At 37.0% G+C, this 288,358-nt stretch overlaps 6 protein-coding genes across 8 annotated transcripts in view; 3 read left to right on the forward strand and 3 right to left on the reverse strand.

Annotated features, from left to right (window-relative positions):
• The first annotated feature begins 749 nt into the window (after positions 1–749).
• LOC105259385 (lachesin-like) lies at positions 750–44,777 on the forward strand. The gene is made up of 9 exons (XM_011271284.3): positions 750–973; positions 7,617–7,750; positions 26,406–26,503; positions 37,521–37,767; positions 40,299–40,472; positions 42,479–42,607; positions 42,918–43,053; positions 43,310–43,467; positions 43,917–44,777. Exons 2-9 carry the CDS (start codon positions 7,618–7,620, stop codon positions 44,267–44,269), a joined length of 1,428 nt encoding a protein of 475 aa, XP_011269586.1. The 5' UTR covers positions 750–973; position 7,617; the 3' UTR covers positions 44,270–44,777.
• A 1,517-nt stretch (positions 44,778–46,294) lies between these two features.
• LOC105259386 (protein kish-A) lies at positions 46,295–47,430 on the reverse strand. Its single transcript, XM_011271285.3, has 3 exons — positions 47,275–47,430; positions 46,855–46,970; positions 46,295–46,717 (listed from the first exon to the last, which is right to left on the reverse strand). Exons 1-3 carry the CDS (start codon positions 47,275–47,277, stop codon positions 46,612–46,614), a joined length of 225 nt encoding a protein of 74 aa, XP_011269587.1. The 5' UTR covers positions 47,278–47,430; the 3' UTR covers positions 46,295–46,611.
• Positions 47,431–49,664: 2,234 nt separating this feature from the next.
• On the forward strand, positions 49,665–54,954 carry LOC105259387 (polycomb protein Sfmbt-like). Of its 2 annotated transcripts, none has more exons than XM_011271286.2 (10): positions 49,665–49,911; positions 50,477–50,739; positions 50,876–51,110; positions 51,593–51,798; positions 51,858–52,052; positions 52,300–52,564; positions 52,697–53,430; positions 53,534–53,792; positions 53,886–54,235; positions 54,329–54,954. In XM_011271286.2, exons 1-10 carry the CDS (start codon positions 49,890–49,892, stop codon positions 54,656–54,658), a joined length of 2,859 nt encoding a protein of 952 aa, XP_011269588.1. In that variant the 5' UTR covers positions 49,665–49,889; the 3' UTR covers positions 54,659–54,954. The 2 variants fall into 2 exon arrangements, with proteins under 2 accessions (XP_011269588.1, XP_011269589.1); XM_011271287.2 differs by having other exon boundaries at positions 50,477–50,652.
• A 3,637-nt stretch (positions 54,955–58,591) lies between these two features.
• Positions 58,592–186,932, forward strand: LOC105259388 (helix-loop-helix protein 11). The gene is made up of 6 exons (XM_011271288.3): positions 58,592–60,016; positions 75,636–75,960; positions 179,647–179,794; positions 182,527–182,786; positions 183,406–183,869; positions 184,128–186,932. The coding sequence occupies exons 1-6, from the start codon at positions 59,934–59,936 to the stop codon at positions 184,501–184,503; spliced, it is 1,656 nt and encodes a 551-aa protein (XP_011269590.1). The 5' UTR covers positions 58,592–59,933; the 3' UTR covers positions 184,504–186,932.
• LOC109610596 ((11Z)-hexadec-11-enoyl-CoA conjugase-like) lies at positions 175,621–178,188 on the reverse strand. Its single transcript, XM_020030029.2, has 5 exons — positions 177,801–178,188; positions 177,352–177,482; positions 177,022–177,227; positions 176,693–176,878; positions 175,621–176,348 (listed from the first exon to the last, which is right to left on the reverse strand). The coding sequence occupies exons 1-5, from the start codon at positions 178,003–178,005 to the stop codon at positions 176,036–176,038; spliced, it is 1,041 nt and encodes a 346-aa protein (XP_019885588.2). The 5' UTR covers positions 178,006–178,188; the 3' UTR covers positions 175,621–176,035.
• Positions 186,933–200,724: 13,792 nt separating the features above from the next.
• Positions 200,725–288,358, reverse strand: part of LOC109609710 — a 125,008-nt gene continuing 37,374 nt past the window's right edge. For both annotated transcript variants that reach the window (XM_020030030.2, XM_025411249.1), the window contains exons 2-6: positions 286,283–286,340; positions 263,225–263,254; positions 227,993–229,826; positions 227,273–227,468; positions 200,725–201,251 (exon numbers count right to left, since the gene is read on the reverse strand). In XM_020030030.2, coding sequence (XP_019885589.1) covers positions 227,276–227,468; positions 227,993–229,692 — 1,893 coding nt within the window. In that variant the 5' untranslated portion in view covers positions 229,693–229,826; positions 263,225–263,254; positions 286,283–286,340 and the 3' untranslated portion in view covers positions 200,725–201,251; positions 227,273–227,275. The remainder of the gene's footprint in view (positions 201,252–227,272; positions 227,469–227,992; positions 229,827–263,224; positions 263,255–286,282; positions 286,341–288,358) is intronic.

Here is a 288,358-nt window from a genome sequence, read left to right on the forward strand (position 1 = left end):
TCCGTTTCAGAGACTTGTCCGTCGATTAACGAGAAAACAAGCGAGCACGAATTTGCACGATTACATCCAGTTTGATCCCTTGACACGTCATTGGCATCGTCGTCGTCATCGTTGTCACCGTCGTGCTTTTTTCTCATTCCCTCATCTTTGACATAGTGATCGGCTCGTCAAGTCGGCTCGTTCAGTCTCGATCTCTCTTTCTTCCGCTCGTCAGCCGGTCGAGCACCAAAAAGGAGGACGTTTTGACCGAGACGTTTTATCGAGGGGCGAGCTGCCCGATCGACAATATCTCGACAATTCACCCTCGAGCGGAACGCTGCCGGTTCTGTTCGGTCTCCTCCATCACTACCTCTCACCTCCTCCACAACCATGTCCCCTCGTTCTTTCTCTCTCTTTTTTTTCTCTTTCTCGCTCGTTCTTCATATTTTTCTTCATTCTATTTTTCCCCGGAAGGAGAGCCGGCAGCCTGTGGCTGTCGTGTATTCGCGCCTCCCACTTTTCCGGCGCGACGGTCCGCATGTATCAAAGATACATAATAAATTGAATATTATATCCAACGATGCGAACGATGGAGTGAGAAAGAGAGTAAGATAAAAGGGGAGAAAGGCGGAAAGAGAGAGGAGAAAGAGGGAGGTAGAGAGAAAGAAGAAAAGCGACACCGTCCTGCGGGCCTGCGCCATGAGGGTTGAGCGCTTCCCATCACGGCGAACGTCCCGACGCCGCTCTCTCGACTCGCTCGACGACGCGGCCAACTCGACGCAGTCAGTACACGCGTCTCGACGTCCGGGGATGCGTCTGACGATGAAGATATAGTATCGTCGCACGAACTATCGTTAATAGCGCGGGTGTCGTATCGTCGGTAATCGTATAAAATTCGCGAGAGACAAGAAGAGAAAAGTGAAAGAAAAGGATACGCGCGTATGGCGCGTCGTGTCATACTCCTGCTACTATAATGCTACACTTTTTTCGCGAGGTAATATTCTTCGACGAAGTTATTAAAAATTTTTCTTTCATAAAATTCGATAACGAAATAATTTATCCTTAAATTACGCTTTTTTTCCGACGGACTTTTATCACAACGGAATGGCGAGTAATGTTCGAAAACATGGATTCTCTCGGTCTGATCGAAGTGAATTTGACATCTAAGCAATTTTTATTGTGTCGATAGGCGCGAGTGATTTTTATAATTTTTTGATGATACATTATGTGTGTCTGGTGTGAAACTGAAATAAAAAAAGGAAAAAGAGCTATGTCCGTTAACTCATCAATTATAATAGAGCTGCATTTTTCTTTTTTTTCATGATAAATTGTCTCGATACAGAACATGACTCAACTGGGATCTCAAATAAAAATCAGTCGACACAAACACGGGTAAAACCTATGTTACTGCAACGTTAAACGTAAACGATATTATTAAAAGGACATTTTGGAGCATTTTACGCAAGATGTGAGTTATTGCGCTATATTTCACATTTATGCGTGGGTGCTGTACCTTAGATACTTTTTTTTTCTCCCATTATAACCCGCATACCGAACGTGCTTCTCGTATGACAAACACAGAAGAAAAGTAAAAAATGTACGAGAAATAGAAAGATACGCTTATTTATAACGCCCTACAAGACAAAATCTATAAATATATTGGCTAATGACTCTAGCAGCGTATTTATATTCTCTAAATTAGATAAATTGTAAATTATTATTATTATTAAATTACTGTTAATTATTATTAAATCTATATTTAAAATTATAAATTTATAAAAATATAAATTTATTGTTGATAAAAATTTTTAAATAATGTCATTAATATCTTATATACGGTGATCACTTTCTACATTTTTGTAAACAAAATGATTTTTTTCTTTATAAATTTATCATTTTTATCATAATATTTAGAAGATGACTCTCTTCATATTACATAATTAAATATACTTAATTATTCCACAAATTTAAATTAAATTAAATTTGTTAAATTAAAATATGAAATTATGTACAAACAGATAAACTAATTAAACAGTTTAACCGAAATAAAGTTCTCTTGTTAATTTTACATATATGCACGTATGACTTGAAAAAATTTCTCTTATAATTATATCTATCAAATAAAAAAATTAATCATGTTTCATTTTTATTGAAGAAAGGTAAGTTTTTAATTATGATAATGCACTAAATGCATACATTATCGATACTTCGTAGATGCATTAAAAATAAATTCACATTGATCTCATAAAAAAAATTACGTTTACATTCATCAGATTAAAAAAAATTGAAAGCGTGCATGTCTAGAGAAAATAAAATTGATCATAAAAAGTATTAAGATTATTTTATCAAAAAGATACACATATAAACCACAAAATGAAAGTAATTACATTAATATTTTAATTATGCGAATTACGAAATATTAAATAAATATAAATATTTCTAATAAAATACAACGATGAAGAAATTATCCAGAAAATTTTGTCAAATAATTTGTTAGAAATGTTAAACATATATTTCTATTATGTATTTTTATTACATCTTTCGAAATTCGATTTAATGTTTCTTCATGATTATAAATGTCGCGCAACGTGATGTGATTATACAAATTCATCATTGCAAAATATTTAGAGCAATTCTATTCAAATGAAATGATATTTATGCGCGATCTGCTTCATACTCGAATTAATCCATTTCCTCACAATGCCGGTCACTCATAAAGCAGACATATGTCTGTCTGCGATATTATATGCTGGAATTATTCTTCGCATTATAAAAGACAGCCAGAGAGGGAAAGAGCGATTTGGTGCGGTGCAATAGCTGGAATAAATCATTCAGGAGTGATATAACGTCGTCGGTATGAGAGATCGCAGATCGCGAAGATCTCCGGACGAAATCAAATCCGCCGCATTTGACGGGCTATATTATCATAAGAAAAAAGATTATTGAGAATCGCCGCTGAGATAAAGTCTCTCGGTAAATTGATCAGCCGTCCGGGAGTTTTTCCGCAACGTCGTTTCGGACACGATTAACTCGGCTCGAATGCGATTTTCGAGTGACACGATTTATCGAGCGAGGATCAACGAGCGGATCAAAAAGAATGACTATTAGAAAGAACGACAGTTTAAACCCGGCGACTAAACCGGTAAATTCTTTCGTCATACATCACTTTTTATATTTTCTATTCGTATTCGCGCGATAGGTATCAATGTCATACTTCGGGTTAGCGTCTCCCTCGTGTTTCGCGTTGTCATTTCATCATATTTTATAGCAGTCGTTACGTATTATCTGCCAAATCTTGTATTGATCGTGACACGGAATGATAAATCGTTCACGTACAAATACTACAGGAATTTTAAGTCAAAATTTAGTCGGAACAAAAGAAAGATTATTACGAGTAAGAAACTTATTAAAATATTGAATATGTATTCCTGAATATGAAAGTTTCAGAGTTATATATGTATGTTATGATAACATTAAATCGATTTCTCTATTTTTTAAAGTTCTTTTTTTTCTGAGAAAAAATCGAAAGATATCTTTCGAGTGAACTAAATTAATCTTTCTGTTCTAAATTATAAAACAAAAAATGAACTATTCACATCTAATCAATAATTCATATCAATAATTTTATTATTTTGATTTTCCTTCTTTTCTATATTTAATTAGAGAAATGTAATATTAGATAAACAGATTATCGAATTTTTATGTAAATTTTAGAAGCAATGATAATATATATCCAGTATGGTCCAATTTCCGTTAAAATATAAATAGAATATAAATAAAAAAATCATTTTGTTTTATATATCTTATTATTTTATATCATTAACCATATTTTTCATTATAAATATTATCTATTTATAAAAATACTAATAATATCCATACTAGTAATATTAATAATAACCATATTAATAATATCTATTTATAAAAATACTGTTATTATATATATATATGTGAGTATTCGCGCATATAGCATACAGTTCCGACTTTCTCTCTCTCTCTCTCTCCTCTTTCTATCTTTTTCTACTATACCTTAAATTTAAAAATTTTTTTAGCGTATTGAATAAAAGACTTAGAAGAAACGTATGTACGGAACTTTTCCCTTGTACTAATCCTTTTTTGGAAAATTCTGAAATTCCAACAGTGAAACGAGAGAACAGAAAACTTTCATAGTCATTATTCCACACAGCGAGAAGTAAATTTACGTTCGCGGGAGGAAAATTTGGTTGCATATAAATCTCCGCGATTCGTATTTCTCGTTTAACGTTTCTCGGATTTTAACATTTTCCCGCGGTTTCTATCGCATTGCCATATAGTAGAATTGGTATTCCAGATCGGCATTAACTTTGCTTGGCTCTTCTCTCTACGGCGATTGTTTGCGAGCAAACAGGCCATAGTTGTAAACACGCTTAAGAGTATAAAAGATAATATTTTATTTGTATAACGACGTATCGTGTTTTTATGGAGTGTTGATATTGCCAATCTCTTCGCAGTAGACGGTTTCCGATAATGATGAAAGTCAGATTTAATAGATGCAAAGCTTTTACTTCGCGCCTCGTAGAAAATTACCTTCGTAGTAAGCGATTGCAATGATGTTGGCTATTGCAATATCAAAAATAAGTAATAAAAAGAAATAAAGATAGATAGATAGAGAGAGAGAGAGAGAGAGAGAGAGAGAGAGAGAGAGAGGGAGAGAGAGAGGGAGAGAGAGAGAGGGAGAGAGAGAGGGGAGAGAGAGAGAGAGAGAGAGAGAGCAGTAAAAATGCACGTCAATAATATAGCAAGTAAATTGATGAATCGTGATAATAAAAATTCAATAAAGACGTGTGGAAGAATAAAATGCATTCAATCAAAGCATAGACATAAGGATAGACAGAAAAAATATTTTTAAAAAGAGATATCGAGAGTCGCGGAAATTACAGCAGCGGAAATGGAGCGAGAATTAAACTCCGTGGTGCGGATTAAAATATTTTCACGCGGCGATAATTGAGGAATAAAAGATTTTCGCTGTGCTCGAATAAATCAAGTCCTCTTCGGCGCGCGCGACCTCGGATTTCTCTCTTTCGTATCTTATCGAATTGAGATGTTGCCGAGAGATATATATGCTGTCCTTAGATGGAACGTAAAAGTATTCCGTCCGTATCGTATAGCAGATTCATAAAATAAAAAAAATATAATAAAAAGCAGATATCTTGGATAGCGCTAGGATAAGATGCTTGAATTTATTGCGCAAGATCAATCGCAATCGAGATATACGTCGTGATTTTACTTTACCAAATGTGCCGGATTAAAGTCGAAGAGGCGAAGAAGCAGAAGAGATCGAAATCTGAAATAAAATATGAAAATAAAATCTTTCGATCCGAAATATTTCTTTATGTGCAAATAACCGGGAAGATTTTTGCCGGGAAACTAAATTTGAGCTTAACAGCTTGGCCCCGGGTTTTTCCTTTGACTTCCATCATATAAAATTGCAAGAGGAGAAGCTGCTTCTAAAGACTCGAGAGGTAAAAGAACCCTGAGGGAAGTACCAGTTGGAAAGTGAGCTCGAAATTAAGAGCAGAAGAAGACGGGTGACGGGAATGACAACGATGAAAATATCTCGACAAAGATATTCGAAAATGAGAATATTTCAATGCGATACAAAAATGGCAAAAATAGTCAATGGGATAATATCATAGATATTTCTTGACCAGGGGGAGGGAACAGAGATAGAGGAATCTTTCGAAATCACGATGCTTTCGCCGGGAGATCTTTCAGTTCATCCCAGCCCGCGAGGACCATCGATCACGCGTAAGCGAGATAGGACAAAGAGTCCATAATCTGACATTGGTGTGCGGAAAGAGGGACGATGAAGACTGACAGAGAGCAAAAAAAGGAGAAGAGTCCTGAGAAAGAGAAAGGATAACGAGATTACGGAAAGAGATAAAATGTGTACGAGGAGAAGAGTTTTCATTTATTCCTGTTGTAAATAAGAACAATTACTCGCGGCATACAAGTACACGAGGAGAAGCGTTCAATTTCATCTCGTGCACAAACTGAACTCTGCTATTAAATGGCAAAGATAGTTATTTACAAGATGGCATAAAATATAATTGTCCCGCGCGTGTTTCCCCGAAGGACAACGATGAAGGACGAACGATCCCTTTTTCTAAGATCTAGGATATACGATCCAAGTCCGATGAAACATTTTAGCGGCCGATTCTTCTCGGGCACGTACATTATATGGAATTGCCGTGAACTTAGTAGCGTTTATACGTCGCTTGACAAATGTATCGATCGAAAGGAGACAAGGAGAAGCGCGCAAAACGACGAAAAAAGGGACTAAAAGAGACACAAGAGAGTATGGAGCGTGAGAAAAGTTCTCGCACACGTTAACCAGTTCGCCCGCCTTCGGCGGTTCGAGGGTGGTTGGAGGTAGCTTCATCCCCCCACTGGAAGCTTCGTTTTCTCACGATAGGCACGGCCGATTAAATGAGTCGTTCCTCTCTTTTTACTTTTAGTTTAATTTATAGTTTTCAGCTCTTATATGTTTTGTTTTTTTAAGTCTCTCCATTCTTTCAAACTTTTAAGATTATTTTTATTATTTTAATAATTCCTTTCTTTCTCTTTTGTCGCGTTATTGCATTACGAACAACGATGCAGTTGATCATTAATATTATATAAATATAAATATAAATATATATATATATATATATATATATATATATATCTTTTCAATAACTTTTCACGGAATTTTATTTTGGAATATGATAAGATTCTCATTTATTTCTTTTTCTTTACATTTTATCTAAAATGTTGTGATATTAAATAATAGTAAAATTATAAATATAAATGTATAATAATTATAAAAGTTAAATTTCAACATGTGCAGGTATAAAGGAATATTCTGCATGAGTGTGCATATGTGTTGATTTTAAAGAAATTTTTGAAATCATAAACTCATAATATCATCATCAATAATATATTATATTGTGTGCTTTATATACATTATTTGTACGTTATATTAATTGCTTTATTAAAATTAGCTTTTATAAATCGATTTTTGATATATAAATCGAAAGTAGAATATGGATAAAATATATTTTATAGTTTGCATGAAATATGTGAAAATATTTTTAAACAAATTTGCAATTTTCAAAAGATATTTACATAATTTATTATGCATAAAATCTATTTTAATTCGAATAATAAAAGCTTCGATGCTTCCAAAACATAATATGTAATATAAAGTTTCGCCTTTGAATGCATCTTTAAATGTTTATTTTAATACATTCAAACATTGAAATAATTTGCAAACATTTCGCGTATGCGTTGTTATCATTCGGCTTCAATTTGTGTTACTCTTTCATAATTTAATTAATTAATTAATTAATTATATTTAATTAATTAACTAACTAACGTTTAAATGTTAATAATTATGGGATATATTCACATGTGATGGAGAAACCTATCATATATATTGCATTTTATAACAATTATCATCAGTTAATCGGACCTAAACACAATAAACGCAATAACTTGTACGAGAAATTTTCTCGTAGAAAAATCCAAGATACGTAGAGGGAAAGACAGAGAGATGGGAAAATGAGACAGAAAGAGCACAAGTTTGTCGTTATCGTTCAGCTTTTCTTTCGTTCTTTCAGAATGAGGGTGGCACGGCTATTACTGTGCTGCGTACTTCTCGAAGACTACAGCACCAATCTCGGCGGAACGGCAATTACCAGTGACGCCATGCGCCAGGACGGTCCCTCGTCCGCGACGAATCCGACGCTATCAGGTACATAGCTATACACACTCATCTGCATATTGCCGGTTCCTTTCCTCGCTCTTTCACGTTGCTTGCGGGAGACTCCCGTCAACATTAATGGCACGCGCCGAGGAATGCTCGCGAACAAATATCCCGTATTACCGCCGGAAATAGAAAAATAAAGGACACTCGCCGCTCCAAATGTCTTTTAATTTCTCTCTCGGTAGAGTTCTCCTCAATACGATAAACATTGATGATCAGAGAAAATACTTAGCTTTCGAATATCTTTCGACTTATATGTACAATAAAATTCACAAAATTAGTCGTTTTATCCAAGTTATATAATGCATAAATTATAATTTGTCGTGAATATAAATTATTTTTCATCTCTGCATAATTTAGAAATTAGTTTACAATGTACAAAATGAAAAAACAAAGCGTTATTGTTTTACATTGTTTTACACAATACAGAACATTATTTAATAACAAAATTCACTTAATTAATATTTAACATCTTTTAATAATATTAATATTTGTTTATCCAAATAATGTTGTAACAAATATTTCTGTCATATTAATCGATTGCTAAACTTGATCAACAAAAATGATCTCAATTGAGTCCTTAAATATTAGATGCTTCTCCCAATCGCTATTAAAACTTGATCTATATAGAAAAAAACAATAATTCAATATAAAAATATATCAAGCTAAAATATGTAAAAAGAGTTTGTTTTCGGTCTATCGATGTTTCGGTTTAATCTTTAAATCTTAATTATGTTTTTTCTAAACCTCAATCCCAGTAGCTATAAATATGTACCTTCTTCAAAAAATACGCAGTGTCTCATTTATTTGAAAAAAATCATATGTTTTACTCATGTCCATGATTAAACATATTTAACCGGCAATAATCGAAGGGTTTCTTTGCTGCCAAGTCGTAAATAAACGCTATAACGTCACATGTTTCCGACACGAACGGATATCTACTCCGCGACGTCTGAAGAGCTTTCCCGCGAAGCATATAAAGCTTTGTGCAAAATCTGAATAATGCATTGTGAAATATTATCTATACGTGGCGGATTTATACGGTGTTGCCTCGGCGATACGTTGTCTGCCTTTATCATAAAGCCCGATAATGTTTGGTGAAGAAAAGAAGAAAAATATCATCACACAAATCTCGACTCGATACAAAAACACAGGGTTTTAACAGCTTTAAATGAATAAAAATACCTTCAAAAATAATTCAACTCTTATTAGGATTTAAATAATCGCAACAAGAGTTTCACATTAATTGCAAAAAGAGAAAGAGAGAAAAATAGATAAGAAAAAAAGTGAAAAGAAGATTAATAGAACATATTGCATTCCAACGATGGCGAAACTACATTTACTATTATATATTAGCATAAATATAAAACATATGCAAAATATATGCGATTTTCTCATATTCGCAAACGGATGATATAAACGGCTTTTCGCAAATACCCCAAAAGCCCCATTGTCATTTCACTTTTGACTCTGCATCAATTTCCCGAATGTTCTCTGAAAACCATAATATCAACGTAAGCTCGAAAATACTCGAATTTAGTTTAATGGGTAAATACGTCATGAGCTTATAAAAGCTCACGAGGCACTTCAAAGAGTGTATCATCCCCGTGTCGACGTTGAATATAGTAGCGAATTTGCCGAGCAAACTCGATGCATGCAGATTTCATTGCCGTTTATTTTTGCGGATTGTTCATAAGTCGCGGCTTACACACCGTCAGAGATCACCTTCATTTTTTTTCTCTCTTTCACAGTTTCTGCAGCCGAGAACGCATTATCTGCCGCGATATTTTATAAAGCTAATCGCCAGTGCATTCACAGATACGCGACTGGGAAATCTATGCGTGTCGAACCGAGGGTGTACGGTTCTCTCTTTTAATCGCCGACATTGTAAAAAAATAACGCAAGCATTTTATATTTCACATAAAAATATAAATTATAACATCTACGCGAATAATAAAGAGAGAAGATAGAGAGATAAATGAGAAAACATAATTAAAATTATTATTTATATTAAATATATCGAGCTATTGCATTTTTGTAATATTTGTATATTTGTACTATTTTGATAAACTATTTCTATGTTAATTATCAATTAAATGTTTATATACGTTATAAATATTTTTAAAATTTATTCTCCAAGAGAGATTAAGAAATCAAGTAAAGGTGATTTGACATTTGCCATATTCTTCCCAAGAGGAACTTCGTCAAGGAGACTTCTTGTCGTGCGTATCTCACCGTTCGGTAACGTCAAAACGCAAAATTGTCCGAAACGCAAAAAAAAAGGAACTACACGAAACTTTATCGCAAGTCGAGAAAACTAAACGGGAGCGAGAGAAGAATGGAGCCGCGTTGTCGTTGGCGGGAGATCGTCGTCGCGTCCGAAGTTGAAGTGGTTCTAACCGGCTCGGCATTGCGACCCGGTCCATGCCGGTTAGTTCGCCAAGTTTTTCCTTTGAGGATGAAAGATATTAATTAAACTGTCACAGACACGGTACCCTGCGCGCGCGCGGAACCCTGCCCAACTTTATTTCGCCACTTACAAGTTTACCACTTAGGTGCGGCAGCGTACGCGGGCAGGCGGACGGCAAGTCATCTTTTTACGACACCAACGCGCGATATTTATGCGCACGATAGAGAACAGACGGCATCACGAGTCACGCGAAAACGTGACGTGCGCACGCAAAAGGATTGGCCAATTATGCGCCAACAAGCATACTGTTTGATATATGCCACAAAACAAATCATTTTTATGCATTTTTGTTTATATTTTATGTATTTGTTTTTTTTCAACTATATATTTTGGCTACAAATATTTGTACAATATATAGTAATATACGAGTTTCACAAATTGCACGAAACAAACCAGAGAATTAAATTTTGGAAAATTTATCTCAATTTTCGACGAAAAAAAATATTATTCGCGGAAAATGTATCCATTATCAAAGCAAGCTCTATATCCTTTTGTCAATTAAAGTTTCCTGACTCTTTTATGTAGACTCTTTAGTAGACTTAAAAGGAAATGTCCGTAAAGCGCATAATAAATGATTCTTCTATCTTGTGTGTGTCAAGTTTCTTTATTTAACTTTATCCGACATCTCTCTTTTCTGATAACTGACAGTGCTTACGTTTGACATTTCGATAGTCGATAACTGATGTATGAAACTGAAGCGTTATGTATAAAGCTGAGAACAGAGTGCATACTGAAGCAAAATTGGCTAAGGGTATCCGACCTTTGAACTGACCCTGTTCCACAGAGTAAGGCTCCATGCTTCAAACTTACAGGAGAAAATGTCTGCAAGCGAGATACGCCAACAGCTACGTCGCGTTAGTCATCAGGTGCAGATGTTGCATGATGTAATGGACACTCATCTCTCAATATGAAGAATTAGTTGAACAAGATAATCTCGTTTGGATAATTAGTTGAACAAGACAATCTCGTTTGGATTTAGAAAATCCAATCACAACTGCTATAAATATATTTAGAGGCTGCTATAAATATATTAAAAGGATTTCATTTTTAAAAATCACCAAGAACAGAACTAATTCTCGTATAAAATATTCTTTTTTCATTTCCAACTCCATCATAATATATCATAAATATAGTGAAATATAAGTATTTTCTAAGCGTATTATAATTGATACTTTTGTCTAAAGATGTCTATGAACATTCCATATTATATCTATATTATAATATATGGAAATATTTATTCAAGTGATACATGATTTCTCACAAAAGAATTTAACAATATAAATCTCGTTTTTTTATTTTTATCATCTTTGTAAAATTAATCAAAATTTAACAAAAAATAACTCGTTCAAAAAGAATTACGTGTTGCGCGATGATATGAAGTGATAAAACAATCGATATTGACAGAATGTGTTGATTTCATTCGTAAAACGATCAAAAGATAATGTAATACAAGCTGTATAGCATTCTATCATTCGCTTCGAATAGTGTAAAGATCTTATCTATCAAATGACATGGTATGCACGTGATGTCAGCTTCTCGTGTGTAATATACTCGTACGTGTCCATCTGCGTAATACGTGATGTCGCAATACGTCTGCCTATTCGCGCAGTGATACGTCATTCTAGATAGTTCATAATACGAATATATCGATTCTGAACATGCAGAAACAGAGTTTTGCTCCAACCGCATTTTTTAGTTCTTTAGATATAAAGAGAGAGAAAAGATATAAGCATATTTCATATGAAATCTTAAAGTCGCATGAAGAAAGTTATGTGTCGCACGCATTTGAAAAAATGTGCAATATTTCTTTAAATCATAGCAAAAAAAAATAAGCATGTAAAAAGATCAGAATTCCGAAATACGAAATGTAAGTAGAAGCAGAGAAATAATTTCAGCGATTTTATGAGAATGTCGATACAGATTACAATTAATTTCCACTCTGACAAAACCCAATCAATGGTAATTATTCATGGCAATAAGCAAAAATTAATCAACTATAAATATTAAATATGTAATGACAGGGTTTTCAAACAGTAATTCGCAAAACATGGATTCATCAAATATAAATGTAAAAAGCTCAATAATGATTCATGAATACGGATTTAGAATTAATGCCGCTTTTAATCAGAGATTGAAAATAATCCGTGATTATCTCCGGTTATGAAAACCAGCTTTGCATTTAAAGTAGGAAGTAATCGCACGGCAAAATTCCAGAAATATCGCTCCGATCGCGTCAGGAGTGCGATTAAGACGCGAGATTAAAGTTTCGCATTTAGCGTCACAGGTGCAATGCGGCTGCGATCCTCTGAGAGTATTCCACGGAAAGCCCTTTTAGATGTTAGCTTATACTACATAACTAAGATATATATATATATATATATATATATATATATATGTATATGTATATATGCGTGCGTGTGTGTGCGTGTGTGTGTGTGTGTGTATAGGTGTGGGTGTGTCCAGCTCGTATAACCAGCAAAATGTGTTTCGTTACCGTAGTTAACTGCGTTTGCACAACACACGGTACAGCTTCGACCATCATCTCGAAGCCGCCTCTAGTCGCTCGCATCTGAGCACTACTGTTAACACCGAGGAAGCTCCGATGTAATGTGTAACGTTAAGGACGTGGACCATGTATAGAACCAATTACATTTGCGATTATATAGGTATACATCAGCATCGGGACGTATGCAATTGCGGCTATACAAGGACGTTGCGTATCTTCTCTCGACCGTTTCAATTGTCGTACAAATTTGAAATTGTGTCTTCCTCCGCTAGGAATTCACGTCGTTAGAATATTCATTACCGTGAGAAACCTTGCCAACATTAAACGTTTAATTTATTGCAATAATTAAGCAGCTATTTTTTAACAAAATGCGCGCAATTTTCTGTGAAAATTCTTTTCAATCTTTCAAAAATACAGCGAAGAAATGAACCTTAATAGATGAAATTTAACGAAAAATATTTTTTGCTTGTGAGCGAAATCTGATTTTTAAATGAAACTTTTTTCATAGTGTTTTATTTTACGCTCTCGAGACGTGATTAGATGTAATGCTAATTAGCGCGCTAATTAGAAAGCTGTTGCAACACAAACTGTGCAAGACAAGTCTTTATCATTCGTAATTAAAAAATAAATGCTCGAGATTTACGGTACCGATAATGTGAAAGAATTTAAATTGCATGAAACAGAGATTCGTTAGTTATACACTTAAAACTTCAAGAAACTTTTAGCCATGTAACACACCGGATTAATGCTAAAATAATCGATGATACCGGAACAATCGCTCTTCGTACTTTGACTTTCGGAAGTCTGTATACAGAGAAAGTGTGTAACTTCTGAGACACACCATATCACACCCCGTTACAGAACCGGTGCGCACGTGTTTGTATAACACATGCGCTTAATATTAATATGTGCTATACGCCTATACGCCGGTGAATGAGAAATAGTTTCAAGCATAGTTTCCCAGCCGCGCTCACGTACTAGTAGTAATCTTCTTACACGTTAAGGACACGCTACGGTACCAGGCATACGTGCAAGGGCTCGTATTAAAGGACGAAGGAGCGTGAGATGAATTGTGAGTGCGTAATATACGCGCATATGTCCGCTATTTGCGCGCGTACGTACATGCACATACATATTTATATCTGCGTACAAGGGCGTATCTATCGTCCGGTCGAAGTTTTAAACGCAATTTTCGCGCACCCTCTCACACGCGCTCGGTTCACACTTATAGCTGAGCGATAAAAAATGTTAGCAAATGCGGTCGGAAATTTATAACGCTGTGTCTTCCACGTCTGTGCATACCGTGCACCGTGTATGGTTACATCTCTCTACCCGCTCGCAAAAATATACATATTCCGCTTCTATTAATGCTGAAATATTTAATTCTCCGCACGTCGCGCGGCATATACTCGACAGCCGCCTATATTCGGCGTGTTTATTGCAACAAGTAAAACTATAACTATACCATACAGGATGAAAATTCGCGGCCATGCTTTACCTAGCGAATCCTTTGTTCAACGAAAATGTTGAAAGGCTAATAATTTTCATGTTACACGCGAATGAAATGAAGCGGCTTGCGCGAATTATGTCCTAACGCTGTTAATGTTGCATAACATCGTCATATAGTTAATCTCAAGCAGTTTACAAACTAAACTCCGAAACTCCTAATATACAACAAGCCCTTAATTTTCAGTTAATTTCAAGTAGATGTAAAATTTAGTCAAATAAAATTTTAATTACGGAGCAGAATATATATATAATTACATGAATATATGTGCAAGAGATTAAAAAAAAAGAAAGAAGAAAAGAGAAGAGTGATCCAACTACTCCATCCTGCACCGCAACTGTTTATATTAATTTCCTTCCGTCGAGTGCTTTTTTTTATTTCTCGGAGTAATGGATTCGGTTACGCTTCTCAGTATCGTCCAATGTGTCGATCGCGTTTTCGTAAGAGAAACGAGAAAGAAAATGAAACAATTGTTTTCAAGGCGTTCGATCGAGCACGTTGAACGCTTGTAAATTTCTCGTTGACTCTCCGGTAAACTTTTCGTCGCGTCTCAGGACGGTACACATTTCCGTGTCGTATTAACCGACCAACCGAGCGAGATAGTGAGATGACGTGCATTATGTAGCGCGAATGTGAACACCGACTTGCATACGTATCAATGTGTATCGGTATCCATGTAATGTTAAGGTACGTGCGTATACATACATAGTGCTCTAGCAGGCGGGAAACCTCCGTGTTCCGCATGTGCGATCTTACTAATTTCCGGAATCGAAGCTTGTGTCTCCAGAGGATAGGACTGGAAATAGGAAGAGGAAGAGAAGCTAAGAGGCTGAGAAAGAGACAAATAGATAGATAGAGAGTCAGAGAGAGAGAGAGAAACGGGGGAGAGAGAGAGAGACGGGGAGAGAGAGATTCGGATGGCATGGCCGAGGATAGCATGGGCGCGAATTCGATTAATTAAACTTCGAATTCGCGGCGCTTCGCGGAAATGGAATTATCGCGGCGTAGTCGACGGTGGCGGCGGTAAATGCATCGGTTCGAGGACAGTGAGCCGTTACCACTGCTACCACCAGGAAGAGGTGGTTACGTTTGCAGCGAGGTGCAGCGGCGGTATTTGGGGGTTGAACAGTGTAACAGCTTGCGTCTCCAACCGTGGAAAGAGGAAAGGGGGAACAGGAGGATAGCGAACTAACGGGCCAAAGGAGGGTATATATTTACGGCCCCAAGCACCGTGGCGTGATAGAGAAAAGTTTCGGGATTCGAACCGTGAGAATTTAAAGTCTCGCGAATCTGGCTAAGATCGACGGACTTTTCCTCCCTCTTCCCTCCGACTTCGAGTAGCGTTTCAATAATCCGCTTTGGTATCGCGTCGCTTAGCCTTCGCCGAGGTGAGGAAGAATCAGGCGAGTATTTATTAGGTTTTCGAGTCGAATTTTCCACCACTGATCGATTACCGACATTTGGCGTGAGTTGCGAAAAATACCGATACTTCTCGTTCATTACATGTGTACGTCCGAAAATCATTTAGAAAATTACCGCGTCACGTTTGGGATCGTTTGCGATTTTCCTTTCAAGAGAATGAGAAAGCTATGCTTCGGTTATAAAGTGCACGACGCTTGAAACAAAGTACAATCGAAATATACATCTTCTTTATGTTTTTCCGCTCAAAATGCTAAAGTTACTGTTACTTTGTACCCTGTAATCTCTATCGATTTTTAATCTGTTTAAATAAATATGTTTCTGTTATTATCATTAATCATATGTATTTTTTTTAATATTCGACATACTTTTGCTATACTTTTTTTAAATGTAAATATTTTTTACTTATTTCATGTAATTATATAACAATATTCGCTAACAATTTAAAAAACAATAAATCGAAAGAAATTTTCCCAAATAAGAAAATTAGCATTATTTCTAATATTATATGTAATATGTAAATATATGTATTAATCACACAATATATAATTAAAATTATCAATTACTTAAAAAATCAATAATTAACTATATTTTTAAATAAATAAGAACAAGAATAATCGAAATTATAACTAATTAATAACTTTGACAAATCCAAATTTTATTAAAATATATTTTGATAGAGTCAAAGAATAATATAATATTTTTTCATGAAATCTTAAGGAACTTATTGAGACATTAAATTTCATCTTGTATCAATTTTTCATCTTAACATTAAAAAATATTTATTTCATTTAATCTATCATTGTAATAATCTAGTAGAAAGAAATTGTAAAAACGAATGAAAAAAGGGAGTATTCAAGAAAGTTCAATTATCATAAAAGCTCAATTATTGCAATGTAAATTAGTAAATTTGAACCTTAAATCTTTCAAGTTGATTTCAAATAAAATTAAAAAATTTTGTACATCTAGAAAGAAAAAATTGAATGATGATAAGATACTTTTCTCAAGTAATTAATTATTTTATATTTTTCCAATAATACTTATTATAATCTTTCGACAGATGAACTTTTAAAAGAATCATCTACAAGAGAGTAGAATTTGGCAGGACTATAAACGCGATAAAAAAGCGACGTAGAAGTAGAGGAAGCGTATGTCACAGCTTGTACCTCCTTTTCCCCTGGTGTAGACAGCGCTGATGATAAAAATCCTTTTGCAGCCGCATAATATCATAATAACTATGTAAATCAGATCCACCGCAGCAACCCACAAACAGAGAATCGGATATTCGTATGCTAAGCCTCCACCCGTTCTCCACACTGCGGCCGCCATTTCGCTTTGACATGCGCTATATAGTCGTTGTTACTCATCTATAACAAGACTAGCTCCCCCGTAAAAAAGCATTATTTAACTATCTACTCTTCCAGCATTAACAGTTGCCAGCTATGGCTACATCAAACAAATCCTCTCTTGGAAAAAGCGTTAAGCTTGCCATTTGTGCGTGTATGTAAAAAGCTTAATGCAAAAATGCGCATATGTGTCATGTATATCGAAAAATATCGCTTAAATTTAATAACGAAATTCCAACTGGCAAATAAATTGCAACGTAACAATGGAAGGTTATGTGTTTCATTATAATACGCCCGACGCAATTTTTTATTAGAAAATAATTTTATTGTATTGTAAAGATGCATTGAACATTTATCTTATATCTCACGAAGAGTTTAAGTAAAGTTTAAAAAAGCGATTTCGCTAGTATCATATTTATATTGAGAAAAGTTTGAGATAAATATGGAAGAGCGCGCGCGAATAAGAGTTTCAAGGAAAATATGAAACAACACGCGCAGAAAATTCAAGAAACTAAAATAAAAATAAAAATATTTAAGAAAGAAATCAAATATATATTACATATTGTGGATTATTCTGTAAGAAGAAATTAATGTTCTCATAATTAAAAAGTCTATCCAAGGAAAAGTGAATGTAAAGAATATAAAGTATGCTAATTAATATCGTTCCACTTTTTCGCATGTCAAGAGCAATCTTCCATTTACAAAACATCATTTTCCGTACTATACTTATTCATTATTTCATAATGACTTTTTAAAAAATGTACGAACTTTCAGATTTCTATTTTTTTGTGTTCAAATTTTACTAGATGTGGCGCTACATCAATTTTTATTCCGAGCATCTCTATTATTCTCATTTTTTATGAACCTCGTTAATATTATTAAAACCGCGCAACTGAAAAGACGTGGCATCATACAATGTTAAAAAAATTTATTTGCAGTGAAGACTGAATTCAATTTTTATATCCATGCATGATGAAAAATGTTTACAAGCGTGATATACGTCATTCGTGAAGCAACCATAGTAGATGCTGTATTACGTTTCGAAAATGAGCCTAGTGCCGTAATGGATTTTAATAAGCAGTCGTAAACGCGTTACAATCAGTCGACGACGAGGTTAAATGAGACTTTAAACGTTGCACGCAGATGGTGGCTTCTTCCACGAAGCCGACATGCTCGTATTTATTAATCTAAGTTCTATATAATTACGCTTTATGCGTCAATCGCAGTATCACGCGTCGCACATTGCGTTTTGCGTTATTAAGTCTTCTACGGAAATTTCGCGCAGTAACACATGCGCAATTATATCGATTGTTGCGTAATATAAATTGGCATTTCAATGTACATTTCATTAGTTATGTCATTAACATGATACATACAATGATATACACAAATGTTTTGATATATTATTTTATATGAGAAGTAACGGCAAACGATCAAAATAATGAGTTTAAGTTTTTTCACAGCTAAAAAAATAACATAAATCATATTCACGGTGTAATTATGTGAAAGACTTATATGAGATACCTTAATAACCTTAATTAATTTAACACATATGAATATGTTGCGTCACGATAGCTTCTTATGAAACTTCGTGCCTTAATTTGACTACAGAGTATTACGAGACATCTTCTTATGAATAATATAAACAGTGTAGCAAAGACGTCGGTTATCCAACAGTGTCGAGGCTTTAAAATAAACGCGGTTATAAATATTTGCCTAGAAGCACAAGTTCATTATTATATATTTTAATATGTGAGTATTGGAGAAATATTTTGTATTGCTCAAAGATGCGTATTCTTCTGCTAAAGTTTCATTAAAAACCAAAATTATCGCTGCATTTCTGTCATAAATTGGATATTAATTACACAAGCAATATTGTTTTATTTTTATTTTTTATTTACAATCGTCAAATATATAATCACGCAAATATGAATAAAACTATTTCAATAAATTTATCGGAAAATTTATATTTTATCAATTTTTATATAATTCATATTGTATCAAATTTTATTAAATATTCTTTTATTAAATATTCTATAAATTCTATATAGTACCGCTAAAGATGACATTGACACAATATATCGAGAAATATTCGCCAAATACGTTAGAAGATTTGATAAATGCAAGATGATACCTAAGTTTCGTAATGAAAGTTAAGTTAAGTTGTCTTTAAAAGAGCGACACGAGAGCACAACGAAGCGAGAAGTAAAGACCATCGCTGTCGTAGTCGTCGTCGTCGTAAGCGTGGCAGCCAAACTTCCAAGGTTTTCTCATCGTTTTTTCGCAAATTAATGCTTTCGCTCGAGATAAAAATTTGCTGAGCCTCGCGCTCACCGAAAAAGGAAAAGAGAAATATTTACCCTTCTAGGGAAACGAGAAGTTGGCGGCGTCTCGCGTTTCTACCCTCTGTACTCCTCTTATCACGGAAGTTGGCTATTCTGTCGTAATAACCGGGAACTTTGTTAAACTCTCGTTTAAAGAAAATATCACTTTCTCGAGGCTCCCTCCTTCAGGGCATTAATGGCCCCGATTCATCCCGGTTGTCCACGGCTGTTCTTATTAACTTAACACAATATACACATCCCGCCTGTCACACAGCAACAATGTAATTTGAGTGCTAAGAAGTCCGAAGACGAGGCGAGATAATAGTTGACAATTAATGCTGGGCTAGCGATCGCGGACCGATTTAAGGCGAGGCGTTAGCATGCCAAGTACGATAAAATTTGCATAGAACGTGGGATAGACTTCGTCATTCGGCTTGTACTCGCTCTATTGAGATAAAGATTCAAATTTTGCGTGCTGCTCGTTCCCGCTGCTGTTTAGCTGTCGCTATATTAATAGATTTATGCTCGCAGAACTCAAATTTGTCACGCTATTTTATTGTATGTAATGATATCTAAATATACATATAAAAGCTTTTTGATGTGGATTTCACAACGTAATTACTTTTATAATTATTTTTATTAATTTCTCGAAACGCAAAATTTTTCTCTCTAAAGATATTAATAATTAAGTTATAAGTTACATAATTACATTTAAGCTCTTCTTTTTTGTAAAAAAAAGATGTTTTTCGTCCAATTAATCAATATTTTTTATATATAAAATGGTATATAAATGAATCCATTATAGTGCAACTAAAAGCTTTAAACTATCGAAGAGTTTTAATGAATTTTTAAAATATTTCATATTTTTCATGTAATCATATCTAAAAAAGAATTAAATCAATTTCATGGGACATTATACAGTCATTTTTATTTTGCTTTTATCAATAAACTAACGTCGTCAGTTTTCCGATATAACGCGGTGAACGAGTGAAATCAATTTTACACGATATGCTCTCACCGTTGTTATCGTGTTGTCAATTTCTCACCGTATCATAACTGCTAATAATATTTCTTGTCGATCCGTTGATATATTAAGAAGATTTAAGCTATATGTTAAGAGGATTTAAGTTTACTATACTTGTAGGCTTGTCAATTTAAACTTAAATCCTCTTAACACTTTCTTAATATATTGAGAACATGTAGTACAAATATGACACATCGTGATATATTTACATACAAATAAAATGTGAGAAATAGCCATTTATAAAGAGATTTGTGATTGTGTATGTATTTTGTATTTATTTTCAAATTTAAATTTAAATAATATTAAAAGAATATGTTTATATATATATTATTTTAGTATATATTATTATATATTTTATTTTTATAAATAATTAGAGCAGTAGAATCGTAAATGACTTTCCATAGACCCAAATCTATTTTTAAACATCTCGATAGCGACTGGTTCTAATGCATGCGGTGCATTTTGCATAAGATGCGCGAAATAAGAGGATCATTTGTCGAAAGCATGATCTTGCCGTGTGCATCGTAGCTAGAACACACGTTTCTCTCATGCATAGCGGCAAAAAGTATCGGCGCATCTCGGCTCTGCGATTCTCCATTCACGATAACCTGTCCGCACGACACGGGAACATCGTGTAGCAGCATCGACACGTATAGAAACATTTCTCCATCTTTCAGCCTGCAACTCTTGATGCAACTCTTGGTATCTCTACGTGTCGGTACGTCTCGCCAGTGGATGGTGTGTCCGTAAGATCTCTGAAATACGTCGGGCGATATTTCGTCCTGTCGAACATCGATGTGCGAGTCTTCACCTCCTACCCTCTTTCTCTGGTTGCCGGCCGATTTCGATCTTAGGACCTATTTTCCGGCGTCTCTCTCAAACTCAAAAATTCCGTGTGTAAGGCGCTCTTCAAGATTTATGTTCGCAGCGCGCGCAGAAACTGAGCTAGAATGTGTGTTATTGTTGTATAGACATCGCGAACGTCACACGTGAATTTCGATCTCTCTCTTATTTTCAAATATTGGCAATCGGCTTTGATCGCGACTCAATCTCGTTCAGTCCCTCTATTTTATTTCGATTCGAAAATTCCGCGCATATAGGAGCTATCTGGTATTTACAATCGATGTGAAAACTGCGATAACTCGGTAAAGTTATTGTTCGCGCGCGTACATAGTGTATAGCAGATATTGGCCCTTCTTCTTCAGTTATTTTTAACCACCGTTACACAGTTAGCCGATTCGATTAACCGTTCACCTATCGAAATATCGTGTAATTCACGGATGATGAAACACTATTGACTCTCAGTATGCTTTTGGCTGATGTTCTTAATTCATTACATCGATAAGTTCACTTTCAAAACTTATGAACAATGAGGAAGAATATTTATCAAATGAAAATGTATAATTCTAAAGGACAGAAAGGTACAATTATCGTTTGCTAGATAACTTCTTCCACTTTGATAACGTTTAAAATTATATTCATGAAGTTTCATCAATTGCATTGACCTCTTCACTTTTAAATTTCTTCCAAACCGTTATCATTTTTCCAATCAACTCTATTTCCATCATTCAAAAAAATGACAATCCTGTCGAAAAACTAAATGATTTTGCAAAAATTGTGCGAGAGATTTATTACTTTCACAGTTATTTATATACTATGCGTTTAGAAAAAAAAAATGCTCTGGGATGTGACGGATTTATAGCTCGATTGGGATACCTAATGTGTTCACATGTATCACGAGTACAATATTGTTTGGTTTAACGTCGTACACGCCCGAATTCTCTCAGATTCTTTACAGCGTCGCGCGATACGGTACGCCCATTTATTTTGATATCAAGTTTCTCGCCGAGACTTCCCGCAGAGAAGCTGCTATAGAAACAGTACAACCGTTTTATCGTATTCGAATCTCGATTGCTTAAAGCCGCTAACGTAGTTACGTATTTTACGATGCGGAAGGGAATAACGATGCCGCGTCTGATTCGTGCCTCACTTTTACTACTGACCGCTACTATTTTTATTTCTCTACCGCACTTGCCGATAGCTTACAAACGATCTCGATCGTAATGAATGTAAATACCAAAATGTAAAAACAAAAAAAAATATATATATATATATATGTATGTTGTATAAAATCAATATAAAATACATTAACTTTATAAAAATAAAAACATGTTAAAACTTATTGTTAGATTAAAATTATGTTCGGTATAAGCATTGTATTGTGAATAGGAAATAATTTTAATTTAACATGTTCATTAATTGCTTTATCTGATTTAATTCTATATCAGTAATTTTCATTTAACATACATATTCAGAGAGATTCATATTTTCCAAAATATTTCCATGTAAAATACCACGCGCTAAAAGTTAAATATAAAAGAAAAATAATATTTTAAATTTGTAAATATTTCGAGAGAAAGCTTTCCGACATCATTTTACTTTACCTGTTTTGCAAGTTTCGATATTTTTGTCAATTTAATATACATTTAAAAAATTTTTTTTAACCAACGCTTTTTAAACTACGAGTAATAACGATTTTGAATTCTTCGTACTACAACTACAAAATCTGATTTTTTAACTATATTCGATTGCTATATAGGATTTCTGTATAAAACACTGTACATGCACATGTTCTCTTTTGCTTAAAAATCCGAAATAATTTTGTGACATTTCAAATAATTTTTTGGAAATATTTATTTATTATATTATTTTCTTTACATGTATTTAAAAATACTGTATTATAAATTACGCATATTTAAAATGAAGATTTTTCTAAAAGATGTAATATTTACTACATTTTTACAATCATCTTATGCTATAATACGTAAAATCGAGCATCTGAACCAATTGACTCGAGCTAGAAATTCGCATTGCGCCATCATTCAAAGCGTCTTTTAAATTTTGCTTCAAACGTGCATAAATAATTTCTTTTATAATAATGTTAAAAAAAATACCTAAAAATCGAGGTCGAGCGTGCCGCATAAATATATACAATTTATCGCACATTCCTATCATTGTTCTCGTCTCATAAACATAAGATACAGCAAAACAAGCGATGCAATCAATTTTTCTGACGAGTCATGTCCGTCTTTTTATTTTTCATATAATTATCGATATGCGCCGATATCGAGAACCGAAAGTAAAAGCCGAGTTCGTTCTTCGATCGATATTTCGAATCCGCAAGTGCGACCAATATATTCGAATACAGGAGCATGGATGCCGGCTATCGTAACCTATGTGCCGCGAGATTGAATTATTTTTCTCTCAGAATAATTTCGCCATAAAATAAGACCAGTACGAGTGTGCATGCGCGAATTCACACACATACACAGCCACCGTTCGTGGCATTATCCTTCTCGAGAGGGGGATCGCTGCAGCTCTTTTCTCCTCTCTCTCTCTCTTTCGATCTTTCGTTTTTGCTTCTTGCTGGTAACTTTTCTTTCCTTCTCTTTCTCTCTCTTTCTTCTTTCCTCCCTTCATCTCCTTGTTCCACCCCCGTAGACGAGGCCACTCGAGACGGGTAACATCGCTATTTTCCCCCACGTCTCCTTATATTACATTCTAGATACGATCGCGGGGATGGTGGTAGAAGCTAAAAATTCCTTTCTGCTCCTGTTTCTGTCAGTGAATATCTTATCATAATATCGCGCCGATATTCTATGCTTGCAGAGATCGTCCCCGTGACTCTCTGACACATCTAACTCTTGGGCTTTCGTCTCGTCGCTTTGTTACCTATGAAACAGCCGCAAGGATTCAAATACAATTTTGATATATCTCGAAATATCTGGCAATATCGCCTCTTCGGTTTAGTCGATCGACAGATTGTAGTCACGGCTTCTGTTCGATGCAGCCGCGAGACATCGGGAATGCTCCCGGATGCTATGCGCCCGATGCATCGTCCAAAAGCATGACTCGGCGATGAGACAGTATTTGCAAACTTTGACTTCGCGCGTGTTTCAATATCGCACCACGTGTCTGTGCGCGATGTAGCCATTGTTTGTTTAAACTTTTCGTTTTTTCTCGGATCTCCCGTCTTCACCATGTTACCGACAAGAACGATTTTTCGTTTATAAAAATGTGTAGCGTAATACTTGCAACTTCGACTTGCACTTTTTTCCTTCGCATCATATTCGCCGGCTCGATTTTACGGTTCCTGCCGGCTGGAAAGAATCGCCGGTGCTTTCGTAAAATAAAGCCAGTGCATTGTTCTCGAGAGCGGGAAGGATGAATCAAGAGGGATGAATCTCTAGATTCTTTTATTACAGGAAAATTGGAGAACTGGGAGATCAATTACGTAATTTTCCTCTAGAGATAGAAAGATGATAAGAGCAAAACTTTTTACGTGAAAATACTTGTTGAAAAATCACATAAGTCTTTTCTACATTAAACAATGAGATTCCGCACCAAATGACATTTACGCGAAATTTTACACATTCGCAAGTGGAAGGAGCGAGTTCACTAACAGTTCTATGATTTTACTCACCAGATGTGACAGTTAAAGTTCTCAGATCTTAATGGCGTAATCGGAAATTAAGTGACACTTTTGTAATATATCATGCAAATTTTCGCTGGGTTCTACTAGTTGATAAATGTGTAATTCCTTTCGTTATCTTCATGCTTAGATTACGTGGCAATGTACGAAGCACATTGTAAGCTATGGTATGTTCGCACCGCTTTGTATGAGGCATTTGCATTAGATGCACATATGCGAGCGCGCGTGAGCTTATTGTAAACTACATGTATGTTCACGAAAACCACGAACGAGGTATTCACAATATATTTTAGATTAACGCTATTGTCATGAAGAATTCATCAACGTCTTTCACAGTTGGCGTTTTTTTTATGAATATTCATTATTATATTTATATCGATTTTGTAACCCGTACCACGATTCTTATGCATGGAGCAACTCGGCGCATCGTCATCTATGTCAACGAGCTGCAATTTGAGGCTTGACAGGAAATTAAAACTATATTTCACCGTTCGAAATATGGTATTATACGCGTCAACAAGCCGTTAATCGTCGCTATTGCGCCGTCACGTGTACTTTAACGAGAATAACGAATCATGAACATCGAAGTGCTTGCATTTGCTTCGAGTGGCATTAAATATATGTCAAAGCAATGCACGCGTTAAGTTTCATATAATAATATATTTATACGAGGCTAAATATTTTTAAAATATTATTTTACATTACACGGAATAATATAAATTGAACTAGCAATATTAGTTTCATAATCTCGACGTGACATATCGTTTCTCTACATATTATCAAAATATGAATATATCGCAAAATATTTATTTATTATTATTTAAATATGCCGCGCAGAAATGTTATTGTATAACGTATACAGAATGTAACAATCATTAGCGATAATTATAATTTACGATATTTGCAATCGGAATATTTTATAAACAACAATGTTTTTTCTTGCAGAATTATTTAAAGTTATCCTGATGTTTTCAATCTTGATGTTTTCATATCGCGATATTATATATTTATTTATTGCATTATATTTTTGTTGTGCATATTTCTATTTTGTAGCATATTTCTCTACAAATATTTTCAATAAAATATTCAGCGAACGAATAACAACATCATATAATTTGATAATTCCACATATAACTTTTATACTCATACATTGTCAGTCCATATATTTGAAGGTACAAAATTTTAATATAATTGACATTTCATTACCAAGATATCCAATAATAATGAATATTAAAAAAGTGCCAAATACGATAATCTGCCTCAAATATTTAGCTAAAAAATTGCTCTGCACCTGCCACAAAGAATGTCATTAAAATTGCGTTTCGTAAGAGTTTCAACAAGTTCTGTACAACACAGCTCAACTTTTATCCGGACATTCTATTTCGAAACGCAAATGAGAGAGCAGCATTAATCCTCCCTTTTAGAATTTTGTTTAAAAAAGTTCCGATGGAATTTTTATAAGGTATCACAAAGGAGTCACGTTATGCGAATAAAGAATCTCAGGATGCTTGAATTTAATTAAAAGCATTAATGCAAGGCTTCTTTCGGTTCGCAGATGTGCCGAGCTTTTCCGAGCCGATCGGCAATGTGACCGCCGCCATCGGCAAAGAGGTTGCTCTCTCTTGTACCATCAGGAAAGTGGGAAATTACAAGGTAAGCAGCCGGTGAATTTTCAACGGCAAGAAACGGCAGCGGGCGGCGCGATGCCGCCGCTCTCGCGGGAGAGCGAGCATCGGGCGCTAATTAGAGTCGGCTCGGAGAACGCATAAGCGCGCGCGTTGCCAGAGCGATAAGGGAATCTGAAATTCGGGTAATCCCGTGGAAATAAATGGGTCGCTCCGGACTGGCTCTGGCAGATGTCAGCGTACCGGTGCCTTTTTGCGCGCTCTCCGTCCGCCGTTTCCTGTATTTTTCCGCGGGTGTGAATCGGGCGCGAGTTTTCCGCTCGAAATAAGTCGAGGTAATGCACCTCGAGGTCGTTAAACTAAGAGGAAACCATTAAATGTACATGCCGATTCTTATTAGAATCACGCGGGCAAATACTGATCAAAAGAGAGTTCTCGTTCTTTCGTTCCACCAAGAAAGTTTCACTCCAATTTCATTTCGTATGCATTAAATATGAAAATAGAAACTTTATTTTACATACATTATTTAAGCACATACGAGAAATTCAATAATGCCCGACTTATCTCAGGATAATTTTTTCTTGCTCGTATCTGAAGATTAAGTTGCCTCGGTTTAGTAAGATAAGTGCTTAATACCGAGCATGGAAACAATTTTATGCATTTCACGTTGAAGTCTCCCTAGTAATATTCGAAAAATAAAGAGAGCGAAGAATAACAAGGCACCCAATGCGATTCATGCAATATATGTTCGGTACGGCAATTTACAATGCAAATGTATAGCGTATATTCAATAAGCCACGCGTAAACGCCTGCTAGTGGCACATACAAATGTTTATTTTTCGCAGAATATCGAAATTACCATTTCGTTCTCAAGCTTTTCGCTATCGAACGCAGCATTGAGCGCGCTTATAATATATATCGCGCATAAATCGATTAATTAGAGCTTAAAGTCATGCCATACGCGCGCACACGAGCGAATTGTGCGGTAGATGATTCGTCGAATAATTCCCATGAACGTTGTGTCGGTGATTTTTTCCCAGGATAAAGCTTTGACGTGCGATTAAACGCGTTAAAGCTCGCGCGCGCGTCAGCGCATCGCCATTATTTTGTGTTATTTTAACTATGGCGCTTTTAACACCACATATGTGACCAGTTGTAAAATAAAATTTGATAACGGAAAATTTGTATGCTGCCGAATTAACCTTACTAATCTATAACCCCGAATGAATGCATCTTTCTCAATTGATCGTCGATTATAGCAATGCCGCAAAAAGAGAGCAGAAAATTACTCGGTTTTTATAGAAAGCGTTACAGTTGGATATTGAACAAAAAATAAAACATGTAATAACGGCAAAATAGTGGATCAAATAATACGAAAGTAAAATTTATTCAAAAATATACATACAAAAATAAATGCACGATAATTAGGAACGAAAGCAGCATTTTAATCTTGTAGAAAATGATATAAAATTAAATGATATGAAATATAAAAATATAATTAATAAAATCTTATTGAAAAATTCGTTATATATATGTGATAAATGTAATATTAATTTGATAAAAAGTAAGTAAATCTAATATAATATTTACTATTCGTTTATATAAAATATAAAAAATATAGCAAGAACGCTAAATTTATTATGAAATTTATACGAAAATAACATAATATGTATAATGATAGAAAAATATATAAAATATATAAAAATTAATTAATAAAATTATGTCACTTTCTCTTTTTCAAAAAATAATTAATGTCTATTCAAATATAAGACCATAGAAAAGTAAAATAAATATAACCAGTTTTCAACTGAATAGAATAAATATAGGACAATTTTTCTCTCTTATATTGTTGCGCTTAATGCAGGAAAAAATAAATAACAGAAATAACAGAAATAAAAGAAAAAAGTAAAAAAAACTAATAGTTATATAAATGTAAAAATTCAAATTTCAAATTTTACAAAAAAAAACATTCATATTGGTTATATTCCACTTCGCGATTTCCAACAAAAAATTAACAAGCCGTTTTTTATATTATATATTTTACAGATTTTTCTTGTTAAATAACATTTTGCATCTGCAGACAGCCGAATCGCATCTAAGTAGCTTAATTAAATGTTTGGGCGGTATAATACTCTAATACTCTGACTCTTGCAATACTACCGTGGCGTTAATGTTTCCAGCCAGTATAATTATCTTATTTAATTTATTCTACGGCATCTTATAGTTTACGATCCAGTAATTTATTCTAGGTATAAAATATGTACGGATAAAACAGCAATATGCTTTTGCGATATGAATCGCGAGCTTTCATGCGCGAATTATTTCCGTTATATATTTTTATTATTTTTTTTTTTATCAGTGTAATTTTATACAGACACAACAAAATCGAATACACTTCATGGTTGGTCCAAAAACACTCTGGGCAATGGTTGTTTGCCGTTCGGTGTACACGCGCAGTTAATACTTTTTTATACGTGTACATGCGCTATTTTTATGTACTCCACCACATCCCCAGAACTATGGCCCGTCGGCAAACAGACTCGCATATTTGTACACCACGGATAGACAGTAATAAAAGAGCTTTATGCATGCATTTTCCGTAGTTATAAAGAAACGTTGCAATAATGGAATATCTTTTAGCGTACTTGTAAGTTTGATGTTTGTTATTAATGTAAAATTCAATGTAAAACATCATAAAAGGATTTTCAACCTTTTTATTACAATTTTGCATCATTTGAGATTGTATCCATTAAAAGTAGAAAAGTGTACATACGTCAATGCAGAGGAAAAAACAAAAATTGCATATATGTAATATTATATTGTACTATATATTTATTAATAAAAAAAATATTGGACATGCAGACATATGCAGAGAAGACTCAAAAAAATTAATAGTTCAAAATATAAATTTAAATCATATCGTTGTAAACTGCAGGAAAAAATTGCTGTCTCCGAAAATGCGAAAAATGGGTGAAATGGTTATTTATCGCGAGCCCATTTATATTCATCGCAAGAAGCATGTGTACCAGCAACTGAGAACTTAACGTCCATTGTAAACTAAAGTTCCAGGTATGTAACTCATACTGATGCATAAGTACTTTGCCGCTAACACGTCACTAATTAAGACTTCAGTACTTTATTTTTACGCATATTTAACACTATAGTGTCAAAAACGGAATCAAATATGTATATATACATGCATTTCTCTCATGTAGAATAAAGTTATCAATGTAGAATGAAGTTATCAAACATATTGTCGTATAAAGTTATCAAACATATCAAACATATTGAGAAAAAGAAACTGCGCGATTTTCTATGAATATTGCTCGCATTGATTAAGGATCGTAAAATTCTTTCTCAAATTTTAATTTCTCGATTTTTATCGAGGAATTTTATTTATATTCACAGGAATAACAGTTTATTACAAGAGACACATATTTTCTATCGATATCATTTAAGATAAATACGCATTTCTTTTGATAAATATTAATTTCAAATATAGTTTTTATTCCCTTTGAAATTACTTTAGATTTGTTTTAATTATGCAATTATACACAGAATTGCGTATACATCATTTAATAAACTTCTAAAGTTTATATGTTGTTAAGGAAATTTAGTTTAGCAAGGTTTGTACAACTAGTTCATTTAACTGTACATTTTATCTGAAATGGTACGATTCAGTAGTAAAGCCTGAAACTGATCAGACAGAATATTTAATTTTCGACTCGATATTCTTCCTTTTCACTGACATTTTCATTAACATTTTAATTGCAAATATCAATACTAAGTTTCTATAGATATTATACAGAAAGATTTTTTATAAAATATACATCCTAATCAAAATTTAATGAAGGTTCAAAAATGGCAAATGTATTAATGATAATTATATACTATGTCTATGTCAAATTTATTTTAACTGATATGAAAGAAGAAAGAAGAAGAAAAAAATTAGAAATAAAAAAGTTACAAGTTATAACGAGGATTATATATATGCAACCTACATGTATATAATCCATAAGATTATACGATTAAAGTATTATACAACAGTTGCAACCATAACTTGCAGGATTACAGCCTATAACTTTGCATAATCGAAACGATTTATACATTCAACGTTTTCAGAGCAGTTAAATCGAATAAATTAATATCTCACAATAAAAATTTTATTCGTCGAATAATCAACTAACAAGGGAACCGAAGTGAAAAGCGATCATAATGAATGAAAGGAAACGGAAGCAGTTACCGTCACTGACACAAAAGTACGATTTTAAAAGTGTGCAATTTTCAAGAGATTATAAAACGCCTTTCGCGACAAGTAGATAAAAATTCACACACACACACACACACGCGCGGCCCGCGCGCGCGCGGACACGCACACATACAGTTGCACATACCGATCCACTGTAACAGTGGCTCTTTCTCTCGGCGCTTTATCTTCGTGGAGTTCCTCAGTGTTTTCTTACTATTCTTGTGCTCGTCTCGACCGATCTTTCTAAAGCCTTCCTAAACGAAAAAAAGACACCGGCAAGCTTGAAGCTTTTAGTATCCGCGGCACCTTTTCAAGAGAGTAAAACGAGGCAAATCGCTGAGATGCAACGCGGCAGATTGGTGTCTCTATCTCTTTCTCCTCCGTTGCGAGAGACGGATCAAGAAAAAAATGGATGGAGATATCTTCTGTGAGATGTACGTGACGACTATGATCCCTTAAACGTTCTCATTTGCACCATCGCAAAAGTCGAAACGCGCGCTTGAAAGAAATCAAAGCGTTTTTCTCGCATTCTAGCGCGAAGGAAGCACTAAATGTGAAGTATAGAATCCTTTCGCGTCGTTCTTGCTATACTTTTTGCTTTAATTTTGCGTCGAGTGTAGTTAAAATTTTCATAATTTTTTTTAATACGTCAGATATTAACTAGAGCATTCTTATATTGAGAATAAGAAATTGGATTCGTCATATAAGTAGCGAACGGATTAACAAGGTTGCTTAATTTGACTACTTATTCGCATAATTGCGAATATTGGCAAGTTCAAAGCAATTTAGATCAATTCACGTAAGATCATCCATTATTGGAGACTAACGGTGAAATAGGATAGGCTCGTATACTTGGACCGATGAAACATAATAGCAAATATCCGATAAACATAAATCCACGCTTCCTCGATATCCTTAGATAATCCAATTATACTTTAAACAATGTACGCGAAATGAAAGAAGCGATCGTAAATGAATATAAATATAATAATATGAGTAGCGAGAAGCGCGACGAGATGAATTTAGTTGCTTATGGCAATTCATTTATCACTGTCAACTCTTTTCTTCTCTCTCTTTCTCTCTTTCACGAGATATCGTCCTTTATAGTTGAGCGAAGTTGTAAGTTTACTAAGTCATATCTCACTGCCCACTCAAGAGAATGTTCACTTCCTTATTGTTCACTGAACTTAACACGCGTTATGTAACACGGTTGAGACAGAAACACTTTTTTCTTGTGTCATCGCGAGACGCAATCACGAAATACTTTATAATACGCAACTATATATACAATTATAGAGAAAGATATTGTTTTTAAAGAGATATAATACTATATATATTGGAAAAATTCTTTTATTTACGGCTTATTATATGCAATTTTTTACGGTTTATGCAAACCTCTCTAAGAATCATATGCAATATTTAATTTGTTTTCTTAAAATTAATAGATTTGTGTAATTATAATGAAAGCATGCCAATAAATCGCGTGAGATATTTTTTGCAAGGAAAGACTTATATACTATCCCCTTTTACGACATAAGACGGATAAGAACCCCTGTGCTTCGTCGCTCGTCTTCTTGCACTTCCTCCGTAATACTAATTTCACCGTCAACAATACACGAGGAGAAACTTCAGCGGCTCTTTTTCGCTCCATCTCCATCCCCATCTCATTCCTCTCCATCACGGCCTACCACCGTATCCAGGCCGTTCCCATCAAGCATCGACGGAAGAAACATTTTCGGGGATGCCGAAAACGAGGCAGAGGTATGCTCGGCAGGCAGCAGATTGCTTGGCGCAGCGAGAGAGAGATGCGAATAGAGAAAATGCGAAAGAGAAGAGGGATGCGAGTTGGCCGGAGTGGTGTTTCCCCAGGGTAAGCATGAGCATATACTTGCCCGGGGCTTATTCAGACAAATCGGTGATTGCTGCGGAGGCGAGCGAAAAGGTAGATCGTAGTCGCCGCTGCTGCCACTGCCGCTGCCACCACCATCACCGTCACCATCATCCTCACTAACACCATCACCGACCGCTCGTTGCCTTTGCCATCGTACCAAAGCACTTCGCACCGCAAACACGTTGCGCTTCCTATCGGTGCAACGATAGAACGAGGCATTACGCTGAAATCCGCCATGAATGCGAAGGTAGAACGACAGAGACGAAAGGTCACACAGACAGTGAAGTAACAGAGGCGGAAGTGGCAGAATAGAGAAGATTCTGTGCGATGTGGAGGGTTGTCCGTGAGATGGCGAGAGAGATGGAGAAATAGAGAGAGAGAGAGAGAGAGAGAGAGGGGAAGAACGCAGTCGGACTGAAGAGGAACTGGGAGAGAGAAGAATGATTGTTTCCATGATTACAATGGAGAGAGGAAGAGGAAAAGGGGAGACGGGCTCGGGTAGGGTAGGATAGAGGGCAAGGATGGGTGGCGGACGCGGGTAAAGCGGTATGGGGAGCAATCTCTTAGCGCTAACGTAGATTCGTGGGACGGGGTCTCTCGAAATATTACACTGGAAAGGTACCGACGACCGCCGCCGACGCGGACGTACCCATCGGGGAATTTCGTAACTGTGCGGATAATGTGTGTCAGCCATCGAGCCTGTCCGAAGTGCTTTCCCAAAGAAAATACTTTGCACCTCGTTTGGATACCGGAAAAGATGCAAGAAGAGAAAGAGAAAAACACAGAGACTCGTCACATCACTTCGTAGCCGTCGGCACTGGTTCCGTCACGGACGATTCATGGAGGAGGATTTATATCCCAAGGACGAAGGAACGTAAGCCTCAGATTCAAGGTGCTAATGCTCTTACAAAAGCTAGCAGTGGAAATAGCGGTCGAGTGGTTCCGTCCGGGGGAAAAGTATAGAGCTCGTTTTTAATTTATCAACCCCGGGAAAGAGAAAGTCTTTCTCTACGTCTCTTTCTGTTGTAATGAACGTTTCTTGTTGCAACGAGCCAGCGTGGAAAATTCTCGGATAAAAGCGCACCGGAGACGAGAGTAACGCTGCTACGGACGAGAATGTATACGAATAACTAGAGAAATAGTATTTCAGTTATTAAATTAAGCAACACACAATGAAACTGCGCACTCGGGAGAAGTAATTCTCGAAACTATGATGAAAAGAAGGAATCGTGTACAACGATTGGCGTGCAACGTTCCATCGGACGATTTTCCCACTCAAAGGCTTCAAGCCGATTACACATCGCCTCCGAATATCTCGTTAATCTCATCACGCTCCGCGCGCAATCACTGGGTGTGATTACTATTGAGAATAATTCAATCAACAATTAGTTACTTGTTAATGATTTGAATATTATTTATTTAGCAAATGTTAACTGTTATGTATATATATTTGTTAGCAAAATTTCATGCTTCTAAAAAAATTTGATGTCTCGCGCAATTGGTACTTATACTTCTAATTGTGATATATAATTGATTTAGTCAATGTGATAATAACAATCGTGATACATAATTGATTTATGCAATGCAAAATTATTATATATAAATGCATCGTTATTATATAAATTAAATAAATACATAATTATTAGGTGGCTTTTGCTTGGATCGTCCATTATCGGCTCAAATCCTCATTAAGAGCTATATCCCGCCTCTATATTCATTTTTAATATGGCAGTCATAAATTGTATATTTAAATATTCCTGTTTTCTCTTCATAATTAATTAAAAGATATTTTCTCAGCACACGGAAATGCAAAATGGAGTAATTTATATCTCTAACAATCTAATTAATAGCAAAGTCTCTTTGATGCAAGGATTATCTTTAAGCATCTTTAGCATCTACCGTGAAAGCTATCTTAACATAATATATAATCTAATGTAATCAACCGCCTTTCGAATGTCGATTGCACATTATAGGCAACTAAGTTTTTAAACATTAAATATTAAAATAAAAAAATGTACCTATTTATAAATTCATGTAACTTCATTTTCTTGAAGTACTTTGGATATCGGTAAATTATTCAGATGCCTTTTTCATTTTTACTTAACGACTTAGATATATTTAATATTTAGATATAAAAAATTAATGTTACTATATAATTTTTAATTTTTAGGAGAATATTGAAAAATCGCAAGAAAAATTCCATTTAATAATACACGCTGAAGAGAATTACATTATTAAACATATTCCGTAGAATCAAGAAAGAAAAAAAAGAAATATTATCTAAAACGTGCAGTGAAATAGAAGTTTCAGATTTATATTTCATTAATTACCCTTTCCAATCAGATTCTTCCAATATTATCCGGATATCCACTAGTTCTCAGAATCGTGACTATGCAAAATGCCGCACTAAGTCGCCGTTTGAGTTCTCTGGAGGTTTTTCTGCGATAAGCATGCCATCTCCGTAGAGGGAGGATGACATTATTCCGGGATAGCATCGTACGAATCGTTATCTTCTTCGTAGAGATAATGACTCCGCAACCTCGACACTGATAACGTTCTATCATTCTTTTCATAGACAAGACAAACTGTGTTCCTCCGTGACAATGTATTTAAAGCGTCGTCGATTATGCTTCGATAACGAAAGGATTCAAATGGCGACTGCCATCATCTCTCAGTTTTCTTCTGTCCAACCCTTTCCCATTTGCTGCAGTCGCTACAGGCACGTAGCGTCTCGTTTTTCGCGCAAATAGCTGCCTTTATCGGAAACTCGATTTATATTGTACTACTTATACTACATCGATTCGATTAAGCTATGCGGTGCACAGCTTGCCGCTTCCTCATTACCATGATCACAAGTGGTGCTCTAAACAAAGGAAAACTTTTCTTATAGAAAGAAATACGATATTATATCGCAATGATTTTTTTTTAAGAGAAATATATCAAATACACTTCTCCATTTTTCTCTTTTCAAGTTTCGCATCACAAAACATAAATTTAATTAAGTTATAATTTTATTCTCAATTTTTATATGTCTTAATATTCCAGTTGTATATTTTTATATTTTGAAAAATTAGAGGTTTTGTAAAACTATTTAAAAGTAAGTAAGTTTTTACTTTGTAAAAATACTTAAAAGTATTATTACGCATAAAAATAAATACTAAGATTTCTTGTCAAACTAATTATTATGAATATTACTAATACTATTATTAATATTATTAATATATTTATTAATTGATATTGTTTAGCATTCCAAAATTTAAAGTGTACGATTAAATGACAAGCTTTTGTGAAAGCAACTAATATTTTAAATAATTTAATATAGTTTTCAAAAAACAAGATTTTTAACGATATTTACGACTAAAAACAGACTAGACTTTGTTTCTACGGTCAACTTGTCAACACATATCAGGTGAACGCAGTGTATACCCTCAAGGCCAATTAACCCTGTTTTCAGTGATCAACCCTTCGTCTAAGCTCGAGGGTAGCTTGCGGCGAAGTACACGCGTGTCGCACAGGTGTGTATGGATGACACACCACCAACTAGCGGTGTCCCAGCGCGCGGCATGTAACTGGCTGCCCGCGTATGACCGAAGGTGGTTATATGGGTTGCACAACAGTCACTTGAGATTAATTACCAAGTGCATCGTTAGAGATAACACGGCGAAGGCTTGGTGGCGGCGGTTAAGTGAGGCGATGGCGCCCAGATACGACGTTAAATTGAACCTTTCGTCACCGCTGATTCCAGCACCGATCCGATCCGACCTAACTCGGCGCAAGTCGAGTACAATATGCGTACTTGCCTAAAAGCAATTACTGCCGACGGGTACACATACATACATACATGTACGCACGTGAACTTGATGATAGCGCGCGATATAATATTGTTCGGCCAGCATCTCGTTCGTACCGGCTCTCGTCAAACCCGTAGCGGGACACGAGTGAAGGACGATATCTGATGTTAAACTCCGTGCGCGGTTGCTGAATATCATTATGAGCTACATCTCGATTTAATAGCTTTATCGAGCTATTCTCAAGTTAATAGCCTGATTTTTCGCAAAAATATAGAGTAGATACTCGAATGAACGACAATTAATCTAGGCTATTTATATGCTCATATAAAATGATATCGCACTCTCAAATTACACTTTCAAATATTTTTTAATAACATTCGCGACTAGTATTTTGATTTCATTAGCTAGGTAATAATAAAATGTATTAATCAAGCATGAAATAGAAAAATAGCCAAGAGATTTTAATGTTCAAAATTTCCAAATATTTAAAACGCATTTAATCCAGAGATAAAAATTTATATAAGTCATCTTATTTTCATATTTTCTTTTCATTTCTTTCATAAAAATTATCTTTAAAGAAAAGTTGCGTCATCTCTTAAGTGGATACTCTATTGATGCATCTAGTCTTCAATATAATCTTAATTATTAAAAAGAAAACAAAATAAATTTCAAATTATCACCATCAGGAAATTTATAAACTCATAAATGGTTCTAATTAGTCGCAGGAAACTGTCATAAATTATTTATTATTATACAACATCTCCCATCATTAGAAGAAAAATATCGGCTTAAAATTGGCTAAATCTGTCATTAAATATTAATATGATTATAATGAAATGCATTTACAATTCCCGCAGTAGTGGTATTCGCGTGTCGTTATCGAGGAATAATTTATGCAAGCGTGATTGAAAATTCCGCAACTAAATTTTCCATGAAATTTCAATCTACATAGAACTGATATTCATTCAGTGATTCAGATCCGCGATCGCTGGGGAGAAATAATATCCCTTCGAATTTAATTCCCATAGCGACCGATTCAAAATATCCACGGTGTCCAAAATGTCCCTCTCCGCTTTCATGAAAATAAATTCCGATATTTGTATGTTGCCCGTAGGTGGGATGGCTACGGGCTGAGGATCAGACGATATTATCAATGGGCGATCGCAGAGTCACTCAGTCGCCTCGTTTCTTCGTTACTCTGGAAAACGCCAAGACGAAGAATCAGACGCAGTCGCGGGAAGACGAGGAGGCCACTTGGCAGCTACATATCCGGGGGCTGAAGGAGGCCGACCGTGGTTGCTACATGTGCCAACTCAACACCAAACCCATGTTAAGCCAGCTGGGATGCGTGGATGTCCTAGGTATGCCTAATTGCACGCGTTTACGCGTGCCGCATTCCGGCCGACCAAGGTTTGCGGCTGTTGGCAGAGACGTCACGCACGCACGCATTGCGTTTCGATTAGGTCTGGGCCATGCTTTAGGACCGGAAAGTATGCGTGCCTCGCCACTGCAACGGCGCGCCTGAATAGGTCGTTGTACACGTGTGCAACATCGCGCATATCGCACAACACGAAGATTTCTCGTTGCACGTGTCATGCAAATAGCATGAGTAAAATATATTATATACGCTACCATGTCTTGGTAATTTATGACTGGAAGAAATTTAATTGTGGCTTTCAAAAAAAATGTTAAAATCTTGATCTCTGAATTGATTTAGCTTGTTTAATCATGGAATTTAAATGATTCAACGTACGTATGCAAAGTATTTAAACCGGTTTAATTTGATTAATAAAAAGTTCACCTCATTTTATGTGTTCTCTTACAAGACATAATATCGATTCTACAAGAGTTAGTTTACAAGGTGCATTATCGGTCATATAAGAAATGCTAACAGCCGTGCTTTAATTTATAGTTTAATTAAACACGATAACGAAGTTCGAAAGTCTATCTGGCGTAAAGTCTATCAGCGTTCACTGACTGCATCAGTTGATGGATGTTCGTACTTTGTAGCTCATGTGCAAACGTCAAACTAGATTATTTCTATTAAATTTACATTATCCTTTTAACGTTAATTATGCTGGCATAACACGCGCATCTTAATATTAAGTTGCTTAGCTTCCATATCAACAATATCCCAGATATAATATTATATTCCATAATCGGAATTGCTGTAAGCTTCAATTTTGGCGGAAAACGCGCTCGTTGCGCTCTACTGCGGTATCATGAAATGCACAATTTCACTTTTATATCGCGCCCACGGGGTCGGTAGTAGCTCCGGCCGAGTAATATCATCTACTTTGTGCACGGGGACGAGCCGAAGGATGAGCAGGGAATATGTTCTATCGTGTGCGTGCGTGCCTTCGTTCATCGTCGGATACCAAAAAGCGGGCTCTTGCTGTCGAATGGAATGAAATTCCTTTGTGTAGTAACACGGGAAAATGCCATCCTCTTTTTTTTTATCGGCCGATTTGTCCGTATGTGTGTAACGTATGTTATACTGCGACATACTTGTGTCCAGCTTGGATCTTTGTAATTGAAACGAACCGAACGACTTTTCGAATTGGACGGAATTCTATCAGGAGAGCTTTTCGTCCTTCCTCCTTGAAGGAAGAAGGATGTCCCGCTGATATTTCATTTCCATCGAGTGCAACGGGAATGATCCTAAGATGATTTTACGATCGTGTTTGCCAGTGTCATCGGCAACGTCTCGGTTAAATCGAGTTAAAATATGGCAATACCGATTCTTTATAGTCCACGTATCCTTGCCAGTTTTCGTTCGCGAAATTTCATCCATGGTCGACAACAGATGCCAAAGAGACTTATATGAAGATATATCGTTTCGCACAATACACGCGCGCGATTTCGATCCGATTCATAAATTGTTTCGCCATTGTAGACGCGTGTCAGATAAAATTGCATCATAATCCTCGGACACATGTTGAATTTGTGATAAATGGACGGGCGTGCGATATCGAGAAAATTCATTTCATTTTACAAAGGCCGCGTGGTAACGTTTAGTATACTTTACATTCTATATACACACAATGCAGTTCAGAAAACATGTTTGTTATACAACTGCTTTATTATTCTTTTGTTAGCAAGCTTTACATGTGCTTCTGATGTCCAACCCGATACACAATGCAGTAACACAATGAATTACGACAAAATATTAGCTCAAAAGAGTTTTATAATTGTTTTTTTTTTTCAAGCGCAATTAAAATATATATGATAGAATTAATTTTCCATATTGTATTTTACGAGACGGATTACAATTGCAAAGCTTCAAAAAAATACGTGAATAACAGGAAATTAATTTCACAGCAGACATAGAATTATATCGATGCAAATATTTTTATTTTACAATCATAAATTTTTAACAACGCATCCTTCATAGTCCTCGTAATTCACTATGATATATATTGCATGTTATATGGATTAGATAGTTTAATTTTTCGTAAAATAATTTGTCCTTATCATGGATCAATGTTTTTTGCTTATTCTAATTTAAAGTACTTTTATTCAACAATGTATTTTTTATATATTTTTATTTTATATTGATAAATAATATGTAATAATTGCATATAACAAATATATTTTGCATTTTTATAACAAACATATTTTGCATTTTTTTCTGTGTTGAGTTTAAGAAGGCTTATTGTACATTTTATTGTGCATAATTTTCAAATAAAAAATATAATATGAATGTATTGCACAAAAATCAGATAATTAAAATATGAAGGAACTTTTCAACTTTTTCTCTATGTGAAATATGAAGGAACTTTTTCTCTATGTGAGCGAATAAATGTGTGACATTTGGCGTAATTGTTAAATGTGATTTTAAGCATTTCATTATCTTGCCTCTGATTTGACAAGATTATCTTTTCTTTTTCAGTGCCACCCGACATCCTGAATTCTGGCACCTCGGACGGCGAGGTTTCCGTTCTCGAGGGCGAGAATGCCACATTGTCGTGCAAAGCATCCGGACGGCCACCGCCTCGTGTATTCTGGCGACGCGAGAAAAGTGATTTCATACTCGTGAGGGGACCTCACGATCCGTTGATACAAGGTAAGATATCGTCTTTATATTCCAAGGATCCTAAAGTTGTCACTCTCGGTGATTCTCGTAATCATCGTCTCTTTCTGACAACGACGTGCCACATGAAATACGCTTTGTTTTGGAATAACATGTCTCTCTTTTTGCGAGGAAATCCTCCCTTCCCTACGCGAATGTTATTTCCTATCTATTTACGTCATATAATCCTATCGCAGATTTGTTCAGTTGATTTATACAAAAGATTTATGACTTTATACGCTCAGTAAATAATAAATAGCAAATTTTATTTAAAATGTAGAAAGAGAGCATTTCTTTCTTGTATCTCTTTGTCTTTTAAAAATATTTACATATAAGATCTCAATCATCTGTATTTTAATTTTTAAAACAGATATTTTCTACACCTCTTCGCAATTAAAATAATCCCAGTAATTAGATGCATCTCGATGAAATGAATGATCGTTTTAAAGGGATATGAAAATATCGTAAATTCATACACGTAGGTGATTCCGATCGAAAGCAATTACGACAGAACACGTTCCATCGAATAGAGATTAGTTTATCCGCGATGACTTTCAATATCCTGCGAGCACGTCGAGTCACGCTGCATTTTGCAAGACATCTGCACTCGAGGAATTTCGTATAGTCGCGATAGATCGTACAATGCGAATAAATCGCGATCGGTTAAAAAAAATATTTGCAACATCAGAGTGCCAATGGCTCGTGCGGAATTAAAAGAGTGTGCTTGTATAACCATTGACATTCAATTGGAATGATTGACATCGTGCTGGAGAGACAAATTTTAGCAATCAATCGATTTCCGATACATTTCCCCGTATATCTCGATATATAACGCGACATATTATTTATGTGTGTTTCAATGAAAGACTTTTTTCATAAATTCAATCTACACAATCTCATTCATCACACACAGATTTTTTTCAGAATCTTATAATTATTTTTTCAAATCTCTCTAATTATTATTCTACACATTTACTATAATACTACATGTATACTATCTATATATTTTTTCTTAATTTTTATAGGAAAAAAGTTTTCTTCAAATACGTGTGTATATCATGCTTTATAAAATTGTGCTTCATAAAATTGTGTAAATATCTTATATATATAAACATTAATAACATATAATTGAAGATCGTGATATTATATAACATAAATATTGACATACATAAATATGACGTACATTCTGTTATAATATAATGGAAAGAATTGTATATTTTTTCCCACAAGAAATAGAATTTTGTTTCTGTCATGGTTTAGTTTAATGAACGTTAACGAAAATCTGATAGATGATAATTAAATTCTGAAATAAAAAGACGTTATTTCCGTATATGACAACGCAATCAAACATTCGACAATTATTAATTTAATGCAAGTTACTGCAGCGTTGCACGAATTCGTCAACTGTCAGCACAAATCACGCATCTTGCATTTTCGATCGATCTTATTAAACTTCTGACACATTTTATCGCGAACATGGAACGACACGTTCCACATGTGATTTATGTCGGCCGTTCGTTCGATAATAATATAATTCATTATCTTTCAGTTATTCGAAAAGCATGTCTACTGCACATATACGCTAATGCAATTTTTCATTGGATAATGGAAAATGTAAACATAATAGAAGTATGAATTTTCAATTTTCGTTATATCTTCTCGTCTTTATAATTATATAAAATATACTTTTATAAAATAATATTTAAATATATAAGCTGATGTTATAAAGATTCTTATAATGAAATATGATTTTTCAGATTAAAGATAAATTTGCGTATATCTCTTAATTTTAAGATAAAAGTATTAATACAAGCTTGCCAGCACCAATGACAATAAATTCCAGCGACAAAGTTTGTTGCAAATTCATATTTTGCTTATCATTGCGTATCCCGGAAGACATATTTCGCGAATAATTACTCGGGCCGCGTTAACACGTCGGCTTATATGGTCAACGAGGGAGTAGGTTTCAACGAGATATTCATACAACGTACGATTTCTAGTGGACAACCTGTCAGGCGAAAAGCTAGAATTAACCAGAGTAGACAGGAGGCAAATGGGAGCTTATCTTTGCATAGCGAGAAACGAAGTGCCTCCGGCAGTCAGTAAGAGGGTTAATCTAAAAGTAAATTGTGAGTACTTGACAATGTTTTATAGCATTTGCTCTTGACGATGTCAAAATCAAGATTAGAATCAATTGACAAACGGAAAACTCTGTTTATTCAATTTAACGTCTATTTTTTAAACAAATAGAGAAGACGTATTTTAATAGTATTACTATAGTATTACTATGACAAAAACTGTGATCGAAAGTTAAAAAAATACGACATTTATATTAGCAATTAAATTAAAATTTAATAACATTTTCTCTCTCTTTCTCATGTGAATACAATAATGAATAATACCATATATATATCTCTCATTTTTCCCATTGCTCTTCAGTCCCTCCTAGCGCAAAAGCACCCAATCAGCTGCTCAGTTCTCCTCTGGATACAAACGTGTCACTAATCTGCTTAATCGAGGCTTATCCCAAGACGATTAACTTGTGGATGCGAAAGGAACAAGTTATTATGAGCGGGTATGTGCTGAGACAATATTGACAATTTGATCTACCGATTTCCGGGTATATAGTTCGAAGCCGTTGTTCGACAATCTCGTTGACGATAGGAGACAAAATCGTTCCACACCGCTTTTTGCTAAATCATGCCCGACCTCGGTCACTGTAATTTCGTATATCGATCCCGACGACGATCCGATTATTCTAACGAGATGTCGAATAACGGAATCTATTTACCCTATCTCGGACGTTAAATCTAAGTGATATGTCAATGTAGAGGCAGGTACGAAATCGACGAGCGAGGAGACCCCGACGAGGAATGGAAGACGACGATCGTGTTGAAGATAAGACGCTTGAAGAAAACGGATTTGGGTGAATACACGTGCTCAGCCTCTTCAAGTATGGGAAAAGCCGAAGCGACTCTCAGGGTGTATGGTGAGTTTTACACGTATAAGACCGAATGAATATGTTATTCTCTTTGAGGTAGAAATTCGCGCGATATCAGGTTTATAGTTACATTAAATTTGCGATTAATCGAAATTCTTTCAGTATCGATAAGTATTATCGCGCGTTGCAAATAAAGATTAACGGAATTTTGATAACACAATTAGATAACATCATAAGTATTTCATTAATTTTTTTCAATCAAACAAAAATTTGAATAACGTGTGAATATTATAATTATTGTTGATAGAAAATTTAAAACCTTAATATGTGATTCAAATAATGATAAAATACATTTAAATTTTCCATCGCAGTTTTTATACGTAAAAAATCAATAGAGGTGTTGTAAAAAACATACATGAAAGCATCTAAAAAAGAGAGGCACGAAAAGCAGAGAGTTTGGTTTCATCCCTGCCCATAATTCCTGTATATATTTTCAGAGATCGAACGCGCAACCGTACCCAGTCGCGTCACGACCAATAAGCGAGTGAATCAAGGCAAGTCAAAGTCCGGACAAGGGACGATGGGCAATCGGCTTTTCCATCAGCAGGTGAGCACACCGGCGATGCAGAAGAGCACCGCGCGATTGATCTACAACAACAGATACGCGACCACGTCGACTACCGTGGACCCGCGCGCTTCCTTAATCAAGGACAATGATAACGCTTTCAAGCACAACAATCGCAAGGATAACCAGCAGAATCTCAAGGATCGCAGCGACGCGTCTACAGTCTTTGCCAGCAAGCGGATTGTTTTGCCACTTTGTCTCATATTGTTCTCAACAGTGCGATAAGACACAAGATGACGACGATGATGGCGACGAGGGGAGCTAATCCGCCGTAGCAAGAATTACTTTGTGAAACAGTATGGAATCGCGTGATAGAATCGATCCGATAGGATGACGAGGATAAGCGAAAGAAAGGGAATCTCGCAATGTGAAAGGAATGATACTTATTGTTAGACAACGACGACTACATAAGAGACATAGGAGTCTGGGGTGACAAAGAACTGCTCGTTTTAATTATAAATCAATGTTTTTAATAGCATGAGAAAGATCTTAGAGAAAGATGCGAACATTTGGACGCTTTTACGCGAGACAGAATAGGGGAATAGGGGAAAGTTCTGATCCGCTAATGCGAATGAATGTTGCCCAAGATAACCACTGCGGATTTTTTCAGAAAGACGCTTACGAATGTATTTTTTATGACCCTTTTATCCGTTGCTAACGTGCAAAAAGTTCGGGGACAAAATGTGCTTTTTAATTAAATTAAATATAACCTGAATATTTTTAATTCTCGGATAGCGAGACGCTTGACATAATTTATTCAGATTTATTAAAATATTTTTTTAATTTGGTTTCAAAATAAATTTTATTTATTTATTTTTATTGTATTAATAATATTTTGCATGTTAATATCAACATAAAAATAAATATAAAAATAAATATAAAAATAAATAAAAAATAAAAATAAACTATAATTAATAATATAACTATAATTTTTTTATAATTTATAAAAAACATTAACGTCTTAGAGATTTCAATTCCAATCAATACTGTCCGAGAGTTAAGAAACAAAAAAGAGAAATTTTTATTATTCAAAGGACAAGAATGATAATTTCTCTTTCTTTTTATGGAATTAATAAATAACTTGAAGTAATTTTATAATATTAGCGTCAAAAGCCTTATATATGCAGGGTGTCTTTCTCAAATGAACTATCACTATCGTTAATGAAGGATAATTCACAAAATTTAATTGCTTATATACGAATCGTAATCGCAATGTGGATATCTCAACGATAGCGATGATTCAGTTAAAGTGAACATCCGTTATGTTGCCATTGTAATATGTCTTCATCGATAAATCACACTTTTATGAGCAATTGTGCGATCGTACCCAAATGCAGACAAATAATTAGCATACTAATTTGTATGTAAGAAATAAGACGATAAAATACCTTTATTTATTGTGATGTAAGAAAGCAAATTGCGATATTATACTTGGCATCTTAGCGATAGTTATCTCACGTCATATCCGAAATAAGATTCATATCCATAGCGCATATAATAACAAACACTTTTTAGAAGGATATTATAAGTATCATACTTCAGTTATTTTATGTATTTTTTAAATTACTTGTAGACAAATACTGTACCTTATAAGTCGGTAATGAAGCAAGATCACATTATAGATATAGTATAAGTGATTGATTGCGAAGAATGACCGATATATTGCTTTTTAGATAAAACGCGTTATAAATTGGCTTTGTCATGCCAATTTCTGTATAGGATATGCTCATCTTAAGAACTGCATATGTACATTTCAGTGATGATATATATAAATGATGGAATATATATATATATATATACATATCTGTGTACGTCATTATATATAAACTTATCAGGAATTGACAACAAATACTTTTGTATGTATTTTAATGTATTATAATTTTTAGCAATGTTACACGGATTATTTAATATCCTTTAATAGTTATTTTTAATGTTCCTCGCAAAACTGCAAACTATATCTTGTTCTGTAATTAAGACAACTGTGCAAAGCGATATCAACAAAATGTCATAGAGAGTTAAAGTTGTAAGATTTAAGAGAAAAATAATTTGATAATCTAATAGTATTGCAATATTTATCACAAAATATGGAATGCAAGTCTTAATTACATCGCGTGATTTATATTGTCATGAAAAATGTAGCATATCCCACACAGAGCAAAAATATGTTAAATGTACCTATTCAATGAAACCTGTATATCACAGAATGCTCAATATAATAACTTTACAATAACTATATTAAAAAAATATTGTTGTTTATAGGATGGAAAATATATTATGAGGATACAATGAGAAAATGTGCTCAAATTGGATAATATAGCTTTGGGGAAAAAACGTGTTGACAAATAAGAAAAAAAAATTATCATACATTTAGCAATGACGTTCGTTTTGACTACAAGTCTAGCTTAAACGAATGTATTTTTATGTATTATTGAAACGACAAATATAGCTGTTTGTCACCAAATGAATATCAAAATTGTTTTTTATTCTCACCTCTGGCCTTTATACATAAATACATTAAATTGTGGGAATATATAAATGCATGGACCAAAATGACTCCCATAGGAATATTATGACCAAAACAAAATACTAATGGCCATAAAGACGCAACAAAAAGCTACATATGGACTTTTTCTTTCACCAATCCTAGCACATTTCCAAAAAATACCCTGAAAACTAAGAACAAAAATTCAGTAAATATATATATAGATTATATATATATATATATATATATATATATATATTATGTATGGATATATATATATATACATATATATATATATTTACATCCGCTTAATATGAATTTTACATACCCAACCTTTCCCAGACGCTTGTCGAATAAACTAGGGACCATTGATCTGATGTAGGTACAGGAACATATCAGTAATAGTATTACAGCCACCAGGCTCTGAAAATTAAATATGGCAGACTGCCAAACAAGATTATATTAGTATGTTTCGAAAATGTTCATCTCTTATTTATAAATTCTTCGCATACATTAAGTGATGCAATAATATTATTATTTATATTAACACCGATAAAATATTAATCATTATTTTTCAAACAAATATTTATCCTTTTCTAATAATAATAACACTTAATATATACAATACATTTAGGAATTTAATATTTAGGAATTGAACTCCAAGTTTAGTGACAGTCAGCTTTTCACATATAGGTTATATACGATCCATTAACTTAAAATGTCATAATTCGGAAATTTTTATAATTACCATAACGTAGGATCACGCAAATTATCCAATTCGAAAAATCACAGATATAGTAAATTTGAAAAACAGCAGACAAATTGCTCCAAATTCTCTCATGTAAACAAATCTACGATTTCTAAGTCACTTTTGCGCATAACATACCGCGCATGGCACTCATGGCAGTGCCATGACGTCACCTTACGTAGAAAATACAAACGTCGCAGAGACAATAATTGCAATACGATAATCGAATGATCTCTTGATTCTTACTTTCACATCTTTCAAATTAATAGACATAAAAATGGCAATCAACAATTCGTTCTATTGAACATTTCAAGATTAGACATATCGAGAAATGTCCACATAGTGTACAAGGAATAATACTCTTTTTCTCATTTTTTGAAATAAATATTGTATATTTTAAGATGTATCATAGAGATCGAATATCAAATAAATTGTCTTAGTCTTTTCTTTTAAATTGTATTTTATTGCAGTGATAGTGTTGTTATATAAATAGTAGTGTTATAATATATAAAATAATATATTCATCATCGTAGTAATATTTATATAAAATAATTCGTTAAATATGATATCAAGAAAAAACGAGACAAAAAAAATAATTTTTTCGAGCAGATTCGACATTTACACATCGAAATATGTAAAATATATTAATTTAACAAAGTCGGAGAAGCAACTCTAAGAATATTTATCTTTTTCTCAGCATTTCTGATACGCTTATTTACAATATTTATTTTCCATGACATAATTTTTCAATAAAATTTTATTAATATGTAACAATACCTGTGGGTGTGCAGCCATTAGCAGAGTTCACTTGATGAAGTTGTCACTGTTTAGTCTATACACAAATATATACAAAATATATATCGCCCGATATTTTTCTCGACACTCCCGATATTTTTTCCGACACTTCCGATATTTTTTTTTGACTCGCCCGACATTTTTTTCCGATACTGTCGTTACTACACTTTACGCGATATTTATTTTCATTGTCAATATAACTTAAATTCATAATTCAGATGGGACAAATGAGGATCTTATGATCATAATATCATACTAGTAATAGTGTAATGGTTATGATCACTTTAGCATTCGCGACATTTCTCAACAATGCTTAATCGATTCCTTCAATGCACAATCACGATTATTTCCATCACAAGTATTGGCGCCACAAATAATTACGCACAAAATACTGATGTAAACGAACGCGGAAATGACTAAACATTTCAAGTTATGCGAGGATTGGTCCGATTCCGACATTCCGAGTTTTATCGCGAATTAAATATGGCTGTCATGACGTAGTTATTTGAAGTTGGTTTCTATTAAACACAATATTAACGCATATTAAACTCGTGATATATATGCGAACAAATACATAACATTAAATTTGCTCCATTTAATGCGCTTTAAAGCGACAAAATTTTTGGTTCTAATTAATTTATTCAACATTCGAAACGAAATAATCTTAAATGAAATGCATTAATATCTATTAGTTCATGTAGAAAAAACGCGAAAATATTGTGAAAAACAACACGAATCAACACAATAACAAATCAATTTTTCATAAAAAACGATAAGTTGATTAGTTATGATAAATAATATTTTCGGGCTATTAATATTATTATACTTTAATATTATAAATTGCGTAATATATGATGCAAATGAGAGAGAGAGAGAAAATGGTTAAAAACTCGGACTAACCCTCGCAAAATAGTATCGCGTACTGAGCATTAAGCTGCGTATTAAGCAAAAAACCGCATATTTTGAACAGAGCGAGAGTCTATGCGTGGAGGGGGAAGCGAGCCCGGCCGCTTTGTTTACAATACACGGTAGCGTTAATCTGTTTAGGAATGTGACGAAGGTGAGAGAGAAGACGTTCCTCGCACCGTAATTTTTGTAAAAATTGAGATAAGATAAAACACAGGTGTCTGTACATTGTATCTATTGTGTCTATCAACTGTCGAGACTCTCTAGAAAATCTATATATTCCTAATTAACTGAAATATATAAAATACTACTTATTCTTACGTTTAATATTTTTCTGGAAATACGATTTCTACGAAATAAATTTTGCTAATAAAATGATGAGTACCCGATATTGAAATTTGAATCCTAATTTGAAATTAGTATCACTTGATCAACGTCGTACACATACCGCATCCACAGTAAATCCACGAAAGACTTGGTTTATAGAGGATTCACACTATGGCCAACATTCACTATCCACTGAAAAGATTTATAGGGACAAAATTCTCATTGTAACTATAATCTCTAGAATATCTATTCTCCTATTGGATATCGGAATACATACATAAATCGAACAGTCCGCGTAATGTAAATCCTCCAGTCTTTGATTTTATTTCAGGAATTGCCAGCCCTGCTGGAGAAGACGAAAATAGTGGGGGCGAAGCGAACGGCCTACCGCCGAATGTTTTGCCCTATTGTTCAGGGATGTCGCGAAAAATGATGGATTTCTGTTGAATTCGAGCTAGGTAAAGCGGGATCCGAGCGGTGGAAATGTGTTTTATGCTTATCGAGATGGGACAAGTGCTTTGCGACGAGCGCAGACTGCGGTAATACCGGTTAAAAACGTCGAGAAACTCCACAGACGACTCTTTGTCATGGACATGCAAGCTTCTAATGGTACGCACTTGTTTTCGTATGCGGCATAATTCGAACGCGACCGGCCGATCGTTTCTCTTCGACAATACGACAGTCCGCGGATCAATCTTGGCATTTATCTGTTTGCTGAGCAATCACGAGGTTCTTAGACGCGCGAGAGGATAGGAAGGTTAAATAAAAGAATTGCTCTCTCCAAGGTTTCTAGCGTCGCTTTTCGTTAATCTAAACGCTAATAGAAAATTTACATAAAAAAGCGCGGTAATACCGCGACAATCTCGATAATGATTTTACGATTATGCATTTCACGATAAATATGCAAAGAGGAAATTATAATATGCAATTTTAAGGTTCATTAAAATCACATCAACATCCAAATATAGATTGAGTAATCTTTAATTGATAATATCATTCATGTCAATAATTTTATACAAGGTTTTTTATTCAGATGGAATTTTCCACTTTTAAATGTAATATTGTATTTCTCTCTATGAACAGAATTCACACAGAATATTTTTATATCTTTAATAATTCAGGTAGTAGTAACAATTGGTGAATCATGTAAATATGGATATGTATATGACTACAGTGTATACCTCCATCCCTGGATTGCCTGAACAACTAGGGATGGTATGGATGGGAGATATGATGGTGGGAGAGCCCACTCATGAACTCATGCTGGATCCTCGTCAAGCTGAAAGCCCCTTCTTCTCCCATGGTTCGCATCCATATGAAGATCTTAGAAATCATCACATTGCTCCCATGGTACGCTATATACCACAACAATTCCCAAATGAATGTTCAGAACCTGATGAAGCAATGGAAGCTGTAGATGCTCATGAGATACAGCGAGTGAGTCTTGTGTCCTTGCTCAACAAAGAAGAATCCATAATAATCTATAATTTATATATAAATTTATATATATATATATATATATATCTTATATATATTTTTTCTTTTCAATATTACAATTTTTTTGCTGTTAAAGGAATATGATTCTCAGCCTGAAAGGCCAGAAATGAATGAATACTTAACATTAGAAGATTATATTGGTGATGAAGAACGAGAACAAATCGTGAGCAATGCAGCTACTCAAACAACTCAAGACAATCGAAATCGAAAAATAAAGCCTATAAAACATCCTGGACTTGTTTTAAAAACACCAATTGCTTATCAACCTCATACAGATCTAAATTTTATTCCTATTCGCAAAGATGGTATAGGTAAGTACAATCATCAAAAATAAAGCATATCTTTAAATTTGTATATGGAATGTATACCGCTGATTAAAGTGATAGGTTGTAAAATTTACTGAAATACAAGTTATTCAAAATATATTAAATACAAGTTTGTTCAAATATATTAAATAGTATTTCATATAACAAATAAAGATATATAAATTTTAATGTTTCAATAAATTAAATTAATAATATATGGAATGCGTGTGTGTTTAATTTGAAAAGAAATGGAATTTAAGATAAATAATGGAATGTTATAAGGTGTATTTTTTGAAAAATAAAAAGAAACGGTTCAATTAAAGATAAAATACTAAAAATAAAAACAAAGATTTGAATTTTATGTAAAATAATTGACCAAGCATATTTTTTCTTATAATTTTAAATAAAATAATTGGAATTCTTATATCATTGTTTATTTGATCATACTTATCAGTTTATCTGTATTCAGATTTATATATATTTTACAGCTGTTTGTGAAAAATGTGGTGCTATTGGAGTAAAACATGCCTTTTATACAAAGGAGCGTAGATTTTGCAGTAGAGCATGTGCACGTTCTTCAGAACATACAGCACCTACTGCCGATTCGACGTATAGTCCATCTCATTCAGTGGATCAACCAGTATCTGGAAAGCAATCTCAAATATCTCTTAATGAAACAAAAGCATCGACAGATGTAAGTTAATATTGAATTCATTTGAAGATAAAGAAAACTGTAATATTTCAATTTTTCAGGTAATTATAAAAGAAGAAATAGATATCAAGGAACCTATCGAATCAGAGAAAGAAAAAGTTAAGTTAGAGCCAGTAATGCCCGAGGATTTACCAATTAGAAAAAAGAGAACAGCAGAAATGGCAGGTTCTTACGATTGGACACCACAGCTTGTTGAACCTGGATTTTGTGCTGCACCAGTCTCTTGTTTTAAACATGTTAGTTTTTTTGAAAAGTTTTATTTTATATTTTACATATATAATTTTAGAGTAGAAAAATATATTTCAAGGATATATATATATACATATATATATATATATATATATATATATATATATATATATATATATATATTTGCAACAATTTTTTTAAATGCATGTGACAAAATACTAGTTTCTTTTCTATATATATTTGTTGTAATCGAAATATTTATCCTATATTTACATCTTTAATTCTTATTCTTAGGCTCCTATATCTGAAATATGGGATAATATCACAGTGGGTATGAAAGTAGAGGTAGAAAATACCGATTGTGATGAAGTATGCGAGGCTTTCCCAGATTCGTTTTGGGTTGCAACTGTATTACGTATATGTGGATATAGAGCTTTGTTAAGGTATGAGGGTTTTGGACACAATGCAGATAAAGATTTTTGGGTGTCGCTTTGTTCTAATGACATACATCCTGTTGGTTGGTGTGCCACAATTGGAAAACCTCTTATTCCACCTAACAGTACGTAATCGAAATTATTTCTAACAAAATGACAATGCGCGAGCTAAAAGAAATGCATTGAAAAAAATAATTATTAATTTTAAAAAAAGTTTGTGTGAGAAAAAGATCTGATGCATCAAATCATTTTTGCAGCAATTGCAAACAAGTACAAAGATTGGAAGGACTTTTTAATGAGACGATTAACTGGTGCAAGAACATTGCCAACAAATTTTTACAATAAGGTGAACGATAGTATGAAATCTCGTTTTCGATGTGGGCTTCATTTGGAAGTGGTAGATAAAAACAGAATCTCACAAGTGAAAGTTGCGACAATACAAAAAATTGTTGGCAAACGTTTGCATGTGAGATATTACGATTCTTCTCCGGAAGATAATGGTTTCTGGTGTCACGAAGATTCACCCCTTATACATCCCGTCGGTTGGGCAAAGAGAATAGGACAGACGCTAGATGCATATCCTGAATATTTGGATAGAATTTCTAAATCAAAATTATCCGAAGACGACGCAACGGAGAACCTTTTTCATGTGCCAAAGAATCACATGCATCTTGGATATACGTTTAGGGAAGGAATGAAAATAGAAGCCATCGATCCGCTTAATCTTTCGGCTATCTGCGCGGCAACAGTTATGCGAGTTTTAAAGGAGGATTACATTATGATTCGCATCGACACTTATGACGAAGACGCAAGTGGTGCCGATTGGTTTTGTTATCATTCATGTTCGCCTTGTATTTTTCCAATCGGCTTTTGTTCCCAACACGGTTTACCATTAACGCCACCAAAAGGTTATGATCCTACTACATTTACATGGGATGCATATCTAATGGAAACCAATACTGTACCCGCTCCTATACAGTTGTTTAATTGGGTAATTTTTCTATATATTTTTTAATGTAGTTTGTAATTCTTAATATAGCTTGTAATTTTTGTTGCAATACCTTGCAATTGCGAACATTTTTCCTATATTTTAGGATATTCCCCAACATGGATTTATTGAAGGAATGAGACTTGAAGCTGCTGATTTAATGGATCCTAGATTAGTTTGTGTTGCTACTATTACTAGAGTGATTGGCAGATTATTAAGAGTACATTTTGATGGTTGGGAAGATGAATATGATCAATGGTTAGATTGTCAAAGTCCAGACATTTATCCCGTTGGATGGTGCGATCTTGTCGACCACAAATTAGAAGCACCACGAAGTATACTCATTAAAAACACTAGTCCTACTGGTACATATTATCATATATGTTTATGCATATATCTTGTTTAGACACTGTTTAGGATAAATTAAACATGTATACCATAAAAATACATTTTTATAGTGAAATCACCAAGAGGCCTTAAACGTAAAGCTAAGAGAAAATTGAAGAAAAGTAGTAAGATGTTTTGCTCCAAAAATATACTACCTCGTCAGAGCGAACGTATTAGTATGGCTCGCGAACGCGGGCGAGAATTGGAGCCTGCTCAAGGAACCAAAATTGAGAGAGAGCGTGACTTAGAGAGTTTACCGGAACAGAGAAGCAGAGAGCCGGAAACAGCGGAAGAACCGGTTGGTCCCGATCAAACATTACCCAGTCCTACTACTGGTCAAGGCCAAGCATTGAGTGACACACAAAGCGAAGTACAGAGTCCTCCACCACCTAAAGAAAGAACTGCTACGTCATACATCAATGTAAATAATCTTTGTATATAAATGTAATCCTCAAATACACCAAGTAAAATTACCATAAATGAAACTAAATTCTAATTTATTTGATTCTTATAGGTTACTTCAGCAAGTAGTAAATATATACCAAGACTAGCAGATGGTATACAAAAAAGTTCGGAATCTGGTGATCTAGTGCCATCTGAATGGAATGTTTTTGATGTTGCACAATTTCTCCGTGTTAACGATTGTGCAACATATTGCGATAATTTCAGTAAACGTAAAATAGATGGAAAGACATTGCTGACTCTCACTAAGGACCAAATAATAGACCTAACAGGTTTTAAAGTTGGACCTTCTTTAAAAATATATGATTTAATTCAGCAATTAAAAATCAAAGTGAATCCAGCTCAGGAAAGATTGAAATTAGGATTGAAGAAATTATTATAACAAAACTAGTATATAGTTAGCGCTATAATTAAGTTCCATCATTATGCAAATTAGACATGGATTTACAGGTAAGGCATGTGAAATACTGGTAATTAAAATCATTTCTATCTCAGTATAGTTACATACATGTTATTTGTTACTTTATTAATGTACTAAAAAAGAATGTTTATATGTAGATTCTTTATAGTGTCTAAAACAAAAGCGTAAAATTTAGATGCCATATAATCTATTATGAGTTAAAGGGGGAGAGGGGAGAATATTCCATTCTGAAAAGCAGCTGTGATTTTCTTTTATCCTTGTGTACATATAAATTCATAAAAAAATAATATTTAATTAATTAATTTATTAATTTTTAAAATGAAGATTAAGATAAAAAATATATAAATCTGTATTGAACTTATTTAAGCATTAAATATGAAAATATTGTACACAATGTTGCAAGTAGAATATTAAAAAATTTGTTATATTATCAAAAGGATATTGAAGTTAAGATGCTTTAAATATTCATTTTATATATATATTAATAATTACATATAATTATTTTTTATTTAATTTATTTTTATATTTTATTATCTATGAAAAGAAATAATATTAAAATATAGGCAACATCTGTAAATTTATAAGACATCAAATTTGCAATAAAACAATTACATTATAAGAATCTGTGATTGAAAATCTTATTAACTCAATAATTTTATTAATGAATAATTCTAATAATATATAATACATTTCTTAATATACATATATACATATGAACGTAAATAAACTATAAATTTTACATAAAAACTGCATTCTAGAATGGATTACTCTCTCTAAAAGACAGCATCTAATTTTTTTTATAATACACACATTGTAAAAAAGATTTAAAATTAACATTTTTTTTATAATGATATCATACATTTTATATATATATATATATATATATATATATATATATATAAATGAATCTAAATATATATATTTATACCTGATACATATGTAAGAAAATTTTGATGTATGTATATTGCACCTATACATATTCATAAATATGTGACATATTTTCTGTAATATGTTTTTTACTGAAATTTTTCTTCCAACCACAGCGTTATTTGTAAATCCATGCTGCCACATTGCACTGCGTTAATGACATGGATGCATCAGCCACAAACACAAACTGGTATGTGAAGATAAATAACTTTCCTTGGATAAATAATAAATAGTAATTTTTCTTGGATAAATAAAGATAAAAATTCAGACATCTCGTATGTTGCGTATACGCTACAGAGTAAATTAATACAGATATATTAAACAGCTACACAAAGTACAAAGAACATTTTGTTTCCTTATTAATATTAAATTTTTTGAACAATAATATACAATTTTCATAAAAGAATATAATTTTTTCTATTTTAATTAATCTCTATAAATTCACTCTGTATGTACGTATGACGTATAATACGTAAATTTAAGTAAAACGAAAATTGAAAAATTAAGCGTATTTGTAGATCTTGTATATATTATATATAGCATAATGTTAGATTTAGCTCTATCTCTCTGCAAACCATGACACATGGCGCAATGCCGCACTATAAGTGGTGGCTGATGCATGAGTAGGATGTACATTATATTCATATATTGCTTAATCATCTCTATAATGAATCGAAGCAATCAGGTAATGTTAAATAATACTGCTTTGATTCTTAAATACTATTTTAGTACTATAAAGTATAGAACGTGATTATCGCCAATTATTTATTCAATAATTTGAAATCTCTGGAAACTTACGTATCTTTTATCTATGTTTTTTCAAAAGATTATATATATTTATGGTAAAAAAGCATTTCGTGTATGAATGGCCAATCAACACTGTATCGTTCTCGTGCACAAATTATTACAGAATTCTAATAACATGTTATTCATGCAAAATGAAAGAGTGAAACCTGTATATTCTCAACTATATTCGTGTGTTAAATTTCGTCTGAAAAAATATTGATCCTTGATCACAATTGAATTTTTTACTAAGAGCTGTAAAATCAAATAGTAATGTGTAGTATACAACATAACTCGAATCATGCAGCGATTTGCTCATTATTTGATTTGCTAAACATATATATATACAACATATTTTTAAAGGAATTAAAAGTTATATTTAAACTTTAATTTTAATTTATTTGATTCATTGAAGATTTTATCGATAATATTAATATGTATATAAAACTGGAGAAATTTATCACTTACATTAATTAAATTTGCTTTTATCCTAAGTAAAACATAGGATTTAATTGGATTTGACACAAAGATTATTTAATATCCAAATCTTTTTCCATAATTGTAAAAAATATATATATATTTTTATCAAATAAGAATCACACACAATCATAAGTACAAAAAAGCAATATTACTTACTATATTTTAAAGCACATACCATATATAATTTTATGCTTAAATTATAATTAACTTAAAAAAATTGACAAAATCTCTTATTTCTTAAATGTTTGTTGGTAATTTTAAACATGGCATATTTTAAAATGAAATAACTATCACGGAAACACATATGACCTTTCGATAATGCAGAATTTTTCATTATGATTATTGTCAATACTAGAGCAAACAAAAAGATATGCTTAGGAAGAGATAAATACTTATTTAGTTATATCTTATCCCTCTATATCATATTGTGTGATTTACATATCAGTTTCTAGATTTGTACTCATTGTCTTTCTTATTGTGGCATTAAACGAGAAAGTGCAACATTCCATATTTCACGTGTTTATAAAGAATGATGTAGGCTATAGAGGGTTAAGAAAAAATAAAATGAATATTTGCCAGGAAATGTAACAATTATTGTGAAACTTTTTATTAGATTATTATCAAATTATTCACAGTAAAATAGTCTTTAGGTCATAAAAGTTTGCAATTCATATATAACTCGATTCATCGCAACATTCAATTAAAAAAATCACATTTACATTTCTTTTTAGTGATACACGCTCATACATACGTGATTAGAAAAAGAAAACATTCTGCAAATTTTATTAATCGAGGTAATCTTTTAATTTCGTTTATTGTTTCCATCTCTTCATATATATTATTTCAATAAAGAAAAATAAAATTCAATATTAGAATATTATCGATAATATGAATAATGTCATATTATATTTTATTAAACATATATGGCAAAACTATTATTTTCTATAAACACGATTGTGTGGAGGAGTATTGCACATGCATATTCTTAATTAATTAATTAGATATACTTTTAAATTAATTAAATAATGAAAGATTTCCAAGTAAAATTATACATGGAATTTTACAAAATTACGCATAAGAAGCCAATTGGTATCATTTCTGCAAATATCGTTTGCTGGTAATGCAGATTTATATCGTTTGGACGATCAATTTCGTTATCGACGTAATATTGTTAATTGTAATCCCTCCCGACAGGATGTCGCGCTGATTCGCAAGTATTGTAAAGGGACGCGCACTAAAAAAAAAGTCTGATTCATTGATTTGTTTGAAATACCAAGTTCCATTCGATAAACAGCGTTCGTGATGCGATACTATTAGATGAGAGTACAGTTTGCATGCTGGAACGCGCCATAAAGCGTAGGTGTACACATGATGGAAAGACGCGTCGCGACGACCGGTGGTCTCGATCGTCGTCTACCTTCGTGTTGTCCGGCGCCTCGTAAACGGCAGCGTGACTTCGCCGAACGAGCTACGAACGACGCGAGAACGTTGGCTGTGTGCGAGCCTGCCATGTAGCGCCATACAGATGATCGGTCGTGTACGTACGCATACGTATACACGTTTACGCTCGACGAGGAGGGCGAGAGAGGGAAGGGAAAGTGGCGGGGATGCGAGTAGTCTCGCGTATTCTATGGGCGGGGCTTTAGCCAGCTGGCAGATGTTTCCCGCGCGGCCGCGTCATTCCTCTAGCGTAAACCTACGCGACGCGCAAGTAGTCCCACGCTGTGGCGCCGGATATTTCCCGCGATAGACGACCGCCCGGCCCCGGACGTTTTCACGGACGGATTTGCGGGAATCGGTGGTGCGAGATAGCGACGATACCGATCGCCGAGAGAGCCGGAATCGCGAGGACGATTCGGGAGGATGAGCTGACGTAGGGACGGGAAGGAGGGAGAGAGGATTGAAGTGAGTCGCCGCTCAGGGCAGAGTGAAGTGCGCGTTTTCCCCCCTCGAGTCGAGTGCGAGTGCGGGCGCGCCCGGCGAGGACCACGACTTTCAAGTGTTCTTATCTCGCAGGGAATTTCATCGCGAACGCGTCGTCGCGTCGCACACGCTTCGGGCGCGGATATTCGTCGCGCGTTTGACACACGCGTCGGTAACATACGTGAGTTGCGTGTCGTCCCGAACTTGTCGCGCCCGCTCGTCGTCGATGCGTGTGACGCGAGCGTAGAAATGTACTCGCGCGCGCGATGATTCAAGCGGCAACAGAACGCTCTCGTTTCCGCCTCTCCGCGTCTTAATCGGGTCGGTTGACGATTCCGAGGAAGATTCTCTCGCAGAATTGCGAGCAAGTGAACGAGAGACTCGACATTTCCCAACGAGACTGTACCGCGTGACGTGGTCGCGCGTGCTATTTTTCATACGAGTGTAACTTCAGAGTGTTGCCGGCGATCCTTCTCGCCAGTTGACATTTCGCCGGAAGGAAGCGCGGGTAAATCGGCGGCGAGTGGAAAAGTGAAGGAAAAAAAAGTGCGGAAGGGAACACCCTGGGCCTCGATCGCGCAGCGACGTTCCTGACGCCGGGCGGCGGAGTGATTCACGGCGCGTCGTGGGGGCCCTCAGCTGTTTCCCGCCAAAGATCGCCATTACAAAACGCGTTCGGGCGTTGTGTGTGCGCGCCGCGCGGAGCGTGTGGCTGTCTCGTGGACGAATCTTTGTGCGCGTCGCCGGCATCCGCTGACGAAAAGAAGGGGCTGTCGCGATACACGGCGTGTACCGAAAAAAGTGGCGAGTAACGCGTTTCCGCATATATTACATCGCGAACGGAGTATTTGATAAAACGCGCGTTGTTTGTCCCCTTCCTCCGTTCCGGTGGAGTGCGTGGTCGGTCGGGCGGGCGAGCGAGCGAACGAGCGAACGAACGACAAACGAACGAACGAATAGCCGGGCGAGGAAGAAAGGAGCGAATAAGTGCGCGAGAAAAAGTGAGAGCGATAACGAAAAGATATCGAGAGCAGCGGGACTCGTCGTCTCTTCGCAGCCGCTACGACGGCTGTCGCGAACGTGAAATTCGCTCGGCGGGACTCTCAGTGCTGCGGACCGAGATATGTCAGTGTTTGGTGGTGACGATCGGATTTTGCTCGAGGAAATCGTCGAGTCGACTGAACAGCCGGAGGTTGAACTGTGCGGGTGAGTCTTTCCATCAAATTTTCTCCTTACGAAACATATATATGCGCGATAACGATGTATACTTGTATACCCCCTACATATCGACGTACATATATACACGCGCATACCTATATACATATACTCCGTCCGCGTTGATACGGCGCGGTTATATGGCCCGCGCTTGTTACAATCGGAACGCGAGCGGGGGGACGATTGGCTCTCTCGAAAGAGAGTCGTGGCCGGAGCCGCTTATCGGCCTCAACCTGTTTGCGGGAGCGTAAACGTAGCTGCCGCCGTGGCATCGTCGGGCGTCGTCGTCTTTGTCGTCCGCGGACCGCGGGAGAGAGCGAGCCACAGCTGTTGAAGCCGGCCGGCCGGCCGGCCGGCCGGCCGGCGCCCGATGTCCGTCGCTGCCGACTGGCCGATGTGTGCGTGCGAGCGAGCGAGCGTCGCTTCCGCCGCGGCTCCCCGAAGGTCCGTTTTCCGCTGGAAACGCAGGGACGCGTAGCGCCGCGTCGCGCCACGCCGGACCGACACTCCGGCGAATCTTCTCCGCGCTTCTCTCTACGTCTACGTCTCTACGCGTTCACGCCCAACAAGCATGGCGCGCGCGCTGGCGAGCTCGCACGCGGCGGACGCGTCTCTTTCCTCTCGCGCGCGCGGGTGACATTTCTTCCATTACCGCGCGCTCTCGTGTCCGCACATCCGCATTTCGCTCTTGCGTCACGTCATTTTCATATCGGATTCATCTTTTTGATAAAGTCCTGCTCCTTTTTCTGTATCTCCGTAAGGACTGCGCGCGTATCTCCGCGCGTTGTTTAATGAACTGGATAAAGGGGGTATATGTATATATGTTTTTGCGGGTGGAACGTTATCAGATTGGAATATACATTTCAGTTATATCTCGTTACCTCTTATTTCGATTAAATAGTTTTTATCATATTTGGCGTTTTCCAAGCGATACAGCATTATTTCGATTTAGAGAGCTGGATAATAAAATGGATTCTTTTCTGGAGCTTTTTTATGTAGGTTTACCAATAAAAGAGAATACTTTTTTAAACAGGATAAATTTTCACAATTTTCAGTATTTATGTAAAAATTATATTCACATTTTTTAAATCTCTTCACGAATATTCGCGAGCTTTTTGTCATTGTATTTTTTTATCCATCCTGTTGTACGTTGTTATAATATATCAATACATAATAGTTATAAGTCTCAGAGATTCCAGAGAGAGTGTGTTAATAAAAAAATTACGTAAAATCTTTATTACTATAAAGATATAGTTATTTAAACTCAATGAGAAGCTAGCATCGCAACATTGTCAGTTCAACCAAGTATGTCGAGTCATTTTTTGCGTCTTCGTTGAGTGTACGGTGTGGCGTATGGTTTTTTGTCTCACGTTAGAGTACAACGATCGTAGAACAAAGAAGTAGGAAGGTGCAAGGAAAGTGTATTCTTTTGTGTACAGCCGAGTGACCGACAGAGCCAGAATATATATAATACATACGTGCATACACACACACGCACACATGTATCGTATATATATATAATATGTACACATGTACATAGATATATAATGCCGCCGCACGCGTTACGTAAAGCTGCCGCGTTTGTTGCACAATAATCGGTTTCTATAAATAACTCCAAACATGCCGTACTCTGGCTCGACTTCTTGTTTACATACTCATCGTCGTTGTATTTCGCTCGCTCGTTTCTCGATCGCTCTATCCTTCCCAAATCTTAAAAGCCACTTCATTCATAATATGCTTATTCTATTTATTTAAATTAAATCTATATGTTTATAAAAAATAAGATATTACTTGATGTCTCGTAATAAACTTTGCTATCTATAGATGCATCCTTGATTAACGTAGACATAATATCGTAGTGTTTTATACTGAACGTGTTGAAATATTTAATAAATCGTACATTAAATCATTCGCTCACCATCATCTAGATTATTATAATTTTAAAAAATTGAAAAATGCAAAGTAAACGCTGTATACTAAGTATTATATATGGTGTAAAATATATGAAACAGCGTACGCCATGATAATAAAATTAAATGTCACTGTTATTATTATCGAACAGATTATTACTACAATTGATATTAAGCGTAAATAAATGATTATTGTACGCGACGTACCAATGAAGTAATAATTTCGTTTCTCACGTGTGTGTAATTATATCACATTGTATCATATTGTATTATATCATTCCTATATTTCTAATTATGATGTGACAGTAGAAACGGTGACTCGTTCTTTTAAAAACACTCCTTTTATCTATTTAAATTATATAATTCATTAAACACATGTATGTTATTCTATAGTATCTATATTATGTCTTATACGATAATAAATTTTCAACTTTCTCATCGTGTTACGTGCGTGACGACATTAGGAGGAGATACTATTTCTCAAACTTCCTTTGCACATTGGAATGCATAACTTTGACATCAAAGTTAGGCGGAACGCACGAAATCACGTCAGATATGTGCTTATCTGCTAATCGCACAAATGCGATCAACATATTAAACAGTGTTTATCGTTACGTAATTAATATAATTTGCATCACCGATCGCGACAAATTTACAAGTCATATTGGTAAAATAATTCATTTTGTCTCTACATATTTCTCAGTTTTTTTTTTAATATGTATATGATAATTTAGAGAAATGTAAATTATATTCTCATATATATTACACGTTCGTTGACTTTTTCTTATAACATATAATTACGGCGATTACAATTGTAAATTAGATATCAAATATCATCCTGTTTTTAATTCCGTTTTTAATACGACAACGTGTATAATTTTTGCATTTTATATTTTTATAATCAAATATATTATTTTTCGAATATTGTGTACTATCAGGATTACATAATTTGTAATTGTATAATCCGTATAATATTATTAACATATTTTTTTAATATCATGACAACAAACAATTCAATAATACCATTCAATAATAATTCAATACTGTTCAATAATAATTTCTTGCATAATTATATAATATGCTCTTCGCATAATGAACTTATATCGCTCAGATAAAAAAAGGAGCTTGAAATGTCTAAGTAATATTTATCAATGCGAAATGATTGCGCGATGTTGTATATATCTCGAGATGAAGCGTTAAACGTTTATCGATTGTTTCACGTTGCATGTGTGCGCAAATACGCGCGAAAACGACGCATATAGCTCTTTGCTGTTTGTCCCGTATTCCAAGACGAGAAGAGCGACCTCGTCTCACCTCGATGCACTTTTTGCGTACGCATGCTAGTTTGCCTTCGCAAGCTCGCGGCTTAATAAATGGCTCGGGTCGAGCCAATCCTGACCACGGTCAACGTAGCAGCACCATATCACGCGCGTACATTGCTTTTTAAGTAGTATATATACACACAGACGGAGATGTATACATACCTCCGCGTTGCGAGAGCGCATGCAATGCATGAAGAAAGGCGCGAGCAACCGAGAGAGCGAGATACGATGAGTGAGTTATATTTCGCACGATGCACCTAGTTGCACCGGGTTAACCTCTGCATTCGGGTGCGCGTGTACCCGATGATGGGGTATGTCGTATAACGTTTACATCGTACTACGTAATTCGCGAATGCGTACACGCGTTTTATCTCAGAAAACGTCATTGATCTCTTGACGAGTTAACATCACGCGCTATTATTGTATGAGCGATATTATTGTATGAGATATAAAGTTACTATATATATAAATTATTATAATTATTATAATTACTATAATTTTATATAAATTATTATAATTATTATAATTAGATTATTTTATGATAAATATGTGAGGTAGGATATATAATAATAGGTAAAAAATTAGCAAAAGTACATAAAAAAAGATGGCCCTAATTATAAAATTACATTTTTACGTTACTTTCCATTTCCAGCTACCACAAATGAATCTAAACATTGCATTGACCGATTATTGCACCTTGACGAAAACATACAACGTCGCGCACGCAGAAAAAACGTCGCGACATGTCATGTTTTACTAGAAATGAAATCTAGACGTTTGAACGGCTTCGTTTAGGAATGGGCTTAACACCTGTCGCATAATTTTTTTTCCAATCTCATTATCCACCGTGACTTCCTGCCGACGAGTTTAACTAGGTTGAACATTCGCAATATACACTATTCATCCACTCGTCGTGATAAAGGCGATCCTCGAGTTTCCGGACTGTGTTTTTATCGTTCATGCAAATACAATGCGAATGATAGGTCGACTACTTGCGGTATAACGTCCGTAATAGATAGGAGTTGTGCCCCGTGATAGACATAAGTAGACAAAACGGGTCTTTATTTACCTGCACTTATCTGGAACATGACTTCGCAGTATGACTCGCGTGTGCATACGTGTGGGAATACTTTATTGGCGGTGCACGCTATAACCTGCGATATCACTATTAATTAATAGAAGATACATACCCGGTTTCATTTCTCGGTTTTACGAATATATGTAGAATCGCAATGATAGACATAAGCAAACAAGCGTTTTATTTTAAGATTTAGCAGAGTCACGATAATTTCATACTATGAAGCAAAGGCATTTCCGCAGTGATCTATACAATAATATTATTATTCCTGTCGCTATTTTAATACTCAATAAAGGAAAATTAATGAGAGTGGGCTTCTCATTCAGTTTACGAGGACAGAAAGCTACCGCGAAAGATGTAAATAGACAATACGGCTCTTTATTTTAAGAACTAGGGCTGGCTTCTCTAAAATGCATACACAAAGGTGCGAGTTTCAATTTGCAAAATTTTACAGGAAATTACAGACAGAATGCTGTAGCTCACACGGTACTATTCTTTAATGATTAATTCTAAAATAATAATAAATGAATCTCTAATCTTTTCTTCAATATGATCATACACGTTATAAAGAAGACTATATAGCGCTATAATAATAAATTAATTATATTATCTCTGTAACGTGGAGCTTCATAATATAGTTACTACACAACACAAATGAGCTCTGTCCTACATTATTTTATCGCAAAGGATATTACAGTATTATCGTGATTAATAATAATTATTAATTCTTTCATCGCACGTCTTATGCAATGTTCGCGTCTGCGAGTAATTTACGATTCCTGGATAGATCGCAATTATCGGCGTAGCAAATAGTCGGGTGACGGGAACGTGCGCGACCTAACCCAAGAGAGACTACGCAATTTTTCCGGTGCAATGTACGCGATCATCCGTCGTTGGCTGGATTGGCAGCTTTCGAGGTTAGCAAGGCTGGCCGCTTCGTGACCGTCTGCGAGCCGGATGGCCGTCGACGAGTCGGTATTCCTGTCTCTCTTTATGGCCGCGCTTACGTACCCCACGCTCCCTTCCTTCATCTCTCCGTTCGCGCGATCGGAGGAACGCGTGGGTGTGAGTGCGAGATAGGGAGCATGAATGAGAGCTCCTGATTCCGCGTGTCTAGGATCGTCCGCGCATAAACTGCGACGCGAACCGTTATCGCGGCCGGAACAGTCGCTCGGGGCTCGGTTACGAATTGCGTTCTTCCTCTTTCGCAGGAATGGCGGATTAGGTCGCGCGCCGCCGTTTTACTTCAATGCGGAATTCGCTCTTCGTAAAACGTCCGCGATCGTAAAGATGTAAGCGGCAGAACGTACAATGCACGGACGATTTTTGCATAGGAACGAGCGTCGAGTACCAGGTGTAAGTTGTTCCTAACTGGAACGGAGTCAGCTGCCGACTAGCTGAAAATATCCATTCACCATTTTCCCTCGGAAACTTCAAACTGGCGATGATGTGATTTGTTTAACGAAAAATTTATATGTTTCTTGTACGCTCCGACTCTTTATATAAATCGTGTTTGCAAGTGTTTATATTTTTTTCGTAAAAATCAAGAGATTTTATGTGCTTTATATATTTACGTTAATTTATATTATTTCATATAAAACAAGATAATTGAAAACATGAAATATATCTTCTATTTACAAGAAATATTCCACGTAACGTCGATTATATTAAAATTTTGCGTATAATGATAAAATTTATTAGCTTTAAAAAGTTAAATACGAATTTTGATATATTTTAAAATTACAAATATTCAATCAAGTATTCTCACGATGAGGTGCATTTTGTATACACAAAGACGTTAATCTAATTTTTATGGCACAATGTTCCATTTTCCCTAGAGAATAAGTGACTAAACTATGGAGATGATCTTGAAACTCCTTTCAGTTGTGCAGTCTGACAGCAGACAACAATGGTTTCTCTGTTGACCTCTTATGCTCCACATATCCGTCGCGTACCGCAAACGCCGCTTACACAAATATCATATGCTTGTGAAGGTGTCATATACGGATAAAGGCGAAGGGACCGATCTCAGACATGGGAATAATGCCTCCGTCTCACGCCTCTCTTTCATCTTTCTTTAAGTATTCATGCTTTTCTTCGTCACTGTTGGTCTTATTTTAATACCACGTTAGTGTGTTGTGTACGTACTTTATGTTCTGCATCAACAGAGGATTGTTGCAGCGAAAAATTATACTTTTTAGAGAATATCGATAACAAAAATTTTAATTGCAAATATATCACATTTCCCTTTCAATTCTTTTGTATTTTATTAAATAACAACAAAAAGAAAATATTTTTAGAAAAAAATTTTTTTGTTCATATAAATAAAAAATACTATATATTATAAATCTTATACCTACATATTACAAAACGCTGAACTAGCCTTGTCGAAATTGCGACGAAAATTAAAGTTGAAACGGTATAGCAATAAAAAAAGTTAAAAAATATGATATTAGCTTTGAATATTTTTTAGTGTTTTTTTCTATTGATCAAGGTTTTAAATTTTTTTTCTTGTGAACCATTACCTACGTTTTGAATTAGCAACAAAGGAAGAAGAAATAAAAGGATACTTGCTTTGTATAGTTCTTCTTTAGATCTTTGAAAAGCTTGGAATTTAGAAAATGCAATTAAGAGTGAAAAGTTCTTTTGAATATATATACATTAGAAAAGATTTTTCGTCAGGACTTTCTGCAATATATCATCCGGACTTTTGAGAATATAATTGAATTTTAGATATATCTAAAATATATAACATTTTTAACATTTAATAAAAAAAAGAAGAAAAAATAAAATTCCAGCTATTCTTCATCAGTTTAACTCTACGTCATTGTTTGGTGATAATCACAAGAATAGAAATGTCACATAACAAATTTCATCACTTTATGTATTTTTTCTCTCTAGATAAATTTGCACATGTGTATGTGTAACATCGGTTACGATCGATAAGCACAATTAGAATAGACTCGTAAAAATATTCGTGGTGCACGATTCATGAGCGCGACATGTCATAGTTTAAGATTTAACGTTTAACAGGCATTTTCTTTTGGACGATTGCTGACGCGCGACTGAGGACGCAGCGTTTCATATCGCACGTCAGAGAGTTAGGGTATAAAGAATGCAATTCTTTATGCGCGTTCTTCCAATCTGACGTAGTATACAAACTACTGGCCTGTCATCCGCGACTCGGTTCGCTGCCTCGTTCGAACTGAGCCCGACAGCTGGTCGACTCATGTCATTTTACGCACGGAAGGGCACGCATTCCAATTGTCATCTATAAATTGTCAATTGTTTCACATCGCAGGTGTTTCCCCTCCTAGATAATTAAGAGTATAATATATATTTACACACGCGCGCGTGTCATCAAATACGAATAGAATTCTTTTGATATGCGCGACTAAAACACCTGGCGACTAACGAGGCAACATATGAGAACGCTTCTTAAATAAACGCAATGATTTGTTAAATCGATAACAGACAGCAAATCGAGTAATTCTTGAAGTCATTTAAATGTCTGTGAGAAAAATAATATTAGAATATTTAAACTTAGTTTTTTTGATAAAATATGTAACATGTCTTTACATCTAGATAATCAATTCTCTATTAATATTATATCATCATAAAATATAGTATTATTTTTATACCAGCATATATGTATAATCTTTCAATTTTGAATATTTAATTCATATTATATATCAAGATATAAATATGCAAATATAAAATTTATAAATATATTTATAATTCACGCTACGAAAAAAGTCGATTAAAATTATTCAAAAGTTTATAAAATATTGAAATAGTTAAAAAAATAGTCTAAAGTAAAAAGAAATCTTTAGATGAAAGGTTGGACAGATATCCGAATAAATTTCTATCGATTTTGTCCCGATGTTTTGCGTAAATTCAGTCGGAACGAAGAGGAAGAAAAGACGATGAAGCGACGAGAGGATGAGAGAAGGTAGGGAAAAGGCCACGATTCGCGACGTGGCGCCCGTTGGGCTGCGTCTTACGTCACACTGCTAAATATATGCCTTAGCCGTTCCCAATCTCATACCCATTCTCGTTCTTCATTTCATCCCGTACTACATAGAAACAGCGCGGCATCGTCGTTTCGTCGTCGCTGCCGTTACTGCCAAAGACATCTGCGTGCGTGCATCTCTTCTCTTATTTTGTCCTCATGTGCGTGTAACTTGATATCGTGCGCCTCGGAAGCCGCAGATGCAACTGGCGTCTCGAGAGATCGCGCGACGTGAGCCAACAATAGTCGGCCGATCGTTATTGGCTGTTATTGGCGATTTATTCCGATGGTCGAGACGGATCGTGGAAGCCGGGAGAGCTCAGACGTCCGTAGGGTTTCCGACCGTACGTCTCGAATTCTGCTGGAACACACTTGGTTTCATGGAATTTTTTTCGTATTTGCGAGACACGATTAAAGTATTAAGTATATATTTTCTTCATACTAAGAAATACTGTTCTATTAAATTTTCAAAATTACAATAATATTATTGTTTCACTTTGTTCCGCGTTTTTTATCAATTATAACTAATTTATTTTATTTTCATAAAAAAGATATATAATAAGACTACCAAACAATGCATTTCTTTATTTTTTACATTTAAAAATTTTTAATTTTAATATTACACAGCAGCTATATATTTTTATTCAGCTAAATAGCATAGAGTAGCAAACGTTACAGCCAGAAATTCGGGGAAGAGAGAAACCTATTGTTACCTATTTCTAACCCTGATCCCGTTAACATCTGCCGACGACAGTTTCCTTCACACAAAAATTCCTTTCTAAATGTCGCAAGCTATTTGCTTCTTGCCTTCTCGGTTTTTTCTTCAAACTACATAATTTAAATTTTATTGTCCTCGATGAAAAATTCCGAAATTTTTGTCATATTTATCTTATCTTTATATTTATTTTACTTTATTTATTATAAAAAGAAGAGAAAGAGAATTTAAATAAAAGAAATAACAATAATAATAAAATGTAGGCTCTTTGTATAATAAATCAGCCTTTTTATAAAAAGATCAAATATTTATATAAAAAACTTATGTGAAATATATCATAAATAAATCTTATAATTTATATTTGAAAAGCATTTAACTTTTTTAAATTTTATCATATATTAAATATTTTCTACAAATATATGTACAAATTTATATGATAATCTTTTTGAAATAAAAATTTACCAAGCTATGTTACTTTAACTAAGAAATTGACTGGCATTCGTCAACTAACACGATACTATGGAACTAAAAAAGGAAAGAAAAGGAAAGTTGGGCCTGACGAGCGATGGGTTTTAGCTGTTAGAAACGAGTTCCGGGAATAGCTATAGGGTGAATAGGCACAAAGAGGGTGTTCCGGAGACCCTAACGTAAACCCACACGCACACTGATACGCATTAACCAATCGGGAAGAGACGTGTATTACTTCAGCTGTACCGGACGAGCTTGGCCTTGAGCTTCTATATAGGGTGACTCACTGGAATTTTTACTGCCAGCAGATCTGACTTTGGGTTAGGTCAGAAGACAAGTTAGTCCGAGATGAATCTGTAGAGGGATGAAAATATTCGGATAATAATTGCAACTTGTTTCCTTTCCTATACGTTATGTAACGTATATTTCACGTAAAAATAATTGATGGATTAAAATCAGATATACTACGATTTCTTAGGTAAAATAAAGATAAAAAATTTATAGAAACATTTTACTTACTTCAACATTACAACGCATATTTTTATAATTTGCATTTAAATAATTATATTTAAATTTATTGCGAAAATTACACGTAAAGATTATCGTTTGTTAACATGCGATATGTTAAACTAATGTTAAGTAAAATCGTGTAAAATGAACGTAAAGTCTAAATTTTTGCAAAAGCTTCAATGAAACGTTATAAATGAAACTATCACAAGGTCGTTTACTGTTTATGAGCAATCCGCCTCATCTTTATCTCCGTTTTCGCGCTGCGTTCCCCCGTTAGTCATTCGAAGCTGATAGACTACCGCAGATATCGTGCAGAAACGTTAGTAACAGGCAGCTGACTGACGCCAGCCGACAGTTATTTTTGTAGCCGTTACAAGGAAAAAAGGAGAAATCGTAAAATGCAGTAGAGCCGCGTTATGCAATGTTCTTAGAATCGCTCTCGTAGAATATGCAAATGGAAGGTCGTCTATTCTGCAATATCTGCGTGTGTCACTGTTACGGAATGCTCAATGCACCTCCCTCCCTTCTTATTTTCTAGCTGACTATTCAGTCCTCCTCTTATAAATTATGCAAAATAACGTCACTGGAATTTTCAATATGTATATGATGCTGTATATTTGCATATTCCACATAAAATTATGGATGATTCTCCGCAAAACCGCGGTAACTCGAATGCGATTATCATATATTTCGGCAAAAATAATATTAATATATAACATTAATATTTATACAAACGCATCAACGAAAATAAATTTATATCGCAACGAGAGACGTCGTTCTATTTTTGTTATGAGCAGCAGCGAATGTTTGTCGTCCAGACGACTATCTGGAGAATTTAGAATCGTCTAGGGTCTGAAACGCGCGTATCGCAGAGAGATTACTTTTTCGCCACGCTTTTTCCGAGACATATACATACTTTCCGACCGTGTTTCCTAGTCAGCCGCAGCTGATAGGCGGCTGCAGATAGCGACGCTCGTGCGAAGGCACCGGTAACAACCAGCTGAGTGGCGCCAGCCATCAGCTGTTGGTGACTCACGCGAGCGAGTCGACCGAGAGCGGACGGACACACAGCTGCGTACACTAATGCATAACACACACATACACACACACACATACACATATACATACACAACCAATATTAGCGCGCGCGTGCGCCAGAATGCGCACGCTGTTGTGTTCGTGTGCATCTCTCACCAAGACGCTCTCTTTTCTACCTATGAGCGAATACTCGCAAATTCGTCTGCCTGGATAAAAAGCTCCAAGCGACTCGATGCGTGGATATTTTTTATTATTTTTCTCATTTTTTTCCTCTTCACGTTCTTCATTTTTATCGTCGATGTTGATATTAAAACGTAAGAGGTTATAATTAGAACTAATCGCGCTGCCCAGCGATCGTCCTCTAAAGTCTAGTCATTTGTTGGCAGATAATCGCCGACAGATATAATGTAATAGAACATGATACGTGGATTGCTTCCTGGTGCCATATGGTTGATTGATTTTCGAATAAAAATGATATTTTCTTTCGATTGAAATATAGCGAAAAAATTATTTAAAATCTATTTTGTTTATAATCTAATATTTAAAAAAAGTTAGACTCAAGTAGCTTCTTTTGCTGTACTTCAATTTCAAGAAAATATAATTTTTATTATAATACATAGAGAGATGTTAAAAAATAAAAGTGATTTATTCGAAATGCATTTTAAAATACAATAGCTATATTTTCTAGATTAATTTTTTTATAGCAGGATTTTTGAGATAATGTGGAGTGTTATATGATTAGAGAAAAAAAATTACTGTTGATTAAAGATTTTGTCCCGGCTACTTAATATTCTTCTAAGCTGTACATACGCGCGTATGATTTGTATAAGTGCTTTTTTCAATTCTTTTTTTATCGAAGATAATTCGTTGGCATATGTAGCGTATCATATAACCTTGTAAGAAATTATCTCTTGCGGGTTCGACTACTGGTTATCACGGTTGCGGCACAAACCGATAGCACGTGCTTAATCACAACTGTAGTTAGCACAGCGGTATTCGAAACCTATAAATACTGAAAATTAGGAGATAAAAATAAAGATTAACAATTAATTGTTATTTGTTAATCTATAATAAATGTATTTGATTAAGACAAATATATAAACGATTATCGTCAGATTGATTATCACAAAATAGCAATACAAGGAGCGAAGTAATAATTGAAGAAAATATGTTAAACGTTATAGAGTAATCTATAAATCGATAGCATGCAAATTCTTTTTCGTACGAGTAGCAGGATTTCAGAGTGAAAAGGAAGGCAGTTCTATCCACTTCGTCGACCTACTTCGCCGCAACTGATCTGGCCGAGCGAGCGCTCTGCGGGTATCCGGCGAACGAACGAGCTGACGTCACGACAGTCAACCATCCAGCCAGCAAGCCGCCGGCGTACCAGCTGATCTAATATAACCACTCGATGAGAGTACGCCACGTGGATTTCTGGTTCCGTGGACCTCCACGTGCCGTTATGAATGATCGTCGATGAATGCCGCGGCCTGATTCAATCCTCGTGTGTGTTATTCTGAACAATTGATTCGCGTTTATACCGCGAGAAAAGACGCATGTTTCAAATCTAACAAAACTATAATGAAATGCGATTTATTTTGATGTTAGAATGGCATTGAATCCGACTGCTATTGTGTAAAATAACTGTGATGACGAGAGACGATATAATGTTGAAATTAATATGAAATGTGCAGATGGATGACTTCATCAGCTATAAAATGTCTGACCGCGTCATCAACATTCTATACGGTTTAATTTACAAATTAACGACGGATTGCAACAATGAGAAAAATTTTTTGCTTTTTAAGATATGACGATAGGTCAGGTAGGAGGAGAGTTAGAATGCGAATAATGCAATATTACAACATACTTCAACCATTGTGAAATCTTTGATAGATGATCGTGACATGGGTTATTGCATCGCGCATGATGTACGATTATGCCTTTGTACAATTGGTCGTACTTACGCGGTATTTGAGTGACATCTTCGAATGAGTAACTGTTAGTATTTCTGTCAAAGAAAATTATTGGACATGTGACAAGTGGTCGATAAAGCATTGTGAAATTTAAAGATATTTTTAGTATTTTTACGTACTCTTATCGTTCTTTGTTAATACAGCTAACATTGCTAACACTTCATGAGCAATATTATTCTTATAAATAGTATTATTTCTTAACAATAGTATTCTTGTGTTGAAGATTATTAAATTGCGTCGAAAATATATAGCTTTTTCAAGCTATTTTATTATTTTAATAATATATTATTGATTTTATTCATTTACAATTATATATATTTTTATCGATCTTAATTAATCTTATTTAAATTTAATTCACATTCAAGATACTCAAATTTTAATAAGTTCTATTTTTATAGAACATTTTTATTTAAAATAAAATAAGACACAGAAACTTATATTTTATAAATATCTATAAAAATAATACGTATAATAATTTTTAGAGAACAGCTTTCACATTCGTTCGCATTATCGACATGTGACATTTCGGAGCAAGGAGCAAGGTCACGGTCCTCCTTGCTGAGTCATCTTTATAGTATGTCCGCCATCTCGATCTTTCCCCTTCTCTTAACTCTCTTCCCTATTGCTTTCCTTACTGTCACTCGTTAACATATAATTTTCTCAACTGTTTGTTATTTCTTCTTTTATCAACTTTACCTACAACTTATCTACAATGTTACGAAATGAGCATTGCATTATTAAAGACTTCGCTAACTTGTTTATAAGTTCACCGAAGTGAACTTAATTATGTAATCAAAAATAAGTGCATAATATCGGTAAACTTAAGAAATAAATTTCTTATATCAACTTTAATATGAAAATGACTTTTAGATTGAACAAGATGAAGAAAATATATGGATATAACGATATTCGCAGGTATTGATAATTTCGCTAAGCGCTTTTTTAAATTAATTTCAGATAAAAATAGTTTCACGAAATTATTTCGATATTATCAGCAAATATTAGTAAAATTAAAGAATTTGCTTTTGAAGAATATTATTAAATTTAACAAATTTAATATTCTTAATTAATTAATTTTTTAAAGTTGATAAAATTGATTATATAATTTTTTATGCTATCAAAAATTATAATTTGCATTATAATATTTTTAGTATAAACTCTTTTAAAATATTTGTGTATCTAACTCTGTGTACATTACTATTATCTTTAATCGTGATTATCTTTAGTGCAGTAAATATGAAAAGAATCTCTTAATGTTGATACCGCTAAATATTTTATACTCTCTCTTTAACTAAAATTGATGTTTACACCACGTTATAGCGTGCTTACAGCTGACCTTTACATTATGATGAGACCCATTCGCGATCTCTCGATAGCGTATGTGCGTTATTATGCCTCCATTATTTGCGTGACGACCTATGAAAGCATGTTACGCACAGCATGCGCTATAAACATGAAATTAGAGATAGAAGTGTCTATTAAAACGTAGCAAGATTTAATGATGAAAAATTAATAAAATTATGTATATTTATATAATAATATAATTGTGTACTATTTTATATGTAATCGTTAAATTTATAAGATTATATATATATATATATATATATATATATATATATATATATTGGTCTATTCATGCTATTCTGAGCATAATTTGTAATGTATAATTTTTTGCATAATTTTGAAAAATTAAATATTATCGCGGTTGAACATCAAGAACATAAATATATACGCACAACATGTGTTATTAATTTTTTTATAAAATTATAAATATATATAAATTTTATAAAGAAAAATTTAATTCAACTATCTACAAATCCGTCGTCGTAAACAAGCCGCACGTGTTCGGCGAAATGAAAACAAAAGGAAGGGAGAAAGAAAGGAAAGTCACCTTGTTTTCAATTTTCTTAAAAGCCTTTACGCTACGATACGAGACGTACGATTCCAACTCAGCAGTAGAAAACTCAGCGAGTATTACGCGTCATGTGTGTCAAACGAACAGACGCGTGTGTTAATGTTCTCTCTCGCTCGCGTCACTTTGATTTCGTGGCTCTATCTCTTTGATATTTGTACTGAAATACTTTGACCGTGAACGTTTATCGCTCAACGGAAATGTCTCTTTTTTCCTTAATAACGAGACGAACAATATACACAACTGGCTATGTGAGGCCATTAAAATAAATTGACATTTAAATGCGCAAAGATCCAAGATTCAAGGGTCGCAAATTTAAATAGTTAAGCATCATCATTTCGTGTAATTATATGTGAAGATGAAATCTAAGATACTTGAGAATCATTTGGCACAATTTAAGAAAATTTAATACATATAATTCTAAGCAAAAAATGTAACATATTTATATTTATGATATTAATCAAAATAAAATAATTTTAAATTACACATTACACTTCTTAGATTTATATTCTTTCGCAATATCAATAAGATCATCATCGTATTATTCATGAGAAATGATCATCGAATAAAATTTTATTTCGTGGTTTATCATTCAAGCATCGTTAAAAATTTCGATGCATGTGAAGAAGAATTCCATACTCATATGCTTTATTATTCATTTGTTTGCAGGAGCGTCGAGACGGTGGACGACGGCTCGGTGACCACGAGTGTGACGGTCGCCGAAGTCGCTGATACACAAGAGCAGCAACCACCGCAGTCTAAAACTAACGTCGGAATTGGCCGACGGATTAATAATCATAGCGCTGCTTTGAGCAACGGCAACAGTATCAGCAACGTCGGCCGTGTCACGCCGCGCAGCCACATGGAGCAGGAGAAGCGAATACGGCGAGAAATCGCCAACAGCAACGAGCGACGTCGTATGCAGAGCATCAACGCCGGATTCCAGTCGCTTAGAACGCTGCTGCCGCATCACGAGGGCGAGAAGCTGTCTAAGGTAAGTCTCTCATGTGGCTTTATATTAACCTCTGACCGGAGTCGTGTGAATTTCGAGCATGTTTTCTTGTTGAATCGTGGAATGTTGATTAATTTTCTGCAGTGCAATATAATTAAAAATATAAAAAATGAACGTATGCAGATAAAAATAAATATAAAGAACATTAATGCATATAGATAAAAATAAATATAAAGAATATCAAATGTATTAAAAATTATATTAAATACAATTTTATAAATTAAATATAAAATTAGTTTCTTTATGTGATTACTATCATATATTATAGATATATATGTATATCACATACACAAAGAAAGTGGATTGATTTTTTATAAATATATGATATGTAAACATTTTAATGTATTTTACATCAATCAAACTTATATTATTTTAATTATGAAAAAAATCAATATTTACACTCCACGACTCTGGCTCAGGGTTGAAAATACGCAAGAATTTATATCATTATATGTTAATTTCGTACGAAAAGTCGAGTGTGCCGATATAAAAATGTGCGCGGCATACTTGGCATCGTATAATAAATCTTTGGTTGAAATGAGAATTGTATCCATGTAAAAAGTGTCATCGTCATCGTCATTCTCGTAGTTTGAGTCGCTTGCTCATTCAATATGAATCACTGTAAAAAAAAGAATTGAGGAAACACTTCCTCCAATAAATTTTGCCTGTGCTGGAGGAAGAAGCGATCGAGCTTGAATAATAACGATCGTTCATTCATCGCCTCGTGCTTTTCATGGATACATTAGAAGAAAATAACAAGGAATGCATAATTACTTGCATGCTTCTTGAAAAAAGAAGATATTTGATTAAATATAAAAAAAAAATGAAATTTTACAAATGTTTTAATTTTTATCATCAAAAAAATTTTTCTCTTTAAATGTTTATATTAGAATCTGAAAGCATAAAGAAAAAAAAACATGAATTTAATTGTGTCGAAAGACTTCGCGTAAATAGTCTAGATAAAAATTGTTGCATGAAAATAATTCGACTCTTAAGGCATGATTGCTTCTATTGTGCAAGAAGTGTTTCATTACACCACAAGGCATCTTTTCTTTTTAAATGCATCTGATTTTGGGAAATTCTCATTTCATTCCATATGTAAAATGTGGCGCGCGTATATAAATTTCTTTTATGCCGCACACACTAATGTATAAAACTGAAAATCTTTTTTGCGATATTTACCATAGGATCGCAAAAGTGGTGTCACGCAAATGTAGTACCACTTTGCGATTTTGACTGCCCTTTCGAATAACATTTGAGATTTGAGAACTCTTACGACGCACTCAATCGATATGTGATTATTTCGGATCGTTGGGACGTTGTGCGAGTATATGAATATTCAATAGTCTGGTCCAAATGAAGTTGTTAGGAATAACATTATGTTTTTCACAAAAGATTATATCTCAATATTCCTTGGATGAATTCGTAACTTCAATTATCGAAGACGTTCGATAAAATTATTTTTTTACAGTAGAGTTTTTTTTCTATTATGATTAATTTTTAAATGCATTTAATTGGATATTATTATATATCTGATCTATCTTCGAGCAATAATAAAATACAATTTTGGAAATAAAATAATTTAACAAATTTATTTTCAACTAGTAAAATAGTAATATCATGCATTTAAGGATTAATTACTTACGATTTGATTTAGCAGTATTAGATTTTATACAAGACCATACAAGAAAAGTAACGATGATAACGAAATAATAATGCCGTGAAAATCCGAATGTATGGGATCGACACCGCATGATTTTTTGTCTTGCAAAATATTTTTATGATTTTTTTTAATATAAGGGCCTTTTACTCGATATCTATTAGCGAGCATATAAATAATATTAATCACTCTTATTCGACTTACAATTAAAAAAATATCGCTGGCATGCAATGGCGCTCGTTAAAAACATAACTAAATCGTATTTTATTCTTTGCTTAATTTTGCACGTACATAGTGCTGAAAAATAAAAAAATTCTCTACATTTTCGTCAAGTAAGGAATCTCTTGGTACGTATTTAAAAATCGTTTTTAACCGTTATTTAAAGAGCACAAATGCATACATCGCGCTTCGGAATGGCGTTTCAATACCATCCGATCGGAAGAGTTTTATTACATTAGAGCCAACACGCATCGGGCCGGGTCAGGCAGACACGTGGACCGGAAACGATGGCCTACCTCTCTTTGACAAGGTGAATTCGTCAATAAAACTCAATCTCTTTTGCGTTTGGACACGATTACGCAAGCCGTTGTCGGCGGCTTTTATGAATCGCCGCATGTTCTCCAACTTCGGCTAATTTTAGCATGTGAAAGTCGGTATCCGATCCCATCGTAAGACTAAATTCTCATACAATCGGTTTAAGCTAGTCACGCTTTAATTATTAAATGAGTGACAGCGTCCGTTTAGTTTTTACACTGTCGAGACATTGACGTCATTGTAGTTAAATATCAGCTGATGCGAATAGTTTGCATGAATGAATTATTGAATTTTTAAATGCGAAACAACATTATCATGACGACTGAAAGATAAAGTTTAAGATAAAGATAATTTGAATTTTCCAAAATACAAATGAGGTGTTTTTGTATTATAACATATATGCATTATTTTTTTCATTCTATTTATACACTTATTTATTATATTGAATAATTATTATATTTTGTCATAATATTATATATTTATAATAATTATATATTTTGTCATAATATGTTGTTTTTGCAACTAAGAATTATGAGACAATTATGTGAGAGTTTATATTAATATTTAGTAATAGTATATATTATATTAATATTTATATAATACAGTAATAGTACATATCATATTAATATATATTAATATGAGAGTTTATATAAATTTAACAATATAAAATATAAAATTACATAAAATAATATAAAATACGAAATTATTTCTTTGAGAAAAAGATAAATAAAAATGAAAATCAGGATAATCAATGCTGTTGGATATGAATACCGGACCTTCGTAAATCTTTACCTGCGAGCTCGTTCCTATAGTCTTGTGAAATCTCTAAAGTAAGATCGAGCGTGAGAACGAACCGTGGCATTAGTATTTTACAACGCAAATAATATTAAATCAATCATATGAGAACCGCGTTTTTTGACACACATATATGCTCACAAATTTGCTTAAAAAATTGAGATAAAAATTTTTCTTGAAAAAAAAAAAAAAGAAAATGTTTGATATTGGTTTTAATTATGAGCGGTTAAATCTGAAGAGTTTTTCAACACATGAGCTTCAGAATATAATTTAAATATAGATGTGATAAAATTATATTATTTATTTGATTTTATTTTAATAACGGATTTGTAACTTGAAATTTTGATTAGATATTCAAAATTGAAAACTCGAGAATTTTAAGACTGGAATTTTTGAAATCATGAAAATTGAAAATACGTAGAGGAGATGAATGTAGTCATTGCTAAAATAAAATTTCGCCAGCTTTAAAAATAGCATCAAGTAAAAATTGCGCAACATTTACGCGCTCAGACAACATGGTCACGCGGAGGTCAAGAGTTAATCGAGCATTTAACAGGGAATGTGGACTGCGCGAAACGAGACGGGACGAGGCGTCAAACGCCGGTGAGCCTCGTGAGACGATTAAAGGTAGGCACACAATGCGCATGTGTGTCAGTCGGGACAAGAACCTCGAGAGTCGCGTGACTCGTAATTGGCGGTGTGAACTAACAGCTGATCTCGCGCCGATCGCAAGCGCAAGTCGCTGCGTAATCAAACACGTGCCATATTCAACGTAACGCGCGTTCGTATGTGCGCACATACGTTATCGTATTCATTTTCTATCATTTGTGATGTAAAAAATATGATTTTTTAAATTTTTATCTTCAGATATATAAAATTTAGAAAAAAATGATTCTCTTGTTGATTATAAGATTAAAAATTCGAGTTTGTATGATTAATCTTAATATATTTTACTTTCTACTTTGATATTTGATACATTTGTTGTACGTTTTTAAGATAGAAAAATTAAATATTAGTTAAATTTTTAATCTAGAATATGATAAATTTTATTTCATTGCATGAAGACGTTTTAATATTGATACAGTTTTATTAGGTCGCGAATTTATTGAAGCACTATTTAGTCGATGGCTCGAAAACTCAATGATTTTATGCCATAAAAGGTACTCTAATTATCTCGCGCGCGATTTTTAAAATTCTATGTGACCTCGAATGATGATATATATATATATATATATATATATATATATATATATATATATATATGTATGTGCACCGGTTTTGCCTTCGCGTATATGCGATAATTCGTATATATATATATATATGTACATATATGTATGTGTGTGCGCACTTTCGCAACGCGATATTTCGCGAACCAGTCGGCCGACCACATGGTTCAATTCCCACGCATTTCTCTTGTGCTCTCTCTCTCTCTTTTTCTCTTTCTTTCTCTCTTTCTCTCTTCGTTCCCTTCGATCCCAACCTTTTTTCGCCCCCCTTCCTTCCTCCCTTTCCGTTCACCTTCCATCTTTATCTCGCTCGGCTTTATCGTCGGTCCTGTTCCTTCTTTCTTGGCATCGCTACGAAGGCCAAACCCGGACAAGCGAAATTCGCACGAAGCCCTGGCCCACTGAGAGAGAGTTGTCGGCCGGCTCTTTGGCAATATTAACGAGCCCACAGTCTCCAAATGCGAGAATGCTCGATTGCTCCTGACTTTTTCTTTGCTTGTTACTTCCTTAGAGCAAAGTGAAAAATTATTGCTTTTTTGTCTTTTCTTTCCTTTCTTTACGAACGAATTTGCATTTGAATCGTTTCGACCATTGTCGCTATATATTCATCGGGCTATATACCATTCAACTTTTTACTTTGAGATTTTTTTCATGCTTATAATAGAAGATTGAAATTGCTATCACAGCGAAATTAATTTTCTACCAAAAATGTTAACAATATAAATTTTATTGAAAATTTTATACGCTCTTGTTAATTAAAAAAAATATTAAAATATACAAGGAAATTGTTAATTGTATAAAAAATTCTATTTAGAAAGCTAAATAGATAAATTTCGATTCTGATACATTTCAGTATTTTCTGTTATTGATTTCTGAATTCTCGATTTCTAGCGAAATTTTGCTTTTGAAAAAATGATATATGTGATGATCGTGAATTTCTCATCGGATATTCTTGAATCTTTTCGTGCGCAGGAGGGCGCAGCACGCATCGGAAACGAAATAAAAGGAAGGCGCGCGCAAATGAACGCAGACGCCTCGACCCATTTTCATTTAGCGTTCGCCAGACAGAAATAAAAATAAATCGTCTCTGCTGTTCTCTTCTACCTTTAACGAAACTCGATTCGAGACTGCCTCATCGTGGCTAAAGAGAGCATTTTGTGCGCGTAATTGCATTTCACGCCGCGTGGGAGAGAGAGGTCGGCTCCGATCGATTGCCGAATTTGATGGACTTTGTCAATCTTCTTATTTTCTGAATTCGTGATAAACTATTTATATCATATATAATTTCACTCATATTATAATCTTGAGTTCTTGATGTCACTTAAAAAACAATTTTGTTTAAATATTTTAATGATTTGTTTGTATTTTAATATAATTTCTAAAATTCCCCCATCAGGAATATACAGGGTCTACCAAAAGTGTGGAAACCCCTAAATATCTCGGAAAATATACGTTTTACAGAAAAGTGTTTCCAACAAAAGTTGTAGGGTTTAAGAAGATCTATATACTGATTCTATCAGTTTGACCTTGGATGGCGTCGTCAAGGTCAGGTCAAGGTCACATTGACTTTTTTAAATGACACCCCCTACATTTGATTGCATATTCTTATAGCTTAATTCAAGAGCTTTCCAAAACACTATAATAATGTTCATTTTTATTAAGTACTTTGCGAGTTATGAGGGTTGAATGATAGAGTAGCGCCGGTATTAACATTATCCAAGGTGTACTACATGGAGGTTACTCGCTCGGATTTGCATCTGTTGTGTGTGTGATCCAGCTAACTAAGGCAAGATCGGTCGTGGATCCAGTCAGCAAAAGCAAAGACCCAACCAAATTACAATCGAGCATTTAAAGACCTGGAAAGCAATCGACATAGTAAACAGTAAATAAATTTGTGGATGCTCATTTATCATAATAATTGTTCGAAATGTGTGCGTGTGCGTGCGTGCGGTGCGTGTATACAGAGATCAGGTTAGGTTGCACCAAACGATTGCAAATGTGTTTCAATGTGTTAAAGTAAATGCTGAAAGTGGCTGCCATTTACTTCCTGACAATATGCTAATCTTTGGTAGAATGTAGAAATGACTTTACGATTCGTTTCAAAAGGTATCAAAGCCATTTCATCCCTTATTCGCTGTATCAATTCGTGAATGGTTTTAGGTTTTGTTCTGTAAACCTTACTCTTCAGATATCCCCATAGATAATAATCAAGAGGAGTTAGATCTGGTGACCGAGGTGGCCAATCCTCTCCTCCCTCATTTCCGTTCCTTCTTCCTATCCACCGTAGCGGAAAAGTCTCATTTAAAATACGACGTGGTCCTGCACCAAAATGAGCAGGAGCTCCATCATGCTGAAACCATATTTCTTGGAAATTATTTGGAAAAGTATTCTGTATGGCTGGAATTATTTGATCAACAAGTAATCTCTCATACCTTTGAGCGTTCAAATATTCTTCAAAAAAAAACGGCCCTATTAAATAGCCATCTATTATTCCGCACCATACATTTATTTTTTGTGGATGTTGTGTGTGAGTTTCCCGCACCCAATTCGGATTCTCATCTGACCAGAAACGAAAATTTTGATTATTAACTTCTCCCGTTAAGGTAAAAGTTGCCTCGTCTGTGAAAACAATTTGATAAGGGAAGATGGGCCGGACATCTATTAGTGCCATCATTCTTTCACAGAAATGTATACGACGCTCCTCATCTCCGTTTTGCAATTCTTGAACGTATTGCAATTTATATGGATGGAACTTGTTCTTCTTTAAAATTCTCCAAACCGACATGGGAGCAATATCGTGAGTTTGAGCGACTCTCTGAACATTAGAATTGGGATCTTCAATAAATGTCTGCAGAACATCAAGTTGTTTTTCTTCGTTGGTTGCAGACAATGGTCTTCCTGACTTAGAGCGATTTCTTACGCTACCAGTTTGTCTAAAACGTTCTATTGTTTTTAACACAGTGGACTTATTAATTCGACGGTTCGGATACGTGTCATTAAATAATCGAACGACATCAGAGAACGATCTTTCGTTATCACCCCATCCACGCATCATGAGGATAGTGATTCTTTCACGTTCCGACAAGTCGCCAGCCATTTTTAAAACGTTTAATTTTAATTAATCGTACGTTGTATTTGGACGATAACAATTAATTTCTGCTTGCTCAAAGCTGAAGTTAGAAGGTGCTCGTTCTTTGATAGCTTTATACATTCTTAGTTGAATTTTAAATGCGAGTTAGACTGCATGTAGTGCGTCACATAGCGGTAAATGAAGGAACTAACGAGACGTTTCATACACGTTTTATGGAGCAATTTTTTGGCAATTTGACTTCAGCGAAATATGAGGATATGTTGAGGAATCGATCTTGCCTTAGTTAGCTGGATCACACACACAACAGATGCAAATCCGAGCGAGTAACCTCCATGTAGTACACCTTGGATAATGTTAATACCGGCGCTACTCTATCATTCAACCCTCATAACTCGCAAAGTACTTAATAAAAATGAACATTATTATAGTGTTTTGGAAAGCTCTTGAATTAAGCTATAAGAATATGCAATCAAATGTAGGGGGTGTCATTTAAAAAAGTCAATGTGACCTTGACCTGACCTTGACGACGCCATCCAAGGTCAAACTGATAGAATCAGTATATAGATCTTCTTAAACCCTACAACTTTTGTTGGAAACACTTTTCTGTAAAACGTATATTTTCCGAGATATTTAGGGGTTTCCACACTTTTGGTAGACCCTGTATAGAGATAAAAAAGTACATATAAACTATATTTTTTAATATATGTTAATATATACAACAGCTACAAATTTAACCAAACTAATCATTAATTATTGATATCTATATTTGTTCAAAATGGAAATAGATTCCAAACATTTCGAAACATGAATAATTTTGCATTGAAATAATTTTGTTAGCTCTTGATAATAGAAATAGGTTAACTAGTGACAACAATTTAGAACTTCAATTTTGTTAATTTTTAACGTTTAACAAATGTTTTCATCCCATTTTCTTGAAAATTCTTATGGCGGGAATTTCATAACAGTGGCATATGCACATGCAAGAGAGAAAGAGAAAGAAAGACAGAGAGAGTAGACGAGGCTCCTCGCGCTTCTCATTGAGAGCCGTCTTCTCGTAAAGAGACTTTGTCGGGAAGCATCGTCGGGTCGCATGGGCTGCATTCATTTCCATGAACTCTCAACGCCAGCTTCGAGGTTGGGTCGTGTCCCCCTTGTCTTCCCTTCTCTCATCCATCCCTCTCTTTCTGATTGTTAATGGTTGGTCACGGATGTACACTCCTCTCTCTCTTCCCCCCTCTTTCTCTCTCTCTCTTTCTCTTTGTGTGAAATATATATATTATTCTTTTGCTCTTTATCGTTCCCTCGTGGTGCAGCCTCTCTGGTCTTCGTGGTGGTAAGCAAGGACGGCGGGAACCCAGACATCACGTGCTTTGTCTGCCACAGACTCGTCTTTTCTCTCTTCAACTCCACGATAGTATTACGAGATTCGTGCATACACACACACGCGCGCATATACACTGCAAATAGTGCACGATATAAGACTTGTATCTTGCGAGAATGAAGTAATACAACTGTTCATCTCATTCGGGATGTGTAATTCTTTAATTACATATGTGATCAAATATATGTAATAAAATTATTATATGCATAGCTATATAAAAATATTATTACATATTATATATACGTAATATATAAATATAAATATGATGTTACATTATATATTTTACTATTACTGATATTAAATATATGTATATATATTATATATGCAAAAAAAAACGATTACATTGTCTAAAAAAGATCATCATAGAATATTTGTATTATAGAAAAGAAAACGTGTGTGTGTGTATGAGTGCGTTATCCAAAAAATTTAGTAAAATAATGATTTTTATGACATTTTGCATTTCACGACTTCAATTATGGCATTCGCTACTGCAATACTGTGGAAATTGTGACAAGATTGCATATATTATGACAGCTGTGTATGCAATCGTTGCTGCAATTAATTATATGAAAATAAAGTTCTCTCTATTCACATGCTAGTTTTACATTTTTGAAAGTTGTATGATTTTAATACGATTATTCTTGATTTATCAATATCAAAAAAAGAAACGTAATATAGGATGTATTATCAAACTATTTTTTTGCTAGAATAACTCAATTGAATATTAGGTTATTAAATATATTTAACTATAAAATAATTAATAACATTTAGAGATATAATAACAATTATAATTAGATTATTTCATAAATTCAATATTTGATAATAATTCTCAAAGCACAATCGATGCGATAAATTATTATATGTATGTATGTATGTACGTACGTATGTGTGTATATACGTATATATCTAATTGATATGCACGCGCAACATATCGAAAAATATTAAATCTATTTTCTACTAGTTTATTGAATTAGATAAAGAATTTTTACACAATATAAGACGGATTTAAGAAATATTATAAAAGTCAATGCTTAAGATATATCAGTACAGATGATGCCGTATCCTGCTTACTGAGCATCTTCCTTTTTGGCTTTTTTTGCTTCTCTTCTCAGTATTCTTTTTCTTCTTTTCTCTCTCCTCCACTTTTTTCCCTATCATTTCTTCTGGTACATATATTAAAAAATTGTGCAAATGGAAATACTTTTTTCTGCGTTCTCGATTTTCAAGCTTGCAGGAAATAATTTGGAAGATTCTTATTGAAAATTTTAGATTAGTCGGCATTTTTAATAACGGACGTATTGAACACTTATGAGAAATTTATTCCTAATAATAAATTTAATAAAATACTAAAGAGGAGAGATAGTAACATGCTGTCAATAAGACTACTTAATTATTAACGTGTTTACAATGTTGTTAATTTCTAACAAATAAATGTTTTCGTCTCTTTTTTTTTTGTAAATGAATTTTTAATAATTATCTTTCCCTTTCGTATCGAAATTTTAATCGTTTTGCATAATCTTCTGAACTTCTTTTGTTCTACATATTTAGATAATAGACAAGACATATTTTCCTAATAAGAAACTAAGCTGTTCAGCTTAGCCTCTTAAGGATCGAAGATTTTAATCTCTCGGAAACTATAGCCTGTTACATATCTAAAAGTATCTTGGACGGAAATCAAGGTGTGCCATATGCACCTTGATGCCTGTCCAACCTCTTTTACCGATATGGTTTCTTGCGCGGCTACTTTTGTTGCTTGACGCGGTGGGCCAAACGGGCGGATCCCCTGAAGCATCTGGGTCATTTTGTTACCCCTTCTTTCTCTTCTTCGCCCCGACTCTCCTTTCTACTATCACGGATCTTGCACACCCGTCCCTTTATCCCATTATTCTCTTTGTTCTTTTTTTTTTACTGGCCCACGATCGGCAAATGTAACTTCGACTGATACAGCTGTTGATGTCTATAAAATGTCCCTCTTTATATCATTCTTTTTTATAATAATCATAAAGTCAAATAATCAGTTAGACCAATCGTAATATATTTAAAATAGCGACATATTTTTGATCGAAGAATGAATTTTTTTAAATAACATTTTAAAAAAAATTCATTCTTCGATCAAAAATATGTTTTAGCATTATCTTCGATTGTTGCCGAGACATAACCACAAATCTGTTAAGTTTTGCCATTATCATCTTTTTTTTCACACGAATACGATGCGTCGCGGGCAAATATATCTCGTATTTCTGCGGTTATAACACAGGTCGTTACGCGAGACTGCGACTTCGGATTTTCTTGCGAATTCCTAAATATCAAATCACGTCTTAATAAACGGATAACACTTATGAAATAATGATATTCAAGAATTATGAAACTAATTCTACCATAGTATCAATTTGTCGGAATTGTTATCGCGATGAAATTGCTTCTCATTTATGCGAAAGGATATTCAGCAAAAATTCACGATATTTTCATAAACCGATAAATATATATCATACATTCTCATCTTGATAAAAATGAAGAATATCTGAATTGTATGTAGCTTGTAATAATGGTTATTAAGGGCGAAAGAGATACAAATATCGCAAGAAAGCTTTCTCTTAATTTCAAAGGGCTTCTTTTTTTTGCTTTTATTATTATTAAGAACTCGATCCATGATTCTTAATCGGTTAGCTTCAACGCTCATCTGTCCCGTAAATTATATATAACCGCAAATTTTGCTCATTAAAGTTATATAATGCAAGAAACAGATTGTTCTCACGCCAGAAATAATATTTAACATCGGTATCAAGACATTCAGTGAAGGCTAATAATAAATTGTCGGCGTGACATAATTATTTACAGAAAAACAGCGCGTTAAATATCAACGTCGAGCGATTTCCAAGCTTTTTCGTGACCGGTAGAACCGGCTATAAATAGCGAATAATGTTGACGGTATTCTTTACGGCAAATATGTATCTATATATGTATGTATGAATATACCCGGTGATCTATTTCTCGCTCGTAAATTTACGCGCGAATCGTGTAAATAAGTCGCGCACGTGCGAGCCATGCCAGATCAGCGACAGCTCCCATGCTCTGTCATGTAACATTGTGAGCAATAGATTGCTTTAGTTATTAAAAGCGTGTCAGACCGTTTTAGTTACAAGCAAGCCGAACATTCTCAAGGAAACATCCGTGTGAATTTACTCCGAGTCTATAGGATTTATTACTAAATTTACTCCACTGTTAGCATAAAACCTATTTAGGATGAAAACTAAATCCCATTTTAGAATCTGCAAGAAGACATTGCTACAAATTTGATATTTCTCGTACAATCTATTTCTTATCTACATAATTGAAATTTATATATTTTATGCTTTTTCCTTTTTTTTATTTTTATAGGTTTTATGCTATTATATGCAAATTCTATATAATATTTTTAATTATAAAAATTAAATCATAAAAAATGTAAAGTACACACACACACACACACACATTATATATACGTTATAAAAATATAACAAGTTAAATTCCAGAGAATTGATTTAGTTAGGGCTATAATTACATTAATATAAAAAAGTTTTGAATTCACATTTAAGCATATTTATACCTCTTTTTAGAGTAAGTAATAATACATATGTTTGATAAAAATTTTTGCATATATAATATTGTCACCGGTGCAGGTCTTTCTCCTCGTCGACCTGCCTAGACACACCTTCGAGTCAAGAGTCATCAGTTGTATTTATAGAACGTGACTCGGTGATTGCATTGCCGTTTGCTAGTAACAAGTCGCCCTAATGATGCCATTGTCTGTTGCACCTGCATCCCCGTAATTTTGCGCGCGCTCAACTCTCTCTTTTTCCACCGGTCCACGTGACTTCTCGGCGCGTGTGCGCCTCTAGTTTTTGCACGTTCTCAAACTTGTCCATTTCTATTCGTATAACAGCCGATCGTGGTAATTCAATTCTAAAAAAATTAATTATACGATTCGCATAACTCACCTTAAACAATAATTTTCGTCATTTTTGTTGTACATAAGTCTTCTGTCTTTGTACGATACGCGAAGAAATAGGACAATGATAATCGTACCTTCGTGAGAAGAAAAGAAAAAAAAATGTACGTGAGAGAAATACGACGATTCTTTCTCTTCTCTTAATTACTTTTAATTCGTCTCCGTGATTTAATCGCATCGCCGGAATGGTCGCAGGGTTCACTCGTAAAAGTCGCGAACGTCAGCGATACGATAGCTCGCAATTAATGGATAACCCCGTGTTCACATCATCTTCATGCGCCGTTCTCTCTCTTTCTCCCCCTTCCCCTCCCTCTTTTTCTGTCGGCGCGTTATATTAATTCGCGATGATGACACAGTATTCGTTATACCATACTACCGTAGAGGGAAGGAAAAGAGGGAGAAAGTCGGGAGCGACGGGTATGCCCGATCATCATTATACGGCGTTTATCGTCGGCTGTATTTATCGTGCCGGCTATGGAATGCGACAGTGTGATGTACGGCACGTAGTAGGCTCGGCAGAAATGTTCTCGCGCGCGATTCCTCCTCACACGTTTTCACGCCAGTCGTTCGTGATGTACAAGTTTGCACGTCCTCCCTCGTCGCGTAGAAGACATGTAAGCGCGAACTTGCCGAAGAAAAATTTCGGATCCCCAACGCGGAAATAGAGATATTCCTCGTGTAATCGAGTGAATCGACTAAGATATCGAATTTATTTTTTTATGCAAAGTATATCCGCGATTTATTAAATTATTTATACAAACATATATAAAAAAAAAAAATAGAAAGCTGAAAAATTTATATTTGAGAACAAAAACCTTTAGTTTTTCAGAAAACGTTTGGAGACTCTTAGAAAATCTAAAGCCAGCGTTCTCATCTAGAAAAATTATTAAACTGCTAAAAGTATTAAGTGTTAATCTTGTAAAAGGTGATTTATAGCGAACAATCTTATGGGTTACGCATACACATGAATGTACACGCATATAATAATCATATGTCGGTCCTATATATGGAACAGCATGTAACGAAGCTTACGACGCTCGTAACGCGTTTGGTTACTTGAAATTGCAAGTCGTTCCATTGGCCGTCATCGCATTATAATGATAGGAAGTTATACGAAAGTGGAGCAGAGGGAAAAAAGCACGACGCGATTAAATATATTTCTATTTCGCGATTACAGATTTTATCAGTCGGTACACGATTATATTGCAATTCTTTCTTTGCATATTTGAAAAATGTTTCTTTAAAAAATTTAACGCGACCTTATGCTCAACAATAAAGTTTTTCTTGTAAACACAATTTTATTATAATATTATCGTCTTGTTATTATTACTATTATATCATTATTGACAAATAATGAATATTATTTAAATTCTATATGTATATGAAATATTGTTGCGACATTATTTATAAGAATTGTAATATATTTTGTTGTCTGAAAATAGAATATTTTTGATATAAAAATTTGATAAAAATAATAGGGTATCGTAAACTTTTATCAAGTTCAATCAGTCTACAAGGATTAAATCATGATTTATATCATATTTACCTTATGTTATCGATGCACCCTTATTTCCATTGTATAGCTCAGACGTTATCTACTTACAAACAGTTACGTAAGACAGAATGTATAATAAAATGATTACGATGATTGTGGTGAATTACACAGCTGTATCTTCTTTTATTAAGAAATAGGTTATTACTTTGATTCAATTTTACATCTTTATTTTACGTCTTCTAATCGAGATATTAATAAAAAAATTAAGTGTGTGTGCGTATATATATATATATATATATATATATATATATATATATAAAATATGTGTATATTGTATACTATGTGTACTATATGTGTATACTATATGTGTATACTGTGCAGTTATATGTGTATACTTGTAGTACATATATTTTTAAATTTATTTTTTGATGCGTATTCTCGTAATCAAAAAAATTCTCGCTTGATGTGAATTTAGAATTATTCGACGTCTTAATATATAATTCGTGTAGTAGTAGAAATGACGATAAATAAGACCGGACCTAATATCGGCGGCCAACTGCGGCGCTAACGGGTATAAACGGCGTTTTCTTGCGCGAGCAAACTGTCGTGTTATTCCGTCTGCGAAACGAGATTAATGGACGCATTGTACCTTGCTACGACATGGCACAGTAATGTCGTGCACGCTCGTAAGTAACGCTGGAGATCATTGAGAACAGGCAGCACACACGTATTCGATTCTCTCTCTTTCTCTCTCCATCTCCGTCTCCTTTTTCTGTCTCTATCACTTTCCGTTTTTCGCCTTCCATATCTGACAGTGAGTTATATAAAGATGGATAAAAGACGCACAAATATCTTATAAACATCGGAGATGACGTTATAACATACTCGTTTAAAACCAGATTCTATCGCAAATGCATGAGAGGAAATTCCCGCGTTTATGCGCCGACATTCCTTTCGCAGATTTTTGCGATTGTACGAAATGAAAGAGATTTGTCCTTCCTACATTTCTCAGTTCCTGACATATTCATATATTTTAATATTTTGTATTTTAATTTCTTTGAATATTTAAATATAATAAATTATCATAGTTTAATAACTAGTAGCAAAAATAAATAGAGAAGAATATTGTAGGGAAAATAAAGAGAATGTATAATACAATAGAAAAGAGAAGAAAGAGGGAGAAAAGAAAAAATATTACCCTTTTATTAAAATTTGAAACATGTCTCGCGTACATAAATTATTATTACATTGGCATTAAACATGCAAAGTTACACCGTCATTCTATAATGAAATTCTCTCATTTAGCTGTTTCTTATCTGGCACGTACTGTTTGGACAGTGGCTGGTAGCATGTACTTTGAGGAGCTTTATTCACGATACATGGCAATTACGGGGCCATTGCTCCGAAAATTGATCGCATGCCTGTTTATTGTGACAGCGTTACCAAGGGGTTCACAAAATTTAGGTCAGGGCTGTATGCATGTATGGTACTTAACGCATAGCACGTGCTTTTTCATTAATAATTATCGGCCGAATCGCATATAAATGCAGTGGATTATGTCGACCAGCTGTTACACAACGTCGTTAAAGCAAACTAAATCATATCATCTTTCATTCGCACGTATAAATGAATATCCCGTTCACCGTTTACGAATAAGAGAGTCGAGTTTAGAATTTTTCTGTGATACTTGGCTAATACTCTTCAATTCTTTAAATGATTGATTATATAATTGAATTATCGAATTATAAAGAAACAGTGTGTACTCGACTAAATGTGCAATATGAAATTTAATTGATTCAAAATTACTATTTGTATATAATAATGATTTACCATCGTGGAGAAACGTAGCATTCAAGATTTAACTCTCTTGAATTCCGATACTTGCAACGTTTCCATCGTTTATCCTTACGCGTTGCGCGTCTTAGGTGATACATTTCGCGGCATCATGACATAGGGTAGCGCTTACGGTTTCGCTCGCGAAGAAAGATGTGCTCCGACTTGAGCTTATGTAGCTCGCCGTTGCTTCACGCTACGGTGATTCGCCCACGTGGCGGAACTTACGGCGGTCCCGCGGGGTCAGTGGGAGTGGGCCCAGAAAACCGCTGTCGCATTATTCTCCCGAGCGAGGATCTCACGACGGCAGAAGAAGAAGAGAGTAGAAAACGAAGCGGTGGCAACCGCAGACACGAGTTATTGGCCTGTTTACCTCTTCTGCCTGCGAAATTATCCATTCGTTCGGCTCTGGCAAATGGCTTCGCGGCTGGCTAACGCGCCGCCAAACGGGTGCGCTTGAGCCGCCGGAAGAAACCATCAAAAAGCCACCCGAGATGTTTTCCTCGTGAATATTACTTACGACTTTCACGGCGCGCGCGGGATCTGGTACGTTGCCAGTGGACATTAAAGCGGGAAAAGAACTTCCGGCCAATTATTCTGGAGAAAGTAATATGGCTCTTCTCTCTCCTTCTCCTCTTTCTTTCTCTTTCTCTCTTCGACGATCTCGCATCAGCGATAATATATCAATTTCTCTTCGGCATTATATCACCGATTCCAACTAATACCTGTCAATAAAATATTTAATGGGAACTAAAAAAATCCTAATATTTTGTTATCAATTATAACTTCTCGCGAGAAAATTATCTATTTCTAACAATAAACACGCTACATTAAAGAGAAAGATTAAATTCTCATTAAAATTATAACGACTTTTAAACAATATCAATTTTAAAATTTAATTTCCACCAAATTATCAAAAGAAAATATATAGGACCATGCATATGCATCGTTCGAATATTTATCTAAAGAAAACTATTATATATACTATTTTTTTGTTAATAAACTTTTTTTGTAATACATACATGTGTAGAATATTCTATGTATAAGCGTAAAATCGATATTGTTTATACTACCTATTATAGACTATAAGTCATTTTCTTGATTACTCGAACGCTAGGGTATATAAATTAATCATGGAGATAGTTCTTAGTCTCTGCGATCTCGTTAACGTTTACTAATAAATTATCATTAGTTGTAACATCACATTATCGCGATTCTACCATCTTTATTTATCACCTTTAGCTATCGCCGATGATGTAATTGAACGATGCGCGATATGAATTTTCTTCTCGACGTCGCGGAGACATAGGTAAATCATCGCGACAAAAAGGAAGAAGGAATGGAAACTGGGTCGAGTTGAACGATCGCTGTAGGTAGACAGGTAGGTAGATAACGCTTGGCAAACGCGTATAAATGCGCGATCGGTGCAACGAGTGCATCCATGATTGTTGACAAACAATCCTGTTTACAAATAGTCAATAGACGAGGTTCTTGCGCCCGTTACGCTGCGCTCGATGACGAAAATAATTACTCGGGTCGCGTCGTCCGTGCCAAGGGTTATGATATAGAGACAAGTCGAGCAACATCATCGTCGTCGTCGTCGTTGCCGCCGGTGGTCGTTATGTAAGACGGCGCGAGTGTACGCGAACGGTAGACGGTTTCGTGTCAAGGAGCCCCCATTTTTCCCTCCAACGTGTTCCAACGTCGCCGCATTCTCCGAGGACATTGCCAAGTGGGACTTGGACTCGCGCTATGAAATAAATCTATCAACCGCGATAACGTAATGACTGTATGTTTATTACGGATGTGGAATGTGTGCAGGTTGCACGTAATAACGGAAAATCACCGAGATAACTTAGCTGTAAAAACGAAAATTACATGTAGACTTTATATTATTTTTACATATAAACTGTTAATATTTATCATGTGCATCGTTCTCCAAATATTCTATAAGTATATATTTTGCAATTAAATGATCAAAATAGAAAATCCACAAACATTTTGGTAAAGAATACGTAACTTTTTCATGCTTGCGATTTCTTTTTGCATGTCGCATCGCAAGCATCGTTTCAATGAACTTCCGTTGTGCTGTTACGCGACACGGAATCCGCGATGACAGGATCCGATCCGCGTGCCTCGACTGCCTTTGAATATATAGAATTTGCGGTGCAACATAGGCATTCGGTAGTAGGGTCTATGTGTGTCGAGCCGTGGAAGGTGTATGCATGTGTGTACGCCTGAACGAACCTGGATAAGAGCCGGCCTCGCTCGGGAGACGATCTATCTCAATAGTCCGTAGACATGTGAACGTTAGATTTTCCCTTTTACTTTACCTTCCTTATGCTAATACGCATCATACTTTACGTTAATTGAGTAATTGAATGACTTCCTCTCCTCGGCTCAACTTTACTCCTAGTTGGTTGCGACATTTTGCGCGGCTTGCGACATTTTGCATGACGCGACAGACTAGTATCTTTCACATTACTTTTGACTTTCTTACATAATGTCCATACGATTACTTTCAGATTTTTTTGATTCTTGACATTTTTAAATTTGTAAATGCATTTTTTATATTTATAAAAAAGTTATGTGTAATATATTTTTCTGTATCGTCATCTTTCGTACGTGTAATGTCATTATTTTTCTAATAATTTGTTATTTCGGTAGGATTAATATCAAGAAGATTTCAAAGACATTATTTAATAATCGATTTTCTGCTCATATTCTGCTCATATAACTTATATATGGCTCTCTTGTTATGTAATATTACTATAGTAAAAAGTAATATTATGTAATATTATTATAGTAATGAAAGATAGACGACTGAATTATTACGCGGCTCTATATTTTAACAACGAGTAATTTGTGATAATATACTTTAACTTTCTGCCTTCTTTGCGATCGATGAACAAAAAAGTTAACGTCGTCTATACCTCGTTTACATTTAGTACCTCATTTTTAAATAATTATAGGTCATTTAGTACCTCATTTTTAAATAATTATAGGTAAAAATAAAATTATTTCAAGGCTTTTCTATACTTTAAACATCCGAGAAGTAAACAAAAATTTAAATATTCAAGAGTATATGCTTCAATTATTTAACCAAAATCTAAAAATTTAAAAATGTCAATGGTTCTTTTCATCTCTAAGCTATGTGTTGACTGCATCTATTAACGAATAAAAAACTAACTGCTATCAAAGAGAATGAGATATAAATTGCACAGGATCTTTGGTGATATCTATATTTTTCAGAGACAGAATCTCGGACTGCAAAGAGAATGAATGTCATGATATTTTATCACGATTGCCGAGGTTTATAGGTCATTTGTATGCGTAAGAGTATCACGCTCGCGAAAACTGGTATCGGAATTTCCCAAGCTCGCGCCGGCGCGATGACGAACGATGGAGATTCCGCGGATCAAGTAAGCCACGAGCGTTATGAAACAAGCGTACATTATATAGCATGGCACTATAGTAGGTAGTATAGTTAAACAATCTTGCTCCGATCTCTCTCTCTCTCTCTCTCTCTCTCTCTCTCTCTCTCTCTCTCTCTCTCTCTTACACACATATACGCCTGCGCGAGTCAACGTACGCGTTACATCGATTCTGAGGCATCGATTCCGCGACGTGTGTTGTTATCGGAGTAAATCAATCTTCTCCGTTATCGATAAAACGGCTGAACGGCCATTCCGAGAATAGCGGCCGGACGTGGAGCTTGGTACTTGACGCTGTGTGTTTTCACGCACGTAGTTTACGCACGTAGAGCGTCAGTTTGCTCAGCGTCCGCTCGGTGTCGATATGTCAATACCGAGAATACATCGCAGCACGTGCTGCTTAGAAGATTGTGCAGCCTTAGCGGTAGACTTTCTTTCGTGTGAATATTTTTTTATAGGAAAGCTGCTTTATAATTCTTCTTTAGAGACGGAGGGAGAATTGAGGGATTTGTTGAAGTGGTTCATTATTTTAAAAGAAAATGAAAAAATTGAAACCTATTTCCCTCAATTTATTTTATTATATATTTCTATATTTTATATATCTTTTTATCAATATATAATTTCTATTACAATTAAAAAACCTGTTATTAATATTTATGATATAATTAAACTACACAAACCATATAAGTAATGTAGTAATTATATTAATTAGATTTGTACTGTATATTGTTTAGCATATTTGTGCTCTTTGAGGAAAAATCCTTATTTTAAAAGCCCTTGATTTAATACGTTTCGTAAAATGATTGGAAATCAGATTCGGTAACAAAACAATCCTAACAAAACAGGTCGACGTCATACATCTACCGATAATCAAACTACTATGATTTATGATTGTTTCTGACAGACTTCACCTAATCTTTATAGCCGTGTTAGTACGATCGTTTTTGAATTTTACGATTGGCAATGAATACAACATGCGATTATTCTATTATTGTCAGCTGGGGAATTGAAGAAAAATGATTGATTTTTTTCGATTGTCGATAGTTATCGATAATGACTTATTGTTACTTAATTGTCATTTGAAGGTACTATAAATATTAGGCAATTTCGTTTTCGTATCGGTATAAGTTTTCGATATATTTTTAACGAAGCCTGAAATAGAAAAAAAAAGAAACGTGCTATTTTAGCGGCTCATTTTACTGTTGCATCGTTTGCATTCGCGTTCGACCTTGCATTCTTTTCGACGATCGGCGCGCATAGTCAGACGATGCGCCATATATTCGGCTAATTTGTAGTATACACACGATCGCGTTAGTAGAACGCTGGTAAAACTATCTAATAAATAATCCATGTACGACGTAGGTGCGCGCGTCTCGCTTTAATGCCTGCATGTTCCGCTACTCGGCTTGATTCGCGGCGAAGTTTTCTCCGCGAATCTCGCCGTTTTAATACCATCCGCGCCGATTAATATTTCAGGCGCATGAATATTTCGCGAGACATTTACCGTTCATGTTATGACTACCTGTGCCCCCTCGTACATGCGGGAATACAACATCAAACAGTCATCAAAACGCGATTAATGTAACATTCCACGTAGGCTCGTGTTCCATTCGACGAGGGACTTTAATTTACTTCGCAATTCCTCGTATGTTGTATTAATTTTTTTACGGTCGTATCGTTTCAAACGAGATATTTATTAACGTTGAATGGCCTTTCGGCTCGATTCGATTTGTATCGTTGCGAAATTGACTCGTCCCTTCCAATCTGGAGCGATATTTTTCATCATCGACGGCTTACAAACACTCGATGGCGGATGATATCGAATTCCCGTGACGATGCTTAGATGGCGATGAACTAGCGGTAACGTTGAAAGGCTATGCCTTTCGCTAACGAAACGAAATTCGATGAAGATATTATTTCTAACGAATTTGCGAATTTCATTGCTCGTCTACGTTAAATCGCGAGAATAAAATCGGCACAATCGAGAGCAGTTTATCGAATGAAATTGTACAATGCGACAGAATGCTGTAACTCAAAATTTGCGCAGAGAAAAAGAGAGAGAGGGAGGGAGGGAGGGAGAATCTCTCAGGTGACTTTGTAAATTATACATGGACGCTATTCTTAGCAAGTTACAGGGATATGCGGGTACTGGATAGTTCCGGACACAAGTACTGCCCCAAGTTTCCGAGCACTCAAACTTCCGAGTTCTCAAACTCTTGGGATAAGTCTGCAATTTGCAAGGACCTACTCGAAAACGCGTAACTTCGAGAAGCCGTTTGTCCCCCTCTCGTCCCCTTGTCTCTACCGTTCAAATTACTACCACTCCAACAAGCAGTGATAATTACGCCCGGTTTCCGTTCTTTGCGCGTTTATATAAATCATGTTATTTAATCTTTCCGTTTTATGCGGAAGAAGTCTCTGTCGCGGCGCGTTTATCCTCGCGTAACTCCGAGTGGTTTTTTTGTGCTTCTCCTTGTCATTTCGCGAACATCGTTCTTTTTTTTTCCTCAATGAGAAAACACCGGCGTCGAGGCGAATTGCATAACAACGTTAATTGCAATTAACATTACGCGTTCGCGGAATGGTGCTCTGATTACCGTGAGGAGATACGCGTCTGCGCGTACACGCTTCTCCGCACGCAACGTGCTTTAGCAAAGTCCTCGAATGCGAACGCGATATTATACCTGTATAAATTGGATGATCAAGTTTTTTATATTAAAAGTTGAAGAGTTACTAATTTAATAAAATTGATTTTAAATATGTAATTAAAGTAAATATGTAATTAAACTATTATAAAAATTACTCTTTTTTTTTTCTCAATTTTCTAAAATTCTCAAAATTTTCATCATATTTACTAGTCGATTTATATAAAAGAAATGCATTAGGTATATAAATAAGTATATTGAAATAAAATGAAAAGTGGATACAATTTCTATTTATTGAAAAAAATTTTAAATCGAATTTTTTTATTATGAAAACGTCAAGATATTAATTCTTAAGCTATTAGTCATTAAAAATAATGATCCGCAAATCAAGTTGTAGGAATCTAAATATTTCATGTATAATTTCGCACTCGGAGGGAAATAATGCGTAAATTTTTGGCACGGATCGTGTGCGTTTCGCAGCCATTGCTGGCGCGATTGCATAAATTCAGTACATAGGCACGAGGCGTAGTAAGTAATAGCTGTAGTACTACAGCGCGTACTATGCGCGGCCACTAAATGGAAACTTGAATGAAACTGGGAGCAATCGTTTCTGCGATTCTAAGTATGGATAAGAAAATGCGCCGATTACGTGGTTGGGAAGAAAAACGAACAGAACTGTGTTATTACATGACATTACGTGCCCCAACGTGTTTTTTCCTAAACTGTCAACTACAACAGATAAAATCTCTCGATCGACCATTTTACACTTAGTATTTTTCATGTAATTTAAGCGAAAATTGCGCAGTACGTTTACTCAACTCAATCTATTACACCACAGTTTTTCTCCATTTAAGATTTTTATGTTATGTTTGTTATGTATGTTATGATTGTTATGTTTTTATTTAATTTTTTTATCCACAAAAATTATGTCGAAAAGTTGAAGATATAAGTGTCGATTGAAAAAAAAAAGTCGTTTTTGCCAGCGTATCCTTGTGCATATGAAATATTGCCGTGTTTTCTGGGAAATAATGCTTTTATCGTCACATCGTGATCAAAATGCAAAACAAATTTAGAGAGATTTAATTCCGATCACGCGACACAATTCTTTCTTTTCTTATTTTCTTATTTTATGCCAATTGAAATTACTGAAAGAACATGCAGGGAATTTATAATTCGGCGAAGTTTGCGCATACAATATTCGGTATTCTTTTTCGCGGTGTAATTTAATTTCAAAAGGATAATCAATTCACAGATTTTAGTCGAGTTAAATTAAATGTATACATATTAATGAAGCGTCCATCTGACATTGCTTTACTAAAAATATCGAAACGAATCTTTGCTGCGTATTTGCACGTTGAAAAATTAATGGGAAGCGGCGTGCGCGCGTGTGGGTCATCGTTTCATTATCCGTAACACAGTATAACTCAATCTTTGATTAATTGAACCTAAAACGCACGTGAGCGACGCGTCAGCCACTGCTGACGAGGCGGGACGAGCGCGCGTAATGCGATTCTAATTCATTCACACATCAGATGAGAGTACTGTCACATCCCCATCGAAAATAATTTTCTATTATTCGGCTATCTATCCACAGCCGAGAGCCGACACGGTTTTCTTTCGACGATTGACGCGCGATGCGAGTCGATTTATTATCGTAACGAGTCGCGCCGACGCGCTGAAAATAAATTAATTACGCTATCAATTAGCTTTATAATATCAGTGTATTAAATTAATTAATATTTATCAAGTTGCTGTTTTGACGCGATGACCTTTGAGACGATTTTTTTTTATGGTAATTTTGCAATGTATGAGATAAAAAGGAGGAAAATTTGACAGTTGCGTTAGATTGAATCCCTCTGAAGAGAGCTATTTAAGATAAATTTTGATTGGGAAGATGAAGCTACGCGTGAAAAAAGATAGCGGCAATAATTTTCTATAAACTTCTCGAGTTACATGCGATGATCGTTTTCCTGCAATCCGAGGGAAAGCAAACTAAAAAGCCAGGTGTACCGTCACCGTTAGATCTTTTCTTCAATTATTTTTCTTTCAATTTTGAATCCACTCCGAGAAAAAGCTAACGTGAAAATGCGATAATGCAAAATCTTCTGCCAAACCATTTATGAGATTCTTTTTTTCGACGACTTTTAATTAATGTCAAGAGAGGTACCTTTTATTAAGATAAAATTTTTCCTATACAGTAATCACCGGACTTACATTTTTCTTAATAATCCAGATTCATTAGAAGGTAATCATCGTCGAAAGGAAAGCAGCAATGAGAATTACTTATTCCCGCATTTTATAATTCTCATTAAGTTGATTCTCACCCGAAATTAATTAATATCTCCGTCTGTCGGCGACACATTTTTTACGAGACTTGAAAGATTCGGGTCGTTAATTCTCTCGGACGTTTTAATCGCGTGAATCGGGTCGCTTGGGAACAGAAGGTGGCGAAAGGAGAGAACGTTGAAGCTGGTGCGCGCGATTATCCGTCGCGACAGTATCGGAACTAAAAGTCGCGCAGCGTGAACGGGGCACACGGCTCGTCCGAGGACACGGAGATTGCCCGTGTCGCTTTAAAGCGTCTATAAAATGCGCTCTCATCCGGCGTGGCCGCCTTCTCGCACGGCATTGCCAGCCGCGACGACATTCCAGGGTCCAGCGTGGGCGGGCCTTTACGCGCGTCATATTTCGCGAATATTATGCGACTACGTTCTTGCTCGGACCATTAGGTTCGCCCGCGAAAGAATGCGGAGCGAGAAGGAGAGGACGGGGTGATGGGAGAGGGGCAGAGTTGCTCGTTACCTCTGGAATGCTGGTCATTGATTCTAGCTGCGACCGGCATCGGAATCGGTCGAGCGAGCGAGCAATGCGCGACCTTTCGAGAATCTTTCGATACATGCGGACACACAGTGTCGATTGAATTCTCAGCGAAATAACTATTATTTAAATTGCGAGTAGAATTCGGAATCGTTCATTTTTTTTTATTTCCTCTCTTTTTAAGAGAAAGTATTTATCTATCGGAAGTTTTGTGTGATACGTCAAAATACATCCGCTCTCTGGTGTCTGTACGAAAGATGTAAATATAATTTAATATATTTATTTATATTTTATTTTAATTATTTTAATTATTTATATATTTAATATATTCTAATTATTTATATATACTTAATAAATCAGAAATTTAAATAGAATATTAAATAGAGCAAAATAATAAATCTAATCGAAAACGATAGATTTTTATCATATTAATTTAACTTTGACAATGCGTTACTTTTGCAAACAAGGGAGAGAGGAAAAATATGTTAAATTTATAGCTATATATTTATAGGTGTAATTTTAAAATATACAAGTCGAAAGAACTTGACTCGTGTCGCTTGATCTTCAGCGCGCAGACTTTCGGCGACGAGCTGATCCTCCGCGTAATCCGGGCGACGAGGTGGTTCTCGTCACGACGGAATTTACTGCAATCGTTACTTTGTCGGCTGCAGAGCGCAATTTCCAACGCTATTTCGATCTCCTTTTTCCATTTGTGAAACGACGATCGGCGGAGTCGCCGATAACCACCGCTCTTTTTCGCGTACGTGCCGTCTGCCGAGGCGCTTTTCGATCGAGTCGCGTTAAACGACGATAAAATCGGATTATAATCCACGGCGCGAAACGCGCGTTCGCGCCGCGATAAATGTCGGCGCGCTGATTGTACAGTCATTCACCCTCGTTTATTGCGGCCGGTGTTATTGGTGTCCAGCCGGGCCGCGCAGTCGAGTCCAGCGACGATAATGATGCGAACGACGATGCTTATCTCGAAAAGAGGGTCAAGTACAAGTTTTACGAGCCGTTGCCGCCGCCGCCGCGACGAGACGGAGCTTGCGTCTGGCCTTTTTTCCCCCCCGTTTCGCGAGGCGCGTGTGCAATTTAGCTTCTACTCGATAAATCAGCGGGAATTAAGTATCGTTCATCTTGGGATTAATGCCGCGTGAAAGGTAATGCGAGCTTTCAAATAACGAGTTTCGAATGTAGCTGTCGCACGTAAATCATGTATTACGTCATGTGTATTAATTATCCGATTTATTTGCCACACGATTATTAGGCTCATTAAGCTCTTGCAAAGAGCCTTAAATTATAATATTTGATGTTGCACAACGTTTTAATAATATGTTTATTATTGTTGTTTATGTGTTATTAATTTTGCATAATAGTTATTATAGTTACTATAGTTACTATAGTTAGTTGCATATTAGTTATCTAAAATAAGTTATACTGACAGTGCGAATTTGTTACTTATTACCGCAGAAAAATTAATTTCGAGTTTTGTCATGAAAAATAAAATAAACTTATAAATTATTTGCATTCTCGAACCGAGAAGAACGTTTAATCGAGAACGATGGTTTGCGGTTTTAATTGATCGGTTATCGGCGCGATGCCTCTCTCGTACAACGCAAACTGACGCGCTGCAAGAATCTCATCCGAAAAATGCAATCTTGCGGATAATTGATTCGAGAACTTCGATAGGATCTTCACATAGGAAAATGGCTAGAGAGCGCAACGAGAAACGATGTTGTTGTTTTTGCGGTTGGCGAGTTTTCGAGTAAACGATAGGGAATGAACCTTGGAATCTAGCTTTCGATCAATTCTTGTCTTTTAATCGCGAGATGCAAGTTTCAATCATTTCCCGTATATATCGGGATATTACATTTTATCTATAAAAATAAAAGAAATTATAAGGAACAATTATTATCTCTATCTTTCCGCGATGCGAATTAAAAAAAGACTTTATTTCTAAAGATAGGAAATTCCAGGAATAAATTAATAAACGAATCGTAATTATATTATACAAATGGTTGAATCTCGACTTGTACCTATAATTGACGTAATCGAATATTCGAATGAGACATTTCGCGCTTTCGACGAGGGGATGGGAGAGGAAGACTGATCCTGACCCTGGACTAACATGCGAGATAAAGTGATGCTGTCGCCACAACCGTAGTGGCCGGCCGCAGCGCGGTTTCGGATCGACGAATAGACGTGCAAGCGAGGAACTGACAGTGATGGCAGACGCATAGCCACATAGTCAGACAGTGAGTACTGCGCTATTTTCAGGGCACAGTCGCCTGTGGCGTCTACCGTGCACGAGCCCGACTTAATCGTTTCGCTCTCAACATGACGGCATCTCCTCCCGGTAGATAATTTTGGAAAAGATCGAAATAGCGTCGGGTTTATTATAATACGAAATAATTCGGAAAAGACACTCGTCACGCGAGACGCCGATTTTCTTCCCGCCCTTTGTCCTCTTTGCGATCTTTTTCAGATTGTTTTGCACAGAACAAGTATGCTATATCGTATTCGAGAAATTTTTTAAACTTCGATTATCATCCATCTCGTCAACGGAACGCGAAAGTGATGATGAATCACTCGCGTTCTCGACGTATCAGTTGAGGCAGCGACTGATATAATGGCGCATCTTACGATTGCGTTTTACGACCTGTTGTATAATCCGTTATCTCGCAAGAACGGAATTTTTATGCTCGTTTTATTAGAGACTTCTTCCTTTCTCTATTCTCTATTCTCTCTTGTCTGCAAACCTTGCGATATGATGCTGTTCGCGTCGCGAAAAAGCTTCATCCATCGCACGATCATTCGGTCTTGTACCAACTTGATCGTTACTGTGCTGTCGTTGGCTCATGCATCGTTTCACTCGCGAAAGACTGGTCCCCTGCGTATCCTCGCTTTATCATATTTCGATCGTAAAAAATATCATCTTGCTCGTGAAAATCTCGCCGAGATCATCATACGGGCACTAACTTTATTTTTTAAGAGAATTAGGCATATCATCTCGGAAATGATTAATTTCTAACGTATAATCTATATCATTTTATCTTTTTTAAGTTGTGTAATTCGATATCATATCGGTGAAATACAATACTATAGGCAATTCATAAGAAAAAGAAGACGATATTTATTTCGCAGAAATATGAAATATCGCGACGCATTTCTCATGAATAATATGATCGATATGTCCGTCATAAAGCGCTGTTCTAGAAGCTTTGATAAAATGTTCGATATATTTTACCATCGTTTAAATTCTATGTCATAGCAGAAGCAAGAAGCTTGCGAGCGACAGAAGAAACGTCTATCTTTGTGCTTCCATCACGCTCGAGTAACGTTGGTGGCGTAATAAAAAAAAATTGCATTCATATCGGTAAATTCTGTATCGTACGCACCTTTCGATAAGCTTCGCGTACTACGCGCATTTCTTCACGTTATGTGCATGGATTAGTGAATCGACCAATTTAGAAAGTCACCGCAAATGTTGAGTGATATTATTTTCAATAGTTTTCTTCTTTGATTGTCAATGAAATCATTTGCTTTACGATTTTGCTAAACGGATAACTTATAATTTAGATTCTTGAAAGATCAGGCAATTTACTTTATCCATTTTCTTCTTTTATTTCATTTTTATTTAATATATATTCCATAATATATAATATTCTTGGAGATCACTTGTTAACATACCGCATATACACGTACAAAAATTTTTATATTCAAATATAATTATATATTTAAAAGAGAAACGGTACTACAAGATTAAATTAGGTTAAATTTCTTTCAATATCTGCTTCAATATAAACTATTTTATCTCACTATGAAATCGTGGATAGAAAATTGCGCAGTCGAGCTGCTGCTGTTATTAGGAACGCGACGGTCGAGATTAAAGCGAATCGAGACAGCTGACGATCCTCTACTCGTGTAAGTCTGCGAGAGGACGACTTTGCGCGACGTCCCGGTTTCGATCGCGTCGTCCGCGTTCAAGGCCGCGCAAAAAGTTCAAGCATGCCGCAAATGCAACCACAACGGTACCCAGCGGTATACGATGCGATAAGAAGACGCGCCACCGGTCTTACTTTGTTGCTTCTTCTTTTCTTCGTTCTCCCTGGTCCCCGAAGATTCGCGCGACGCGCGAAGGAAAGATGGAACAGGGGCAAAAACCAGTTTCTCCCGTGAAACTGAACTGGCAACCTCGTTATTCGAACTCGAACAGGCGAACGTCGCACGCGTCGGCCTTCCATACTTTGGACAAACCGACCAACCGGTTTCGTTCATGAACATTAATCCGGATAGCAGTCGCGCGCGACGTCGACGTCTTCTTATTTCTCGAACGTTTCTCTCGTCCGCGTTCGAAGGTACCAAAAAATGCTGAGGTATTACACACGCGTCCTTCGACGCTCACGATCGGATCAACTATGCGTCGTTTCTCATTACATTTCTGAATTTGATTAATCTCTTTTTTTTCTTACTAGTAAGAATTTTTCGCATTGGATTATTTGAGAAAAAAAGTCATGTATACAGATTATTTAGGTCACATCAAGTTGAAATGCAGAATATTTGTGATATTATATAGATTTATAGACTTTGAAATTTCTTAGCCTTCAGATTCTTGATTATTTTTTCATAAATACTTGATACATATATGTATAACTTATCATTAGAGACATTAAGGCTGTTAAGAATTACATCTTTCTGTTTAATTAAGTATCACGAAACCGAGTATAATTAATTCAAGAGATTCGAAACGCATTCACGAATGAAGAACGTTGCACGAAACGGTGGAAGAAAAAACGCTTTTATGATCTAAATTTGTAGTGTTTAATTTTAATTGTACCTCGTGAAATCAACATTAATATGAACGATTTCAACGATTTAATATAAACGATTTATGTTCGACAGTCGTAATATGAAAGTCGTGAGATAAAAAACACACTAATTTCTTCACAAATTTAAAATCAATACATTTCGTTACAATTTTATCTTCATTCTTCAAAATAGTTCTAAACCATAAATTCTCAGCTGCAAATAATGCTGACTCTTGAAAAATGTGATATGAGAGAAACGTATACTCTCTCTTCTCTGCAATCTACGCCCCAAATCGCGCGTGATATCGTTCCGTTCTCGCGGATTCTAACAGCTCACGCACATTTGAGAAGAGTATAATAATAGCAGCGTAACGTCGTCGCGGCTCGGGAAGTATGTACGTTTGAATTTACTATGAGCGTCGATAGCAATCGCGGCCATTAGCACACAATTTCTTTCCGCCATGGAGCGAGACTACGATGTGCGTATGTGCCTTATATGCATCGGGTGAGAGGCAGCGTACGCTCCGTCTCGTAAAAGGCCGACCGGGGGCTAAGCAAGGCGCGGCGCGACTCGCCACTTTTATGAATGAATGTAGTTCAAGTGGGCGTGCACAGCCTGTGTGTGACTGTGCGCCGATCGTAGGTGTGTGCGCGCTTCCGTCTCCGTACCACGCGTGCACGCGCGAACGGCCAGTCTCGAGAGACCGAGCGATGACACGCGTCCTAAGTCAGCGCGATGTCCTTGCATGCATAATCAGGATGATTGACAGGCCGATGCGTCGAGCTCATTGCTCGATCCGGAAGATGATTTCATCGCCCGACGTTTCCGCTCGCGCATTCTTTCACGATCTATAGCTTAAGTATTATTTTATGAAATATTTTATGACAGTTATATCAATGAAATCATAAGCAACTTGAGGAAGATATACTAACATTCTTTTTTAATCGTAAATATTCAAATATCTATTCAAATTTACACAATATAATAATTTTAAAAAAATCTTTAAAATTACATCGAGAGATAATAAGGCATTATTGACACATGGTTTCATTAAAGTTTAATTTGCGTTCAATTGCTGTGACGGAGCAATAGGAAAGTTTGGTTCATCTACTAATTGAAGGTAACCTAGTAACCGAGTCGCGCCAGATTTGGATTTGGATTTGGTCGAGATCGTCCGAGCTTTGCACGCCCTTTGACACTCCATTTTCTCGGGCAAGTGTTCGGAAGAAGCATACCACGAGGACGGTCGGTCCGCCCTCGCTCGCGCCAAAACCCGACGACGACCGCGCTCGTCGTGGGTTTTAAACGAGCATCGTTAATCACGAGGCGAGACAGTCTTGAAAGTCTCTTAACTCACCGCCGGGTTCGCGTCCGGCGTTTGTTGCGCGTTTGTTCGCGCAGGCCTCGTGTGGGCCCACCGTAGATTGAGATCGGCAAGAACTGACTTTTCGTGCCTGACTGGTTTCACCCACTCGACTCGCGTGAAACGTATCACGAAAACCGTTCATGGAAAGGATAGAATCTGTGTCGCGCCATACGTGTATCGCGAATGTGTGATCATCGAGCTATTCACCGCCAAACGTCATCGTCCAAGTTTTGCGCGACCGATAAAAAGTATTCTACTATTTAGAAGTATCGTGAAACGATGTAGAACAAGGTCGATTATATTTAGCATCGATTGTATTTAGCATTCGTAATTTCACGACATTGAATTTCGATAATGAAAACATTAATGTAACATATTGTTATATAAAATTTCAATATTAATTTTACATATTTATATCTATATACGCGTATATAAGTATTTGATTGCGGATTTAATACTCGACGCAATGTTTATCTCGATCGATTTTCTGCTTCGTCAAATTTCCGAGATTTCGTGCTACGTTAAATCGCTAAATATCCGAAACTGTATTCCGAGAATCGATGCAGATAGGGTTAATTTGCGTCTTCTCCGGCCTCTCGAAATATCTGACGGAAAGCTAGTCAACGCAATTTAATGTAATAAGAAATAAGATATCTGGATTAAAATATAATCGATCGTTTTGCGAAATAAAAGGGATAGATTATAAAAAAATTGTTTTATCAATTATATAAAAGTTTGTGTATTTTTTGTGAAAAATTGAATAGTTTTTGTTCTAATGCATTTTAATTTTCCATATCGCTTTTAAAGGAAGTTGCTTCGTAACATTTCTTTTTGTGCTCAAGCGATACTATAAATAATTCTTACTAAGTAATAACTTAACTAGAATAGAATTTTACTTTCCATCAGGAATTATCCTCTTTTCCGTTTCATTTATGTTTGATATGCGTTCTATGCTATTAGGGGGATAAAAGATTATGATTATTTATTCGTTCATTTCTTATTCATATAACATAGTACAACAGAATCAAAGTACATAAATGTATGAAATGTTTAATTAATTTCACAACCCATTATGAGTGCTAGATATTTAAAATATTCGAGTCACGCTAATTGTACGTTTTAATATTTTTCGAACAGATTGAATGTAGTACCTGAGATTTACAAGTCTATATTAATGCCAATGATTTTATATCGAAAATTTTGCTTCATTTTTCGAGTATTAAAAAAATTTTGCATATATCAAGGATATACATTTTCATTACATCACGAATATACGCTCTTTATATATACATGGAATTTTTCCCTACCGTATCCTTCGACAATACGAGTGGTGGACAAATTGTTCGATACTTTAACGCGGAAAAACGAACAAATACGATGAAAGCGTACAAACGAGTTATCGTTTTCCTGATTAATTGACTAAAACGAATAAGCCAATAACAGTTTAATCGAGTAATCGTTTATACGTTCGTTTAATTACTCGCTCGAGTAAAGTGCGCGCGCAATCCTGTGTGATCGGCGCATTTAATACTTTTCGCGTCCGAATATATTTTAATGCCAGCTGGTACTATCAACATAAAGCGCAAGTTCATTACGACATCATCGTAAGCTCGCCATTGATCGTTTAACGCGTCGTACATTAAAGCGAGCTCTTTTAATCGCACTTTTTTCAACCTGACAATAGAAAGCGATCGATAAAGCTGATCGCGTTTCGAGAGATATCGGCCTCGATTAATTAGCCTCCTAATTACGTGATACACGCGCGCATCGTAATCGCCGGGCGATGCATTATTTATCGATGACGCGCTAATTGCTCCAAACAAGAACAAACGAGAACGTATGTCTCGCGAGCGCACGCATGTCTATTCTCTAATTTCCCGCGATTCAATTACTACTCCCCCGAGACGCATTACGATCTAATCGCGTTATCTCATTTTCGCGCGTCTCTCTCCCCTATCTCGGTCCCGGCGAGACGGGGATCAGTTGTTTTGTCTTACGTAATGCGGAATGTCGTACGGCGTGAGCTGGGTCGGAGTAAAAAAGACGAGGAGAAGCGTACAGATCCGCGGAATGACGGGGAGGAATGTTTCTCGAACCGCGGCGGCTTAAGCGAGCGTAATAAAAGTAACAGGAGAAGAAGCAAGGACACGAGAGACGGAGATGATAGTGATGGTGATGGTCGACGAAGAGGAACAAGAGAGGAGATATTCTCCTCTCGTTCGCGCCACCGCGAAGACGGTGTTCTTCCTCGCTGAGACGACTAATAATACCTTCTTTTTGCTAGCGCGTTTTCTTCTGGCCGTTTCCTGCGCGAGATAGAGTCGCGGAGATTTTGATCGCTCGGGTCGTTTCCTTCTTTCTCGTGGGGTCGACTTTGTCCAGGAATTCCTTTACGGCCTCGCACTCGGCGCGAATATCCTCGCGACGGAGCAGGATGCGCGCACGCGCTCGCCAAGAGGAATCTATTATCTCGCGCGCGCGAGGCAATCTCGTCTCGGGAACAGAATCTTGCTCGCGATCTTCGGAACCGTTTCCGCTCCGTTAGCCACGCGTCTTCGCGTCTAGGTCCGTAGACAAGAGCCTGGAACGGTGTGTTTAACGTTACTTATTCCATTCGTCCGCAGCAGTCGGCGGTAAAGAGGAGAGGGGAATCCGAGTGCTTGTTCTCGGGTCGTCGGCGAATATTTTTACAAAGGGAATGTGCTCTTTCTCCAATTTCAATTGTAATTTTCTTTATATTTTTCTACGAAATCATACTAGCATCTAATATATTAACATTGATGAATACGCAGTAACCTAATAAGAAATCAATAAAATTGTTATATTACTAATAGATGTTTTTTTAATGTTAGTAAAACAATGATTTAATTCGATATTACAGAGCTGTATAATATATTTGAATGTCTCAAAATAAATCAAACAAATCAGAAAAATAATTTCCAATGGAAAAAATTCCGAGCTGAATATCGAGAAAGAGTTAATATTGATAGAAATGTTTTATATAGTATTTTGATAAAATGACATAAAAAAGTAAGAAGATTGCTAAACTATAGATATGAGAAATAGCTGTGAAACGGTGAACACATTATCAGGGAAAGAAGCAGCTGGAAACTTTATCGATGCGCGATGAATTATTTATCAAAAGCGATGCATTCGAGAATAGAGCTTTTCTTTGGCGCTCCAGCTTGATCTCTCAGTATTATTTTAAAACACGGCAAAATACGACGTACAATTTGCTGAAAAAGAATCTTTTCCACCATCCATTAGAAGCTACTTAATCGTTTATTCGAACGAGATTTTCCTCTTGTCGCTAACATCCAAATATTCCTTTCTCTCTCTCTCTCCATCTCTTGCTTTATCCGCGAAGGATCGGTCGACTCGGAGCCAGCGCTAGCCTCGCGGAACACCGAGAACGAGAGACAGAGAGAAAGAGAAACGTCTCGGCTTTGCTCGTAGTTAATCGTAATGTGCCAAGAGAGGAAAGTAACGTGCGCGCGAGCGATAAGATCACTCCTCCGCTCGCCGTTTGCGCGATTACTCCGGCCGCTCGTGGATTATCTGACAAGAGCCTCGCGCGCAGAGAGTTATGCGTATCGCCCACGCCCAGTCCATGAATTGTATCTCTATCCTGCTCCCGGAAGTCTGGCTGATATCGATGCGGCGTGGCGCAGCACGGCCGGTCAGCGTGTTCCATTCCCGTGACGTTTGCGCCAACGAAGCGAACCGGCACTAAAGAATCGGATCGGAACGGCTAATGAAGTCGGAACAAACGCTATCTTTACGACGAATATAATATACGTGGCTTGCGAGGAACGGGCATTTCGTGACATCTCTCAAGGTGGCAAGGAGCGCCGCGAAATTGTTTCGTTGATTTATGATACGCGATCGTAACCGAGCACTTTCACCGACTGCTCTTGTTCGTTTTTCTCTAATTAGATAGGAGTTTAACACGCTGTATCTTGCTCATTTAAAGTAGATTTTCTATATGAATATCTTCACGAGAAGTGAACAATTTTCTGTACATTATCTTCTGTACATTACATTTTAATACAATATTATTATAATTTATTATATCTATAAAAACATAAATATCGGTAAAAATACGAGGAATAAAGTTTGACTTGCGCATAAATCTGAAAATATCGACATCGATATAAGTTTTTGCTGTAAAACTTGATATTTTTTCTCGATATTACGCTTGAAAGAAAGCAAGTATTTTTGGATAAAGTACGCAGAATCTTTTACAGAATATGCGAGAAACACGTAAGAGACTGGAGAAGAGCGACAACTCTGTTGAAAAATTGTTCGGAGCATCGCGGAAGTGGGAAATTATGCATATGAATTGAGGTAAGACGATTATGACGCCGGTTAAAGTGTCATTAGTATGCCGTAGCATGCGTGGAAAGCGATGGGGAGACGCGGTGAAACTTAACAAGAATATCGATTTCGCGTTTCGTTGCCACGATCGACTCTTTAAATAGTCGTGCGCGCGCGCGGCGCGACACGATGATGATGATGATACCCTTCTGTAGACTCCGTCAAAGTTGGTTAAAACGCTTACCGTGTTGCGTCGGGAAATCAAATGAGTGTTTATCACGCAGCGCGCGGTGAGCGCGATTCTTATTTTTTCGGTGTCACGCTGGAAAGCGCGTAGCATCCGCAAAGTGCTACCGGACGAACGGATGCGGGGATATTACGGTGGATTAGCCCCTGATTTATTAATCCACTTTTCTCTCGGCAGTCCAGCGGCCACTGGCGTCGCCCCAGTTGAGTGAATCCACGCGAGGGAAAGATCTTTCTTCCTTCGTAACCGGGCAGCATTATCTTCCGGGAGAAAAAGAGGGATCCGGGGGATCGCGCAACGAAAGAGCGAGATGGTGAAAATAGTGTCATCGTTTCTTCTTTATCCGCACGCTTAATGCGTTTGCCATTTCCAGCGGTGAATTTTTCCGGGCGATAAAGGCCGCGGAATCCGCTTCCGTCCGCGAAGATCGATGGACGGACAGCGTCGCGAACCGGAGCATCGATCTCACCGTCGCGAAGAGAAAATGTTTTCGATTAGCGCGATGACGGCGACGAATTTGCGACAATTGAAATTCACGGGTCTTTCTCGTGGAAATTTATGACGACGCGTAGATTACCGAAAGTACGCTTCTTATTTAAAGATCCGTCACTTTGTCGTAAGAGAATTTCTTTTATTATTCACATTTCAAAATGTTTCTATTCTGTGTATAATTATCGTTGCTTAAGGTATATTATATCGATGAAAATATCTTACGTGTGTACGCGAAATGTATATTATAGATTATTACTCGCGTACAAAAATATTGAAAATATATAAGAAGTAGTTCGCTGAATCACATTCTAGCATAGCGCCGATTCGATCGATCTATCGCCGCGTTTAGGAACTTGACGGAGTAAAGTTCAAAGCCCTTCAGACGTTGGGGACGCTTTCTTGCCTCCTTTCACCGAAGGGCGAAGATTGTGGCGAGCTACCAACGGAATACGGGACACGGTAGCTTCGGGAAGAGGAGCAGCTTTTAGTGAGAAAGGTTAGAGTAACCAGCTCCGGAGATGTCGTTTGTGAAAGTACACTTTGAATATTGGACTGGACCGACTGGAGAGATGCAACGTTAGGTCGCAAGCGCCGAGTGCTTGGGAGAGAGATGGCGGAATCCTCTTTGACTTGACATCTTGATAACATTTCGAGCCAGCCGACGCTGGCTTTTAAATTTTCACGAGGACTAATTGCGAATTGACGCGAGTGAACAATCCCAAATGTCTCTCGTTTTATTTAATTTATCGCAATACAAACTGTTGCAGAGCTGAAACTTCGTAGAGAACAACTATTTGATAATAAACTTTTTAATTTTGCATTATAAAAAACGAATATTATAATGTATTATGCATATGTAATATCGATTTAGTGGATAGAAAAAGATTTTTATCGTAATATTGTTTGATATGAAATTTGTTGCTAAATTGTATTGAATTCAGTATTGAATTTGCTTACAATTTAAGAGAAAGTGAGAATATTTCATAATATTGACATTATTTTCACTGATCTGTGCGCATCACGCAACAGTCCTGACAATCTACCATTTTCGCCTGACTGCTCATGTCGTCCACGTGTGACGATGGATCTCGGTCGGATGATAAAAGCTGATCCTCGAAGGCAAACACGCGTGGGGGATAACGTTGTGACGTCCGAAGCATGGTACTAGATGTACTGCCACTCCGCCGTAGTATATCGAAGATCGTTTGATCGTGGTAACACATGCAGCGAAAGAAATTAGCTGTAATAACATATGCAAATGATCGCAAAAGCGACGTTTTCTTACTTCTCTTGGAAGAAACGTACAAAATAAAAACAGAATAATTTGCTCCTCGAACTTTTTATTGATAATGAGCAGATTTTTTCTTCTTTCTCAAGTTTATGTTATACTTAGATTTCACGCATATATATTTCGTTTTGTTCTAGACTTTTACCGAGCGTACTTAATGATTACTCTAGTATAATAATAGCGTCTTCAACGTTAATGATAATAATAATGTTTGCAAAAAAAGAACTTCCATTAAAGATACAAATTCATTAGAAAGTTATGACGCATCATTATTAATGAATTGCGTTCGCATACGATTATCCGGCGATTTACACGAATCGAGAATTTAACATCTGGATGAGGATACCTAGCAATTTTTCTTTGGCGCCCTTCGGCTTTTTCTTCTCCTTAGGGAAAAAACGCATCAAACTGTCAGATCGTCGCATAAGCTCTCATGCGTAACAGAATCAGATGAGGACATCGATAGAGCAAACTTGGAAAGTGAATGCCTGTTGGCTGGCTGTAGACCGGCTACGGTAAATATTTGTGGTATTTTGCGTTTTATTTTTGCGTGAAGAGAGCGACGGATAATTTATACACTTACCAAGCGCAACATCTTCTCGCGCATCATATCGTTGCATCTAAGGCCCCCTCGAAGAGCGTTCGAAGTCACTCCCCCGAAGGCATGCGATGTCGGCGGCCTGCCATGTATATATCTTCTCTCCTTTCTTCTCTTTTTCTATTTTTTCTCGCTCAATCTCTATCTTGAATTTTCGCTGCTTCTTTTGATCACGTGGCCGGCGCGCGCGTGTAACGTTGGCATCTTCCGACATAATGAATGTAATCTAGGGAAATATGTTCTCTAGCCGTCGGGGCAGCGAGCGTTTTGCAGTGTTCACCGGATCGAGTTCACTCTTTAATACGTTGCCTCAAGAACGGCGCGTAAAAGATGAGATGCCTCGTCCTGTCTCGATAAATCGATCATTCGATTATACAAATTAACAGTATATGTCTTTCATTTTCGATCCGATCAATACGCAATTTTTGCTTGAAATTTATTAATTGAAATGATTTTCATTTTTTTGACATCTTTAAATATGAAAATATATATCTGAAAATATAATTAAAAAACAGATCAAAGAATCGAGAAATGTTTGAAGTAATATACCATTCGGGATTTCATTCTGGAATTATAGATTTTATAGCTATAGGCTACACGAATAGGAGACAAACGGGAATAGCAACTAAAGTTTTCTTTGTTCGATCTTACCGCCGTTCATCTGGTCGCTGGAACTCGTCCGGTATGAGGTTAAGGACCTCGATTGAGCCCCTGTTTAACCGCGTTTCTGTGTGCAATATCTGTGGTAGGTCGAGACCCAATTACAATGTGCCTCTCCTCGGCGAAAACTTCGGACGAACCGCAAAATTAGACGTTTGAAGGGGGTCGATGAAATTACAGGCTTAACACGTCGTGGGTCGTGCTCGATCGTGAGAGCGACCGTAATCAGCGTTCGTGACATATCGATTTAAAATATGGAATATCGAATATCGAATGGAATATTTATTTCGAGGTCAATCAAACTATTATCATATATGAGTTATATTAAAATTGATATATAACGTATATAATAACGCCATAAGCGCGATGACAGGTACTCGTACGTTGCGTTATTTTTATTCCGAATTTATTTCAAATCATGCAAAGTACCATTTATTTACGCTCTGTTATTTTCTTACATATTAAATCGAAAAGGGGAACTGTCAGAAATATCCTGACAAAAATAAATGGCGGTATGATGTCACTATCCCATTTTCCGATGGCGAATTGTAAAAGCTCTGACGGGATATCTCGACACACATTACGATTCAGTAAATCTAATTCCGTATCGGGCACACAGAGATACGGCGATTTACTACTGCTCGACGTTCCATGTGACGGAAACATTCATGGACGTCGTACGACGCCGTACACTCATTGGCGTACTATCTGCCTCGAATATTACTATTTAACACGTCTAATTTTGCACCGTGACCTAGCCTTTCTCTCTTTACGCTTCGGTTTGTGACACCGAACGGGGGTCGTCAGGTCACGTTCGATCCAAGCCATCGTTCGCTTTTCAGAGCTGAGAATCATCTTGGCTCGACATTCGGTCAACTCCTAGAATGAATCTCGGCCACTCGGCCGGGTCAGGTCCTTTGAACCGGCCTCGTGTGCGCCCGTGTGCTCCAAAAAGAAAAACTTTTCCAGCCAGCTAACCGGCCGGCCAGATCGAGCGAGCGCGAGCCGGCCAGCCTGTAATCTCCGCCCGACTCGATGAGTGTAATTGGATCTTTCGGGTTTGTACGTTCGGATTCGCGATGGCGGCGATCGTTAAAAAAATCCCGATCGTCAAATCCTATCCGGATATCGGAAACAGTTCACCGGCCGATCGCGTGGTCTCGCTTTGGTTGATCTTCAAATGGAAATTCTCTTTCCCCTTTGATATTAATACTAACGTCGAAGCAAATCTAAGTGTGTGAGAACTTGAAGAGACGAAAGAAATTGTAGTTTCACGAGTTTACGAGAGGGAAAAAAGGTGAAATATTTGTCATATATATATTTTGTCGCTCTTCCGTAAATTTAATATTAAAGGAAAATATAATATGTGAAAACGTATATTTTAATTATTCAAAAAAAATAAGTATAGAATATATTAATTTAATATTACAATATTATGTGAAAATTATAAATATTTGCTTTACGGATAAATTGCAAAATGTCATTAAGAAGAGAAAATTATATAAATTTATACGAAAATGAGAGCATGTAACATTGAATGATGTAAAATTAGATATATACTTTTGAATAAAACATTTATACATACGAGTAGATACTCGTATATCATCTTCAAAGATATACATCTTGGAGGAATATCATTATCGATTCATTTTCCGGGATCGTGTTCGAGTTTGCGAATCATCGATACCTGCAAACTCTCTTCGTCTGTCGGAAGTTTTGCAGTTTCCTCCTACGCGATGGTGGCGCAGCGGTACAATCCGCGCGCGATCGAAGGAAGGATGCCACGGGGTGGGTGCCGGCCGGCGCGGCAAGCCGGCAAGCCCCGCAAGCACGTTGGATATTGTAGGAAGCGCGCAGTGAGCATGCCAACCAGCCAGCCAGCCTGCCTGCCTTGCTTCTGCCTGCTTGCCTGCCTGGCTGTTCGATCAATATTGCCATGGCTACGACGTGCAACGTGGAGGAGAAAGAAGAGTAGGCGGAGTAGGTGGCGGCTGGCTGGCTGGCTGGATGGCTGGCTGGATGGCTGGCTGGCTGGCTGGCCGGCCGGCCGGCTGGCTGGCTGGCTGGCTTGGCTGGCTGGCTGGCTGGCTGGCTGGCTGGCTGGCTGACTGGTTGACTGGGAGACTAGTAGAGGGATGGTTGCTCATATCCCAGTTACACACCGCCGAGGGGGTTGAGAAGAAGCGGGTCCGATTCGTGAGGGGTTAACTGTGGAGGCGAGGGGGACCGCTTGGGCGTGCGGAGGTTACAACGTAGTAGTAGAAATACGTACTACTACGTCACGAGACCTACACCTTGCCCCACCGCACCCCAACGAACCAGCCAGCCAGCCAGCCAGCCAACCAACCAACCAACCAACCGACCGACTGAGCGACCCCGAGTGTTTCTACTCGCGCGCGCGATTCATGACGAGTTACGAACTACCTTGTCGTCGTCGTCTCTCGCGCTTTGCCGGACCACCTCGAAGAGAAAAGCGCTCGATACATCGTAGATTTTTCCGTTATGAAACTACCGATCGGCCTTTATGCGATCGTTCCACTTTGCCGATTTTAATCTGCGTCTCGCCTCCGGCTCTTGCAGTCTGTTACCTGTATTTGTAAATTAAGATGTCGGACTCTTGTCTTGAAATTAATATTGTGGTTTAAACAAGTTCAATTTCTTTAATATTTTATATCGTTACTTACATGAAAGACATTTTGAAAATCTTTTTATTACTCGTTAATTCTCCTATACAAAAAAAATTACGACATGAAATGAATTTCATGTCGGTATTATTGCATTACGCAACATGAAATAAATTTTCAAAGTCTAAAGGAACTTTGAAAATTTATTTCATGTTGCGTAATGCAATAATGTGATTCTAAAAATTATCATAAAAAAAGATATATCTTTATAAATTTATTTTATCTTCGTGTAAATCATAACTTTGCGCATAAGCTGAAAGTCACGGTCCGTATTTCAGTAAAAAAATATTTTTACCGGACTCCGACACATAAAATGTCATATTTCAATAAATACCCTCGCGCGTTCTTCTCCGCGCATTCTTCTTTTTTACTACTTTCGCAATATAAAATGCGTTTTATTCCGGCACTTTTTCTTATGGCTTGCCGACTTCCATTCGCGGAGTCTACAACATTGCGATAGAAGCGCGGGCAGCTGCCATCGGCGCGAAATAGAAGAGCGAGCATTATACGCGCTGGTTGTATCGATTCTCGATATCTCGCTCTGGTCTTGACGTCGGCAGGTAATCGGTAACGCGAATCGTGTTGCCGCCGCCGCAAGCGCGCGCATTTCTCACTATTCGATCGTATTTGCGACCTATTTCGCGAGATCTCGAGTATAAATGAGGACCACCTGTCGTTGACATCTCTGACCAATTGACTACGTAGGAGCGTCGGCCGACCTACCCGGTCGTCACACACTCGATCGTTCGCGATTAATTTCCTGAGGCCTCCAATGTAAGCGTCAGGATCTGTCGCTGACATATACTTTGCTCACCTCGGATACGACGGTAGAGAGCCTTCGAAATTATGCTCGCGGTAATTTAGGAATCCCGATTAGAATCGATGCGGAATTAGTCCGTTTATTTCGATATCGTGCGACTTAACGCGGCAAAATCGATGTGCAACGAGCCAGCGTGTATTAATCGAAACCAATTACATTAATGCTGCATACAATACCGATATGCGCTAAACGAAAGCTGATTTCTAAATAAAATATATTACGAGAGAGAAAGAGATGTGAAATTGAAACGCGAATTATATTGTATTATCAAAATATTTCGTAGCTTTGTCCCTGCGTTTAGCAATGTTTTCGTTCCGCTCATGTAGACTTATATTAGTTACATTAGTTTACGATTGCGCTTTAGAGCGTACTGTAATTTTTGTTTTATTTACTCCACCATTTTTTATCGATATCGATGAAAGATGCTCGTTAATTCGCCTCGTCCGTGGTTAGAACTTTCATATTAGCCGCCGTTTATTTTTGGCACGCAGGCCGGAAGGGACCCATCGTTGCAGCCAGCTCGTCTGTATTTTAATAGATGCACGCTTCACTGAACCAGACCTCTATATTGCGGCGATGCCGACGGATGAACTTTTTGTCCCGCGCTTGTTTGCGCACTCGGGTCTCTCCTTCATCCCGCGCGCATTTTACGCAGGGTGCGTCGGGAACGCTCGTACATTTTATACAGCGGCTTAATAACAGACCGAGTTATTCGATTACGTTGTAATCCTTCCGTCGCAGCGCGCCATGCTTGCGGAATTAAGCCTCTTCCTTTCCCCACATTGCGCGATTTACAAAAAAAAAACTGAATACCGAGGTATTATAGTCCGCGAAAATCAATAACCTACTTATACGTCATCTTCTGTCTTCTTTTATCTTGGACAATTTGTGATTTTTTAATTCGTTAAAAAAATATGATTTTTTTAAAAAATATTCTTAAATAGAAATTAATATGATTTTTGAAAAATATTCTCAAGTGGAAATTAATTGAGGGAGAACGACATATACGGTAAGAGAAGAATTTTGCTTGTGTCCGAGAGAAAATTTTTCTCTCGGCTCTGTATATAAAATGACTATATGATTCTGTATAATGACTCAATAGTATCAAAGGTTAATACGTAGTCAATATGTATAAGCAATATGTATGAATCAAAAATGCCATCCCGGATGTACGACTTATTCCAAAGCGTTCGATTACGCCACGTAATTCTATATGTATGATTACCGCAATTTTTCACATGCGCAGTCAATTTCGTGTAAGCGCATTTCTCATATAACTATAGCCCTATAACTATTTATGAACGTACTATAAATAGATCTCGCGTTATATATTATCGTGCGCGCGTCGAGCCACATACGAGAAGCTTGATAATATTTTATGCAACGGCGAATTTTATGTATGCGTCGCCGCGCGCGCGACCCCGCGGAAAGTTTTCGCTCCGAGAGACACGACGGTAGAGAAGGTGCGCTGCCACGTTTCGCTACAATGTCGACGGGAAAGGGTTTTCGTTCTGCACGCGTTAGCGTGTACACGCGAGAAAGAGAGAGAGAGAGAGATATATCCCTCTTTACTTTCGTGCGCAGGACGCGCCGCAAACACTACCGTGCGGTGTTCCGTGTGTACGGTAGGCCTATACTTGTCGTCCTGACTACGAGACTTCGACTTCCTTTGTTTCACGGTTCGCCTGCGAAGGCGGAACGCCGCCGCGGCGTGCAACATTGTAAAGCCGCAAGAAAGTATTGCACGTGGGACGAGGGCGCGCGGGGGAGGCGGACGGAGAGAGATCGATCCATCGCGTAGGCACCGAGCGTGGAAGTTTTGCGATCGATCGATCCTCGTCGTCGTCGTCGTTGTCGTCTACGACCTACACGCGAGGTATCCGACTATCCACGTGCGTTCTCCACGTTCGTTCAACGACCCTCTTACATTCGCGACGGAAGAATCTCTTCCGCTATCTCAGGGCGATTCCGAAATCCTCGATTCCATTTCGGTAAAAATTACGATGCCGAATTAGATCACTCGCGAAAATTATCGTCATTCGCCAAATTACATGTCGTTAACGTCGCAACGATGCCAAAAAAGACAGGCTCGAAAGATTCAGAGTGATGTAATCATTTCTTTGAAAACTTTCGCGAAATTAATTTTAAAATCGAGGAAATTTATATTTTACTTAATCAAATTTTTTAGAAGCCATTGGAATCAATTAGATGCGAATTAAATTTCTTAATTTAAAAATTGAAAAAAAATTGATGTTAAAATTCTCTTGATTTTTTGTTACATGTAAAAATGCTAAGTAAATTAAATTAGTGTGTCAATATAAAGACACGTGTAGTTGGTTATCGCATTCCTGACCCGTGAAAATCGTTTGTTTTTTTCCAAATGTTGAAGGTCGCTTTCTACAGGTAACTAGATACAGAGGTCGTATTTGTCCTTCAGTCAGCATTTGGCTTCTGTTCGAAGAGGAGTGTAGTAAGAAATGAAATGTTCCGCTATATTTACGACACTATTAGTGCTACATAATTGCAACGAATATCTGTGTCTGCCGGTTCGTCTTAACGCCTGTTCATTCTTATTCGCATGTAAGTCCTTCGTTATATTTTATTCATCTCTTTGCATACAGAAATATATCAAAACAATGTATTGCACACGGAGTAATTGCGCTTCGAGAGATGAAAAATCGTCTGAAATATATTAATCGGTTTTATGACTCATGCTCGCTCATGTGGAAAGGGTCTACCGGTAAACATAAGCTTGCTGCGGGGAAACGTTAGCAACTTGGTAGCATAAAGTATGAATCGTATCGACCGGTCTGTTTCTCATCGTGTCGAAAGATTCCAATTTTAATTTAGTACAATTTTATTTATTTTTTTTTTAAATTATTCCGTATCTAACATATCAGTGTACATCATCATTTCTCTTCGCGATTGCTAAATACTGACTATTTAAGTAAGTAATCGTGTTCTGCAAGCGCATTATAAGATTCAACTTATACATATTTAATTCTATAAAATTTATTTTCTCGACTCGATAAATTACTTTGTATTTGTTGTCACATTTGCTTGTACTGGGACAAAACTTTTTGTTATACGCGCAGGATATCGTGCAGCTTTTTATTTTCTTTCATTGTTATTTCACCGGACGCGAGTAACCTACTGCCTTCGTCGTTTGTATTACCCCGTGACAAGAGAGAGAGAAGAGAGAGAGAGAGAGAAAGAGGCGTGCTTCTCGTGTCGTAATTCGCGTGCACGTGAATGCAGTCGGCGGCGAGAATCGCTCGAGCATTCATACGAGTGCAACGTACGGCGTCGCTTTCAGGGACGGCATCGCCAGGAGCGCTCGTGCAATTGCGAGCAGCGGCTCATTCTTTGAAAGGGAATTTCATTTTTCGGAAAAGAGAGAGGAGGCGCGGAATTGCAATTAAAAATACTTAATTAGTTTTGTAATGTAATTAGTGGTCTGAATACAAGCCGCGTGAATACGTTCAGAATTCAAACGTATAAGTATGCCGCTCGACTGTATAATACCCTACACGCGAAAAATCTAAAGAGATTGTTTATAGAGTTTTACACGGAGACATATATAAAATATATTAATGGAGAAATTTTCAATTCTAACTTAATTTGTGTCTCTCATTTATTCTATTTTATTATAATTTTATTGATATTATTCTAGGAATTAAATTTTCTAGTAATCGAATTTTTTAATACACTTTACAAATTGTTAGATTAATCGGAGAAATATACTGGTATCATTACATGAAATGTCTTTAGTTAATAATTAATCGCGATAATATGAGGAAACCGATCGATCCGGAGCAAGTTTGCTGAATTGACCGGGTTTGCGAAGAGTCAAGGGTTAAACTCCGAGGCCGACAGCTGATCCGTCCGTCCCTGCCCACTTGGACAAGAACGACGTAGTACGGCGTAGTACGTCGTATCTCGGTTCTACACGCGACACGCACGGAGCGCACTCGAGGTGTATTCTCGTCATGCGTGCGCACCAGCCTTTCGCGGCAGTCGAGGCGGGCGGGAACTCGTGTAAAGGTTGATTCACACGTGCGTATATAACGTAGGCGCGACAGGTAACTATTATTTTACGCTTTCAAGTGCAATCGGACAACAAATTAACAATTTTTCTATTTTTTAATATTTGAATCAATGCATTAGGAATCCAAAAAATAACAGGAACTTTTACAGGAAATTTTAGAAATACAAAAAAATGTATATACGCACTAATCTTTAATAATTTTTATTATTTGATTAATGTGTAACGCTCATTATCCATTTTTTTATTTTAAATATAATGTCACATACATACGTAAATCGGCCTTTACGCCTTGCAAACTAGCGTTGCGTTATAATACGTTAGGAATGAGCTCGATGAAGCGAACCAGCTCCGACATACGAAGCCGTAGCAATCGTAAAGTCTTAACGTGTACGTCGATTCAAGTCGAGTCGGGCTAAATACGATACGCGCGCGCCAGGTACTTTCTCGTTAATGAAAACTTTACTGCGCACCTACACCGCGCGCGCGCGCCCGCACGCTGACGTTTTAATTGGATCGCCATCTTTTTAATTGGATTCGGAATTAATGGCGATGCCCGCGACTGAATTGTCGCGAGAGACCTATGATTGCGATCTTCGCTCGCCAACTGTAATCACCTCGCAGTCTTATGAACAAACGACTCGACATTAATCGCTTAAGATTCTCGTACGAATTCAGATTATCGCAATTTTATAATATATAATTTAAAAAAAAATATATATATATATATATACAATGTTATGCAAAAATAAGTGTGAGTCCGCATAATCAAAAAAATTATTTTTAATTTTTCCACAGAGACACCGTCTCTGTGGAAATGACTACTTATTGGGATTTCATACATTTTTATATAATGTTGTCTATACAAAATATTTCCCGTCGAGAGAGAAATGACTCGCCGACCGATAATTCACTCGCGTCGCGCAACTTATTCAGACGAATTTCCTCAAGGGCTTGGCTGCGACCTGCGGTAATAAACAGGAAGTCTCCGTGACCGTGTCACAATTCGGTCAGCCTTGGTACGTCGGCGGCTGGCCGCGACTTGCCCGAAGGTCGCTGCCATAATTCAGCGTAGGTCACGTTCGGATTCGATTCAGTCCGCATTACTCGCGAGAGGTTGGATATCTTGCCGGCGACTCCGCGCTTAAGAGGACGAAGCGCGGGGCGAGAGACGAGGAGCGAGAGAGCGGAGGGACCACAGGCTCTACCGGATGTGACGGTTCTTGATACTGGTTCATCTAAACATAGACACGCAGCGTGCAACTCGCGACGAGGCGGCGACGACGTCGACGACGGGCGATGCTTTCCCCGCTCGCTCGCTTCGGCTCCATTCCCTCCACTCTTTGGACTCTAGTCAAGGCTACAACTGCCATCGACAGCCAGGACCGTACGCGATAAAATGATTCGGGTGCTTGAAAAAAGATCTGGCGCTTTTCATTAGCTGTACATTTCAATGAACTTATATGGGATTCCCACAAAAACTGCGAAAATAATTGATCAAAATAATTATCATCAGAATTATGTAGATCAATGATTACACACAGTAAATATTTTTTTTATTTCTTTTGATTACTTGTAAATAGAAAGAAGAGAAAGAGAGAGAAAAATGAGTTATGATATTAAAAAATTCTTAAATATCAGTTTCTCATACAAATATTTATATAGAAAAGACGACATTTGTATTACTACAATATCGCAACCCGCCTCCTCTCTCCCTTAACATTTCTTAATAAATATATTTTTTTAATAAGAGATACAAATTGGCGCGCAGAACATAAATTTTACTAGTAATTTATTAACTGGCGCATTCTCTGATTTGAATAATTTTTTAATCGCATAATTCTGTGTGAGATATAATTGAGTTGCTTTCAGTCTTGATTACTTATCTGAATGAGTCGCGCATAGTTTCGCGATTTGCGTGTATATAAAAATAGTAACATTATTATGTCAGAGATGTCAGAGAGTCAAGGATGTAGGCTTTGCGTTCAGTTCTTGAACGCACGATATGGGAGAGAGAGAGTTCCGGTCGGTGTCTACTCGCGCGAGAACAGCGGCTGAATGAAAAACTGCGACGGGAAAAAATAACGCGGGAAAAGAGTTGCGAGCTATAGATAAAGTGAACTAACGTAACCTCTGATTCATTCACGGAACGCGTTACGTAAACCGACCGCTCGGTGAATTACATTGTGTGTGCACAGTGCCGTGAATGTGCACCGATAGGGCGAATCAATGTCCGACGTGTTACTTTAAAACTAGACATTCCTTTTCTTAGCTCGGATACAAAAAAATTAAAAGTAATCAGGCATCTCGATTTAAAAAAAAAAAAAAGATTTCAATTTTGATCCGTTAAAATTCAGCTGACTTTGTAATATTATTTACATATTTTTTTCATCGTTATATCTCTCCTTGACCTACTCATTTTTTCTCTATGCAATTTCCAAAATTTTATTAACGCATCATTTTTTATTTTTTACAGGTAAGTTTGGTCAAAAAATTCCATTCGTCGTATTCGATAGTGTAATCAAGGTTGCATTCAGGATGAGATGGAGCTCCCCGTAAGTTTTCTTGTCGATATTTTTAATTAATTTCGTCGTGACATCGGGCCGATAGATGCGACGTGGTTCGAGTTGCGACTATGATTTTGAGTCTGATTAACTATGTTATGTTATGCAGCTCTACGTCACGACACGCTTGTATCATTAATCACTCGTGTTTTATTTGCGAGATGGAGAGAGGATTGTAAAACCTCGGCGCGTAATTAAGAGAACGGAGATATAAGCTCGTTTGAAAAATGAAGCTTTTTAACAGTCACCGGATATGACCCGTTGATCATGCCGGCAACCGGCACTAATACGAAAGAAAGAAAAATGCTTGCTTTCTCTTATTCAAAATATCGCGGTTTTAAATATATTCTTCCACGAATCGTTTAATTCTGCATTTCTTCGTGGAAATGCTACTTTTCCCGCGCGATTAAACTATCATCCGCATTCTTTCAGTCACTGGCTGAACCGCGCTGCAATTTTTCTTTCTAATTATCGGGCACATTAAAGGACACTCTCGTACAAAAAAATCACACATATTAATCATCTATAACTTTATTTTTCTACCGTATAAAAAATAAATATGTTATTTTTATATATAAGATTTAAAAAAATATAATAGAAGAATCATTTCAATTACATGCGTTACATAAAAACGGTTAATACGTGAGGCCAATAGCTTACATATTTCAATATTAAAAAAATTAAACACAAAATAATGAAAAATAATTAACAAGAAATTGCTCTGGAAGCGTAAAACGAGTTAGCTTTCCGTGCTACAAACGACAGAATATTGATGTTTTTCAATCTAACGTTATTCCGTTCAAATATTGTTCGCCCGATGTGCGTGTCGCTACGATAATATGGGAGGGAAAGCGAATAAAAGCATTTGTCACATACGCCCTTAAGCTACGCACAGCCTTCTCCCACGAGAGCCGTAATAACGCACAATGGGGCCCTTCTAATATGCGCATGAATGACGATGAATCGTTCGGTATGCGCGAAAGCTTCGAGTGGACCTCTTCTTCCTGTCCTCTGTTTGCTTGACATCGCGTCATCTCGGTATTGCGTCTACATTTTGACAAAATAACATACCGCTAAATATAATTCAATTGAATTTCGCTGTATTCCATTCTTTGTCAAGGATGATAAACCGCATTCCCGGGATATTTTTTGCTAGAGAGAGAAAAAGAAATTTTTTTAACGTTTAAAAATTGTTTGTAGTAATTAACGTTTACATTTGCTCTTTAATCGGAGGCAGAACCTCCGCGTATAAATGACAGGATCTGTCCTATCTGACAGAGAATCATCGTGACAAGCCGCGTATGTATTTTCGCATCACGGCATGTTGTCGTTTCGTTGCTGCCGATCGACCGTCCGTCGTATTTCCTCTCACGCTCCGGATCAGGCCGGAAGCGAACCTGATATCGTCGAAAAGGAAGACGGCTGTTGTTTCATATAGGCGACGCGGACTCGGAATTTCCGTGCCGGAACAGGCGGGGAAGAGAAAGAAGAAGAAAAAGGAGGAGAAGAAGAAGAAGAGAAGGGGTCGTGGCACGCGGCGAGAGGAACACGGGGGTCCTTTTCTCGGCGGCCGGGAATTCTGCACAGCCTCCGCCTACAGGAACCTCAGACGAGAGCATCGATCTGGGCGTCGGCCTCAAGACACCTCTCTCTCCCCCGCACCCCTTGCGCCTGCTCGATCCCCTCGTCGTCGCGCCGCCACCGCCCCCTGTTTCTCTTCCCTCTCTTTCTCTTTCTCTCTCTTCTTTCGCGCTTCGTCTTCTCTCAGACCTCTCCCTTTCGCGCGTTACGAACATTGTGCTCCTCTTTCGTCTCCCGCTTTCTTTTTTTCTCCTCGAAAGTGGACCAAACTAAGGCGGCCGCGCGTCTCTTGTGCCCTACCGGCGTGCTCGTATTCTTGCTGAGAATCTTTGACGTTAGATGACGATATTTGCGCGATATCCGACTTTCCCTTAAAATCTTTAGAGTATTATACTGCTTTGATATTTTAGGTATTCATTGTTTCGATATATTAATAATTAATATTATTATATTGTGCAATTTTTTAATATAAAATAGTCATATTTATCTGTTCTGCACAATTAGCTTTGTTGGTAAAATGTTTACGCATTCATTTAAAAATTATTTGACAATTGTCGTAATTCTGAAAATAGTATTCTCTTTTAAGGATTAACAATTCTTTAATAGCTTGTAAAGTAAATTTTTATTTATGATCAAATTCTCGCGTTAAATTTCTTTTTTGTTATCTGTTAAACGATAAATATCGACTATTTTTTAAGATGACTAAAACCGTGACGATGCTATTCTCAATCTTACAAATGTTTCTCAAGCGAACATTCGCGATCGCAAATTAACAGTATTGCACCAATTTCATTTTTGCAAAAACTTATCGGCTATTGCATTTGAATCAATACGTGTTTCCTCAATTAGGTCTCATTTTTTGCAAGAAAAAGTAGCTTTCCTCGCAATAGCAGCAGTATGCTTGTCACTCTAACCTTGTCGTCGACTTAAAACTCGGCAAAAATACGGATAAATTCGACTTATACTTTTATTCTCGCTAGCTTTACTCGTTTAATATGGGTGTCTCTCGGTTTCTCTCCCATCTTGCCGCTTTTCCACCTCTTGACTCCCGTAATTATTCTCGCGAACAAATCGAAACTAAATATGCCATGCGTTTGACTTAAAATTCTTTTGCCGATTTACATTATTTCTGCCTCGATTGACAGTTCTAGCTAGCTATGTTTTAAAATGACATTTAATGCATAAAGAATCGCATAAGATTAATCTTTAACATTTTGCACTACTTATTCTTTTACAGCATTTCCTACACTATTGACTAAATCTCGCTTTTTCTGAACTTTATTAATTTTGAAATATTCCGCAGTATATATCTAAATTTTTTATGCAATTACTTGTGATAAAGACAGATTTTATATAGTGTCGTATATGAGAAAAGCCCGTCGAAATTAGTTTACAGTTGTACCAACGTCTGAGTTTTTGCGCAGACAGAGTGCCGAAAACAACCCCTTGATGCCGCAAGTTTTAGCGGGGGTTGCTATGGTAACACTGAGCAGTTATTTCATTCGTACCGAGCTATTGTGTGTTCTTATCAAAAAATGCATGTATAGAAAAAATTCCTTTGGCTTTAAATATAATTTCGCGACATTGTCTGTTACAATTAATTTGATAATTGCATTATTTTAACTCTTATAATTTATGTAAAGATATTGAAATAACTCGACTTTTTTCATATTCTTAGCATACAGTATCGCGGATTTTTTAACACACGATATATACGATAGGATTTTTCTTTTCACTGTTTTAAAAAATTTAATGCTTGACTCATGTACTCCTTAAACTACGTAAAGTCGCAGTTGAAAGACATGTTTACGGTGAGCTGCACTTTGTGTCAGTGTTTTGAGGAGAGTATTTATTCGTAAAGTAGAAGAGGAAATGTAGCCAAGTTATCCGCACACGAGGATTTGCTCTCGATTTTATCTATGGCGCGGATTTTCCACGCGAATTTCTTTTATTATTTCCTGCGTCCGGTGATATCATAAAATAACAGAGAAATATTAACAGATTTAGGGGCAATATAGCAGCTTCTACGCGAGGTAGGATGAGAAAGTAAAAATGGGATTCTAGTATATAATAAAACGTTATAGCACAGATTTTTCTCTCTCTCTCTCGTTCGGAAAATAGCCAATAAAGCGTTGGACATACTTATATAGTAAAGGAGTCATTGATAGCTATAATTTTTCAGTAAATTCGCGTAAAAACGCGAAGCGATTTTTTTCTTTTTTACGAGAATAAAGGATATCAGTAATAATGTATTTTGGTCGGCACATACTCACATATTCCGTGAAATATATTCTATATGAATAACATCGAATCACATTTATAATATATATTTCAATATTTTCTTTTTTCATTTTCCGATAGATGCGCTTGAAATATTTAGAGATATTTCTTATTCCTCTTTTTTTCACATTTTTTTTTTAATAAAAAATTCTGTCTACCGTGTATGGCATGAATTGAAGGGATAGATTTTTGAAATAATTATCGAGAACGAAGAATTTTTTTACGATTTAATTCACTTTCTTAAGAGAAAATTAATTCTGAAGTTGAGGAAATTTAATTTAATTTAAATATTCTGAATCGATCACCTCAGTTTTAAGACTAATTCTTCCAAGTTCTTCGAACAAAGCGGATTTGTTTAGTGACATTTTAATTATACAGTGCTTTATTCTGAATTTATAATAATGTCGAATGTATATTTTTTTGACCCATCTATAACTTTATTGCGATTGGTCACCCTATCGCTGTCAAGTATGACCCTGAAGAGATGGTTCGTTTACCTCTCGCGACATGACGACTACGTGGAATCGGAGTCTCTTGGAACCCGGTTAAGAATTGCGTAACACGCACAGCCGGTCGATTACCTCAAGTGTGTGGATGCCATTGCATTGCGGTGCAACGACGGTAGCCGTCATTCTGCAAGGTGATCTCGTTACAGAGATATACGCATTCCGCGCAATTACATCAACTCGCAAATTACGTAATTCACCTGTAGGTTGGGATTTCACGAGCCGAATCTCTCTCACGCACACGTTGGTCTCGCATTGATTCTGATTGATAACTTGGATTCTACGAAATGATTCTACATATTGTAGGCAGTAGTTTCCTTAGTAAATGATTATAAATTGGATGCGCCTGGCAAGATAATGGAGTGAAATATACAAACATAATTATCATTTGTATTTGTATATTTTAATATATTTTAGTATATCGAGTAATTTTGTTTAAAATGACAAAATATTACTGAAAATAATAATATTCTTTAAAATTTTTTATAAAATTATTAATGAAAAATATAAAATAATTAAGTCTTTCATGAATGTGCGTCATTTGAAATTCAAACTACTGCACTTTCTATTGTTATTAAGCGATATCTGTTGGTATTATTTTATATTGTTCCACCAATAATCTAAATAAATCTTATCGATAATTAGATGCGACATACAAATCGAATCCTACTTTCTATCATTTTTCCTGCAACTAGATTTCTAATAGGGGTTTCTGTGACAAGATCTAAGATTTGTTGTGGCCAATATAAATAAATCTCACGAAGATCGCGAGATTCAACGATAGAAAATAGTAGTCGTGTCGCCTCTAACTGTGAAATCGTTAGACAGCATCTTCGAACGAGAGAGTAGCAATGTCCTAAATTGACGAGCCAGGGGTCGCGCTAATTGAACAATTTTCTAAAAATTTTGGATGCTAGAAAAAATAAATTTATAAACGACATAATCGATGCACGTTTCTAATTTTGCAACAAATACACGATGATGGAAACGTCAACGATCACTATACAATAATCGATATTCTTACGCGGAGATACACACGTGGCATAAAAAGTTTATAAAGAACAGACATTTTTTTATTTAATTCTCATAATTGATCGTTAAACTTTCGGCTTGATTTTATGAACTATATTTTTTGCAATTTTAGAACTTTTTTCTATCATTCAAATTAAAAACAAGCAAATACTATATAAAAAATTTAATTTTTTTACACACGAGGAACGAGGAAGAGCGATAGAATCTTCCGAGCTTGTGCACATGAGCGATCTGAAACAAATGATAGCTTTTGGCGAGGCGTGAAATTAGATATATATACATATATATATATGTATATATATAAAGATATGATATGTATATATATATATAAAGGTATGATATGGAAGAAAGAAGACAGATTGGCGCGCATCTCCGATCGACTGCGAGGATCATCCCGAAGTGATAAGATATAGGCGTATATACTCTCCAGAGGATTTATTCTCGCAGTACGAGAGACATCGCGACGTCGCGCGATGATAATCTCTGCCGCGTCAGCTCGGATCGTATCGCGACTCGAATGAGATTTTATACAAATGCAAAAGTATCATTTTCTGTCTTCATTTCCTTCGCCCTTCTTTTTCTAAACACTTTTATATAATTTTGCCCTGTTAATAACATTTTGTGTTGGAAGCTTTTTACTGGATATCGAGAAATCGTATGTAAAAATATAATAAACAGCTTTTTTATATTAAGATTTATATCGAGGACGAGCTGTTTATTATATAAAAATTAATAAATTTTAGCTATTTCGAATCGTAAAAATACATAGATTCTACATTTTATTTAAATTTCACGGAACAAATCGCAGATCAATATTGTCATTATTATTTGTAATGGAGTTTTTCGTGAAAATTTGTACTAAACTCGAATAGAATAGAATCTGAAGACGTGGGATCCAACTTATTGTCGAAATATCGACATCAGCAGTATAATCGTATTATACGGTGTCTTTGGAAAGGCTCTTTCGCGAAAGCATACGACTGTAACTGATCGTGGCTGTAACGCTGCACGGCAAGGGTTGATGTTTACGAGAAGGCAATAAAGCCGCTGGAGACTCGTATAAAGCCTATATTGTGTAGCTTTCGCATTCGTCGCTCTCTTGCATCGCATTCTTGCGTGTCTCTACACGCGAAACAGCGACAAACACAAACGCGCGAGTGTACACGTCCACGTTTCTTCCTTTAACGTAGCTTATGCGTTAGCGTCGTGACTGAGGAATGCATCTCGAACGTGTAGTGTAGCGTTAGCTGCGGATTACCCGCGGTATTGTTCGATTTATACAACGAAACGAGTCGATAAAAGTCCTCTCCGCCTTCTCATTCTCGGTGAAGTACTTGGTACGTTTTATTACTCCTCGTACTACTACTCGAGAACGAATCATTGATATGTCATAAATCGCGAGAATGATTAACATCTAGAAAGTTGGACAGTTTAGGATGTAAAAATTTAAAGTTCTCTCTCGAGCAGCTAGAACATTTTTTAAAGTAAAAACCATGAGAAAGTAAGTACACTTAAATCAATGAGAAAGAATATATAGAAGGGAAATATATATTATAAATATGCGCTAATAAAAAAATATGTATAATACCGGACAATAGCAATAAAAATAAAATTTTCTTGAAATAACATTTGCATATAATTTGAACAGAGCAATATTATTTTTATTATTGTTGATTGTCAGAACAGATATGTTAAAGGAATTAAGATTTCATGTTCGTGGCTTTCTAGAAAGCTCCCGATAGGCGCGTAAACGTTGTAACAAACTCGAGACCCAGTACGACGCTTTTGGCGAGCGACACCGCCACGCGAAGCGGCCGTAAAAGTATACCGTAAAAGGTCGCAGATTGCTCACCGGAGGCGTTGACGTGTCGGTAGAGCCGTTCTTTGCTATTTCTCTCCTACGTGTACCCGGGTAGGATATTTGAAACTATCTCGTAGCGTGTCGCGAAATCTGGCTAACGCGAACTGAAACACGAGTAGGTGCAAGTTTCTGCTCTCTAAACTCGTATTTCGCGATAATTATGGAATTAACACCGAAACTGTAAAATAACTTTAACGCCACTAACGAATGAGACGTGCTAATCTATGTTTACCTTTGCAAAAAAATATCATAAGTCACGGAAAATGTCATCTTTTTCAAAGTAGAGCCTATTTTGTCAGCGTTTTTTCCTTACGCACATATGCTTATCTTCATATGCGAAAGAGTAGTTCAAATATAATTATTATTGCACATAACCGCAGTCGAGAAATTTATTTATACATATACTTAACGTGAAATTGCTTCTCTCGGTATAAACGATTAATCATTTCCAGATTGCCTTTTTGCACAAAACCATCTGACAGTTGATGCAAGCAAACGCTTTTTCCATCGCGCGTGCAGGCACGCGGTTTGTATTTTGTTTGTATGGCTTCCGTTTCCCTTCACCGGCAGCCGGACTATCCGCTTTCACAGATATCCCGCGTACATTCCACGAGTAGAATATGCAGCGTGGACACAGCTGTCACAGACGCGAAGAAAGGTCGAGCTCGTCGGGTTACTACGTCGCGGCACTTTTGTGTCGGATTTTGCAATGATTTTCTTGGTCGAGAGGAAAATGATTAAACCTTTAATTAACTTTAAACGAGCCTTCATAGTGTTAGTCAGGACTCGCTTTTTGCCGCGCGTCCGCAGCAGATGCTGGAGACGCGAAATATTGGTCTCTTGTTTAATTCGTCGGGGAGGAGCAGATGCCGCTCTAGAAAAAAGGACGCGATATTAGGAGATATGTTAATTTCTCGATTTAAATCTCGATTTAATTCTTAAAAATAAAAACTCGCGGCGCGAATGTTTAATTACATTATATTATCATAATTAATTCTTGTTCTACGAATTATTTATTGGAAAGCTCTTCTTCTACTAATACTTTTTTTTTAATTATCGTATAAAGAATTTAAAATGAAAGAGAAACACGTAAAAGATTGTGGAATAACGAATATTGCTCCAGTCATATTCAATTTTATCGAACATTTCGCGAGATGCCTGACTATCATTTGCGCAAATTGAGGAATTGAGGTAGGTGTCGCAAGGCTGCTATTTATTTTCCTCACAGTTTCTACCTTCGTGCAGCGAAAATTAAAGTTTCCGCTTTTCACAGTTCTAAACATGGTGTAACGCGCCTCTCGATGACATGTTAGAATGTTGACGATGAATTCTCGCGAAACGATCTCGCAAAATTTGCATCTTCCAGCGCGATGCATATTCATCAAGTAATATTTTTATATGAAATTACGCTAAATATCACAAGATTGAATCTTTGATAAGCGACAGGACTTGTTAGGCGACAAGAAAAATTTCAAGAAAATGCGTAAATCAACGATTGAAACATGTAAAATGAAAAACGAACGATGAGCGAAACGCGAATCTAAATCAATTTGCAAATTATCTAATCATCCTCGCAGAGTGAGATTCTGTCGATTCTGCTTCCCCAGCTTATCTTAAGTGCGCGGAGGCGAGTTTTCCTGTTTAATGTATCGGTTTATCTCTGGCGTATGGTTCAACTTAGTTTCCCGATGGATAATGGAGTTAGTACGTTTTGATTGCAACCCACCGTATACGTAACTCAAAGCGATATTGTTCCAACTCCTCCACCGACTGCTCTCGCAATCCTATATTAAACTAAACGTATCATCCGCTAAATCGCATTACGATCACTGCGTGATTGTATCCTTAATACCAGTAATAATAATTTTTATTCTTTATTCTAATATTCGCGCAAATCAATTTAAATGGCAAGAACATAAAGTAATTTGAAATTAGATTAGTAAGTAGCGTAATTTCTAAAAATTAATATCTAGACGTCGGTGCGAAAAAAATAATACGTTGCCCCGGCATCTCTTACAATATTCGATAGGAAAGAAAAATATTTGAACGATATAGAGAAAAAGAGAGAGAGAGGGCAAGCAATTTTATACTTGTTCTCGTTGAACGGAGTTATTCCACGACGAGAGCTTTGCGCACAGATATCACGGGTTCCTTGGTACTTGTTCAGGCGGTGAAATCGGCCATTTGTCATCGTCACCATCCCTTCCTTCTTCCTTCTCTCCCTTCCTTCTCCCGTCATCGTGCCGGACGGATTTTCCCTTCGCGGATGGTTTCCTGAAGCACAATAGCGGCGCGTGCATACACTTAGCGAGAGACGTCCCCTTCCCCCTTTCGGTGCATCGCTCGTTCACCATCGATCATAATTACGAAAGTGTTGCAGGCCTGTCGCCATGTAAAGACAATTAGAATTAGCCGCGCTGGGGTAATTATGACGTCGTTAGAGCCACGACCCGATTATTATTACGATTAATACACGTTAATCTCACATATGTGTATGCGTGTGTGTGTTTAACTGCGCAACTGCCAGCAGTGCAATTTATTAGCTATGGATTTTTTTTTGCAGCTTTAATCATGTCCCTCGATATCTTTTAATCGTGCTCGGTTGTTTTCTAGAGTCGCGGGACTCCACGGAAGTCGATCGTTACGATCGTTCTCAATTGTCGGTTGCATGCACAACTTTATAAACTCCTTCATTTTCCACTTTCTACTTTGTTACACCGACTTTCCGTCGATAATGCATTCTATTCAGCGGATTATACCGCTTAAATAATTGCATTAAATAGAACGTAAGGAGACATTAGTTAGTATTCTTGGAGAGAATTAGATGTGTTATACGGTGATATTTTATATCGGAAGTATGCAAATTTATATATCAGATTTCTCAAATTTATATTAAATTCGATAATTAATAATTTTCTTATTTTATATAATTTATTTAAACTTATAGTTTAATATAATTGACGCAGAGCTAACAATTTGAATTATATTTGCATTAAAAACAATGTTTGAAAGTTAACGATTATGTATAATCAGAACACATCGATCTCGCAAAATTATAAAATCAACAAACATTTGTGCATATCTCGCGTGTAATTAAACAATGATATCGCCTTATGATCGGCACACATACTTTTTGCATGTATCTTTATAAATCTTCCTTGTTTTTTCTCTTTTTTCTAGATATAATTTCTAGATATAATTTTCTAGATATAAGATTAATTCATGGAAGAACGTTGTTCAGAACACGCTTGCTTATTAATGCAATTACCATAGCGTGTGTGACGCTCGTATAAGCAGATATCTACCCTTGTTCAACACGTTTCTTCATTAGCTGACAATTTCGCGCGCCTTCCTTCATACATTTTCACCTTTGTCTCGTTATTTCTGCGGTTAGCATCGTTAATGTTAAAATCGCCAACATCGCGGTCATCATTATGGTCCTTATTATCGTGATTATCGTCATCGTCGTCGTCGACGTCGTCGTCATCATCATTACCATTACAGTCGCCTTCCACATAGTCTTGATCGGCCACGGCACCACTCCTCTCTCTTCTACGGTATTGATCAGTAACACCAGTTTGACCCCGTATCGCTTCGAGGAATCGACGGATGTAAGAATGCTTTTAACCGGGAATTACAAGAGAGTGTCGAGAATCTCGCCTCGTTATTTGTAACGGATGGATCCGCCCCAGGTGTATCCTATTTAAGCGGATGCTTTTGACCGCGATGCACCCTAAGACATTTTTAGCCTTGATCAACGAGTGATATCGTTCTTTTAATCATTATATTCACGTTTCGTAGGTGTAAAAATCCGTTGCGCAAGCATAAGTTGCAAGTTCTTTTTATTTCGCAAGCATAAGCTGCAAGTTCTTTTTATTTCGTTGCTCAAACAAGCGGCTGAGAGCACTTTTTAAGCCTTTAAAAGCAGTCTCGGCAGTGATAATGTGTCTTTATGTAGCCCGATGCTTCCCATGTCTGCTGACATTATCGGCCTAGTTTTCACACGCCTGTCTGTCCCCTTCCGCATCGAGTACCTCGCAAACCGTAAGTTGATATCGTGTTGCAAAATAGAGCAAGTAACGACACGAGATTCTCGAGCGTAAACATGTGTAATATAGAATCGTCGTGCATGTTATCGTTCAAAGCTTTTGGAGCGTTTTCTATCCTCGAAAATTATTATATTATTTTTTTCTTAAATCGATTATGATCAAAACAGAGAAGAGCGAAAGATTTTTCTTTGCTGGAAAGAAAATTATGTAGACATTTACTTTAAAATTCGATTTTCATCATTATCTCATTTTTTACATATGCGACATTTTTTAGAAATTAATCCAATCCTTGAAACTATCATTTAATATTTTCCTAAGTCGCAATTATGATTACTCAAAATAAAATTAAAATCAAATTTTTAAATAAATATAACAATATTACAATAAATATTTCGTAAAAGCCTATGTATTCTCTCTATGGGAATAATATGCAAAATCTTCTCTATAGGAATAATATGCAAAATCTTTTTCTTATCAAAATAATATGTATAAATTTTATTCTAATCAAGTAAGCAGATAAAACTTCAAATGGTACAGTTTCAAGATTAGAATTTTTCTTAAATTCTTGATTAGTTTAGTTTTCTTTGGATTGGTTCAGTTACATCTCAGAGTAAAATTCGAATTAGATTGGAACTTAAAATACAGTATCGATATGCCATGTATCAAACGCATGTAACATTGTTATCGGTCACAAAAATCATTAAAATATTGGACAAAGCAAACAACGATCGTGGATAATTCGCGAGAAAATAGCCATTAGCGTCGCGATAAAAAAACGAAGGGCAAATTATATGGGGTATGATGATCTGAATTTAGTAGAATCGTACACTTAACAAAGTTTCAAAGAGCATGAAAAATTCACTCTGTAGAATAGCTCGAAAAGAAAAGGTTGAGCATAGCAATTTTGAGCTACAAAGCTTTTAACAGTCGATAAATTCGATTTGAGATGAGAAGACGATATCATCAAACCTTTTAGTTTGATAAATATGTCATTCCTTTTTTTATCTTTCAATATATTTGCCGGTATATTTCAACGTCGAATTTTTATAATTTTGTACAAAATATATGTAATGATAAAAAGTTATTTCATAGATAGACTTGATTCTCATTTTATATTTTCGGCCGTGTATTTTTCACAGATAAAGATCATTTCAATGTGATGTAGCGATTTTATAATTCCGAGACTATAAAACATGCATCTGTATATTCGGCTCGGAGATAAGAATCACTTTAGTATGGCACAGCAATTCCTTAAATTGGACGATCCTTTGTAAAAGGAAGGCGAGCGAAGGGAAACGGTCTGGTTATCGGTGAAATTATCAAACGGCAGGTCAGAAAGAAACCCGCTCAATTAAGTTTCCGCGCGTACCTGATTTCGCGTGCATGTATATAGAAGCGGACGACCTCCGCTCCGTTTTCGGCGAGTCATTAGCCTAATTAGCCAATATGCGGCCGGATGTAATTCCCGAGAGTCGCTACTGCCGGCACTTTCGCGTGTCGCCGATCATTTCCTTGTTCCTGCGAAATCTAATTTCTAATGCGATATGCGATTTCTGAGCGGAACATGGTGCTGCGCCGCAGGCTACAGGACTCGTGTACTGCTCACATACATAATACTATCTGAAAGATTATTATCCTGACGTATCTGGAATAATCTTTGAATAATCTCTCGTGATCATCACGTCAGAATAATTTTCTTTAAAAAGAAATCGTATCACTCACTGAGATTATTGGCAATTAATATATATATGAAACTGCATTCTAGAATTTTTTTTCGGAGAAATCGCACGTATTTTTCCGTATTGTATTAAGAGTTCTTATTTCTTACGATTTACTAAAAATTATAATTATATATTTTTTAATATATGGTTCAAATATATATTGTGATTGCTAATTTGCATAGTATTTTGTCTAAACAGAATGTTTTCCTTGTAAAAGCGCAAGCGCTTGCAAATGGAATGTATTAGAAATGACGAATTCGACGACACAAGGATAACGCATGGTAAAAATGCGAATTCCAGTGATACAAATTGAATGAATAATTCACGAGAATCCCCGTGAGCCCGGTAGTGGTGTAGGGAATCGCCGCCGCAAATACCTAGCCGTCATTGCGCGCGTTCGACGATAAACTCTCTCGGTAGAGAATAACATTTACCTGGTTACGAAACAAATTGCGGAATGCCGAGGATGCTGATAATAAAGGCAGGCACGTTCGGCAGCGATCCCGACGTTCCCGCCGCGAAGACGAGAAGACGCCAAAGATGCTTGACGGCGAAGCGCCCTCCCCCCTGTCTCTTCTTCTCTTTACTCTCGCCTCGGGCTTGAGAAGAGCTTCTTCGGCTCCTGTGCACCGCGATTCTGCAAACGCCGCAATTAGCCTGGAACTCTAACGATACGATTGAGGTAGGTCGCCGCTGAGAGCACGAGGCGCCTGTAGCGATCCAAAATCTCTTTACCGCGATCTGTTATATTTCTATAAACGTTCAACGACCCGTTAAAGAAACTTGTTTAATAATTTGGAATACTGAAAATCAAAAATTTGAGAATTTTTTAGAAAAATCCGGGGACACTCAAAGTGTTCAAAATTGAGAAACTGCAAAGGGCAGATTCTCTCTTTGTTGACATTAATTTGATTTTTTCCAAAGCACTTTCTCCGTCTGTTTTTTCCTCGCGGGATTTTTTCGCGTCTTTATTCCCATTTGTCACTCGCTTTATTTCTCTATTCTCTCGTCATGTCCGTCTTTTTTTCATTCGGCTCAATTGCTCCGACGTCATTGCGCGTGTATACACGCAGCGAAAACAATTACGAGAGTACGTACATCCACCGCGTGAGATAAGTCGGTGTCATAAATTACGGAACACAATATAAATGCAAATTTAATGTCGGCCAGCCTACTGCTATTTGCGTTTGCTCTCGCGTCCCCTCCAAGACAGCCGACTCGAAACGAGTCGCGCAGTATCTTCTTATGTCCCTTTAGTCCGTAATGCAAGCTGAAAACTTTTAGAGCGACGCGCATTTGACGATTCGCCATTACAAGCACGATTTACATGAATGAACGAGATGCTGATTAAACAAAAATAATAACGCGATATATTAACGAAAATAATTTTGTGCATGCGCGTGTATTTGCATTGAAAGTTATGTTTGTAATATTCGGGGATGATTTTTCTCGCGTCGTTACACGAAATGTCGACTTGTAATATTATCCACTTTTATGTTCTCGATCGTCATTCATGGAATATTTTAAAAGATGAATATAAGACCATTATCCTTTCTTATGAGATTCGCCAAAAATCTCATAATACCCAGAGGGTTAATGTTTTCGCTTCGTCAGAGGCTAGTTGCTCGTGGCGAACGCACTTGGAAGCGTTTTAAGCGATCCTTTGGGCGACGTTAAGCGCTCGTTCCATGGAAATTTTCGCAAACGGGCGTAATTCAGGAATCCGTAAAGTACTTTCTTGTAATATTCTTCTCCGGGCGAGCCTACGAAGAAACCATCGAATGATGATACCAGGAATGTAGCTACCTTGCAAAAATGAGCAAAATGTAAAAGTGCACGATTTTTATTTTTACAAAAAAATAAAAAGGTAAGGATAATAATAGGAAACAACAATAATACGAGGAAACTAAAAAAATAAATGCGTTGCAAAGAGTTTTTTTATTAAAACTATTTAAATAATAAATTAGATTATGATTACATGACTTTTTTACTTTTACACATACATATGCACATACAATAGAACCGATATGTCAAAATGTGTTTCTAGTTTTGTCTTGAGGGGAGAAACACCTACTTACATTACTGCGACATGTGCGCGATTTAATGCGTCGAGTCGCTCCCAGGCCACTCGTAAAAAGACGTGCGTACAATTTGATCTAACGATGCCGCGGGGCGAATAAAAAAAGTGTTATGGCGATCAAACGACTTCGCGATACGGTCTGCGAGCGAGCGGGCTGGCGCTAAAAGGGCGGGTGTCGGCTTTACTATCCCCGTGAAGCACGCGATGCGCCTGTACATCGTCCGGGACGAAAAATTTACTGCCAATTCCCGGTCGCGCGCTGGATTATTGCCGTAACGTCGGTCGTTATTGCCCGAGTAACAATTACTTTGTTAATACGCGCCGCGAGGGTCGTCAGACCGGATATTGCGCTACACGAGTTATCTCAGTAAATGTGACCGACAAATTGAATCTCTGAGAATTGCGTGCAAAAAATGGAACAATGGGAAAAATATACATATCTTTCTCTCGCTTCTTACATTTTTTAAATCTTTTTTTTTAGTTTCTGCAGATGTAATTTTTTCTATCATAGTTACCTTAAAATACACAGCGATAATAAAAATTGTATATAGCGGGGCGAGATGGACTATTTCGAAATTATTAAAATTTTCCGAGAAACACTTTTCTGTTAGTTTGCATGTACGTAGTTCACAATCGTAAAATGCCGGGACGCAAATTCCAATCAGCGAGTCGGCACAATTTACCACGGTCATTGTTTTAACTCCGCGATTATTAACAGTCCGGTTTTGCCATCGACAATACCAATTACGACACGACTTCGTATGCCGACAATAGAATTGACAAATGGAGGATAGGTCGAACGGCGGGAGATCATTATAATGACCGTGCCATTTTGCGGGGTCCAAGTGAAATCGGCTTGGTTTGGAAATCGCTTGCGTCGCAATAATATACGAGCTCGGCTCGTGTAATCTTGCGAGAGAAGAACCGTGCTTGATTTTTAACCAGGGCTTTCTCGTTCAAAGGCGCAAAAAAGAAAATCGCGTGGGTTTGCATTTTCCGACGATGACGACGACAACGACGCTGGGAAAATGGTCGGACGCGAAAAGGTTTCCACGATATCCGCTCCCACGGGATGCGCGTCCGATACGCGTCTCGAGGTAACGTCATTTTAAACGCACTCGGGTATGCCGGGACACGTACGTACGGCGGAGACGAATGGCGTAAACGCAGTCGCAGGACCTTCGAGTTTGCACCGTAACTATCGCGCGAGGGACGACGATGTATGTAAGCGTAAACAGCGTCGATCAACCAGCTAGCACGCGAATGTTGTATGCGCGTATACGCAACACGGCCGTGTCGCCGTGTTACCGTAATTTTCTTTGTTCCGCATAATGAGCGACGCTGATTAGTTACGTGACCTGGCACCTTCACGCCGCGTCTCCGTCGCGATGCGCTCGCTCTTGCGAATGCGATACGAAGAAGAGAAAAAAACAACGATCCTCTAGTTCTATTTCTTCTCACGCTCCGCACGGTGCAAATGATGCAGGTATACCTTTGCCAAACAGCAGCGTAGGTCACTTGGCTTGATGATTTCGAAATATATCTCGAGCTGCTTTGACGAAACGACTTTGGCCAGGAATCACTCGTTTCACATTTATTTCAAAAATGTCTTTAATAATTGTTATTAGATAATAATCGGATAATTAATTAAGTAATAGCACAAAAAAGAAAATTTATTAAAAAGAAATATTTACATATGAGAGACTCATTTTTCAGATTGTTACATTTAAAAATAATGCTAAATTCGCAATATAGGAGTGATGAATTTTTTTTATTACACAAATGTACGTATATAAATATATGTATATTTTCTGAAACATTAATTTTATTTATTTAAAAAAAAAACAGTAAATAAATTGTTCACCAATATAGAGATGGGCGTTTTTCAAAGCGATTAACCAAAACTTTTTTCGAGTTAATATTTTCTCTACCAAAATTTATTCGCATTTGTTCGCGCCCGTTTTGGATGGCAGATTGGATGGCAGATTTGGATGGCAGATTAATTTGTTTTGCGGGCACGGATCTTTTTTGAATTTTTCGTATTACTCGTAGCTGAATCTCAGTCGCGTGAGGGGCAACTACCAGGAAAACCGCATTTAATCGTCTGAACCCACCGTGACGCTGATACGGTCGTAAATAATGTCCTGGCAGTGCGAAGCATCGTCCGTATAACTCGATTCAACTACCTGCACGCACCGCATGTGCGTGCACGCAGCCTGCAATGCACCCCCTGCCTATGAGTGTATCGCGGGTTTCCCCCTCGTCTTTACGCTATCCACAAATTCGCCAAACGAAATTTCGCGAGAATAAACGATTCAAGATTTTATAATTGCCAAACTGTTCGCTATAAAATCATGAAAAAAGCGATAGATGCAATAGCAATCTTAGAAATTAACCAAGCAAGGAATTAATTCATCGCTTTCTTGCTAATTTTTAGCTTAATTTTTAATTTAATAATTTTAAAATTTTTAAAATTTTGTTATATAAAAAATCTTTTTTTATTTTTTTTCCTTTTGTATCGCCAATTAACTGTTTCATTTAAAATGTTTGATTATAATACAATTCATATAAAGACTTTTCCGGAATAAATAAAACAGGTGATTTTTTAAAATTCCGAAATATGTTCAAAATATGTTTCGAAATTTATCGAGACGAGAAACTTATCGCTGTATAATGACACATAAGTTCAAATTATCAATAATAAAATGATTAATAATAAGATATTTAAGGAATTGCCTTTCTTATACAAGAAGTTCCTATATCAAGTATATTTCTTTTTCTTTTTAGTTAAATATAATATTCAATCATTGATGTCAACTTTCTTGATAATGATAAATTAATTATATATTATAATTAGTAATTTTTTAATATTTGATCATTTAGAAATTTTCAAAAATCGATTTTATATATTATGATACTTTCTCTTCATTATTACTATTCCTCCTCGTTTACTGTAATCTTATATGGTGACCTTTATAATTGCCATAGGTCGTAATGAATTATTAATGAAGGACGACATCGATGAGGTCCCTGAATGTCATGCGACACACATTATCGATACCGTGAAATGTAAATAAATTATACAGATGATGCATCCGAGAAAAAAAAGTTAGCGTGATTGAAAAGTGAACTCTTTGCTTCGTTTTGCGTTGCATATACGAGTACCTTATGTTCTCGCTCCATAAAACAACTTAATCTAAACGAAATAGGCTAATTTGTACTTTCTTCGCGATTCTAGAATCACTAGAAATGGAGAAAAAAAAATAGACTTTAATAGATTTTAACTCATTCAATCGATGAATATTTTCCCCTCCTAATTTCATTAAAATGTCAATCTTGTCATGGAAAAATCTATTATGAGATCTAATTCATGAAAATGGAAAAGTATGTAGGTTTTTGTTAAGCAACTCGTTAATTGCTTTAAAACATATGTTGTAAAATTATACTTTTATATAGAACAGGGAAAAGTCTATGGGGGAAAAAGTGATAATAGTAGATTAAGAAAATTAGAAAGGTCTTACCGCTATCACACGATTTTACGAACGATATCGTGATCATGCTGGAAAAAGGAGCGGGATTACAAGGAGAAATATCATCGAAATTAATCAGTCGGATGGAACGGGAAAAACGCGAATGAACGGATTTCCACGCGAATGATTTCTACACAGAGCCGCGTTAAATTTTCATACTTGACCAGTTTCAAACGCCTCCAATGTATCCCCGAAGCGCGCCTTGCGATCGACGTGATCGATTGCGGTAGTCGCGGATTATTAATCTGAGATAAAAGATGATTGCTATACAACTAACTTAACTAGCGATTGAAAAGAATCCGCTTATCTTCTACGCTGGTTTACGAATAGTATAAAATCGTATAAAATCGTTACGGAAGTAGTTGCGAGAAAAAAATACCACGCGTTTTCTGACGAATGTCTTCCTTTAATTAGCCAGGACCGGTCTGACGAGTGATTTACTAAAATGCGCTTCGCAATACCAAGAATAGTCAACTAGCAAAACTGGTCTCCTTATCATTATCTTACGATTGTCTTTATAAACGTTAATTTTCTTACTTTAAATATTTCGTTATTTTTATTACGACCAAAAAATAATGAAATAATTTATTATACTTCAAAAATTTACAAGTGAAATTGCTACTTTCCAATCACAGGATATAACGAGTATACGCGCATTATTCACCTCAATTTGAGCTTTCAACTCAATGACGTTGGTCACCATATATGGCGAAGATATATGCGAGAATACACATCTCGTAATACGTGTCACGTCGATACGTTGACATACGTTATTCGCGATGACGGGAGAGGCCGAGAGAGAAAGAGAGAGAGGAGAGGCTAAGATTCACGCGAGCAATCTCGCAATGAGTCACCGGGTTACTCCACGTGGCCGTATCACAGGAAAGTTAATGATTTTGTTGACTTATCATGTCATAATCGCTGCCAATAAGACGTCGATCCGATCGAAATCGTTCTATCATTCGTTGTCGCTTACATTTCTGATGTAATATTTACGTTTCACCGTGATATTTCGAGACGTGACAAGTGACATGCCATGATGAACGTGACAAGATATGACATTTTTTATTTAATTTCTCATTTATATTGGTATATTTTAATCTTTTATAATGCTACGATCTTGACGCTTGTGCAGCAATTTTACCGTAAAACTACAATGCTTTGTCAGAATAGAATTGATTTTATTACTAATCATGACGAAAATATTCAAAGATTATAATAAAAGACAATATGTTTAAAATAAAAATTGTTATATCTGTCTACTCTGATATATCGACAAACGGATTATCGATTCGAAAAATTGCAATTATTTTACGTAAAATATTTTCTGTGATAAATATACTGATAGGAAAAATTTTAATAACCTTTCGTACAATTATTCTCTTTTTCACAAACGAAAATAAGCTTAACAACAAGAGGTTTCATCGACGTTTTCCAAGTGATTGCGGTATAAAATTTCTCACAAATGTCATCGATCCTATCTCTCGATTTGCTGGTAACTCGTCAGCTGATCGCGCGTATGTCATTGACCAATTTCCTTAAGTCTCTATTTTCTCTTCTTCTCTTGACGTTGCGGCTCACCATCACTATACGAAAACATGCGTTTACCATATTTGCATTAAACGCAACCAGGATACGCATATATGGCCGGTTCGTTAGTCTTGAGATGGTTATTCGGGTTAAATACATAAGAAACTAATAGCTGACTATTTATACGTTGAATCACGCGCGATGTCTGGCGCAATCCTTATCCGCATGGGCGGAAATTTGCGACACGCGCCCGCAAATTGTATCCCCACATCTAGTCTGTGTGAATCTGAGCGAATAATTTCCGTATCGATCGTTTTAAATATTGAAGTTATTTGAACCTTATATAATTATACACTTGTGTGGTCCAACTATAAATCAGTCGCTGTATATTATATTTTGGTTTTTCTTCTCGATTGATAAATATTTCATTCATTTTATATACATTCAGATATGTTGTCTTATCTTTCTAGATAATATTTACGATGCGTTCTGTTACACTTGTTACTGATAGCTCGCCTTGAACGGGGGGATAAAATAAAGCTGCGCTCTGTTTTTTTCTTCTCTTCCGATCTCGCGTCGGCGGAGAGGATTTCTATCGAGTTCACGTACTGGGGCAAATCGGCCCTATCGTTATTACTCGTTTATCAATCGAGGTGTATACCTCGTCTCGCTTCGTCTCGGATTTCGCATCGTCTTTCAGCAGATATATCTTATCGATGCCGAGCCCCAAGGTGGAGGCTTACTCGCGCAGAACGTTTGGTACGTTAAATACCGATGCCACATTCTTCCTCGCGTCAATGTGTACACATACACACACACACACACACACACACACACACACACACACATACACACTTTTCTACCTCTCCATCCTCTTGCTTTCGCGAAACGATACCGACGACCGGCTCAAATGTTATGTCTGGACGAGATTCGCGATAATGCGTGCCAGTTGCATTGTTATGTCACTGTGATATCTCAATTACTTCCGCGACCACACCACGTACGGGGTTTACGTATACGGATTCATATACCGGCGCTCTCCCAGAAATCATCTTCTCCGATCATGTAAGCTTTCCTCGTTAATTAACGCGAAAAAGGGATTAAGATCCGATCTCCGTTTTCCTTTCTCTTCTCTCTTATAGGCTGGTTATGATTATAGATTATAGTAGATTATGTTTTTTCAAATTTTTTTTATTTATTTATTTGATTACAATATAACTTTTTTCAAAATTTCATATAAAATATGCAATAAGCATTTCAATATAATAAGCATTTATATTTAAAATTGAATGTCTGTGACATGCGTGAGTAAAAAATGCCATGTCACGATTAAACGACTGATAAAGTTGATAAATTGAAAGAATTTCTGGTAGATATCTATGCGATAGTGTTATACTTGCGTAACAATACCTAGCATTGTAAATGCTTACGCTCGCACGTAGCTCAGGTATACATTTTATCAAGTCATTAAAAGATATATTATAACTATGCATTATTCGCTTATATAAAAATAGAAATGTACGCCAGTTGAAAGTGTATTGAAATCTCGAGAATAGATCGATTTTACTTTACAGTTATTACTACGGCACTAATATACGGTTGGGAATAATTTTATAGTTGCACATCACTCAGTACGACGAGATTGGAGACAACGAATATAACGGTGGACGATCTCGTTAGTCGATGCCTTGGGGGCCGACGTGCTCGACGAATGTATTTCTATTTCCTGCCGGAACACAGAGAGACGAGGAGAAGGTAGAAAGGGGAAGACAAAAAGGATGACATTACTACGATAATGGGAGTCCAGGTTGCTCGTACGCATTCGTACGCACGATTCTCTCTCTCTCTCTTTCTCTACCGAGAATTCTCGCCTTTTAACCCAATTCTTCGCTTCTCTACGTTCGTTCCTTTCCAGTTTCTTTATTTTGTTCTACGTGCGCGATTCTTGGGCCCACGATTTCGCCTCGACTTCTTCTGTCTCTTCTTCTTCTTCTTCTTCTTCTACTTCTGCCGCCGCCGCCGCCGTTTTGCCCTCTTCTCCTTCTGCCCCTTCTCGAGACTACATACAGGCTCGTTGCATTCCAGAGCCTCAAGAGTGGAAGGACCTCGTCAAGGTAAGCCGGTCTCTCGCGTACGCGTGATCTCGCCCCGGCGGCATGCGCGTTCCTCAATGACGTTCCGCGCGCGGACTTCACGATGATGCGCGAGAGTAATGCCGACGGTGCACCTGCCCGATTCCTTCATTTTTTTCTCCATCGGTTCCCCTCGAAACATCGGGCCGGTTGTCCCTCGCCGAATCGAGAGCTGCGTTCCTCATATTGGTACCTCAAAGATAAGCGGGAATATTTCTATATTCGTGTCTAAATTCTAAATCGGGAATTTTTAGAATAATATGAAATGATTACATCGAAAAAAATTGTAACAAATCATTATGCATATACACACATTTTAATTATTACACGAGTGATAATGGAATTATATTTAATTGTTGTTTGTCATGGAATTAATTTTTCAATTGTCGCGTAGTCATGGACATTAACAATAGCTTTACAAATTTTTTCAACGTTATTCGATTTAAAGTTAAATTAAACTATTATTAAAGTACAATAGCATCGTCAGATGTTTTCGATGTATATACATATGTACGTAGTATGCAAATCTTCAGACGTGCCAAAATCGTGCGTAAAATCACAATTGAAAAGAGAGAAAGACAAAGAGAGGAAACATGACGTGACTCAGGATTAATGTAAATTTCCGCGCGAATCCTCTATTATGTACGAGGAATTAAAATTTTTCGCGCCATCGTGCGATAACCAAGCTAGAAAAATTACACTTTTTGCGAAAAATATTTTCTTTCGACATTGAAGGAACGGAACGGACACGAGTCGACATCGCGCAGGAATGTCGATCGTTCACTCGCCGAGTATTCAAGATATTTTTCGTGGGCAACCGATGTACATCCGGAGGATGTACCGGTGACGATGGAATTTGCATTGCAGTTTCACAAGAGACAAGGTAGAGGCTCGTTTTACGATTCTCCTCGCGTTATCAACCGGCAGGTGTCTTATTAGTGCCTAGCCACGGACCGCCATCCGTGCTAATGCTGGAGATACGTGTGCTAAGTGAAACGCTCGACGACGAGAGCACGACAAGCCAGGGGACTTCGGCTATGGGAACGAGAAGGAAGAGCGTTTGTCGAGCGGCTGGTAAAAGGGTGCTAAAATTCACGACGCAGTCGCAGCAACTTTTTTCACGGCCATAAAACGACGTATGGACTTCCGTAACCGCGATGACACAGCTTGTGCTATTTTTCAAATTCGCTTGTACAGGATCTTGTGCTTTAAATTTGTGGGCGTTTCAATTTTTTTTAGATAGAGATTTAATATAAAAAATTAAAGCTCTTTAAATCCAGCCTTTTAAATTAAATTTAAAAAAAAAGAAAATTTTTTTACTTATTTTCAAATAGATATTAGAGTTAACTTCTGCTTACTTTTTATTTAAAAAATTGTTGTATATATATATTTACACATTTATTATTTATTATATTACATCTTTATTAATTGTTAATTCAATTTCAAATTTATATTACTGTTATGTTAATATTTTTAATTTTTCTATTTTGTATATTGTTCATGATTGTACGATTTGCTGACGAATGCGACAGCTCATCTCATTCATTGACTAACAATGAATTATAAACATAATTATATGCAGGATGAAATATCGATGCGCCGGCTCCTGTTACTTAAGTTATTAATCGTATTGCGATCGTCAGATTATCGATGAAGATAAATAACCCGTGGATCGACGTTATTGAAACGATATTATCATCTTAATTGACCGATTCAATGGCGAATGTAACACGATGAGCGCTCTTCGCTCTTCGCGAAGCGTGGAACATCGCATTGGTGATAGTCTCTGTGTCGAGATGAAAATCGAGTTTCTTCGGCACTCGAGTCTCGTGATTTATAGGACTGGATTCATGGACCTTCGGCGGAAAAAGATGCAAGGATACTCGGCTCGAGACCGAAATCGCCGATAAATGCGCATTTGTCTCGGTGATCAAATTGATGAACGGTCGAGTATATCGCTGCTCGTATAATATTTCCCGTGTATCGCTACCGCGTTTTTGCTTTGTGTGTGATATCACTTTGGCTTTAAGCCGATTCGTCTGGCCATCGTCCAACATCGGAACTGGGAGCGAGCAATTTCTATTACGACCACGTAGGGGAGAAGTAACGCGACCGACGATACGATAAAGTTCAGGAAGTACAGGAAATCAAATTCGTCCGCGAAATGCTTTTGCAGCGAATAATAGCGACTTTATATTTTCCCAGATTGTAGTAGCGAGACTCGCGAAGCTCGTTGAGGAGCATTAAACGCCATGATTCGTCCGTCATGTCGCGCTCGTTTAAAATGTCTCGTGCATCGGAGGATGTTAAACGAGTAAACACTTGTAGAAATCGAATTTAATCTCGTATCTCATTGAGTAACCGAGCAAACGAAAATGAAATGAACTAGTCGATTGATAAACAATCTAAAAAATGATAAATAAAATAAAGAGAGGCATGTGCGATAGTAAGAATAATAAATTTTTATAAATTTTTAAACTCATATTTTCTGCTTCACAGATTATATCCAATTTCATGAAATTGTTTTGTAAAACATATTCTCTCCGTCGAAGCGTCGTTTTACTGAAAAATAAATATATTTGAATAGAACGCAACGAGCGTGTGTATTACAATTGAAAAGTTACTCGTCGGAACATCAGGGAAATCGCGATCAAAGGGATAAAGGGACCATTTTATTTTTCACATATTGTATGAAATACGACATTTAAAATGGAACTCTATTACGTAAAACGCTGATTCTCATGATCGTTCACTTTGTACAACCCGAATTGCTAAATCAAACAGAATTATCTATCAAATTATTCTTTCGTGAAATAAACGATTTTTGCGGATTTTAATGCAAATATTAGCAATCAAACGGTTAATATTTAATTGCGCGGGTCAATGATCAATTCGTATTTTAATTCACAAGAAGATTTGAAGGAGATAGTTTTAGCACAACACACATGATGATATAATACGACATAACTTTTCTAGATACATGGTTGTTGTTTTATCGTATCGCGTGACTTGTAGTAAAGTAACGCCATCGTCTTTTTCGAAGTGCGCGCGCGCTTTCGATCTTTTCCTTCTACATCCGTGTATTCGTGACAGTTCCCGTTTCCGTGAAATATGTCGACACTTAATCGGTCTCTCTCGGTGCACACTCCAGGAAATAGCTGTCCATGTATCCTTCATGATTCGTGGATACCGAGGGCCGTTAAGCGATTTTTTTTTCGTCTGGCTCTCCACAGTTTCCTTTTACAAAGAAGGATTCAGAAATGGCGTGTTGTCGAATCGTAACACTCGGTATCTGTACATACACATGTTAAAATATATTATTAAAATATATTATTAATTTATATAAATTATATAAAATTTTATTAGAATTGTTAAGTTTATTAAAATTTATATTACACATTTATAGTACACATGACAATTAATAAGAAATGAATCGTCATATAAATAATATCCATGTCTTTAGTTAACTGCACTTTATTTTCAAAATTTGCGAGAAACGTAGAATCATTTTTCTTCAACTTTTTCATTTATATCTGTATCTTTAGCAAGAATTTAAATGGTTATCTAGAATCGGGCTTTACAACGTTGTTGTCTCTGAATTTATCTTTATCTCGCTCAAACGGATACGCTCGAGCATGCAACATTGTTCGAGAAGAGAATGCAGTCCCATCGTAGTTTCTTTACCTCGTCTCTACGCTGGATCGGGTGTTATGTTATTACGATCTTGTAAATACATCGCGCGCGCGTGAGAGAGAGCGAGATGGTAGCACGAAGTAGAAGTCGCGAGTCGTGTTGGCCGCGTAGTAGAGAGGTGTTGTCGATGCGAATCGCGACTTAGAACGATCGCGGGAAGGCAAAGCGGGAGGGCACGGGTCGCGTGATTAATGTCTCGGCAATTTGCTCGCCGTGAATCGAGATCGGACGATCGAGATCCACGACGCTGCGAATTCCATCTGGGTCAGCATAGCTTGAAGGTCTGTTGTCCTACGAGCGAATGCAAATTAATCGTTTTGGACGACGTTGCCATTGTCCGTTAACAACTAGGCGAAGCTTTTCATCACATGTAGAGGCAAATTTTAAAAATAAAAGGAAAAATAAAAAGATTGCCGTGTGTGCAGTAACTGCTGTGTAATTTTCATCGAACGATTTATATATATATTATTGCTACGTGTGTGCAATAACTGCTGTGTAATTTTTATCGAACGGTTTATGTGTTGTTACTGTAGATAAATGCCCTTATTTTGCTTCTAAAGGAAAAACATTTCGCAAAATACGCGAGAAAATAATATTTAAATAAACAGATTCAAGTAATGTTTATTAATTAAAGTATTGGACATAATTATATTATCATTTAAAACATTTAATTGTTAACTTTATGTAATATATTATTATATATTTGTACTATATGTTAGATAAATGAGGGTTTAATATAAATTAATTCCAGCATAAAAATATACAAAAATAGAGATAAAAAATATTTAGTTACACACACAAGTCAGCTTTCTGAGGCTCTTGCAATTATCTCTATTTAGCAAAATACAGACGCGAAGCGTTGCAACTGGCGGTATAGGATGTTGGGTAATCGGGCGATTTCTCGATAGATCGACATTTCGCAATTATAGGGCGACACTACCATGGCTACTCCACTTTCTCGTAGGGTCTCCAATTAACGAGCTCCATTTACAGCGTTATTCGCCGCCGCGACGCGCATGGCTTTTTGTCGCTTCTTATTGCTCTACGTCTCGAGCCGCTGCTAATTGGCGGCAGGCAACCGTTGTCGCGCAATAGATCGTCGGGTTTTTCGCGCTTACAACGTAAGTCGTGCGAACTTTCTGTGCCAGATTATCTCGCATCTCCGTAGGTCGCAGACGGATCGACCCAGTGCTCCACTTTTAGACTCTTTCAACATTTTCGCCGGTTCTTGCGATCGCCCTCGAGATATCAGTTATAGTTATGGTCGAGACGAAGCACTCAAGCTCTCGATTTTTTATTCGCCTAAAATGTTCTTTACTGTTTTAGCTTGAGATCTTTATCTATTCTAATGACATTTTTGAAGAGATCGCATTCGTGTAATATAAAGTAATTTTCTACATTGCAAATAATTTGTTAAAAAAAAAAGGAAAGAAAAAATTCAGTATATGTTTATCGCATTTTTTAATAATGTTTTCACTATATATATAATTTGGCGCCCCCAATTGTAAAACGAGATGTACAACGTGGCGCGAAATGTATTAATAAATGGACGAACGGGATTTGTTGGACACAATTTCTCTCTCTCTCTCTCTCTCTCTCTCTCTCTCTCTCTCTCTCTCTCTCTCTCTCTCTCTCTCTCTTTGTTTCTCTCGGACAAATTCCACTTTTCAGCCGAAAAGATAATGCAGCTTGATTGGGATGCATGCCATAAATCCGGTAAACCCGTTATTTCGCATTAGGCGAGGTTTCCCAAGTAATACGAGTAGCGGCTGTAGTACTTCTTGACGATAACCATTCGCGACGATTTCGCGCCGTGAGATACATGATATACGTAAATCAAATCGTGCGAACGGTTGTCTGTGACATGTCGCTATAATTGAAAGAATTAGACCAACACTTTGTTTCGCCGACCGTAATAATAATGTAATTTTCGCACGCACCGTTGTGATCTTTCTCCGTTCAAATGCGCGATTTTGCAACATAAAACACATTCGCACATTGCAATTATTTTATATTATCCATATATTGGTCATAAATACCGTTTATATTTAGATGTTATATCTTTTAATTAACAATAATTAATTAATAATTAAAATTTTCTTTAATATTCTTGATATACTTGACAGTTAAATAATGCAAAGTTAAGACAGAAACAAGTATGTGAGTAATATACTAATTCCTGTGCATCTCTAGCTTGTATGCCAAAATTCACCAGCGATTTAGTCGTCACTTTGCACTTAAGGTTTCGGAATTAGAAGGGACAGTATCGGAGTTTGCTAGTAGCGTTCAGAGTTAATGCGGTTAAATCGACCACGTGAGAGCCACGCATACGTGTGTATCACATTAACAGAGACACGTACGTGCTATTCGCTGAAGCTCTACATCGATCCCGCAGATCCGCATACCTCTCTCGCAAACCTTGACTATATTACTGTGCAACATTTTGTAGCACGTTTATATCTGTCTTTCTCGGTCGTTCTCGCTTCTACTCCCGCACTCGTTTATCTTCTATTAGGAGATCTTTCGATAAATCTACGACTTTACCTGTCGCTGATCTCATTCTTCTATCTTTGAAAAAAAGAGAGAAGGTGATTTGCACTTATGATTTTAAGAAAAGCATAATAAATGAATATTTCTAGAATAATTTGAGATGCCGGAAGAATTCTCGTGTTTCAAGCAATATTTTATCTGATAATGTTTATTTCGTGAATGCAATTTGTCTTTTCAAATATATACATTAATTTTTACGTAATTTTAACAAGTATGCATAGTCTCGCGCGGCGAGAAATCGAACTTGCAACGGTTAATCTCTCGGGAAAGTAATAGCGATTTAATCCACGTGGAATAAGGATCGGCCGCGCGAACGTACTTGACAAGAATGCAGTTTCACTCGTAACAGGCGTCGTTTTTCCGCAGCAGTCGACCACGACCGATGGCGATTTAAGACGCGCCGCGCCTGCGAAAGGATTTTCATTTCCGCGAGTATTACGCTGCATCTTTCACGCCCCGTGGCCGTCGCTCGGTCGTTTGTTCTCGGTTGAGCAGCCACGCGGTCTCGAGACGGGGATTTACCGCCGAGAGATGCTCTTTATCATAAACGCCGAAAGATTGACGTCAAAGTAGAGCGCGCTGCAAAAAGGTTCTCGCTTATGAAAAGGGAATAAGTGTGAAATGATATATCAAGAAACTGCGAGAGGCAGCATACACACACATAGACATCCAGATAGTCAGAACACGTGCCACATCCTGATTCGAGTAAATAGAGATCGAAGAGTGCATCGTCCTTGGCATCTCGTATGAACCGATTCGAGAAGGCAAACTAGTTCGCTTTTTGTTCCCATGCACGAGTCGAGCACTTGTCCTCTTAAAGGACGAACGCGCCTGTCATAACGAACGAGATCCTTCGAAATTTCCATTTATCTCGCTACACGAGATAACGTGACGATACGCGCTGTTATTTCAACGTTCGAGCGATCGAGAGATTTCTCGTATTAAGAGAACGAATATTTCGTCAAATTCGTTTATCAATTAATCGATCCTCTAATTAAGCTTCCTCGTATATGTGCAGCGCCACCATCAGATTCAGACAACCGCTGCAGTTCCTGCGTTTGTCATTTAACAATGTGCACGCACGTAATTGCACCGCGACCGGTATAATTAAACAAACTCGTTTGTTTCTCATTATGGGATGCTCGCGATTTATTTCGGTAGTTATTCGGTTTATGTAGGTAGATGGGATTTACTTGGACGATAGGTGGAAGCTACGCGGTGGCAGAAATGTTACATATAAATTTTTATCGCGAATCTCGTGATGCATTACACCGCAGGAAACCCGTTTCACTCCTAGAAAAACGCATCATCCCTCATTGCACGATTATGCATCAACGTTCTGTCCGTCGGTTAGTCTCATATCTTTCTATCCGGGTTCTCTCTCTCTCTCTATCTCTCTCTCTCTCTATTTCTCTCTCTTTTTCTCTACAACACGCGGAGCTCCCGCGTGTTCTATCCGTCTGGTGCATCTTGCGCGAGAGACCTTTTGCTCATTGCTCGACGAATCCGTGTAAAAGCATCAGCTTGACCCCGAAAGCCTTCCGTATTCCCATCGAATCAAGTTCGTGATTAGAGATTTGCCGGATACCAGACTCAGATATTCCGATGCATTCGCGGCTGCTTAACGCGCGTACAAAGTGACATTGATTAACGGTGGTCCTTTCAGACCCTCTTCGTTTCTTTCGGACGGCGATTCTCCGTGAAATGTCAGAAGTAATCTACCGTTGTTGTCACAATGTGAAGCGAATTGTTGCATCGCGCGCGCGCACGCTTTGTACGTTAATACTCTCGGTATGTCAAGTGTGAAATATATTACCACGAGAATATCCACTAACAAGGTATTCTTTAGATATCTACTAACAAGGTATTCAACTTTATTAAAAAAACGCGCACGAAACTGATTGCTAGATTTAATTTTATTGTTTTATTTGTGATTCAATTTGAATGGCACAATAGATTTACACAGATACTACATAGATGAAAATTATTCATAACGAAAACGTTGTCGGTTAAGGATATTGAAAAATGGAAGAATAGGGAACGATAACAATTTATAATCGATTCTTTCCTTCTCCATTAAATTACAAAGTACAGACATAAAAGTCGAAGTATTGTCGATATTGTCGTGACGAGCTGTCTACTCGTACATAAAATCGTAACTCCCTCGGAGGGGCCGCAGTCCGATGTCTTTCCATTATTTTTCAACGAGTGCGCGGAAATCACAGTCGAGTGGACAACGAGACAATAGCGTGCACCAATGGAACGTATAACTTCTCGTCGATCAATGCGACGTATTAACCGCGACAGGTACACAAGCGTCTAGGCATATCGTAACTATTCGTTGAATAGCTCATTCCTTGACGTATAAGTGCTATGATTTCACTCACAAACATTCAAAACAAATTCTTTTTTTTTTTTTAATAAGATTCCTTTCGGAATTTCGATCCTTCTTTGGATCTTCTCGATCGTTCGACGTTGCGAAATTTGAACGTACATTTTTACGCCGTTTTTTGTCTCCCCCTTTATACGAGTATCTCGAGGAAGAATTGCCTTTCGAAATTACTCGGAGAAGAAACAATAGCGGCGTGATTTCCCCGTAGATCTCCGTTTCCGTGTAAATACATACAACGGGGCCGATACATCGTCGCAATATTGGTAAAAAAGATGAAAGAAGAACGCGAGGTATCTCATTCGAGGCATCGAACGGACGGATGGATGACACGAGGGCGGGAGATAACTCGTCCGTGAGTGCGATGGGGTTAAGCAGCGCACACACGCTCGGTCTTTCTCGTACCTTGCGTGCTGCGAGCGCACAGCTCTCTTTCTCTCTCTCCTTCTCTCCCCCCCTCGCCCCCTCCAGCGTGGTCACTGGAGTAAGCCGTGGGGTCGTTGACTCTTTAAGCGGACGCTGGTCGTATATTGTAAAACGAACGCGCGACCGGCGCGTGTATTACGTAACGGCGGAGCGAGAGCGGAGGCCACACAATCGATCAAAACGTGCGCGCGCGAGCTGGCCGGGCGCCGACGCGATTCGGCGACGCGGTTCTCGGGAGCTTCTTGATTAACTGACGCGAAATATTCTGGACTGACAGGCGCCCGTATCGGACTCGTGTGCTGGATGTCTCAGACCTACCGCAAGTCCTCGACCGCGGATTTTATCCCGCTGACAATAATGAGCATTTAACATCGAGGGACTTTGCAAACTGAGATTGAAATTAAAAACTATAATTTATATATATAATTTATATATTTCCGAAAATTTTCTTTGAATTGAAGTTTCCGAAATCATTGAGCGTATCACGCAATGATTTCTTTGACAGCAGCTGTTTAATTTTCTTTGATTGAGAGGTACGTTAATTTCGCTCCGGCGAGAGTGGTTTATTAACTTTACTCGACTGGAGTTGGCCGGACTCTCTAACCGGAGTGTGTGCCTCTGGTCGCGTCGCGGCCACACGAAGCCGCATGAAAGAAACGGTAGTGTGTGTCTGGCGGTACCAGGCGAGCCGCGTACTGCGTCTCATTCCTCTTTGGTCGGCTCAATCGGATGCGTCACAGGAAGCCGAACGCCTGACTGACGACTGGACCAGCCGGTCGGCTGATGTTCCTAACCTATCGTACGGTCAATTCGTTTTATTCTACTCATTTATCGCGTTAGCCAATTGGCGGCGTACTCGCCAATCCGCGACCAAGGCGTCCGTCAAAAGAGCGCTCTTCCTTCTCATTATCGCATCCGGTGTAAAAAGCCGAGAGGAGCAGATCTCAATTGCTTTTAAATCGATGAATTTTCAATTGATTCAGATTTTCCTTCGATAATTGTACTCCGAATATAAATTATGCGCGGGGGGTATTAAAATTGGAAAATATTTATCGTTTATTTCGAGGAGAAACTTTCCATGGTGCGCATAAAATGTGAAAAATTAATCGCGATGTATGATTTTATTTTCATCGATAAATCCCAGTGATTTTAGTTGGAGCAAGATTCGTTTTCCATTTATATATTATCTATTCTAGAATTAATATCGACGAGGAACATCTCATCTTCATCTCGCGTGCCCATAAGCAGTCGATAATGAATCGGAAACCGAGGCTTCTTGCTTCGAATTTGTTGCAATGAATTCTCAAGACAAAATCGCCTTGTGTGGTCGATTGCACGCGTGTTGCATTACGTGAAAGTAGCCGTGCCGTTGCATGGACGACGTAGACGACGCACGTAGGCAGCCAATCCGGTCGCGGTGATACGCCCAGGCGGAAGGACACCAGAAATCCATAGACAATGAATCTCTCTTTCTCTGTCTTTTCACACTTCGCTTCTCTTTCCCTTCATTTTCCCGGTTGTCATCATTCGCGAGACCCGACTTCCTTAAATCATCATCTTCCGTTCTTCATTTGCAACTCATTGTCAGATTTCTCTTATTCCTCTACAGAAAAATTCTCGATACAGAAGTTTAAGGATTTCGTGAAAAAATTAAAATTTTTTTTAACCGCCAGATTGTCTCTTTTTCTCGATAATTTTTATTTTATATTTCGCGAGATGCGTGAAATTTGAGTTGTACACGAAGCAATTCAAATTTCACGCGTTTAAGCTTAAATTATTTTGTAAAATATAAGTTGCAGAATCGCGCTTCAATAACTGGTAGTACCGGAACCAGGCAAATCCAGCAGGATCCAGAGTGCAGCCGCGCCGCGCGGCAGCACTCTGGATCGTAAGGCAGCAGCTGACGCGCCGTGTGACGTCACGGTTTGCATGGTCGGCGTCCCGACGTCGCTCGATATTCTCTCGCCCGGGCGACGCTCCTTTCTACTACGCCCCTCCGCGTCTCCCGATCTCTTTCATTTCTTTTTTCGCCGATCACGATCATATTTTCCTAACGAAACGAGCGATATTTCTCGTTGAGAAACGCTCTTTTCCCTGTCTAGCTTTAATACAACGTCATTTTTCGTTGTTTTTAAGATCTTAACGTTGTAAGAATTTTATTTACGTCTCCTTTTATTAACGAACATTTGCAGCCTGTGCGCACATGTATGTGAACCTCCATTCAAATGCTCGCCTACTCGCTCGCTCGTTTCTGTCCACCTCCAGCCAACGCTGGCTTATCGCGAACACTTCCTGTTGAACCTTCGTGGGCGCTCCATTTACACATCGGCACAGTTTCGAGAAACGGCGAGTCGAGAGAGAGAGAGGGAGAGAGAGAGAGAGAGAGAGAAAGAGGCAGAGAAAGCGTATGGCTTTATCGGGCCGCTCGCAGGGAAGAGGCGCGATACGTGTGCACGTGAACGTAAAACGGGGTCGATTAGGTCGTCGGACGAGTTGTCTACGGGGATAGTAACGATGGTTATAACCATCCAAGCGCCCTATCTTCCTTTTTCCTGCTCTCTTTTAGCTTCCTATATTTCCGTCGTTCCTTTGTTGTTCCTGTTTTTACATGCTTCCAATGATTAGAGAAAGAATATTTATCGAGAATTTTGCATAAAGAAAATTAATCGATGCGAGCCGAAATGAATAATTACATCGCGAAGCAAGAAAGAATATAATCTTTTCAATAATCTTCAACCGAGAATTAAGAAGAGTCGAAACGTACGCGAAAATAATTATATTAATAATTATTTAATTTATTTATTTCATTTTATTTTTGAAGAGAAATCTCAGGTAATATCGTGTAAAAAAATTCTGTTAAATAAATAGGTAATACTTAAAAATTTGATATTTCGATTGAGCTTTTAGTTCATCAACGATGTATTATCTATTTGCTCTTGCAACGCGGCATGCTTATTTTCGAATGTACGATATGCTTCAGAATGTTTCCAAGATGTTTCAGAATGACAGATCAACATTATCAGAGATCAAAGTATTGCTTTTAAATGATTCGAAATCAAAGATACGTTTGTGTACGAATGTTTCACTCGCAATAACGATACTTCATCTTCGAGTTATCGACCTCTCCCTTCCTGAGCTTCTCGAGATGAAACGTTAGAGATGTGACGTCAAGACTCTGTATGAAAGATTCCATTTATTTTCCGTATCTCGCATCTCCCCGATACATTTTAATGTAATTGAAAATTATTTTCCCCGGGGCTTTTTTTCCGCGAGGCCAGAAATTTTTGGCGGTAAATGCAGCTCGCCGCGCCAGACGGATCATCAGAAGAGGCAGGCGCGGTTCTCGGCTCGGCTCGGATCGCCTCGGCCCGACTCGGTTCATTTCAGTCAGCTGGCTGACAGGGCGTTGCCCCGCCGCTGGCGCACACGATGCACCATTCATTACGGAGTGCAGCCGCGGCGTAAGCGACCTAGCGCGACCAGAGAGAGCCCGAGCGGACTCTCCCCGCGGCGGGCGTTTCCCCGCTTCGATTCCGCTTCGAACGCGGCTGCGACCGGGAACAATTCGCCACGAGGTTATCACTACACTGCTGGTACATAGTACTATCTCCCTCGTGTAGTATACTACTGCTCGTTACTCTACTACTACTACTACTACTACTACTACTACTACTACTACTACTACTACTACTACTACTACTACTATTACTACTACTACTACTACTACTACTACTACTACTACTACTACTACTACTACTACTACTACTACTACTACTACTATTGCTTACTACGGTCGACGCCCACTATCAGCCGTGACGGCTGTCCGTCGCATGGGCACCTATTGCCGTTATCATCATTGTCGGAATCACCTTGCGACGCTGTCGCCGTGAGCGGCGATCCGTTTCGATCTCACGCCGATAATTTCGCGTCTTTCTGAGCAGAGATGTACGTCAGGTATCCCTTCGACATTCGGAGGCGGCTGGCGCGAGGAAAAGGGAGCTAATTTTCCCCTCCACAACCGGCCCCGTCTTTTCTCCCTTCTCATTATCGACGAATCTCCGTGGTGCAGCGCGGCGAAGTGCGCGATGCGCATCCCGCACATTGACGGCGACGTCGTTCGTCGTCGAGCGCCCGGGGTGAGACGTCACGGGGGGAACATCGATGGGGAGATGGGAGAGAGGGGAGCAGGGCGAAGGGAGGCCGGAGGGGTCGAATGGTGGAGAATACCGCAGAAGCTTTTCAATGGAGTCGAGAGAGGAGAGTTGTAGAACCTACTACTCTCTCCCGTATCGTACGAGGCGATCACACAGACATCCTCCGCGTGTCACTGCACTCTGGCCTATATTTCGCTAATGGGAAAGTCCCGCGTGCTCCAATTACGTTCAGGAGGCGGCGGCCGGATTGGAGAGACTGCGATGGCAGTATCAGCAGCAGCAACCGCGATTTCTCTCTCTCTCTCTCTCTCTCTTTTTCTCTCTCTCGAACTCTTCACCGCTCTGTCGTTCCACTTAGTATCTTCGTGGTAATTAATATGTCTGCCGGCTCTAAAAGAGGCGAATTTCGCCGGCAGAGCCGGAGTCGATGACCCCGCGCTTCGATTTTATGAGAAGGAGAGAGAGATAGAGCGCGGCGACGATCGCCTCCTCCGGGAAATTCGTGGCAGTGCAGCAGCGCGCGTGGACCGACAACGTCGAACGACGACGCGGACACGCCCGAAGCGGAAATGATCACTCGGTTGAGGCTGAGCGCGAATGGCAATAAAGGAGAAAGATGATGCGCGTATCGTAGGAAAACGACGACGCGGACTATCGTCTGTTTTTAAGAAATAATGAAAATTTGTCTTAGACAGAAGTCTCTTGAGCAACTTCCGCATTCCAGGGATTTTTACAAAAAAAAATGGAGATTTATTTTTCGATGTAACTTTCGATGACGCTATTTTCCTTTCGAGCAAAGTTGAGAACCGTGAAATCAACACGCGCTGGCGCTGTAAAACATCATTTTTTGCTAATCGATATTCCGTCCCGCGAATTATCGTCGTCTGATATCGCGTCGAGTGAAACAGGTTGGATGACGCGAAGATAAACGGCGTTGCGAATGAATTCGCGGGAATAGGTCTCGTTCTAGAGGTTCTAGAAAAGAGACGACGCGAACCGTGTAATGGCCCACATATGAGGCGATATCGGTCCGATCGACTGGTTCGTAGAAGACGCGTTGCGGACGTAGAATGCGATGTTAAACGAAATGGCAACGACGACCACGACGAACCGGACTCGTCCTTGCGTATATTCCGATCGAAGATTATCGTCGCGGCCATAATTACGCCGGATTAAATCAGCCGTACACTTCTATACATTCCATTCTTCCTGCCCTCTCTCCCCGCCGTCATTTTTGCTCGTTGCTTATTCCCTCCCGCGGAGTTAATAGCTTGTAATTTTCTCTCCGCGGTTTTTCTCTCGTTGAAAATTATTCCTTCACGATAATACGCATCGCAAAGTTCTATAGAATCGTTTTGCTCGAATCGATAGTTGTAATAAGGTCGTTTAATTTTCGAAAATTGAAATGCATAATGATGTGTTATATTTACATTTTTATATTACTGACATTTATCTTGAAGTCTTTAATATATCAGTGACTCGGGAAAAAGTACAAATAAAGAAGGAGATTGGAAAGTGCTATGTAAATGTATGGTTGTATCGTAGAATTAAAACGTGAATTATACACGTAGCCAGATTGATAGCTGACTGTACTTTAAATCGATAATTCAAACTATCATCTCGTGGATAAATTTATTTTTTTTTGCATAAGTTAGCACATGTTTAACTAACGCGCTTGTTGTAATCGTGGTGAGTCTTACACATGTGTTATAAATCCCTCCTTTCTCGTCTAAGGCGTTAATCTCGGGAATCTACGGTTCCATCATCCTTCTGCAATCACGACTCCGCGAATGACAACACGTACGATGATGTCCCGATCCTTTGCGGCAATAGGTCAAAGACGAATTCAATTGGACAGCGCAACGCGTCGCTTAATGATCGGTCGTTACTGCGATCTCGTCGGTGTGATAGTTATCATCATGTTTAACGACTCGCGCTGCTGCGTCAATACGCGGTTCGCGCTTGATCGATGTGCCGTCATGCATCGCGGATGGTATAAGTTAATGATACACCTTCTCTCATATAGAAGTAACGTCTGCATACTTGGCAATCTCTATCGACTTTGCTGATGTACGACTTCGTCGTTGGCCTATTATTAATCAGGCGCCACAAACAACCCTACTTATTATTTATAAGGCTATTATTAAGAGAGCGCGAGCATATCATTGCGAGATTCACCGTGGCTGAAGAAATTTCAATTTGATTTTCGGAAAGTTTGCTATTTCTTTCTCTGCATTTCCAAAAGTTCAATTTAATTAAAATTTAGAATCACGAATCTCTCTGATTAAATCAACCGTACTATTCGAGATGGAATTTTCAAAGACGCGTTTCTTAATCTTATCATTGTGGAAGCTCCTCGAGGGGGCTGGCGATCTGAAACGCGATATCGTATATTCGTTCGAGACCCGCGAATGCGGCGCAAAGGGCGAAAGAAGGCTATCTCGCGGGCAAGAGATGACATTTCAGCAAAGTTTCGCGGTTAGACCGCAGTCGCGGCGAAGTCAACGGTTGGCGAGGTCAGTGGCGCTCCGCGCCGATGGCGACGGTGCAACGGGGCGGCCTCGGGAAATCGACGCTAAAAATAGCGCTCGGTTGCCCGATAATAGAACGTCCGCCGTTCCGCGAGACGACAGAGAGAGCAACGCGTGTCCCGCTCTCGCCGGGCGGCCGGTCAGTCGTTTTCTTTCATCGGTTGCGTCTATTTTCCTCGCGGCCGCGGTCTCTGCGCCGGTATCGCGTATCCCGCATCTTCCCGGGACATCCGGTGTCGCGTATACATTTTCTTCTAGGCTTTGATCCTATCGCTCATTTTTCCATGGCTTTATATTATGAGGCATTTTTCATTTGGATATGAGCAAACATTGAAACTAGATATTTATAGGCTTATTATTTAATATATGATTATATAAATTTAAATGCAAAGTACGTAATATTTTCATGATTTTCCTCCTCCGAAATTTTACGAAATTACTTTTAATGACAAATTCTTTGACAATGTATTTAAGGATCATTTTTTAAATAATATAATATAATAATATAATAATATTCTTGACAGAATTTTATTTAGAATAAAAATATTTGGGATAGATTATCGGAAGATGCTTGTATTAAAATTCAGTATGAATTAAGATATATAAAATGGAATTATCTCAAGTACGAAAATAGTCGCGAAAATTAGAGACTTAAAGTAGTTGGACTTTAGGTATAAACTATATTTTAACAAATATGTTTAAAAGTATCAATATTATGACAAACGAAACATTATCCTCTGACTTCACGATTGCTGCATCTGGCTGACATTTTATGCGCGAGAGATCTTCGCAGTCATGCACAAAAATGCAGCTGTGAAAGAGTTAACCGCAATACGAGGGATATATTTCTCGGGCTTACGTTTTCTCACCCATATTCCGTGTGTCTCCAACTCACCATCGCGAAGTCAATATCCTCGGCAGCAGCAGTAAAGATCACCGGCTAAGGATGCTACCGCCGTTATTCCTTTTTACCACTTGTTACAGCGGCAACGTCTCTAACAGTCTCGATTCGCCGAATGATCGATGCTAATCGTCTATAACGACCCATACGTGACCGCAAAAGATTTGTTTGATATCTCGCTGATTCTCTAAAGGCTCGTTTGTATTTCTTGTGTCACGCGAATATAATTCTCTCATAAACTCTCATTTTATGTACAAATCATAAATGATAAATATAAATGCAAATGGTGTTTATTCAATATCGTATCAGCGACTTGAGATGACATTAATGTTTACCGTATTGTAAATACTTTATTGCCGAGAATCTCGAGTGTACTTTACATGTCATACATTGAATGGTTTTGGACATTCCGTTATAGATAATATACACACTCGTAAGCTTATTACTCGTGTGTTTCCGCTTAAAAATCCGTTCTTAAAAAATTTCGTGTCATCGTACACTTCGTTGGAACGTATATGTGTTCGATCGAGTATAAATGCATATTCTTTCTGTGTTTCTTTCTGCTTCTTTCTCGTGTGCATTGCGAGTATTCAGTATGATTGACTGTCACCAGGGCGCGGCACGTTATTGCAGTGTCGTAAGATGCAAATTAGTCTATCGACTAACATATAATTTAAGCGTCATGCTGTAATTGCGTTATAATTACTCCTTTTCCTCCAACAAATTAATTCTAATTGGAATAAAAAGTTATTTATAAAAGAGCAATCGAATTGTTTTATTTGAAAATAGTTCAAATAAAAGAATAATCTTTTATTTCATTGTTTGCTATAGATGACACGTATAAATAATTTTTCAATTTTACAAAAAAGTAAACGGAAATTAGAGGAGTAACGTACAAGAGATAGAATCTTTATCGAGCGTGCATCACGGGATGAAAATATATTTTCTAAAGCGGAACCGCTCTTCTCAAGAGCGCTTTCGTCACGCCCGAAAGGACTGTGCAAACGGTTTAACGGAATAACGTCGTAAAAGTGTGACTTAGCGTCGCGACGCCTCGACAGAGAAAGAAAAAGAGAAAGAGACGAAGAAGAGGATGAAGGTGGACTGGTGGAAGTCGTAGGATGAGGCGAAACGATGGGACTCGTAATTTGGTGGACGCAAGCGAAGAAGAGAGAGAGAAAAGGGTGCTTTCTCTCTATCCATCTTTCTCTTTTCTTCTTCCGAAGTAACGTGCCGATAGAATGACAAGCAGCAGCGGTTGAATCTTTAATCTCTCGCGACGCGAGATATTAAAGTTTCTCGAGGGCTCGGCAACTACTTGGCTTGCGTCGCGCTGAAATGGAGTTTAAGTTCGATAGACAGCCAGAGCTTTTCACAGCGATATCAAGACAGTCGCCTTTTAAATGCATAAATATTATAAAAAGATTTATACAAAAGTGCATCGCAATTATCTTGTATTATCGCATTGATTCGACGATTGTTCTGTACTTATCTATTTACTCTGTAGCTACTTATGGCAAACTATAGATACCCTTATTACGCTCATTATTGAGTTTGCGTGTGCGCGTGATCTCTGATAGACCTTCAGCAACCTGGAGCCAGGTATACTACAAAAAGATAAGAAAGAGCCAAAGTGCAGATAATGTTTTATGAAATTGAGTTAGGAAAAATTATACTACTGCACATAATTTACTCTTAGCTTAATTTATGGGTAAATTTTCATAACTTTAATTATTAAATTTTTACCTGCAAGAAATTAATACATACATTTCCAGTATGTGTGCGCAAATATTATAAAAATATCTCGTAATAAAATTATATTATGTTATATATTTGGCACAAAATTGCGTGTCTTAATTTACACAAGAGTTACTCAGAAAATTCTACCACAGCCTTTAAAATTTTTTTCGTACACGACCGTTTCGTAAATCTCATGGTGATTATTAAAAGAGCAAAATGAAGGGAGAGAAAGACATATCGCATACAGTAAGCAATGATAATTTCCATGAAAAACGGACGATCGTTCCATGGTCGTGGAATGCAAACAAACCATGTTCAAGCATCGAGCCTTTCCCCTCTTTCGCATCCTTCCTGCAATCGGTATCTTCGCACGCGTGTGCCTCAAGTCTGGTTCACACGCGAGCCTTGTGCAGAATTTGCACCTTGACATTGAGAGAAGCTTTTACGAGCACCTTTGACTTTTACGAGCTATGATTATCAAGATATTCATTTTCAAGTCTCTGACTATTCATCTTCAACACCGAATGATATATATTAGCGTGTTTAAAGTTTATATATTAATCTATATAATATATCAATCAGTTTTTTAAGATAATATTTATGATAAAAAAATGTAATGACATAATAAGTGCCACATGCTTTCAAATGATTGATATATGTATTTTAATCTTGAAATAATACATGCGGCTATTTTATGATTAGAATCGAATAATTTAAAGAATCTTAAAAATTAGCAATTATTATTCGAGCAAGAATAATAAAATAAACCTTAACATATTTACATTATATTTAAAATATTTGCACACATAAACTAAAAATCAGTGGTTCTGACTCGACGATATGTTTTTTTCATATTTCGCTTCCGTTTCCAGACAACGTCGTCCAAGTTATGCGCGAATCGCCGCCCTCATCGGAATATTCAGTCGACTCTCGCTCGCATAAAAGAACGATCGAACGATAAGGCGACAAACCGCGTGAGACCGAAATTCGCAAGGTCCCGACCGTTGTGAGCGGACCTGTATGTTCGCCGCGTTTCACTGTCCTTGTCGACAGTCAAGGTCACGGTCGTCCGTAACGCCCGATGCCTCCACCGGCTCTCGGCATCCAATGGGAATCGTGTCTCCCATAAACGGCCACGTGCTACTGGTATCTACCTACCTACCTACCTACCTATCTACCTACCTACCTAGCTATCTCGGCACGATTCACAATGCGAGCGGTGCGATTCCACGACGAATGTGTGCAACTAGTTTCCCCAGCTGGCCTTCTGGTACATACACGCCTCACCCTTTCTGTTGTTTACACGCGAGCGCGTATAAATCCGCCGGACTCTGGAAATCCGATGTCAGGGACGTTTCCACGGATACACTCGTGCGTCACCCGTGTTTCCCATGATCCTGCGTGTCGTAAAAAAATGTACAGGACATGCTTTCGCTCCATGTTTCATGGCGTACATAGTTATCGCGCCGACATACTAATAATAAGATAACACACTAATTGCAAATGTACGCGTGAGAACGTACGTATATTAATTTTCATTGCCTTCAAGTATAGGCACCAGACAAGATGAGAAGACATCTTTATTTGCTAAATCAGTCATGTCGAAATTACGATCGGACATTTTTACGCGGTGCTATATACTTTCATTAGCAATATAATGCTTACATAACGCGTTACGTCAACTCACGCGTTAAAATCGCCGCGCGTTATACTTGAATCTTGTCGCGAGCGATTGATTCCCTTATCGGTAATTATCGAAGCATCTACTTATATTTTACGCCAGCCAGATTAGCGTCGCGGTGCGGAATTAATGCAGTCATAAATCCGCTATTACGAGCGCGTCGTGAAAAAGGCGAGAAACTCGGCGTTTTTCACTGTCGCGATAATGAAATCGAGCGTATTATACCGAATGGCTCGATCGACGTACGAGAAGATAAACTCTTGATTCCTGCCGCCACGAGACTCCAGTCGTTTAAACGAGCCGCGATTCGTCTCGTCGGCACTCAGCTTCGTTTGACGTAATAACGTCGCAAGCACTTAAGACAACCGGCCAATCGCCGGCGATTTGTTTTGCACGAAATGACTTCCGATCTACGACGGCCGCCATTTATGCCATCCTCTCGTGACCAGAAATCAAAATGAACGATCGACTATGATCTTTTACGATTTAAATCGCACATATATACCCGACTTCGGTAATGGACGATTTATTTCCGGATGAGCGTCTCCGAGGAAGAAAGAAAATAAATTTATTCGTTGAATAGTTCGTTATTTGAGGAGATTTACGAGTGAGATTCGAGAAAAGCGAAATATACGACGGCGTAATTTTACGTAGATCCGATCGGATGCGAACCGATTGCGATTCGATCGTGATGGCTCGTCTGTTTTCTCTTGTTCGCGGAATGATAAGGTACGATCGGACAAATGGAAGCGTAAAGTCTTCGAGTCAAAGCACCGAGCCTCGTCGCGATGCATAGAACGCGATGCAATACAGATCAACGAGTCGGATCTCTTTCTCGCATATCCGTTCTCACGAGAGAACCGACTACTGACACTCGATCGCTCTCTTGGAATCTCGCGTGAAAAGTGTCGGATGCACGCGAACACGCGGACTAACACGCCACGTTCGCGCCGCTAATCTTCTATGCGTGACGCGATATCGAAACCGCCGCTCTTTTGTGAGCGATCCTCGCTCACTCGCAGTTCTGCGAGATGCTGCGGTTGTCGGAATCAACTTTCGGTTGCACTTCAGAAGAAATCTCGGTTTATCATTTAGAAGATCACGTTTTCATATAATTTTTTTTTAATTTTTATACCGCAAATAAATAGATTTACATGCAAGTACATATACTTTTTTTCTCAGAAGAAATTGCTAGAGTTATTAGGAGATAAGATCAGCAAAATTTTATCATCACGAGATAGAACTTAAGTATGCGATAAATAGATACACGAAGATGCTTTCGCCGGGCGAATTAAAACGTCCGAATAAATTAAATCGCATTCCGAAAAAAGAATGGCGATAAAGCAACGCGATGGTCATCGTGAGTACGCGACGTGACCTTGGCCTTGACCATGAACCAGTGGATTGCGAGCCGCTGGCGTCGCTGTCACGGTGGCGGTCGAGGCGCCAGCTTATCTGCTCAAACATCGAATCTGGAGCGCGCTAACTAATTACCGGCTTTTCCATGAGTCTGGCTGAGGCCAGTAATTGCACGCCCGTCGCGCTATCGACGTTGATTCTCCCTCGGGAATGCAGCCACAACCCGTCGTGTTGCAGTCGAACCAGGATATCAGATGCACGCTCGTCCTCATCATTCGTGTATATAGCTGTATATTCTCTTTGGTTCTCTCTCCCTTACTTTTTTCTCCTTCTTATATATTTTAAGTACCACGATCGTGTTTTGCACGACCTTCACAAACATGTTTGCTTCGTGGAATCATTAATAAACCACCTCTCTGATTACTATCTAGAATGTATATTCTTATTTGCATTTGTTATATCGTCGCGATACGGTGACTTAGGTCAGTTGGCAAACTTTTACAAATTGGGGTTAACTCGTTTTTTAAGTCATAATTAATTTCCCGTTAATATATAAAAACAATATATTCGGAATTGGAGCAATAAATTAGCATTCGATTCACGTGTAATATTATACTATAAACTTAAATTCCAACGATAGAAGTAGCAGATTTAATGATATTTTGCATTTTCTTATATGTGAATACTTTTCTTCAAACATAAGCACATATCATAATTTTCCATATTTTGAAAAACATTGTTACATGTTTTCACACATGAGAAATAAATTACAGAATTATAAAAGTAATTTAATCTGCATATTTTAGAAAAAAGGAATGAGCCACACAATGCTTTGATACCAGATGGAAAGCATTGCACATCGAATGGATTATCCGACAAACTTATCTGTAACTAAAGTATCGTTAAAAATCTCAATCCAGCAACTCGACGCCCTTGAATATTCGTCGATTCGATGCACGCCTTTAAATCCGACAAAGGATATACGTTTGACCCACTTGTAGCTCACTGATCCGATTATTCGAATTTTTTCATTTAAGAACATTAACATATCGCGCTCAGTGCAATCGTATCGAATAACAATCTAGAGCAAGAAATTGTTTCCTTTGACTTCTTTCTAATTTGTTCATATAGAAAAATAAATAAGATTTTTTTTCTTAAAACACGCGAACTAATTTCATATAACAATTTACGGCTTCGTATATAACATTTCCCAGAATTCTCGTTTTATAACTTCTTGAAAATCGTGAGACTCTGACATTTCCAACGTAATGGATACCAAGTAAATTGATTCAGCTTGGCTACATCGATATATGCGTAATAAATCACATATTATATTAGGTAATAAGTCTGGAAATTATGTTCTGAAATTTTCAACAGTACATCAGAAAATGCACTGTGCTAGAGATATCCTATTTATATCGGACGAATCGACATTAATATTTAATATTAACTGTCATTCACGTAAAGAAGAGAGGATGTATTATTATCTATCTTATTCGTACGAAATGTTGGTAATAAAGAGAAGATTTAAAAAATGGAGAAATTTATAAATATATAATTATGCAGACATATAGATATATACAAAAATGCTACGATGTATGTTTCTTTCTTCAAAGACGAAGATTATTTATTTCCAAACGATACGACGTATAATAGGTGCGTGGCCATTAATATTGATTCGCATCGAGAACGCATAACTTTCTTTTCTCCCGTGCACGTACGCACGCACGCACGCACGCATTCCCACGCGCATTCCTGCCGGCCGCATTTTATATAGTCGACGCGTAGAGTCTAACGACCGCATGACGACGAGAGATATGTTGAGCCATAGCGAAGCTGTTACGTGGACGTTATGTATTTACGCTAATGCACTACCGATCACGTGTAAATGTGGCGCGCAAAATGCGGGAAAGGTCGATATATATTGTAGGAATCGTCGAGTGCGATAATTCTGTCAAGTTGACAAGTTTCGAGAACGCGTACCTTTCGCAATAAGCGGCTCAAATCAGATATATCGATTCTGTCTCATCATTGCTCGATCGATTTTCGAGCTTTCACAAACGTCAGTTGTCTTTGCTCGCTCGTTTAAGATAAGCTTAAGCGTCGCTCATACGTCGACCGATATAGATGATGAACCAAAGTCACACTTCGTCACACTTAACGTTTATATATTGGAAAATTTCTGTATGATTTTCGCTAAATGATTCATGGGGGAATTATCGATCAAAAAAATGTTATCGTATTGTCTAATTTTTATAGTTTCCTCGTTTTCGATTAGTTAAATTAGTTTAATTCGGAATAGTATTATTGTATTATTGACTTATGTTATATATATCAATTTACCTTGAATTAATTATTATTCTTTTTGTGTTACAGGTATGAACAAAAATTATCCTGCTGCCACAAACTAGTCAGCCTGTATCGTAAGAATAACATTTGCTTCTTTTTCTTATAATTATAAGTAGAGATTTTTTGTGGTTCACAGTTTATTTTAGAATTATAACACGTGCGTATGTCGAATATTAGATTTTAGAGAGCATTTATTACATCCTATTATTTATATATTTAATTTTAAAAAAAGTTGATTTTAAATTAATCAAAATTAATTAACGTTCCTCCCATTCATTTCACGAGAAACTCTAGTATATCTAGTGTAACTCTCATAATCTAGTGTATTTTTACTACGAAAATCGACAAGTACATATTAATTAATTAATGATACAATAATATATTATTAACGCTAACGTTACGAATCCCATTTTACGTTAATGTGTTCTTTTGGATCACATTATAACAAGTCGCGTCACACAGGGAGTAATGTCCTCTAATGCACGTATGAGAAAATACTATGCTCAGAATGCAGTTGCATAACTTTACAACTGACCTTTTCTTGACTCGATACCTTCATTTTTTATTTTCTTCTTTTATGTCTTAGTTTTAAGGCCATTTCCTCGTTTTTTCCCTTCCATTAATTTTTTTAGTTTATAATATTATCGTAAATTTTATGCAACAATAAGACTGTAATAATAAATATTACTAATTTTTGCATTTTCTTAAAAGTAAATAGTTGAGGTTTATCATATGATTATATTATCCTATAGAATCAAGATTTTTATTTATTAGCAATAAGAAATAGTATTATATAACATAAGTAAAATGAAAGTAAAGAGGAATCTATAGAAAACGTGACCACAAATTCTACGATAAATACAAATAAAACTGTCAATGAAATATCACTTGATTTAATCGCATTAAAATGATATTCTACATTGTGTTTTATATATTTATCACGCAACGATTGCGATTTAACAGTAGATGCACTAATTGTAGAGATTTTATATAAGAGAAAACTGTGCAGCGGGGAACAGTGGAACGAGAGGGGAGGAGAAGAAAGCACTCTCTTTTAATATACCTACTATGATCTTCTCAGATTGGAATGTGCACTGGCAGTAATTTTAACGCGATTTAAAAATTAACTCACATGAGCAAGACGAGCGAGTCATTTTCGTCCACTTTTGGGAGACGTAATATCCGCGGGATATCATTCACGCGCCCGCTCGCGGCAGACAGTCTCTCGTCTCATCGTGCACAAGGAGGCGGCAATAAACGTTTTTAATTACAGTACGGCGACAGAGCTTTGAGATCGCGACATAAAAGCCAGGACGGAAAAGGGGGATGGGGAGCGGAGAGGAGGATGGCAGCATGACGACGGAGCGTTTCGCGGAAAACGTATTTTCGTTCACTCGGCCGCACGCGGAAAAGCGCTTTTCGCGCGCCGACGTCTGGCGCCGCCGCGACGCCCCGTCGCAATGTGCCGTGACGTATGAACAAATGCGCCCGATTTATAATTCTCCCTTGGCGGAGAGAAGCGTATAACTGGTGTGCGGGTGGCAAAACGCGAAATATCTTTCGTCTATGGAATATCGCGATATTCGTGTCGATTAAGCGGGGAATTGCGCGCATCGGGAGAGCGAGAGAGAGAAAGAGAGACATCGTCCCGCATACCAACCGTACGTTATAGGAAATTATATGTTTGTGTAGGAGAGACACAATAATAGACGACGCGCCAATCACCGCTCCAATGACTACAATTGAGCACAAATTAGGTAAAAAACTTGCCCAATTATCGATACTATTACTTTCTTCCATAATTGCGCTGCGACATGAAACCTAGAGACCTTGAAACTTAAAAGCCGTTACCGTATAGAGGATATTGTTTTACTTTTGCGTCTCCCTATCAATTTGTTTAAAATTCTAAACAAAATTATTTTTGAGAGATTTTAGTCTTTTTATTATTTTTTATAAATTTTTTAATGTATGCGCGTACAAATGACTTTTTTTATACGCGACTGTAAACAATTTTTTTCAAGAATATTTAATTTCGTGAAAAATATTTTTAGACAGCATATCTCGAATTTTTTTTTTGATTGTTATTCAGATAAACGGTGAGGGGACTGGTGCGACGTAAGCGCGAAATTCTGTTTTGCCGCATATTATGTCGCGATTTCGTCATCGTAAACGAAAACGGACACTAGTCGTTTTTCAACGTCCGGTCCAGTGATTCCGCTGTAGCCGCTGCGCCGTCGTGAAGCCGGTTCGAATTTCTAGCATCTCTGGTTTCGCCTTAGGACGCCGGTTGGAGCCGCTTACTTAGCATATACGGCGAGCGATCACAAAGGATTCTCTTCCAAGAAGATGCTTCGAAAACGGCCGCAGGCCGGTCCATCCTTTTATCTCCTCCGCGTGAGCCAGTCTGACCTCGCTTCTTCGTTACCTCATCGCCGGGAATTCTAATTAGACTCCGCGAATCGACTCCTTCGCGAAATATGTAATCGCGTATTGCGACATTGGAACAGAAAAAGAAAGCAGGGGACAGCAAGGGACAGAGAAAAAGAAAGACAAAGAACAAAGTTATTTTAGATGGGAAGATTCTTTAATACTTTGAGCTCTGTGCGACATCGTTGAAACTTTTATTATTGATATATATATCTCAATATAAAATATATGCCTTCCCCAAGAAAACTTTTGATAATTATCGAAGTTTCTTTCTCTTTTATGCAGTTGTAATAAAATATCGAAGGAGGAGTCTTAATTACTTTAATTACTTATATCAAACGTAGCATTATCAAGATTGACAACTAATTACTATCGAATTGTTTCGAAAAAATGTTAATTTTATGCATCTTCCATGTTTCTGCACGCCAGCAGAAAGAATGCATTTGCGAGCAAGCTGTCGCTTTATAAAAAAGCGGGGTAATTACGATATAATAATAACAGAGCCATAACGATAGCGGGCGTTTTATCGGTAAATCATTGGCGTTGTTCCGCCTCGAAAATTTCGTTCGTGCATCTTATGTAATTAAGCGCGTAAAATGTACGGTGCAATAACAGCAATTAATTACGGTGATTCGGACCACATTATTGTCCGAGAGAAACGAGATTAAGTGTGCGCAGCAAACCGATTTAAATATATATATATGATACATATTTTAATTTATATAACTGTTTAACCCGTTTTATCATCAGAAGTAGAAATTCCAAAAAAAATTTCATTACATAGAGATCATTTTTGAGATTAAGAAGTAAAATTATAATTTTTTCTCAATTATGAATCTGTAGACTTCTCGTACGTGATTGCTAAAATTATTAATATAATAAAATGCAAACTATGCAGCGCAATCTGTCAATTATAATTAACATTCAGTATCTTACGTTTAATCTTTTCATTTCTCTTTTATTTAACGTCTGCCATCGTAACGGCAATTTTTAGCCGAGTAGAAGACACAGCGGGATGATTCGCAAACGAGAACAATAGGGCATCGCGAATAGCAAGGAATTCCTGTTGGATTCGCGCGCGGAATCGTAAACGATCGCGAGGATAGCCAAAGAGGGCGACTTTGGTAGATTGCACTCTTCCCTTCCTTCCTCTTTCTCTCTCCCTCTTTCTTCCAACCCGAATGCTTTGGAATGCTGTCGTTGCCGCTGCCACCGCCGCTGCAACAAGAAAAAAAAATCTGATTGCCGAGGCGGCGGGGAGATCTTCGATGGGAAAGTTCTCGCGAACCGAAGAAGGAAAGATTTGACGATAAAAGAGCCGCGAGTCCTTGGAGGGAGTTCTCTTGCGGAAAGAAAAGGAGAAAGTGTGAAAGGGAGCGAGGACGAAAAGAGACGAAAGGACGAGAGCGAAGGAGGAGAAGATTGCACGCATAGTAGTGGTAGTAGTAATAGTAGAATAACCAGTCGTAGAATAACAGTTGCGTGCAACGACAACGGTACAGAAATGTGCATTGGAAATGATAAATCTTCCCAAATTCCCCCAAATCAATACTTTTCATGAGAAAGAATATATATCAAAATTAATACGTTATTTTTATCGATGAATATTAATCTTCAAAGAGAGTTCGGAGCATCGAATCTTTACATTGAAAGCAATAAATATTTGAGAAGATATCTGATTGTTTCGAAGCAGAACGATTGTAAATAAGTTAAGGAGAAAAGAAGGTAAAATTAAAAATTTTTAATTAAATGTAAAAGATATTTTTTTAGATATATATTTATTTAGCAGAAAATATTGTCACGTGTAAAAATATGTATTTACACATACATTTGCGATACGCAACGCCGCTTCGTCGATTATTTGAGGGCAGTTGTGACCCTGCTTCGTGGAAACGAGTTCAGCAGGTGGGGTCACGAGCTCAGACACGCGATCGTGCGTTGCAGCGAATGTTCCTCTCTTTCGATCGCCAGCTGCTGGCATTATTTCGCCCTTTTCATCTTGTACCTCTATATCGATCATCCCCATTCAAACGGACGACCGCACAGCTGTCGTACTCTACATTTTTACTGATACAGAAGCGAAAACGGAAGCGAAATAATTGTGGATTAAAAATCTCTCTGTATGTTTTAAATTTCTAATTATTTTTTAAATATCATTATTATTATTGTCAAAAATATTTAATTTTTTTTATCAAGAAATATATGAAAAATTATAAAAAATTTAAAAAATCTTAAAAAAAATAAATTTTAAAATTAAAATTACATGTAAATCGGAAATATTTCTGAATTAAACAAAAATTATTATGAGTAAATATATCCTTTTTATAAAGATATAAAAATAATCCGAGACGAAATTGGCGACTTGTTCGAAAAAGAAAATGAATGTGATCTCACGCATAAATCGTTATTTGCGTCATAAATCGTCGATACCACCGCCAGCAAGCGACCTTGGCCTGTGTGGACTTTTACAGAGCGAATAATCGTCTAACGAGATTTCGGGGCACGTGCGCTGGAACTTGGGTCGAGCAGACCATATAAATCGCAAGAGCTCGTGGTCTTCCAACGTAATAATCGACGTGCTAACCTGCTTCAGCAGAGAATTCTTTTTATTTCATTCCCGAAAGAGCAAAAGATAATACCTTCGATAGCAGCAAGCTGAGAAACGCGTTCATATCGCGAGTGTGTGAATAACTTCTGTTCATTTTTATTAAACAAGATATTTTCGAATTAATGTTGAAAAATTTATGGTCGCAATTTCGACCTTTAATCTAAATTTTTTATAAACATATTTGTAGTATTTTTATTCGTTTTAGGATTTTGTTTCTCCGCCAGCATTTTTTGTCCTACTTCATCTCCATGTTTCTTCATATGTCCATAAATGACATTAGGCGAGGCTGTCTTCAAATCGTAGATTAATCCCACATAAGCGAGAAAATCGATCACACATACACTCGAACCTCTGAACTTTCCAAATTCGGACATTCGATAGTCCCAAGGAAAGGCATGGTGAAAATTATGCCAACCGTCGGCAAATGTTACGAACCAAGAAATATTCGAAAATGTTGCTTGAATTCTCCTGAAAAAAACATCACAATCAATGTTACAAAGATTTACAACTTTAGTAAGATTGTATTTTACTTGAAAGAAAAATCGCGATAGAATTCAAATGATAATTAAATTACACATAATTAAAGTTGATTTTAAATTGACTATAGTTGATTATTAAAATAACATTTATAATTAGAGTAAATGTCAATTAAATGACATTAAAATAGCAGAAATTAGTATAATTATAAAAAAACATATTTTTATTTGAATATGATCAAATAAATAACAAATGATTTTCATAATAATATTTCTCCTGTCAAAAATTTTTCCAAACACCTACTTAATAATACGATATTGAGATAATAAACTCACTTGTCATAAGGTTTAGTACCCCATAAATGAGCGAATGAATTTACGGTCCACATGATGTGGAGGGTGGTGACATACCAAAAGCAATATCCCACAAAGAACGACGACCATAATGTCTCATTCCAGAAGTACATTGGGACTGATACCGGCAATACAATTGCTATAACGAAATAAAGATAAAAAAAGTACCTGGAAAAATCATCACATTTGTATTACTTTATATTTATGACTTGGCGTTACAACTACAATAGGCATTTAAATTTTTAATAACAGCTATTGTATTTCTTCGGTGAATAATTTAATTTGAATAATTTGTGATAACATTTGTATACTTATGTTGAAACATCAGCATTTTATCAGCGCGGAATTCTGAAATGTCGAGTTCTTTCTGTTTCTTCCTCACCAACGGATGCTTTATCGTCATAAGCCAACCCATATGGCAGAAAAAGAATCCTCTCTTGGAATTGTGGGGGTCTGCGTCTGTATCGCTGTATGTGTGATGAAGTCTGTGATCTCTAGCCCACGTAAACATGCTGTTCTGATATGAAAGTGAAATTGTTTGTGAGACTACGCGACAAGATCTTTTATTTCTGTTTCGGACGCATCTGACGTGTATGTCTCTCAAAGATTTTGTTCCAAATATATTCGTCAATTTCTTTTACCTGGCCTGCCATGGTTTGCAAAAAGAAGAGACAGATCTTCACAGGTTTAGTAATTTTATAAGCTTTGTGAGTATAATAACGATGCGCGCCTAACGAGACTCCTTGAAGGGCCCAAAATCCAACCCAAACCGCTGAAAAATTAACATTAATGTTTATTATGATTTCTTAATCATAAAGAGCATGAATGATTTGATAAAATAATCATACAGTTTCTAAGAAAGAAATTGATCAACAAACATATAAGAATTCTTGTCAGAAACATGTCATAAAAGAAAAATTAGTTATATTTTTTGTTAACATAACATGTACACATTTTAATCTAAAAAGTATATATAATTTAATGAATTAAAAGTAAAATATTTTATTATTAAAATATACAATCAATTGCTCATGCTAGATTTGTATAATTTAATGCTAACATCGTAATTATATATTTTAAGTTTGATTACCCCAAATAGTTGTAGCGAGTTTCGCATGAAAGATCACCGAGTATAATCCAACGAACCCTGATGCCTGAAGAACTGTATGTCCTATGACAAATGGCCAAATGTACGAATGCCGATAATTCATATCAGTACCTAGTTTCTTGTGAAACATTTCTTCCACTTCGTACGGCTTATTATCAGTTTTATCACGTATCTTTTCTGTGTCCATTTTTTAAAAGAACAGCGATTTTTTTTCGAAAATTTGTTACGTATAAATTTTGTTTGTAAAATTTGTCAAGTGTGCTTGCTGTCTTATCTATGTAATTACTTTTAAAACGTTGAATTGAAATAATCAAAGATTAATAATAAATACTTGAAATAATATTACTTTGATATATTCAGATTCACAGTGATATCGTTCGGGAATTGCGATTTTTTCGCGTTACACTCGTTTATATACTTTCTGAAATCATTGTCTTTTCATGCTAAAAAAAACAAGACTCCAAATTATATTGTTTGTAATGCTTTATTTAATTATTTTTACTCATTCTTGTCCGTGACCCGCATTTGCATATCCGTTTTTATTTCGATTACTTACATATTTTAATATAAAATGAGAATATAAAATGAGAAAACTTTAATAAAAATTTTATTCACGTTTGATTATATCGTATCTTGTAAAAGCTTTTTGGTTTTTTTAGAATATTACTAGAGCATATTTTATTACATTATTTATCTTAAAAATTCTATTATCAAGAGATAATATAAAACATATATTTAATCTGTATAAAATTTCATCTTTTGTGTACGCGTAATCTTCATTTTTATTATTTTTAATTGTTGTCAGTTGTTGGCACAACGGAGTAATTTAAAAAAATTTTTAATTTTTAATATTTTTAATTTTATTTTATATCTTCTCTCATATCATTTTATTTTTTTCACATTTATTTAAAATTATTATATTAAAATTATTATATATATATATATATATATATATATATATATTATATTTTTATCTCTTTTTATAATTTTATCTTTTTAATTATTTTTATATGTGCGAGATGAAGAGTTATGTAAATAGATAGATAGGTGCACAAAAATTGCGCAATACCAATTTGCTCGATTGCTCTAGGCTATCTAATTAGGCAAAAAAAAACATCTCGAGAGGAGAGGGGAGGAATAATCGAGTATGTTTTTTTCACGAAACGCGAAGGATCGGTCGCTCGGGGAAAGGACGAGGGACAATAGCGAGAATCATTCGTGCATTTACGATCGGAGCATACGCAGGGCATCTGTTCGTTAACCACCTGTCGGCAGGTGCGAACCGTACACCCAGCCCCGTTACCCCGCGCCGCGGCCGGGTATCAATCGGCCATTTTGTTTTCGCCGATCTGGCTCCTCGAAGCCATTCCCGTTTTACTACGACGTAGTAACGCGTGACACGCGATACCCTTCGCCGGATGTTATCGGCGCACAGTGTGGTCTCCCCTTCTTCTTTTTCTCCCTCTAACCACGTAAAACCCCTTAAGCTCATGGGGCACGTAAACAGGAAGTCCCCGTTCTTCTCCTCTTCCCACTATCGCGTCCCTTTGGTCCGTGCAGGTTGCGAATAATACGTAGGAGGCACCTGCGGTGAATGCGATCTCTCTGCGATTTATCGTAAGGATTCGCGTTTCTCATTGAGTATTCTCGACAATTTTTTTATTAGATTTTAATACGCTTTTTATCGTTACTGTCGGCTACGCTTTGAGCATAAAGATAGATCCTGACGATAAGCGACGCGTATATTTTAATGTGAGATGGCGATTCGCGTGCACAATGATCTAAAACGAGATGCGCGGAATAATTAATTTTTTTACTTATGTTACAGGCTGCGATACTTCAACAGACTGCCGAATACATATACCAATTAGAGCAAGAGAAGACACAATTGTTGTCGCAAAATTGTCAACTGAAACGATTGGTAAATCAACACGAGGGTGGCGATGTACCCAAGAAACGCAAATCCGACACTCAAGGTAAAAGTCTACGTTATCTTTTAATTAATTAATGTAAATTAATTATGTATGCAAAAAGAGAGTAAGAGCTTGATATTTTGAGCTTGAAAGACACACAATTTTTTCTGCTTTTATAAATTAAGAGATTAATTGCACAGAATCTTTTAAAAAAATCGCGATAAACATATCGAAACATATATCACGAAAAAATATAGCGATAATATAAAGATACATCAATAAAATATCATTGCGAGCATTGCTTGCGCGCAAACATTTGCACACGTAAAAGCAATGGAATTAACTTAACGTTCATCGCATAACGAGATTTTCCAAATGGGCTTGAATTATTTATCGCCCGTGCGACCGCGATTGCACTGTCCCGGTGTGGATTTAGTATCATAAAAACAAAAAGCGGAAACAATCGGCAGAGCGCGAAAAGTTGCGGAAATATACATTGCGATCCGCTTATTTCACGGTTTACCCGCATTTATAACGTTGAACCATAAGTTATTTTTCAATCGCGAAATTGAATTGTTGAGTCTCGAAAACTCTCTCGCGTCCAAGTAAATAACATCACGTTTTCGAACATAGCTTTATAGATTTGTAGATTTATTTATAGATTTATTTGCTTGAACGAATCGGTGAATGTTCGAACATGTCGCCATAACGCGTGTGAAAAATTTGTCTCTCTTTTATTTATTTACGTATTCATTAAATCAATACGCACGGGAGACTTGTGCCATATTTCGCTGCAGGAATGACAAATTTTGCAGGAATTTTTTAATCACTCCCATGTCGGCGAGAACGATTAATGCAAACGCATTTGAGGGAGACGTTCGTCATTTTCATGATAGTAATTACATTCTTCGCGACTATAGTATTACGTCGAAAAGATATATGCATAGACTATTTCAGGAGAGAAGCTCTCAATATAATATCGAGATGATATAATATCGATTATTGCGAATATATATATGAAACTTTCACGATCTAATTTAATCTGAGTGAAACCTAATCCAATGTGCGTAGAACCTAATTTAATTATTATATATTAAGGCGAATCTCTCTCTCTCTCCATGGCTGTGTTTTATTACTTTTATCCATTAAAAAGCAACATGAACAAAAGAGAACTGTGCAATGAAATTAAAACTCAAGTAATGTTAAACTTTTGATACCAAATAATTAATTTGTGATACATCGTTTCATTAAAATATGAGATTATGCCTCTGGAAGATTAAACTTTCGATTATAATCGGATTCGGTGAAACGGGACAGTGGACAACAATGGCAGGAATTGTTCCCGGCCATGTTAGCCTTTGAAAGTCTAGTTATTACTTTGGCGGCTAAATACAACTTTGACGGATTAAAGTGCCTCTCCTTTTCCGATCTAACTCGATTCGGCGTTTCGGTGATGTCGCCGTCGTGGCGATACGGCCGCCGGAAAGTATCTGTCGCGAACTTCGACCGAGACAATTTCAATTTCTGATTCTATCGTAAATTAGTTTCCTCCGTCGATGGCACGCCGATATTCGGAAAGTTCGTCGTCGGCTGTGCGACGGAGCGGATTTAATGCCGACGGGCCACTTTTATCGATCAACCGCGGTTATCCTCCCGATTGCCCTCAAATATTAGTCTCGACATTTACAATCATTATCCGAGCGGTAGAATAACGTTTCGCAATTTATAAAGAAGAAGCTAACTCGACTCCTCAAGTTGATATTTAAACAGGTATTTTGCAGATGGTCTCTATAAATATGAATTGTGGTATAAATCGTGTAGAAATAAAGCAATTTTAAATAAAGAAAAAAATATAATTTTTTTATTAATATATATTTTATATATTTTATATATTTTATATATTTTATAAATTTTGTATTTTATATATTATATTTATACACAATATCGGGATTAAATGGGTATGGGATGGAAATATGTATAATATTTAAAAGCATGATATATTTCTGATCAAACTACGTGTAATATAAGCGATTTAATATTACTTTTAAATCTATAGTTTGGCTTGAAAAATGAAAATTAATGATACTGAAACTATCTCAATGACAATGGTCGATAATCTCAATTATCGTTGCCATAGAAATTATGCGGCACGAATGTTAATTAATGAATGTTCGGTTGATGAAAAGTATTTGCTAGAACGGTATGTGCACACGCAATTTGCTACGTTATCGCGCTATAATTTGACGTTCCGTGACGTCAAACAACGCATAAATGCATAAATGAAGTAACATACAAGAGTACGTAAAGTTACATTCACTTCGCTTTAATATAACGTCGAAACAAATGAACTGGCTTTTGATCCGCGCGAGGTGGGAGGGGAGGGTCTCTATATTTGTTCTATATCGTAAACAGTGACCAGATTTAATTTCGCTCATGGCCTCGCAATTCCGTTTATACCGCATATGTGTTTTCGCACTGCTGCATTGAAGCGCGCGCACCGGAAATCTGAAAGTTTATTGCGGTTATTCCAACGATCTGTAATCCGAAAATTTGTGAAACTTTCCTAAAATTAATTTCACAAAAATATTAAGTCTTTTTATTCCATAAAAATATTTTTTTCCTTTACATACAGTTATCTATTTGACACTTACTCTTCGATATATAAGTAATTTAAAAGGGGAAAAAATTGTATAATTAATTAATATTTAATTGCGACGCTTATCAATTGTATTTTCATCTTTTTACTAAAAGGTATTTTAATTTAATGTCTCTTTCATTCGACTTTTTCTGTTTAGGCGTCGTCGTTAGTCTACCTATGCATGTCAGCGAGAGCGGCGACGAAGGCTTGGGCAGCATGTCCCCCGAGCCGATGTCTGTAATCACAGTGACCACAGAGGGACATTCCGTGAACAGCGAGGTAGTGGAGCTTAGACGACAGCTAGAGAGGGAGCGTCACGCGAGACTGCATTTAGAGAAACAGATGAGAGCTATACAGAGTCAGTTATATCCAGAGAGATTCCGGGACAATCAGCTTATCGCTTATCAGCCCCACGAGGTAACTGTCCAATTTCGTATAATCGTTTTCATCAATCTATCGAAAAGATTCTTCAGTGAAAAAAATTTAACAATATATTGTATAAAAATAAATTAATTCATAAAATTAAAACAAGAAAAATAAAATTTGAATTATGTGAGGCAAGCTAGATAAGCGACATAAAGCTTTGCAAATGGAATTATGTAGTTGTAAAAAAAAGAAAGAAAGAAAGAAAAAAGAAAAACGTAATAAAAGTGCGATATACCGGCCTTAACTGAAATGTCACAATCTATATGAAAACATGTTTAAACGGATTTCGGTTGCCGAGAGATTACCATCTACACGATGCAGAATATAATTCAGCCGTGAACTCTCGTTTGACCCTCGAGGGTTTAAACGTTTCCAGGCGAAAAATATTGCAAACATTGTTTTAATTGCTTGAATAGAGATCGTTGCTTCCGATAACAGTCCGCGCGTGACACAACGCACTATGTACAGTTTTGTTATTTCTATCGAATCAATTTCTTCCTTTTTTTCCCTTCAATGACATTTTGCTTGCTTCCGCCTCGAACGAATAAATTGCCAAAGCACAGGTTTTACAACTATCATACTAATAATTAGCGTAACTTGCTTCTAACAGGTCATCGAGCACACGGACAATGTGATGGCGCAGGAAACGGAAGAGGCGGTGGCCGCGTTGCAGGTAGTCTCGGTTATGTCTTTGCCACCTGTGGGTTCCACTCAAACCGTGGAAACTTCAAGTCCGGATCCGAGCTCGCCGCCATTATCGCCACAGCCAGCTGACATGGAGATAAAGCCGGAGGAGATAAAGGAGGAAGAATCGTGTCCAGGTAGTCCGAAGATCGTCACTTTCGCCCAAAATCAGGTGTTCACGGCGATGGAGGAGCAGACCACTACGGATTCATTTTCATCGTCGAGTCGCGTTACCTATGCCACATCAGCTTCTGCGGATTTTAAGAACACTTCACCTCAGTACATTACCGCGAGTCCCAGCAGACCTTTCTCACCGGCTGCTGAGCCTCAACGGCTACCCAGTGTTTTAGAGGCTGCGATAAAGGCTGAGCCCAAAGTCGAGGTGGAGAGGTACGTATATCATGTTTATTCTGTTTTAAGTATGTAACTGTTGTTTGTCTGATGATTCTGATCGTTTTCTGAAACATAGAGAATAAGAGAAAGGTGCCATAAATTAATAAAAAGTTTAGCTCAAACATAAAGTCATGTATAGTTTTATATAGTTCTTTGTATTTAATTTATCTGACGTAATAGTAATCGTAGATTCGTTTTGTCTACAAAAACCTAGACGATATTCGATATTCGTTAACGAAAGATTTCTAAATGCAGGTTGCCTTCTCCGTCGAACTCTTTGGACGACGGCATTCCACAAGCAAGGCTGTATATCGCCAACACATCTCGGCAGAACTTGGAAACGATCGTCGAGGCGATACGTCATCTGGAGGGCGACCATCTGTTTGGCGAAGAGCGAGAGCCCGCGCAGGAGGTGCCGTTAGCATTGACCAATAAGCAACAAACGATGGTGAACTCAACGTCGACGAAGTCTACATCGTCCTCTCCCCCATCTTCCGCCTCGCCTTCGGCAACGTCCGCCACGGTGACATCCGCGAAGCAACGGATACTGCACGCCGAACACTTCCTCCAATTTCACACGCAACAACAAACCCAACAGCGACCCGGCGTGATCGTGGTGAAGCACTCGTGATCCAGCAACGCACTGCGCTCCGTGCACTGAACGATGTACTCGAAACAGCGACGCATTCGTTTCCATCGCTTGACATCATCGCGATTTATCACTCGAAAATGAGGAATCCTTTTTGGCCTGGACAGAAAGAAAGCGAATATTTACGAAGATAGGTAGACAGAGCGATTGTAATTATTGTAATCGTATATGTATTCTTTTTCGGTACAACGGAAAAGAATACTCTCCGTCTGCCGTTAAATCTCCAATTGTTACCGGAGATCGTTATTCTATATACTGCGAAAGGCACTTTATGTATGTTCCTACGTGTTTTGCTTGCCTTCGTTTTTACAAAGATCGCTTAAAATGAAATAATGCATACAATCACGATAGAATGAAATTTAAGATAGAAGCAATAAGGTTTTAAATCACACGGACATAGCGCAAACAGATAACGAAGGCAGAGCCAAGCTCGAAGCTTAATAAAAGGATCCTCAGTGTCGAATTATTGAAACGAAACGTCGTTTTCCCATTTTTTTTTCTCATGTAAATACTAACAATTCCTTCCGATCGTGTATTTCCGATCGCTACGAGATCTCGAAGAGATCTTCTTTGAATCTCGAAAAATTTCCCGTTCCCTCCCTCCTCCCAAAGAAAGATTCCCTTTCTTTCGCGAGAAAATTGCGAAATGAGAAGCGGACGTTTCTTATCCTTCGTTTTACTAGATAGTATGTTTTTAGACTTAAGCGAGAATCGTCGATAATATTCCTAGGCGGCTAAGTCTGCGTACGCTGTATAATACATATGTTATACATAAATATATGATTTGTAAAGAGTATAAAGTACATATTTACGTTCTTTTTTTATATTGTTACGAAAATGCAAAAAATACAAGACGACAATGCGAGGATTGAGATATTAAGATAAAACGACGCGTATATATGTTCTTTCGCTTGTTACGGGGTTACACATACCACTAGACCGGGGCGCGAAATGACTAGAAGAAAGTGGACTCAAATAATAACAAGATTAATCAAAATATATCCGCACGCAATCTTTAATATTTGACACACATGTTAGAAAAAACGCTACGGCAGAGCGGAACGAACATCGGTGCCCCGCGTGTATAGGTCTGCGTAACTCCTGTCTACTATGTTTTCGCGTGTTATTCAAACATGTCGCGGGTTGGAGAAAAATTCCGTTTAATCTGTGCCAAATATCCCCAGACGTTTTGTTCCTTCATAGTAGACATAATGTACGTAAAGTGACGACGCCGGTCGGTACATCTGGTAGACCGAAAGCGAGTTCACGATCTCTCGTCTCCTCCAACTTATTCGTCAATGCGATACGACGACCGGGAACCTTGATAAAGTGATGACTTTTCCCGATCGTTATTTCCGTTGAGTCGCAGACCATTCTATCGGATCAACATCATTGATCGATGCTAATTATTGCAAGGAGAAACATGGGAATGGCGACAAGCTTTCTATGTGTTGACATTCTGTATGGTTCTCTTTGCGAAACTTTTAACCCTGCATACGATATATTGCATACGAGTTTTTTCTACGCAACATACGGATTTCTTATAGCTTGCGAATACGAGACTAAGAGGCTTGGAATTTACAATTTCTCGTGCCTTTCGAGAAGAGGAGCGATCGGAAAGGGTCGAACGATCGATTGACCGGTGCTGAGATAAGAACCGTTACGTTTTATTTTTTCTTTTCTTTCATTCATTTACACGCGTCTATTGTGTATTATGTATGTTAACTTTTTCTTTTTGTGTTATTTCTCTTTGTGCATGTACCGTTTCATCGAGTGTTTGTCGATTGCAAGCGTTATCGCTTGCGAATAATAGACTCATAGACCAATTTTTAATCAATTACATTATAGTACATCCTTTCGCTCGTAATTTACTATTATTACTGCTACTATTACTACTATTACTATTACTACTACTACTTTCTTTTCTACGATGAGGATAATTAATGTACGAGCGCGACATAAGCTTAAGGGTTTAATGCATAGAGGTATATGCCTATGAGAAATTAATTTTAAGTACTCTTTAAATGTAAGTAAGTTAGTGGACCTCTAAACGAGGTAACATGGTAAGACACAGAATTACAGTTAAGACCTTTAGTTAATCTTCTAGCAATTAGGATAAATGTAGAAATTGTTTAGTCGAGTACGCAATTTGAAATACATCCAGGTTATTGTCTATCTGTATGATAAATGTGACGCTACTCCGTAATTGTATTGCGTGTATATAATACCTTTTAGCGGATATCATCGCATAACACGATCACCTAGCTGATGTACTACGATGCTGAAATAGGATAATGTCGTAAATGCACCTTTCGTACCTTTCGTCATCGTTCAATTCAAATCTCATTTCGATAGCGCATATTTGCATATTTTTTTACGTACCATTGACATTTTCATTGCTTGTTTTTTTTTTCAGAATATGCACATATATAGATGTAAGAGCTATATTAATTATCTGGACTAGAAAAAAGATACATACACACACACATATATATATATATATATATATATATATATTTATATTTATATTTATATTTATATATATATATTTAACGGAACAATTGCTCCCGAAATGTACGAAAGGCGCCCTATGTAGGAGTTACGATTCTATCTTAGGCTTTCGACATTCGCGATGAAAATGTGATCCCGCGTTTCCGAAGTCGCGGATCTCGAAGGTAATGTACAAAGCTCGATGTCGACGTTCATACGAGGACGCACGAGGGCCTAAAACGAATAGAGAAATTCTTCGTTTCTATCTTTTCCCCCCCCATGAATCGTACGGAAGATTCACGGCAGATTTATTATTTTCATGGGATAAAAAATTGTTAACGAAAGTCGTCTTCTGCATTATCGCGCTATATTCCTCGGTAACAAGTAATTGAGTATATGTAAAAATACCGAGTGTGTGTAATGCGACGATGTTTATCACTTAGGTTCGACATAAGTTGTCGAATCAATCGGAAAAAATCGCCGGGAAGATTTTCGAAGATAGGAAAAGGAAATGGAATGTCGTTGAGTTTAACACTAATTGAATTTTTCTCATACGCGAGTCCGATATACATGTCTCGTTTTCCCACATATACGTCTCATTTGAATAGTTTCGAAAATCTCGTGCGAATATCTTCGGCGCTTCCATGATACATACACATACACATGTACACAAATGCACACATCCACATATACACAAATACAGATATATTCACGTGCGTAACTATATACGCATGTATAAAGTATACGAGAATGCTGTACGCACGTACGCATTTATAGAACCTATTGGTGATTCTCGAGTTTTTCGCGATTGATTTTTTCTTTCTTCCTATTTTGTTTCGCGCACGTTTTTATATTTTATTCCATCGCCCTTGATATTAGCGTGTCGCGATTTGCTCTAGAATAGGTGTCAGAATGGGGAGAGAGGGAAAGAGAATCGAATTGCAAAAAATTCGAAACATCATTGCGCACGTGTCAGCGTGAACGAGATCGAGGATATCACGATGATGATTTTATTACGATGAATGTCATTTCAAAATTTTTTATTCAAGATAAACTATTGGTTGAATCGAACGAATTCTCAATTTGTTTTTCGAATTCATATGTATCAATATCATTCTCTTTAATTGCGAGACGGGCAATGATTACGGAATATAAGTTTTAAATTTTGCAAAGATAATGCAAAGCTATTCTCTTTAAGTTAATTAAAAATCATAACATTTTCTGTTATGATTGTTATATATTATATTTTATGTTATACATATATGTTTTTTTTTAATTTTAACATTTTCGAAATAATGATATAAGTCTATTACTGATAATGATAAAAGACATAATCATAATTATACATATACATCTAAAGTCTTACATTAGATATTAGATATATTAGATATTAGAGATATTTTTTTTAATGCAAATTTTGCATTCACACTAAAAATCACACTAATGTTATTGAATTATTCTATTCACTATCTGTGATATAACTATTTTGCAACTATTGACACCTCACTGATTTTAGTGTGTTTTATTTTATATATTTCTTTGATATTCTATTTAATCGTTAGCGCTTTATACGTTCAACTATTATTTATAACTTATCATATAATAAGCTTTAATTACAAAAGCAATAATAGCTTGGTTTCATTTCGGTTGAATTCGCAGATATCATTGCATATAAAATGGTATGATGTACATTGTTGATATATTTCAAGATTCTGCCGTAGCTTCTAAAATGCGTAACTTTTTTTGATACAATGACAAGTCTTAAAAATTGACAATTGTTGCTGTTTAATTGAGAATTCGTTTGATTCTTATGTATAATTGGATTGCTATCAAAATCTCATGCGCAATGTAATATATGTGGCATAATAATTCTGTCGTACAAAATTTATATGTTACTAGTGAGTGTATGTTAAAAGTACATTAGAGTATCAATTTCGAGAAAATTTTTTTGACTTGCCGTCTTTCTAACTTTAATCAATGATATAATAAAAATAAGGAGAAACAAAATTTTTGCAATAATTTGTATTTAAAATGTCATTTTTTATTCATGTACATTTTTTTTGATTTCATTTAAAAAATATGCAATTTTTGCAACGAAGCTGATTTTCGTGAATTTTCACGAAATTTTAATGTCATTTTTTTATCTATTGCCACACATATATGCGTTACAGTATATGATGAATTTTAGAAACCATTCACGAAAATTTTAGATATCGTCGACTCGTTTTCGCGAATTTCAAGGGTGATGACTCGAAACGTTGATTCGAGCGGCGGTTTATCTGTGAGGCAGAATACAATGTAACATACGTGGAAGTCCCACGTAAAACGAGATTGTAGTTAGCGATTCAGATTCAGCCGCTTGAAAATTACGTTTCTTTTAAAAAAAAAGAGGGAGAAAAGGAGAGAGTGTCACTGTTTCTGCCGCAGTGACATTCGATCGAAATGATCTTTTTTATCGTTGAATATATACATATAAAGTATAAAAAAATATATAAATAAATATATATATATATACATACAAAACACACAATGGCTCCTATAACTTCTCTACAGCTTCGTTGAGAGAGAAAAGCAAAAAAGAATAACAATACGCAGGATACGGTTTAGCTGCTAATGAAAATTGCTGATAGAGTAATGTAATCGCATTGAGGGCAGTAGATAATGCGTGCGAAAAGAGTAAAATAAAAAGAAACAGCCGAATATTTCCGAGATTGCGAGCGAGAGCGTGGCTGTACGAATCGCGCGTGCGATCACGAGAATGACGAAGAAATTTTTACCGTTTAAGATTAATCTGATTTGTACACGTCGTGGCACATGGCGACTGAGAGTAGCGCCGAGATTAATCAATCAGCTGCCTCTAAAGAAAAGAATATTATAAATATAATATTTGTTTAGAGCTAGCGCTTTTCGAAATGCGTGAGCTCTTTTCTCTGTAGAAACTGATGGAAACAACTCGAACAATATGAAAGAGTTTAAAAGACTTTGAACTAAACAAGATTTAAAATGGTGTCTTTTAAATATCGGACTTTTTGGACATCTATATAAAATTATCTTTTATACGTCTTTGAACTGTTGTTTGTGTTGTTCGAAGATGATGACATATTGTTTACTTTGTAGAACATGATGTATCAAAATTTTACGACGTTAATATTTTACAGAATCAAGTATTTTTTTTGGATCAGCATTCTACTCTCTTTCGCCACAGGCCTATCGAGAGAAATGTACATAGCGTAAAAACCATAAAACATTGGATTGCTGGCGGAAGAATGTACAACAGGGAGATAGTAGATAGATAGATAGATAGACCTGGTAGAGATGGAGAAAGCGAGAGTAAGAGAGAGAACGGGAGAGTGCGAGAATGCTAGATGCAGATATGTAGATCGTGCGTATAAAATAGCGGAATTTGTAATAACGAGTAACATAGTTAGCGACAGAGATTCCAGAAGTCGTTTTCAGGAACAGAACTGAGTAGTATGCGCGTCGCGTATTTCTTTTTTTTTGCGAGTGAGAGAAAAGAGACGAAAAATGAGCGTGAGAATGCGTAGATGTAATTTGTAGCACGCCGAAAAGATGTTTTCTTTTTTCAAGTTTTGAAATACATTTCTTTTTTCTTCTTCTTTTAAATGACGTTAAACTGTACTTTGAATCATATCGGAATATCCGTCATATCGGAGTATCCGTCGACTGAAGAATGATCCGGGCTCACGCGATGCGTGATAAACGAAGGCATGCAATAGCAATCGTCAATATCATAAAAATCGAGAAAGAAAAAGAAAAAGTTATTGAATAATCCATTTCGAGAGCCTTGATTGAGAATTAGTATTGCAGACATCAAAAATCTTTGACGTTTTTGAAGCAGTTCGAAGGTTTATTCCTGTAAAAAAAAGAAAAGAAAATGATCAAAAAATTAACGTTAGATACTTGTTCAACAAATTTCTTCATACATAAAATATTTCTGTCTTTTGTAACATTTATTTACGTACTTCTTAGAGTTCTGTAGTTCCATTAAACTGTTTAATGTTAACTCTATAGTGAGAATATTTATCTAGATACATATTTAGCCATCACTTCAAAAAGCGTCAAGCTTAATCGAAGACTGAGAAGTATGTAATTTTGTGTCCAGGGATATAAATTTATTTCTGATAAAACTTGTGTCAAATCAAAGTATAATTTTCGTTGTTTTTTTTTCATGAGAGAGAGAAAGAGAGTGAGAGAGAGAGTTATTACATTTTTCATAAATTATCTTAAACTGTTGATTGGCACTGCAAGTATTTGTTGTTATTGAAATCTTCTGAAATACGTAACGCATTCTTCGATAATTAATATTATCCGAAGAATATCAAGAAAATGTACCAATTATCAACTACGTACTGATGAAAACGCTTTGCTCGAAAAGATTCGGATCAGCGAGAGAAAGATGCTCTCTTAATTTTTTAAACACATTGAAAACAATTTCTAGCTCGAATAAGCGTAAGAAAAGTAATATCGACCAAATAAAAATCTATTAGAGAGTGTCGTATAATGAAAGACCGATACGGAAGATTAATACCAGCAATGCGTCGCGTCGTATGTGATAACGAAAAATATGTAAAATTGAAATATTTTCTGTAATTCAAAATTTTAAATAATCGATTTTAATTATTAATTAACAGCGATAATTACGCTGATACTAATTGTAAAATTGATTGTAGAGCATTTGAACAAAGGAAAAGAATATGAAACAAGATAGAATAATTAACTATTGAAATTTATAAATATGATATAAATAAGTTTATATCGATCGTATTATAAACACGCGACATATTGCTTCAGTTTTACAATTTCCATGCACCGTCCAGTTGAGTACGAAGAGAACGAAGAGACTTACCCGAAGATTACGTGGCTCCTTTAGAGACCATCTTTTTACACTGATAATAGTCAATTCGAATTAAAAAGTGTTCGATCGTCTTCACCATTAAGATTATAGTCGAGAAATCTGATCATATTTCATGATTTATGCAATACATAAGATAACTCGACTAATTAGACTCGAATTATCGTTCGATCACAATCAGCGATCGCAGACTTAATCGATGAGAATCCAGTAATTGGTTTAAAGTTATTACAATCGAATTTGCAAAAATTATATTCACTGAATTTTTTAAAAATATATTATGAATCATGAAGAAAAAGAGAGACTAATTAATATCATTACGATATTAAAACGATCGGATAAATGAAACGAACGAGCAGAGTCAATAAATCTTTTCACATCCATTACTCGAAGTTACTGTTGTCTACGCAAATCGAAAAAGAGTTCCAAGGTTGCAAGGATTTCACAATGCAACAGTGGTCTAACTTTGTAAGAATATAAAAATGTAGTCCAATATATTTTTTTTCAAGTTTTTCACCTTTTACGGTCAATTTAGATTTTTAATTCTCACACAGATTGCATTTAATTGTCGAATAAAAAAAAACAATATAGAAAATATACTTGTTGATCACACTTTAAGAAGTACATGAGCTGATAAAAGCTGATAGTAAACTAAGTAAAATTGAAATTACGAAAGAAGACATACGTTTCTAAAACAAAGAATATTAAATGAATAATGCATCGAATCCTTTACTTCACGAGTTTTCTACAGTTACATATCTATCCGAATGAATAAATTCATTATTTCCTCTCTGAAATGACCACTCGAAATAAAACGGTTCAGCTTTTCTATTACACGGAATGAGGTGGCATCGTTCTCGTTAAAATATGCGCTTTTTTCTACGTGTAGACAGCCGATAGTCCGATACGACACGAGCATCCTCGATTCTATATAGTATCGAGTATCTCTTTTCATGAACTGAAACACAGGAGAATAGCTTCTCGAGACTGAAATACAAGAGAGCCGTGATACCGACGAGGGTACCGGTAAGCGCAATTAATTAATCGTAATAATAATAAAGAAAAAAAAAGAAATCAAGACTCTGAACACACTGATTGAGAAAAAGAAAAATAAACAAAAAGTTCCTCAAGAGTTCAAGAGCCGCGTTTATCGCGTGCGTTCGCATTTTCGATAAACGCGATTTTACACGATGAAGCGAATGTTGTCCGCACGTGGTAAATGCCGCCTACACCACAAGAACAGACTGCCATTGAGTTTTGAATGTGTACTCGTTTGTAATAAATAGTTATAATTGACCGAGAGAAAGAGAGAGAGAAAGAGAGAAAGAGAGAGCAAACTGATATTTCTGAAAAAGCGAATGAAAGAAGAAGGGAGTCGTATGTATGATTGAGCGTGTTGCGTGAATCAGTAATGGATTTACTAACAATGGTCTCATTACTTCTCTAAATCGTTTTACAAATTCATAATTATTTGCTTCTCGAAAATATTTGTAATTGCTAAATAAATAATCGTAAATTTCGGTATATGTAAAGAACGATGTTATAATATTCGAAGAGGTAATTTCGATGATAAACTATAAAGCTTTTAATTGAAAACTCGAAATGGAAACGAATTAAAAATATGAAAAAATAAAAAAATGGAAGTTAATGAGAAGAAATATACGTCACGAACGAAAAATATGGCTAAATTATTTCGAATCTAATCGTTGCGGCACTTTCCGTTCTCATTTCGAGTCTTTAATTATCGCTCGCAATTTGGACCTTTAAATCCGTCACTAGCATAAATGCTGTTGTATTATTTGTGAATGAGAAACGGGGCGACGCGCGTATAATCCTTCCGCGTAAAAAGTCTTCTTGGGCTGTTTAAAATTTAGATCTTTCCACCGCGGGTGAGAAACGAGTCGTTCCTTGACATTGGCCGGGGACGGCAGCGATGTGTAAATTGCCATAGGATTATGCTGATCGAACGTCCCGATAAAAGGATTACTCGAGACCGGAGACGATGCGAGAATGTGCGTTAACGAGTTTGGCTGGCTGGCATTTATTTTAGAAGATCCTGAGAACGGAATCGATAATATAAATGAGGAGAGGGGAAAAATATAATTCTCTGTGATGTATTTCCATGATTTAATTATATGTATGTAATTATGATTATCTTTACGCGGATTTACGCGATTAATTAATATTATTTGCGAGTATGTAAATTTGCATCATGCAAATATCAATATTAAGTAGCGTGTAAGATAAAACGCGTAAAGCGCGATCGAATGTTGCCGAGAGGCTGTCCGTATCCTAGATACTAGAATCGCGCGCGAGAGATCGTACAAATCGTATAATTTATTGCGACTACGAATCGTTAATCGTTTCTATGTCGAGGAAATGCGGGAATGATGTAACGTCGGAAAAGAAAAACGAAGCGATTGACTTTCGGCAAAACTACGTATGTTTTCGCGTGTAAGAATATAGCTCACTTTTTATTCGCATTATTTATTTATATGAGCGAGTAATAATATTGCGATTGTCTTGACAAGTATACTCGATGCAAGTGCGTGAACATGCAAGAATTTCATCTATGAATTTTTCCAGAGAACGTAGACATACGCAACGCTCGCTCGTGTATCAGTCTAATAACTAATATCGATGTAAAGAATTTAATTATCTCATCGTGCGGAGAATCGCGTGTAATATAATTACACACATATAAATTTTATTGAAAAAAGTCTATGCGCAAAAGGAAAAAAATTAGAGTAACGAAGAATAATTAGTGAAGATTTTAAATAGCTTTTAATTATCTTATATTCTGCTTTATCCTTATGCTTGTCTTTAAGAATCAAAAGCACGAGTACCCCAAGGAATAAACAATCTTGTGTCGATCATCGGTCAATATTTTATAGCTATTTAGAAATAATAACGCGGAATTAAAGAGAACTATAAACGGAGATATCAAAATCCTGGAGTGTCATGACGCTAGAAACAATCGGAAAAGCGATAGAAAGACTATATAGGTAGTCATTATAGAGTGCCGAGAGGGGAAAGATAAAATGAGAATGAGAGTGCGTCGATTTTTCGAGTGAGAGTGCGAGAGAGATTTTTGTCGATTAAGCTCCGTAAAATAATAAGAACGCCGATTGCATCGCGGCGACTCGAGCGAATCCCGGAAAAGTGCTCGTTAATATTTGTGCCGATGACGGGGACGATCCGCATAATTCGTTCGGGTCGGCGGATGGCATTAACAACTATGATTACTGTCGTATGAGAAATAGAAGGGAGATATCGGAAGCGGCTGGAAAAAGCGGAGATTTCGTGCTACGGCGATTCGAGGCGTTCGAGAGCTCAAACCGGGAACTCGAAACCACGGAGGAAATCGTTAATATTATACAGGGCGTCCCATAAACCAAGGCATACTCCTTGGAATCGATATTTTCTCCAAAGTGATTTGAATAACGAAAAACTTATAAATTATTAGCGATTGAAGATGAAAAGCTTTTCGCAAAATAAATGGAAGTAAGCGACAAAAAATATATTGAATTAATTTAATCTATCACTTTTTAATTCGAGATATCATTAAAGATTAGAAAATGATAGGAAAGTATAAAAATGATAAGCTCTTACGATATTTTGGCCAAACAAAAATCCTATGGAATTGAAATTGGAAAGAAGCTGTGATTGATTAAAAGGATACCCGATGGTTCGGCGACACCCTGTATCGTAAGACTTCTTACGAGAAAATACGCGCGAAGCGATATTTATTCGGCTCTTATCTGCAATTTCTATCAATCGGTATCTTGCTACGCATAATTATTCAGAGAGAAAAATGAAAACAAGCAAAGACGGTTATTGTGCGCGAAAACGTGCCGATTACTTTGCCTCGAAATCAATGTGATCTCTCAAATGTTTGAGAGATTAGAGCAGAAACACGACTTTGTTACTTTTGCAGACCATCAAAGAATCTCGTATGTCTGTGAACTGCTTATTATGCAAATGCGTCGCAATACAATACATATATATACAATAAAAGTGATAGCAATTATAATTAAAAAGCAATCTATTCGGCAATCATTTGAGAAATTATTATAGAAAAAAATAATTAATTAATTCTATAACTGAAAAAAAAGATATTGAGGTTTGTGCCCTTTGATTGATCATAAGCAAAAACCGATTCTAAATTGAAATTAGAAAATGCAGTTTTGAGTCTCCAGAATTTGAGATGTTGCGGCGCATTAATAGCATTGTTGATAGCGAGATTACTTTAGTCGGGCAAAAGAGAGCGAGTGAGTGAACACGAGAGAGAGAAAGAAAATGGGAGAGTGTGAAAATGCGTTAGATAGAGATATGTAAAAGAGCGAAGTGTCTTAGAGTTAATAGAATTCCTCTGCGCGAATGCACGGAACGCGCTAACACAAGCAGCCACCTCCGAACGAGAAGTCTTCAATACCATTTGCATATTGCTTTTTATTGTTACACGAACATTATAACAATACATTACATAAAGAAGAAAGAATATTACAGCGATACGCATATACGATTAAAAAAAAATGAGTCCCACGACGCGGCGGCAACGCAATCGCGCGGACAAGTTTCCGAGGTAATTTGCGATGATTTCATTTTCTTGTTCCAAATTTTCAGGAAAGCGTGTCGTTCTTAAGACACTATGCAGTCGATAAAAATTTCAACAATGTATTTTATTCTCACAGCGAAGCTAACATATTTCGCTCATTTCTCATTCTTGACTACTGGAAATACTCACTAAATTGCTGAAAATTGTCTACAATTGATTTACAGATAATTAAGTTCAATCTAAAAGACTTTTCCGCGCGATCAGAACATCTCTGATGTCTTGGAACACATACAATACTTTAGATACTACGCGTTACGTTTTTGTATTTAAAAAGAAAAAAAAAATCTACGAGATAGGAAACGGACTTGCTTTTCCCTCTTTTCTACTATTTTGTATATTACCAAATAATCGTTAATTAGAGAAGTTATTATGACTAGTGTTTCGTTATTTTAATCAACAAGATTTTATTAAGTACAGAGCGAAGGCAAGCAATGCTTGCCGTCGTTATCGCAACGATGCGGCCTGATTTATGCGTTTCTGTTGTTACGTTTATTTAATAAATATTTTGTAATTCGCATAATTGTCAACGAAAGTGGGAGATCGACGTTTATGATTAATATTCCTTCTTTTCCATTTTTTTCCCTATTAAAAGAACTTTAGTTAATTAGTATGTTGGACAAATAACATTTTTATAACTTGAGACAAATGTCTACCACAGCATTTATTCGATTCAATTACAGACATGTAAAACTACATTGATTCAAAGTTTAATAAACATGATCTCCCGCGGACAACGAGATTTTCCTTTTCATATTTGTGAATCAAGCGGCATCGTTTCTGAATATCATTATCGTTATACGATAAAGTATAATAAACCTCGCAAATCTGTCGACGTTGGAAAGCAATCGACTGGTTCCTTGGAAATTAGAGAGCCAAGAGATTGCACCAAGAGAAGTACAAATTATTAAAAAAAAAAGAAAAAAGAAAAGAATAAAAGATGATAACTGCGAAAAAAATCAATCATTCGAAGATGAGATAATGCGACCAATGACGAAAGAGGTGTAACATTTGACTTTAGTTTCATCGCTTTTCATTCATTATCTTTAATTATATTATTGCTTGTAACATTAATTCGAGAACCTTGAATACAAAAAAGTAATAAATCATGTTATCCGCTGTTTCGTCCCCCTTGTATAAAACCCTACCTGTGATATATACGAATAAAGTAAATTGGATTTCGATCCGAGCGGTTTTTATGCGACAGTATATTTTCAACAGATGATCTGCGATTTTTCATTTACTATATTATTGATAATTATATTAAAAAATTTATATTTCGAGTCTTTCTTTCAAATTTTCTTGTAAAATATTTATTTTTCTATTCCAAACGGAAGAATTTATATGGCTAATAAAAAATATATGTTAAGAATACGTATTTAAGTTATATAAATATAATGATTTAACGAAATTATTATATAAATATAATAATTTAACGAAAAATTAATATGATATAAAAGAAACAACGTAATGGAGAAGAATTTTTATTTTTTTTCGTGAGAGGATAGGTAAATGCATCGAAGAAACGCAAGCAGAATGCAGCAAATTATTTCACTGTGATTTTTATTGAAACACTCTTTAGGGTATACAAGCTATCCTAGGTAAGCATTAAAGAAAGTATAAAAAAAATGAACAACTGTTTACGGAATCACAAAGTGTGGATGTCTGCTCTTCTTACAATCATTATAAACGTACTTTAACGTGCATACACGAAGGCACAACGATCCTCGACCCTTACGCGCTGAGTATTTCGCCGCGAGAACGTGGCTGACGATGTTGAGAAGTGATATCGATAAACTGATCGTGCAATTATCTCGCATAAATCCATTCGTTTTAGTCGCACCTTCTGCATTTTGCGTAATGAAGGAGCGGCTAAAACACGATCAGAGTTCGCGTTATTCCAAGGCGGTCGCTCACACGGAGATCCATTGACATTCAATGCCCCAAGGAATTAGAAAATTAATTCTAGTTTCACACGCAAATGCATAACGTCACTTCTTACAAGCTCTGCGCTAAAAGTTCTTCTTCCGGCGCTCGTCATCATGGCAAAATTACACTCTCCGAGAACATCAACGTACGAAATAAGCGTGCATCCGCACGCTTATAACACACAGAGTTCTGTCGTAAAGGGGACCGTGTGCCTTCTATACAAAAATTCATTACGCGATATAATATTCATGATAATATAGAATCTATACTTTGTATGATAAATCTAAAAGCTTATTGTACACTCGTAATACAGCTAGTTCATTGTAACGCGAACGCATTCTGATTTTTCTCATTCAGCTTGTAATTCTTTCTTTAAAGAAGGCCACTTGTTTTCGACTGTTTTCTCTTTCCAACAGTTTTAGTCTTACTAATAACTGAAGAATATCCGCCGATTTTTTTGGATAAATGATTCAATATATTATATATATATGAACATAATTATAATATCTCTTTTTTTAGATTATTTTCATAATTACTGCATTTCATTCGGACAGTTTCCATACTACTGAAGAAAAAAAATGATATCGTCTGGGTAAGGCCACCCAGTGCAATCAGTGCTATTCTCATATTCAATTATATAACAAAGCTAACCTATTCTATTGTTTGCTTAATGTATATTTAAATAATAATCACAAAAAATGAGACCAAGGTCCAAGCATGTCCTTTGGTCGGGACCATCAACCAAAAGGCGGTCTCGCACCTGATTTTTAAAATGGGTTTACTTATTTTCATCCATACGATCGCATAGGATATTGATGGCTTTTCTAACACTGGAATAAAAGTAAGTGCAATATATAATTTTATCACGGCTAAGATTTCGTCAATGTCTGAAAAATTACTAGTATATAGTGATATATTATTAAAAAATCGGAACTCTCAAAAATAATAAAACCGACAATTTCTCTGACGTGTAAAACGGAAAACTGAACGCTCAGAGATTGTAGAAAATATATATTTTTTCAGACTTTTTTATTAATTATCTTCGAACAATGTTACAAAAAAACATAATCTTGGTTTTTGTTTTAATCTACATATCATAGAAACAAATAAAAAAATAATATCTTATCATCCAATTTAATTTATCAATATTTTATTACTTTTTCCGTTAAGTAAATTTTTATTTTAACTGTGTTTAAAGACAACATAAAATTGCGATAAAATTTATTTCTCTATAAGTTATGTATACTGTAATATATTGAAATGTCGGAGTGTACAAATTATGAGCATTCAGCTTAAATTCAAGTTAGGTATACGATCACAAGTGCAGGTAAGGCAGTATTGCAAAGTTTTCATAGCTTGCGCCAATTGACGACCAGCGCAAAACAGAGTCGATTCGACATCTAGCTCGACGATGCAAAAGGGTATAGAAAAAAAAAAGAATAATAATTGTAGATAGACACTTCGCTAAAATGGAATATAAAAGTAACTTACGCTTAGAACATTCTAATAATAAAGTAGAGTATAAAGTATGACTTAAGTACAACCACAAAACTTGGTCATTATTATGGCATTCGTATCCTTAACTACGCGGTCCGTTAGATCGCGTCTGCTCTCTGACGGCGCGTCTCTTTATAAAAAGAATCTACTACTTGCGTACGGAGGTGATGATTGTCATGATACGCATACACGCGTTTAACTCTCCGGAAAACGCACATTACAGCATGTAGATTCGACCACCTCTCTTCGCGACTTTCCGATTCCCATTTTCAATCGATAGCAAAGAGTAACGAGAGTATGGCTCGGTGATAAATTAGACTTTCTTTATCTTACATGTGTACATTGCACATGTACATAACTTAAAGATTGAAAACATACAATGGTACTATCAATATTATAATATTATTGCACGTGTTATCAAAGACTGTAATTTATCAACAAAGAAAATTTAAGATCCCGATAAGTTTCAATAATAGATTTAAATTTCAATAAATTCAAATTTATTTTTATTTTAGCTTGAAATTTATTTTATTCAAAATATAAATTTCTTTTACCTAATTTGACTGGATTGATGGAGAAGTTTATATCGTTAAGAAAATTAAAATTATGAATATAGATATTTTGTTGCTTTTTTATCTTTTTCTTTCGAAATTTAAAGAGATCTTTTTTTGATGTGTAACGACGAAAACAAAACAAATAACACATAAAACAATAATATATTTTCTCAAATCCATTTTCTAACAGAAGTACGTAATTATTTTTCATTAAAAAAAATTAAGAATGAATCGTTTTTATATAGAAATAATTTATATATATACATACATACCAGAATAGATCAAGTATTTGGAATCTCGTAACATATTTACATTACTCGTTGCATCTACCGATCTCGATACTCTTTGAAAGACGGCGTCTTTTTTCTTACGAGAGCATTACGGTAATTCACGTTTCTGCTCGTACGTGACCTGAACATATCTCTCCTTTCGCTGCGTCGCTATTTTTGATTATTCCGCTTATCGTTAATCGACGATCACAGGAAGTACGCGGTGTTAATCAGGCTTTTGGGTCCTTTATGTGTCGTGTATGTACGTGTATGTTGAGTATGTGTGAATGCATATAGAGCATGGATATGTATATATACGTGTTGGACGACGAGTTTGAATGGCTTTCGCGGCTGCGATTTAATTAACGCTGAAAGAATGGCGAAATATTTCCCGTTCTTCTATCTTCCTTCCTCCTTGAATTCTTGTTGCAAATTTTGATTAATTAAACGACGTCAAAAATTTCTACGGCTCTTTGCCTTCTTCAGCCCTTCGTCAGTCGAATCTGCAAGCAGAGATAAAGTAACATATATATTACAACTATTTAAAACATAATTATTATAATTAATATATTTAATAAAGATACTGATGTGAAATATTCAGAATAACAGAAAACTAAGTTCGTAATTAGTAAAAAATTAATTTTAAATATAAAATAGTATATAAATTTTATGGACTTATAGTTAACTCTTTTTCTAAACATGTCATGTAACGATATTACCATCAATTAATTTAACTAATCCATAAAATATCTTTTGACAAAAGCAGATAGCAGCTTATAATTTAAAAATTTTTCAAATTTTATCAAATAATAAAATAATTTTTTATGTTAATTAGAAAAAACTTTTTAATACATTTTACTTTTAAATACATTTAGGCATTTAGGTATAAGATATATTTTGTGGCGCATATGAATCCGCATTGTATGCGTAGAGAAACATGAAACTTCACAGATTTTATTCTCCTTTTCATCTTGATCGCTGATGAACAACTATCGCGCTAGCAGTAATGAAACGCGATATATGCGCGTTATGTTACCTGATGAATAAATAGAAATTATACTCTGGTATTTTTTAATCGTTAATTCAAAGTGTCGCGCTTCGGCGATAACTTAGATTCATATTTATATAGTTTTTACTTGCATGTCTCTTGTCTCAAAAGCATAAAACGAGTGAAATATTCAAAGTGGAATTTTATACTTTAAGATGTGGACGATTCAATATTACATTCTTTTAATGAAAAACTAAGATTATATTTATTATTTAAACTAAAGAAAAATATATATTTTTTGCTATATAATGCATCATATTTTATCTTAAAGCGCGCGACAAAGATAATAATTATAAATTATTGTTTCATTGCAATTTTTGCGGATAATAATTATTCCTTTAACAATGCTTAGGCTCGTACACACGCACGCAAATATATTTCATCTCACAAATTGTCTGCGTATGATATTTCGAGTTTGCCTCAAGAAGTGGTTCGACTGGAATCGATTAAAATTCGATCGATGCCTAATAAAGATCAAATAGAATCATTTTCGTTTAGTTTCTTGTCTCATGTGTTATATGACATCGCTATATATCTTCATATGCAGATTACCGAATATTCGATCTCCTTTTTTCCTATATTTTGAAGAATATATGTGTTTTAACTCCAGAGTCGGAACGAATACTGTTCGCATCGATCTCATCGACTTTATATTCTTCTGCTTAGTGAGTCGTTTTTAGTACGTCCATTCCGCTTAGTCGCATCTTTGTGTGATATTTCGAATTAACTTCGACAAGCGGTCCTGCTTGTACCAATTAAAATTTAATCGATTGCTCGATAAGGGCAGGGTGGGATTGTCTTCGTTCAGTCCCGCAGCGTAATCAATCGCGGCGTATCAATCTTCGTAATTGAAATACCATAGTGAGATAACTTAATTCCATATCGCCCATGTGCATTAGCCATTGACCTACGATTAAGCGGTTCTGGGAAAGTGCGCTACAAGAGAATTCGGCTCCGCGCGGCAATTACACGCTCCCCGTTAAAATTAGCGGCCTAATTGGGAAAGTAGCGTGATTGCTTGCTGTTAAACAACCGGCGAGGCCGTGGCTATTCTATGTTGAGGCCTCGGCCGGATACCACGACGCGTACCAATAATTTGACGTAATTTAATAAACGCGACCCTGCTCTCTCGTGTACGCGCGCGGGGTCGTGCGACTGTTATTACCGACAGTTTGATCGTATCTCGGTAGTGCGTAATGATGATGCACCTAGTCACTGGCGTATAGTAGCGGCCCGATCATCGGTCATGCAAATTGGCGATGTAGAATGCGGCGGATCCCCATCGCCCGCCGATTCCCTCGCGATGCATCGCACTGTGCGCATACCGGTTCAGAAAACAGTGTATCGACATTAAGCTCGCGATCATTTGCATTTGTAATTTATTATGCTCATTAAATTATTCCTTTCTCTCGTGTTGAATCCATAATGCTCGAAAAAAAGAGAGAGAAATCATTTTTGAAGACAAGAAAAAATCTGCGTCATGAATATTCAAATGAATATATTTATTTCAAATATATATATTTTAAAACTATTTTCATATATAATGTACTAAATATAATTTAAAAAAATAAATATATTGTATGCATATACGAGAATGAATATATTTATTTCAAATATATATATTTTAAAATTATTTTTATATATAATGTTTTAAATATAATTTTAAAAAATAAGTATTGTATGCATATACATACATATGCATTTGTTTTTTAATATTACATAGAATATTGCTCAATGTAAGTTGTGCAAGTCAGTAATTTTTAATAATTGACTAACATGATACATATGATACTAATTATTATCATAGCTATAAAAATTTTTTATATCGGAGCAATCACGAAATTCATATTCCTTTGTTGGATTTTTTATTTATTTGCTATATTTTACGCGAGTTGCAACGCGCGCATAAATCGAATATTATTTCAAATGTTAAATGTTAATTTTCTGTAAAATGCTCAATGTCATGCAGACGTAAAATGGGCCATAAATTTCGAGGTTGAAAACAACACCACATCTGAAACCACAAAATATGATAATCACGGTCGCGGTTACGAGCACAAGTGATTCCACAACTGCGCAGATAAAAAAATAATCTCTCAGTTAGTGGGTTAACGTCCTCAGGATCTAACGGGCCGCGTAGGCGAGCATTAAACGGTGGAAACGACAATATCGACCCGCTTTTTCATTACAGAACGTAAATTTCGTTTACTACCCAAGTATTTAAATCACTACCTTAAATCTTCGGGATTTAATAATCAGTCTGAAGGTTCTCGTAATTCTCTGACCGTGCGCGGGCTTTGAAAGAAGCCAGAGCCGACAATGCTTCAAAAATATTGAGAAATTCCGGATGAAAAATATATAATTAGAAATTATCAAATTTATATTAATATATTTTCTTATTTTATTTTATTTATATTAATATATTCTCTCTTAATATTTTCTCTTGAGATTAAATAAATTTATTGAAAATCTTATATGTATCTCTAAGTTGCAATAGCAGCTAGATGATAATATGTAATATTCAGGTGTTTTTTAAACATTTTCTTTCTCTCTAATAAAACAAAAAAATATTTTCTCCATTTAAAGAAAAAAATAATACATTCCTTATTAATAATACAACTCTTGATATTTTTATTTAAAAATTGTATGAAAATTTTGGATGATTCATTACTAGCACTGTGTGTGGAATAGACACTAAAGATATGCAGAGCAATTTCGATGCGTCAGAAAAAGCACGACAAAAAGTGCGCGGGGCCCGTGTTTCGAGGTTGAGAGTTTCATTCTCGGGCAGCAATTAAACATGCCGATAAATAGTACCCAACGCGTGCGCGCGAGCGAGTGAAAACCGAGAGGGAGGAAACCAATCCGCCCTTACTGTCTTGTAATACATCCTCGAGCGTTGTTTATCACTCCCTTCGCCACGTTGCAATTACGCGCATCGCCGTAAAAGACTTTACGCATATGTGATCGTAAAAAGTGGAGAGTTTTCGTCAAGGTCCGCCGCAGCGACAGCAATGGCGGTGGTGATGACCATCGATTTAATTCGAGGTAATTTATAATTGGCCGCGGAACTCGTTTGCGAGAGAGAACGGACGGACGAGCATCCCTTTGTTTGTTCTCGGCGTCTCGTGGCGTCCAGACGGCGTTTCGCCAATTTTTCTCGGCATAAGCAACACGCGTCCGACGATCCGAGCGCGCATCGCCCGCGGTATCTGCACTCGGGATCGATTCGAGCTTGAGATCCTGTTGCGAAACCCGTATCGTCGCATCGCTATTCCTCGAAAATTGCTTTGCTTATTAACGGCCGCTCCGCTTTGCCTCATGCATCAAAATTTTAGTGGTCGAATAATAAATGAGTTCCTTTTGTTTTACATATTTGCATAAAATGATAATAGAATGTGTATAATACTGTAATAAAAATAAAAAATACTAATGTTTCAAAGGTTGAACGCTTTACTGGCGTAGCTCTTTCTCCAGAAAATTTTTGGAGGAAACCAATTATTGCATGTCTCGCGGCAGATCCAATTATCTCTTCGAGATGACAATGATGAATTACGTCTATTACGGGCGATTATAAAAATTACCCAGCGAAAGTGCGCGATAATTAATATCGTTCAATTATGGGATAATAATTAGCCTGTGCTACGCGCTAAAATTCGCGCCGAGATCGCGCAATTGCGCGATGATGCAAGCGGAGCAACATGCAGCTCTACAAACGTCATCGTTGTATCCAACTTTCATTCGTCTTCTCCAGCAAGATGAATTTCATGTTCGTGAGTTAGAGCAATAATTTCATTTCAAGCCTCCAATCGTGCCTCTTTTCTCGCCTTGTTTCGCCGATCTTCTTAAAAATGTCAAAAGACACTTAATTCAATATAATATTCGGTCTCCACTCTTGAAATCTTTCATTTTGATTACACGTTTCCGCAAAGAAGAATTTTCAAGAAATTATTATCTTCAAGCAAAGAACTCACCATCCACCTTTAGCTGAGGGGAAGGAAAGCGAAGACGTCGCAAAATTGTCGTATGGAAATCCAAGGCGTGCACGTTGCGGATATGTCGTCTATTTGCATCAACGTTGCGGCGAAGGTCGTAGTTAATCGACCGGCGGCGGTTACGCATTCGCGGCTGGTGCGCACGGCCGCAGCAGACGGGAAAGTCAAGCCAACGACTGCAATAATTGCAGCCTACCATTTCCGTTTCGAACGAAAGCTCGTCGAAGTGGAGCCGCGGCATTTTGCCACGCTCGACTTGTGAGCGAACGCGTCTGGAAACCCAGTGAACTCGTTGCGATTCGAGTACAACCACGTTCCATGAGTGATGACGCTGCGTGGTAAAAATCTTTGCATTCAGAATCCGAGATTTTAGATAGAGATAGAAGATGCGAAATCCTCTACCAGGATGTGCCTATTCAAATCTCACACAAACAAAACTTCCGGTTTTTTTAGATAATATTAGAAAATGCATACAATAAAAAATTGTTTTCAAATATTTTCTTTACTTGCGCTTGTTAGTCAAGATTCTAGGTAAAGAGAATATTTTAAAGATCTTTTGAAATATTGACTTTTTAAAATGATTTATTTGTAATATTAATTATTTATTATATGCATTTTCTAATGTTTTCGCTCATACGAAGGAAAAACACAGTCGCTTAAACTCCAAGTGCTAGATTTGCACATGTACTGAAAAACCTGAATAGTTTTCATAAGATGAATATTTTTCACTTGCATAATGTTTTCATATTTTATCGTTAAAATTACAATAAAAACATGCTGTATGTTTCAATATTTTGTTATGATATTGAATATATTATAAACATAGAGACAGATATATATTTATAATATATTTTAAATGTACAATTCATAACTTGGCGAATTATTAGTTATTTACAACATAAAATTATTAAAGAGAGAATTTTTTTTAAAAGTTCCACTAAAATTTCATGAAAATTCATTGATTTTTCTAGATTATATAAAAAAATTCTCTTCTTTGAGAATTTCAGACTTTCCATGTTTTACCAGAGAATAGACACTCTATCTACGAGAGCTAACGCTATTTACTATTTTCTCGCTGTAAATAACATACGAAGCAAATACTCTTAGCAACAAATAGAAGCATCGAAGCAATAGCATCCGTTTTAACATATGAAAAACATATATGAAAAATGCATGTAACTAATCCGGTTAATACAACATACTCTTACATTTTTAAGGCATGATATTTTCACAAGTGCACTTAAAGAAGATTATTATACCGTTCTTCGATCTCCGCAATAAGAATAATACCGTATCGATACAGCTATCGATAAGATTATCCTAAGCGCGTATAGAGAGACGAACGCCCTGCCGTTTTCAAGTCGACGTTTGACGGCCGCCCATCGGAAAGGGATTTACCGTTCGCCGGGAGGATAATCGCGACGGGGAACGAAACACGTTAGGGATAATGCGCCTGTGTTGCGCGGGACCATGGCAAAAACGCGGAAAAATCCGTTATGGATAAGAAGCGGGCTCAACAAGCCTAGATTAATATGAGGAAGAAGCGTGTTCCTGTCTCGGGCGTCGAACGTCAGCGAAAGACTCGAGCGCGGCCACGGTTAACTAAGAACGAGTTTCCGAGTTCGGCGATCTCTTACGAAGCTTCCTTGCAGTAGAAATCGCGAGTTTAAGCCCCGAGCGACGGGCTACCAATTTCATTCAACGTTATATCAGACGTAGATCGTCCGTAATCAATAAAAGCACATCGTTAGTTCGCGAAATAGACAAAAGGCACTTTGAGAGCTTGAATGGAAATCGTTATAACTTTCAAGAGATTGATTTTCAAGACTGTGTTTCATCTCAAATTTTCCATGAATCTATACGTTTATAAATTTTGAAGGCGCAGAAAGTGGTCCAGATTAATCGAATTTTGATAATGTATTACATTTTAATGTATATGAATTTGTGTAAAGAGAGGCGAGCGCATGAAAACACATCTGCACGTTTAAAGCGCGCGGCGAAACGTCCTGTATTTATTCACTTCGATTTTCTTATCAGGGATATCTCGCGGAAATGCTGGCGGAGAAACATTTCCGCGGTTCCGCGTGCGATCGAAGAAAAATCCGGGAGAAAGTAGCCTAGAGCTTCGCGATCGCGAGGCCCGGTCGATTATCGATGGCGGGGTATCATTAATTGTTTGCAACGAGGAACAATACCCCGGCGTCTTATCATCCGGTCTTATCGGACGCGCGGACGATTAATCGATTGTTTTGATCGATCGGTATTTTCCGTGGCTGCTCGCGAGCGCGCGAACCGTCAATTAATCGATCGGCCGATTAACTAGAGCCGAGAGGAAGAGAGAAGGAGAATCCGAGCGGCTTCGGGATTATTCCCGTCCTATCACATGGCATCCGATTGTACTGTTCCCGAATCGTTCCGATCCATCGCTCATTTCGTGCCGTTGCCTCCAGGCTAACCGCCACACGGACTTTGCGCTCGTAGCGCTCGTTTCTGTCCTACGGGTTTTGCTGCGCCGAGAGAAGAGAGGAGAGGAGAGGAGAAGGAGCTTAACCGCTCTTTTCGTTTCGTTACATCCTCGAACGAGCCGCTGTAACGTCGCGCTGTGAATATCGTACGCGATTACGTTTTATTGAACACGCGCGCGGCGCGATGTTCATCATCGACGCGCGTTCATTGGCGGAGCCAAGGACGAATGATGCCCTTCGCGATGAAACCATTTTAACGACGGACGCTTTGACATTTCATGTGGTTTTGGTAATTAAGGTAATATCGGACGTGTAAAAAATTGCAATCATTTTTCCTCGACAAAATTACACGCATCTCGAGCATCGAGCTGTATTTTGCTACAATGTCGCGTTGGCTCGCGACGTCTCTTCTTTAACGATGCCATTGACTTCGAAGGTCGATTGCTGGGACTAAGAGCGAAAGATAATGTCGAGCGTTATATGAGTTTTCGCTGATACGGCGTTTAAAGGCACGTAATGCACGCTTTCGATAAAAAGCGCACAAATTGACATCATGAGCAACGTATAACGCACACATAGGAAACGGCGTGTTTCCTCCTCGTCAAACGTTATAGAGCCATTCGAAACTTCGTAACAAATCATAATTACATGCGGGACGCTCCATTACAATTTTTGTCGCGCCGCAACTGATTCAACACACCACCACATCGTGTAATAGTGTTTGTCCGCGCTCGGGCATTACGCGGCCGGACAAAAATCGTTATTGCCGCGGTTAATTGCCACGACGAGTGTGCAGAAAGTAACGATCGCCAGACCGGTATCGCGATTACTTCCCTGCGAGGTATTTCGCTTGCCGTCTCTCTTTTTTTCTCCTCGCGCATATAAAGTCCGCTCGCTCGAGAGAGTCACGACCAGATTATTCGCGTGGAGGACCGTGCGTGTAAAGGACCTTCGGGCCTGAAATGGTTTAATCGGTTCATCCGCGATTCATGGAAATAAATAATACGCGTTACACATTTTTCTCTCTTTCTCTCTCTCTCTGATATAGAAGCCTGTAGACTCGATGTGGTGCGAGTCTCGCCGAGAGTGCAACGCGAAAGGCGCGTTTACGTCTCACGGAAGACGGACGGATCGTTTTCCCAGGCGTGCACTCCCGTTATCGTTATCCTCTCTCACGTTCGGACAGATCGTGGAACGCCGATCGTCGGTTAGATCTACGATGCAAAATACCGCGGAGTCGCCCGTCGAGAGAGTCAATTGTGGTCCGAGTTAAATGTTAAGGCGCAGGACTTTTGTTCGCTTAGCAGAGGAAATGGAGTATCCCGGTGACGTTCGAGCAGTCGCGTTGGCGATTTAGTTTCGATATTACGCCTGTATTATCTCAATTCGCCATTGAGCGCAGAGATTATATACAGAGGGAATGAGAGAATGAGAGAGAAGATGCTACGTTTGACGCAAATATCTTTATATCCTTATGTATGATTATATTCTTACAAATTTATTTGCATCTTTTACATCTCGTATATTTATTTTATACCGTTTTATAAATATACAATTACATCTTGTACGGTTTCTTTTAACAAAGATCATACGTATGAATCTTTATTGCGAGCAAACGGAATTAAATCGATAGAAATCTAGAAAATAGAACATCAAAAGCGACATTTCCGTCTTTCATGCGGAGTATATCGTTGGATTCATCGAAATAAACGATCGAGTTACTCTTTTTTTTCTCGGCCCTAAAGAGACATACTAACGGTATATTGCTCGTCTTTCTCTCTTTTTTCTTTTTTACTCGTCCTCTCTCGCGTAGCACTCAATATGCGTTTGCCTTCCACGCGTGTAACTGTAGCATCGAATAAAGAATTCTATCTATACGTCAACGACCTACTAGATGTAAGAATAGGCTATGTAGATGATATGCAGATCAACTTTCAAAGTGATTCGAGGGACTTTGTCGACAACGTTCCTGACAGACATAGAGAGAGAAGTAATTTCTTTCTGACTTTGTAATTTTATTTTAATTTATGACAATCCAGCTATCATCCTTACAGCATTAAAACTATCTTAATTTAATTTATTTCTGTTTTTTATATGTATTCCATTGAGATATTTTAAATTTAATACAATAAAATGAATATTTTTTATTTTTAAGTTTGTTTTTAAAATAATATCAAAAAAGGGACTAAGATTTACAATAATGTAATGTCATTGAGATTCTTTGGTAAAACGTTGCGCGATGCAAACAGCCGATTCCCTCTCACAAGCAGTGGAGTATAGTAAACGCTTACTGCTACGCTTACTCGTCTGGAAAACTTTCTAATAACCTAGTGACATTCTGACCGTCAGGAAGGATTCGCTTGAATCAGAATTGCCGGCTGCGAAGCGTAGCTGCAGAACTTTTACAGATATCTACGATCAATAACTTTTTCTTTCCACGCTTCCGTCTTCTGTCAATGTGTTCCAAAGGTTACATGATTATGATTAATATGCATGGTTAATAAGAGTCACGACTTTCAAAATATAATTAAAATTTTTAACATTCTATATTTCGTAAAACTTTAATTGTTTCTCCCTCTGTTAATTTTGTCAATATTTTTTTTATTTATAATATACTGCAAAATATCTTAATGTCAAATAATTTTATTTCTTAAAAATTTACATTTAAATAAATATATTTTTAATCCTAGTATCATATTATAATATTATCAATATGCTAAATAAATTTATTTACTGATTATTTTATATTTTCGAATTAACAAATCACAAAACAATTAAAATACCTGCATAAAATTCTAAATAAAAGTCTATCTTAATGAGAGCAAGTAGAAAGCGAACACTGCTCGTGAACGAAATTAATTTTATGCCAACGATCGTAAAACAGTAATAGGGAAGTAACGCCTCGCGCTTGGCCTGCTTTTGCTGACTTGGAAAATTTTCCAGTAACCCAGTGACACTTTGCTTCCAGATAAATCTGATGTTGTCATTCATACGAGAATTGCTATTTGTAATGTTTTATAATTTTCACAATATTTGTACCATGTATATAATGTAACATTTATAACATTTTTATTTAATCAGTAACTCTTGCGTGTTTGTTCTTTATTCAACGATATAATAAATAAATTACTGTTTGATAAAATATACGTGCGATTTCTCTCTCTCTTCATAGATATATATAATATAATCTTTAAAACAATTACGGTGGAAGATATATTATATCATCATGAGGGGCACCTGATGCGCTCGCGAGCGGAAACGCGCGAAACACATCTGGCATCTTCTCTGACGATTCGCAAACGTCGGCGAGAGATCACGCGAATCGCGAATCGACGCGAAAGCGAGCGAACGCGAAGGGGGGAAGGTAGCCATCGATATATTAGTTATGCCAGAGGCGAGAAGTGAGAGACGAAGAAGTGGAGGCGAAGGCGAATTCTCTCCACTGCCAAGGCGGCGTAAGGCGTGGTTTGTCCCTTTACTTTGCCTTTGCTTGCCTTTCTTGACTCGTATACTCGTTCCTTCGACCGCCGTTAGTTCGACAAAGCACACACGTGCGTTCCTATGCGTATGTGTGTACACGCACGCACATATGCGTACGTCTGTACACACAGGGTGTACCTTGAAAAGGCAGACATTATGGACTTTGTCATACGTTTTGAAGCACAATACAGCAAGTTCACACAAAAGATATATCCTAAAGAATATTTCCTAAAGAATATTTCTTTTTAAATTTAAAAGAAAAGCTTTTAAATAGCTTGAAAAGAAATTTAAAAAGCAGGGCAGCAAGGGAAATGTGAGCTTTATATTTTTTCATATTATTATTCATTTCATAAATATATGTTAATGTTAATTTTTGTATGTGTTTGCTTATTTATCTAATATTAAAAATCTAAAATTTATTTTCCGTTTTCATTTACACATATCATTTGTAAATTAAAAGCAAAGAGATATGATTTTCATAACTCCAAGATTACTAGATTATTAACAATATCCGTTTATAATACTCCGTAGAAAGACAACTTGGCGTGTGTGCGTACTACAATATATACATAGATATTTAGATGCACGCCATATACTACATATACTACATATGCGTTTGCATATGTAGGTTCGACTGGTTCACCTCCGCACCAGGCTGGCAACAACTAACGAGCAGCTGTCGGTGAGAGGGCCGGCGACAATAACCCGTGCATTTTATATGTTTCTCTCTGCACTTATACGCGTCAATAGGTCCTCCTCCGACAAGGTTCTTGGCAAAACCCCGCTGGTGCGCAAGCGGATGATTGATAAGCCCGTCGAATCGCCGATATACGCGCCTATGTATCCGATTAAAAGAAGACACGGCGTTTATTAGCTCAGGAATTTTCCCGCATAATCCTCTCATAATATTTTTATAATGTCAAATAATTGAAGAGTCGAACTTATTGTCGACTTTAAACGTCAAATAATAATAATATTCCGAGTTACAAGCACAAACAAGACAATTTTAAGTTAACGAAAAATATTGGCGTGCCAAATATTTTAATAAATAATTAATAAATACACAAATATTTTAATAAAGATCAATTTTGATTATAGATTTTATTGTGAGATAGTTGCAACGCGATACATATTATTTAATTGCTTAATTTATCGTAATTTCTTGAGAGATTTATTGTGAGAAAGATCAGACCGACAGCTGTCAGGCAACTGTACAGTTTCATTTATTACGAAATACTTCAAGGTCCGAAGGGCTGCTACCGATTGTAGACGTATCACTACACGCGCACCGAGGTATTCCAGCAACGCATGCACGAGTCTCTCGACTGGCGCGTACGCATTCCAAGTAACGGCATCATCAGCGGTTGAATTCTTCCTCTGTTTCGAAGATCGATAAGCGTGGGTGGACGATTGAGTGATTTTTCTGTATGGACTGTTCTTTTCGATTTAAAAAAAGAATATAGTCATAATTATAGTCATAATTAGAAAATAACACGTTCAGTCATATTTCTTTTCATAATTGTTTCTATTATATTTAATATTTGTTATGCCTGTGATTTTTTATAATTTTTGTCATTTTCAAAAATATCGACACTATTGTTTTAATTAATCACTGATTAAATTTAAATATTAAAACAAAAAATTTTGATTCTTTAAGAATGTAAGGATTTAAAGATTTAAGACAAGTTATTATTCTTAAAGAAAATCACAGTTTTTGATTGTTCTTTTGATACTCGCGATTCGAATAAAATTTATATGTTTGTTACAAAATTCATTCAAAAAGATGATATTTTAAATATTGGAAGATTTAATTATTTTTTGACATAAATCTTGTGATATTTATGGCATAAATAATTTATGAAAGTTCTACCAAATAAAGTGCCATGCAAAGTTTGGGCAAAGATTCAAAGTTTCAAAAGTTCAAAAGAATGATATTCTTGCTCCTCATAATAAGAACCAAATGTGACAAATAATTATAATATATTATTAAATTTAAATTAAATTTAAGTTAAAAAATAAAAATATGATTCATTTAGCCAAAAAATGATATACATTTTTCCAAATGGCATAAATGTTTATAGTTACGCTCTTAAAAATATTTATATTTAAAAAGAGAAAAGAAAAATATGTTAATAAAATCTTTTACGTAAATTATATATAGAGATAAATTTGATGAATAAATAAACAAAAATTAATAAAAGAACAAAATTATCATATGCAAATATTGAAACTTTATTCCATTTATATGAAAAATATTTCTTCTTTTTCTTAAAACTCATTTATTTATAATTTATAATTTGCATATATTTATAATTTATAATAATTCGTGCGAATTATATTAAACATGTCAATAAAATATAGTATAATATGTTGTTAGATATATTCGATATCGAATCGCCAATGGTTCGGAAAACATGGAAGATCGATGTTAATATACTCGGCAGAGGAAAGAAACGTAACGTCTAGACGACGTTCGTAAAAGTCGTAAAAGTAGTTTTAAAGAAAGAAATATCGAAAGAGGAATATGACCAAGAAAGAGAAAAGTCGGAGTAGTAAATCGGAGACGTAACTGTTCATGGAAGAAAAATAATCGGCATTACTACTCGAGGGAACGCATCACGGTCCAAGTTGGCGAAAAATCTTGATGTCCGGTCGACCGGCCTAATGAGATCGAAGTTTGTGATGATAATCTCATCCCGTACGCGCCCAGCCAAGGAACACTATTGATCGCGTTCGGTAAATCATACTTGAACGAAATGAGCCTCGAAACGCGGCGAGATAATAAATTACCGCTCGCCTGTCAATTAGTTTTTACGACGCGACACCGCCTATAGTTAGCATATATATTAGACAAGTTTGTCGACGCGTAATTATCACAGATTGAGAACGAGGATTTTACGTTTACCCAACCTGATGATGCATAATTGTCGCGTGCGTTCGATAACAAGTTGCTGAAGAGAACGCTCATCAACTTCAAAATATTGTGTGTGCGTGCCATATGTGTATATTGTGTGTGTATATGTGATGCATGCCTTTCTCAGACAAGAATGATGTGTACAATAGATTTTTCATTTGCAAGCGTCTACCGATAGATAATTCACGCGTATTAAATTTTAAGAAGGCATTTTAGAATGCGTCGGTGATTTCAGGAAATAATTTAAAATAGCATAGATAGGTAGACAGATATCGATGCTGTTTCTATGCGAATAATTCGATCCTTACATGCGAATAAAATTGGCAAGTCGAAGCCGATCGTTCGTGTATAAGCGAGAATCGATAATATTTTACGAGTAGATCGAGCAGGCGCACCTGCTGGCAAAGATAAAGCGTAGCTAAACTTTCCGGCGCGGAAAATTTACCGATGGTTCCCGCGAGTGAAGATTGCTCTGCTATGTAATGATACGGATTTACAGCAATGTGCGGGAACTAGGAGGATATATAGCATGAATTATTCATGAATCTGCCTCTGTCTTTTTCTCTCTGTTTCTTTTGAGAATATGAGGAAGCGGAAGGGCGTAAATGAATTTCGCGGCCGCTAAAACGCGGACGCAAAGCGGTTCGAATGAAATTCAAATGATTTATATTCGTGCGTACGAAGCTTTTGAAGAATATACAAGGTGATTGCATCCATATATGCGTTGCTATAATGGCTACACCCTAAATACTTCAAAGATCACTATACTTTATATTCGAATAAAATTCCATATCATAAATATGATAAATATAAATCGATCTAAATCTTATTCTTATTGCTTATAAAACAAAATCCGTCTCAATAATTCAAGAGTCGAATTCAAATTATAATAAGCAATAAATATGATCAGAATTACTTGCATGTAATTATTCGTAATTATCCATATATTAAGATACAGATACGTAACGTATTATATTTTATCTCTAGGATAATAAAATCAATGTTTGTTTAGCAAAATTCTGCGAGCTGCACTCATCGCGCATCTCAGAACTTCGAGTTAGCCCCCTCGTGACTTCGTCGACGCCTCGGCGATTTATCGATGCTGATTGTCAGTTATCGAGGAACAGAAGTACTCGATGTTCCGTTATGAGGAGGATATTACGTGCAAAGGGTGCCCAGGGCGTCGATTGACCGATTAGAATATCGATTAATATCATCGGGACGTTATCGACGTTTTACGAGAGCCATACCATTACGCATTGCGTAACGCAGTAAGCTGTACGTAAAATGAGAACTCAACATAGGAAAAAAAAAATATATATATATATATATATATACATATATATACATACATATATATATATATATATATATATATATATATATATATATCGAAATTATCAGTAGAAAACGTCCAACATTAAATCGAAATAATTTATTTGAACAATAGCGAGAAAGAGAGAAAGAGAGATGAGATAATTATTTATGCTGCACGATTCGTATTCCTGAGATTCGCCGTTACGTCCGAGGTCGTCAGGGCCTTCGTCGACCTGACCGAAGGGTCTCGCGGGTGAACCTGACGAACATAGGGTCTTCGACCCGGTGGGCGCCACGAAGAGGAGAGTGCGACTCCTCTCTTCGTGACGCGCACAGCCACTTTGCCACGACAGTCATAAACATCTTTGAATGGAGACCACCCACCAATCTATATGCTTCTTGAAACCGCTGTAGCGCGTTTCACAAAAACACCGAGGCCGATTCTGCGGCGGTGCTCTTTTCCCCAGCTTGAGGGATTTTCGATCCTCCTCGCGAATGAGAATAAAAAGTATAGTATCAAGCTTTCGAAGAGGCCTTTGAAATATAATTAAAAATCTCTCAATATTAAAATAAATAAATATATATTTATTTATTTTTCTTAAAAAAAAAAGTATTTAAAAATGATAATTATATTAGTATTGTAAGATAAAAAATAACGCAATAATATTTTGCTACGTTGTAAAATTAACATTACGCGAAGAATCGCGTTGATACGCCGGTATTAAACGATTCAATGGAGAATTAGTTGCTAGTATCGAACGCGCATGACAGAATTGACGTACGGTACGGTTGAATGCTTTGCGGAATGAATGGTCGAATCCCTGCGGAATTACCTACAGGCCGGGTATTGTTACTATCGCACGATGCGATGCGCCCTTCGAGATTCTCTTATTGGCGCGAGAGTCATACAGAAGTGAGATCAATATCTCATATAAGCCGCGCAAAGAATTATTAGCGTCATTACCTTTGTCATAAGATAGTTAATGGCCGGCTATCTTGATCACGGCCACGGTCGTGACAGTTTGATCGTTTGTACGAAACGATTAGTCATTTTGTAACTTCCTGCGATATTAATCGCGACGTGCATCTATGCGCACGCGTCATACGACCGCACTTTACGAGAGCCTGAAAAGCGTGATTCTGTCGTATGCGAAAAAATTGCAACTGTGAATAAACGGCCTAAATAAATCTATTTGATTGTTTATTAAGTTACAAAAAATAGAAAATTATATCGTTTGCTTAAATATGGTGAACTGCTATGCAATTTTCGCAAAAAGTAAAATCTAAATCGACAACTGACGTACCGCAATTTAATTTATCAGCAGTGAACGAAATCGCAGCAAGAATGCCAATGATCCGATGCCATATAATTTATTCCAGTTATACATCCAGCAAGAAATGCTATAAAGTCATTATATTTCGTCGAGAGAGCTAAGTATACATTAGTTGTATTAGAAATGCAAAAACTGGTTAATCAATTGTTTTATCAGTTATTGCGATCTCAATTACAGAAGCAATAAAAGAATGTATGCTCTTTTGCGTTTCATAATATGTAAATTTAAGCAAATAACATAAATTTTTTATTCTTTTCTTAATTTAATGAATAATCAAATAAATATATTGCTATTTGTGAAAGATTCATTTACATATACACATGAAAATACTAGAATAATATTCTTTAAAAGCAATTATGTTATCGCAATTAAAAAATAAAATTATTTTAATGCGACATTTATTACCACACTAACTCTTAGGATATATACTTGGAGAGTAAAAGTTCGAAAGAGAGAACTATTGCAACTGTATGCGACAGCCTGTGTATTTCGCGATTTCACCAACGCGATAGCGTGCGACGCAATTCAATAAATTATGCGTATGTTTCCGTAATTTCGCTAATCAGCGGCAGCTTTCGCGGTCGCGAGAAACGTGCTCTCTTCGATCGACGTTCGGCGATGAAAAACGCACTGGCCCCGAGCCGGTGCAACCGCATCGCAAACACCGCACAGTTTGATTTCACGGGCGGTCGTAAAACATCAAGTCGGTCGATTCGTAGCATACGCAGCGGCCGCCAACGAGAGGAGTGGAAGGAGGAGGACGCGGCGGTCTGGCGTTTCTCCGTCCGGTTGCAGCTGCTTCTGGATCGGTGGCAACCACCCGCCCGCCTGCCCCTCTTCACGACTCGCGCAATTTTATACGCGGCTGCATCTACGACGAAAAACCGGTCGACGGGGATCGCTAGAGCTCGCTCGCGAAGGTGTATCGAGAGACCACGGGGCGAATCGCTCCTCTCCCGATCCCGTAAACGAGCGAACGCGATCGAAGGTGAGAGTAAAAGAAGAGATTAGATCGTAAAGCGGGGCGAACGGTGCGCGTCCGCGAGAGAGTATTACGATGAGAGAGTCGGGTTCGTTCCGCATCGACCTCCGATCGGTCGTTGCAGATGCTGAATGCAGATGCATCGCGGCCGCGCTACGGCCGATTACGCAAGAACAAGAGTGGCAGAAATCTTGCTTGAGATGCATAAGCTACGTACGCTGGGCATACACGGAGAAAAATGTATACTGTATTCAAGGAAATATTATTTATTTTAAGTATATCATAAGTTTGTATATCCGCAAATGTATCATAAGTTTACCACACGCATTTAATTTAATTGAATATATTCTGAATTTTAGTAAGTTCAGCGTTTTAGTCAAGAATATTAAATTAAAACAAAAATTTGGTTTGCTTGCTACAAGAGTTGACGTAAAGTAAGTTTGATTTTTCTTTGATACAACTTTACAATATTCTTGAAGAGAAAATAAAGATTACTATCACGAATATATTCTTTGTTGAAGAAAACTATTACTTAAAAAAAGAAAAATAAACTAAGTAATCGCTTTTCTTGGCAGCAGAATGATATTTTTCTCTGTATAAAGACCTTGGGTCTCTTCGAGCTTTTCTCCGCGCTATTAAATGATACAAGTACTTTTTCTCTCCAAGAGCAATTAGATCGTAAGACGTTACGAACGTCATACGTCAGATTATTTATAACGCGCCAAGCGAAGAACGCAAATTATCTTTTCACGCATATTAATTCTCGGCGTGCTAAATAAGCATCATTTGCCTTATTCCGAGATTTCTGTTCTAGCCGTTTATAGTCCACTTTCATGCCAGGTCTTCGTATGTACGCGTTTAACGAGTCAGGATCACGCTCGCCGTTTTGTTTGTTCTCGTAATTTCGAGTTATTAATATCACGCTCGGTTTCGAAATAATTTTATAGAGAGAGAGTACGCATCCCATACACACACATATATACACATCCACATGACTGAAATACCAGTTTTAGTCGATGCTTCTCGCGCTATCGCGTCAAAGCAATATTTTGCTACATGTCCTCGTTTCGCTTCAACCCGCGCGATATACACGATCCGTGCGTTACTCCAAGCAAATGGATTCTATCAAGTCTCGTTTGCAGTATTATAAATTAGTATAACCGGAGCTCTCCGTGGCGCATTGCAAATAATTTCAGTCGGACAGCTATACGGGCCTAGCGCACGGTCAACTTAGCAAGACCCGGACTGCCTGACCAGCGATAGTTTACAAGATAGACGTCCTAACGGAACGTGTGTGCGATGCACGTTTTCCACGACGAACGCCACGTAAATAAAACGATGGCGAATTTGTACACGCGGTGAACGAGAGTAACGACGACGAAAAAACGTCGACCTTCGTCGGCTACAAGCGCATCGTGCGCGCGGATTGATAAGATTAATCTAGGCTGCAAATGACATCGACATTCGTAGTGAGATTAAGACAGAGAGAGTCTATTTTTAAATCAATCCAAATACATAAATATTTCTATGCCTCTATTCGCGAATTCTTGAAATCTAAAAGTAATAAAATTACTCTTTATCTCTAATCGCTTGTGAATGAAAAATTAGTAACTGTGTTACTTTTGATATAGGTTTTGATATAGTTTTTCTTTTTAAAATCTTTAAATTAATTAGAGAGAGAATTGGTATTATCAATTTATGAGATAATAAAGCATGTTTCTTATTCATATAATTAATATTGATTTTGTTTATATACAAAAATAATGTAATATATTTATAAAAATATATAGATAGTCTCGATTCTCAAATTCAATAATTTCTTCAATAAAGAGTGCACTAGTTTCATTAGAAAATGAATTTATGCCAAAGATTATTTTGACCGTTCTCTCTCTTTCGCGATGAAATTCGATCATAAAAAGCACTGAAAGTATTGAAAGTACTGAAACTTACAAAAATATTAAAAAAAGATACTGAAATGAAAATATTTCATTTTTTCTTTACATATCTTCAATGCTATTCAATGATTTCTCTTCAGTCTTTCGTACTTTCCGCTTCATCTATGCCAATTTCTCCGACAACATGTCGAGTACTTTTCTTGCCGGTCGACCGATGGTACTCGGGTATAGATAGATGCGTAACGAACGGCGCATGCACAATTTCATCGGTGCAAGTGTAATAAACCCTGGGCAATTTTGCACGCAGGTTTGCGAGCGACACACACACGTGCATACAAACACGCATACGTACATGTGGATGCGTGTTTGTGTTATCTGGACGCGGTATGCTACTCACGGTGAGTCGCCGCCCGGCAAGACGAGGGGAACTCTCCTCTCTCGTGGATCCCGAGAAGTGCACGGCGAACCCAACGCAAAGCACTACTAGCAAGGAGTGCAGTAGTAATAATAAAGTGGTAGTGGTTGGCACGTCACGGTCCAACAGGCCGATCAACCGGCCGTGCGCCGAGTCGGCTACTGGTCTCCGCCCACGCACAGACGCGCATCTATGCACGCACACGTACGAACGCACATGCTGCAAAAAGCCCGCGAGTGTTCGTTGTCAATACTGTGTGTGTGTATATGTGTTGCGTATATACTATACTTGGGTATATAATATATACTACTATATATGTGCGCGCGAGTTATATGTGTGTGTGCCACCAAGTTCATCTATAGTTTTACATACGCATAGATACGCTATCGTGGACACTCGACTACCTAGCTGCGATTGGAGAGCAAGAATAAGCGGAAAGAGAAAAATTTGTTTTACTCGAGGCTGCGGATCCTACTCGGATGAGAAGAGAGGCTCATAAAATACGTACACGCACACGGGCACACGCATGACGGCGAGAAGTTTCAAGAAAAAGGGTCGGCAGGAATGTTAATATCTGTATTCGCATAATATAAACTAGAATGACCTAATAAAACTAATCCATATAATTAATATTTACATGTAATTATACGATACGTATTTCTGATAAATAATCTTATTCCTTAAATTAAGATTAATATTATTTAATATGATAGAGAGAATTATAATAAATCAATATTTGACTTATAAAAAAATAACATGAAATATGACACATGTATGAAATGTGTACTAATAGTGATCGACGTTGATTCGGATTCGACATGCGTAAGGCTGACCAAATAGCGGTATTTCTACTTGACTCTTTTTTCCGCGCTTTGCCAACGGTAATTATTTCGAGCATATGCATGTCACAACTTTAACGAGAGTAACAATTTACTTAATTTATTCATCAAAATTAATAATGTATCATTATATTGCAATTGATACAATTTTCTAATATGCTACAATACATAATAAAAATAAAATATCCTTTTTTGCTGTCCTCTAAAAGCACTTTCACTTGTAGATGGAACAACGCGGTGATATTTCTGCCGATTTCTTTTTCTCTATTTTTCGCAAGTCTATTTGTCATTCGACTATCGCTATAAACCAATTATAAGTTGAAACGCGCGCGAGTACGCATTTTCAAAGCGTACTTTTACCACTCGTTGCACGCACCCGGAGATACGTGGGCGGGAGGCACGCCGACAATGCCATCGATTTGCTTCGCTTTCGCGGAGAAAATTACCGACACAAGGAACAAAGTGTTGACGTGCTCTTGCGTAATTCACATCGTGTCCCGAACCCTTTTCCGTAGGCGAAGCGTGACCCGCGGTTTGTCGCCTCGGTCGTAGTAAATTTGCCAATTTAAGGAGCGAGTCTGCAACGTGTTATTATCTTTTTCTTTTCACGCGACACGCTGCAACATCGTTATTTATTGCAATTTATTTAAAAATTTTATAATGTTTTTAATGCGATTCGAGTTCCAAGACTCGTTATATTTTGCGATTATGGTGATGATGTGATTAAACTTTGAATTTAAATGACGGAGACTCCTTAATAATTTGTTTTATTACTCTTTTGTATAAGACGAGAAAGTGTTAACACGTCCAAGCGTGAGCATCTCGTGATAAAATCAGAAATTATTATGATATTCTAGATTTTTAGGAGATACTTATAAACGCGAAAGCAATAGCAAGTATTAATCTTGTTTATCGACTTGCTGTCCCTCGTTTCAGTCTCTCGGTTGGAGCTGTAACCTTTATTAATCACCATGTTCAGGATTAATTAATATTTTTTTTATACGCATTCTTGAGGTGAGGAATTTCAATCACATCACCTCATAAACAAATTGCCTTTTTCGAAACAGGAAAATACCACTCTCACTGAAATTGCACTTCTATATATGCACTTGAGTGAAACTCACACTTCCAGTTTAAATCTATTTATAAACCACATGAAGAATAATATTTTGTTTTTTTTTGAAAGTTTTAATTTAACAAAATCCTTGATTTTTTAAATCGTTTATTTAGGCAAAAGTTATAATATTTAAAACTCCATATTAGCTAAAGAATTTATAGATGACACATAATGCAGAACATTCTTTAGTTAACAATGCATCGCGTCATCCATGTGGGCGTAGGTTTTAAGTGAGAGCTTTCGAGATGAAGCAGCTGACAACGCAGTCTTTTCATAATATTCTTTTTCGAGTTCTCTCTTTCATTCCGCCGTTGTCTCGTCACCTCTCAACATGCGACTATCTCGGGTACGTAGATGGTTTAGACGGTAAATGGGTGAAAAAATTCAGCAGATGACTCAGGACAGGGGCCTACAAGCGCGTCGCACGTGAACCACGTCGGGATGGCATTTATCCAGGAAGAAAGGATGTAGGCAGACAATAGGACGGAATAACGAGGAGACGTGGCAGCAAAGCCGAACGTCGTCTGTAATTTGCATGCAATGTAATCGAGGATACGATAAATATGCATGGTTTTGGTTAGAAGAAAGTGAAAAAGCAACGAATGCAGCGGGCACGTTAAATACATATCACGATGCGTTTGTTAGCAAATAAGTGACATAAAAAATTATACTAATTATATATATGTTGGTAATCTAATCATTTAAAAAAATGTTTTGCTGATATAGATAGATGTTTAAGTATTGCAACAAAAATTTATCGTTAATTTTTTTGTATCTGCTAAAACATTGTAACATTTAGAATTTAGCAGTAAATTTTAGTAATATTTTCTGACAAATTTAGGTCCCAAATATTAATTATTAGGTAAATAAAAGTTTTCACACAACTAGAACAATCTTTGTGAGAAATGATTTTTCTGTCAAACTTTATAATAAAGATAGTAACCTCAATGGATTTTTTTAAATTTCATTAATGATTCAGATATAAATTCTGCCTCTTTAGATTGATTAAGTGTAAAACATGTGCAATATCATGATATTTGCTAAGCATTTATCTATCTCAGTTAATTTTTCGCATTTAGAAGATTGCTATAGTTGCAAAACCATTTTTTCGAATGAAAATATAAAAATATAAAATGCACGAGAAATTAAAATCGAACTTTAAAACTTAAGAAATCTACATTATCTATCTTGTAAGTGATTTAAATTATAAGATGATATACATTCTTCTTAGGAAATTTTACATATTAATCCTTAAATAATATACAAATATTATAAATTATATATATAAATTGTAAATTATTGTACGAATCAAAATCTTTTTTCTAAACTTCTCCAGATATCGTAGCTATATTATACGCGCGCTACGTTAGAGATATCGGTTAAACCCACTATGAATCGTGCAAGTCGAGGCAAGTCGAGTTTGTATTATGACGCTCTTGAAGGCACGATTGAAGCGATCGTGCCTCTCGAAACACCCTAACAAGCGAACACGGGCTACGTCGCGGCACGAAGCGCAGGCAAGGACGCCTAGCAATTTTGAAGATGATCGTAGCGTCGAATTGCGGCTCGCGAACGTCAGAAGCTCACAGGCGAACGGGAGCGAGGGATCGCGTTCGGTGAATATAGATCGGCTTTAATATTATCGCCCGGCCGTGAGACGGCCGCCGATATCCACCGAGACTCCGACAATCTTCGTTCGCGCGTGTAATGCTACGTTCGGCGCGTCGTCGCACGTCAAGCACGGGCACGGGCGTTAACCGACGTTGGCTGTTCGTGGATATCGCCACGAGCGTAATTACACGAACGCGCGGAGGAATTCGTTGATATTAATCAACGTCGTCGACGGCACAGACGAGAGTGGGCTCCAGGGGTACAGGGTGGCTCGCACCCGGCAATTTTCGAGATAATGGTCTCTCTCTATGCCAGGACCGTGGCTCGAGACGCGAGCGAACATGCGAAAAACCACGGCGCGATTACTTTCTAATTATCGGCAACGATGATCCCTCCTTATCCTCCTCTCCCTCCCATCGTGGGATTTAACGTAGGTAGCCGTAAACGTGTGCCGTTTATTCTCGGGAGATCCCGGAGGAGCTTTGACGCGTCTCTTACTCGGATACTCGGAGAGAATAACGCGCGCAGAGAGACGAAGAGGGAGAATCTCGTGTTTTCTCGATCCGCGTTAATTAATTAGCGGCCGAGCCAAGGTTGCGACGGGCACCCTCGTTGGTTTCTCCCGGGAGACACCTGGTAATTTCGCAGCGCGACGTTTACGCGCGTTAGACGGGCATTAAAATATATGTGAAAATGGCGCGGCGACGATTCTGCGGATAGCCGCAAGTGACAAGAGAACGGCCAGGTAATTTAGAATACGCGGCCGAAGTGCGCGAGCCGTCGCGTCGCGTCGGGGAAAGGCGGTGCCGAAATTAATGTTACGGAGAAAACCGCAAATTCGCGCCGCGAGATCTGAATTTCCAGCTTTAATCGTCCAAGCGAGAGAGACGCAACGCGAGCGTTTGATGAGACGCGGCCTGAACCTTCTACGAACCCGTTCCCGTTGCGGAATCATCGCGCGGTTCCCACGTATACGTTTTCTTTTCGCTCGCAGTCCGGTTTCGCCGACAAGCTTCGTTCGTCTTTCTCTAACTAAATTTTCCTTCCCTGTCAAATTATAATACACAATTACAAAGTGAAAGAGGCAGCGAATCGATTAAATGATGATTAGCTCAGACACGCGATAGCTTATGTATCATGTATTATGAGAAATTGGATTGAATGTTTTGTATATAAGCAAGAATTTTTTTTATCTAAAACTTATCAAGAGAAGTTGATATTTGAAAATGTTGAAATTTGTGACACCTTGTGTGTATAACTAAAGAAATATAATTGAGGAAATACAATAAGAAGTGTGCAAGTCATGCTACTAGATTATAAACGAGCCGGGTGCACCGGATGTACGTCGCCGATTGCGTTATCGGAAGCCGTTCACTTTCAACGGCGATCGATGAAATCGCGCGCCCTTCGTACAATCATAATTTTCATAATACGTGATCAAGCAAGCGGGCGGACGACAGGACGCGCGCGGTGGGACCGGAAGCCACGGTTTGTGTCCAGCCGTTGAACCTGGTCTCGTTTAATTCCGCTCACGGAGCGGCACCGCGAAGCGAACCGGGGCTATTATAGCGCTGCACCGAGTGCGGATGATGTTATATACCCGGAGGCTGTCCACCGCCGAGTCCACCATTGAACCATCTCCTCCTCTTTCTCTCCGGCCTCAGTCTCGAGTTTCCAGCCGTCTTCTCGCGAGATGAAACATTTAGTCGTTGCTAAATAGCATCCGTAACAGAAGGAAAGAGAGAGAGAGAGAGAGAGAGAGAGAGAGAGAGAGAGAGAGAGGCAAGTTAGGCTACGGTAGATTAACCCGGACCTTGCTAATTTCCACGACTTGGGAATATTGATCGGTATTCCGATTGGAGCAGGAAGCTTTGCGCGATTCTCGACTTCCTCCCGTAAGTGCCTCTCGTCGCTCGATGTACGATGCAGAACGAGACTCGTGACGAAGAAACGCTTTCAATCTCTCGCTGTCGCTGTCGATTATCATCGGCGGATTAGCGGACGGAGAAATGAGCGAGACGATCCCGTCCACGGAAATTACATTCTTGCCGCATCTCATTCTACGAGACACTTGATGTACGTACAATATCGTACGTTAATCGACTTGACAATATCCGCTTGATAATGTAGGTTTGTCGTAATTGAGTCTCAATAATTGAACAATTAAAGCTTTAATAAACAATTTAAAAATTATATAATTGGAATACTTCGTGCATTCTTTCAAAATAATTTTATTTTATTCAATTCGATATGTAGATAATAATTTTATAGCTAATTTTTTTATATTGATCGATTATAATGATCGAATATTCTGATAATTATATAAAAAGAACGCGATAATTTTAACAGAAAAAAAACAAAAAGTTATGATATAATATTACGCAGTTATAATCAGTCTTTCGATTCGGATATGTTTTGCGAAACTCTTTGTATCTCGCCTCCGAATACGATTACGATTAGAAATGGATTTCTTCGTTGATTGTAATTGGCAGTAATCGCAAGAACTTCCCGAGTCGTTCGCGGACAGGTGCATTTCCTAGATTCGTCGTTATGATTATCGAGAGCGATGAAATGAATACGAACTTATGGCAATAGGGAAGTAAAGAGCGTTACGCGTTTCTTATAATGCCTAGTAAAACGCCCCGTTGAAAGATCATCCTGCTCGATCCTAGATCGGTCCCGCGAATTTAACGATTCAGTCCTCCTTCCGCGGACAAAGTACGCCGTAACTACGTCGTAACCGGTATTTCATCGACATGGTTAATTACAATGTGCATGTCCGTCCGTTCGACAAATAGACTTGCCGCTCGGCAGCGTATCATCTGACTGAAATACGGGAGATCGCTCGCACGAAGAGCGCTCAGAAAATAGGCACGCGATGTTTCAATTTGAGAGCACTGGTCGCATTTGGAGCAATTTTTCTTAAAGACGCAACGGAAGTTGTTGATCTTACGATTACTTGCACAACGTTCTTTTCTTGTAAAAATATATTTATGAAGTATTATATATTTAAGTAATATATATATTTATGAAGATTCCACAATATTTCAAAAATATGATAATTTTTGAAAAATATTTGGAAAGGGAAAATTTAAAAAATATGCAAACTCACGAGTTAGAGGTAGAGCGTGCCGACACGTCGCGGTGCTACGACAGTGACAGCTAGACGTGGTCCACATTTAGTTGGTGGCAGAGGTGCAGACGTGACAGGCGGCGGAGTTTCCGGTCTCGTGCAACCAAGACCACTTCCACCTCGTAGCTCCCAGACCAAATTTGTCAGCGATCGTGGTCTGCTTAAACGTCTCGATCTAGCAAATTATATAAAAAAAATATGATAAATTTTGATCACACGAATATCATATGTTTTGACAATTAATAATTAAGGCATGTAAATAAATATTAAAGTTATTTTATCCGCTTATACATGTCTGTGATTTGAATAATTTACGTATATTATATAATATGATATATGTATATTATCAATATATATATATATATTGTAAAAAATAATTATTTAATAATTCAATAATAAACAAATTAGAAAAAAAATATACTATATTTCTTGAAATAATATTTTAATAACCAACAATAAATGTATGACATAATAACAAAAGTAAAAGATTTATTCGATTATGCTTTCTATTTAATACTATTTTTAAAGTAAATTATTTATTACCATTTAATTATCTTCTTCATAAAAGATTAAAGAAGATGTCTTAATATATATATATATACATATATAATATGATTAAAAAGAGAGAAATTAAAAAAACTGCTTTTTCAAATTTAACAAATAAATTTGACAAATACATTTCGACATTTATGAGCGTACCTTTTTTCCGGCAATTTGGCGCCCGCGCCAGAATCTCCCGAGGTCCTTCCACCCGAGTGACTGGAATCCAACGTGCCGTCGAGCTCCATCGCCTGCTGGAGATTCGTCAAGCTTTTGTAGCGTATATTGAAGAGGGGCGAACCTCCCTTGTAACCCGGCGGCGTTTCCTTCAACGGCGACGCGCTCTTCTGCCTCATTAACGGACGTCCACGTTGAGTGCCGCTGTTCTTCACGTATAGCTTCGCCAGAGGCGGCTTCTCCACCCGCGGCTGCGGCGCCTCCTTGACCGCGCGCCTCGTCCGTTTCTCCGCCTGGATCTTCTTCGTTGGTATCGTCTCGATCGGCGGTGGTTCCGGTCGATCATCGAGCAGTGGCGCGATCGTCACCGTGACCGGCGTTAACGGCGGAGTCGAGCCACCCTGACCCGCGGCGACGAGAGGACTCTCATACGGCGACCTGACGCTCTTCGGCAACGGCGCGAAACCGCGCACGTAATCATATATCTGATCGATCTCGTCATATTCCTCGGTACAGGCCGACGATGACGGCGGTATCCTGTTCTCGTCCCGATAACCCGAGTGACCGGAGGATGCCTGATGGCCGTTGCTGCTGTGATAGTGATGATGATGATGATGATGGCTGGCGCTGCTGTTTCTATGATGACCCAGTGGCGCGTGATCCGAGTTCGTCGACGGTCTCCTGAGAAAGCCCGAGCCGCTCCTCTGTCTCGAGGACTTGCCCTCGCCCAGACGACCGTCCAGCACGTGCGCTCGATCGGCCACGTCGGCGACCAAACGGGAGGCGCGTTCCACCAGCCTCGTGAACTCCTGCATCGATCTGAGTGCCTCCTCGTTCCGCGCCTTCACCAGCTTAAGCGGCGCCGCGAGCGGTAGCGCGACGGCCGCGCCTTCTCTTTGCAACGGGAGCGCGAACACGTGCTCCTCCTCGAAGGTCGACAGCAACCTCAACTCGGGCACGAACTGCGACGACGATTTAAGCCCCCGCGGCGGCTGGCCGTGCACCAGTCTCACGGTGAGCGGTAGACGCTTGCTGAGAAGCGCCCTGGCGGTGTGTACGCCGCTGATGTTGTCCTCGCGCGCCAGGGCGCTGAAGCGACCGCGTTGATCCATCCCGAGCAGGACGCTGTCGCCGCGGCAGTCCACGCAACGCAGGAATCTACCGCGACCGGGTAACGCCACTTCGCCGGCGATGACAATCGTCTCGCCGGCGGCGAGGGTCCTCGTACCCTCCGGTACCACGATCCCCGATTCGTCGTCCACCCGACAGGCGATGGAGCGCACCGTCTCGCGCACCAGAGCACCCTCCTCCGGGCATCTACGCGACAGCTCGTTTACCGATTCAATGCCGCGCACCGCGCGACCCTCCTCGCTCAGAATCTCGAAGTAGCCCGCGTACGAATCCGGTATCGCGAGTCTAGGTCCCACGCCGACCACCCGGCGACCTTCCTTGATCTTTACCGCCTGCGCCACGATTTTACGCCGACGACCGGCTGATATCAGCAGCGCTGTGCTCTGCAAACTGGGCGCCGGTAGCGTCGGTACGCCCAGTCCACCGTACTGGCCCTTGGTGATTTTGATCACGGCTGGCAGACGATACTTGGAGACGAACTCGCGTAGATACGTCGCCTCCTCGGCCCAGCGTGCCGCCGCGACGACGATCTGACCGTCGGTCGCGGCCATCGCGGTCGCTTGGCCGCGACGCCCCCGCGATCCCGCGTCCCCCCGAGCGCGAGATCGGGCCCGATCAGGTCCCCGACGATAGCTGAACGCTACTGCTGCTCCTGCTGCCTATGCGCCGCGCCTCTATGCTCCATCTGGAAACATGAAATCGTGCTTTAAGTACTTTGACAGCTACACTTGGCTGAGAATATTATAATAAAGATGTAGCAAGCAATATCGATGGAATATTTTACAATTTAATCTACGATTTTAATTTTCGTAAAACATGTTTTTTTTGAACGAATAAATCGCATAAAATTAAAAATGCTTTTCAGAGAGTGTGTATTGGTAATTATTAAAAATAAATATAGTTTAATAAAGGATTATTATAAAATGTGTATGTATAAAGTATCTCTATAATCTAGCTCTACATATCCGCTCTATTCGCTCATCCTTAGTGAAATATGTAGATGATGATAATAATTAGTATTCAAGCATCTATGCTGCTGGAGCTTGTACAGCTAATCTCTGTTGCGAAACTATGCCCGCCTTTACCATGTTAATTTCGACAGACGAATGCTTGCCTTTCGGCACCGCTCGCCACTTGCCCACCAATGTTTGATGCACTTTTAATGCATCCTTTCCCACGTGAAGCACTATTGCGATTCCGTGAAGCGTCCGGCACCGCGGCTGCGCGAGGAGCTAATGCCAATCCATGGCTCTATAATAATATACGCAATGACCCGTCGTGTCATTAGTCAAGTTTCAATTACGGACCGGTTTCATAATTTCCGCAGCAAGGGCGGTCACCGCTCAAAACCTACAAATGGCAGGTAATCACGTATCGTGGGCAGTACCCTTGTTGCTTCCTAGTTCGTCATTCAGAACGGAGATGAGAAATCATCAAGGGAGGAAGCTCGCGAGAAGCAAAATGGAACGAATGCCTAAGTGCATCGAAAAAAATGAGATCATAGCTTTCTTCGATACAAAGTGTCGTTCGCGTATAATCCAATCATAATTCAAACGCGTACAAAAGAGAATAAATCTAGGGATGCGCGCTAAAATTCATTCCGTGAGAGCGAAGAATCGTGATCTCAATTTGTAAATAGTCCAACGAACGGATCGGGCGAGGATGTAATGATTCAACAATGATAATACTAGATATTTACACAATGTCTTGTAGTCTAGAGAACATTATTGTTGCGAGATACTTAACTAGACACGATGCGCTTGCATATATTGTACGTGGATGGGTGTGTCTACAATTGTTTCGGGTTTCTCCGAAGAGAGTCTCATCTATGGAAAATAACGGTCGTGAGTCTGATCGTCACGCATTACGCGAGCCATGGTATTATGGATAAGCGGCTTCACGCTTGCGTTGATTGACATGGAAACGGTCAGCGGATGGCGACAAAAAAGTGACCTAAAAACTCCTATTATATTGAAATGATTCATACAACAATATAAAAAGTTTACAGTTTCTATCGTGTAAATATATTTGTCATGTGATTAAATAATATGTAATATTGCATGATTAAATGATGATTAAATAATATGTAATATTGCATTTATAAGATTGCAATTTAATATGTGCAACATCGAAAACATGATATACAATAATTTTTACTTTGAATTTCTATTATTAAATTCTACGCATAATTTTTTCCTTCGACAAAAAACAGAACCGATGATATATTAAATTATAAAAAAAAATTAAAATTGTAATAAAATCTCTGATTTATTAGGACATATGCAATTCTAATGAGAGAACGTTTGTATACTTTGCAAAATGGATTTGTCGGTTGAGGAGACTCGTTCGTAGTAGTTTATACTCGCGATAGCTCACGATTATTACGTTACATTAAGACGATATGGGCCCAACGAAACACATTGTTGTCCGTTACCTAACAAAGCGCGGATAAACCTGTATAGGTGTATGTGGATGGGCGTGTCGACGATTGTTTCGGATTTCTCCAGAGAGGATCTCCTCTTGGAGGAAAAGTAACGGTCGTGACTTGATGCCAGGCAAACACGATAATCTGTATTAAACGATTTTGCGCGAACCAGTCGCTTGCAAAGTTTTAACGCGCCTTGTTTCACAGCTGCATCAAGTTTTAACGCGCTTCTGACAGTTGCCGCAGAAGTCTGGATAGAAGAAGCGGACATTCAAGGACACATTTTGCTCGCAGACAGCGATTCGTCTACTATTAAACATTACGTAAAATAAATTAACTCACTGAATATAGCAGTTTAGAATAAATTGTATTTAAAATATGCATTGCAACTTTTTTCATTTCGCGAATGAATACAATTTTGCATAACGTTCAATTGGGAGAGAAAATTGCGGATGATTATTAAGAGAGACAGCGAATCATGATTCTATATATACGATTCTATATAAATAAAGATTTTGATTTTAAAGCTTCTGAATTTAATATCTATAAATATGATCAATTACAAAGTAGCTACGGACTAATGCAATCATTCTGATTAATTGCTTCGATAACTAATAGCGAAAAATATTTACTAAAGATAACTTTTATTACTTCCCCGATCGACTCCTATATAATCCCGAAGCTGCTAAATGAATTAATACCATTTATGGTGAACCGTACAACGGCACCGTGCATAAGATGGGCCGTAGACAATACGAGATAAGAACGAGGTGACCAATGACCCGGGGCTTCGTGACAGGCGCGCCTCTAGGAAGTTATTCGACATACTGCTTCGCTCAACCTCGCTTTTTTTCCCCATCTTTCTCTCTGATATTTTATGCGCGTGAACTTCCGCGGTTACATCTAAGCGTGAATGGTCCTTATCATGAGACCGGTGAACAGATGATGTAATTAATGTGAAACTTAATGCCCGTTAAGAGGTCGAAGCGAAAGTTTCACCAGCCCATTTCTTGAATCAGCGCTCGATTTCGCAATCGATGATATTGTAATTTTCAATAGGAGCTAAACTATGTATTTTAATACTATTTCATAAAGAATCTTTTAAAGACAAGATTGAAATATTTCGTCTAAAATTGTATGAATGTTCTATGAATATTTTATATATATATTTGCGATATTTTTATCTTAAAATATTTTTCCTAATTTCCATTTAAGAAATTCTTACAAATTTTCCATACTTTAAATCTTAATAACTAAGGAAACTACAATAAAACTACATTAAAATTAAAATATATGCTTTATCATTTTATTCCTCGAGTGCACATTTGCATGAATATATTAAAGTGTTTCAAGTTTCTTAACTTGCACATTTTCACTTCTAAATTCGCGAAAAGTCTATCGTTTCTCTTTGCATGACTTTAATGGATTCCTCGCCAAGATGCAAATTTGCTTCAAGAGAAAGAAAATTTTTTTAAGACATCGTATCTCTCTTTCTCTCCCTTTCTTTTTTTTATCTATCTCTCTTGGACAGTTCTGGAGTACTCGGTGCGGACGAATTTCTCGCCTACCCGACGTCCATTGCATTACGAAAGCCTAGCAGTGCGGCCGACATAGTTGCACGTCACGTGCATATGCCTAGGCATAATTAGATTAATGCAGCACGAAATTGGATTAAGAAACCGAAGCCGGCGGGCCCCGCGCCGCCCCCGCGACGAGCGCTCCAGGCGGAGCACGTTTCTCCCTCGAAACGCCACGGGGTTAATTAATCTTCGCTGGAGAGCGGGTGGTAAACGAAGCGTCACGTACAGAGACGGACCGCGTATAAATCATTTCGAGTGCACGTCGCGTCGCGCGGCGGCTTCCGCGCGTAAATTGCGAGCGTTAATCGCAGGCCGGTTTAGAACAGGCCACGAAACCGCTAGCTGGGGATGGAGAAAACGGAGCATCTTGGGAACTTACGAATTCGAGACGATTTGCGGCAATTTTGTGAAAATTAAGCGGTTTTTTTTGAAAATTCTAAAATAAAACAATCTTACTTTTTTTACATACATTCGGTATATTTCGGTACATTTAATTTTTGATATGAAATATAAATATGAAATTAGACTCGTCGAATTTTCGTGCAATCCAATGGTCGAGAACCGGTCATTCGCGCGAGTCGTCGTATCTTCGATCGGATCGCGATCGATTTTTGCAGACGGCACGCATTCCTCGACGAAGTAGTTACGACTGCGATAAAACGACACGACGAAGGACCGCGCAGGCATGCTGTCGATCGCGTCGTTACGCATATCGATATGCACGCGATACGATATTCGCGATTAGAAGCGAAAACAATTGGCGCGGCCGGTGTCGAAACCCCTTCGAGGAGACAAAAGGGGCACGATGTCGTCGGTGAAAGCCGCGCGGCGTCGAGCCGCAGCATATAATTCGAGGGCACGTCGATAAATCAGCTGGCGCGCGAAAGAGCGAGAGGAGCGGGGAAACGTCAACCGTTGCGACACGGATTTGTCTATCGGTGGGCGACGAGCGGTGCACATTGTCATTAAGATCGACGAGCGTTGATAAGTAGCTCGCCGTGCATCCGGCATCGCAATTTTCTACATTCTCAATCCTCTCTGTTCCGTTCATTTTCAATTTCACGCCGACGAGCTTTGCGCTTTCGTCATTTTACACGATCGCATTACGCAAAACGGACTTGTCTCTATTAACTCGTAAAAGATTGATTTAACACTTTCTCACTCTCCTTCTTTTCTCCCTCTCTTTTTTACTATAATATAAAATTAAATGTTATATATAGGTATATATTGTATGCGTGTGCGTATGTATATGTATTTATCTATATCTACTGAGTAGTTTATTAAAAAAATTTTATTAAGAAAACTCATCTATATCTTACTGATATTTTATTAAGAAAATTTCAGGAAAAAATAAAGCCGTGAAACTTGCACGATTAGAAGAAGAAAGAATTTTTAGAATTTTTAGAAGAAGAAAGAATTTTTGATCGCGCCAACGTCAGCCAAAGAGATTGCCAGCAATTATTAACCAATTACTCCGATCCACTTAATCAAAGAGGGCACTTTTCGAGAGTACCGCGTGCCATCGAGCTCGTGCGACATTCTACTCTTTTTCCATGCTCGACCCTTGACTTGTTCTCTACATCTCGGCAGTCACCTCCTGCAAACCGTAATAACTTCCTCATGAACAAGCAAGAACGCCACCATCCATCATCCTGTGGCCCATGGTTCTCAACCTTCAACAACGTTTCTCACTTTTGACCTAATAAACATTTCTCCTTTGTATATCTTATCCTTCAATTTAAACGCTGGAAAAGTAAGGCTTCCTTAAAAATATTGAGAAAGAAGATGTCTATATAATCTATAGAGAGTATATTTGTTTGAATTTCAAATATTTACGGAAGAAATCCTAGATAATTATTTATGAATATATGTTTATATATGAATATATTAATTATGCATTCAAAGTATGACATTTCTAAATATTTGTTGAGGCAAATCGTGGCTGTGACATATCTGACGATGATGTATCATCCCGAATATTTTTGTGCGAAGGACAGTCTCGCCTCTCGAGAAATAACCTCCTTAAAATTCCACGCCAATCGCTACAACATCTCAATAATTGCTAATTGGAAGGTGACTCGTCTTTAAAAACTGGTCGCACGTCGTCTATCCCGAATCAACTTGTCAGTTTCGATTTAACGGGTTGTAACAGACCCTCCCTTTCTTCCTTTTTATTTTTTCCTTTCAGAAAAATTATTTATAGATATTTCTTAAATAGACCTTCTTATTTTCTATAACACGCATTTAAATTGTCAGCAATAACAGATACAATTTAATAATTGAAACGAATACTTTCGCGGTATACATGAATATTAGAATTGGCTTGATTTTAATTTATTTCATCAAAGAAAAACAATCTGATTTACATAAAAAAAAGTGAACTGAAATGTTCGCGAAACATTGAAATTAAACAAAAAATTTATTCATGACTCAAATTTGGAAGCCAAGGGATGTAATCTTATAAATTGTATTTTAATTCTGAACAAACTTACACAAATTAAAAAATATCTATCTAAATATCATTATAATTATTTATAAAATTAATTAATCTGAGAAAATTTGAACTAGTTCTCCCGGGCTTTTCTGAAAAATAAAATTAATAATTTTCCAATATGAAATATCAAATACATTGCGACACACAAGAGCCTATAATGCTCTCCGTTTATTCATTCAATCGCATATGTATCGCCGCTCGGCATTATTCGCGCTCTCCTCCGTTAAAGTTGCGAGGTCTTCATCGGGGAGCGTTGATCGCGCAATCTTTTCACGTCTACCTTCTCGCTCTCGCGGGATGAGCACCGCTTGCAGGGACGAGTACAAATTAATATTAAATTGAATTATAATGACAGTGTTTACCAAGGGGCAGCGCATAGCCGCGCGCTGCACCGGCAGCCGCTATTCGCAATGGATGGCACGAACCCTGCAACCGCTCGTCTCGTCATATTTTATGCAATGTACATTAACACTGCCATGCCGCGCGGCCGCGTGCTCGTGTGCACGTGTTCGTTAGTGGCCGCTTTTACGCCAGGATGCGGGCGACACGTCGACGTGTTTCTCGCGTCGTCGCGACGCCAATATAGGACGCCAATATTCCACTATATCGTGCAGGGCAAACGCAATTACGAGCCGATGGCATCGACATGCAGAGAAAACGTGTGTCACAATTGGACTTGATAGTATCTTGCGCATCTATATTTTTTCGAAACATACATATTAGAACATACATCTAGAAGAATGATTCGCTTTCATATCTTCAATCTTGCTTCAATCTTGTTTCTTTTCTCGCGTCAAGTTTTCAATTGATTGATAAAAACGACCGTCTGTTCATTACTTCGAATTCTTTCCGCAGATGGACAACTTGAATCCTATTTGTTTCACGCTGCCATCACTGTCGATATGTTACGCAGTAGCGCAGTTAATAGGAGCACAAAGGCAATTGGAAAGCCAGATAGGAAAGCGGCTATCGCGAAGGCACAACGAGTAACTGCAGAATCGTCGATACACAACCGCTGACAACCTTTCCAATTGTGCAAGATCTCGATTTGCCAAATCGATTTGCCGCGGGAGGAATCCAGTATCAGCAATCTGTTCCGTTAAATCTTTCGACTGTGCGCGACGAGACACGTGTCACCGGTGACGTAAAATAATTTTCAAAAAGCTCACAGAGAGCGAGGTCGATGTTCCTTTTTTCACTACAATACTTACACAATAATATGACATATTCAGGGCAAAAACTTGACAGTTCATTTTTTTTAAAAAAGCGATTGCATGATGCAAATAATAATTGTCTCTAATAATTTCCAAGTCTCTAATAATTTCCAAAGCGAATAAGAGATGAAACTGATAAATTAAAGAGAAAATTGATTTCCTTTTGATTTCCTTTTCGAGTATGAAGTTAACGATGCATAGCACATTGCTTCAAGAATCATCGAATAACAGACGCTTCCCGATGCCAAGTTCGAGATAAAGCATTCGATAAAACCTTTCCCGCTGATAAGACTCTCAACGAACGCAATCCCGCCGCGATTGACTGATTAATTCGCGCTTAATAAGTTCATTATGCTGTCGCCTAATACGATGAAGCGCTACCGTAATTACACGGAGTGGAATCGCATATATCGCACATATTCGTCGCTGCGTGAGATTTCTAATATATCCCCAATGTTTATTGCACAACGCGAAGTCGCGGGCAGACACGCAAGTGCGTAAATCGCTCGGCTCTCTTTTCCCGCGAGAGCGACATTGTGGTCATCGTAAATCATCACGCGTGTTTCCCGGGATTAATCGCGTGGCTTAAACGAGAGCACCAGTTCACCTTGATCTTGAAATTTATTAATGGGTAGATACAGGCATACACACAGGTATATCGCGCGCGAGAATACGATGAGAGAGAAAGAGCGAGAGGCCTCCCGATATCGGAGGGAAAAGATATCGCGAACGGTTCATTGAGTTATAGTATCGCGAGGAGGTGAGTACACCCGCCCGAGGGGGAGGGGAGGGAAAGGAACACGGAGAATTTAATCACCGATCTGTTCGCCGCCGCGATACGGTATGCGTGTACGAGGTATCCTCCTTAAAGGCGCGTATTAATTCATTATCTTATAATTGTCGGCGTACGCGATTCTGAAAGTGCGCGCCGATGGAATAGCGTGTTTATCGGCCGATATTAGTCACTCCCGCGGTACCTGGAATGTGGGGGATGGGGTGGAGAATACGAATTCCTTCTCGGCGGTATTTGTAGGGCACTAGCATGGAGCTATCGTTCTTTTATAATCTGCATCTCGATATAGCAGTGATTACAATCATGGAGATAATACGCTCCGCGTGTAATTAGACTGTTAACGTGCTTGAAAAATTTGATACATTACTGCGACAGAGGCGCATTTATAGTCATTTATCAAATATTAAATTATTTAAGAGTAATATCATTTAATTATTTAATATTTTTAGGAGAGAAATGTACATGATTTTCGAGATATAATTTTTTTGCTAATGACTTTATTAGATAGTTTCTTGAAAAATTTGATACGTTACTGCGACAGAGGCGCATTTATAGTCATTTATCAAATATTAAATTATTTAAGAGTAATATCACTTAATTATTTAATATTTTTAGGAGAGAAATGTACATGATTTTCGAGATATAATTTTTGCTAAAAAAATGACTTTATTAGATATTCTCTCCCGTCCAATTTTTTAACCAAGATGTCTTTTGCTGTCACACAACGTCCCTCGGTCATGATGGCACTTAAAATTTAACACGATGCAAAGTTATCGCTATAAGAATAAAGCAACTCTGTCTGGCGGTGTAGGAATACAATCATAATTTCTCCTTCAAGCAGAAATATAAACGGCACAAGGCGAGTCGACGACTATAACAATCGTTCAGGGTGACACGCGATTGGGTCTCGAAAAGGCAAGGCTAGAATAAGAGTTGAACGGTATGAGTTGACGCTACGTCAACCGAAAGGTAAAGAGAAACGTTCAGAGAAACGAGAGAGAGAGAAAGAGAGAAAGAGAGAGAGAGAGAGAGAGAGAGAGAGAGAGAGAGAGAGAGAGAGAGAGAGAAACAGCGAGAAAGAGCATTTCGCTTTCAAGTCTATTTCATAACAAAGCCGCAGAACCTCGCAGTCTGCGGTTGGCGAGGGAGTAGAAAAAGATGAAAAAAAAAGAGGAGAAAAAAAGGATCTCGGTCTGTGCACCGTTGTGCATCGGCGTGTCTTACGTTTGTAGAAAATGTCTTCGATCTCGCGCCTCTTTTCTTTTCGCTTATTCTCCCTTGTTCGCTCATAAAATCCCGTGTACCATCACTTCGGTCCAGATACTCTTTCCTCCTTGCTCTCCGGAAAATACGCATGATTATTTGCCTTCTCTTATCTTTGCTAATTAATCATTTAATCGTGTATTAGCTACTACTATTCTCGAAGGCAGGAATGCTTTAATACATGAAATTAAACGCATGTCAAGATATATATGAAAGTGCATATATATGCATATATATATATACGCTCTGATATATGCATAAATTCACGTGTTAAGGCATTCTTGTTGTCGAGTGCATACATCTGCGCTCGACTGGTCATTCCTCTGGCATTATCTTACCTGTCCATAACATTACTAATCATTTCACTGGTTTATTATGAGATACAGATATGTCTGCTAATTTGTCATCTAAACGCATTATTATATATAATTTTTATACGCTTATAATTTTATCTCTTATTTTGTGATATTTTTATTTATTATATTTCAAAGCCAGAGATCTATTTCATTCGGGATAAATTTATTATTTAATATAAAAAAGAATGCATCGAATCGAATGATCTTGTATACTCTTTCCGTGACATTTTGCGCAAAATAAACCGAGATATTTTCCGCAAGAGCGAAAACAAGGATTTTCTCGTAGTAGACTGATTTGACGATGATGACGGTGTATAAGAAATTACTCTCGTTCCTCTCGAGTTGAGATCTAAACGGCGCAACGATAGAGAACACAAACCAGTCTCAAGTGTCTCGCTCCAATGATCGAAAATAAACACGATTATGTTCTCCATGGACGTAGCGTTTGTTAATTGCTGTCTAACGAGCGAGCTGCAAGAAATTATAGAAAGGAGAGATAGAAAGAAATATTTCATTGAACTTCTTGGAATTCGAATAAAAATCATAATAGGACAAGTCGGTCATGGTTTCATATGGATTCGGTATATAATTGCTAGGAATTTGTAACGAGGAATATAAAAATCTTGTATAGCTGATCTTGAAGAAGGAATAACTTTTAGAAAACGCATTTCTCAAGAACGCATTATATAGATTTTTTTTATGCATTATTATCGTAATATCGTAATTCCAAAGTATAACATATATCCTATGTTTATACATTTATGTTGTATTAATCTATATAATAATCTGGAACAGCCTTTCGCTGATTGAAATTACCACATGTGCGACACAGTTGTACTTTCCAAGACACGTTCTAAATGCAGGAAACGCCGTGTAGAGTAAACCGATTGTGACATTGTACGCATTGCAACATATCTGTATTACATTGCGCTATTATCGTGAACATTAATCAATGTTTTCGAAACATATGTCGCAGCAAAATATATATATTATATTATATTATATTAGTATTTTTTAAATATAAAATTTTCTTACATTCCTGCATGTAAGAAAAAATCTTTTTCTAATTTGCACATTAAAAATTTAAAAAAGAATCTAATATTTTTAATAACTTTTAATGAATCAAGGAAATATTACTATAATTTAATTCTATTTGAGAATATTATTAAGAATATGCAACGATAAGAGGAAATTATTTTTAATAATGTTGCATCTCTAATAAAAATTTTTATATTTTCCGTAAACTCATTTCAGATGCTACTATTTTTTAAACATATTTATCATTAAATTAATTTTATTTTTTCTCTAGTTATAATCTCTTAATGTTAAACTTATTAATTTTGCCAGGTAGAAGCACTAAAATAAACATACGTCTCGTCTCACGTGTAGACAGAAACGTCATCGAGCATCCGGTGTTGATCAAAGATCGCGCCCACGGTGCGAAGTATCGATTATATAGCAAAGAAAATAGATCATACAACACGAACCACAAACGGACAACAAAAATTCGTAATGCACGCCTGTAAACGCGATTTAATGATACGAAAAGATGGATCGACACTGATAGTTTGGATCTCAATGGCGCCGCACGACTGCTACTGTCTTAATGGATTATTAATGTTAATGTCAGCGAAATGAAAAGAGATACTGAAATTACACGCTCTAAGCACATATTCCCTAAGGGATGCAGCCGTAATTCGTACTTTGCGTATTGGCAATGTTACGATTTCGTTCAAATTGGTTCTCCGCGCATGGAACACCTCGTTTACTCGTTTTGAGCGATCGCTACCGTTCATTACACAGTAGAGAATGCGATATTAACGAAGAAATAATTCTCTAGGTACAACCGATGGATCAAGGACAGAAAGCAATAATATACATGCGTTCAAATACACGTCTAAATTGCCAGTTGAACAAGGATTATATGGGAAAATTATAAAAAGCAGTTTGTTTAGGTATGTTATTACAAATGTATATCGTTATTTTGATATTTCATACCCGCAAATGCACCAGAAGAACGTGATATCATATTCTGAAAAAAAAAAAAAAAAAGAAAAAAAACAGAGCAGAGAATTAAGAAAAACCCTTTTGCTTAACATGCCTTACGCGTTTCACGGTTCGATTCTCATCTTGATCGAATACGAGAACTTGATCGAATACGTTCGATCGAAGCGAACGTGCATGCAAAAAACGAGGAAGTTCCCCGATGCCTCGATCTCGGCCAATTAAGGACACGCTAGCAGAGTCCGAAACAGAAGGACCATCTACCTTGTCCTGTCACGCGTACGGGACGTAGTCGTGCCGCAACGTACTTTATACTGTCCGTCACGCGATTTTTTATGCACCAGTCGACAGCAAGACTCGGAAACATGTTTTATTCAATTGCTAAATTTTTTTTATTTACGCGTTAGCAAATATCAGAAATTGTAATTAAAGCTTAAGAATACTTTGAATACTCCTTGCGCATTCGTGTCCCCTTCTCTATTTTTTAATATAATAATTAGATTAATATATTCTCTCATTCATAAGTAATTCATGCGTGTGGTTGATTAATTCTCATAATAGTGGTCGATTAATTCTCATAATACTCTTAAGAATATTTTGAATACTCCTTGCGCATCGTCTCCTTCTCTATTTTTTAATATAATAATTGGATTAATATATTCTCTCATTCATAAGTAATTCATGCGGAATAGTGGTCGATTAATTCTCATAATACTCTTAAAAGCGTCCATTCGTGTCGCAGTCGAGAGCTTTTTCTCTTGAGTCTCCGGCGTTTCTAGCATTCTTCGCGAGTATGTTTTTTCGTTTCATTCTTTTCGTTCAGATACACGCTTGTCGTTCCCGATACTCGTGAGAAAGCCGCCGAGAATCCATCTCTGATCCCGCGGATCGGATGTAATCGAACGAACGAGCGAGCGATGATATCGAGGATCTGGCCGAGACGTTCGGTCGTCTAAACGGATACGCTATTCCGTGGAATCTTCATTGCCGTGAAAGAATCCTCGAGAAGGTACTCCATTCTACATAGTAACAATGCTCACGGTTAATTGCTCGCCGTGTTCGGTGCTGATGAGTAGCTCATAAGTAGAAAACTAGAATTTTTTTTCAAGTCACAGAATTCTTTTAAAGAAAGCATCTCATACAGAAGTATGCTTTGTGATACCGGACGTAAGAATCCATTTTCACCAACAATCATTTTATAGTTTCCAGATAGCCTTAAATATAATTACGTTTCTAACTGGAAAAGGCTCAAAAAAAAATGTTCATGATGATAATTTAATCATCATCAGATAATCAATTCGCTATAAAAGTACAAAAAGAAAGAGCATTGATGACTGAACTTCCCGTCATTTGTTGTATCTCTCTAAACGTCTTCCTCGTACAATGCGTAATATTTTTTTAATGTCTCGCTCGTAAACATATGATAAGGATGAAAGTATCGAGAATGACGTCGTTGATGAAGCAGATAGAACGCGAGCGTAACGTAACAACCCAGCGGTTGTTTTTCAATTTCCGAAGATCCTATCTTCGGTTGTATTACGCGGGAATTCGACTCGCAAGACCGGGTTGCAACTGAGAAAAGGGGAATATTAAAAAAGCAAGAAGAAAAGTCGACATAGCGGTGTCTTTTGCATATTTCATATCTCAATTCATCGATGCATATATAATCGTTCTACTTTTTTCCAGACAAAAGTAACTTCGTTAAACAATAGTCCCGGAACTTCGAACAATCCATCCATCGACATTCTAACGCTCATCGAAACGAAATGACGATGATGTATCTAACTCCATCATTTTTTTTCTTGGTGGAATAAATATTTTGGGGAGAAGGTAATTTTAAGATAATAGTGAAATTTAAAATATTTTTGTATGTATGTGCTTTTGGAAAGATAACAATTAATAAAAATATTTATAACATTATTTCTTTTAAAAGCTAAAATTGCATAATATTATATGAAATTAATACGTACGTAGATGCAATTCATTGTGAGCTTTAAATTTTCTTTAAAATAAAAAGAAAATTTCTCAATTATAAATAAAAAATTATTATAAATATTATAAATACAAAATTGAGAAGGATTTTCCAAAAATTCTCAAAACGTTCGAGGACATCTCAAAAACCATTCTACCGCCGAGGAGAAACATTCGGCAGTTCAAACGGAATGCGCGATCGATCTTCCCCGGGATATCTCCCGCTGCGGAATCGTGGGGTACAACGGACGAGAGGACAGCGTACCTCTCGAGTCCCTTCTTCCGTCTTCGTCGTTCGCCGTGGTGGCGATAATGCTAATGCCGCTACGCTGGTGATTCCGCGCGGGGGTAAGGGATGTAAAACAAGAAGCACGAGAGGAGAGCCGCTCAGCGCGAATCTAAATATAACTACGATGTGCAGAGAGGCGCCCACCGCGCGCTTCTCCTCTGCGAGAGAAAGAGAGAGAGAAAGCCTCCTGACGGTCGTCTTCCGTTGGCGCGCAACGACCTAACCAAGAGCTGCGATCTCGTGCACTCGAGCCACCTCTGGCCCGAAGAGGGACGAGCTGGAGGCGGCCAAAGGGGACGGAGAAGAGAGAACGAAGAGCCTTCGACCGGTCAAAGGTGCAGGCGCTCTATACGTGCGCGTGTACCGTTCGCGTTCTAGGCTGCCTGCCTGCCTGCCTGGTACTACTTGATGACTGTACACTGAGTACTCGGTGTCCTCGTCGTATTTGCATCCCCGACGGAAGATGCATTCCTGTTCGATCGCTATAGCCATTAGCCTAGAATACATAATTCAATGGATTCTACGTCAATCGGTCGAGAGAAAAATTCACGGCGTCTCGTCGACTTCCGCTGGTTGTAGAGAAAACATTATAGAATTGTATGTAATAATCTAAACATAATAAACGGTAATTCTATTTTTAATTCAATCACATAAATGTGTAAACTTCGCTACTATCGCACTCCATATGCTAATTCTTCCAACTTACAGGTCTTATTCTTCCATCTTATAGGTCTTATTTTCAGTGTTATGCTCGTTAACTTGATTCTAAAAGTGTTGTGAAACGAGACAGTTGTTGTTTTATCGATTTTCCTATAATTGCTCGTGATTATGGTAGTTAACAAAAAGGATGCAAATATATTTTTTCACGTATGGTGTTAGGTCTCGCGAAAATAATAGTTAGCCGCGCATGCATGATTCGCGCTGTTTACCATATTAATCGCGGATAGAGTTGGCTACTATGCGATTTAACCTGATAAAATAAATAAGTCACGAAAAATCTTTTCGTCGATTAACCTGTATCCTCCGAGAACGCTCGACGGGTTATTAACTTCGATTAGTGTCAATTATTTTGTTGCACTATGTAATCACTTTCGAACTATGCACACGGATTTTCACGAGACGAACGCATCATCGATATACATATGTACGCGTCACGTTATTGCACGATACAGTGGATATGCATATCAATGAATATATATTCGCGGATCTGACGTTTCGCTGTCAAAGTGTATTAAACACGTAGCAGTCGGTTGAAGATGCAAATACGAGCTGTTCCAGGTAGTGCACACGAGTTAACACTTAAAAATTTACATAGTAAATAAGTAACAGAGTCTGCTAATGGATAGCAAGAGGAAAAAATTGTCCCTTCGATTGTGCGAAGAATAATGAACAGTTCGTGAAATTGCGTTTCTCTTCTAAAACATATCTGAGTAGAGAATATTAAAATAATTTGCAATATTTGTGTAGAATTTGTGAAACAAGATAAAATTTATAGAAAATAAAATATATAATAATATAGAAAGAAATGTATAAAGATGATTATGCAATATAATGATGAGAAATTAGATTCTATATCTATTTTATTTTTCAAAAGTCATTCTATGTGTTTAATTTACGCTTTTCTCAACAAGTGCAAAAAATAATGTTAATGCAAACTCGAAATCTGTAAAATAAATTATTTTCGCGCGTTTCAAGATGAGAATGTCTTGAAATTGGTGAATTGCAAGCGCAAGCGTTTTTGTCCTACAAGGAAGTAAAGCAAGAAATATCATAAGACGGGACATCCCTTGGTATTCGCGTCCTTGATACGTGACAAAGGAAACGGTCATTGAGTCCGCAAGACAGTCAATCTATTGTCCATCGGCAAAATGAAAGTTGTTATAAACAACTCACGAGAAAATCCGCCAGACACGCTTTTAATTCGCGCAAAGTCGATTATTGAGCGACAAAAGTCAACGACCACCCGAAAGGAAGATAAGAAGAAAAATATGTTGCAGAAAAAAGTTTGTAAATTGCAGAATTTTTTTTATCGAATTACAAATAATTTTGTGAAAAAAAGAATTCTCTCTCCAACAAAATATATAGATATTGCTTCTTATTAATTCTTTTATTATTATAACAAAAATATCCTCTGGCAATATTATAGTAATGTCTCATAAATGACTTGACCAATTTTATTATTAATATGCACTTTTTTGCGAATAAATCTATGTCAATTTTTTTATTTTTCTTCCTTTCTTAACAAAATCGTTTATATAACTCATGAATCAGATTCGATGAAGACAATCCTTTTCGATTGCTATATTCTCGATTTTCTTCGTCGAAGAAGCATCGAGGAGGGAAGATGACAAGTGGAAGAAGACAGGGCGTCTAAGGAGCATATTTTACGATCAAATCGATTATCCACGGCACTGTATGTGGGCAACATCAACAACATGCATGTATTAAGCGTGAAGTGTCAAGGTCTTCTATATGAAATTGTACGCAGAATTAATTAACGGACTCATTATTACAGCGCAATTTTACCTCTTCCTTACGATACTTCATCAAAATCATAATTGTCTAATTCGCTATCAAACTCGAAGAAATTACATAATGGTGAGAAATACAATTAGTATAATTATATGCCAACTATCCTCTGTTTAAAAAAATTGTTCGACATGTAAATTCGAAAATTACTCGAAATGTCAATTTTAAAAAGAATATTTAATTATAGAAAAATTCGAAAAATTATGCGAAGAATAGTCATAAGAGAAATAAACTCAGGTTATTATCATATGAAATTAAAAACGATGAGTGAGACGACTCATCTGCTCGCAATAATTTATACAATTATTAGAGCCAAGGTTCTCATTATGCGACGAAAAAACCGCGATGCACCGTAATTACTTTCAGCTCGGTTCTCATGAAATGGCAACGTTGGCGAACGACAGTGATCGAAATATCGTGTGTTCGGTTTTTCAAGTACAATTTAACGATAATGCCTGCCTTCGATGCTGTGTCCGCTCGGAACATTTCTGATTGCAACGTTTTTCTACGCGAGGCGTAAGGAGCGTATTTTACGATCGAATCGATTATCCACGGGCCTGCACGTGGGGAACTTCAGCAACGTACGTGTGTCAGACGAGCGAGCAATCCAAGGTCTTCCACGGGTTGGAACTGACGGACAGATTTAGTTACGGCCCGTTGTTGTTGCAACCGCGCGCTACAATGCAACGTCGTCATTTCGCGCAACACCATCGTCAGGTAGCGCGTAGCCGGAGGGATAAAGAGCCACGGGTACTTCCGATTAGGACTTCTGACACGGCCGTATAAACAAGCGATTTATTTCTTTCGTAATCATCGCGCGGCTTTCCACGAGGCTTTCGCGACTTTGATCGGCTATTAATTAACTGCGACGAGCGAATCAATTTTACACAGACATTTCCAAGAAAATTATAAAATATAAACTTCTTCCATTCGCCAAATTTGGGATCAATTTAGAAAAAAATCTAATTTTTTTCTTAATTACCTGTTCTTTAAATCGTGATATCTTTGTCAAGAAAAAATCTCGCGAATCTATAAGTAGATGAAATCAGCGGCGATAGAGTTTTAAGACACTCAACGTGTACTTTGAGATAAGTATACGCGGCACAGAAATCTTTATTAGAGAGTTATAAAATTTCCTACACGATCCAAAAAGATAGGGTAAGACGCGAAAGTGTGGTAATGAAGGATCGTCCGCGAGCGTTCGATAGCAAACTAGGAATTTCAAGCTCGCTCATCGATCATACGGTGGTTTCGCTGGATTTTGTTCAGTCTGGTTCGAGGGAAACCGGTACAGCCTACGGCACAACGCGGCGAGGAAAAGGGAGATTGTAAGAGATTGGAGATGAAATAGAAGAATAAAGAAGTAACTAGAGTTATTACACGACGATATTGCACACCTCTACTTACTCGTTATTTCAAAAATCTGTAATAAGTCACTTGGCTGCACTTTTATATTCCATAATTACACTGCATTTTTCAATATTTCTCTAATAACTTTCGATAAACTATATAAAATTAATAAATGAAAATTCCCATATAAATTCTTTCTATTAAAAATTCTCGCGCGCGTAAATAATAAAGTAAAATATTGAAATATAAATTAATAATAATAATAATATTTTATTTTCTCGTTGAAATCTTTTCATCACGCATGCATTTTTTTCGCTCAACGTATTCGACTAATATATAAATACTGTACACGTTGTACGTTTTTGGAGCCACGAAACAGCCATGTTGGACCCCGAGAGTTTGGCCCATGGGCAATGAAGATATTTATCGTTACCGCACGCATATACACAGTGTCCGAGGACAATGGGGGTCCAAAACGACGAAAAGCCGACGCGCGGGTTTAGAGGAGATACGAGAGACCGCGATACGAGAACAAGTTCCCGCGAAACAAGTTTCGCGTCGACAGGGACTTTCGTGGGGATTTGCGAGGCGTTCTGCAAAATAAATATCGTGGGACAGCCGGAACACGGTCGAGCACAGGCGCGAGTTCTTTCGGAGCTCTTCTCGCGGATGCTGCCACTTCTTACATGCCATATGATCATAAATATGATCATGAGTAATCGCTTCCTTTCCGGACGTCGCGGTGGACGCGACGTTGTCGAGCATCGCGATTCCCAGCGATTTCTCACGTTTTCGATTCGAGAGTACATCTTGTCTAGCCACACGACCGAACGACCGACCGCTGAAAATTATCCGTCAAAGCTTGCACAGCGATCGATCGCACGATTCACGATCAGCTAACGGATTCGATAATCTCGTAGTTGTCGTGCGAGAAAAACGTATCGCGTTTCCCGTTTTCAGACCGGTGTAAGCGCAAAATAATATAAAATAATATGAGAAAGCAACGCAAAGTTCCGCCTTACCTTCTCACATCATTTTACATCACGTTTATACCGGTCTTCCCATAAAATTAAAAAAAATATATATATATAATATACGCATATTTAAATTTTGTATAATATATTAATTATGTTTTAATTTCGATAAAATGATAAGATTGTTTCAAAAATTGATTAATTTTTGCACAATATATATTATTTAATTGTAAACGTCAATATATACTTGACGGATTTACAAGTATTGCGTTAGGCTAATAAACATATACTTAACATTGACATTTTTCTATAATTAGGAGCTTCTTCTTTCCCTTAACGGTGATGCATTCGTTACGGTACCGCGGTGTTTTGTGCACTCTTACACGACTCGAAAGTATACACACGGTTTATGTGTAACGTTCAGATGGGGAGCGTCGACGCCCTTGAACAATAAACTGCGTTTCCCCTCCCCCTCTATCACTCTTTCTCTCTTCTTCTGTCCCGCGGCCTCCTCGTTTCTCGCTTCTTCGCCATCGCCGCGCCATTCTTTGTTACCCATCATACGTTACGTACGAAAGAGGCGAGGGAGTTTTTGCCTTGCGTCCCGCGCCTGAGAAAAAAAGGCGCCATCGCTGCTCCGCCTGTGTATTGCGAATTAACGAACACCGTTAATTCTCTCGGGCGTTACAGAGAGCCCGCGCGCCGGTTATCGGCATCGCTCTACCATGCGTTTAATTCTTTGGACCACGGGCAAGGTACGTAATCCATCATTATAACTAACCATTCATAGGATCCACCGGATATCGCCGTATCCGGTGTTAAGAAACACGATTGATAATCAGCAGATTTATAAATTATTATTAATTATACTATAGAAAAAAAAAAATATATATATATATATAATTGATATCCAGTATATCCTTATTACCATAAAAAAATATATAATATTTCAATATTATTAAACTTGATCTAATTTAATTTGCTAGAATGCGATGGAATTAAATTAATTCGACCTCTATCAAAATGAAATCTTGTGCACTAGTCGACTAATACGCCGCGGTGAGGTGAAATTTGGCAGGTGAAAAAATCCGTACGGACAGATGCAAAAAGACGAATACGCAAAAAGAGGTATTCGCTTCGCCGTAACCGTACGACTCGACGTTCCGAATGCCGACAATCTTACGCCTGTCCGTTCCGTGGGACTGCGATCGCGGCGGCAACGATCCCCGGAGGAAGGCACGCCGTCTTGTCCCGCGTTCTCGCGTTGTTCCCGGTCTCGGCGGCAAAAAAATATGCGCGGCGGCAAGAAAGAATCCCCTTCCGCGTCTCTCTCGGAAGAGGATTAATATATTCCCGGTGTAATTTTCAATATTTCAGCGCGGACCGGGATCGGCGCGGATGCATTAATCCTCGGGTCGGCGCATTGTTGCCCCCGGGGGGAATCGCGGGGCAGAGACCCGCCAACTTCTAGGCGTGCCGCGACTTTTCCATGCCGTTAAGCAGCCTCGGTGCGCGGTCCGGGGAATGATCGATTCGACAAAAGGGGAAAAAAGCCCACCTGCATTACTCTCGCGTCCGTGTGCGTACGCGCGCGCGTGAGCGAGCGCACACGCACAATAGCGCGCCGAGGCTATATCGTGCGTATAAAACGTGTGCGTATGTATCGGGACGTACACACGGGACGCACCGTACGCACCGCCGTACACGACCGTATGGTTCTGGGCAAAGGTACATCGACCCTCACCTGTCCCCTCGGCTTACCGCTCCGGGATTTTAATTGCAGACCCCTAGCGTTTTTCTATAACACCGGTAGGAAGCGAATTACAATCGCAAAAAGGTACGCCGCGTCAACGCCGGCGCTGCGAAACGACGGTGCGTGTGCGTGTGCGTGTATGCGTGCGTGCCTCTGTGAGCGAGTGCGCGCAGCGGCGATGACGCGAGAACTTTACAATTAATTCCTCGAGCGCGGAAGTATTATAGAACACTTCGGATTAAAGCATGACAAATGTTTTCTCTGTTATCTCCCCGTAAATAGACATTCCGAAAGAAACTACTAAAAAGTAGCCCGCGAAGAAAAAAGATACACTGAATCCTCTCTCCGAGAGGATTGCAAATTAATAGATGCCAACTATAGATACAAATAAATATTATCTGGACCGTATTAGACATGTGATAGAATAGCATGATATGAAAATGAAGTTTTTGTAACTGGTAAGATTATATTAATTAATATGTGATGTAACTAAAACACGAAACATAATTATACGTCAAAGCAAATTAAGAATTTTATAATTATAATCGATAATAATATCAAGAGAGATCATTTCTAAAGAGCATGTCGCTCAATTTATGCCAATAAATGGCAATTCTAACTCCAACTATTAACGCTTATTAAACCAAGACCGATTAATGCGAGTAAGAAATGATTACATGTATATGTTTATTCTGTGCGTGCATACGCAGTTAGGCAAATACTTTCTTGTACCTTCGTATTAAGCAGGCCATTAGCCGTGTGCGGCTGACGGGCTAATTCGGGGACAGCTTTCCTAACGTGCATAGTTATAACGTGATGCAACACGGACGGCAGGAAGAGAGCATTACCATCGTAGAAGTAAGCGCGCGATAATCAGCATGGCAGGATGCTTAGAAAATAACGGGGCACTAATGAGACGCGCCGAGTCCTTTCTTACCCACGTGAGATGTAAATATATGTGGGCCGCGTGTACACGTAGCTTCCCTGCGTCTATCTCGCTCCCTCTCCCCCTTTTTCTCTCTCTCTCGCTCATTCTGTTCGTTTACATATACACATCCGCGACAAGTTCGATTTGTTCTGAATCACTTGCGGAGGCTTACGTGGCTAGTCACATTTCCGCGCAGGATACACGTGCACAAAGTTGTACGGAATCTCGTGAAATAATAAAATTATACGCGGACATCGCATTTAATGTAATGACATTATCATCTCGGAAGCAACGAGACGGGTGCGTTTAACGCTTGTATCGCGAATCGCGATCTTGCGTGTTTCATTTAGGAATTTTTATTCTGGGAAAGTTGCTAAATTGTGTTTTACCGTTGGAACCAATCATCTAATTAGTGACTTTAACGCCAAGTCACGCAGGATTCTCCTGCAATTTTCGCTTACGAAGCACATCGGACTCTTGACGAATATCCAATTAACTCGAATTTTTTTATTATTTCGTATTAAAGCATTCGGGTTTCCTTATTAAAAGTTAATGCTCGAGAGATTATGACTTCTTAGCAAAAGGAAAGAAAAATTAATTATTTCAAGAAATAAATTAATAAAATTACGACCATTATTTGGCAATAACGAGATCGTGCAAAATTCGCGACGACTCGAAGGAATCTTTCGATATCTAAATTATGCTACATGAAAAAAAAGTGTCATTATCAAGACGAAGATTTGAAAAAAAGGACGTAATAAGATAATTTAAATGCACAGCGATCATTAAATAATCGGAAGGAGGATCATATGCAGGGAAAAAGACACAGGGAAAAAGTACCACTTCTCAGAAGATATGTCGCGATGTAACGGTAATGAAGTTCCCGCAAATTCTACTCGGGGATTCCATAAACCCGATGATGATTCTTCCTGACTGCTACCTCTAATGGTTACTTATTCGCGATGCTACAGGGAGACCGATTGTCTACAGAGTATTCCTAGAACATCTCGAGCACGCAACAATAAAATGCGCCTTCGTTCAAGCGAAACAAAGCTAATTTATCTGCCATTCTTGAAAATTGAAAATGTAAGTCTTTTTATCGTCGACCGCCGCTGTTATATCCTCCTCATCTTATTGCCGCGCGAGAGATGCCTCGCAACAGAATTGCTCTTGAAAATGTTTTCAGCAGCGCAAAACGCCGACTAACGCACATCGATTGGTCACCGAACGACATCGCGTGCGGTTACATCGCGACTTAACAGCAATATACTGTGTCGGAACTCGGTAGCAATCCTCGTGTATCTCGCCGACTCTTTTCTTCCCATCCCCTTTCACCTTTTCCCGGCACAAGGTAGTTACTTATCCGCAGTACGTCGATCCCTGAAGGGGCTTCTTTCTTGCGTCTTCTCCGCCACATCATTCGGGGCTAAAGAATTCCGCAATCATTTCAGACGCCAATCGACTCGCTCTCTCTCTCTCTCTTTCTTTCTTTCGCTTAATACATACGTACTACGCAAAGTGCCTCGTACATGTGGACGAGTACGATACATTACGGAGTATCTCGCGCGTTAAAACGTCAGTACAAGCGTAGGATATATCGCGATTGCACGCGCGTGCACATGTGTTGGGGGGTCACGTTCACACGAAACCAGACCCTCGTCAGCGTACTTATTAATTCGCTAATCCTAATTAATATTAATGCCGCGAAACGTTTCACGACGTTATGCATGCCGATGACGCCTACCGTAAAATTTCAATCGACGCCGAGGCGTCGACGTCTTCGCGGGAAAAGAGTTATGTATTTTATTAGATATTCCGATTACTATAATTAACATTGGTAGCACACATTGGTAGCTTGTCAAACTTTCCGCTGAAACACCGCTTCCTTCGTATAGTAAATTATTCTCTCCGTGTTATAATTTGAAGAGGATAAATATATATATTTTTTTCAGTTTAACGCTCTATTCAAAGTACCGTTGAAAGTTTCCGCCCGTAATTAACGAGATAACACGGGAAACGTGATACGCTTTGAAAGATTGATTGTTAGGGATTCTCTCCTTCCCGAGCGAAGATAGAAACGAGCTGTGGCCGCACACCGTGGCCATAGGAAAACCAGGTAGATACGTATTACGACATGACATTCGTTAATTTACGTAGGAATTCGAACGGTTCCCTCTTCGATAATATAGCCCTGTCGCCGTAGCTATTTTTACGGAAAGAACATATCGATCGGCATTTCCGGTGACCGCACACAACGGTAAGTTATGCTGGTACATATTTATCGTTATTTATTTATCTATTTAACGTGGTAAATTTTTTAAAATAGAAATTTAGCATTATAATGCAGAAATACTCGTGAAAATAAAAACAAGACCAATGAAAAAAATTATTAAATGATATTTAAAATATATTTTAATTATTTAAATAAATGTACTCCAATATTCACATAGTCTCTTCTTCCTTGAGTAAAAATGAAGCCAAGCTGACCATAAATTATTTTATCGTCATGCATAACGTAAGATCGCGTGACTAGAAATCCGAATCGAATTTGCACTCGTGCTCGATTTACAATTAATATCGCCGACCTTCTTCTTGATAGGTCAGGACAGAACGCTCGTTTAGCCGGTCGGTCCGTTATGCGAAACGAGCAGAACGTGACAGCGTCACTCATCGTCAGTGGCTATCAATCGGATTGTCCCGTAACACAAGTCGCGCGCTACCTTCGTTTGGTCACGGCATTAGAGCTTTTTCACACGAACTATTTTCTACGATCTATCGCGGTGACGTATCATCGTATTAAGACACCGGTGCAAGTAAATTACACATTATATAACTGTATTTTAGAAGGTATAAATCTCTTTATAACAAGACTATACATTTAAATCGGTATTTAAAATACCAAGCGATTTTTTTGAATAGCTTTATCTGGGATTCCATTGCAGTGACATTAACATGTTTTTTTAGACAATGATTTTAATGAATTTCGGTCGGATGAAATCATTTATGCAAAAATTTTCATAATGTTTTCAAAATGTCAGAGAGAGATTCAGAAAATAACAAATATATATAATATTTTTGATTTAATTAACATTCTTTACGAGAAGTTGTGATGTTTAATTATATACGTCATTCTCTTTCTTTCTCTCTCAGATATATCTCATCAAGGAAGTCAACAATAATGACAGAAAAGAAATTGCATTTACACATAGCTTTTTAGAAATTGATACGTAACCGAAATCTGTAAAACTATTATAAATATGCATTTCAAGCATCAGGTTTTCTTGACTGATCTCAAGCTAAACCTCAATCTAAATCCTTAATTAATATAATAAGAAAAAATATTTAGATATAAGTTTCTTCGAAAAAATTTTAAATAGCAACTCAGTGTCAAATTTACGAATAAATGTAAAAAAGAAGCAAAAAGATCGCAAAAATTATTTTTTGTCATTAATATGACTAGAAAATCAAGAAATATAAGTATTTGAAAAATCTATTGTGAAAATATTCAATACTAGTGTTTTATGTTATTATGATATTATATATATAATGTATATTATTATATATATAATGTATATTATAATATAACATAAATTAGATATATGTATATAACATGTACACTATAATTAATTTATAAAATTACATTATATAGAAATATAAAAACTTTTAATTTTTTCACATTCGTAATTTATTATGTTCGATTAAAGATAACGAGAGGCCAGCGTCATTTAAAAGTGCAGTGGACCTTCAACACTTACAATTAATAGTGCTATCCGTAGAATAGATCACGTATCTATATCTTCGCCAATCATCATCAACGGACCAAGTCGCTATCTAATTCTCCTCCAAGGGTTTTAAAAGATTAATAATATAAGGTGGCCCTTGAGTGGATCCGTTCGCTGAAAATATTAGGGGGAAAGAAAGGGAGCCGGTCTTTTCAGAGAGTCGGGCTACAGAAATATTTAAGAAGAAAAATGGAACAAGAACCGCGCGAAAAAAAAACAGAGCGAAAAGAGAAAGAGAGAGGGAGAGAGAGAGAGAATATGACGAAGGGAAAAGAAAGAAGAGTCGGAGTAGAACGGACAACGAAAATCACGACGAAAAGGCGGGTACCGTCCCAATGTACACATAACGCGTATTAATGTGCGTTAAGACGCGAAGAAACGACGTGGCGGATCTTACGGGTATAGGATGACACTTGGGGCCGGAGACCTTCGATCGCCTCGGTCGAGCATTATCTCTCTCTCTTTCTCTCTTTCTCTCTTCTCTACGGCCGCCTGTACCCTCGCCAATCCCTCGCTCCCCCCGTTCCGGCCCCGCTACCCTGCCCCCGCTAGTCATTGGGCCCCGGCCGAGGAGAGTAGTACCTTCGACCGGACTCGGGGCCCCTCGTGCGCCTCCGTCGACGCTCGTGTGCGCTCGGTTCGACCTTGAACGGGCCCTGTATGGTCTATGCCACTGACACGGACCAAGGACGGGGAGGCCCCACGGTTGGGTACCGACGTGCTGTTGTCCCGAAACGCGGTCGTGGAACTCCGGAGCGGCGCACTGGAAAGTGTTCGAGCCCGATGGCAAACTCTTTTTCGTGCTTCGTGCCTTCCCTTCACGCCTGCCATTGGCGTAGGGTGGTCGGAGAGTACGAGATTGTACCTTTGACTCGCGCACGAATCGCGAATTGGTCAGACTGAAAATATAGCAGATATTTTCTTTCGCTGAAGAAGGCTTATACTCAACATAAATTAATATTTTTATGGAACGATTTAATGTCTCATTACATAGCATAGGTAATTAATTATATACTCCGATTATAATTTTTGTCATTTTAGATAAATTCGTGTAATTTGATATTGCTATAAAACTACGATATATGTAATATCCATCATTGAAAGATAGAAAAAGATAGAGAAAGTTTAGTAATTAAATTGGAGGGAAACTAAACAACTTATCATTTTTTTAACATTCAAAACTCTTATTTTCAAAGGCTTAAACTTCTGAAATTTAGATATGTAGACATTAATCATTAATAAAATATTTTGGTATGTAAGTATAGTATAGACATATATTTTAAATTCAAATTAATGTATATGCTAATTTTTCTTTCAGAACTTGTAGAGATACATTAATTCCTGAAGTAATGATCGATAACATCGACATGGAAGCAAACCGATATGAAAATACTAAACTTATTATTTTGAACGTACGCTCTACATGTGAATAATAGAAAGATCTCAACACCTCGGAGCAAAAAAATTTAGTACGCTTGAAAATGGAATTCTCGTAGCGAAATATATTTAATAAAAAAAGCAACAATCTCTCGGATTTTCTGCTGCAAGAGGTTATCCTTGGGATGAGTTCTAGAATGTGTAATGCCGCTGATTCTGAGAGAGGTTGAAATTCAATATATAGTTGCCAGCAACGCGAGCTGTATACATGTGGCAATACTAGTACGGATAAAATGTACGCGTACAAGCTCTCGTGGCAGTAGCTTGACACTACAACCTTTTGCAATCCAACCAAACATCAAATTAAATATTTCCACTGGACTGACAAACAGAATCTCAAAAGCGATAAACACTATCCGCTATCTTTTATCCTTTGCATATCTCTGACAAATATTGTTTATATTTTTGCATAATTGTAATAATTGTATCCGTATTTGCCTATGAATGCAATGAAATTTATTTTCCATCGCGAACGATTCTTTCTCGCTTTGCATATGGATTAATCTTGCGATTCTTGTGAGAACTGAAATATCATGGTGAATCTCATGCGTTTTCTCCCTCTGTCTCTCTCGCCGTTCGGGCCGAAGTATGTACATGGTAGCACGAAGCCGCGAGCGCGAAGTAAAGTGCAGCAACGAAGTAGCAATGATAGAGTACCTCGGTGCTGGTATATCGGCGTGGGTACAAGTATATGTACAAGTACGGGTAACGCCGCTGTGCCTGCAGTCGCGGATCGTTTCGAAGCACTGCCGTTGCGTGCAATGCATCCTGGTTATTGCGAAAGGGTCAGGGATCGTGTCGAGAGGCCAAGAAAGACGGTACTCCCGCGGCCGATCTCTTGATGGGATCCTCGATGCAGATCGGCTAATGCAACGCGAAAATGCAAGACTATAGTAATAGATGTTGAATTCTTTTGTTCGTTTTCTCTTTTCCTTTTTTCTCTTCTCCTCGAATCGATAATGCAAAGGCGGAATTTCGCGAAAACCAGGAATTAATGCGTTAATGTTACATTTATGAAGAAGAATTTCTCCCCGTAATTTACCAGTATGTTGTTTATAATAAAATAGGATATAAGGAATAATGCTCTTAAAGGAAAAAAGAGAAAGAGAGAAAATCTCGAGAGGATCCTTTGCGGTGCGCAAATTTTTTCGCCACGCCTATGGCAGAACCCAAACGCCGTCTGCGCTAAACCCTACCGGAGGTACTCGTTGGACCTCTCTCAGCAGGACCATCTCGTGTCCACGTACGAAAAAAAGAGCGACGCGAAAAGAGGAGGGTCTTGGGCGTTGGCCCTAAATCTAACAAAATACTCGTCCGTCTCGTAGAACGAGGAGCATAATGTGTGCCTCGTATGAGCCGCGAACTTCTTTTTGCCATTCCTCCCGTATCCTGCTCGTATATATATCCTCTCGTTGGTATTATTTTTCATTTGTATAATATAAGAACGAGCGGTTTCCGATCCTTCGAAAACAGTCATCACGTGTATCGTTTATAATAATACATCATTCACGTTGAAAATGATAGAAATCACGAAAGTACAATCTTCCATTTAATGTGAAATTTATATAATATACTCGCGGAAGTATTCAAAATCTTTTTTTTTTTTACCGCATCCCACTATACAATTTTCTCTTAAACACGTAAAACAGTCTGCAAATTATTCTGCCTCTTATACATATTAAATAATAATGAGGAAAAAATACGAAACTAAAATACCAAACTAATATTTAATGCCCCGGAGTTCATAATTACATCGTTATGAAAGAGAACCATATTATTCGCATATATAAATCTATGAGACTTTGAAAAAGAATATTAAGAGATTTGTACAATACATATATATATATTTTTTATAAACATATTTTTGAACATAATTACTGATTAAGATATTCAATTATCAATTTTACGAAAAGTAATTCGAAATAATATTCAGATATCCTCGACTCTTTTTCTAGCAGTCTTGATTTATGCAAATATGCGATTTTTTTTTGGTCGACGTTAACTTGCGAGAAAGATTCTTCGAGTGCAGAAACGCAGGTCGCTCTTACAAAGTAGCGTTCATTCAGGCGCGGAAAAGGGGAGGGAGGGTCATTTATTTTTGGCAACTTTTTTTCCGTCAGTGCAGCAACCTCGTCCGAAATTCCTCTGCAGCTCGTTTTCACCTCATAGAATCCGCAACGACGACGATGACAACATTCACGAGAAGAGGCTCGGGAAAAAAAAAAAAAAAAAAAAAAAAAACGAATCAACCTCAAGCTCGAATAAAATTTCGCTCGAATAACCGCACTTAACAGAACCCTCTTTTTGAGGTGAAAAAACATCGCGCGCGCTCATACGCCTTATGCTTTAACAACAAGAGACAATGAGATTTCTTAACATGACGCCTTGACGTTACGAGAATAATTATCTTGATTAAGAAATACTGGATTCATAATGCAGTAATAAGAGTAAAAGGCCACGATCGACGAACCGACCAACCGACCGATCGACCGACCGACCGACCGATCGCTCGAGAGAAGTACTTTTCTTATGCGTCAGCTGGTTGTTTGTGCAAACGGAGATCGACTCATTATAAAGCCGGGACTAACGTAACCCATGCTCAGATCGCTGAGCCGGGATCGGCTCAGCACGTTCCTACAATGTGCAAACGAATGCGTGCAAACACGGGCACGCATGTGCGTGCATGCTTGCTCGTTCGCTCGCTCGCTCGCGTGAATTCAGCTTCACCGTCGCGTCGTTGCCGGTACATCAAAGGAGGATTTGCGTACGGCGTAAGCCAGAGATGCAGAATGACCTGTTATCGCCGATGTAATTGTAAAGGAAATAATTCCACCGCGGCGAACGGTAAGACGGGAAGCTCGTGAAATTCGTGTACGAGTCTTCAAGCACGATCGAAGATAGAGATACTCGTGTACGACGCATGAAAAGTATAATTAAAATATTTCGTAATTATTAAATTGAAAATGAAAATTATTAACGATGATCAAGCACGTCTTTTCTAAAAAAATAGAAAGAAAAGAGAAAATATTTCTATTTAAATAAAATTAAATAATTAAATAATTTTACATAATATATTATAGAATTAAATTTTACATAATATATTATTATAGAATTAGATAATTATTATTAAGATTATTATAGAATTAAATAATTTTACATAATAATTGTGAAAAATATTTCTTATTAAAAAAGAGTAATGTATACAGTGCGTACCATGTAAAATATTCACCTTCACATGATTCTTAATTATTTATTGAATTCTATAAATTTTGTTTGAAATCTTTTTTTATGTCAAATTTCGAGGAAAATACTTCGTAAAGCTTTACACTTGATGTAAAACACTCTGTACATACAATAATGTTAACATGTAATACATCTAACATATATATTAACATGTAATACGATACATGTATAAAATTATTAGATAGCATTTAGCTGCAAAAATGAAAAAAGCCGTATCTACACGACAAATAATTTGCAACGTAGTTTTTGCATCACACAAGAGCCGCGGGCGATCATTATAATCGAAACACGCGTTGATCCCTTGCAATCGATGAAGACATCAATCCGCGATAGAGTCGTAAAAGTATTCAAAGTGTTATATCCCCGCACGTTAGTATAACGAGGAGGTTTGTTCGCCACTTGCGTGCCGCGAGAAAATTCAAACGTTAGCCTCATCCGCTCGTCCGAGTCATCCTACGCTACGCGGGAGAAAGAAAAAAAGCCACACACCATATATGGCTTTATACGTGAATCGCAAGGTCGCGAAATATTCTGCGTACATCCTGCCTTTTTCCACGTGGTTCGCGGTAGAACCGCAGGAATCCCATGAAGAAGTCAGAAACAACGAGAGACGGAGATCGCGACCCAAGAGGGAAGAATACGAGGAAAGAGAGACAAGGAGAAGGAGGGTTAGAAAAAGGACCCGCTCATCAGAAGCAATAATACGGGGGTATCTGAGTAATAGCGAGGGTACAACATTGTACGTTCCTAGCAGCTTGTAATCGGAATGGAAATGCGAATCCTACGGACAGGATGCTGCCCGCTTTATACCGGGAGGACTGGTATTTCTCTCTCTCTGAGAAAGAGCGACCAACTCGCCTTGGACAGGCGTAACGTCTCATCGGTAATTAATATTATTTCACGGCGACGTCTCTGCTCCTTTTACCCTTCGTCATGCCTTATAATATTGCTACACGCGCCGCAATATATTTGAATTATGTTGACAGATGCGTCTGTACGCATCGAATAAGGTATAAAAGATGTATTACAAGACGAATTACAACATATCCAGTAGGAAGAAATATTATACGGCAATTATTATACATATATATGTATGTAGAAATTTTTATAAACCTAATATACTAATGTCGGCGAAAAGAAAAATGCAAAGTTTTAATATACATATTAGCGAATATTAAAACTTGATGTTTTTAAAACATCAAGTTTTATCTTTACGCTGGTAAATTAGAGAGAATATGTTAGATTTATAATAATTAATTTTTTCCCCTAGTTTTAGATACGCACAACGTATTTAATTTTGTCGAACATGAACATGTAAAAATACATATAATTATTACGCAATTTATGCAAATATAAATGAGAAACAATATATAATAAACTTGACAATTTTCCAGACTTCACTGCAAAAATTCACAGTATAGTTATTTCATATTATTTCATATTGTTTCATAATCCGGAGAAGTGAATTTGAATATAAAACTCACGGAATTTCTAGCAAGAAATCTCGATATAATTTAAGACCAATCAATGTCACGGATTTGATTTGATTTTATTAATATTTACACGCTCAGCAATATGCTGCGGTACCAGTATTATTATACAACGATGAGTCAATGAGTTCAATGCCTCCTCATTCTTTACAATACGTGCGACGCATCAGACTATTGATATCCATATTGAATAATATTTCCATTATGTAACGACACGTGATATATGGTATGCTAAGGAGAACAAATACTTGTTCTTTTACATTAAAATTCGATAAAATCAATGAATGAATCCTGTGGCAGACTTTGCATTTGACAAGAACATCTTTCTTTAGACATTACGTGTATTTTCTCTTTTTGAAGCAGAAAAATGCGACTGCTCAGGCATTGAGTGTTTATGACACCTCAAATGTTTGAACGTTTATACTTTCTGAACTTTACATGCTCTTCACTGAGTTAGCCTTTCATGGTATATCCGCATAATATAGCGATCTTTACTTGTCATATTAACGTTAAATTCCTGAATGCGTAGTTAGTATTGTGAGACGCGTTTGCGTGTTAAAGACTAGGCTTTTTACTATTTAACTGTACTTATTTTAGCTTCATTTTAAACCTTTATTTTTAAAATACGATGTCTCTATAAATATTATTCTTTCAATTTTGTCAATTTTTTCCATTTCAAATACGTTCAAAAAATATGAAATATAATTTGAAACAATAAGAGAAATTATATTATACTTGATCTCACATAGAATTATTAATTATATAGAATTATTGATTTTTCTACTTCAATGAGCGTTTAGATTAGAATTAACAGGATTGCATCGCATTAAACGTCCCCTAAACGAGAAGCGATCGCAGAGGGCGTGTTGCGTTTACGTCCTGGATCTATCTCCTCTCGGATAACACGCGAACGCCATCACACTCATTTATAATCAAAATGTAAATGCAGATCCGTGAATAGACGAGAAGGCGAGGCTTAAATCAATGAAATCACGCAATGATAAAAAAAATCTGACAAATTGAGATGACGATTTCTTTTAGCTGGATTGGCTTGTCTTGTGCTTTCTTATTTATCGCCGATAAACTCATAACGAGTAACACGGGGGATTATGAAAGATAATGATAATTGACGAGATACGACGCTTTAGTTTTGTGCAAGCTTATAATCAGAATGCAAATATAGAGCCCGAGGACTCCATCGACTTCCGCCTAACAGTTAAACCGTTAAAGGCGCGCCTAATTGGCGTGATCTCTCAATTATGGTCCTTTGAACGCGATTAATTTTTTTTCTATGAGTTACCAATAAATTCTCTATATTTTTAAATTAGACATAATATAATTTTAATTTCTCTCTCTTCTTTTTCTACTCTTCTTGCACAAAAATTTTAATAATAATAATAATAATAATAAATTTTAATCTTAATGACTTTAATTTTAATAAACAGTTGGTCCTTCTTTCAATTAATTGTTATTAGTTATATGAAAATTATTTTAACTTCTATTAGAGATTTATTACTAAAAAAATATGCAAACGAGAAATATTACTCATAAATAATGTATAAATTTAAAGTGAGGATCTAAATTCTCTCTTTCTCTTTTTATTTAGTTCTAAATTTTTTTCCTTCTCCGTCCTACGAGATTGCGTGACTATCATGAAAGCATAATATCTATGTCGTGATTAGCATCTCATTTGTAACTTGTATATCTCTCACGATAAATATATACTTCAATTTGCCAAGTTTCCTTATTTGTCCCAATTATAATCCAAATCCTTAATTATCGTAAATGCGCATGACAGAAAAATCACCGGAAATCGCGCAATACGGGACAGATATACTTTCTTTTCTCAGTCTTTCCTCATCATGTGACAGCCGGACTCAATCAATCAATGTTGAACGCAAGATGCATAAGCACTTCCGCGGAAACGCGTTTCGAAAATGACTCGCAGCTTTTACGTCATAGTACGATAAGATTCAAACGTTTTCATCTCGTTTTACAGCGTAATTCAAAATGTAATTAAGAATCACGGTCGATGGAGTAGCATGCGCGTAGATACACGATTTTATGCACACGTGCGTGCGGGGCTGAACGAGAGAAACATAAATCTCACGTGAAACAAGTATTAACCCTTAACGTGGCTCTCCGTAAGTTTGTAATTACATTACGCGTAAATAAGAGGTACTCACGCTCGATACTCGTTCTACTCACTTGTTGACTTTTGGCACTAGTGGCTCGATCCTGCAACAGAAAGAAAAATAAATGAGCGTGATTATAATACTGATGTGACAAGTATTGGCGCGATTATATCGATTAAGTAATTATCTTTGCGATTTGCACCTCGCGTTATGCACGATATATTGCCATCAGTAACAAGAAAAAAATCACTAAAAATGTATAATATAACATGCAGCAAAAATTACGATAATAACCGATATACATTTATATGCATTAATGCATATATAATAAACCTATCAATATACAGTACTATAATTATGCTGCGTTTTGAAGAGTTCGATAGATAAAAATTATATATTAATAATAATTTTTCACATTACTAATAAATGCGCGCAGGATCAATATTTGTATGCATAAAGCTGAGACGTATCATTTTATAACTTATAAATAATTTAAAGTTTTAAAATATTATTTTCAGGATCATTGGAAATAATGTAATCGACCAAAACTAGCCAGAATTTTTGTTTATTAATTACGACCTTTCGACCATATAGATGTGATCCTTTTCAAATATATAAGATCAAAAGATAGATATAAATCATAGTATTGTAAACTGCACAAGTCACGTTTGCAAGATCATTACATCTTACTAAATTTAAAATCGAGAGATAAAACGATGTGTCAGTGTGAGACTTTGTCAACGAACATTGTTCTGGCTAGTTTTGGTCGATTTACATTATTTCCAATGATCCTTTGATTAATTGACTAGCGATATTAAGATAATTTATTATTTTCAGTTTTACAGTTTTTGACAGTTTAAACAAATAATTATTTTTAAAAATAAATTATTTAAAAAATATTCTAATATTGCTAATAATTAAAATTTTAGAAAATGCATAAATATATTAAGAATTACACGAGAAATATTTGAGAATAAATAGAATTCTTGAAAATTGATTAGTATTTCTCGGTATTTTTACATATGCGTATTTGTGTTCGTGATTATTTTATATTAATCTGTTTTTTTTTAAATATAAATCTTTTTAGAATTCACATAAAATGAATCTTTGAAAGTCTGACGAAAAATAATAAGAAAAATCTTACAAAATAAAATGTAGGAACTCGGCATCTTATTTTACCCTGAGGCAATTTTTTTGTTTAATGACCAGAACCATTTAAATCACAAACTTCTGTATATTATACTAGACTGCTAATATGACTATAGTGAAACAAGGGCAGCTATTTAGATTTGGACATAATTTATATCGAGAATTTGATCGTCATTTAATAAGAAATGATTGTAAAGTTACGGTAAAAAAATCAAAGATATATATGTGTATAATCTAGAAAGAGTTATAATAAGAAAAAAAACAAATTGAAGAGATTCAAAATTGCTCAAAAAATTAAGCTGTAACATTGTTGTTAGTAGATTAGTATAATATATAGAAGTTTATGTGATTTAAACTATCAAAAAACTATTGAAAATAAAGCCAAGGCTCCCAATTGTTTATAAGTTTCCACGAAAGGGAATACGTCAGTTTTACACTTACGCAATACTTCGCTTGCAACATGTATTCGCAATGCAAGCAAGAGTTTGGTAACATCTATAAATAACTACATCTATAAATAACTCAAATCTGATCGTTAATACGTTCATTCATATTCCGGATCGTACACATAAATAATCGTAAATAACTCTAAATCTATATGGTATGCAACTGTGTTTTAAAAGAATCGATCTTAAACATAAATTCTCGTAAAAAAAGGCCAAGTCGATGCAGCTCACGCAATCTGTCTGACGTGTTTGCATTTCGCATTCGTCGCGTGGACGGCGTTGCACCTTTTCTTGGGAAGAAACGTCGGGCGAATGACGAGAAGAGGGAAAAGTGCATCGCATCGCGTCGCGCAAATAGATGCACGGGCTGCATCGCGAAAAGGAAGAAGGAACGAAAGAAAAACGAGAAGACCGAGTAGTTTGTAGCCTTCGTACCTTCGGTACCTAGGCGACTCCCGTGAAACCTGCATAGCTAATTTGAATAATTTTCTAGTTTATAGGACGAGCACAGTCGGATCTGGTGTCATATCTGGCACGTAGCGCCGCTCCATCAGTCTGGTCGACGCATCGGCGACGTGTACGAGTCTTTTACACGGCATTTCGTCACATTAACTCACGCGTAGCGTTAAAATTCCCCGCACGACGGATAACACGATGGGGAAAACATTGTTCCCGTCATACCTGATCTCCCTTCCTCTCTTTTCCCTTTCTCTCTCTCCCCCTCTTGCTTCTCCTTTCGCGCGGCTTGAAGATTTATGAGCGTAATGACATCGTACATCAGTCGCGGAAGCAAGGCCTCTGAGCGAAACTTGATTAACCCATTACGTTGCGTTATATGGAGCAGCTACTTTATAATCGCACGAGATGAAGAGAGTCGATAAGACGAATACCATGAGAATATCATGACAGTCGGTCCCACCGTTATGTTAAACTCTTGGAAACATATTTGCCTCTGGTGGATTAGTGTAATATCCTTCGCAGTTCATAAGATACAATGCTGAGGGCAATTTTAGAATTATATTATTTGAATAGATAGATATATTACTTGACATTAATTTTTCCTTAAATGAAAATCTGTCGAGATACGAGTAACTTTTACAATCGCGCAAAGTTGGATTTTTTCGCGGATTAAGTTATAAAGGTAAAATTTAAAAACAGAAGTAGATAACGAAACTATCTCTCGGTTTATTTCAAATAAATTGCTTCAACATTTGAATTTTGACCCAAAGTTTAATCTAATATAGATTAACAGAAATTGCAGAAAAAAATGATGGTAAATTTATTTTAAAAAATTCGACTTTATACACAGATCATAAATTTCATTTCTAGTCCCAGATCTCTCCGGGGATTGCACCGATCTAAAACAATGAATCTCCGCGAGGAAAATAATTCTGGCGATCGTGCGCAGCTGCGAAATAATTCATTCGGCGTTTCCGCAACGGGCGTTTCGCAGTACCAGCGTGTATTGCTCGGCGTGCATTGCACGACTGATATCTCTCGTCTCTCGTACTTGGGTACCGTGTGCGAAACCCTGACCGTACGTGGCAGATAACGTATGGGCTTTCGTGGATTTTCCTGTTTCTGCCGACGCTCAGATAAGGGAAGGAAACAGGAAACGACGGCGCCGAGGACGTTGCACGTGAGGTACATGCCCGATGAAAGCGAGCCGTTTTATCGCGGCGCGAAGGGAAATGAGTCGTTAAAACCGCGATTATTTTTCAGGTCTCATCCTATCGCCATTCGCCGTTTGCCATTCGACATTGCATTTAGTCAGATGCAGTTACAGAAGACAAAATTATATATACATTATGCACAAGATAAATTGTAACCAATTGTATAAAAAAATATTAAAAAAAGCAAATAAAAGTTTTATAATTTTGGAAAATATGATGTATAAATAAATTGTTTACGTCGTGTATTTTACCTTGACATATCAACGTTACACAACGGCATTTTTCAAAAATAATAAATATCTTATTTTTATACAAATCGATTCTTATAAATATTCATATAACAATATTCAAATAAAGTCACTGGAAAGATCATATAATTTATAAATAATATTTTATAATTTATCTCAACGTCATATGCGTCATATAAAATTTGAAGTATCTCATATCCACTTTTTAATGATCTTATCATAATATTTTATATACTGGATAATTAGGCAAATTGATTAACATAAAAGATTATATGTAAAATATTCGTATTATTCTACAGATATCGGAAAAAGTTTGTTTTAATCATATCAAACACATTATTACTTTTTTTTTAATAAGAAGAGCTTTTCGTATCTTTCAGAATAGAGAGTATTTACAATATCTAATATTTTGATCAAAACTACACATATACAAAAGTATGTCCAAGCAAGAACGATATTTTCACCACGTGTTTCCGTTCTAGGAGAGGTATCTTACCGTCAGCGAACTCATCGTTGCGCCTAGCACTGTGCGGGAACAATGTTTTGCGTATTTCAGTGCGTGTACGCACCGGAGGGACGAGCTTACGACGCGTATAGCTACATCCGTACGTGCGGGCGTGCATCGGGAATAGCTGCAAGAGAGAGAAAGAGAGAGATAAAGAGAGAGAAAAAAAAAGAGAAAGAGAGAAAGGGGGAGAGAAAAATAGAGAGAGACGACCGGCGACGCGCTCGGTAAGCTACGACGAAGGTTATCTCACGGCGCGAATCTAAACCGTTTTACCGTGTACGTAACTACCACCACAGATTCTCGCGTACCTGAGTACATTGTCATTTTACGGACAGATAGGCCGTCGCGCGCGCGCGCGCGCTCGCAACGAGCAATGACGAGCGTATAATTTACGCGTCTAATTGCGCCACTATCAATTTCGCTCGCCGAGTGAGACATTAAGTCGTGATTCGCTAACGAGAAACCATCGCGTTTGTTTTCACTTTTTCTTTTTTTAATTCGCTGAATTTCCCTGCAAATTGCGTGAGGAAAATAAGAGGTTGTAACTTTCGAATATATAAAACAATATAGAGGAAAAATAATTCATCGTATCCTTACCGATATCTTCATTTTTCGTCATCCATTTTTATGAAATGTATCGATGTCAGACATTTTCCGAATAGGAATAAATTTTCCAATCATTTTATGACTTTTTTCTTGTCAAAAATTATATTTGAATATCATTGTTTATATTATAATTAAAAAATTTAAAATCGATTATTGATTGAATAAAATTGACAAATGGAAGACTTGCCGGGTTTCTAATTCCAAATCAGTTAATTACATAATTGTCTTTTAATACTTTAATTATCGAGCTTTAACTTCGGAACAAGCGTCGTTTACAAATTCACATGTTCGCGACAGCTGACGTACAATGCTTATATTGTATCCTCAAGGCTGAAACCTCAGGAATATGTTAAAAAGAATCGCGTTTCGGATTCCCGTTAAAACCGACCATGTGAATTCGCGCGTCAAGGTCTCGAACGTTCAGGTAGAGAAACCACGAGTTAGTCGAGGCTCGATTGTCGTTGATCCGATCGTCGGCCGTTAGCATAACATTATACACATGACGCAATCGGCATAACCTAAAGGGGGAGGGGGAAGGAAAGATGACGGCAAGAGACGGGCTACAGTCGTAAAGAGTCGACAAACGTACATATATGTACGTTGCAGGATTTAATTACATCGTTGCGGGGAAGAGTGATTGCTGGAACTAGCAGTGTCACGCCTTTTAATCCGCGGACACCTCGGTTATTACTTCCCGTGGCTTTTTAAACTTGTCACCGCCAGCCAGCCGCCAGCGGGCGTAAATAATGCGGCTTTCTCCGTTCCGCCGCATTTAACGGCTACCCTCCTCGACCCGCGCGCGCAAACGCCCATTACTGCATTATTTATTAACAGTATGCGTGATCTTAACTCACGCACGCCGCTCGAGATCGCCCCCGTGATCGTTTCCCCCGTCACGCTTGACATCGGCTTGATCGCGCAATTTTCCTTCTCGCAAAAATAAGGATTCAAATAAAAAAGAAAAACGAGAAATTTCATTTTATTTCGCCTATTTCTTCCCAATGGAAGCTCCAAAAGTGAAAACTTGTAAGAGAGAATAACCTTAATGCGCTTATCTCTAATGACATCAATATTCCATTATCTTCTATTGGATTTTTTATATTTTTCTAATATTTAAAAATAGCACAGATCAATAATGATTATCAGAGGGACCGATAGATTAAAGTCTTATCGATCATATAAAGCGTATCATTTATAAATTGAACAATAGTGAGGAGTGGATGAAGGATTATCTATGAGCTCTGATTATAGATGTCGTAAGAGACAGACTAACATGTATATTACACTTATCGTTGCAGCACTCTAGTGTTTTTCGTCGATAAAGAGATAAAAATTTGAAGATACATAATTGGATAAACGTGATCACATCGCACATGTGTCGCGTTTTCGCAATCTGACCTAGAAAGTGTCGAGCAATCGTTAATTTTATCAAGACTGATAGACGAAAGGATGCGGGAAAGTGAAAATCAGCAATGACGGTTAATGAAGCCTAGTATGGCGAAAGTACCGTTAAATAACTTTTTTCATCGTCATTGCAAAAATTCGCAGATCATTAATTTTCAGAAAGTAGCGCGCCGCGACGTTAATTGGCACGATGTGCATTTACGCCTGGTCATCATAGTTTTGACAGTCTGACAAATTTCTAGAGAAAGGAAATTGTCGTAAAAAGAAAACGAAAGGATTTTAAAAAAGAGCGAATGTCCCTCCCCTCTCCTTCTTTCCTTCATCTTTTTATTCGCAAAACGAAAGTTTAAGGAATCTTACTGCGAACGGTCATTTCAATTTATTACGACAGAAGCCATGAAATATCACTAATGAAAGTATGTAGAATATACTAACAGAAATATAATTGCTCATAATAAAAGATTATTCTAAAATAAATCGCCAAGATTTCTATATGCTTCAACTCGACGTTAATTGTTCATAAAAATTTGATGGACGCTATTGTTTTTTTGAGAATCTTTTAATTTTGCAAAATTAAGTCCCCGTAACACATTTCATTAAGCTTCATGAAAATTAAAATAAATTTATTACAAAAAAATATAATATTTTTAGAATTATTCATAAATATTTTAAACACCGTATTTTTTCCTTTTCTTTTATTTTATATAAAACATGGAATCTAAATCTTCGTTTGTCTAGTGGTAACCCATCACTACGTACAAGATTTTCCTTATCGTGCAAAAGAATCGAATATATCTCGCAAGACACACCAGGGTTCGCAAAAGAAAAGAGAGAAAAAGAGAGAGAGAGCGAGTCCAAAGGCGAGACAATCCGTACCCTCCTTTCGTTCTGCTTCACGCACTCCCGCGTGAAGAGCAAGGGCGGCACACAGGACGGAGCGTGAAAGAAGGACGCGAGCACAGGACGAGGAGAGATCCGCAAGAGAGCACCCGACCTCCACCTTGGTCGCCACGCATCGTGGAATTCGCATTCGGGGAAGAAGTGCTTCTACCGTGTCTCACCTCACCTCACCTCACCTCGCCTCACTTCAGCGCTTGCTGCTGTTTTGCATTTTACACTGGCGTCGAGATTTGGTCGTTAGATTCACCGATGCACTACCCTGCCTTCTCTTCCCGGACGCGCAGCATCGTTCTCCTTCAGAAACGGATCTACGTTATATAAAATCTTTCCCTTATCAATATCTTCGGTATTTTCTTTAATTTTTTGTTCGATGCGTTCATTTTTATCGTGATATTATATCGATATTATTTTATTTTACATACAAGTACTTAACCGACGTTGTGTTTATTAATAATTGTTGAGTTTAATATAAAAGTACGCATTTATAATTCTTAACCTTTGCAAGCTTCTTTTTAAAACTGATTGATTTATATAATTTTCATTATATATTTTATTAAATTTATGTTTTTCTTTACTCTTTTATCTTTCTCTCTTGATCAATTTATCGGTTGCTATATTTAAAGAATTATAAATTACGCGAAGAAGTTAAAAATTACGCGAGTAGCGATTATAATAAAATTAAAGTTGCGTGAAAGTAATCCTTATCTTGTTTCTAAGGCCTTTATCTTTGGTTCCCCTCCGACTTTTCCCCATTATCTTCACTAAAGGATGCAACGCTCCGACCCCCCGTTGCGCTATATACTCACGGGACTTTTACTACACGCACGATGCATTCGTAAGCCTCGCGCAGCGAAAACGCATCGGCCCTGAAAGTGCGTCAAACTCGACGCACCGCGGGGCACGTACGCCACGCGTGGAAAAACTCACATCCCGAGTTTCCGTCGATGTGAACGTTCGAACGACGCGAGTTGTCCGGCAAAAAGAAGTTGCCGCACTCTTGCTCGTTTCTCTCATTAAAATTATAATGAAGCAACGCGTTCTCTACAAATAACTCCAGATTAAAATCTATTTTAGTAGTTTCGTCCGAGCAATATTTAAAATTTGACCGAATTAAAATCCATAGGTTCTGTAATTATCGCTAACTCGCAATAAAATAATATAGACTGTTTATCGAGATTAAAACGTAAAAAAAAAGATACGACACATGACCATTATCCGATAATTGGTATTTTGCAAGACAAGACGTAATGAGAGACACAAGAGATGTAAGATAATATACTGCAATAGTTTCTTGCATTATCTCTCGCATGTATTTCGCGACAAAGCTATGATGCGAGCGATTATCTAACACGTCGTCTGAAGAAAATCTTTAGCTAGGTAACCCACTAAACTATAAGGAAGACGGGCATGCAACGAGGAGACAATGGTCCGTCGAGAGTACTCTGTACTTTGCAGTGTGACTTGTGCGCGTGCAGGAAATTGCATTGTAGAGAAAGCTAGTCTCACCTACAGGACTATCTTGCCGCTATCCCTATTTCTCTTTCTTCTGCTTCTCTCTCTTGGTATCTTTATCTCGTGCTCTTGGATTATCTTATTTCCATCTCGCCAATAATAATAATATAGTTACAACCGACCTTGTTCGCAAATGTCGTATTGTTAAACAAGACGAAAAGAAGATATAATGGGAAAGGAAAATATATTACGTGGAGATATAAAATGTCGGTAGGAAAGAATGAAAAAGAGAAAGAAGATCTGGTTGAAATATCTCTGTTCTAGCAAAGTCAAATTTGCCGATAAAAGCGGCAAATTAGGGTCACGAGTTGAAGAAAATTATTTTATAAATTTTGAACTATTTATCATTTCTGGAAGCTTATAAATAAATAATAATTGCAGATCATTTTATTTTAAAATTTAAAAAATAAAACGAGTCCAATAATTTAATCTTGGATATTTTTCAAATTTATTTATTAATTCATTTTTTCCTTGCCTTTTTCATTCTCATCAAAATGATTTATTAAAATAGATAAAAAGAAATGCAATATTAATTTAGCTCGCTTTTTTCAGCAAAATTTTTTTCCGCATTGCATCCAAGTTTTTTAATTTTATTTGAACGAGCTTTTTATTTGGATTTTATATAATTTCTTTGAAATTATTTCTTCCGTTAGATTAACTCAAACTGAAGTTAATTCAATAAAAAGATACATACTTAAAATGTCGGTTCAATGAAAAGAGAGATAATCGTTAAAATAAAATAACAATTATTAAATACAATCGATATAAATATATTTAATAATTTAGTATCGTCACAAGGGGACCCCGTTATATTCTTCGATAAAACATTCAATCGATAAAGACTGTGATATGAATACCAAGTCGCTTTTCGGCGCATTCCTTGCGCAACTAATTAGCCATTAGTTAGCAATGGACATCGTCTGCTTAGAAACGAGAAAAGATGGGATATCCCGCGTGAGTTTTCGCCGTACGTACCGTACCGAATCGCGATACCTACGTAAATACGAAAGAACGCGCCACCGAGAGAGCCAAGGCAGAGTTACTGAACGGCCGCAAAAACGAGAAATGGGGATCGTTCGGAGCATCGCTTCTCACATGCGGAAGTACCTTGAATTAGTGATACTCTCTCGTCGCCGCCGCTGTCGTCATCGCTATCCCCTGCTGTCGTCGACCTGATATCCGTGGATCCGCGCGTTCGCTTGCAAATTTGCAGAGACCTTCCTCCAGCAATTAATGATAGCCGTAAACGGGAGAAAACAGGATTCCGGAGCATGCACGCACGCACGCACGCGATGGAAAATCTTTCCGCTTAATTAGCCGAATGGTGCCGACCTTAGGAAATCCGCTGGCGGATTCGCGCCCTTACCGTCGCTATAGAGATGTAATTTTATTTATTCGTACTCGGCGAAGGGTTCTAATTGCTCGGATAATTAAGTCAACAAAAATGTTCTGTCAATCGAAAACGATTAAAACAAGCAAGCATATTTTTTATTTTTGAAAATTTAACGCACTCGAAATCAAAATTCATTAGTCAATTGTTTATATTTAATCCATTAAATATACATATATATTTCTGTATTATATATATTTATTACTATTATAGTATATTTTTTTATTATAACTCTTGTGAAATATTCTAGATTAGAAAATGCATCAACTTAATTAGAAATTATTTACAAATTATTTACAAATCTTAATTAGATAATCATTTAATGATGTGAGTTGTCATTTCTATCAGTTGAAAATATTTAACGAATCGAAAATAGTATTTTCTTTGTCAGATATAATTAATAATTAACTGTAGTATACAATCATAATAATATTCCGTTCACTAAAAGGCAGACATGATAAAAATAACGGTACTGAATAATGTTACATCAGATCAGATAAATTTGATTTAATAATATGCAATTACATAAATGCAATTTATACTAATGAATGAAAAATTAAATCAGATTTATTTGACTAAATGCATTAATTTGATATTTGTTTCCAAATGAGTGTATATACATAATGTTAAATACATTACAGCTATTTAAAAATATTGCTAACAATATACAAGGTAAAATATTGAATATTATTATACCATTCTCGACTACCACAATTAGAGAAACTAGTAAAAATAACTTATGTCAAATGTATAATTTTAAATGTCAATTCGAGGAAAGATTTAGCCAACATATACACTCATTACATTAGAACTACGTTGTGTAATTGAATTTCCATAGTTAAAGTTACAAACGATTGATCGCGATGTAATTTGTTACATTTCTATGCTCTCCATGCTTGGCAAGGCAACGAGTACATATGGATGTTTAGGAGCAAATTCAATAAACGTAGGATCATTGATAAATTACGTAAATGTATCAGCGTTTATAGATTATTAATGCGATTTGCGACTGACTCGGATGATCCGCGTACCATCAGACGCGAAACCATTGGATACCAATTCGAAAGGAGATCCGTGTCTCTCCTCTTACTCTCTTTCCCTAATGGCACTCAGATCTTATTGCCTTTCTTCTTTCTGGCGTAATGTAATTTCGCTTGCTCGTTGATTTCACGGCGAATAATTTAATTAGTCGGAAAGATATTGTTTCGTTCCGGGAATCTAGTCTACGAAAAATACCTTTTTGCAATTAGTTTATTTTTTTTCTACGGACGACCGCTGTCAGCGTAAAGATTGCTAGATAATTCAATTTCCTTGAGAGATTAATAATGCACTGATGCGTTATGCGATAACGAAACGAATGAGCAGATACTTATATAACAAATAATGATTTTTGTCGGATGAAGGACTGTTTTGTCGATCTATTCTGACCATGATACACGCGAAAAGCTAAACGTAAGCAATTAAATCGAAATACAAGAAAGAAAATGAAATGCATAATTAATAACAGCGTACTCTCGAAGCGGTACCTGTGGCAGGTAAACGGCTAACGATCAGAAGCCATTGATCTGCAAACGTCGAAGACTGACGTTGTCGGTTCGGATGCAATCTGCCCCCGACGACGAAGCAATCTCTTTTACGCGAGAGGCCATCGACGTATCCCGTTACTCTCGCTGGTAATGATCACGTTGGCCAACAATAATTAACAGAGCCAATTCAATGCTCATTAGTCAGAGCAAATACGTTGTATATTCGGGCCACGATGATTTAATGCACACTAGACTGGGATGACGCTCGTTGAGAGATGCGTGCGTGCGGGTAATAAGCGAAGTCGCAAATATACGGTGGCGCAATATCGCGAGAAGCTGTTACCGCATATTACCGGGAGGATCAAAACAGGCGCATGCAAAGATGCGAGGATGGCGTAATGTCGTTCGACGTAATTTCCCCTATATCGCCGTAATGTCGCGCCATTTTTACGCACGCGGATATAATCGCTATATACGATACACAGAGAAAAATGTATACTGTATTCAAGTATATTATTTATATTATTATTTATATTATTTATTTTATATTTATTCATTATTTATTTTTTTAATATTATTTATTTTAAATATATCATAAGTTTGTATATCTGCAAATATATCATAAATTCACCACAAGCATTAAATTTAATTGAATATATTCTGAATTTTAGTAAGTGCAGTATTTTAGTCAAGAATATGAAATTAAAACAAAAATTTGGTTTGCTTATTACATAGAGTTGGCGTAAAATAAGTTTGATTTTTCTTTGATACAACTTTACAATATTCTTGAAGAGAAAAGAAATTCCTCTTTTGAATACATGATAATGAAATTTTCTAACACTTGTGACGAGTATATTTTCAGACTATTATCAAGAATATATTCTTTGTCGAAGAAAACTATTACTTAAAAAAAAATAAACGGAGTAATCACTTTTCCTGGCAATAGAATGATAGATATTTTTCTCTGTGTACGTACTTGCCGAACCGAAATGTCATAAAAGTGTTCAATCTAAATACAAATATTATCTGCAAGTCCTCGATATATCCAGTAAAAGATTCAAAATATATTGAAAATGCAGATTATACATTCACGTTTCTTCCCGAAATGTCAAACATGATTATTATACACGCGATATACGAGGTTCAAAATTTCACGTATTATTATCTACAGTTAGGACAAGACTTTAAACGTGTGCGAAATTTAGAAAAGTAAGTATTACCGAAAATTCCTCATGCAACACACATATACACGAACATAATCATGGACGCGCGTAACCGTACATTAAATATGTGTGTGGGAAGATGCCTCATAGAGACGACGGAGGAGGTGAAAGGGGAGGAAGGCACGTACGCGCATATACGTCGTAGCTGCATCGACGCCGTCGTCGCCGGTGACCTTTTAAGGTGCCGAAGGGTACCACCTTTCCTCACCCCGTGACAGCCCGCAACGCCGGCAAAGGACATTCCGGGACGATAAGAGGAGGCCCATAGCGTAACAATGCCGGTAGCCGTTTGCGCTCACGCTCCTCTCCTCTCGGTAATGGGAGGGATTCTGTTTCCTGTTGAGGCTACAGATCGCGCATACTAAACCCCGTCGAAGCTACCGTTAGCATCTAGTAGTAACCTCGCCAGATAAACAGGCCTTTTCCTAGAGAGTTCTCTCTCTCGCTCTCTCTCTCTCTCTCCCCCTTTTTCTATTGGCTCGCTCATACATACATACTAACGTTAGTGAGACGGAGACGGGTTTCCTCCCGTGCGTTACGTTACCAACACGCGTTAGCTTTGCGTATGATAGGCGCCAGAGTGCACATTAGGTTGTACTCGTGGGCAATAGTAACAGTCGCAGTGCGTATATTCCTAATTATCTTGTGACGCAGATTTTTAGACAGATACTGGCAAATTTATCGCTTTTGACAGCCAAGCCATTTACGATTCAAATTTTCACTTCTTATATGCTTAGCAAAATTTATATTAATACTTTATTAATGTTAATAATAATAATAATAATAATAATAATAATAATAATAATATTATTTTAAAGTATTAAAAATGGTTAAAGTATTAATAATAAATTATTATTACTCATGTTGTTCTTGTCAAAATTAATTAATTTTAAAGAAATCGATATTCTTGAGAGAAAAGTATAGAATAGATTATCGATCCGCGAATCAGTTCCATAAAATTGCCTATGTTCTCTCAAAACGCACATTACAGATTCTCCAGACATAAAATCTTACGCATCCCTCTCTCGCGCCTTCCTTCTTCACGTTCTCTTTCTTTCCTCGGACGAGCTGCTTCCACCTTCTTGATTTCTTGCCGCGGATCTTAATTCACAAGTCTTCCGCTGCAAATTGCACTCAAGATTGCGTATCGACCGTTTAACCTCGCTAATTGCGCTAAACCGAATTTTAACTGCGGTAAATGCATTGCGCGCGGTAACCGCGTCCGCTAGATAATTCACGTAGATACTTCTATCTCGCAGCTGCGTAAGAAGTACAATGGTATGAGATAGTTGCTCCAACATAGCGTTAAGAGAGTTACAACTTCAGAATTAGATTATATTAGCGATTATACATATATCTCACAAGTACGAAGTTTGTTAAGGAAAAGTTTATTAAAATTATACATTAAATAAAGGATATTTATGTGTAAAATAATCCACTTAGCGATGTTCCGGTAAAGCTACAATTAAAAATGGAAAAGGTTTTATTGCAGGGAAGCTAATTGCGTTTATCAAACCGTAATCGCGCGTGCGGAAGAGTTCGCGCGGATGTAATAAAAAAATATTGCATATGATAAGAGATTACATCGCGATATCGATATCCTTCAGGACCATTGTGCCGGCGAAATTACGTAAAATCTATCGTGCGTTGTACGAAGGGGCGACTGAATAGATAAATAAATGGATACCCCCCGTACAGGAATAGCCGGAGTCTGTGGGGCCACTAAGGAGTGCACTACTGGCTCGACTGAACAATAGGGCCCCTCACTATAATCGGAAGTAAGTCTTGTTAGCGTAATGCGTAACTGTACATGGTGAGCGGCTAATTTCGTATTATATCCCATTAGGTATCGACGGATTAAGGTCTTGGGATCGCGCCGTACATCTTCTACCGTCTTCCTCTATCCTTTCCGCGCCATCTCTACGAGGAAATCCTCGATATTATGCATTTCATTAGCCAACTCGTTATCCGATTCATCGACCATCTTTATATACATCCTGTGAATTTTTAATATTTATATATATATACTGCGTCATATATTTCTTTCTTCGTATAGTATCGATAATATATTCCAATTTAATAGTCTCCTTTTTTTATAAATTAATATTTCCTAATTAATTAATGTTACGCATAGAGGAACAATTTTATTCTAAATTAGCTAATAATTATGTAAAATAAATATTAGCTAATTTCTACATATAAAAGTTAGCTAATAATTATATAAAATCTATAAGATATATAATTATAATTAATATTAATATTATAATTGACATGCTATTAATATTATAATTGGCATGCTCTGACGAGAGAAATTAGTAATACATATGATTTCTGAACTTATCGGTCTATGCAAGTCATTATTAAGATCCTGAAATCGTTTAAATCGAAAATGCATTGCATGTCACTTTTCTCGGTGATAAATTATTGTGATAAAGTATGTGTTAACACGACCGAAGTATTTTCACAACAAAATGTCGTAGACAAGATTGAGGAGTGACTTGCAATATTTATCTCAATATAAATTGCTGAATGAACTTTACATATATGGATCCGTCAAACATCGTGATGCATATCTTGATACGCCCGCTCATAATCATGCTACACAGTAGCTGCGAAAACAATAGGTAATATGTATTATGTACAGTTGTAATAATAATGTAGGAAAGAAACTCATGAGGTATTTAAATCACGTGAATCTTGATACAAAAGCAATGTGCTCGAATAAGTTATGAGAATGAGAAATTACAATTACTGCACTTTATTTATGCAAAATTTTTGATATTCGTATCTAAATAAATCTTATATTATAAATTTGTGTATCCTAAAATAAATATTAATATTATATATTTTTAAGAAATGATAAATTTTTTATTAAAGAATTCTATTCTTCTCCAAATACAATCTAATCCTGCGATATATGTATGTACAAATATATATTTGTTTTGGATGTATCCTTTTTATTTTTCTTTTAGACAATTATTTTTAAAAAAGAAATCAAAATAAAAACAATATGTTATATTTACGAAATTTATGCATATTTAAGAAATCCGCATAGTTTTCCGATTAAATATGTGGCAAAAAATGTGTCCGTAAGCGCATCTCGACGCAACTGTGCATCTTGTAGTATTGGCATTTAAATGTTAGTTCTATCTGCTCGATGATATTTTGTGCCATAGTATAAGAGGCCGCATCTCGCACCATTCGCCGGCGTTCTGTACAATTTCGAAAGTTAAATGTCAATGAGCAGTATCTGTACACGTTATAGGCTGCACCCGATCGCATGTTTGTTGCATATACCGAACGTTGTCGTCCTTTTTAATATATTTTTTGCGACATGTCTTGCGAGAAATATTTAATATTGCAGTAGATTCATAATTATTATGTGATAATTTGAACATCGTGTACGTTACACACATTTTTTCTTCTTTTTAGATATCTTAAAATTAGAAAAAAATACTAAAACAATAATAGCAAATATAGGTATGTACAATATTATTAAACTAACTTATATAAACTAAGTTTTAAATCTTAGTTCTATGAAAATAAGATTTAAAAGAATAATTTATTGAGATTCGAAAGTTTAAAATATTCGAAATTCCAGGTCAGATTCATCGAAGTAGGTCTATCAAATCATCATCCAAGTGAAGCGACGATATTATTTTTAGAAAACATTTGTTCCGTTTTCATTAAATCGTGACACGCTTCGTGGTTCCATGAACAATCGAAGAAAGCGACGGAGATTTCTTATTTTTCGCATTTAGTCTCAGATTTATTGTGTTTGTTTCATTTGCATCACTTAAAACGTAAATTCAGCACATGAGCAACAAAATCTCTCGAAGAAGAAGTGTCTTGCACATTCATTGTCTCTCGATTAATTATATATTTCCCGGATATCTATTATTTTTACTTTTCAAAATTTTCAATATGTGGGAATAATTTAAAAATCTAATACATCAATGTTCAGGACATACGCACACATTTATACGTATAAAATAAAAGATGTAGTATTGCATTTTCTCTGTCACAATCATCGGATTATTAATCCTATCTCCTTACACGTCTTGCAAAATGACATTACATAATTATCTTTCATCCATCAATCTCGGAGATATACAGGGTGATTCATTTTAATCTTAACAGGAAAATATTTTTCAAAATATTTTCCTGTTAAGATTAAAATGAATCATCCTGATAAAAGCTTGCTGCGCGATAAAGTTGAAAGGAAAAAGAAAGATGGGTCATCGAGTTCCAGAAGCGTGTATGAAACGTAATAAGAAAAGCAAGGCACGCGCGCGCGTCTTTAACAGACAAACGTCCTGAAAGTCATCCCGATGTAAGGACAAACGTACTACTCCCAGTAAGGTCACCCAAGTAAGGAGTTCGACTCGGGATGCAGCGCGCGTATGTGCATTTCCGCGTTCACACCGACTGTGAGTCGCCGCGAGAACGTCGCCAGGTCGTAGGTCGAATATTCGATAGGCAAACGCCTTAGTTAACGGTATTCCAGCCGGGTGCCTCCCCGGAGGTTTTGACAATCCGCATCGTGGATAATCGCGCCCGCAGCATCTGGCATACCGCGCACTCCTGCCGAGGATCGGCGCAGTCTCGCGGATGACCGGATGACGACGAGGAGCGACGAGATAGAGAAAGGCATCGAGTGGAAGAGAAAGAGAAAAGCAGAGGTAAAGTGGGCGGTGGATGCCGTGGAGAGGAGACGAAGAGAGGAAGAGGATGCGCGAGCAATTGGCATACATCGGAGGACCCGGACGAGAGGCGTGTGCATATCGAGAATTCAAATAAATCACTAATTGAGGATATTTATCCTTTCGCGTCAGTAAGATGTTTCGAGTATCGTGTATGTAGTAATTCATCGTATGTGCATGTCGTTCTTCCCTTTCCTCAACGTGCCAACACATCGCAAATGTATTTTTTTATCGGTTTAAATAGCTACTTTGATTATTGGCAAGCATCAAACATATCTTTCAAAGAGAGAGAAAGATATTTGAAACATAGCTGAAGATCGAGGAATATGACTTTTATGTGACATGTTTAGCAGAATTGGAATTAATAATTTTTTTTAAATTGTTTTATGCATATATTGAGATCTATCTATGTGATTAATTTTAGTTGCAAATATTAGGCGAGACTCAGGAAATCAAAGCATTATTTAAAAATAAAAAATGCAACTATTTTTCTCTCTTTCTTTGGCATGCTGTATTCAAACGATAGAAATCCACGCGTATATTCTACTTGCTAACGACGCATTCGCATCACATAGATTCAGGTGATTCACGTGCACTCGCGCGGTGAATAAGATGCAGTGGGCCTACCGGTCACGAAATAAATTTATCTTTTCAAAGATACACGCGGAATCTCGACAATTCTGCTCAAACGCATCTCTGTCTGCTCGAAGATTGCCGCTTTTCCATTGCGACTTGGTATTTCCGCATAGTTTATCTGTGAATTATCTATCTTTTAATCAAGTGGAATTAATACACAGCCAATAATGAAAATAATGTATTCAGGATTTAAATCCGACAGTCGAAAAAATCCATTTGAAATAAATGTTAAATAACGCCAAAATTATGCCAAAATTAAAAAAAAATCAAAAGCTATTAAAAAGTGTCTAAAAAGAAGACTTTTTAATATTTTAATTTTTTTTCTAATTTTATAGATTCGTAATAAAAAATACATTTCGTCAGATTCGTGAGAATTTTAAAAATTCGCCGCAAAAAATGCGACAGCGACTTCTTTCTTCGAATAAGACAGCAGCCTTCCCGCGCACGTGCCTATGCGGTTATCGAGAAGGAGCGAGACAGGAGAAGGAAGAAGAAGGGAGATAAAAATGAAAAAGTCACTGATGCCATGCGAGCGACGTGACCTCTCGTCGGTGACCCCGGACGAACCGGCCAGCGGAGGACTACGAGGAAAGGGGGAATGTCAGACCTCAGGCTACATTCACAGTTCGCCGAAAAAGGCATCGCACACAACTAACACGCCGATTGAGCCGATCGGTCAACGTATACACATACCTGGTTCGAGAAGTCGTATTTTCCTGATTGCGGACAGGCGGAAGAATCGCCGACTGATTCGACGCCGCGAATGAAATTTGTCACGCATCCTTGTATTTGACGTTTCCGCTACAATTTGATCGATCTATTTATGGTACAATGGTACAATTTGATTGCATTGATCGATGGAGAGAAATGTATGAAGGTAAATTACATCGGCATAGAAGAAGATTAGTCCTTGAAAGGAAGTAATAAAAATATATTTCTAATGTTTATATTCTTATATCTTTTATATATTTTTCAGATTAAATTAATTTGATCGAAAAATAAGACAATAAGAAATGCGTTGAATGGAAGGAATTTATAAATTTTAAGTTTATCTGAATTTCATATGCCGAGACCTTTAAAAAATTTTCATTTATCGATTTTTCATATATATTTAATCTCTCTCTTTCTCTTCCTTTCTCTCTTCTCAAATCGATTTGATATTTATCACAAAATATATCGAAAGTGCAATTTGTTCCCATGTTCTATTGGATGCAATAGATTTCATGTTACAAATCAATTTATTCGATTTGAGCCGTTTTCTCCTTAGGGAAATAGTCTTAACCGATTAATGTCGCTCAATAATTGGCTGCAATCATTAATGAGCAGCGAAAGTGGAATTGCACAAATTTTAAATAAACTGCCAGTTATTTGATTATTGTTTTTGCGCGTCTCGCCAGTTTTTTTCAACATAAATTGTTTAACTTCCTGTCTTCCTGTCTTTCCTAGTAACTCGTGTACTTGCTCAATCGAGCATAAATTCCGATTGTTAAATCGAACAATTTCCATTCGATTATCTTGGTGATTTTCATATAAATATAATATGATTTAAAATTTCAATACTTTCTTTCACTTGCACGAACCATTATCAGTTAGTGTGTGAATATACAAAATTGGATTAGTTTAAATAAAAAATATCTCTTCTATTATCTTAATAAAATAAAAAGAAAATGAAATATTTATCAAGATACATAATATTAATTATTAATTATTATTTGTAAGATATTCATTATTACTTTCTTCAAAAATTATAAAAAAATTATAAAAATTATAATGTATCTATGATAAAATTAAATTGGATAGAAAAAGAATTATTTAACTTTTAAATGAAGAATATTTATCTGTTTGCTAAATATATCTATCGTGGAAAACTTCACTAACTTCCGTATTATCGTTTGTCTTTGCCCCGTAACGCTCGGAGATAAAGAGGAGAGAGGAAAAGAAGGCAAGCCTCTGTCTCGTTATTTAGGCTCCAATTTGAACTTTAAAGCGATCGTGGCGGCTGGCTGGGTCGCGGGAAAAAGTCACCTCGATCGGCATCGTCTAATGATCGATACGTTAATCGGTGACCTGGCCGAGCCTTGAATTACGGGAGAACCTTCTGGATACCGCGGGTTTCTGTAGCTGATATATCCTCCACTCACCGAGTATAAACCGAGTGCCTGTCAGTGTTACCTGCCATTCAGACAAATTCCGACCATTAAGCGTCGAACGTTGTGTTGCGGTTATACGAGCCCGCTCCTAAAGCCACGCTTCTAACCGAAGAATATGATGTTTGACCGTGGATTGACCCTTACGGTACCTCCAACGTCAATGGTTTAATTACGATAGAGTCATTTCTTCGTGTGGCCATTTTTGCAAACGATACATTCCACCCCTCTTTAAAGGTCAAAGCTGCATTTGGTGGACGGCGACCCGTTCGCGTACACATAGATACAAAAAGATAGCCGCACGAACTACCGATCATTCCGTCATTAACAATCTCACTAATTAGATAATTAAAATCCTAACTGTGTAGATGATGGATATTGATTAACACTAAATGGTTAGAGTAATGATCGCGATGCGGTAAGGCAGAAGAACTTTAACAAGACGGGAGGATGTTTTTCAGGATGGAAAATGCCTGCATAGACATATCTAAAATAATTAGAAATTAAATATTTTACGCGCGTATGTATAATGTTTTACTGTGCAAAATCGAATTCACTTAGCGATTTAAGTAGCAGAGATTTTTAATCAATATTAATTTTAATTTTTTAGGAATTTCGTTAATAATGTAGAAAGAGAGAGAGAGAGAGAGAGATGCACACACGTGTATAACTTATTAATTAATCCTTATGGATTTTAATTTACTTTCACATAAAATCATGTGAGCATGATTATGATTTTGTAGTTGATATTTCTAATATTGCATCAATCCTGCCTATTATTCTAAACATCTGTCCTTCTCTAATCCGAGCTAACGTGGAGTCACTAACTCTGCCGACTAGCTGTCAGTGTACTTGCCGGTCAGACAAATTCCAGCCATTAAGCGTTCGAATGTCGCCGTCGCCGTCGCCGTCGCCGTCGTCGTCGTCGTGGCTCTGAACCCGCTCCGAGGTCCCCGTATGCTACGACTTCGTCGAGGGAATATAATGGTGGACCGTGGATTGACCCTTGCGGTACTCCCACCATCACCAAGCAAGGCACCGCCATCACCTACGCCACACGAAGCACCGCGCCGACGACACCGACTCGCACGACCACCGACTTATCTGGTCGAGTCGAGAGAAAGAGAGAGAGACGCGCACAACGCCTATGTAGTTTACTTCGAGACTCGAGCTATACGTGCCGGGGTCATATTCTCATCGGCGATGCATGGCCGCCGGTACAGTCGACGGGAACAGTCGGTCGACTGGGGCTGGCTTCGAAGAAGCGCGAGGAAAAAAGATCTGGCACACAGGTCAGTCGCGATTTTCAACGCTCATAAGTTCACGCCATTCGGCGCGTGAAAAAATTAGAGGATCCGAATGCAATCTTGGCGATGAAAAAAATTACGTTTATAAGACGCAATTTTATCATATTGCTTATTATACAGGGTGAATTTTATTGCTTGTGTCAATCTTTTTATCATGCAGGAGATTACCGACTGCATAATAAATTGATCGGTACATAAATGTCAATTATTTGGATCGATCGTATCGAAGACCCGAATATAATGTGTATAATAATAATAATAATACTAAATATGTAGCTTTAATAATAATAATAATAATAAATTCATACTATATAATTTCGGTTTTTAATTTGCTTTAATTGTACACATTATATTCGGGTCTTCGATAAGGTCGATCCAAATAATTGACATTTATGTACCGATCAATTTATTATGTAGTCGGTAATCTCCTGCATGATAAAAAGATTGACACAAGCAATAAAACTCATCCTGTATATTATAACGAAGAGTTTTAAGCATTTCCTCGAAAATTAGCTAATTTAGCTCTAATTTGAATATATTCAAAGTTTCGATTATATTTATGCGTGTCACTATTTGAAAATATTGTTAATTAATTTCAAATAAATTTATGTAAATATAAGCAAAAGCTACTTTAACACATGTTAAAGAAATAATAAATTTTAATTTTATATATTTCGTCTCTTCTTTAAATCTCTCGATTAAACCGGACCGAGTACGTCTTTTAAGATCTCCCTTATCGGGAGAATCACAATTGATAATAACCTTGTCGAGTTTGAAAGAAGTTCATGGGTGAAGGTTATGATGATCACATAAATGACATTACAAATTCACCGAAGCGAATGATCATCTTTTTATACGTTTTTATTTTTAGATATTATAATTCAAAATGCTATTATATATTTAATCATTTAATGTTAAATAATTTATACAACGATATAAATTATAAAAAGAAATTCATTTATAAAAAAAAATTTCTTTTTTCTAATTTAATAATTTTCAATCGATATAACAAAATACTCGAGAAAAAGAAATTTTTCCAAAATATATAGATTATAAATGTCAAACTATATATAAATCTATATACTTTATTTTTTTATGTTGCATTAAATTTCAATCTATTCTAATCATCATCCAGTAAGAATTTAATTTCATGCGTATAACTTTTGCGATAACAACTTTATGAATCGCCCCCGCTTTGCGCGATCACTTTCAAAGAAGGGAAAACATTATTCGATTGGAAATTTTTTACGATCCATTAATTCCGGAAGTAACGAGCCACTTTCCATAACGCTATAACTAATCTGTCGGATACGTATTCATATATCCTTTTTTTCTACAGAGATATATTTAGACTATTCTCGAATAATACGTCATTATGTAATTAATAATAATTAAAATAAATAAAATAAAAAAAGAGAAAGCGCAACGTTTCATAATGACTTCTTTTATCTCGACAATAATAATGTTTTTCGCGGATATTACAAACGAGTAGAATAATAAAATATAATTATAGGTTTCACATACACATTACGTTTATAATTTTTTCTTGTATTTCTTAAAAAAGAAGATGGAATAAGAATTATATTTATATTTGTTTAATAGTTTATAATGAACATGAAATTTATACTTTTCAAGAGATAATATAATAGGAAGTAATCGACGATCAAGAGTAACGAAAAAAAAAAGATTAAAATAGATTGGAAATTAATCGAACATCGACGACTCAATAAAAAACATTAATGATTCGACTCACCGATGATGTCGTCGTGTTCCCTCTCTTTTTCCGCACTTGTTCCGAATGTTGTCAGCTTCTGAGAGAAAAACACAAGAAAAAGAGATTAAGACAATTCAGATTATTTAGAATTGCTTAATGTAACGCAATATTTAAATTTCATTTTGATAATATGCAAGGAATCTTTCTTTCACCGTTATATGCGCTACATTTCTATCACTTGTATTCAATGTCAAATATATTCAGCTCTCTATCAATTATAGATACACGAAAATGCAAAGCAAGTTAATCAATCTTTGTTAATCAATAACTGTTAATAAAATAAAGATATAACTTATTATAGTGTCATGTATCTTTTTATAGCAAGAAATATTTCCAAATACTTTTCGCTTGTTACAATCATCTAATTAATCTTAGATTTGCTTCGAGATTAGAGAGTGATATTTTTCTCGTGAGTTAATTCGTAACATTTCTTCCCGTTGGCATGCCGCATTTTCCAACGAATATCGTTCTTAGCTGCGGGGAGTTTAAAGCTGCGTGCTTTCTCGCATATTATCATCCACACATTACTAAGACGCTTTTGACAAAGATTGATTGTGAACGGGCCTCCTGGCAGCTTTTCTTCCGGATTGAGTTAGATTGGCGAGTGTAATACGACGCCATTGGATAATCTCGCGGACCCGCGCTTAGATGAGGCACCGAGAGCCATATGATTCTTAATTTGGCGGCGAGCCAACCGACGATAACGGCCATCGAGGTATCGTTAACGAGCCGTTTACCTGTTATGCCTTAATTTATCCAACGACGCGACGGTCTTGTTGGTCACGACGATCAATCGTCGGAACTAAGTTTCTGCTTCGTTTGCGCCCTAGGAGGATCGTTAAACTGTCGTGTCCGATCACGCAAGGCGACTTAATAATTTTAAGTCGTGCCGCGCCGCGTCGTTTCAAAATCATCTTTGACGTCTAAACGATCGTCTCACACGAAGTCGTATAATACTCACTACGGCACTCACGCCGTCCTTACTTAAGAGAAACATCGTTTGCGAAACCTGTCTAAAGCTTTCGAGAAGAAATTTGAAATTCAAACTCAAAGAATTTTTGCTAAACTGTTTATATATGAATTATTCAGGATATTTGTCTAAGCTTTTTATGAAAAAATTCTCTGATTTTCCAGATATTTTTATTCAAAATTCCAGATAAAGAGAATAGAAATTTTAAAGATTTTTTAGAGTAATTTCCTAAAACAAGATTTTTTATCGTCTAATGCTTTTCATTACTCATGAAAATTTTCTTATCTTTTTAAGATACAAAAGAAATGTCTGAGAATTTCAGATTTTTCATGTTTTCACTCTATTATTTTAAAATGTAGGAAGAGGTGTAGACGCGACATTTTCACCGACAAGAATGCGAGAAGTCATTGAAAATCTGAAGAGAAAAATCAATGCGAATGCGATCATTTCGCACGACTCTCTCGGGAACTAGGCTGCCTCGTGGAATCTGGATCGAGAGTGTTCAGCAAGTCGACCGTGTTATCGGCGCATTATCCGACCATACTGCACGGATACACCCACCCATGGTAGCACGCGTGCATAGTTCCGTGCGCGCACGTCTCGATACGGTTTCAGTTACCTAATCGCGTCGGTGTTGCACCGCGTCGACGGTTTTTACGGTACCTCCCTCGCCCTCGGACGCGGGACCAACGATGCGTGAACGCAAACTTTACCCGTTCCATTGCATTTTCTACTCGGATAATCCGGTATCGAGACCCGCCGGCAGACCCCTTCGCGACCTCCTCGCCCCTTCGGAGTTTCTCAATCTTCGCCCCGCTAACACATTCCTGGCTCGGATCGTAGCATTTTTGCGGCGAGGGCGATAGCGCCGTAAGTAGCGGTGGATAAAATTGCTTGTACTATCTACTTGTCTCGGCAAAAAGCGGCGCGGACTGCGATAAATGCGATGGTCCAAGCACCCGACTGAAAATCACTGATACTATAATGTAAGATATACGAAATGATTTCAGATAAGCTCTAGTTTTATCAATAATCTCCCTTTGTAGCCTATTTTATTTATATATCGAATTTATTTATCATTCCAA

This window comes from Camponotus floridanus, unplaced genomic scaffold (assembly GCF_003227725.1).
Source record: "Camponotus floridanus strain SB8 unplaced genomic scaffold, Cflo_v7.5 scaffold105, whole genome shotgun sequence".
NCBI classification, from domain to species: Eukaryota; Metazoa; Arthropoda; class Insecta; order Hymenoptera; family Formicidae; genus Camponotus; species Camponotus floridanus.

Excerpts from the sequence above, each read along its gene's own strand:
- LOC105259385 (XM_011271284.3), top strand. The coding sequence starts at position 7,618 with ATGAGGGTGGCACGGCTATTACTGTGCTGCGTACTTCTCGAAGACTAC. Across the intron at positions 37,768-40,298 it reads GGGATGCGTGGATGTCCTAG|TGCCACCCGACATCCTGAAT; the intron begins GTATGCCTAATT and ends TTTCTTTTTCAG. Across the intron at positions 43,054-43,309 it reads GAACAAGTTATTATGAGCGG|AGGCAGGTACGAAATCGACG; the intron begins GTATGTGCTGAG and ends ATGTCAATGTAG.
- LOC105259386 (XM_011271285.3), bottom strand. Across the intron at positions 46,718-46,854 it reads AAGCGTCTGGGAAAGGTTGG|TTTTCAGGGTATTTTTTGGA; the intron begins GTATGTAAAATT and ends TTTTGTTCTTAG.
- LOC105259387 (XM_011271286.2), top strand. The coding sequence starts at position 49,890 with ATGGACATGCAAGCTTCTAATG. Across the intron at positions 49,912-50,476 it reads GGACATGCAAGCTTCTAATG|TGTATACCTCCATCCCTGGA; the intron begins GTACGCACTTGT and ends ATATGACTACAG. Across the intron at positions 54,236-54,328 it reads CTGCTACGTCATACATCAAT|GTTACTTCAGCAAGTAGTAA; the intron begins GTAAATAATCTT and ends TGATTCTTATAG.
- LOC109610596 (XM_020030029.2), bottom strand. The coding sequence starts at position 178,005 with ATGGACACAGAAAAGATACGTGATAAAACTGATAATAAGCCGTACGAA. Across the intron at positions 176,879-177,021 it reads ATGCTGATGTTTCAACATAA|GTACTTTTTTTATCTTTATT; the intron begins GTATACAAATGT and ends TGATTTTTCCAG. Across the intron at positions 176,349-176,692 it reads GGTACTAAACCTTATGACAA|GAGAATTCAAGCAACATTTT; the intron begins GTGAGTTTATTA and ends TGTTTTTTTCAG.
- LOC105259388 (XM_011271288.3), top strand. The coding sequence starts at position 59,934 with ATGTCAGTGTTTGGTGGTGACGATCGGATTTTGCTCGAGGAAATCGTC. Across the intron at positions 179,795-182,526 it reads ACGCAAATCCGACACTCAAG|GCGTCGTCGTTAGTCTACCT; the intron begins GTAAAAGTCTAC and ends TTTTCTGTTTAG. Across the intron at positions 182,787-183,405 it reads TCGCTTATCAGCCCCACGAG|GTCATCGAGCACACGGACAA; the intron begins GTAACTGTCCAA and ends TGCTTCTAACAG.